Consider the following 263,995-nt stretch of genomic DNA (forward strand, 5'->3'; position numbering starts at 1 on the left):
GGTGTAGGAAAAGATTTTAGCAGTAACACAGTGCTGGATAACAGAGGTTGGATTTCAAGCCCAACAAGGTGGGGGGCTGTGGTAACCACTCTAGTCTTTCAGATAATGCCCAGGAAGAGTCACTGTCTAGGGGTAAGGACCATACTTTGAGAGCTCCTGGGAGGAAAGGCAAAGCTGAAATAGGTCATTCCTGACCAAGTCTAAACAGGTTTTAGATGATCCACCTATACTGTAGCTACCTACCAGAAGAAAGCTTAACCCTGTTAGGAGAAAAATATCATCCAGAGTCTACGATTTTTCATACAAAATGCCCATCATTCAATTCAAAATAATGAGACATGCTATTTTTAAAAAAAGATCAAATAACTGAAAACCCAGAAAGAAAAACAGACACTAAAAAGTCTTCATATGTTAAATTTTAAATAATTGTGATTAATATGTTTAAGAAATTAGAAAAAAAGATGGAGACGTTCACAAGAAACCTGGAATCTATTTTTTTAAGAATAAAAACTGGAAAGTCTAAATTTGAAAACAAATACTAAAGACTTCAATGTATGAATTTAATAGCAGATTAGACACAGCAAAACATAGGGTTAGTGAACTCTAGAAGATAGGTTCAGTAAGAGAAAAAAACTGCAAATTGAAGCACAGAGAGGGGAAAATAAAGAACAGAAAATACAGAAAAGAACATAATAGATATATGGGACATGGGGAACAAAATCTAACATACATGTAATTGGAATGTCAGAAAAAGAGAGACAATGGGATAGAGCAGTATTTGAAGCAATTTTGGCTCAGAATTTTCCCCAAACTGACAAAAGCCATCAAATCACATATTTTTAAACCAGGGGGAGGATAAATATAAAGCAAATGACATTTTAGGCACATAATAGTCAAACTGTTGAAAACCAGAGGCAGAGAAAAATCTTAAAAAGCATCTACAGGAAAAAAAGAGAAAGAAAATACAGTGTCTTAAAAGAGCAACAATAAAACTGATGGCTCCTAGTACTGGTTATGGTCCTGACTCTTAACTGAACCATTTTCCTCATTGTAGCCTTTTGGTCTATCAAGATACTCTGATCCTTTCTCTTAAAACGCCTTTGAGGGGAGAGAGGAGAAGATTGCAGAAGAGTAAGACGTGGAGATCACCTTCCTGCCCACAGATACATCAGAAATACATCTACACGTGGAACTGCTCCTATAGAACACCCACTGAATGCGGGCAGAAGACGTCAGACCTCCCAAAAGGCAAGAAACTCCCCATGTACCTGGGTAGGGCAAAAGAAAAAAGAAAAAAACAGAGACAAAAGAATAGGGACGGGACCTGCCCCTCTGAGAGGGAGCTGTGAAGGAGGAAAGGTTTCCACACACTAGGAAGCCCCTTCGCGGGTGGAGACTGCGGGTGGTGGAGGGGGGGAGCTTCGGAGCCACGGAGGAGAGTGCAGCAACAGGGGTGCGGAGGGCAAAGCGGAGAGATTCCTGAACAGAGGATCGGTGCCGACCAGCACTCAACAGCCCAAGAGGCTTGTCTGCTCACCCGCCGGGGCAGGCGGGGCTGGGAGCTGAGGCTCGGGCTTCGGTCAGATCGCAGGGAGAGGACTGGGGTTGGCGGCATGAACACAGCCTGAAGGGGTTAGTGCACCACAGCTATCCGGGAGGGAGTCTCGGAAAAAGTCTGGAGCTGCCGAAGAGGCAAGAGACTTTTTCTTGCCTCTTTGTTTCCTCGTGCGCGAGGAGAGGGCATTAAGAGCACCGCCTAAACGAGCTCCAGAGACGGGCGCGAGCCGCGGCTATCAGCGTGGACCCCAGAGACGGGCATGGAATGCTAAGGCTGCTGCTGCCGCCACCAAGAAGCCTGTATGCAAGCACAGGTCACTCTCCACACCGCCCCTCCCGGGAGCCTGTGCAGCCCGCCACTGCCAGGGTCCCGTGATCCAGGGACAACTTCCCTGGGAGAACGCACAGCGCACGTCAGGCTGTTGCAAGGTCACGCTGGCCTCTGCCACCGCAGGCTCGCCCAGCATCCGTACCCCTCCCTCCCCCTGGCTTGAGTGAGCCAGAGCCCCTGAATCAGCTGCTCCTTTAACCCCGTCCTGTCTGAGCGAAGAACAGACGCCCTCAGGCAACCTACACGCAGAGGCGGGTCCAAATCCAAAGCTGAACCCTGGGAGCTGTGCAAACAAAGAAGAGAAAGGGAAATTTCTCCCAGCAGCCTCAGAAGCAGCAGATTAAAGCTCCACAATCAATTTGATGTACCCTGCATCTGTGGAATACCTGAATAGACAACGAATCATCCCAAATTGAGGAGGTGGACTTTGGGAGCAAGATATATTATTTTTTTCCCCTTTTCCTATTTTTGTGAGTGTGTATGTGTATGCTTCTGTGTGAGATTTTGTCTGTATAGCTTTGCTTTCACCATTTGTCCTAGGGTTCGGTCCGTCCGTTTTTGTTTTTTTTTTTACTTAAAAAAATTTTTTTTCTTAATAATTATTTTTTATTTTTTTAATAACTTTATTTTATTTTATCTTACTTTATTTTATTTTATCCTCTTTCTTTATTTCTTTCTATTTTTTCTCCCTTTAATTCTGAGCCGTGTGCAGGAAAGGCTCTTGGTGCTCCAGCCAGGCATCAGGGCTGTGCCTCTGAGGTGGGAGAGCCTACTTCAGGACACTGGTCCACAAGAGACCTCCCAGCTCCACGTAATACCAAACGGCGAAAATCTCCCAGAGATCTCCATCTCAACATCAAGACCCAGCTTCACTCAATGACCAGCAAGCTACAGTGCTGGACACCCTATGCCAAACAACTAGCAAGACAGGAACACAGCCCCATCCATTAGCAGAGAGGCCACCTAAAATCATAATAAGGCCACAGACACCCCAAAACACACCACCAGACGTGGACCTGCCCACCAGAAAGACAAGATCCAGCCTCATCCACCAGAACACAGGCACTAGTCCCCTCCACCAGGAAGTCTACACAACCCACTGAACCAACCTTAGCCACTGGGGACAGATACCAAAAACAACGGGAACTACGAACCTGCAGCCTGTGAAAAGGAGACCCCAAACACAGTAAGATAAGCAAAATGAGAAGACAAAAAAACACACAGCAGATGAAAGAGCAAGGTAAAAACACACCAGACCTAACAAATGAAGAGGAAATAGGCAGTCTACCTGAAAAAGAATTCAGAATAATGATAGTAAAGATGATCTAAAATCTTGGAAATAGAATAGACAAAATGCAAGAAACATTTAACAAGGACCTAGAAGAACTAAAGAGGAAAGAAGCAACGATGAACAACACAATAAATTAAATTAAAAATACTCTAGAAGGGATCAATAGGAGAATAACTGAGGCAGAAGAACAGATAAGTGACCGGGAAGATAAAATAGTGGAAATAACTACTGCAGAGCAGAATAAAGAAAAAAGGGTGAAAGGAACCGAGGACAGTCTCAGAGACCTCTGGGACAACATTAAACGCACCAACATTCGAATTATAGGGGTCCCAGAAGAAGAAGAGAAAAAGAAAGGGACTGAGAAAATATTTGAAGAGATTATAGTTGAAAACTTCCCTAATATGAGAAAGGAAATAGTTAATCAAGTCCTGGAAGCACAGAGACTCCCATACAGGATAAATCCAAGGAGAAACACGCCAAGACACAAATTAATCGAACTATCAACAATAAAATACAAAGAAAAAATATTAAAAACAGCAAGGGAAAAACAACAAATAACACAAAAGGGAATCCCCATAAGGCTAACAGCTGATCTTTCAGCAGAAACTCTGCAAGCCAGAAGGGAGTGGCAGGACATATTTAAAGTGATGAAGGAGAAAAACCTACAACCAAGATTACTCTACCCAGCAAGGATCTCATTCAGATTTGATGGAGAAATTAAAACCTTTACAGACAAGCAAAAGCTGAGAGAGTTCAGCACCACCAAACCAGCTTCACAACAAATACTAAAGGAACTTCTCTAGGCAAGAAACACAAGAGAAGGAAAACACCTACAATAACAAACCCAAAATATTTAAGAAAATGGGAATAGGAACATACATATCGATAATTACCTTAAGTGTAAATGGATTAAATGCTCCCACCAAAAGACACAGACTGGCTGAATGGATACAAAAACAACACCCATATATATGCTGTCTACAAGAGACCCACTTCAGACCTAGGGACACATACAGACTGAAAGTGAGGGGATGGAAAAAGATATTCCATGCAAATGGAAATCAAAAGAAAGCTGGAGTAGCAATTCTCATATCAGACAAAATAGACTTTAAAATAAAGACTATTACAAGAGACAAAGAAGGACACTACATAATGATCAAGGGATCAATCCAAGAAGAAGATATAACAATTGTAAATATTTATGCACCCAACATAGGAGCACCTCAATACATAAAGCAAATACTAACAGCCATAAAAGGGGAAATCGACAGTAACACAATCATAGTAGGGAACTTTAACACCCCACTTTCACCAATGGACAGATCATCCAAAAGGAAAATAAATAAGGAAACACAAGCTTTAAATGATACATTAAACAAGATGGACTTAATTGATATTTATAGGACATTCCACCCAAAAACAACAGAATACACATTTTTCTCAAGTGCTCATGGAACATTCTCCAGGATAGATCGTATCTTGGGTCACAAATCAAGCCTTGGTAAACTTAAGAAAATTGAAATCGTATCAAGTATCTTTTCCGACCACAATGCTATGAGACTAGATATCAATTACAGGAAAAGATCTATAAAAAATACCAACACATGGAGGCTAAACAATACACTCCTTAATAACGAAGTGATCACTGAAGAAATCAAAGGGGAAATCAAAAAATACCTAGAAACAAATGACAATGGAGACACGATAACCCAAAACCTATGGGATGCAGCAAAAGCAGTTCTAAGAGGGAAGTTTATAGCAATACAGTCCTACCTTAAGACACAGGAAACATCTCAAATAAACAACCTAACCTTCCACCTAAAGCAATTAGAGAAAGAAGAACAAAAAAACCCCAAAGTTAGCAGAAGGAAAGAAATCATAAAGATCAGATCAGAAATAAATGAAAAAGAAATGAAGGAAATGACAGCAAAGATCAATAAAACTAAAAGGTAGTTCTTTGAGAAGATAAACAAAATTGATAAACCATTAGCCAGACTCATCAAAAAAAAAAAAGGGAGAAGACTCAAATCAATAGAATTAGAAATGAAAAAGGAGAAGTAACAACTGACACTGAAGAAATACAAATCATGAGAGATTACTACAAGTAACTCTATGCCAATAAAATGGACAACCTGGAAGAAATGGACAAATTCTTAGAAATGCACAATCTGCGGAGACTGAACCAGGAAGAAATAGAAAATATGAACAGACCAATCACAAGCACTGAAATTGAAACTGTGATTATAAATCTTCCAACAAACAAAAGCCCAGGACCAGATGGCTTCACAGGCGAATTCTATCAAACATTTAGAGAAGAGCTAACACCTATCCTTCTCAAACTCTTCCAAAATATTGCAGAGGGAGGAACACTCCCCAACTCATTCTACGAGGCCACCATCACCCTGATACCAAAACCAGACAAAGATGTCACAGAGAAAGAAAACTACAGGCCAATGTCACTGATGAATATAGATGCAAAAATCCTCAACAAAATACTAGCAAACAGAATCCAACAGCACATTAGAAGGATCATACACCATGATCAAGTGGGGTTTATCCCAGGAATGCAAGGATTCTTCAATATACACAAATCAATCAATGTGATACACCATATTAACAAATTGAACGAGAAAAACCATATGATCATCTCAACAGATGCAGAGAAAGCTTTTGACAAAATTCAACACCCATTTATGATAAAAGCCCTGCAGAAAGTAGGCATAGAAAGAACTTTCCTCCACATAATAAAGGCCATATATGACAAACCCACAGCCAATATCATCCTCAGTGGTGAAAAACTGAAACCATTTCCACTAAGATCAGGAACAAGACAAGGTTGCCCACTCTCACCACTATTATTCAACATAATTTTGGAAGTTTTAGCCACAGCAATCAGAGAAGAAAAAGAAATAAAAGGAATCCAAATTGGAAAAGAAGAAGTAAAGCTGTCACTGTTTGCAGATGACATGATACTATACACAGAGAATCCTAAAGATGCTACCAGAAAACTCCTAGAGCTAATCAATGAATTTGGTAAAGTAGCAGGATACAAAATTAATGCACAGAAATCTCTTGCATTCCTATACACGAATGATGAAAAATCTGAAAGTGAAATTAAGAAAACACACCCAATTACCATTGCAACAAAAAGAATAAAATATCTAGGAATAAACCTACCTATGGAGACTAAAGACCTGTATGCAGAAAATTATAAGACACTGATGAAAGAAATTAAAGATGATACAAATAGATGGAGAGATAAACCATGTTCTTGGATTGGAAGAATCAACACTGTGAAAATGACTCTACTACCCAAAGCAATCTACAGATTCAATGCAATCCCTATCAAACTACCACTGGCATTTTTCACAGAACTAGAACAAAAAATTTCACAATTTGTACGGAAACACAAAAGACCCCGAATAGCCAAAGCAATCTTGAGAACAAAAATGGAGCTGGGGGAATCAGGCTCCCTGACTTCAGACTATACTATAAAGCTACAGTAATCAAGACAGTATGGTACTGGCACAGAAACAGAAATATAGATCAATGGAACAGGATAGCAAGCCCAGAGATAAACCCACGCACATATGGTCACCTTATCTTTGATAAAGGAGGCAAGCATATACAGTGGAGAAAAGACAGCCTCTTCAATAAGTGGTGCTGGGAAAACTGGACAGCTACATGTAAAAGTATGAAATTAGAACACTCCCTAACACCATACACAAAAATAAACTCAAAGTGGATTAAAGATCTAAATGTAAGGCCAGACACTATCAAACTCTTAGAGGAAAACATAGGCAGAACACTCTATGACATACATCACAGCAAGATCCTTTTTGACCCACCTCCTAGAGAAATGGAAATAAAAACAAAAATAAACAAATGGGACCTAATGAAACTTAAAAGCTTTTGCCCAGCAAAGGAAACCATAAACAAGACGAAAAGACAACCCTCAGAATGGGAGAAAATATTTTCAAATTAAGCAACTGACCAAGGATTAATCTTCAAAATTTATAAACAGCTCATGCAGCTCAATAACAAAAAAACAAACAACCCAATCCAAAAATGGGAAGAAGACCTAAATAGACATTTCTCCAAAGAACATATACAGATTGCCAAGAAACACATGAAAGAATGCTCAACATCATTAATAATTAGAGAAATGCAAATCAAAACTACAATGAGATATCATCTCACACCAGTCAGAATGGCCATCATAAAAAATCTACAAACAATAAATGCTGGAGAGGGTGTGGAGAAAAGGGAACCCTCTTGCACTGTTGGTGGGAATGTAAATTGATATAGCCACTATGGAGGTTCCTTAAAAAAATAATAATAGAACAACCATACGACCCAGCAATCCCACTACTGGGCATATACCCTGAGAAAACCATAATTCAAAAAGAGCCATGTACCAAAATGTTCATTGCAGCTCTATTTACAATAGCCAGGACATGGAAGCAACCTAAGAGTCCATCATTGGATGAATGGATAAAGAAGATGTGGCACATATATACAATGGAATATTACTCAGCCATAAAAGGAAACGAAATTGAGTTATTTGTAGTGAGGTGGATGGAGTTAGAGTCTGTCATACAGAGTGAAGTAAGTCAGAAAGAGAAAAACAAATACAGTATGCTAACACATATATATGGAATCTAAGGAAAAGAAAAAAAAAAAGGTCATGAAGAACCTTGTAGCAAGTCGGGAATCAAGACACAGACCTACTAGAGAATGGACTTGAGGATATGGGGAGGGGGAAGGGTAAGCTGTGACAAAGTAAGAGAGTGGCATGGACATATATACACTACCAAACGTAAAATAGATAGCTAGTGGGAAGCAACCGCATAGCACAGGGAGATCAGCTCGGTGCTTTGTGACCACCTAGGGGGTGGGATAGGGAGGGTGGGAGGGAGGGAAACGCAAGAGGGAAGAGATATGGGGATATATGTATATGTATAGGTGATTCACTTTGTTATAAAGCAGAAACTAACACACCATTGTAAAGCAATTATACTCCAATAAAGATGTTAAAAAAAAGATACAAAATTAACCGAGTAATATGAAAGAAAAGGGTCAAAAATCTACACATTTCATGGTAAAATTTCAGAAAAACAAGAAAAGAAAATCTTGTGCTTCCCTGGTTGCACAGTGGTTAAGAATCCACCTGCAAATGCAGGGGACATGGATTCAAGCCCTGGCCCGGGAGGATCCCACATGCCACAGAGCAACTAAGCCCATGTGCCACAACTACTGAGCCTGCGCTCTAGAACTTGCATGCCACAACTACTGAAGCCCATGCACCTAGAGCCTGTACTGTACAGCAAGAGAAGCCACCACAATGAGAAACCCACTCCCCACAACAAAGAGTAGCCCCTGCTTGCCACAACTATAGAAAGCCTGCGTGCAGCAACGAAGACCCAACACAGTCAAAAATAAATAAATAAATTTATTTATTTAAAAAAATAAATAAATAAAGTATATTTTTTTAAAAAAAGAAAGAAAATCTTAAGTGCTTCCAGATTATTAGAATTAATAAGAGTAATGTAGAGTGGTTGGATACAAGTTTAACTTAAAAATCCAAGAGTTTTCATATATACCAGCAATAAACATTAGCAAAATCTAATGGAATACATTAATAGCAACAAATATCACAACATATCTAGTAATATAAAAGCCTCAAAATGTGTAAGACCTGTATAAGAAAATTATAAACTTTATCAAAGACTACAAGGAAATATCTAAATGGAGAGAGAGAGAGAGAGAGACATATCTCATTCCTGGGCAAAAATAACTCAATATTGTAATTATCATTTCTTCCCCAAATTCACTCAGTACAACTAAGATTCAAAATCCCTATTCGGTTTGTTTTGGGTTTTTTTACAGAAACTTGGCAAGCCAATTCTAATGTTCATATGGAAGGGAAAATGCAAAAAAAAAAAAGAGCAATAAAATGTCCATCAACAGATGAATGGATAAAGAGGATGTGGTATGTATATACAATGGAATATTACTCAGCCATCAAAAAGAATGAAATACTGCCACTTGCAGCAACATGGATGGACCTAGAGGTTATCATACTAAGCTAACTAGTCAGTAAGAGAAAGACAAATACCATATGATATCACTTATATGTGTAATCTAAAATATGATACAAATCAACATATCTATGAAACAAAAACAGGCTCACAGATATAGAGAACAGACTTGTGGTTGCCAAGGGGGAAGGGGGGTAGGGGAGGGAAGGAATGGGAGTTTGTGATTAGCAGAGGCAAACTATTATATATAGGATGGACAAACAACAAGGCATACTGTGTAGCACAGGGAACTAAATATATTCAATATTCTATGACAAACCATAATGAAAAAGAATATATATATATATATATATATATATATATATCTGAGTCACTTTGATATACAGAAGAAATTAACACAACATTGTAAATCAACTATACTTCAATAAAATTAAAAAAAAAAAAGAACAGCAACAGAAATGCCAGCTTAGATATCACAGCTCTGGAGACACTGCCCAAGCAATAGATTTTCCCTACTCAGTAACTACTAATGATAAGAGGATTGTAGCTCATCTGAAAAAAAATTAGCCATAATTTTCATTAAGGATAACAAATCTTTTTTCAACAGCACTTACCTCTAAGGGGTAAATAAAAGACTGAGCAGTGGCACCAGCCAAAGAAGCAGAAGCAAATTTCTCAGTTGTTCGTAATTTGGCTCCTTCAGAAGAAAAACACTTCTTATACTATATTAACAAGAGTTCAAAGGTATGTTAGCACTCAAAAGTCCTAGAGGACATACAATTTATTCAATATCAATGAATACCTGGGCATTTAATTTATAGTTAAAAGCCAGAATGCACATTACCTAGTACCTAAATATAGTCATGTACATTAGATAGGGGGCCTCAACCTTAACAGTAGAGACTTCATCTTGTACCTCTTTTTGCCTAGAATAAGACCTGGTATGCAGCAGACATTCAACAAGTGTTGATTATGATAAGGAATAAATATCATGAAAATGGAGAATTTTGAGATGGAAACAACTGAGAACCTTATGCAATAAGTTCTGATGGCAACCGTGTCAAATTTTAATGAAGCAACACGACATGACAAACAAACCCAGGATAACCTTGGCCTGGTCATTTACTGAGTGATCCAGGACAAATTACTTAACTTCTCTAATAACTCAGTTTCTTCATCTGGAAAATGAAGGCAAGAGCCTTGTCTGTGCTGGTCACCATTATACCTGCAGTTCCTACTTTGCAAGATTGTTATGAAGATTAAACAACACAATAATGCACACATGTAAAATATTTGCCATGTAGAAACTAAGGGAGTGGTCTTTATTATTGCATATATTAATGATAATAAATTTTTTCTTATAGAATGGATTTTCAGCAGAATATTTCCTTGGCCTCTGTGATCTTTATTTTAGCTTCTCATTCCAAGCGAATCAGTACATCCTATCACTCTGCAAATAGTGATTAGTTCAATGATGAATATATGATATAATCCCGACCAGTGAGACCCAAAGAAATGTTTTAGGGCGACTTCTCAAAAGAAGCTTCCTTGCTCTTCTGAGGGAACTACAAGGAGAGTCGGCTCTCTTCCTGCTGCATGCAAACAAAGAAACATGAACCCCTAGAAGCTTCTGGCAATGATCTTTCAATCACAAAGGAAGCAATTCGTAGGATAACGCACTTGGAGGAAGTCAGAGGGAAATAGATGGGGGAAAACTGAGTCTTTGGTGACACTGTTGAACTGCTAAATAAAGCCTCATCAGAAGTACACCTTATTTCTGAATGTGAGATAGTAAATTCCCTTTATTAAGTAAGCCTGAGTCACACTTTCTGTTATTTATGACCTAAAGATTCCTGACTAATATGGTCACTTCAAGCTCCACATGCCCAAAACTAAACACACATCTTCCCCCCAAAAAATCTTATAATCTTCCTAAAGGACAGATGCTATTTACAAAAATAGTACACTGTGAATGGTGCCCCTAGGGATGTGTGACAAACAGCCCCAGTTAAACAAACTAGAAACTTCTGTATCTCTCTTATGCTCCACAATTATAACAAAATCTTACCTACTTCCTAAATATCTTTGGGATATGTCCACTTGTCTCTCTCCACTGACATCACTCTCACCTCCCACCTGGGTTACAGCATGCTGTCCCAGCGGTTCTCCCTGCACAAGCTCATGCCCTTCTTCCCTTCTGCTTGCCTGTCTCTTCAGCCTCATCTTTAACCACAATCTCCACTGTAGCCATACTGAGCTTTTAATGCCTCAGATACACCTTACTCTTTTACCTCCAGGGCTTTAAACATATTTCTCCCTCTACCTGGAAAATTCTTTCCTCTGTCTTTCCACTGGAAATTTTCCACATACCCTTTGGATTTCAACTTAAATGTCACTTCCTTGAGGAGGCCTTCCCTAGCCTTTCAACCTAGTTAGCGTCCCTCTGTATCATTTTCCCACAGTATCCTGTATTACACTTTATGCAATACTTGGGACCACTGTTTATTGAGGACTTACAATGCGCCAAGCTACTTGCAAGGTAGATACTGTTTTCCACATTGTATGGATGAGACAACTGAAGGTCAGAGACATTATGGGAACTTGGCCAAGTCCACACAACTAGAATGTGCCAAACACAAGTCTGTGGTCTCTAAAGCCCTGCTCTGTCCATCTCTTCATTTTGTCTCCCTTGATTCAACCATATTCTTGTTAGAATTCAGTGAATTTAGTAAACTATTGTGAAGTTCCATGTAAAAGCCCAAATGAATGATATAAAAAAGCTGTTATGGAGGAAATATTAAGACCATAAAGAAGAAATTTCTTTTAAAAACAGCATTAAGATAAAATAACAGCATTATAATTATATAGTAATAATTATATAACTTTACAATAATGTTCCAACATAGGTATTAACAACTATTTCCCTTTGTTTTGTAATAACCCCAAGTGATTTCTTAAAAATAAAATTGAATAACTTCCCTTTGTTAATAAATGTCATAGGCAGTGCATATTTACCTGTTCATAGGGCCAGACCTTAACAGCCGTTTCAGGAGCAAGCTTGAGAACGTTCGCACAATTTCCTCTCCACAAAGAAATGACACCACCCTCTTTTATCATCTCTATTAAATGGTTTATTATCTTCACATTCTTTGTTTCTAAACTCTGAGCCTTGAAAAGGAAAGGAAAAACTTTGAAAATCACATATTATAATTTTCATGTGATTGGCAGGAGAGAGTTAAGATTCCTAAAATGTTGAAAGTCTCTCCTATTGGGGAAGCAGCAACTGTTCGGGTGATTAGACAGCTTTGGAAGCATGTTTATTTTAATCCCTGCACTATAGCTCAAGAAGGGGACACCTTACACATGGAACACAGAAAGACATGCCACAGACATGGTTGCTTTGTTTCCTCCTCCTCAAGGGGATGAGCAAATGGCTCTCCCATCATGAAAAGAGTGAATCAGGTGTAAATTTCAACTGAAGGATCAGGGAAGCAACATTCCTGAAAAGTTAAGGCAACTGAAACTCAGAGAATTTATTGCTAACAAGTGACTATGAGGCCTTTAATGAGGGTGATCAGTATGGTCAGTGAGAGCAGAGAAAAAAGGTGGAATCCAACTAATTCTGTGGCCGAGACCTGAGACCTTTCTCCAGGGCATGTGTTAGAAAAGAGATATTCAGTTTAGCCTTAAGACAGTATTGGAGAATGAGCCCTGAACATTGACTATATTGCATACAGCATAAGAAAAATTAAACCCAGAACAATGTGATTCAGCATGTGAGTGAAGATAACAGGAAAAATAAAGGATAAATTCAACAAATACAGTCCAGTGAGAGAAGCTACAAATTGGCTTAAAAATAAGAGGTATTAAAGAGCTATTTGTTTTTAGGGGACCGGCAGCCCTTGCAGTATGATGACTGGATACTTAGTAAATGTGGAGGGAATCAGCAGGTTCATTGTAATACATATATGAGGAGAAAAGGAGGGAAAAACTGACCGAAAAATGAAAATACAAACAAACAAAACCCAAGAACAAATAATGGTATATATAATACTTATATTTAAATGGTCGTAGTGTTAAATATTCTTAAAAGTATGTGAAAGTTGACACTTTTAGTAGATATGTTAGGAGGCAGTGGCATCTATATTTATGTATATTTATAGCCTCATTCTTTCTAAAAGTTCATCTGGAACATTGTCATAAAATACACATACAATGTGGTCAATAAATAGAAATAAATTAATTAATATCAAAAAAAAAAAAAAAACAAGAACCAGTATGAGGATAATCACCAAATCAGTTGCAGCTAGAAGACAATTACCAACTCTCTATTGAGAAAAAGACACTTAAACTCAGAATGATACCTGTATTTTACAGTCACAGTAATAAATATGTTTGCTTTAACTGAGCAATAAATCTATAAAAGAGAGCTGATATTCAGCCAATATATAAAATAAGGAAATATTTCTGAACAAGCTAGTACATAGTCACTGAGCTAAGCCCTTGCATACCCACCCCCTACTGCACCAGTCACTCCAGCTCTAGGGAGTCCCAGGTGGGCTCCACATTAAAGGGGTGCCTGCCCAGGTGACCATTAACCAGTCTACATACCTGCCCTCCTACCAGCAGACTGCCCTCTTGTGTCATCCCTAGGCCTCTCTGTTCAGAGCAAGTCCAGACCAAGACAGGGAAGACAGATGGTAACATTTGCACCAGACAGGCATATGCTAGGTATCCATCTTACCCCAAAGGCTGTGACAGCCTACCACCAGCCAATGCTCTCCAAAAGTTACCCTCACATTACCTTCACATTTATTGGGACTGCAGCCTCTATGGCATACTTTTATATATATATATATATATAAATTTATTTATTTTAGGCTGCGTTGGGTCCTCGTTGCTGCGCGGGGGCTCCCCCCAGTTGCGGCGAGGGGAGCTACTCCTTGTTGCGGTGCGCAGGCTTCTCACTGTGGCAGCTCCCTTGTTGTGGGAACACGGGCTCCAGGCATGCGGGCTTCAGTAGTTGTGGCTCGCGGGCTCTAGAGCGCGTGGGCTTAGTTGCTCCGTGGCATGTGGGATCCTCCCGGACCAGGGCTCGAATCCGTGTCTCCTGCATTGGCAGGTGGATTCCTAACCACTGCACCACTAGGGAAGCCCTCTGTGGCATTCTTTAGTCTACACAGGTTGTTAAATATTTTTTAAATCACTCCTACTATAGAGTCAAGTCATAATGTAATTTGGTTTTTCTCAAATATTCTCCTTTGAGTGACATAAAAAGGTATTGATATATCAGCTAAATATTTCTGTGTAACAAACCACCCTACAAAACTAAGTGGCTTGAAACAACCAATTTATTTGTTTGTGATTCTATGGATTAGCAATTTATACTGAACTCAACTAGGTGGTTCTTCTGCTGTTCTTTCCTGTGGTTACTTATGTGGCTGTCATCAGTCATCTGGCAGTTTGGCTGGGGTTGGATGGTCCAAGATGTCTTCAAGCATATGGCTGGTGGTTGGTTCTGGCTGTTAACTGAGCCTTTCTCTCTCCATGTGGTTTCTTATTTTCAAGTTGGTTAGTCCAGGCTTCTTTACATGATGGTCTCAGGGTTTTCAAGTTGGTTAATCCAGGCTTCTTTACATGATGGTCTCAGGGCATTAGGAAGGCAAGAGCAAAAACTGCAAGACTGCTTTGAAGAAGAGGCTTGGAAGTCCCACAGTGTCACTGGACATGGCCAACCCAGATTCAAGGGATGGAGAAATAAACTTGACCTCTTGATGCGAGGAGGAGCAAAGTCACATTGCAAAGGGGTGTGCCTTCAAGGATAGGAAGAATTATGGAGTTATCTTTGCACACGATCTACCACAAGGATGTATGGCACTAGATCCATTGAGAAAGGAATGTGGTTCTAGCACACCACTTGGCTTTACAATAAATAACATTTATTTCATCATGAGAATGTAAATGTTATTTGATTTTAAACTTTTAAAATCATCCTATAGACAAGACATAGAGGATGTAAATATGATTATAGAACAGAAAGTAATATTAACAAACTTGATAGTTTTGAAAAGGATATACTTTGTCAAAAATGCATTAGTATGATAAAAATACAAGTGACAAGATTCATTCCAGTATTTAGATCCTTTTGGAAATTTTGGTGCACCAATTATTGTCTCTCTTGCCAGCAAGATCTTTTATAAAATAATGTTACCTGGTGTTTGGGAGGATACAGGGAAACAGCTAATATCATACATTACTAGGAAAAGTAACGTATGATAAATTGGTATTACCTTTCTTGAGGGGAATATGACAGCATATCAAAAGCCTTAAAATATGTATCGAATTCCACGTGTGGTAATGGCAAGCTGGGTAATTAGGAATGAACTTCCTACTAAGGATAACTGAAAAAGCTGATGAAATATATTTTTCTTAAAGTTTCTTAAAGGTATCCATGAGCTAACAAGACAGAGACATATTCCAGGGCCAATATCTAGGAGAGAAGCAGAAAATCCAGAAAGGTAAGATTAACACTCAAGTGTACTTCTGGACCCAGAAGAAACAACTGTGAAATTATTTGAAAAATTAGTTGTTGTTTTGTTGCCTCTCAGGATTAACAAAGAACAAAAGACAAAGCCTAGGGCTCACGGAAGGTAAAGGTCTGACAAACCACCTCCACTTTAAACTGGGACTTTGCAGGTCTATCCCCTCACGGTAGAAGAAACCAGCCTCTGCAAGGACTTACAGCATGGCTTTGTATCACCTGGGTGGTCCAGGGAACTTCAAGACTCGAATTTGAATTAAATAAAGTGATCCCAGATTGACAATGATCCCAAGCACCTAAGAGAAACAAATAAAAATCTAGTCTGAAGTTGGATATCATCATCTTAGTCCTCAACTTATCACTGCAAGTGATATTTTTAAAAACAACAGCAAAAATTAATGGAGGAAAGAAAAGTAGAATGACTTTTTAAAAGATAGCAGAAGGAGTGGGCTTCTCTGGTGGCGCAGTGGTTAAGAATCTGCCTGCCAATGCAGGGGACACGGGTTCGAGCCCTGGTCTGGGAAGATCCCACATGCCGTGGAGCAGCTAAGCCCGTGAGCCACAACTACTGAGCCTGCGCGTCTGGAGCCTGTGCATCTGGAGCCTGTGCTCCGCAATGGGAGAAGCCATGACAGTGAGAGACCGGCACACCGCGATGAAGAGTGGCCCCCGCTCGCCGCAACTGGAGAAAGCCCTCGCACAGAAACGAAGACCCAACACAGCCAAAAATAAATAAATAAATAAATAAATTTATATTAAAAAAAAAAAGATAGCAGAAGGCGAGAAAGGAAAAGGAAAATCTTAGAACATGCAGGACAAATAGAAAGCATAAAATAAGATGGTAGCTTTGACCAAAAATATCAATAAGTACATTAACTGTAAATGGAATAAATCTTCCAGTTAAAAATATAATAAAATCCAGGGAATTCCCTGGCGGTCCAGTGGTTAGGGCTCTGCGCTTTCACTGCTGAAGCCCTGGGTTCAATCCCTGGTGGGAGAACTAAGATCCCACATTCCTCGGCACCGCCAAAAAAAAAAAAAAAGGAAGAGCCCACCAAGTGTCAAGAACAATGGATGAATAAGAACCTACCTAAACTCACATTGTACAATTTCAGAGCACCCAGGGTAGAGGCATGACTAAATGCTTCCAGAAAGGAAAACTGGGTTTTCCACAAAAAATCAAAATGGCATCAAAACGTCTCAGGAGTAACACTAGATGCTAGAAAATAATAGGGTAATGCCTTAAAAGTTCTGAGGGAAAGCGTTTTTGACCTTGGTGTCCATATTCAGCCAAACTGCCAGTCAAGGGGAAAAGAAAAATAAAATAATTTTAGACACGCAAGAAATTGACTTTCAGTAAAAGTGGTACAATGACCACACATGTTTATTCCCTCTTCCTCCCAAAACCACACAAAAATGGTAGTAAAGTAACAAAGAAGGCAATAACTAGGTCCCTCCATGATTATTAAGCACCCCCCTTTCACTTTTAAAAGTATCTCGGTTCAAACGAAAATTATATGGTCACCTCATGACTAATCTGCAAGGAAAAAGTGTACTAGTGATTTCAACAGGTTTGGGGGAGGTGGAAAGGAAATAGAAAAGTGATAACTCATTTAGCAGAGTAAAACTTATAACTTAAGTGTCTGTGGAGGGGAATGAACATAGAAGTCAATTTTCCCTTAAAAACCCATGAAGCTTTATTCTCTGGAGAAAGCAGAGAATAAAGTATCTTGACTCAGGAATACAGAATTCAAGAATTCAGTGAGGTATAGGACTGAAAACAAATGGATTAAGTGAATAAATTTGCACAATGGACAGTAGGCCTCCTGCCCCTTTCCCCTGCTTTGTACCCAGAATACCAGCAGCCAGACAGGCGCTCTTGCTTTGTATATTTCTATAAAAATTAGAGAGATATTTGTTCCTCTGTGACCCAAAAAAAGGTAAAAAGAGATAGTGACTGAACGTTGTCATAGGCCATCATTTCTGCCTTGAATAGAACAATGAAGAGAGTGGACACCCTTCTCATCTTGTTTCAGTTGTACATTCATACCCAGAGACTTGGCCATCAGGCTCAGGCAATTTCTTCATTGCCTGCACCAGTTTGAAAAGGACCCAAAACTTTTCAGAAAACTGCAGAATTCCACCTATAGAGCCCTGCATTTGATAAGGAATAAAGGAGTGCCACTCTGACCAGTCTCTGTCTCTTGCCATCATGATTTCCAACCCATGTAGAGAATCAAGAGTATTGTGTAGCCTTCCCTTCCCTGGCCCTGGAAAAAAAGGAGATTTCCCTAATTTTTGCCCTCCCTAGAACACTAGAACTAGATCGTTAGGTTATGTTTAATTCTTTGTTTACATATCTGTCTCCATCAGTAACTCCAAAATGCATAGGGATGAGAATGGTGTATTATTTGGTTGTTGTACCCTCAAGGTGAGTTGAGTGCCTGGGAGCTTTATTGAATAAATGAGTCCAGGAGGTTACAGGCAATGAATAATTTGTCCATGAGAATATCAATAAGTATTGAAATCCTTCTGAAATCTTTCTTTTTAAAAGCATCAAATATTATTCACATTACTCAAAAACATGCATATGAACTACGCAACACTCCTGCATTAGGGTTTTCAGACGCTCTGATGACACTGTGCACGTTTGAGCACAAGTACCCGCTATGCCTCCGACCAACAGGTATTTTCATAGATGGCCAGATTTTCTCTTTTCATCAATTAAATTATGAAAAGTGCATCTATCTCCCATATCAATTCCCTATTAAAACAAAATAAATTTTAAAATAAGTAACATTAGGGCTTCCCTGGTGGCGCAGTGGTTGAGAATCTGCCTGCCAATGCAGGGGACATGGGTTCGAGCCCTGGTCTGGGAAGATCCCACATGCCACGGAGCAACTGGGCCCGTGAGCCACAATCACTGAGCCTGCGCGTCTGGAGCCTGTGCTCCGCAACAAGAGAGGCCGCGATAGTGAGAGGCCCGCGCACCGCGATGAAGAGTGGCCCCCGCTTGCCGCAGCTAGAGAAAGCCCTCACACAGAAACGAAGACCCAACACAGCAAAAATAAATAAATAAAATAAAATAAGTAACATTATAATTAGATGACCTCAGATGAAAGTGTTATCTCCTTATAAGATCTAAATGTTTTACGTATCTCAGCTCCACAGCAAATTAATATCAGCCTCTCCCAGAATTTTGTACTTTACCAACTAGTGTAATTTTAAATCACTCATTTTGTACTTTATCAACTAGTGTAATTTTAAATAACTCATAAATTAGCTTGAAATACTGTCAACTATAAATTAATAATAACTATTTGTATCACGTTTAGGATAATCTTTACATTTCCCATTTTAAAATCTCTATACAATTTTCAGTATAAAATTATTTGTCTGAGATTGAATACAAAAAGAACAACCTGCCAAGTTCTAAGAAATATTTTTAGCCATAATGAAATACAGGCTACATAAACTACTAGTGAGATAATAGTTATTTAATTGGCAATAATGTAAAAGTATAATATCTTCAGTGTTCAAGATCTAGTGGATCCCCATGTTATCTTCAGTCAGACTCTTTACCTCTAACAAAACAAATATAAAATATCAGTATATGACATACCTTTAAAAGCGGTTTCCTTTTACATCTTTACCTATAGTGGAATTGAACAAAACCTGGGCCTTCCCACGTAGTGCTCAGAGCAGATAATAAACTCTGCAGTATATATATCACAAGTAGGAGGTTTCTGAGAGTCTAGAAGTTTGATCACATATGTCATGATTAAAGACCTTGGATCAGGAGTCAGGTGGGATTCAAATCCTGACTTCCCTAGCTCCTAATTGAATGAACTCTCTGGGACTTAGTTTCCTCAAATGCAAAGGGGAACAATACTAATACCTAACTGGATAGGCTTTTTAAGATTAAATAACTTAGAGCATAAAAAACATTCAGCATAATGCTTGGTACTAAAAAGTTCTCAGTGAATGTTAGCTACCGATATTATTAATTGTAAAACATAGATTGCCTGATAGCAGTTTGGCCTCCAAGTGCTTGGCTGTGCTTAGTCATGAGCAATAATGTGACTATGAAATAGCTCAATATCTGTTTAAGAAATAAAAATTAACATTTACAGAGCTAAGCCAGCACTGCATTGAACAGTTATATGTGTCGTCTTTAATTTTCATAGTAACTCTAAGAAAAGTAAGTATTATTATCCCAATTTTACAGTTAAGAAAAATGAGGCCCTGAGAGATTAAATAATTTACCCCTACTCACCCAGATAGTAAATGGCAGAGCTGGGATTTGAACCAGAGCCAGCACTCTGTTTCCACTCTGCAGAACTGGCTGCTTCCCACCTCTGGGCTGTACAGTTATAGTGCCAAGCATATTTGTTTCCTGTGAAATTACTATAAGCCAAACAGTGGACCTGCCCCTGGAACAAACGAAGTGCCGTTTGTTAGCACTATACCCAAAAAGAAAGTTCATTGAGTTCATTTTAAATTACTTTATTAGGTTATCACAAACACTGTATCATTTAATTTTCAAAATAGGTATTTTCCATGCCTGTTTGCTCTTTAACTCATTATAAAACAGAAAACTTATCCTATAGTAGGCATAAAATAAATGTATTTTTCTTTGACTTGAATTTCCTTTAATCATCTCTAAAAGGAAGGTGCAGAATGAACACTACCAAAAGGATAAAACCTCCTCTTAATGATTACATATTTACTGAAAGAATGTTGGTAAATAAAGAGTTTCATAAGGGTCATGTTAAGAGTAAAGAAGGTACACTATTACAGCTAAGGCAGTAAGGTTATTCTACCTGTCAATTGTAATGGGATCCTACTGGTCATCTCCCTTTCTCAGAGAGACAGGACATAGGTACGCATGTATATATTTGACCCTTGAATAACACAGGAGTTAGAGGCACTGATCCCCAGGTACAGTCGAAAATCCATGTATAACTTAACAGTCAGCCCTCCATATCCTAGGTTAACCACAGATCATGTAGAACTTTAGTACGTATTTATCGGAAAAAAATCTGCATATAAGTGGACCTTCAAGGTGAAGTTCATATCTGCATTGTTCAAGGTTCAACTGTATACATATAATCATGGGACATAGAACAGTGCAGATTATAGTTTGTAGTTACTAAGCAAAAATTTTAAGAAATTTTGAGAATTTTAAGAAATTATGAAGCATAGATTTTTACATGCACTGAGAGACAAGAACTATGCCGACTATGAGGTATATATGAATATGAAAAAAACTAGAACTTTGGCACTCTTTCAAAAAATTCTGCTCGTAGTTTACTCATTCATCCAACAAATATGTATCAGTAAAGCACTATATGACACAGCAATCTGCAACTCACACTCCCTACTTTTCAGGCAAGAAAATAAGCAACTATAATACAAAATGATGGTGCTGAGTAGGAGTAATCAACTCTTCAGAGTGTAGTTACTCTCAACAGATGTGTGCCTTTTGCAGGTTGAAACTTTGGTTGAAGTAGATATTACATGTCAATTCAGATTTTTGGCATCATACAAATTTCTGAGGAAACAACATTCTATAGCATCACTTTTTTAATCAGGAAATCTTCACTAGATAAGTTTCTGGCCCCATAATTTTCTAACAGTACACAATGCATTACATTTACACCCATGATTCATGGAATAAAACACACAAATATTTAAAAAGAGACCACTTACAGTAAAACGGCTCCAGTAATGGGCAATTTCTTCAATATTTCTTGCAGGTTTAAATAAAAAATACTTCCTCCATTCATACCAATCCACTGTCAGTGACCCATCAGTATCCATACTGTATATTAAAACAAAGAATATGCTCAAATACAAATTACGAGTCATAAATTTTGAAAAGCATTATCAAAATGACATCTCATAATCTCAAAGTGAGAAAATAGGGGATATAGCTGAGCTCTGCGCATTGTTACTTTTGTGATGTAGAGAGTGCATCTTACATCTCTAAACTTCAGTTTATATAGGAATAATTCCTGCAAGACAGAGCTATTAGAGTATTAAATGTGATTATATGCACAAAGGCCTTATAAATTATAAAGAACTAACAAGCTGTAAGTCAGAATTACTGCATCCCCATCTTCTAGTATTTCTCCTTTAAACATTTCCCCTTCTTCCCATTTGTAACTTCATCTTGTAACTTCTCTAGCATTCAGAATGATGACTGACAATTACCCTTTTTAGTTATAGATCTTAAAGGACAATTTTCACTTTTATGGATATCAAATATCTCATATCAAAAATATAAGAAACCCAAATATCCATGGAAATATAATTTTCATTAATATGAAATAATAGTGATCAAACCAATTTTAAGAATTTTAAAGAATTTTAAGAATTCTCATCAGGGAATTTCTCAGATCCTTGAATGAAATTAAGAATGTGAAGAAAGATAATGAAATATATTGCTTTGAAATGTGAGCTTCCCAAAATTTCAAGTTATTCATACTTGTCTCAGGTAGCTCCCTTTCTCATTTTCCTCAGTGACTATTGGTAATTTTCATACATCTCCTCAAGCCACCAAATCAATTTTTGACACTTACTTTCGGGCCATGTTGTCCCCCATTTCTCCCTGAAACATGAGTGTTTAAGCGTTCTTATCCTAAAATAAAATCTCTTAACCCTACCTTCCACACTATCACCCCTTATCTCTCTCTGCCTTTGCAGTAACACTCTTTAAAGAGTTGTCTACCTTCTGTCTCCAATTTCTCCTCATTCTCTCTTGAACCCACTCCCATCAGGTTCTCACCACTAATACCCCACCGATAGCCTCCACAGCACTAAATCAGTGGCCCATTCTCTATTTTCATCTTCTTTAGCCTATCAGCAGCATTTGACAAAGATAGTTGTCTTCTCCTTGAAATATTTTCTTCACTTGTCTTCCAGAACAGAGTATTCTCCTGGCCCTCCTCCTTTCTCTCTGGCTGCTCTTTCTCAGTCTCCTTTACTGGTTTTCCCTCATCTCCCCTGCCTCTAAACATTAGACAATACCAGGACTCAGTGTATTATACTCTCTCCTTGGTTATCTCTTCCAGTCTCATGGCTTTAAATACCATCAATAGGCCCATGACTCCCAAATCCCTTGCCTGAGTTTTCCTCTGAACTCCAGATCCCTATTTCAAGTTACCCACTTCACATCTCTACTTAGATGTCTGGTTAGCATCTGAAACTTAACAAGAACAAACCTGAACTCTGATATCTACCCCATTCCAAACCTGCCTTTCTCACAGTTTTACCCCTCTCAATACCTGGCAACTCCATTCTTCTAGATGCTCAAGCCAAAAATCTTGACATTATCCTTGACTACTCTCTTTCTTTTACACCCCACTCACAACCCAGCAGTAAATCCTGTCAGCATTTCAAAATACATCCAGAATCCAATTGCTACATACCTCCTCCGTCCTGGTACGAGCCACTCTCAAATGTTGTCTGTATTATTGCCTAGCTGTCCTCCCTGCTTTCACCCTTGTTCCCTACAAACTATTCTCAACATGTCAGCCAGAATGAGACTGCTAAAATCTAAGTTATATCATATCACACTCTGTTTAAAACCATTCAATGACTTATCAGAGGAAAAGCCAAAGTCCTTATAATTTCCCACAAGATCATATGTGATCTGACTCCTGTTAACTCTTAGAATTCATCTCCTACCACCCTCTTCCTCATTCACTCTATTCCAAACACACTGGCCTCCTCTCAACGTCCTAACCTTGTCAGATACACTGCCTTCCTGGGGACTTTGCTCATGATGTTTCCTTTGCCTAGACTGCTCCTAGACTGCCCAAAGACCATCATGACTCCTTCCTCACTTCTTCGGATCTCTATGCAAATGTCACCTTCAAGGCCTTCCCAACTCACCATATCTAAAACTGCAGCCTCCCTACCACTCACATACCCATACTGTTTTCCTCCCCTGCATTATTTTTCCACTTATCACCATCTAACATAATTTGTTTATCTAGCTTACTGTTTTCTCCTCTTGTTTATCATGAGTTTCACAGAGCAGGACTTTTTTGCCTGTTTCCTTCAATACTACATCCTTAGCACCTAGATGAATGTCAGGCACTCGATAAGTATTTGTAGAATGAATGAATAAATTTCTCTCTACCCACTTTTATCCTTACTTCCTATGTTCTAGACTCTGAGAACAAAATGTTGACTCCTATTCAAGGACCCTCTCCCTCTCTTGAGCTATTGGTCCCATTCCCTCTCAATCACTAATCTCCTTTCCCTACAACATATCCAGCATCTCTCTCTCTGCCTCTGATGGCTGCTTCTCCACAAATCTCTCCTATCCTTCAAAAAATAATAAAAATAAAATTAAAAGAGACTTGCTTAGTTGTCTTCTCCTTCTTATCTAAACTTCCCAAATCAGTAAACCACATTCATAGTACCCACATCCTCAATTCCCATTCATTCAATAGCCTTATGCAATCTGACTTAACCCTTTACCACCCTACTGAAACTGCTTTCACTGAGGTGCCCAGAAATCTCCCAAATGAGTAGATCCAGTGGATTTTTTCAATGTTTATGTTACTGGTCCTTCCTTTTAAACTTGATACTTTCCACCCTTGGCTTTTGTGACAACATTAAATGTCAGAAAACATGTATTGATCTGTTAGTATGTTCCAGACACTGTGCTAGGCATTGACTATAAAATAATGGATAATATACTTTGGTCTCTGTCTTCATGAAGCTTACAGTCTAGTGGGAACAGACTGTAAAGTTGTTGTAAAAGCAAATACCAGCAAAACCAAAAAAGTTTCAGAGGTTAGAGTCACATCTAAACTAACACCTACAGAATAAGTAGAAGATATTCAAGTGAAGGAGCTGGGATGGCTGTCCCAGACAGAGAGAATAGTTTATACAAGGATTGGAGGAATGAGAAACCATGTTTTTTTGGGGCTTTTTTTAAAGACTGAAAGAAGCTCAGTTGGCCTGGAGCACAGAATGGAAGGAGAGTTCAAGATGATGAGGCTAGAGAGGTAGGCCAGACCATGCGGAACCCTGTAGACCATGGAAAGGAGCCAATGTTCCATCTTAACCCTCGGAATAGCATTGAGTATTAATGTGGATATGAAAATTCTAAATGAAGTGATAGCAAATCAAATTCATCTATATACTTAGAAGAGCAACAAAAACCATGTTTCTATGAATAAATCCAACAAAAGTTACATAAGACCTTTATACAGAATATATAAAACTTTATTAAAAGACATTAAAGAGAATCTAAAAAAATGAAGACATATATAATATTCATGGAACAGAAAATGTAACATCATAAATACATCACTTCTCCCCCAATTTAATCTATAAATTAAATACAATTGCAATCAAAATTCCAAAAGGGGTATGTGAGTGTGTGTATGCACATGTGCATATTTGTGTGTGTATCCAAATAAGCTGATTCTAAAATTTATATAGAAGAGCAAAGGTCCAAGAATAGCATTGACATTATTGAAGATGAAGAAAGTAAAACCAGATATCAAGATGTGTTCTAAGGTGATAGCAATTAAAACATGTGGGAATGATGCACAATAGACAACAACCAATGTAATAGAATAAAGAGACCAGAAACACATCCATATACAGATGGAAATTGAATATATGACAGAGGTAAGCATTTCAAATTGTGGGAAAAGGATGAGACCAGTCAATAAATGGTCATAAAACAACTGACCATATAGAAAAATATGAAACTGGACACCTAATTTCATAACATACACAAACATCAATTACAGATGAATTAAAGAAAGAAATGTAAAATACAAAATATTTTAAATAAGATATAGATTAACATTTTTATATCCCAGGGTAAGGAAGAATTTTCAAGATGTTAAAAGCATATCCATAAAAGAAAAAGATGGACAAATATGACTACATTAAAATTTAAATTTTCTGCACAATGACAAAAAAACTAAAAATGAATTTAGAATAAGCAAAAAGCTGGGGAAAGACATTTGCAGTACATATAACCAACATAGGATTAACATCCAGAATTTAGAAAGAATACCTACAAGCCATTAAGAAAAAGATGACCAATTCAGCTGAAAAGTAGGCAAAAGACATAACATAGGCAATTCACTGGAAGGTAATATCCAAATGGCCAACAAATATATGAAAAGATATTCAGACTCACTAGTAATGAGGAATATAAGTAAATTAAATCAAAGTATATTAAAACAACAGGACCATATTTCTGACCCGTGGGTTTGGAAACTATGTAAATATTAGAAGACTACAGTATCAAGTAACAGGAAGGAAATACATTTCTAGTAGAATACTAAATTGGTACAACCACTTTGGAGAACAACTTGGAATATGTAATTAAATTTAAATGCATGCCCTACAGTCAAGCAACTTAACTGCAAATGATATACAAGGAGATGTATACAAGACTATTCATTCCAGCATTTTTTGTACTAGCAACAAAACAAAAGTTTTTAAAAACCTAAATTCTCTCATCATCAGGAGAATTCATAAGTAAATTGAATTATATTCATTAAATAAAAGCTGTACACTGACTAAAATGATTGAACTACAGCTATATGCATCAACATCAACAAATCTCAAAAATAGAAGGTTTGGAAAAAGTAATTTTAAAAATATGCAGTATGCCACCACTTAATGTCTTAAAACATGAGAAACAATATCATATTTTAAGAATACGTCTGTAGTAAAATATACACAGAGATAAAAATTTGTATGGGAATGATAAATTCAGAATAGTAGTTACTTCTGGCAGAAGAGAAGGAAATGGGTTTAAAGACACTGAAAACTTCAGTTGTTTGTAATGTTTTATTTATTTGAAAAAATCTGAACCAAATATGACAAACTGTTAACTATGACAAACCCAGTGATGGTATGGTTGTTTGTAATATAATTCTCTTTATTGGTCTGTATGTTTTCTTGAATGAAATAGTTCATAACAAGTTAGCTTTATCCCAGGAATGTTTAATGTCAGAAAACCTACTACTATCATACATTATATAAATAGATCAAGTGAAAAAAGCAGTATAGTTTGATAAAATTCAGCTCTCTTTCCTGATAAAAGATACTTTTCTTCAATGTTTTCCTATGTGTTCCTGTCATAACTTTTGCCTCACTGCAACTGCACTCCCCTCAGCCCCATAGACTCTGCAAGGGTGGGCACCAGGACCATCCCGTTTACCACTTAATCCTCACTAGCTACTAGATGCCTGGCAAAAAGCATCAATCAATATCTGATTGATAGGTAACTTGATTGATTGGGTGACTGATGGATTGACTAACAGTACAAAGTATATAATCTTACAAAAAAACAACAGATACATGCATAAATATAAAATAGATATAAAATTATATCAGTGGGTTAATAATAATGTATGAATGTAGCTTCACCACCATTGCTTCATGGATTATGGTGACCTTGGGCAAGTTACTTAACCTCACTATTCAACAATTTCCTCATCTGTGAAATTAGGAAAATAATAAACTTTGCCTCTAAAGTCTTGTGAGAATTAAAGGATATAATATATGTGAAGTACTTATAAGGGTGCTAGCAAACAGATGATTATGGGCTATTATTCATGTTTCCATAAGTTTCCATAGTTGCCATTTTCATAACGAAAAAGGTTTTTGTTTTGGTTTGGTTTGGTTTTTTTGGCCGCCCAGCATGCAGGATCTTAGTTCCCCGACCAGGGATCGAACCCATGCCCCCTGCAGTGGAAGCACGGAGTCTTAACCACTGGACCACCAGGGAAGTTCCGAAAAAGGTTTTAAAGTAAATAAAACTTAATTTTAAAACGTATATACATATGTAAGAGCTGACCTTTCAAGAATCTTCAATGCCTCTTTTTCAGAAATATGTATACCTATTAAGTTGAGAGTACTGATAATTTCTGAAGTATCAATCACTCCTTTAAAAGAATAAAGAAAATAAGCATCAACTGGAAGGTTTGAAAAGATGCAGAGGCTAATAGTCAAGCAGTATTTAGCGCATTATCACAACATTCCATAAAACAGCAAAATCCCAATTATTTCTTCTACTTGCCAAGATAAAAAGAAAAGACTGGAAAGCCCATAAAATATTTCCTGTATCAATAAAATATTTACCCTCCAATATTGCTCAAATCAGTCATTCTTGCCTCTTTCCTTTCCTTCACCCTGCACATTCAACCACCAGATGTGGTCTGTTCTGTGCCTAAATATCTCCCAAATCATTTATTCCCATCACCACAGTCCCATCATGGCTTACATGCCAGTCCATGCTCCACACAAATATGCTGGTGTCATTACATCCCTACTGAAACTCTTCAGAGGCTTCCCACCTCATTCCCCCTTAGGATCAAGTCCAGAAACCTTCACAGACCCCCAAGGCCCTCCATGATTCTGCCTGTGCCAGCCTCCCAGCCTCACCTCTGACACTTCCCCTTGCTCTCACTTCAGCCTCACTGGTCTTCCTCTAGTTCCTCGGACATGATCTGCTCCTCTAAGGTGAACACGGCCTCCCAACAAGCTATTTCCTCTGCCTGGAACACGCTTCCCCACCCTTCACTTAGCTAACTTTTACTGATCTTTCCAGATTCAGCTTCACCACCATTGCTACATGGAGCTTCATGTAAAAACCTTATTAAAATATTATAAATATTTCTCAGATCCTTAGCTAAAAAACATATTATTCAAAGGGTATAACATTTTTGTTGGTGGTTTCATTTTTGAAAGATAGTATGTAAATAAAAACTACATCATTTAAAAATATTCCCTAGAAGTAATCACAATAAAAAAAATGACAGAATTAAGTAAATGAGTTTTTAATAACCTTTCAGGGAAGCCAAACACTTAATAATAAACCTTTACTAAAACATAGTTAAGTTTTGGATAAAATTGCTAACTGTATAAAAACAAACTTTCATTATTTATGTCCAAACTCTTAAAAGTCAACTTCACTTTTATCTCATTATCTTTAAGGTACTGCATAAATGTGCCAAGGTCCAGCAGATTATGCTTGTTAATATCAGCAGATTTTAAAATTACCTCTAAGAGGGAAATAAATGATATTAGAGACACAGATTTGGACAAGATAGATTACAAATTACAGTGTTTAGACATTTGTATATTTATCATATGTAAATTAGATAGTCTGCCATAAATTACTACTGCCTTAGTTTTAGAGTAAAATTTCTAATACTGAAAACATAGACTCTGAGTATTAGAATTTTAGAGAACTTTAGCAATTGACTAGTCTTCTCTTCTACTCAACCATCATGCATTTATTCATTCACTCAACAAATATGTAAGGAACTGTTCTAAATGCTTGAGAAACAGAAATGAATCAGCCATAGCCCCAGCCCTCGAGAAGCTTACAGGCTAATAGGGAAGACACCAAAACCACTGTGATAGAAAATGTTCAAGGATCAGTGGGCAACAAAAATGTGAGCGCTCTGAAGGAGGGACGGAGGTGAAGGAAATCTTCATAGAAGGGACTTGAATATTTTAACGATGAATAGCAAAAGGTGAGCAAACAAAGAAACAAGGGTATGAGAAATGTAGCAGATACTACCAGCTGTCCACCAAAATTCCTCATCACCTTGTAGGGACACACAGCTGGACTACATTTCCCGCCTCCCTTGCAGTTAAGCATGGTTGTGTGACCAAGATCCCACCAACAAAATATGAGTGAAAGTAATGTGTACCACTTCCAGACCTAGTTAATAAAATCCTCTCACATGTAATCCTGCATGCTCGTTCCTTTCACAGCTGAATGCAGATGATGATGAGACCCTTGAGGAAGATAAAGCCACAAGAGAGAAAGAACCTGGATCCCTGAATAACTGCAAGGTGAAGAACTGCCCCCACCCACCTCAACACCCACCAAGAAATCATGAAGAGCCTTCAATACCATGCTAAGAAGTCTGGACATTTCCCATCGACATTGTCAGTCCCTGAAGAACTTTAAGAAGGGTTATGAAATAATCATGATATACTTTTAGATATGTCATATGGTGGCAGTGTGGAAGAAGAAATGGTGAGAAGTTAAGGCAGGAAGACTGGTTGTAAGACTGTTACAGTAACGTAGGTGAGACATGGTAGAGGCCAGGGCTTACCTGAAGCAATGGGTATAGAGGGAAGGGAACTGGTTATGAGATATATTAAGGAATTACACAGGACCCTGTGATTAACTGGATGTTGGGGTAAAACAAAGGAGGCATCTGGAATGACTTGGTAGTGGAACACTTACCCAAGACACTGATCACAGAGGGAAGTAGAGAGCCTCAGGAGCCGGGGAGAGCTAGCAATTTGTGAGTCACTCACTAAGATGATAGTTAGAGCCTTGAAAAGTAATCTTGGGGCTCACCCACATTTGAGAGGTAAGCCAAAAAAGAGTCATAAAGGGATCTGAAAAGCAGCAGTGGGAGAGCTGAGATCAAGTGCCAAAAGGGGAGATATGGGGGACTTCATCAGTGTTCCATACTGCAGAAAGGCCAAAAAACAAATAACTGGAAAGAGCCCTCTGGGTGCGGCAATGCAGAAGTCTTTAGTGACCTTTCACAGAGGGGAAGAATGGAGGCAGAAGCCTCACGTCAGACAGACAACCGAAGAGTGAGAGAAGTCAAGGCAGAAAGGGTAGGCTTGGCTCCATCAAAGACCTTGACTGCACAGGAAGGAGACTGATAGGACAGTATCTAGATGGGGAGGGGGTGTGGGGAGCCAACAGGAGAACCACTGTTATTAGAGAGGAAAAGTTTGAAACTACAGGACAAAGAAAGGGAATAGTAGAAGTTGTACTTTTCCTACTTTAAAGGAGATGAGAGGACGAAAGGACAGAAATATAAGTGGAAAAACCAACTCTGAAAAGGACAAAAAACACCTCTCTCCCTGAGACTGGAGGAAAGAAAGTGAGCATGAGTATAAATAAAGGTAAGATTATAGTTGATGTATTAAATTTACTGAGGCTGCCTTAAGCTCCGTAAACAATTTTAAGCATTTTTCATTTATTTGGTCATTAGTCATCATTACGATCCTATGAGACTAATATTATCCCTATATTACAGCTTAGGACACATTATGAGAGGGCCAGAAATCTGAGGGAGTTCATGCCAGTTCACCTCTATTTACTCAGTGACGTAAAGGGCATGGTCAGCTACTGGAAGGCAGGAGCAAGGACCTTGTGGCTGGGATAAGTAGGGTTTCTCAACACCAACACTACTGACACTTGAGACCAGATACTTCTTTGCTATGCCATGCACTGCAGAATGTTTAGCATCACCCCTGGCCTTCACTCACTACATCCTTCACATCACACACACACATCCCCCACTGTCACAGCCACCAAAAATATCAAATGTCTCTGAGGGACAAAAACACCCCTGGTTGAGAACCACTGGGATAAATAGAAGATAAAACTGACAGGCTGATAAAGCAGAAGACCCAGCTCTTTACTGAGAACAGAGATGGCATAATAAGATTCTGCAGCTGCATTCTGAAGGAAAGCATAATTTCATCAGTTCCTTTGCTAATTCTGTATAATGCAAAGCAAGTGCAAGAAAAAGCCTTGGACACACAGAATCCAGTGAAATCAATACATGTTATATATAATTAAGACTGGCATCTGCGGTTGGGTAGGTCTCAGGGAACAAACCATCAATTTCCATCACATTGGAAATAGCATTATCCCACCCCCCATTTCTCTGACATACACTTTATAAATCCTAAGAAATATGGACTGAACACTACACGTTACTGTGCTAACTGTATGGTTTTTCTGGATTCAGTGTTCTGTGCCCTCACATCCATCATTCAATTCAAGCCTTCCAGATGGAAACTTATTAAATACTATTTTCTCTTACTGAATTTAATTCAGTCACCTCACAAGGAAAAGGTTTCTACAAAACCTGGTGTCCCCGTCCCCTTTTCAAACACACGAGCACACATGTTCCCACGCTGCTGATGAAGCTGATAGTCTCTCAGAGCAGCTTTAAGTAAAACAAACACTTTTTTTTTACTCTGCTGGGTCAGTTGGTTAAATAATGTACAGCTGTGGAAATGAGGCTCCTCTGAAAATACAATAGTGAGTATTGATATTGTCATGTGTTAAGCTTAAGGATAACTCTACACTACAGTGTAGGGTATAATGTCATGGCGTAGTATAGCGATTTCTACAGTGTTAGGTTAAACTGAAACTACGTGGTTGTATTTAGTGTGTTAGTATCAGAGCATCTCCCTCTCCCTGCATCCGGAGTAGCAAGTGCACACACTGGAAAGCCCCAAAGGGGCTCCGCGGTGAGCACTCGCCCTGCCGTGCCAGCCACATCTCCCAAGCGATGGGATGCCCTTGGGCAGCGCTCAGGAGGAGCCATCGAGACAGACCCTTGGGGTTTCCAGGAGGGGAAAACGAATTTGGGCCCAAGCCTAGGCAGTCGGCTCACTGCGGGGGTTTCGTTAACACTGCAGGAACGCCAAGCGGGCCTTTTACGTTTCGACGGCTTGGACCCCATTTTGAGGCAAGATGGGAACGTCTTCTATATGTTTCACCGAGGCAGCTCACTAACAGGACACAAGCGTGTGGAAAGTGCTCCAACAGCGGGGCAACTCTGAGTGAAGCAGCTCACACGGAAAGAACGTCTGGGCCCCGAAGGGTGCTCACAGGGCTGAAGGGGTCTTCTCCGCCCCCACCCCCATATCACCCCAGCAGGGCCTCCAGCCTCGCACTCTCCCTGCGGCGTGAACGCACCGCGGCCCACCTCCCCGTCCTGGCCGGGAGGGATGCCCATAGCTGCCAGTCCTTTCTGCAGTTCGACGATGTCCACCATCCCGTCCCCGCGGCGGTCCAGCTTCTGGAAGAGCTCTTCAAAAAGGCTATCGGGTTCGTTTTCCTGGCCAGCCACGGTGGGCAGCAGGAAGCCCCCTGTGCCGCGCAGCATGGTCACGCAGCGCCAAGGGACCCCGAAAAGTGGGAGAGCCCCACCCGCAGGCCGAGCCGCTGCGGAGCCCCCGCGGGAGCGGCTGCTGCCAGCGGGCAGCGTAGCAGCTGCCCCTGGAACGCGCGGTCCTACGCCTCCGGCTTCGGGGCCAGCGGGCGAGGAACGCCCCCTTCATCGGCAACAACACTGGTTCCGGATTTGCTTCTGCCAGACTTGGCTGGGGACTGCTTGGAACCACCGTCTTTTTTTTTTTAAGGTTAACGTTTGGCTGGGAATTCCCAGACAGCACAGTCTTAATTCAAACTCCAAACTGGCTGAGGTTAGTCCCATTGTTGTGAATTTTTAGGGGAGAGTTTTTTCAGTTTTGTGCTCAGAGCCAAGGTTGGTGTAGATCAGCCTCCATGAAGCTACTCTGGACCAGTTCTCTCTCTTCCTCTTACTAGACCAAAGCTTCATCTCCTCTTTTCATGGTTTGTTGAAATCCAAACCCCTTAGTAACAAAGGGAGAAAATATTAGGACTTCTTTTTATATTTATAAAAGTAAGGGAAAAAATAAACTTTCTAATATTTAACATGAATTGACAATTGCACATATATACAATATTTAAATAAGTGTACCCAAAATGAGGGTGGATGAACAAAGAAATTTACTCTTGTGTAATGGAAGTGATCACCTGGTCAGTGGGTCAGTGAGCTAGTTGAAAAATTGGCGAGAAAATCAGCAGCAGTCAAGGAAAGCCACCAGAAGCACTGCTCAAACCAAACAGACCAGTCACAGCAGTGGAACAATGGAGACCAGCACTGAACACAGACAGGAGACCAGCTGATGCCAAACGGCGTGCTCTAATAATCTGCTCGGGCAGTTTGCTCCTTAGTCCCAATGCTGCAGAAGTCACAAGTAAGCCACATCCCTCCCTCAGACCCCTCAACACTCTCTTAGGGAGAGAATTAGTGAGCAATTAGTGAGCAAAAGGAAGTAAATACTATCTAAAGGGGCTAATTCTAAGTTTAAGCTTTAAAACTATTAGATATTGGCTTAACTTTTTTCCCCTAATATCTAACAGGTGGGGCTCCGGAGAAAGCCCTGTTTAGGCAAATAAAGTACACTTTCTCTACATATCTGAATTTAATATGAGCTGAGATTTAGGAGCCTTTGTCCCATTAGTATTCTTCTGGACCCATGTTTTGAAGTCCTCTCTCAGTACACTGATACTGCTGATTGTTTCTTTATGATCTCTACTGATGTTGGGCAACAAAACTGAAGTTGAAAGCCAACACCTTAGGATGACAAAGCAGAGGATGGAAAGAATCCAAATTCTTGATTGCATCACTAAGCCAGTGAACCACTTCTGGAATCAGCTTCTGCTGAACCTCTTTGGACAGTTGACAAACTAAACCTCTGTTATTTAAGCCACTTGTTGTTGGATAGTCTGTCACAGCTGAAAGTATCATAACATAGAAAAATCATAACTCGTGTAATAATTACAAACTGGAGGGAGTGCGATTCTCTTTATTACTCTCAGTTTGTGATTATTCTATGAGAACATAACAGAGACCCTAATATATATACATATCAGGGAATGAGGGAAGGCATCCTGAGGTTAGGAGATATTAAAACTAAGACCTGAAAGATAAGTAGGAGTTGGCCAGTGACGACTGAGGAAAATAGCATTCTTTGCTCTTTTAACATTGCTGAGAAGAAAAAGAATTTGAAAAGTTCAAAGAACTAAAGGAAGGCTACCGTTACTGGAGAATAATGAACAACAGAAAGAGTGGCATAAACAGATTAAAAACACAGGCCATGTTAAAAATCCTACCTTTTATCCCAAGAGCAATATAGAGCTATATTAGTCAGGATAAATTACGTTATGCTGTGATAACAACTCCAGAATCTCTGTGACCCACAGGGTAAATACCTCATTTGTACAAATACCCATTGTAAGTCAGCTGTGGGCTCTACTCCTAGGATGTTATCCTTACTCTGGGTGTGAAGCAGCTACTATCTGGAACATAACTGGTAGCCATGGCAAAGAGAAAAGAGAAAATGGAGAAGCATGCTGTGGCTCTTGAACTTCTGCTTATAGGTGACATATTCAATTTCTGTGTACATTTCACTGGCCAAAGCAAGTGACATGCTCTCCTGACTTTAAGTCCTCCCGCAGGGAAGATGCTGAATATTGGTGAACAATATTACACTCTAATCCAAGAACTATCTCAGAATTTTGGTCAACAGAATAAACATGATTTAATTCACAATGTAAAATATTCCTCTAGGGAGTTCCACGATGGCCTAGTGGTTAGGATTCAGGGCTTTCACTACAGTGGCCCGGTTTCAATCCCTGGTCTGGGAACTGAGATCCCACAAGCCACGTGGCACAGCCAAAAAAAAAAAAAAAGAATCTCTCTAGGTGCTGTGTAGAGAACAAGAAATAAGGGAAGAGCCAGTGAAATGAGATCAGTCATGAGACTCTTGGAGCTGTCAGCTTGAGCTACGGTGGTGGCAGTGGAGAAGGAGAGAAGCAGACAGATCATGATATATTTTAAAGGTAGAATTGAAAGACTTTTGGGAATGACTGGATGAAGGAGAGAATGATCCTGCTATAGACTGAATGTTTGTGTCCCCCAAAATTTCATATGACATGCTAACCCCCAAAGTGATGGTATTAGGAGGTGATTAGGTCATGAAAGGAAGCCTCATGAATGGGATTAGTGCCCTTATAAAAAAGATTCCAAAGAGCTCCCTCGCTCCTTCCTCCTTGTGCAGCAAGAAGCCAGCATCTATGAGCCAGGAAGTGGGCCCTCACCAGACACTGAATCTGCCAGTGCCTTGATCTTAGACTTCCCAGCCTCCAGATTGTAATAGATTTCTGTGGTTTATAAGACACCCAGTCTACGGTATTCTGTTATAGCAGCACTCTCAGACTGAGACAGTACCAAAAATAACTTTTAGGTTTCTGGCATGAGACACCATGTAGATGGGATTGCTGATCTCTGAGGTGGAGGAGACTGTTTGGGGATAAGATCAAGAGTTCAATTTTAGACATGTTAAGTTTAAGATGACTGTGAATCAAGCAAGTGGCAAAATTGCATGCACAGCTCAGGAAAGAGGTCCAGGCTAGAAATATAAATTTGCAAGTCATTGGCATACAGGTAGCTTTTAAAGCTATAGGAAAGGAGAACATCACTTAGAAAGTATGGAGTAAGAAGAAGGCCCTAGACCAAGCTCTGGAAAACTCTAAAACGTAGATGTCAAATGCAGGCAACAGAGCCAGCATGGCACAGTGGTACAAAGCTCAGGCTCAAATTCAAGCTGCCAGCGTTTGAATCATCTGGAGCAAGTTACATAATTTCTCGGAGCCTCAGTTTCCTCATCAGTACCAGTTCTGTCTCAACAGTCTGCTGTAAGGATTAAGTAGAAAAAAATACTTAACACAGGGCCTAACACATAAAAAAGCACTTTATAAATGATAGTTGTTTTTATTTTTATTTTTATTAAAGGAGACTGAGAAAGAGCCTTCAGAGAAGTAGGGGAAAACAGGCAAGTGTTAAAGAAACCATAAGAAGAGGCTGTTTTTAGAAAAAGAGAGCTGCCAAAAGTGTCAAAGTCTACTGAAAAACAGTAAAATTAAAAGCTGGGACTGAAAATTGTCTTTTGGATTTGGCAAGAAACGCAGCAGCATTTTTAGTGACTTGGTGAGGAAGAAACCAGATTGGGGAGAGTTAAAGATTAAATGGATGTCCGCCTCATACTATGCACAAAAATTATTTCCAGGTGAAGTAGATATAAAAGTAAAATGTGAAACCTTAAAATGTTATGAAGAAAATCTGGAAGAATATCTTTGTGATCTCAGTGTAGAAAAGGAGTTCCAAAACAAGACAGAAAAAGCATAAACCAGAAAGCACAAATGTGATAAAATTGAAAACATCTATGCATCAGCACTCATCACTTAAAGGGTGAAAAAGATGAGTTACAGATGGAAAGAAAATACAAGCTTACAAACAACAAAAATAACATTCAGAATATGTAAGGAATCCTGTAAATCAATAAGAAAAAGACAACCTAATAAATGGACAAATAACATGAACAGGGATCTCACCAGGACCTACGATCTATTAATATTTTCACCTTGTCAGTGTCCTCACCTCCTCATGTCATTTCTCTCTTTACTTCCACTTAGATTCCATAATCCATCACTTCAATCAATACCTTTCATATCCCTTTAAGTTTCTGGTCCCTTTTTCTTTGCCTAATTCATTTGGGAAAACCGTAACCTTGAGTCAATTCAACTCCATGTTCTCTGCAGCTTCACCCCTATCTATGGCTGACTACAGCTGTAGACGCCCTTCCTACAATGCAATAAAAAAAAAAGTACAAATTCTGTTGAGAGTTTGGAGATAAAACGGTGGAAAGATGAAGGGGGCCCAAGCTCTTTGAAGGATGGCTTCCAGTTCTTCAATGAATGAATGAAGAAATAGTGAAAATGAGGATGTTAAGATGTGAGGGAGAGAGGGTCAGAAAAAGAGGATGTGAGGGTCAGAAGTTTGAAGAGATGGAAGAAGGGATAGCATAGTTGTTATAGAGACTGGGAAGGCTATGTTACAAGAGAAACTGGGTCAGATTTGGGGGCACTTTGGGTACCAATTTGTAGCCATGAATTTACGGAGTATCATTTGTGAAACTTACTGTGCATATCATGAAGCCCAGAACTGGGCACCAGTTATAGTTGTAATGGACCCAGCGCATTACATCAGCACCTTTGTTCAGAACTACTAATATACCAGCCTCCACTCTGCCATGCCATGGAGTTTATTCTAGTCTACTCTCCCAAAGGCTCTGCACCTATTTATTCCACTTAATATACACAGCTTATTCATGCTTATGCATGATGGAGCAGTAAAACAAAAGGAGCCAGGATCCTGGAGCCTTCATATCAGCCCTGGACTACCTATATTTATGTGAAACAGAAATAAACTCAGCCCTTCAGCCATCATAATTTCAGCCCTTCTGCCCCACAGCTGATCCTGATTCTAACCAAAAAAAATCCTCAATTAATGATACACAGCTAATCAGAATAACAGGTAACCAGAAAAATGCCCAGGTTAAATCACAATCTAAATGACGATGAACATAGGTTTAAAACTGTTAAAATATATTGAAGTTAAAATAACTTTAGCATTTTAAATGAAATCAATGTGTTGCAAAAATGTTTTACTAATTTTATATAAATCTATGTAATAATGATATTTATGAAACAAATATATGAAATAATGATAAATGAAGGTTGCTATAATTGCGCAAATTGCCTCAACATACCATTTATCCAACATTTACTGAGTGTATATACTATGCTAAGCAGTATGCTAACTACTAGGAATATGAAGATAAATGAAAGAGTCTCTAACTTCCCTTGAGGAGCTTACAGACTAATGATAGAGACATAAACAGATGATATTTGATATACTTAGCTTCAATGTATTTTTTTAAATTAATGAACAGATTTTGTAGATTTAGCAATAAACAAAATTTTTTTTTTTTGTCTTTTAAGAAGAGATCCACTTTGGCGTGGGGAGAAAGCTAAATGTAATTTGGCTCGCTGACCAGTAGAGGGTAATAGAACATCAGAATGACAGTTTAAGAATGCCTTTATGGACCAGGTTGTAGGCATTTTTCTATAATTTATTCAATTAATACCATTCCCAGACTCGTTGACATAGTTCGCTATGAACATACAAAGCAAATAAATTCACTCTGAATAAAATACATTTATGATTTGGAAAAAATACAGTGAAATAAATAACAAATTTCACTTATTCATGTTTCAGTTTTCTTTTTTAAACTTTTTTCTTCTGTGCTTCTGTGCTTTCAATATCATGAAAGCTTATCAACTGAAGAAATACATTGTATCAGGTTTTTTTTCTCATAAGTGTTGCAAATATAGTTTATCATCTGTCTTAGTATCTTTCCAAGAATGGTCAAGTTAATGAAACCCAATGCAATGGGGACACCGAGCCAGCTGTGGCTGCTGGCAGAAGATAAATGACAAAAATCTTTAGGACTTCCCTGATGGCGCAGTGGTTAAGAATCCGCTTGCCAATGCAGGGGACACGGGTTCGAGCCCTGGTCCGCGAAGATCCCACATGCCGCGGAGCAACTAAGCCCGTGCGCATCAACTACTGAGCCCGCACACTAGAGCTCCCGAGCCACAACTACTGAGCCCACGTGCCACAACTACTGAACCCTGTGTGCCTAGAGCCCGTGCTCCACACCAAGAGAAGCCACTGCAATGAGAAGCCCGTGCACTGCAACAAAGAGCAGCCCCCGCTTGCCGCAACTAGAGAAGGCCTGCGTGCAGCAACAAAGACCCAACGCAGCCAAAAATTAAAAAAACCTTTATATTATCTGTGAGTAATATTTTTTTTAATTTATTAATTTATTTTATCTTCCCAGACCTGGGCTCAAACCCATGTCGCCCTGCATTGGCAGGCAGATTCTTAACCACTGCGCCACCAGGGAAGCCCCTGTGAGTAATATTTTATAGCATGAAATTTGATTCCCCTCGTTTAAGTCAGTTTCTTTGGCTATAATTCATATATTAATGAGATTGAAACTTTTCAAAACGCAACTATAGTAAAGCATTTTATGTTAAACCAGTGTGTTTTCTACCAAAACAAAACAAAACAAAGATTTCTTCATCAGAATGTGTTTTGTTTAAAATTATTGTGGAAGTGTCTCTCTTGTTTGGATTATTATAAAATTTGATTCTCCCTTTTGAAGGATATCAGTTGGCAATTATTTATGGAGCACCCATTAGCTGCTCAATTTATGTGCCAGAACAAATTAACAAATTACCAAAAACTGAGTGGCTTAAACAACAGAAATTCACTCTCTCACAATTCAGGAGACCAGAAGTCTGAAATCAAGGTGTTAACAAGGTTGGCTTCCTCTGGAGGCTCTGAGGAAAAATCCTTTCCTTGCCTCTCTCCTAGTTTCTGGAGGTTGCCAGCAGTCCTTGGCTTGTAGCTATATTGCTCCAATGTCTGCCTCCACCTTCACGTGACCTTCTCCTCTGCATGTCTCTGTGTCTTCACATGGCCTTCTTATAAAGATACCAGTCATCGGATTTAGGGCCCGCCCTAATCAACTATGACCTCATCTTAAATAAGTACATCTGCAAAACCCTATTCCCAATAAGATCACATTCTGAGATTCTGAGTAGACATGAATTTGGCGGGGGCACTATTCAACCCAGTACAAGTAGTAACGCTATCTTGTATATCTTCAAACACATCTTAAAAGAGAAAAAAATAATACGGTTTTCTGTTATGGAAATAATATGGAAACTGAATATACTATATTCAAAATAGACATATCCCAAAGTCCACTCAACCGAATCTTTTAATTTTATTTTTATTATTTTTTACCTTTACTTTATTTTCATGTTCATGTATTTATACCTTGTCTTGTTCTGTAATGGTTTTGAGCTGTCTTATAATAACATTTAGATAGTAATGTGCACAACATAAAATATATGTGGTTCACTGTTAATAAACAGTGTACACGTTTTACTGAAACCCAGTAGAATTAGAGATTTAGCAATAAAGGAAGATATAGAAAAACCCTCTCTATACGTGGAATCCAAAAATTTCCATCACATGAAATTCATGTTCACGTTGCAATGTTAAACATCTCTTCTCAATTAGTTTTCCAGTTACTATGTGTTTTAATTTATTTGTCTTCATTTATAAGATGTGTAAGAAATAAACCAATTATTAGAAAATGTGCACCATATACTGAACTGAGAAAGCCCCAAATAATCACAAAGTAGTCATTTTCTGACCCATTACTCTGCAGAAGATACTACATTTAATTGATCCCTAGTTGAGAACTGCAGCCAGGTGGAGGATGGGAATGAATTGACAATTGAGTTCTATCTGAATTCACATTATCTCAGAGACATTGTCACATTTTTAAGATAGAAAATCAAGACCAGATAATGCTAAAACACAGATGATAAAGGGAAATATGGTCCCTTGCACCATTCTCATTATCAGAAAGGAGAAAACACGTCAGCTCCTCTGGAGAACCCAAGTATTTTGAAGCAGAGAGTTGTTTTTAAAAATGTCTCACTGAGTAAATGAAGGGAGAAAATAATGTCCTTTAAAAACTCCTAAAGTAATTGCAATAACAGGAAAGTCTGCTTCTTGTCAATTGTTTTGTTACAGTGGAGGCCAAAATGCTGAAACAACTCAGCTAAGGCACTTGTGAAGGGCTAAGATAACACAATCACAGTGGTTGGTTGCTCCAGCATATTCCAAGGATAGAGGTTAGTGTTACTGGAAGAGTAACTGAAACGAATATCCTTCAAACACGCTTCCCGAAACACCACCCTCCCACTTGGCATTTAGGTTGGTACGGGATGGCAGAGCCTCCCAGCTTATGCTGACTGATGAGAATCCAGGAAGCTAATATTCTGAGCTGCTAGATCTATACACGTTTTAAAAACAAGTGAGCAGATAGTAAAGTTACATTTCTTAAGAAAATTAAAGAATCTATATAGAAAACAGGACAAATACTCCAATGGTTCCTGTAAGGAAACTCAGGATTTTCCTCAAGAAACAGTTCTGGGGGCTTCAAATTCAATACAGTAAACCCAGGGAAAACCTTTGTCTTCTCTACTTCCCTACCTTCTGAGACCTAATGATAACACAGGAACAAACCCAGAACGATAGAGAGAACAGGAGAGTTGCCAGTGGGTGCGGGATTAAAACAATTATGTGGAAGATGGGGAAAAAACTAGAAACCTGTGGTTAGATAAGAAAGAATGGGTAGCTCAGAATATGCAGGAAGGGAATATCAGTGGAAGAGAAGGTCAGTCTCCACGGCAGAAACCCGCAGAAGCTTTACACGGAGTGAGCAGATACCTCGGGGGGCAGGAGGCAGACGGGAGGCTACACTAGAGGGCTGTTTGAAAATGTGTCTAGTACATAGCACCTGACTGCCCCAGACACCTGCCTACACTCCCTACCCTCTCCTCCCGTTCCTAAATACCTGGAATACCAACTAGCATTTGACTTCTGCTTCCCCCCACCAAAAAAAAAAAAAAGGTTTTCTTATCTTGAAAAATTGAATAAACTGACTGCAGAGAATTAGGAATGCTAAGGCTGGATGCTAGTGCCGCAAGTAAAGCTCTCCCCATTCTTGCATTTTGGAGTGCCAAATCTCCCCCCCAAAAACTAAAAGTCTCTAGCATTCTTACCCTAAAATGAAGGCAACCAGTGGATAAGTCTATTTATAGAAGCAGCGGCTGGCTGTCTACCAAGAATTTGTGCTCCTTATTCCTTAGTGTGATGCTTCTTCGGGGTAGTGACTGCCCAGCCAGGGACTTCATTTTTCAGCCTCTCTTGCACTCTGGTGTAGTCACCTAACTAGTAAACGTGGGTAGAAGTGATTGATATGTGTCACTTCCTGACCAGAGCTTTTGAGAAAGCTGGTGTGCCTTTTCAGTTTCTTGTTTAACCTTTGGCAGCAGGAGGCAGAAGGCACCAAGACCCAAGGTGATGCTGAAAGTACCAGTGGAAGGAGCCTGGGGCTCTAAATCACCACATGAAAGCCACCTGCCAGTCAGAAAAACTTGCATTGGACTGTGACAGATGAGAAACAAACATCTATTCCATAAAGCCATTGCAATCTGGAGGTTTGTTTGGGTAACCCAATAACGGTTATTGGGTAATCCAATAATCAATTGTCCTTTATGTATGCACAGAGCTATCCCACAGGAAGACAGACCTATATATACAACAGTAAGAAACTCCTAAAAGCTGTCTAGAACAGTCCCATTCGTAAATATAATGGGCAACTAAAGATCACAAGATCACAAAAAAGAAAACAAGCAACATTAAAAGAGAAAGACCAATATAAATAGTAGTGATCTTAGGGGAAAGGCACAAATTATCTACAGAATAGACAAAGAAACTTTAAATTTTTTAAATTAGCATTATCAGAGAGATTTGAAAAGATATTGCTTCCACAAAGTTAGAATTGGGTGCTCCTACCTCTCACCTTGATCTCCCCCACACACCAAAATAAAAATCCGAAAGGAGAAAGACTTCTTGGAAATTAAGCATATGATTGCTGAAATTTTAAAAATCAGTAGGAGTTGAAAAACAAAGTCTAGGATCTCTTATAGAACATAAAGCAAAAGATAAGATGAGAGAAAACTTTAGAGAAAAGATGAAACAAAATCCAGAAGGTCCAATATCCAGCAAACAGCAGTTCAAAAAATATATATATATATATTTGCCTAAAAGCAATGGATGATTAATTCTCACACAGTAAATGCAAGGAGGGCTTTCAGTCACTAAATGAACTTATTAAAATGTTTACTGAGCAAGGTAAAGATGATACATACTAATATTCTGAGAAAAAATTGCAGTTAGGCTGAGTAGCTTGGATTTGGATCAAAGATGGCAGGGAAAGATATACAAGTAGAAAAAATATATTAATTCAGTTAACTTTAATATATGGTTTATTGGAATCCCTCACAGAGTTTTTCAAAAGAACTTAACAGATTTTATTTTAATAAGACACAGTAAAGAGGAAATGGTTTAAAAGATGTCATCAATCTTTCATTTAACTAAGAACTGCCCTTCATTTAAAGGCAATGATACAATTTCAAGTAGGAACTTCCTTCTCAAGAAGTGGTATGAGGATATAATGTTGATTTAACATACTATCTTCAACAAAAATAAAGTTTACACAATTCACCTGGAAATAAAATGCACTGGGCATTTATCATGTTAGTCAATGTAATTCTCCATGGGTCACAATTTTTATTATAGCTAAGGACAAAACAATATAAAGAAAAGTTGAACAAACCAATCAAGTTCATAATTACCCTGATTTTTTAAAAATACAAATAAAATGTAACTCTCCAAACAAATCCATTCAATAACCATCATCACACTAGATTTCATTCTAATTTTTTTAAATGTTTAGATAATCACGTAGTATCAAGTCTTCAACACAGTGAATTCCATTTTGTTAAGGAAAAAAAAAAATAGAAAACAAGTAGTCCTTAAATTTTCTTAGCTCATCATAGCATATGTTTTGTAAAATTAAAGTTTTGCTTCCATATATATATGTATCTCCTCCAGAGTTAAATAAAATCATAAGATCATAAGTATTCCTAGTAAAGGAGATAAATCAGTGCCAAGAAAAATGAATGAAAAAAAACCATCTAGACACAACATCATGAAATTTTAGAATACCAAATACTGAGAGTTTTTAAATTAATTAATGGGTTTTACTGTGGTAAGAACTCATACACAAGATCTACCTTCTCAGCAAATTGTTAACTTATAGGCACGCTGTTGTAGAGCAGATCTCTAGAATTCATTCATCTTACATAACAGAAACTTTATACCCACTGAAGAGCAACCCCCCATTTTCCCCTCCCTCCAGCCCCTGGTAACCACCATCCTACCCTCTGCTTCTATGAATTTGTCTATTTTAGATACCTAATATAAGTGGAATCATGCAGCACTTGCCTTTTTGTGACTGGCTTATTTCCCTTAGCATGATGTCCTCAAGGTTCATTCACGTTGTTACATATGGCAGGATTTCCTTCTTTTTTATGGCCAAATAATATTCCATTGTATTATTTTTTTAATCCATGAATCCATCAATGGGCACTTAGATTCTTTCCAAATCTTGGCTATTGTGAATAATGCTGCAATGAATGTGAGAAGAGAAGGTTTTTTTAAAGCCTTTAGAGAGGAAGAGAAAAAAAGTTCACTAACCAAGGAACAATAATAAACTAACATCTAACTTCTTATCAGTAATTCTCTGTGCTAGAAGATAGTGGAGCAATACCTTCACAGTTCTGAGGGGGGAAAAATGTTTGAATATAGAATTCCATGCTCTGCCAAACTATAAATTGATGTGAAGGCATACTAAAGACATTTTCAGATTTACAAGTACTCAGAAATTTCATCTCCCATCTGTTTTTCATGATGCAGGTTTTTAAAAATATTTTCCAGAGAAATGAGGTGCAAACGAACAAAGAGGAAGATATGCAATATAAAAAAGAGTGGAATTAACCCAGGAGTCTAATGAAAATCGATTCCAGGGTGAGGCTGCGCATTGGGTTTATAAAACCATCTAAATCAGAATAAGAAGTCAGTGGGCCTCAAGTACAATGTTTTCAAGAAAAAAAATGAAATTTAGTCTTTGCGAAAGATAGAATGATTATGGAAATGGATGATATCAACGATATGGTAAAGAAAACATTTTTTTTCAACAAGGTAAAAGACAATTGGCAATTCCAGGAGAGACAAACAAGAATTGCATTCTAAAAGCTCATGATACAAATATGAAGTCAGCTAAAATGTGGCATAACTTTAAGCAATTTATGAAATTATAAAAGAACGTAATTTGGACACTAGAACATTCTTTAAGGAGCCCAGAGGTCATGATCTTGGACCTCTAAAAAAAAGGAACAATTTGTGAACATTATTTGGCTCTGCAATGAACAATAATTAAATAATCATAATAATATAAATTGGGGAAAAGGTTGATTTTTAACTTTCAGAATCAACCTACAAACACTACATGAAAGGTGGGTTATAGCACGCACACCGCAATGAAAAGTAGCCCCTGCTCTCAGCAGCTAGAGGAATCCCACGCGCAGCAAGGAAGACCCAATGCAGCCAAAAATAAATAAATAAAATATAAATAAATTTTTTTTTAATCTAAAAAAAAAATGAATTTAACATTAACCTTGAAAATGTAAAAACAAAAGTATAGTTGACAGAATATGGCACCTAGAAGAGTGGAAGGTGGAAAAAAGGAGTTACTAGTCTCATCAAAGTATATCCAGAATATGGCTGCTTCTCACCAATTCCATGAGCACTCCCTGCTCAGAACTCCCATCATCTCTGTCTGGATTACTGCAATAGCCTCCTAGCTAGCCTGCCTACTTCCACCAATGCCTTCCTACACTTCCTACACTTATTCTCAACATAGAAGCTATACAAATCCTCCTAAATACAAGTCAGACCATGTTATATCTCTGCTCAAAACCTTGCAATGGCTTCCCATGGCACCCAGAGTACAGAGGAAGTCCTTATATTGGTCCATATGGCCCTACATCATCTCACCCTCTGTCATCTCTCGGATCTCATTGCCCACCACAAGGCCCTTTGCTCACTCCATTCCAGCCATACTAGCCTCCATTGCAATCCTTGAATGTGCCAGGCCCATTCCAGCTTTGGGGCTTTTGTTATTTCATATGCCTGGAACTCTCTTCCCTAAAATATTTCACGTGGATAACTTCCTCCCTGCCTTTAAGTCTTTGCTCAAATGTCAGCTCTCAATGAGGCCAAATCTGACCACACTGTTTAAAATTGTTACTCCCACCTGCCTGACTCCTGATCCCTTTTTACCTTGTTCTACTTTTCTTTTTCCGTGAACGTATCAACGCCTACAGCAGGGGTCCCCAGCCCCCGAGTCCGTGGCCTGTTAGGAACCCAGCCGCACAGCAGGAGGTGAGCAGCGGGCTAGGGAGAAGCTTCCTCTGCCGCTCCCCATCACTCACATTACTGCCTGAACCATCCCCCTGCCCCTCCCTTCTGGAAAAACTGTCTTCCACGAAACAGGTCCCTGGTGCCAAAAATGCTGGGACCGCTGGTCTACAGTATAATGTAAATGTCTCAACTTCCCTCCCCTCACTTGAATGTAAGTGCCAATGAGGCTGGGATCTTTGTTTTGCTCACTGAGCACTTAGAATAATGCCTATCACCATAGCAGGTGTTCCATAAGTAATCTTTAAATGAATAAATATAGCTTAGGAGTCAAGAGATTATATAAGGCTGATGGGACAAAACCTAAAGCTTTAAGTATATTATTTAGAAATATAAAAAAACAGAAAATAAAACTATAATAATAACTATTAAAATCCAGAGGGGATAGCTAAATTCTTATTTTTATTATAGGCAGTGAATAGATAATGTCTTTTAAATTGAGAAACTAAGAAGTGACAGCAACAGCATATAACTGAAAGCTTGGAGATGATTACTAGCATACTAAAAAGAAAAAGTTACTAAGAAGTGGCTGCTACCTCCATGTGTGTATATATATGTCTGGTATAAACATAGAAACAAAGACTTGAAGGATACACACCAGATTACCTGCCGTTGTAAATTCTCAGGACATAAAGGGGTATAAAATAAAAAGGAATAAAAGGGTAAAAATCAGTAATTATAATGATTTTAATCCTTTTGCCAAATAAAGGAGGTGGTTTGCCTCTGGAAAGTGGGACTGAGAAGTGGGGCAAAGCACTGTTGTTTTTCAGTATAAATTCTTCAATAATATTTTATTTTTACCATGTACATTATTACTGTGATAAAATTGAAAGAGGACATTAATTAAAAAAAAAAAGGAGAAGAATGAACAGGTCTAGGTTCACTCTAGTATATAAACAAATACCCAATAGATTCCCCAAATACCATCATGGCCAAGATGATGCTGGCTTGGAAATTTTCAAAGTGAGTGTTACCAATTGATCACCACGGTTATAAAAAATAAAATGAGATGAAATAACACTAAACATTTGGTTTTAAGCACTTTAACTTTCTGATATATACCTGTATGGATTTCAAAATGTTCATCTATTATCTAAAATAGTCTCTATTTGAAAGCAAAGGCCTCCTCTCGTATCCACCTGTCAGCTGCTAGAGAAATTAGTCCAGTATTTTAGCATTTGACCTTATTTTCTTCTTTCTGGATCATATGGGTTGGCTTTGCCTCTTTGTGGGTTTGCCGAAAGCAAAAGTAACACGCCAAACCAAACATTTGTCACTAAACAGCAGGAGATTTCTTACTTTTCCCTAAAAGAATGTTTGTTAGACAGAAATACTGTAATCATTAAACAAAGATGAGGCCCAGTCCCAGTGATGGTGTAACCTTAGACCTCAAGTTCTCAGGGAACAACCTGCTTCTTCCCATTCTCGCAAAGCCCTGAAGGATGCAGCCTCTCCTTCTGCAGTGCTGTCAAGAAGGAGAACTGGGAGGAAGGTTCTGATGATGAGGGGATATACACATCTACACAGAGTTCTGCAAAACTCAAGGGCTGAAACTAAAAATGGTCGTTATGGTCAGCCCTAGTATCTGATACCAATATTCTCCCAATTCCTAGCAAGCCTGGAGGGAGTGATAAAGATAGCTCCTGGCCAGACCTCAGGCAAAAGAGAAATTCTGGTTCTCAACACATTGTGTCACCAGAGGGTGGGGTTAGGGGTGAGGTGTGGGGAGAACACAAGGAGTTAATACCAAAGAACAAAGTGTTCCTTTATCTCCACAGTTTATCTTTAGGATGGCAATCTTGCTGTTACCCTGGTTAAAGATCAACTTACTACAGCAGAGGTTAGTTGACAAGCCATTCAAGGCATTTAAACCAATAAGTGCTAAAATTGTATCTGTGCATTTGTGTGTGTGTGCTTTTGAGAAAAGGTCTGAAGACTATATTGCAGCCCCCATTGGGTAAATTTATTATGTAGTTTATTAAGTTTATTACACTTAGGACAATTAAATTTTGGAGGACATCTATCAAAGATGACAATGTTTGTTTTAGAAGTGTTAATATTATGCCATTTTTTTCCTAATGATGTTTATTATACAAGGATTGATTGTCAGTTGAGGTCAGTCTTGGTTCTTGAAAGAAAAACCATATTATCAGATAATTACTTACCCACCCACCCCCCATTTTCTCAAATAGTGGGGCAAAAGATCAGAAGATGACTCTGCTTTTAAGTACTTTAAATCTCAGGAAAAAAAATTCCTGTGATGCCCAAATCTTTCAATGCTGTTAAAATGTAGACTTTTAAAGCATCAGTAACCAGGAATCTCTACTAAGCATATATACAATCCCTGTCCTCAGTCTCAGTGATCTCAATGCCATCCAGGTGTCCAAACTAGAGCCCTGGGAGCAATTCTTGCCCTCTCCCTCTACCTTATTCTCCCTATCCAATCACCCCCTACAAAGTCCTAGACTATAATTCTAAAATACATCTTGAACCTTTTCATGCTCTCTAGTTAAACATATTCCTGCTCAGCACTATCTCTCAATTGGGCTGCTACAATAATAATTTTTGAAGTAAAAATAGTAACAAACACTTCATAATACTTACTATGGGTCAGGCACCCCTCTAAGCACTTTACATATATTAGCTCATTTATTCCTCTCACAACCCTATAAGGTGTTCTAGTACATCACCACTTTAGGATGAAGAAGCATGCACAGGGAAGTTAAGTGACTTGCCCAAAGTCACACATCTGCGATGTGGAGAAGCCAGCAATCACCTTCTAACTCATACTCCACATTCACACCTGTCACCCTTTTATCTGATGTCCAATCAGCAGCCAGTGTGATTGTCTGAAACACTTAACTCTCACCAGAACCAGAAACTCTCATAAGGTGAGAACAGAAAACAGCTTTATTCTTTTCTTCCCAAAAGCCTGATCAAACCAGCTCTGCAGGACAGGTTCTTTCCTAGTACCTAAGAGAAGTCCCTTGTCCCTTGACTTTTTTGGTGCTCTCAGTTAATAAAAATTCTTCTTTTTAGTCACAAAGTAATCCCATTTCAATAATAAAAATGCCCAGTACAGTGTGTTTGTCAAAACTTGCATTTCATTACAGTTAATGCTTCCTCCCACCATCCACTCAAACTGCTTGGGCTGGAGGCCTTGGTGGTGAGGATCAGTTCCTCTCTTCTTGCCCTTTTCCTCTTCATTCTCTCAGCTGGCCTTGGGCCAGCCACGGGTTGAGGAGCCAGAGAAGGAAGAGAGATAAGGAAAGTTCTTGTTCGACAGGCACAGATGTAACCTAGCATCAGTATACTCTGGCTGTGGCAGGTATTTCAAATTGACTCTTGTTCTCAGGGTTGTTTTTATGAGCACCTTGGGTATTCCCCTGGGAGCTCCTCTGACCACAGCTTCCTTGAAGCAGGCAAGACCTCCACCTTAGCTGGACACTTCTACCCCCACCCGACTCCCAGCCTCACCTTCAGCCTCTGAATCTGATGGCACATCTCCCACCTCTTTGTGCTAAGGTTGACTGGTTTAGGCAGAAGGCTTCTTGGGCATGATTCTTTTTAAATGACCCCAGGCATATATTCCTACTAAGGGTTTCATACCTTTAAGATGCCAAGGAAAGGGTTAAAGTTACTTTCCAAATACAGTTCCTTATTCTAATGCCAGCAAACTTTTCCAAGTATTTCTGTGTCCCATGGAATCCAGAGGATGCAAGTCAAATTCTCCATGTTGTCTCCCTAAAGCCTTCCTTACTAGGCCTGAGGCAAAGTAAAAACACCTGTCCCACCAGTCTCCCAGGGGTGTAGGCAAGACGCACGACACATTAAAGATTCTTTCCATGAGAATCTTCCAAATCTCAACTAGCTCCTCAGCCCCTTCAGTTTTAGCCCTTAAGATAGGCAGGGGAGTAAGGACCCACAGAACTGGTTTTTAGACCTTCTTTGTAATTCTGGCATTGATGATCTGATTCTAACGCTGAACTCTGGAATATGGGGATAAGTGGGGCCCTCAGCTGAAAGTAAGTTAGAAAGAGTCCTGTTTTAACATCTGGTTAGAAATACTAAAATATTATGTCTTTCCATTGCTGTTAGGAGTAAATGCCAACTCCTCAACATATTCTATGGAGCGCTGCGTGATGTGGACCCTGCTTACCTCTCCAGCCTTGTCTCCTGTCACTCTTCCCTGGGCTCAGCCACACTGGGCTTGCAGGTCCTTAGATTCTCTAAGCCTTTCCTACCTCACAGCCTTCATAAATGCCTAGAATGTTCTTTCTCCTACCATTCTTTGTCTTCTCATTTTTCAGGTCTCAGTTTAATTATTACCTCATTACAAACGACTTTCCTGAAATAGCTTCCCATCCCCAATCCATTATTCTCTCTTATATATACTATTTTACTTTACAGCATTTATCACAAGTTATATAATGGTGTGTTTACTAGTTTGTGGCCATATGGCCACAGACTGCTTACCTATTTACCAAGCATTTCCATTTTCCCCCTGGGCATACGATTGGACTGCATTTCCCAGCCTCCCCTGCAGTTAGAGGCAGCCATGTGACAAGTTCTAGCCAATGGAATGGAGGCAGAAAAAGACCACTTCCAGGCATGAAAGCCTTCCAAGTTTGACTCAATTACCATTGTGAACCTCATCTAGGAAACCCCAGGGGAGAGGGGTTCTGCCACTTACTGACTGTGTGACCTTGAGAAAGTTGCTTAATCTCCCTGTTCCTCACTTTCTACATCTGTAAAGTAGAAGAATAATATCTACCTCACTGAAGGGTGAGGTTTAAATAAATGAATAAATGAAGGTGCTTAGACTAGAACAATGGCTAGTACAGAGTAAGTGCTCTATAAATGCTGATAATATTGTTATAATGGAATTTTATTATTATGGAATAACTAATGATATCAGCAAACATATGAAATAAGAGAAATACAGATTCGCAAGGCTTAAACTGATAAGGTAGAGAAAACAGACCTTTTTCACATTATAAAGGAATTTTTAAAATCATAACCAATAAACGTGTATTAAGATGAACAGAGCAGGACTTGACTATGTGAGAGCTAAGAAGTAGCAGAGAAATTTAGAATTAAAGGCTTAGAAACCTCTGCCAATTAAAGATCAATCAGCAATGAAAGTAAAGGAATTCTGAAAATATATCATAGCCATTCAGATTTGATTAAAAACCAAAAAAATCAGTTTATATACCACTTTTCAAGAACACATCAGTGTAAAGTTAAAGTACATCTGTATTTTTCAATACCAAACACCCACCTAATCAGCAAAGACAGATGGGACCCCTTTCCTCCTTCCCCTGCCCCTTCTACATCGCATAACCACCATATCCCCCTTTTACTGACGACTTCTATCTGGGAGTCAGCAACATCACTCATACTTTAGCCCAGGCTTATCAAACTAGTGCAAGGCCAATATATTTGGCCCAAAAAAAAGAGCTTCCACAACTGCAGGTGCTTGATTAGCTAAGATATGTGTTAAGAAATCAAGTCTGCTCTAAAGATAAAATGAAAAATTGAAGCAAGTCACTGGATAACTTTGATAAAACTTGCTTTTAAATCTGTTGCTTGTGCATTTACCTCAGTTTCCTTTCTTACGTGTTACTGTAAAAAGATATTTTTCCTTTATTTTTTATCATCCTCATTATTATTCTGTTTTGGGAGTTTTTTTGTTTTGTTTTTTGTGTTTTTTTGTTTTTGTTTTTGTTTGTTTTGCTTCATAGTAAAACCATCAGGGTGAGATTTTGACACAATCTCCTTTGGCCAAACTGACTTACCGCGCATGTAGTGGTCTTCTTGTTCCCACAAAGCAACTTCCCATCTTTTCTTAGCTAGTATTTTGAAGCGTGCAGAAGAAAGGAAATGATACTGGCTGTCTCGACATATCTTAAGTCTTGACCCCACTCTACCTCAAAAAAAAAAGCATTTTTATAAAGATAGCTCTTAGGATTTAAAGGAGAATTTTACACGAGTAAAATTAAATGTAGCATTAAAATATCAGACTAAATGGGCCCACCGCACATTACTACTGCAATTCTTTTCAGTTTGAAAGTGAAAAACCACAGATATGGACTAAGGTTCTGCTTAGAACAATTTGTGTCATAAATGGACTCAATTTTCATAACAGATCTTCCCTATCCACTTATTTAGGAAGTACTCTGGTAAAACAATTGTTAAACCCTTAAAAAATGTTTTTTAATCTTAACCAATTCTACTGAAACCTAAATATTCCTTGTTAGAAAGATTATACAAATAAAAATTATACTTTCCAACTGTGAAATTATATTGGATTGCATTAGTCATGATAATGACAGTAATTGTCTATGGGCTATTTATTTGAAATATATTAACTGCATCAGATTTAAACTAGAAAGCCCCTGAGTTTAAGTGTTCAAAGAATACGTAAGCTAAAAGCTTAAATCCAGTCCATCCACGGATGGATGCTTTTTTTGTTGTTAAAGATAAAGATCTTTTTGCTATTTTAAGAATCTCCTTGGTTAAAGATTTTGAACACAGTGAAAAATCTATACATCTCAGACACTGGGCTAATCAAGAAGGTCAGGTTAAGGTTACAAGAGGCATTTCTCCAACTTCTCAGTCTGAGACCATAAATATACTCAAGTAAAAAAGGAAACAACATTGAATATAAGTAACCTGGACACTCATTATTACCATAGTGCAAAATTCAAGGTGTCCCCTAGCACACTTCACATTTTCATCACTGGCATCAGTTAGAGTGAAAAGAATATATAAATTTCCAGAATATAGTATAAATATATTTCTTCCCTACAAGAGCATATTTTCTGTATCAATCTTAATCCCTCCTTCCCTAAATTTGCTTGAAGTACCACCATCCTCTCTGTCATGGAGGTTTATAATATTGGAGTCTTTTTCTTTTTTAACTTCTTTCCTTATTCCATCACCATATGCAATGAGTTGCCAGGGCCTATTGATTCTAGCTTTACGATAACCTCTCATGAGTCTTCTCTTTTCTAACGACTCTGCTAATATCCTAAATCAGAGCCTCATAACCTATTGTCTGCACTGCTGTAATAACTAGCCTTCTAACTGACCCTTGCATTAGCCTCTCCCCAGCCCAATCTATCTTAAACACGCCTGTCAGATTAATGTTCCTAATGAACAACTCTGATTTTTCATTCCCTTGCTCAAATACTTCACAATCTACAAAATAAAGTCTAGACTACCCAGCCTAGCATTTAAAACCAGGTTCTGGCCACAGTCTATGTTTCCAACCTGTTTTTTTCTACTCCTTTTCATAGCTACTTTTTCCTTTGTTTCAACTCAGACTCTTCTCCTCCCTAACTTCGTGCTTTCCTGCCTCTCTCTGTTGGCTCAAGTCGGAAATGCCTTTCCTTCCTCCTCTGCATTTGCAGATCCTACGCTTCCTTCAAGGCTCAAGGTCCAGCCTGATGCCACATCCTCCACAAAGCCTTCTCTTAATGTCTCATCTGGAAGTAACTGCTTCTTCTGAGGTACACTGGTAGTTATGTAAATGCCTCTTTCTCAACTTTCTTCTGTTTTATTTTCCCTACTCTCAACTCCTTGAGAAGATCCAACTCTTATTTGCTCTTGTATCCTTGAATTGAATATTTGCATTTTGGTCAACTAAACAAATAAGAATTGAATGAATAAATAAATAAATAAATCCAATAAACAAGAGGCATTTAAGGCAAGTACGAGTTTCATGTAAAAGAAGACATGATCTAATGCACAGAAAAATAGTGAACGATATTATAGCTAGACACCAGTTTAAAAAAAAGAACATTGGAAATGAATAAATATTTATATCTAGGTAATAATATAAAATAATCTTTTCTGAGAAATATCTCCTCAGAGTATTTATTCTAACTCATGCAAAATTTTACAAGGCGTTATTAATGGACAGACATGCCTAATCCTTTCATTTCTACTTTCTTTATTATTAATACTAGCCGATGCTGCTGATTTGGCTCTAGGTAGTTGAAATAACATTTGAAATATCATCAGTTCATATTTAGGCCAACAAATATAAAATTGAATTGAAACACCATCAATCCAAATATAACCAAACCCATCACCTGGTGATTTATTTCCTGAAAAATAGAGTCAAAGTCTGTTTTTGTTTTACTCTAAACTTTTGAGATCACCTTTAAAACATCATCAAATTCATTTTTTTCACACATGCCCAGCAAAGAGCTTAGTACATAGAGAAACAGTCACTAAATATTGAATGAATGAATCTACAAAATAAGAGTGCTGATAGAATTTGTCAGCAACTAACTCTGAGTAATAATGCTGTACTCAGAAATCAAGCCAATAATGAGCTGGACAGAAAATAGGTGCTCAGTAAATATTTGTTGAATTTAATTAATATAATTTTAGAGCTGGAGAGGATCTTAGAGATGATTTGCCTTCTGTTACTTTCTCTTTCCTCTATCTGTACACGGTGCTTTTGCATATGTTTATTGAAGCACAGTATTAGCAAGTATTTATTTAGCTTTTCTCCATGTTAACTCCTTGAAGGCAAAGACATTGTGATGACCCACCTTCCCCAGGTAGCCTGATGTTTGGCAGATTGTAGGCACTCAAATGCTTGCTGAGTGAGTGAGGGCTAGTCTAGACCTCTGACACCCAATATGGCAGCCATTAGCCACATGTAGCTATTTAAATTACTTATAATTAAATAAAATTTAAAATTCAATTCCTTAATCATACCAGCCATATGTCAAGTGTTCAGTAACCACATGTGGCTAGTGACTGCCATATTGAACAGAACAGAGAATATTTCCATCATTGCAGAAAGTTCTATTGGACTGTGCTGGTCTAGACTATTTCCCTCATTTTGCAGAACAAAATGAGCTAATGGAAGTTGTCACCTGCTCAAAATTAAACCATCAGAAGCATAACTGGGATTAAAACCTGGAACTCCTAAGTCAGTGTTCATTGTTGTTAAGTCGCAACTCTGATTCATTCTAACTTAGGGCTAGTGATATGATGAGAAGCGTGGTCTTTATCTTATGATTGCCATAGAAGCTATTTAACTTTTGTATTGTAATTGATCAATTTGCAGGTGTTATAAACAAGAAGTTCTCCGTACCTCTGGCGTAAAGGAGAAAATAACACTAATTTTAAAAATGCTTTCCAGGTGCCTAGCTACACAAAATATTATAATATTCTACTGTGCCAATTTAATTAGAAAATGCATAGAATAGGTTCTGGTTTAATGGTTGCTTTTTGGTTTCATTTCTTTAAAGCATTCCTCTTTGGTTTACTAATTTATAAAAATTACTTGGATCTAAATCAACAAATTAATAAGGTTTGTTCAGATTTGAGATTCAAGGTTGATTTGGTTTGAATTCTTAGAAGATTTTCTCACCTGCTTTTGAGAGCTTCAGTAATTTCTAAAATGCTCTTAGAGAAAGAGCCTCATTTTCTACGACTTCCATAATCTATTTGTTTATGAAATTAGTATTTAGTGTTCTCTGGAAAGAGAAATCTGGTTCTGCCCAATAGGAATAATTATAAAGGGTAAGGAAGTAATCATTCCCATGGCTACCCTTACATTAGACCATGAAGGAGACACGGAAAGGAAGGACCAAATCAAAATTTAAGGATCCCCCAAGTGCTATCAGCCTAGGGCACTTAGGCTATCACACTCGCCCAGTGAAAGAACACTTCTTAATCCACTCTAGTTATGTCCCGACTGGAAAGAAGTTGTTGAATAAACATTGTGGTTTCTGATAGAAAAGTGTACAATCTAGTGTTTGTTTTTAAGAATCACAAAGGCAATTTGCTATCTTTCCATAGAAATTTGAAAAAAGGTAAAAAGGAGTACTGAAGAGATCAAGTTTCAGAATTAAAGGAGGTGCCTCAGAAAGTAATCTGGTTCTTTCACTGAACGCTTTTATCCTTTTATCCAGGCAGACTAGTATTCAAGACAACTAAATGTCAGTACTTAGGTATCAATAACGTTCTTATTTAACCACAGAACCAAAAAAGGAGGATGTGTTTTTATTGCCATATTTCCTTTGATGTGAAATTAAAAAGATTTCGCTAGGCTGGGAATTTTATTATTCAAACTCCTGTGTCATTCTCCTATAATCATTCCTCAATAAAGCTAGTATAGTTCAGTTTTAGACAATGGAAAATTAAGGCAAGTATTTGATTTTCCATTCTTAGAATATATGCTTTTGCAAACAACCCAGTATAGGAGTGCTTCCGCAAAATGAATAACATATAGAAAAAAAAGCCATGAACTCCCAATGTTAATTTAAATTATTATAAGATTTCATAAATGTATTTTAAACATCAAATTAGATCTTATAACTTTTATATAACTCTAAAACAGTACAATTTACAAATTAAATGTATCATAATATTCTAAACAAATGTCTCAAATTAATGACAATAGTTGAATAGTCATTCATTCAGCAAACATTTATTTGAGGATATACTTTGTTCCAGGCACAGAGTATATAATACTAGCTGGTACAACAAACACACGCCAAATTTAAGTGGTTTTAAAAACTAAGTGCAGTGAAATAAGCCACTCACCAAAGGACAAATACTGTATGATTCCATTCATATGAGGTGTCTAGAATAGTCAAATTCATAGATACAGAAAGTAGAATGGTGGTGGCCAGAGGCTGGGGGACGGGAACATAGGGAGATATTATTTAATGGGCAAAGAGTTTCAGTTTGTGATGACAGAAAAGTCCTGTAGGTGAATGGTGGTGATGGTTGTACAACAATGTGAATATACTTCATATCACTGAACTGTACACTTAAAAATGGTTAAGATGGTAAGTGGTATGTTATATGTATTTTACCACAATTTTTAAAAATAATTTTTAAAATCACACAAAAAATTAAACGCTAATTTCTCACTCACTTCACAGACCAATACCTTGGTCAGTGGGTTTGGGAGAGTGAGTGAGGGACTCTGCTATAAGCTGCTAATAGAAACACCCAGGCTGATAGAGCCTTTCTCATCTTCAGCACTTGGCTTCCAAGGAGATCTTAACATCAACATTCAGCCATCAGATGGGGGAAGAGTGAAAGAATCACACACGAGAGTTTTGTATGGAAGGCCTGGAAGATGCATGCATTTCATTGGCTGGAACTCAGGCTTGCAGCAGCACCTAACTGCAAAGGAGACTGGGAAATACAATCTGTGTACTCAGGAAGAAGAGAAAACAGGTCTGGTGGTGACCTAGCACTCTACGCCATAGTCCCACCGTTTGGTCATAAGATACCCATTTCACCCTTTTTCCCCAAATAGATAATCCCCAAGAGAGATAATCTAAAAATCTCACTCAGTTACTTCATCAAGTTCAAAGTACAGGATCTCCAGGTAACCACATGGGCTTCTCCATCAGGTCCGGATATAATTCCACATCATCTTGTGACCTAGTGATTCTCAACCACAGGTGATTTTTGTCCCCCAGGAAACATTAGGCAAGTTGTAGAGAAATTTTTGATTGTCACAGCTGGGAAGGAGGAAGATGCTACTGGCATCTAGTGGGTAGAGGCCAGGGATGCTGCTAAACGTTGTACAATGCACAGGACAGACCCACCCCCACCCCAAAGAACTGTCTGGTCCAACACGTCGATAGTGTCAAGGATGAGAAACTCATTGTGACCTATGGACTAATAAGATATCTTCCCCAGTCACACCCAGTATATAATGATGGAACAAATGTATTGCAGTAGATACTTCCAGGTGGGACAGGGGAGAAAGGGAGACACTGGCCCACTGCAAAGATGAAATTCTGCATGGAGGCTTTGTGATGGCCCTGAACTGTCAGTGGCGGAAGCTCCTAGGCTAGACCATATTACTCTTTTCTGCAAGGAGCCCCCTTCCCCTTGTACGTTGTCCTCTGTGGTCACTGACTCTGCCCTCTGGGAGTTTTTCCTCTAAGCCCACATGTGAAGTGGGTGTCGGGAATCATGACTTCCTTGAGGAAAGTACAGCTTTTAATAGAGGCTCCTGGTTTCTTTAGCAATACAGTCCCTCAAAAATGGAAAGACTTCTGATCTATCTGCATCCAGTCAGTTCCATAATGCCAATAACACTAAAGTTCTTTCCTACAGATAATTCTTGATCCTGATTTATTTCCTTGCTTTTTCACCCCATGCTTCTCTTCCTCTCAACTTAAAAGTCCATCAGACTTAAATGTGAAGGCCACACCCTAAATCTAATCTTTGCTGCATGGCTGAGTTTTAATGGGCCCTTGTTGCCCAAAAGCTTTTTCAATCTTATTTCCTATTCTTTGAAGTACAGAGCAGTAGGTTTTTCCAGTCCCTTGAGTCTCCAAATTGCTGTACTCTCTATATTCCTCTTCATTTATGCTTGCAAACCTACTCATTATTGCATGAGCTCATCTCATTTTCTAATATCTTGCTAAATGCAGCCAGTAGACATAACTTCCAACCTCTTCTAGAGCTATGGGCTTTGTAGGCACCTTATTTGCCTTCTGAATTATCACAGGCAACTCTTTCACCAAACATCTTGCCATGGGTTTCCATTTTCCAGCTCCTAATAAGTTTCCTTGTTGCCCACTGCCTGTCTGACTGGTTTTAGATTTCTACAATAGCACTCTACCTCTGTAACAATTTCTGAATTAAGGTAAAGCTAGCTGTTGTGACAAACATACCTCAAAAAGTCACAGTAAAAGTTTGTTTCTTGGTCACATAACAGTTCAATATTAGTGTTCCTGGTTAGGGGTGGAGGAGCGAGAGAATAACCCTTTGCCATACAGTCACCTAGGGACTCAGGCTTATACAGGCTCTGTCATCTTCAACATGTAACTTCAAAAGTTTCCCTTGACATCAAATTCCAAAGAGTAGATGCCAGAAGAGAGGGAGGACCACATGTGGGAGGTTTTATGGGCCAGGCCTGGAATTGGTGCCATCACCTCTGATCACATTCCATTGGCCAATGGAATGTAAGTAAAAGTAGAGCGTGCATATTCCAGGAAGTGTTCTTACAGGGAGGGAGCGTACCTTTCTTCCTTCTGAGCATGCCTTGCATCTTCTTGCTGGCTGGAATTGAGAAATGGCTGGAGCTAGAGCAGCCGTCTTAGACCACAGGGTAAAAACCACGTGTTAAGGATGATGGAACAACAGAGCTTGGGTTCCTGATGATCATGGAGCTCTCCTACCAGCTCTGGACTCTTTACCTCCTGTCTTTACTCAATTAAGAAAGAAATGAGCTTCTGTCATATTTAAGCCACCGTTGTTTTGAGTTTTCTTTTATTTGGAGCTGAACCTAACTTTAACTTACATAACTATTCTCTAACTGTTTGGTATGGTTACTTTTTCTTCTGCCCACTCCTCTTAGCTGGAGACCACTTACACTTCCTTCTCACAGTAGGGGGTACTATAAGATCTGTCAAATCTCTGATACAAGTAGTCTTAGCACATGACTAGCACCTTTATCGTTTTACCTGAGAAGTAAAGCACTTAGGATTGGTCCATAAATTCATATCATTTCAAGAAACACTTATTGAATACCCACTAATGCCAGGTATTGGGCTAGATACAAGAGATACAAAGATGATTAGCAAACCATCCCTGCCTTTGAGGAAATTTATTATAGGTATTGGGGTAGATATTTAGATCTGCTGCCTCAATTTCCATTCCATTATTCTATTTGAAGAAGTCGGAAAGCTAAAAATTATATTCCTCAGACTCCCTTGCCACTTGAATTCTAGATGCGAATAAGGTCAGCCAAATAGATGCACTTATGAAAAAAATAGGTGCAAGTGAAATTCAGGCTACCTTCCGGCTGCTCTGGCAAGTGGGTGCTCAAAAGCTTTTTCAATCTTATTTCCTTTTCTTTGAAGTACAGAGCACCTTGCAAGCAAGGTGTGATGACATGTTTGTGGCATCTAGGCCCTTCATACAGGCTCCATGGTGGTGGCAACAGCAGCAGCAATGTCCTATTGTCAGTTTCTCATCCCAGCTACATTGTAAATTAGTCAGAATAGGCTAGCCTAATGCTTTAGTAAAAAGCAATCCCCAAACCTCAGTGGCTTAATACAACAAAAGTTTCTTTCTCACTGACAAAAGTTAACTGCATGCACAGCAAAGGAAACCATCAACAAAATGAAAAGACAACCTACGGAATGGGAGAAAATATTTGCAAATCATATATCTGATAAGGTATCAATATCTAAAATATATAAAGAACTCATACAACTCAATAGCAAACAACAACAACAAAAAAAACCCAATTTTAAAATGGGCAGAGGGAGAATTCCCTGGCAGTCCAGTGGTTAGGACTCGGTGCTTTCACTGCTGGGGACTGGTTTCAATCCCTGGTCGGGGAACTAAGATCTCGCAAGGTGCGAGGCATAGCCAAAAAAACAGTGGGCAGAGGAATCAAATAGACATTTTTCCAAAGAAGACATACACGTGGCCAACAGGTACATGAAAAGGTGCTCATCATCACTAATCATCACGGAAATGCAAATCAAAACCACACTGAAATATCACCTCACACTTATTAGAATGGCTATTATCAATATGAAAAGAAATAACAAGTGCTGGCGAGGATGTAGAGAAAAGGGAACACTTGTACACAGTTGGTGGGAATGTAAATTGATACAGCCACTTCAGAAAACAGTATGGAGTTTCCTCAAAAAATTAAAAATAGATCTACCATGTGATCCAGCAAGCCCACTTCTGGGTATATACTCAAAGGAAAGAAAATCACCATCCTCAAGAGATATCTGCACTCACGTGTTCATTGCGGCATTATTTATAATAGCCAACTCATAGAAAGAAACTAAGTGTCCACCAATGGATGAACGGATAAAGAAAATGTTATATATAGATATAATTCGACCATATAAAAGAAGGACATTTTGTTATTTGCAGCAACATGGATGAACACTGAGGGCATTATGCTAAGTGAAATAAGTCAGACAGAGAAAGACATATACCATATGATCTCACTTATATGTGAAAACTAAAAAAAAACCACAGATACAGAGAACAGATTGGTAGATGACAGAGGCAGGGAATGGAGGGCTAGGCAAAATGGGTGAAGGGGGGTCAAGAGGTACAAACTTCCACTTATAAGAGAAATAAGCTCTGGGGATGTAATGTACAGTATGGTGACTATAGATTTACTGTATTGTGTATTTGAAAGTTGCTAAGAAAGTAGATCTTAAAAGTTCTCATCACGAACACACAAAATTTGTAACCATGTGAGGTGATTGATGTTAACTAAACTTATTATGGTAATCATTTCACAATGTATACCTATATCAAATCATTATGTTGTATATCCTGGACTAATACAATGTTACGTGTCGATTATATCTCATTAAAACTGGGGGACAAAAGTTTATTGCTGCCGTGGGCATTGTTCTCCAGGGGCTGACTCAGTGATCTGGGCTCCTTCAATCTTGTGGCTACCACATCTTAACACAAGGTTTCCTCCATGATAATTGTAGCAGGGAAGAGAAAGTCTAGAGAACTGCTCAAAAGCTTGTCACTGTCTCATCCTGGAAATGACATGTTACTTCTCACATTTTATTGGGTAGAGCTAGTCATATGGCCCTACTGAACTGCAAGGGGATTGGGAAATGTAAACTCCCATTATGCCCAAGAAGTAAAGAAGAACTAGATATTAGTGGCATCTGATAATGTTCTCCACAAATGATGTGACTTGAATTCAGTAGTCTGTTGACTTCTACTCTACCAGCCCTTCCAAAGGTTTCAGAAGCACTGAATTGCCTGACTGATATCCCTTTGTTTCAGGTTTCTACAGGGAACCCTGGCTGAATCAGGTGTGCGCTGGTAGCTTTCTGTCCCCTAAACTCCATCACTCTCCACCCTTCTGTGCCTCAGGAGGCCATCCTCTACCAGCTGCATCTTCCAGGTTCCTTTGCCCTCTCGCTTTGATTGGTTTTAGATCATGCGAGGTACCAGCAGGAGATCAGAAAGCAGGAGGTGAGACAGGTCAGGATGTTTATCCCCCCTCCTTTCAACTCCCCACCAGACTATGGGTTCCTTGCTCTGCAGTTCTGTAAAGAATCTTTTCATTAAAATTTCCTCATTTAAACACTTTGAGTATGATGTCTGTTTCTTGCCTGGACCTTGACTCATACACGCTGTTTAATAATCAAACCACGAGTCTAAAAAAAGAATACCAGACTCCCTTCCTTCAGTTGTACTGAAGCTGGAGATCTTTATATACTTCAAATCTGAGTAGATCATTCCTGTTTTAAAACTTCAGTGGCTCCCTATTATATCCGCGTCACCACACCCCACTCTAAGTTGCAGCCAGACTGAACTACTTTCAGTTCCTCCTGCAACATGGTCTCTCTTCCTCTGAGCCTTTGCACATGCGGTACCTTCTTCCTGGAGACTGCTCTCCACCCCACTCTCGCCATTCAGACATAAGCCCAGAAAGTTTTCCACAACCCTACTTATCCTAGTTAAATGCATTGTATTCCCCCAGCAGCCTCTATTCACCCACTGTCATGTCAAGATAGAATTCAATGTTACACTGCACCACAACTGCCTGCTTACTTACCTGTGTCCTCCGATAGACCCTAAGATTCCGCACAGAGACTGCATCTTAGATCTCTAGGACTTATCAAGGTGCTTGGCACATATTAGGCACTCAGTAAATCTTGGATAGTTCCTGAATGTCATTGAAAAAGCTTGAACCCTCCTCCTCTAGCTACTGTCCTTTCTCTTTTCATTCACTGACAAAAATCAGAAAAAAAAAATTTAGTCACCTACCCCACATGACTACCTACCATTCACTTCCCAGATTGTTACCCCAAAACTGGGTTTGCTCTTGGTGGGTGTTGAGCCAAAAGACACAAAGAGAAGGAAGGATTTATTACTTGCAACAAGTAAGGAGAATACTGGGGATCTTTCGCAAAGCAGTATCTCCCCAACAGCAAAACTGGGGAAATTTTAAGCTAAGGATACATGCATATTCATGAAGGGGCTGGAACAGACGAGAATTCAGCATAGAATTGGGGCAAAGGTGGACAGAGCCCAGGCTTTAGTTGGTCAAAGCCAGAAAAAGTCATCATTCCTTAGGTTCTGATCAGCCTGGGGTCTCAGCATGTACTTACCTTCCTCCACCTGGGTGAGGGGCCTTAGTTCCTGCAGAACTCAAAAATAAGTATCAGCTTGTAATGTATATCCCTTGAGGAGGAACTGGGACTCTGTTTTACTGCTGAACTATTGTTACTTGACTGCTTTCCCTTTGTTCTTGCATTCCCTCACTTCCCTTAAGATTATTAATTACTGACACCTGTTCAAGGGCAATTATTGTCTCCAGGCTTAGATCCCAAAATGGCTTAGGCCAAAAATGGCTTCTCTTATGTCAAGAAGACCATGCCTGGTTCTTTTTCTCCAGGGACCCCCTACCCTATCTGCTTACAAGACCATTTTAATCTTACTTTGTCATCACCTTTTATGGAGGCTTCTCTTGCCAAGATTACCAATGACCTCCTAGAACTTCAATTTAATAGCTTCTTTTCAGTCCAAATCCTCCAGGATTGCTCCACAGCAATACAGACTACCCTCCTCTACTCTCCATAGATCATAGACCTACCTCTCTCTCCCCCTCTCTAATTGATCTGCTTGCGTATCTGTATTATAAGCCCCTGTGTGTCTTGTTCATTTGTATCTCTAGTCCCCAGCACAGTGCCTGGCACACAGTAGGTATTAATAAATACGAATGTTAAATGATTAAAACTCTTTCTTGGCTTCCAGGCCATTTATCTTCCTTGATCTCCTCTTTCTCTGTTTGTTCTCAGGCGCCTTCATAAGCTCCTCTTCCTCCATCTACCCATTAAATATTCTTCATTGTAACTCATTTTTATCCATTCTTGGGACTTCAGCCATCAGGGAAAATGCTCTAAATCCCAAATGCAAATATTCAGTCTTAATCTCTCCCCTGAGCTAAGGCTGCCCTTCTCTCCCTGGATGTCTTACAGTTCAAATAAAGGTTCATTATCGCTTCCATTTCCAACCTGCCCTCCTCCTGCTTCCAGCCATCCAACTAGTTTTCCAACTTACAAACCTCAAAGTCCCGTTTAACTCTTCTCACTGCCTCTTCCCCTTATCCTGCTGGCCAACCAGCTATATTCACTACCAAACCCCCAGCTCCAAACTCCTAAACTCTGTCCCTGGGTCTTTACCTTCATTTCCTCCACCTGGAACACCTCCCCTCCTCCCACACCCCACCTTGTCCCAAATCCTATTCATTCTTTGAAATTTAGAACACTGGTTAACTTCAATTAATTGCCGCTTCTTCTGAGTTCAAGATAAACTGCTTCTTCATTCTAAACAAACACACATGCTAGGTTTGTTTTTTAACGACAGATTTGTATGTCTCTGTCACTAAATCGTAAAACTCTTGAGGTCAGGGTTTTTCTGTTTTTTGCAGTTTTTTAAAATAAATCATTGGGTCTAGACAATGACTAACATTTTAGGCGATTAAAAAAATTTTTGTGAATGAATGCATGAATAAATGAGTGAACTGGGAACGAGAATCTCTTCGACGGCAGCCTTTCAGAGAGATTACGGAGAGGGTTATAATTCATACTGAAAACACGAACATTATGTAACCAAGTAGGCAACATACATTGTAACAACATACACTTACCTGCCTATAGAGGGCAGGTAATTGCTATGCATCTATGGAGACTATTTTTAGGCTTTTCAGTTCCCGGTATAGACAGACAAATTTTAGCAAGGAAGGTACTATTTTAATCCCGTCTGTACTCTTTTTATCCTGGATGACAGGAATTAAAGAAGAAACAAGAGAAAACGCCTGTAGCAGCACAGTGCCTGAGTCCTCAACACATTTTAATCCTTTCCTTGTCCTTCCTCGTTTTATATTAGGAGGCACATGAATTTAGAGTACCTAAAAGAAATTTTAGTTTTAGGATTTCAATTTGACGAAAACAACGTCGTGGAGATTCTGATTAACCCTATTAACCCATGACTCTCAAACCCAAGGGAAAACAATATCAGTGGAGGGGAAGGGGAAGAAAGGGGGCGGGGCAAAAACTGAAAGAAAGGCGGAGAGGAAGCTGTAGAAGGAAGTTCGTTTTTGGTAGGATTTGTCTTTTTTTAACCCCAGAGAGGCGTGACGCCCTAACGCCCCGAACCTCCACGCCCGCCCTCCCGCTTCCGCCCGGCAGTGCGCTGCTGGCCGCTGCCGCTGGGGGCGCCTCCGACCCCGAAGCGCTGAGGAGGCGGCGGCAGCAGCAGCGGAGGTTCTCGGAGCTTCGCCTCCCCTCCTCCCAGACGGGCGGTGGCGGCGGTTGCAAGCTGCACACCGAAAGGGCGCCCACCGCTCAGGCGAGCTGCAGCACGACTGCTCCCCGTGGGTGGGCGGGGTCCGCGCCGCGGCAGCCGCCGCGCTCCGGCCCGGGCTGCCGCGAGAGGAGGCGGCGGCGGCGGCACCGACCCCGGCGGCGCCCCCACGCGCAGCTCGCAGCCCCGGCCATGGGGCTGGGCGGGCCCGCGGCTCGGCCGAGTTGAAGCGGCGGCGCCGGCCCGCGCGCCCCTTAGGGCCGCCCCCGCACCCCGCTCGCCGGCGTCTGGCTCTCATGATGATGAAGAAGAAGAAGTTTAAGTTTAAGGTGGACTTCGAGCTCGAGGAGCTCTCCTCGGTGCCCTTCGTCAACGGGGTCCTCTTCTGCAAGATGCGGCTGCTGGACGGCGGCAGCTTCACCGCCGAGTCCCCCAGGTAACGCGCCGGCCGCTGCTCCCGAGAAGCTGCGCCCTCGCCTGCCCCGCAGGGGCTTGTTGGATGGGCAGCATCTCTTTCCGTGGCCCATTTGCTCCAGGAGGGCGGCCAGCCTCGTGAGCTCTTCTTTCTCTAGGGACCCGTCTGAGATCGGTCAGGAGTGTATCGATCTGCACAAAGTGCTTCGCAAATGGGTTCTCGGCTGGGGTAAGCCACCTGTGCTCGTGATTCCAGATGGTTCCTGGTATCTGCTCTTCCCTCCTAAATTCTCTTGGAATGGGAGCGATGGTCAGAAGGGAGAGGATGCTTCTGGTTTCTCTTCAGACCTTTCCATATTTGTGAGATGCAAAGTGGAACTTGAGCTGTTGTTAAAACAAAAATAACCCAAACTGCTCGAGTTCCAAGAGCGCCCGCTCTAAACCGAAGCCTTTGCTTTTGGCCTTTCTTCTTCTCCGTGTTGGTTACTGGAGGGCGCTGGAGTCCAGGATGAGGCCGGGGTAGGCCTGGTCAGGCTTGAGTCAAGTGTTCCCTGGCACAGACAGGACAACAGTTTGTGCCTCATCTCAGAGCTGCGTGTCCAGTTACGCCCTAACACAAACTGAATTACCCGTCTTGAGGTGACCGCTAGTGGCTCTCAGTGGAGAGGACTTAGAACCAGAAGGAGAGCCCAGGCCCTGCTCTCATTTTGAAATGAGCCCCTGGGCACTCTCAGGGAGTGTCGTTGGCAGGTTACAGAATGAAGTCAGGAGTGGTAGTGTTCCTTGAGTCATTTCAGGGGTATTTGTAGGTTGACAGATCTCTCCTAGGGGTAAATGTTCCTTAAGAAAAGAGAAAACTTGCGGAATTTTAAAAAACGAACTTTTAAGTTCCTGAGATCAAGGAATAAGGCTCATAGTTAATGCTTATTTTGCTTAGATGTGCTGTTCATGCACTTCATTTTTACCCTAAAAAATATTCTGCTTTCCTTTTATCTGTCATCCCTATTAATAATGTAAACGAAATAATGTCCATGGGTTGTGGAATTGGGACCAGAAAATTGTCCGCAGTGGCAATATTGAAGCCTATGAGAGCCAAAAACTGTAAATGTCAAGTTGGCCAAAGCAAAGGACGTATGAAGCAATACTGAGTCTCAGAATTAAAAAAAAAAAAAAAAAAAGATCAGCTGAGTATAGTTTTTTAGATTAAACTATGATGACACATCTACACAGTCATTTTTAACACATTGGTAAGAGAACACTGTAACTCAGAATGGTTGAGCAAATATTGTACCAGCTCTTAAGGTGCTGAAGTCCAAAGCCAATTCTTGAATGTTCTGTAGGTGCAAATGACAGTCTTACCCTGTTCTGTGGCAAAGTCCCACCCACCACTCTGGCAGTTAGACCAGCTCTCCTGGGCCAGTGGTGACACCTGGTGGTCAGGGTACTTCCCTGCTCCCTCCTTTCTCCCTCAGATTATTGGTTTGGCTTGCTTGTAAATCAGTTATTCTGGTGTTGCACAGTCATTTATTCAGCAAATAGGTATAGGCTAAACCCTTTAAATATCATATTTAATTCTCATAGCAAGCCTATGAGGTAGGGATCCCCATTTTGTAGATGAATAAACTGAGATTCAGCATAACTAACTTTCCCAAGGTCCCCACATCTGGTAGGTGAAATGCCAAAATTCTAATACAGGTCTCTCTAATTTCAAGCAGATTGAGGCCATGTAAAGGAGAAAATTGTGTGCTGTGCTGAAGAGGGAGCTTCCCAATGGTTTTAACAAGCAAGGGGTGTAATTTGATTTGGAATTTGCAAGATTGGAAAGGAAAAAGCAGAGTATCCTGTATTAAATTTACCCCTTTTTCTTCCAACTGAAATGTGACTTTAATCAAAGTCAGTTAGGTTAAGAGTAGTGCTCTGTATAACCAATCAAACAACACCCATATAGTTTGGAGGGAAGTGGTTCATAAGAAGGATCATGTTCCTTATTAGGTACAGGTAGTTGGTGTAAGGCTAAGACCAAGATTTTGGAATGAGGTGGATCTGAACCTAAATCCTAGCTCCACCATGACAAACCTGGGTCGGTTACTTAGCCTCTCCAAGCTTCCATCTATAAAATAGAAACCATCACTGGCTTATGGGGGTGTTGTGAGGACTTAGTAAGACGATGCATCTAAAACAGCTACCACAGTGCTCTGGCACCAACTGACATTTAAAAAGAAGACAAGGAGCTTGTCTGAAAGAGTTTGTTTCCTTTACATGTTATACTTAATTTTTTTCTCCTGGCAACTATGAAAGTATTGATTTCAAAAAGATACCTCATTTTAGAAGAAAAAAGAAAGAAAACCAGAAATACATAAGGATGTGAATTATTTAAAAATTGCATAACTTAAGGCAGAAATGTAGAGAACAAACGTATGGACACCAAGGGGGGAAAGGGGAGGTGGGATGAACTGGGAGATTGGGATTGACATATATACACTAATAAGTATAAAATAGATAACTAATGAGAACCTGCTGTATAGCACAGGGAACTCTACTTAGTGCTCTGTGGTGACCTAAATGGGAAGGAAATCCAAAAACGAGGGGATATATGTATACATATAGCTGATTCACTTCGTTGTACAGCAGAAACTAACACAACTTTGTAAAGAAACTATTCTGGGACTTCCCCAGTGGCGCAGTGGGTAAGAATCCACCTGCCATTGCAGGGGACACGGGTTCGATCCCTGGTCCGGGAAGATCCCACATGCCGCGGAGCAACTAAGCCCGTGGGCCACAACTACTGAGCCTGCACTCTAGACCCCGCGAGCCACAACTACTGAGCCTGTGTGCCGCAACTACTGAAGCCCACATGCCTAGAGCTCATGCTCCGCAGCAAGAGCAGCCACCGCAATGAGAAGCCTGCACACCACAACGAAGAGTAGCCCCCGCTCGCCACAACTAGAGAAAGCCCACGTGCAGCAACGAAGACCCAACACATCCAAAAATAAATAAAATTAAATCTTTAAAAAAGTAAAAAAATAAAGCAACTATACCCCAATAAAAAAAAAAAATTTTAAAGGCATTTAAGTGTTTAAAAAAAAAATTGGCGTAACTTTTCATTCTTGGGTACCAGTCTAGGCAGTGCATCTCTAAATAAATGCTAGATTTTAATTTTTTAAAAAATCACCTGTACCTCTCATAAATCAAATATAGTTAACACTTAACATTTCTCCCATAAAAATATGCAATGAACTACACAGAAAAGGGTTAACTAGCAGGCCCAAGACTGCTTTCCTGAGAAAGGCCTGTTTACAGTGTTTTTGCTGGCATCTGGGAACCTGAATGTTCAGCAGTTGCCTACACTGACATCAAACTTTAGAGTGGCTCATTGTGCCTAGACTACAGTGTGATTTGTGCTGAATACTTTCTGGGAGTCTGGAATTTTGGCCTATTCTAGGCAGAGGGTGCCTACGTGACCAGCCTGGAGGTGCCTATGTGGGGGGAGGGTACCCTTAGGTACTGCATCTCTAATGAGTTTCCTTGGTAGACACATGTGTTGTCACAATTTGATGTTGGAGAAGTTGTGTTCTGGATGACTCCACTGAGAAAGAACTCTTGGAAGCTTGCACTTGGTTTCTGAGGACTTTGTTCTGTGCCCCTTTCTCCTTTGCTGATTCTGCCTTGTATCGTTTTGCTATAGTACCTCTACGATACACCTTAGACATGGGTATGACTCTATGCTGAGTCCTGTGAGTCCTCCTAATGGATCACTGAACCTGGGGGTGGTTGTGGGGACCGCTGATGCATGAACCTACGTAAAAGAATAATTCATTTTGTTAAAGAAAAGCCTGGGAGGTACATAGCAAATTATAAATATATTTAAATATATTTTGTGCAAAAACTAAAGATGAAGATCATTCATTGTTTACCAAATATTAATTGAGCATTTACCAAGTTTCTAGCTGCCTGTCAAGGGCAACAAATGTAAGTACAACAAATATAAAGGCCTATAAGGCAATTACCTCTACTTAATGAAATTAGATCATACATGGATAATTGCTTGGTGATAGGAGACAGTATGATTTAGTGCCTAATCAGTGGGTCACACAATATGTGAGTGTTGTTGAAATTCTGAAGGTAAGGAGTTTGTTTACAGCTGTAAAGGTTACTGAAAACCACATCAGCTTTTCAGTTGTGCATGCTGGAAGGATGAAGTGGCGTTGACAACGAAGTGTGGGTGGGAGGACTGACTGAGCAAGTTGGCAATAGGAGTTGTTGACAGATCAGCTTGACTGCTGAGAGAGTTCACATTAAACTTCTAGCAGAAGATAGAGACATTGAATGCAATTATAAAGATTTACTTTCCACTGCTTATAGGATAAAGGTCAATCTAATTACTCCAATAAAGATGTTAAAAAAAAAAAAGTCAATCTAAGATTCTTGCGCTAGGTTGTAATGTAATTAAAGTGGTGTTTAAGCTGGCTGGTGGGCTGATGCTGTTTGGATTCAAATGGGGATAGATTAGAAATGAGGAGACAAATTAGGAGTCTATTAAAATAACCCAGGCAGAAGTGAATAAGAACCTGAACTTGGAGGCTTCTCATGGAAGTAAGTGATGAAATGAAAATGCTATGACAGATGCCTTGATGACATGACAGAGTAAAGAAGTCAGGAAGAATCTTTGTTTTGTTTTGCAAGGGGAATATACATATCGTTGGGGAGATACAAGGAGGTCAGTTATATGTTTAACATACTACATTTAGTGACAGCCTGATAAGCAGTTGGAGACATATTTACTGTGGATTTCTTAGTTCTGGTCTATTGTAAGTAAGCCTGCTTACAGGATTTTTCATCTAAAATTTCCTTACACTGTTTTGCCCTTTTAAAGATTATTAATGAAAATTAATCTTAGAAGGATCCAGTTTCTCCTGGGAAGGTGTATCCAGTGAAGATGTTAGAAAACGAATAAAGACTTAAAAGGTATTTATTTGTATACCGTATGCTAACACACATATATGGAATCTAAAAAAAAAATAGTTCTTAAGAACTTAGGGGCAGGACAGGAATAAAGACGCAGACATAGAAAATGGATTTGAGGACACGGGGAGGGGGATGTGTAAGCTGGGACGAAGGGAGAGGGTGGCATGTACTTATATACACTACCAAATGTAAAATAGATAGCTAGTGGGAAGCAACTGAATAGCACAGGGAGATCAGCTTGGTGCTTTGTGACCACCTAGAGGGATGGGATAGGGAGTGTGGGAGGGAGACGCAAGAGGGAGGGGATATGGGGATATACGTATACATATAGCTGATTCACTTTGTTATACAGCAGAAACTAACACAACGATGTAAAGCAATTATACTTCAATAAAGATGTTAAAAAAAAGGTATTTATATGTAATAAATGTTATTAAAAAGGTCAGATTTTTACATATGATAGTTAATAAAACACTCAGAAAATACATTGTATGATTATGATAATCTAATAAACTGAAGCCAAATTATTGCCTAATAAAATATTTTTGAAGACCTTTCAAAAAGACATAATGTTACATTAAAATCTTTTCAGAGCACTCTTCCTTTGTAAAAGCATTCAAATCACTTTAGAGGTTTACTAAGAACAAGTTTAATAATTTCTGGTCTGCTTTAATAAAGAAATATAATGAGAAAATTTTCCTGTTTTTTTTAGGATTTCCAAGTTTGCTTTATTTTTTTCATCTTTTTTTGTGCTCATAGCTAAATACTTTTCTAAGTTTCACATGAGCTTGTGGCAGAAAACCACATGTGAATTCAAGGAGTATCTGGGAAGCTTATGAGCATATCTGTGTTGGATCTTTTGCTTTGTGAACAAGTTGAAGGCATTTTTTTCTCTTTGGCCAGAGTATCTTCATGTTTACAAGATTTTAGTTCACTGCACATTGTGTACTTCTTTTTAGTAACTTTTTTCCTTACTGCAAAAATAACACATATTCATGTGGAAAACTTACAAAAATAGAAAAGCAAAAAGAACAGAAATTGCATATAAATGAAGCAGCTAGAGATAATCACTATTATTATTTTGATGTATAACCTTGGAGTCTTTATTGATCCGTACACACACATATATATACACACACACCCTCCACACACACTTATCACATACTTTTTTTAAAAAAACCAAAGTGGGATCATACTATACTTATTTTTTTTTCATTTAATGTACCTTCCCATATCATTAAGTATTCATTTACAGACTTATTTTTAATAGATGCATACTATTCCATTGTATGGATTTCCATGGTTTGCTGAACAAAGCCCCTTTTGAAATAGTCTTTCTTCTTTGCTTTCTTTTTTATTAACATTTTTATCAACACACTAAATTGAGCATCCTTAAAGATGTGCACATCATTGTTATTTTTTTAGGATTCACACTTAGAAATGGAATTATTGAGTCAAAGGTCAGTTTTAAGGCTTTTGATATATGTATATTATTAACTTGCCCTTTGATACATTAAATTGACTTTTTTAAGATGAAAAAATTACTAATAAGTAGCAAATACAAAAAATAATGCTGTTTGACCATATGGCACAAAATTATTTATACCCTGACCAGAAATGAGGTCATCTATTAACATTATTATAATAGCTATAAAAATGGTAGCTAACACTTAATTGAGCTAGTACTTTTTAAAAAGTAGCTAGCACTTTGCCCATGTGTCAGGAACTTTTCTAAGCCTTTACAGCCTCAAAATAATCCTAGGAGGAAGGTACTATTATTACATTATCACTATTATTACTACTGCTATTACTCTCATTTTATACCGGAGGAAACAGAAGCCCAAAGAGGTGCTGAAAGGTAACACAGCTAGTAAGTGGCAGGGCAGGGAGGCAGTCTGGCTCCAGGGTATGCTCTTAATCACAAAACTCTGTTGCCTCTCAAATTTTATGTTACATGTTTTCTCATTCTTATATTTTAACAAAACAGTAGATAAATATATATAGTATGACTTTTTCTGAATGCTAGTCTCAGAAAACTGATTCCAATGTGTGACACCACTAAACAAGTCATTAGACCTGGCCCCTTTAGATTTGCCCAAAGTTATTGTATATGAAAGATGAGAAACATAGAACTCATGCACGTACTGTTTTTTTCAAGGTGTGACTTTCCAGTTGTAAGTCCTCAAAATTGTTTCATTACTGGATTGTTGTACCTTGTAAAACTGTTATTAATGCCATTTTACACTAGTAAGTTAATAGTCACTATTGTATGTCTAAGCCTTGCACACTAGGCAGTTTATGAATATTTACTGAAAGAATGCAGATATTTGGAGAAAGGATCTGTTGTAGCTTTGCTAAGAATGACAAATACACAGAGATTCCCAAATTAAATACATGGGGAAGTATATGCTGTTCTATGTACACAGCTTATAAAGAATTAATGTTCAATTTGGGGTGTCAGCCTTTGAGGGATATTATCAAGTAGAGATGCAGGAAACTGTATTAAGATTCTGAGGAATCCCGAATTGTGTTCATAACAGGAGACTGGGGTGGGTCTCAAGGGAAGATGATGGTGTTCAAATACTAAAAACTGAGCATGTATACATGTATATTTTACATTCCTAATTTTATGTATTACAGAATCCTTTTTATAGATGTGTTACCTCCTGTTGGGTTAGGATATAGATCAAGTTCTGTAACACATATATTTGAAAAATAACAAGTGGCTTAAACTAGGTAGAAATTTATTTCTCTCACATATAAAGCCCAAGCTGATGTGGTGGCTCTGACCCGTCAGGTTATCAGGGGCCCTGACTCTCTATCTGGTTGCTCTGTTAGGCCCAACCAGATATTGTTCTCATCCCCAGGGACTAAGTTGGCTCACCCCGTGTCCGAATTCCAGCCACTGGGAAGGAGGAAAGGGGAAGGGGAGGTCCTTTTTGCTTACAGCCTGTTGACCAGAACTAGAGCATGAGGAAACATCCAGCCCCAAGGAAGGATGAGAAATGTCGTCTTTGCTGGCTGTCCATGTGCCCAGCAAAAGATTCAATTACGATAAAGAGAAGGGGAAGACGGTTATCAGAGGACAGTTAGCCTCTGCCACTCCTCTCTTTTAGAGAAGAGAAAGTTGATCTGCAGAAAAGCAACACAATTTGTTCAAGATCACACGTCAATTAAATGAAAGATATTTGAAAGACTGTCCCATAAAGAGGGAATAGACTTACCCTGGGTACCTCAGAGGAGAGAACAGGACCAGTGGGGAAATGTTAAAGATGACATGTTTCTATTCAGTATAATAACAGAAAAGATAATCTGTAACATTTAAAAGAAGACGGTACTTAGTGAATAGGCTACCTTGTCCATTTGTCAGGAATGTTAGCCTTCATTAGAAGGATGGGTGACCTAGGTGATTCTTAAGGCCCTTGCTAACTCTAGGTTTTCTATGATTAAGCTTTCAATTTTATTTCCTAATACTGCTCTTTCTAAACCTCCCATTTTAGCCAAGACTGGTCAGTTTATATTAGCCAAATATGTGTGCATTTCTGTCTCCTTGTTACTCTCTCCTATTTCCACCTCTTCTTTACCATTCTTTTAGTTGATTGAAATTCCAAGCATTGTTCAAGATCTAGAGCAAATGTCTCATCAGCTTTATGCCCACATCTGTCCCAACCTACAATCCACCTGCTGCTTTCCTCCAACGCTTACTTCACACACTATGTCCTTAATAAATATTCGTTGTTTGTTGAATGAACGAAATCCTTTTTCATCGTCCCTACTATGATTTCACCTCTTACTCAATTCCTGTACTTCTTGTTTCTATCATTCATTTCACCCAAATTTGTTCTTTTAATTACCTATAAAAATTTTCCATGCAGTGTAAAATTTACAGTAGTAGAAATAAATACAAGAAAAGGCAGGAAGAAGTGTTTAACTGGTTTGTTTGTTTTTTTTTTGGAGGGGGTGGGTCAGGGGAAGTGTCATGGAAGATAATTTTTTAGCAAGGTTTCGAAAAAAGTCTAGCTGGAGGAGATGGAACAGTAGAAGGAACAGTACACACAGCGGCAAGGAACAGCAGCATGGTGTGTGCTGGAAGTACTGTGAGTATAGTGGTGTATTACTGCTGCCACATAAAGAGCAGGAGAGAGTGGTCATTTCACGGAATCTGGGCTTGCTTGGATACTCAAGCATCTAGGGAACCAAGAGCAAAGGAGTGACTTATGCAAAGTTAGTAGGTTAGCTTAGGTAGGGCTGGAATTTAAGAGAATTCTCATCTGATGACCTTAGCTTTCTCAGTAGGAGCCAAAAATGATGAAGTGAGGGATATGAGGATAATGATAAAAAATCAGAAAAGCTTCTGTAAGGAATGAGAGAAGCAGCTGACCAAAGACAAGGCCTAACTGAAATTTAGAACATGAATTTTAGTGATGGCAACATGCATGTTCCTGCATCTTTTTCTAGTGAAAGTCTAGAGAGTAGGCAAGGTCCAGGGTATAGGTGTTACTGAAATGGTATGAAGATAGGCATAGGGCAAAGAACTCTGGGTCTAGGGTGTTAGGTTATTTGCATGGTGTTAAAATAGCCAGTATGATTGCAGGTGATGGAGTGGAGAGAGAGAGAGGGAAAGGTACTTCTGTGTGACATTAACTAGGAGAAGAAGAGTGTGACATAGCCATATGTCATGTGCCTCAAGCTGAAAGTAAAAGAGTTAACAGCCTGTAAGTGGCACTGAGGAGTTAGGAAAATGCCATCGCTGCCTCCTGTGGGAGATGGGGGTGGAGAACACTACCCCCTATAGAGCTTCAACACACGTAGTGTGCTCACGAGCTAGCCAGGTTTCACTTAGGCAGTGAGTAGACTGTTAGGTGAAGAGGTTGAGAATGTAGAGTTTGTTCAACCCTGGAACCAGGGTTTCGGGTGGTGTGGTAGAATGAGTTGGGAAAGAGAGCAGCAACAGAAGAATAAATCAGGGTGAGGAAGAAAAGAACTGTAGGAAAGAGCAGTCTGGAGATTTAGGGAGAGTAGGTGACCAGGACTTGCACTATAGTCCTTTCCTGTGGATTACAGGGATGAAAAGTATACATAGAACTGAATGGCCTTAAGATTTCCAATATGGATATAAAATAATATGGTGTCATATCTAAGGCGCAGGTAATACAAGACAGGTTCTCCAGCTGCTACTTCTAGGAGAGCAAGAATGAGATCATGTTAAGTCATGCCTTTCACTTCCTAGGAGTCCTTGCCTCCTTTTATCGGCTGTGTCTCTTTCGGTCTCACACCCTCCACCTACAAATTTAATCTTCATCCTCACTAATCTTTTCACACTCATTTTGGAGAACAAAATATTCTTCTTTCTGTTCAGTGCCAACCCATTTCCCTATCTTTGATCCCATATCCATCTAACTTCCCTTTCTCTCTCTCTGTACAGTTCTGATCCAAACTTTATGAAAGAATGATCTGCATTTGCTGTCTCTTAAACATTCCTCCTCTCCCCTCAAACTCATACTCTGACTTCCACCCCACCACTCAGCGGAAACTGTCCTTGCTCATATCATCAGCCATTCTAATATCTAGTCATTATTTTCTCATTTGTGCCTTTGTGCTCTATTCAGAATTCTGTGATCATTACCTGTTTCCTGAAACTTGCCTATCTTGGCTTCCAAGAACTTTCTTCTCCACTTTACCCTCCCACTTCTCTGATTCCTTCACTGAATTCTCTGAGGGCACTTCTACACACCCTCTCTCCCTTTTTTTTTTTTTTTAATAAACTTTACTTTTAGAGCAGTATTAGGTTAGCAGCAAAATTGAATGAAAGCACAGAGAGTTCCCATGTACCCCTGCCTGCGTGAGTGTACACACACACACAGAGCCTCCCCTGCTATTAACATCCCACACCAGAGTGGTACATTTGCTACAATTGATGAACCTACATTGACACATCATCATCACCCAAAGTCTGTGGTTTGCATTAGGGTTCACTCTTGGTGTTATATATCCTATAGGCTGTGACAAATGTATAATGACGTGTACCCACCATTACAGTGTCATACAGAATAGTTTCGGTGCCATAAAAATCTTCTGGGTGCAACTTATTCACCCCTCCCTCCCCCTAACCCCAGGCAACTACTGTTATTTTTACTGTCTCCATAGTTTTGCCTTTTCCACGATGTCATATAGTTGGAATCATTCAGTAGGTAGCCATCTTCAGTAGATAGGCTTCTTTCACTTAGTAATATACATTTAGATTTCTCCCATGTCTTCATGGCTTGATAGCTTGTTTCTTTTTCACACTGAATAATATTCTGTTATCTGGATGTACCATACTTTATCCATTCACCTACCATTCACTGTGTGATTCCACTTATATGTGCTACCTAGAGTGGTCAAATTCACAGAGATAGAAAGTAAAATGATGGTTGCCAGGGGCTGAGGGGAGGGAGCATTGGGGAGTTGTTGTTCAGTGGGTACAGAGTTTCAGTTTTACAATATGAAAGGGGTTCTTGGAGATTTGGTGCACAACAATATGAATGTACTTGAAGCTGTTGAACTGTGCACTTGAAAATGGCTAAGATAGTAAATTTTGTTATATTTTTCCACAATTATTAAAAATGAATAAATATCTTACACTCTTCCCCCAATTTTTATTAGGCCAAGCCAATTATTTACATGTTAATATATTCAAGTAAAGTGAATTAGTATTAAAAAGAAAGTTTTCTCTCTCTTTTTTTTAAAATTAATTTATTTTATTTATTTTATTTTTGGCTGCATTGGGTCTTCGTTGCTGTGTGCAGGCTTTCCCTAGTTGCGGCAAGCGGGGGCTACTCTTCATTGCAGTGCGAGGGCTTTTCATTGCCGTGGCTTCTTTTGTTGCGGAGCACGGGCTCTAGGTGCACAGGCTTCAGTAGTTGCGGCACAGGGGCTCAGTAGTTGTGGCTTGCGGGGGTCTAGAGTGCAGGCTCAGTAGTTGTGGCGCATGGGCTTAATTGCTCCGCAGCATGTGGGATCTTCCCGGACCAGGGCTCGAGACCGTGTTCCCTGCATTGGCAGGCGGATTCTTAACCACTGTGCCACCAGGGAAGTCCTGAAAGTTTTCTTTTTTTTTAACTTCGTAATTTAGAGACATTTTGCCCTGAATTTTCTAAAAATTCAGGGCAAAATGAGCATTGATGAGTCTGTTCAGTCATTCTACCAACTAATATGATTTAACAAAATATAGACATATTGGCTTATTTGGTAATTAATTTTTATTTAACAGTTTTAAGAAAGTCCCTCTTTTTTCCCCCTACTTGTGTTTCTGCTTATTTAAGTCATTATTTTTGCTCATTATATGTCTTGAGATATATCTTATTTGTTGCTCATCAACAAATGTCAGCATTTATTGATAAAATTATCTCTAGTTTATCTTTTATTAAGTATAGTACCTTGAAGATAAGTTTGTTCTGTGAAAATAGTATATATGATGCTTACTTACATCTTTTGCATGAGCTCTTTTCATCATCTCAAATGATATATTCTTCACAATAATCATTACTGTAAACATTGTTATAAAATATAATTTTTACCATCTAGGAGCCTGCACTTTATTGGGAGATACTGACATATATTAAATGCAATATAGGGCAGAGTGACAAAGACTATATATAGTAAGTGTACAAATAAAATTGTATGACAGTTGAAAGGAGGAATGGAGCTATTAATTCTGAGAAAGTAGGGAAGACTCCTTAGAAGAGGCGGCATGCAAGCTGAGCTTTGAAAGATTAGTAAGATTTAACCAGTAGGGGGGAAATGGGATGAAAATGTCAGACATTTTGACCCTGATAATGTTTTGACTTGTGTTTATTATCAAAAACTATTTTTAAGAGTGGTACATCAATACTGTATCTTCATTAGAAAGCATTTTCTAGTGCAACTCTTTAGAAAACAGACTGGCAATTCCTCAGATGTTAAACAGTTACCATATGATCTGGCAATTCCACTAATATACCCCAAAAGAAATGAAAACATATCAACACAAAAACTTGTTCAATTAACACTTGAACAACACAGGGGTGGCGGGTAGGAGCACTTGCCTGACGCACAGTGAGGCCAAACAAACTGAAAAGTCAGACTTCGGAGCATTTGGAGCAGAGAAAGGTTTATTTCAGGACCATTTAAAGGCAAAGTGAGGGAGGAGCGTGGTTAGTTGTTGCAAACTTCTTGGTGAAGGAATCCTTTGTTCTTGCAGCTGTCTGGGTAGGTCAGGTCAGGATCTTCCTGTAAACCTGCAACAAAACAAATATTATTCTCTGTTCTACAACTTTTTATCTCTGTATGAATGGACTCTTAAAGGTCAGAGCCCTGAGAATAGGCTATCCTGTATATTTCAGACTATAGGAAACATTCTTTTACAAAAGGTTCAGAGCCAGCATGACTAAGCACAGGCAACAGAGCACAAAGGTTAAAGCAAAAGGAATAAATCTGAGTCAGATTTGTTCTTCCCTATTACACGCCGACTCTCCATGCAGTCAAGTCCACTTATCTTAGTCGGCCCTCCTTATCAGAAATTCTATATCTGCGGTTCCACATTCGAGGATTCAACCAGCCATGGATTGTGTAGTACTGTAGTATTTACAATTGAAAAAAAATCCGTGTATTAGTGGACCCGTGTGGTTCAAAACCATGTTGTTCAAACTGTACATGAATTTTCATAGCATTATTTATAATAACCAAAAATCCGAGACAACCCCATTGTCTGTCAGCTGAGGAATGGGTAAATAAAATGTGGAATATCCATACAGTGGAATATTTTGGCAATACAAAGAAAGAAAGTACTGATACATGCTACAGCATGGACGAAACTTTAAAACTTCATGCTAAGGGAAAGAAGCCAGTCACAAAAGACCACATATTTTATGATTCCATTTATATGAAATGTCCAGAATAGGCAAAGGCTACAGAGACAGAAAATAGATTAGTGGTTGCCTGGGATTGGGAGGTTGGAGGGAAATGGGGAGTGACGACTCATGGTATGAGCTTTTTTTTGGAGGTGATGAAGATGTTCTCAGATTGTGGTGGTGGTTTCGCACTCCGTGAATATATTAAAAACCATTGAGTTGTACATTTTAAATGGGTGAATTGTATAGTATGTGAATTATATTTCAATAAGGCTATCTAAAAAAGCATTTTCTGACAAAACTCCATTAGCCAATCTAATTAACTCCTTGGATAATTTTCTATACCAGTTTATTCTTTTATTTAACAAATATCTGTTGAGTGCCTACTATGTGCTAGGCACCGTTCCAGGCATTTGAACTATTTCTATTATTTTTCACTTCAGTCCTTTTTTTTTTTTTTTAAATAAATTTATTTATTTATTTATTTAGGCTGTGTTGGGTCTTCGTTGCTGCACACGGGCTTTCTCTAGTTGCTGCAAGAGGGGGCTGCTCTTCGTTGTGGTGCATGGGCTTCTCATTGCAGTGGCTTCTCTTGTTGCGGAGCACGGGCTCTAGGCACGTGGGCTCAGTAGTTGTGGCTCGCGGGCTTCAGTAGTTGTGGCTCACGGGCTGTAGAGCGCAGGCTCAGTAGTTGTGGCGCACGGGCTTAGTTGCTCCGCGGCATGTGGGATCTTCCCGGACCAGGGCTTGAACCCGTGTCCCCTGCATTGGCAGGCGGATTCTCAACCACTGTGCCACCAGGGAAGTCTCCACTTCAGTCTTTATTTTATGAAATTATTTTCCTTGGTGTTTATTCTCTTCTCTGTATATTTTAGAATGAACGTGAGTTATAAAACAAGTGTAACATAATCTGTATAGTGGCTATTATTTTTGTAAAGTCCAAATTTTCAGGATCAGATTTTACATTATCTAAATTCTGTTAAGAATTCTTAATTTTTGTGACAATTTATAGTCAATAGCAGTCTTTATCGTGTGATATTTTAGCGAGTTGTTTTAGATAATTTTATGTTTATTATTGCTACCATTAATATTCATTAAGAGTTGGATAAAAGACTTGTAGAATTTTTCTTTCTTAGCTAATCCAACAGAAAATTTTGAGCATTGCCTCCCACTCTGTATTATGGGTTAGGGATCAAAGATGTTCAGGGTCAATATGTCCTGCTTTGGGGTAGGAGAAAAACAGACCTGATAAACAGGAATACAGAACCATAAAAGTGGACGGTGTTGAGAACTTGGTGGCTAGGTGGTGGAGCGGAACAGAGAATGTTTGGGGCCTATAGTTAAGGACAAGACTGCACTGGGGGCCAGATTTTGGCAGGCCTTGGATGCCATTCTTGAAGACCGGGTTTTATTTTGTAGGCAATATGACCTTGAATCCCTCTTATTTTCTGATTCTAAAATTAATTCAAGATCACTGTAGAACATTTGGAAAATACATAAAATTACGAAGAAGAAAATGTTACCTATCAGAGACAATTACTGTTAACATTTTGAAATAGTCCTTTCCAGTTTCTTCCAATCCATTTTTATCCTGCTTTTGTCTTCTGAACATTATAATATACGCATTTTCCGTGTTATTAAACACGTCAGCATGTTATTCTGATAATGCCATACGTAATATTCTTTCATGAATGTACTATAAGTTAAGTAATAATTCCTCTGTTTTATTAGATATTCCTATTTTTTCAATTTATTCCTTCTCTTGCCAATACTGAGCTCTTTCCTGTGAATATTTGAATGTGAGGTGCAAGCAAGGTCTGTGATGATGTGTGGTAGGCAGCTCTGAGTTTATATCTTAAACTGAGCATGGTAGTCAGGATTTCTTTCATACCTAGATCTTAAGATAATCCACATGGACAAGATAATTAAAGCCCAGGATAGCATATAGAACAAAATGCAAGGGTCAGAGGATAGAACCTTGGTAGAAGAAGTCATAATTAAGAAAAATGAGACCAAAACACTGGAGAGAATTTGGCATCACAGAAGCTAAACAAGAAAAAAACTTGACGGGGGGTAGGGTGTTCAGCCCTGCCATAGAGTGGAGAGATGGAATGGTGTGAGACCTGCTCTCTTTATTTGACAATCGACAAGTCTTTGGTGAACTTTTTTTTTTTTAATTATTGAGGCATAATTGACATACAACATTATATTAGTTTTAGATGTACAACATAATAATTCAGTATCTTTGTATGCTGCGAAATGGTCACCACAATCAGTCTAGTTAACATCCATCACCATACATAGTTACAAAAAAATATTTTTTTCTTGGGATGAGAACTTTTAAGATCTACTCTCTTAGTAGCTTTCAAATATGCAATACAGTATTATTAACTGTAGTCACCATGACCTCATGACATTTATTTTATAACTGGAAGTTTGTACCTTTTGACCCCCTTTACCCATTTCACCCACCCACATATCAGTGAGATCATGCACTATTTGTCCATATGTCTCTGACTTGTTTCACTTAGCATAATGCCCTTAAGGTCCATCCATGTTGTCGAAAATGGCAATATTCTTATTCATGACTGAATAATATTCCATTGTGTGTGGGTGTGTGTGTGTAGGTATCTCACATTTTCTTTGTCCATTCATCCATTGATGGACACATAGGTTGCTTCCATATCTTGGCTATTGTAAATAATGCTGCAGTGAACATGGGGTGTGGGGGATGCAGATATCTTCTAGAGTTAGTGTTTCCTTTTCTTCCCCCTCCCCAGATAAACACCCAGAAATGGAATTGCTGAATCACATGGTAGTTCTGTTTTTGATTTTTTGAAGAACATCCTCACTATTTTCCGTAGTGGCTCCACCAATTTACTTTCTCACCAACAGTGCCCAAGGGTTCTCCTTTTTCAACATCCTCACCAACACTTATTTCTTGTCTTTTTGATGATAGCCATTCTAACAGGTGTAAGGTGATATCTCATTGTGGTTTTGATTTGCATTTCACTGATGAATAGTGATGTTGAGCACCTTTTTGTGTACCTGTTGGCCATCTGTATGTCTTTGGAAGAATGTCCATTGAGATACTCTGCCCATTTTTAAATTGGATTGTTTGTTTTTTGCTGTTGAGTTGTATGAATTCTTAATATATTTTAGATATCAACCTCTTATCAGATATATGATTTGTAAATATTTTCTCCCATTCAGTAGGTTGCTGTTTCATTTTGTTGATGGTTCCCTTTGATGTGCAGAAGCTTTTTAGTTTGATGTAGTCCCACTTGCTTATTTTTGCTTTTGTTGCCTTTGCTTTTGGTGTTAAATACAAAAAATCAGGGGCAAGACCAATGACAAGGGGCTTACCACCTATGTTTTCCTCAGTAAGTTTTATGGATTCAGATCTTACATTCAGTTTAATTCAATTTGAGTTAATTTTTGTGTATGGATTAAGGTAGTGGTCCAGTTTCATTCTTTTGCATGTGACTGTCCAGTGATGAACTTGAGAGAGTAGTTTCATTGGAGTCATAGGAGTAGAAACCAGGTTCCAAGGGGTTAGGGAGTGAGCAGGTGGTAAAGCAGCAGAAGCATTGTGTGTAATTGTTCTTTTGCAAAGTTTGTTAATGAAGAGAAAGAGAAAAGGAGAATTAGTTAAAATGGGGAAATCAGGAACAAACAATTTTATGTTTTTATTTTTAGGATAGAGATTTGAACATGATTATAGGTTGGGGCAAAGGAATAGTGTAAGAGAAAACAGGAGTACAAATATTAAAAACAAACCCATGATTGAAAGTCTTTCTTTTGTCTTAAAGAAAAATATTTTGTTCTGTCCTGAAACCTGTTTACTGGTTTCAGAAGAAATTCTTAGGCCTCTCCTAATCAAATGCTATTTCCAAGCACTGTGGCTTAGAAATTAGCTTACACCCAAGACTTATTTTATCTTAATGAAATAATGAACTACCCATAGTACTGATTTTGGACTTTACATGTTTGCTTCATTTCATCATAGTGAATCATCACTAACATAGCATTAGAGTGAACTCATTTAGTGACATTTTCTTTCTAGTTACAATTTTATATATTTCCTTGTTCATAGACTGCAGCCACATTTCAATAGCAATTTCTGGGAATTCTCTAGTGCTGGTGTTTAAACATAAAGTTATTAACATTTTATCTCCTATTGTTATCTTTTGAGGCCAATTCAGAGTCCCTTAAGGTGTTTTTGTTTGTTTTTTTTATTTTTAGTGTTTCCTCTGGGTACCATCTGGACATGAAGGTCTCCCCATTTTGGTCATTCCTTATGGTTAAGGATTGACTTCCAGAAAGTTCAAATGAGTATCTTACTTGAACTGTCCTGTGGACGTTACTATTTACTCTACGTACAAGGCAGGAAAAGTTTTAGAAATAACAGCCCCAAGGAGGTAATTAGAAAAGATTGTCCATTGTCCTTGCAGAAGAAGGTTATTGTTTCTAAAATTGCTTTTGCGTTTTATAAGCAACCATAAGTTACCTTAATAATTTCTGTTAATGCATTTCTATTAATGGAAAAAATAAACAATCATTGCATTTTTAATGCAATGATAATATGCATTTGTAATTATAATCATATAATAATATAATGTGATTATAATTATACTATAATATAATATAATTATAATATAATTTGTAATGTAATATGCATTTGTAATTATATGCAGTTGAGAACTGTAAACTCCCTCATTATATTAATAAAGTAAGTCTTCCTGAAGCAATCAGGAACTCAGTAATAACTGCAGTATTAGCACTGGCTATTTCCTAATTTGAGAAACTGTAAATTAGTACCAACTGATAGTAAGTCAAGAATCTGCTAAGGTTAACCCTTATAAAACCAGCACACAAAATAATTGAGAAGCTATGTAAAATATTTATTGCAATTTCTCTAACTCACCTACTCTGCTCCCACTGGGGTTTCCTTCCATGTGAGGAATGGTATCAGACATGTCAAGTAATGCAATGTGATGCATAAACATGAAGTTTACACTGATTGTGATCAGAGACAGCAGGAGATACCTCAGCAGGTCTGTGCTACTCAAGAAACATCCCACCGTATTCTCAGTACAGTCCTTTTATATACAAACTCCTTGTAGTCTCATTTTTCCGTTGCTGCACAGATCTCTTCCAATCTATTCCCCAGATCTCCCTTCAAGTAGAGTTAGCTAGACTGTGTTGCTGTGCCTTTGATTTTAATTTACTTCACTTGCGTGAGTTTTTCCTCATTATTGTATCATTATCATTATTTTACAAATAACCAAGACAGCCAGAGTAGAGCCTTCATAGTACATTTTTAATATTATTTTTTGCTGTTTTGTCACATTCCAGCTGTGTCACTGGCTCATTTCACGTTGGATCTCAAGAATGTAAACATTCTGCAGTTTTCTCCTCCTTATCTATATCTCCAAATAGGTCGTCATGGCCTATGCATGGCCTTTGGAATTCACTATTTAATATTACTCTGCCAGAAAACCTCCTCTGATACTATAGAGCAGTGGTCCCCAACCTTTTTAGCACCAGGGACTGGTTTCATGGAAGACAGTTTTTCCACGGGGGTGGGGTGGGGGGAGGGGGGGTTCAGGCAGTAATGTGAGCAGTGGGAGCGATGGGGAGCAGCAGATGAAGTTTGCCAGCCGCTCACCTCCTGCTGTGTGGCCCAGTTCCTAACAGGCCATGGACTGACAGGTACCGGTCCGAAGCCTGGGGTTTGGGGACCCCTGCTATAGAGCTCCCTTTCAATAATTATACGTGTGAAAATACCAAAGGAGTACTTTTTTTTTTTAACATCTTTATTGGAGTATAATTGCTTTACAGTGTTGTGTTAGTTTCTGCTGTATAACAAAGTGAATCAGCTATATGCATATGTATATACCTATATCCCCTCCCTCTTGCTTCTCCCTCCCACCCTCCCTATCCCACCCCTCTAGGTGGTCACAAAGCACCGAGCTGATCTCCCTGTACTATGCGGCTGCTTCCCACTAGCTATCTATTTTACATTTGGTAGCGTATATATGTCCATGCCACTCTCTCACTTTATCCCAGCTTACCCTTCCCCCTCCCCGTATCCTCAAGTCCATTCTCTACGTCTGCATCTTTATTCCCGTACTGCCCCTAGGTTCATCAGAACCTTTTCTTTTTTTTTTTTTAGATTCCATATATATGTGTTAACAGACGGTATTTGTTTTTCTCTTTCTGACTTACTTCACTCTGTATGACAGACTCTAGGTCCATCCACCTCACTACAAATAGTTCAGTTTCATTTCTCTTTATGGCTGAGTAATATTCCATTGTATATATGTGCCACATCTTCTTTATCCGTTCATCTGTCGATGGACACTTAGGTTGCTTCCATGTCAGGGCTGTTGTAAATAGTGCTGCAATGAACATTGTGGTACATGACTCTTTTCAAATGATGGTTTTCTCAGGGTATATGCCCAGTAGTGGCATTGCTGGGTCGTATGTTAGTTCTGTTTTTAATTCTTTAAGGAACCTCCATACTGTTCTCCACAGTGGCTGTATCAATTTACATTCCCACCAACAGTGCAAGAGGGTTCCCTTTTCTCCACACCCTCTCCAGCATTTATTGTTTGTAGATGTTTTGATGATGGCCATTCTGAGGTATGTGACCAGTATGACGTGATACCTCATTGTACTTTTGATTTACATTTCTCTAATGATTAGTGATGTTGAGCATCCTTTCATGTGTTTGTTTGCAATCTGTACATCTTCTTTGGAGAAATGTCTATTTAGGTCTTCTGCCCATTTTTGGATTGGATTGTTTGTTTTTTTGATATTGAGCTTCATGAGCTGCTTCTTTGTCAGTTGCTTCATTGGCAAATATTTTCTCCCATTCTGAGGGTTGTCTTTTCATCTTGTTTATGGTTTCCTTTGCTGTGCAAAAGCTTTTAAGTTTCATTAGGTCCCATTTGTTTATTTTTGTTTTTGTTTCCATTTCTCTAGGAGGTAGGTCAAAAAGGATCTTGTTGTGATTTATATCATAGAGTGTTCTGCATATGTTTTCCTCTAAGAGTTTTATAGTGTCTGGCCTTACATTTAGGTCTTTCATCCATTTTGAGTTTATTTTTGTGTATGGTGTTAGGGAGTGTTCTAATTTCATTCTTTACATGTAGCTGTCCAGTTTTCCCAGCACCACTTATTGGAGAGGCAGTCTTTTCTCCATTGTATATTCTTGCCTCCTTTATCAAATATAAGGTGGCCATATGTGCATGGGTTTATTTCTGGGCTTTCTATGCTGTTCCACTGATCTGAATTTCTGTTTTTGTGCCAGTACCATACTGTCTTGACGACTGTAGCTTTGTGGTATAGTCTGAAGTGTGGGAGCCTGATTCCTCCAGTTCCATTTTTCTTTCTCAAGATTGCCTTGGCTATTCGGGGGCTTTTGTGTTTCCATACAAATTGTGAAATTTTTTGTTCTAGTTGTGTGAAAAATGCCAGTGGTAGTTTGATAGGGATTGCATTGAATCTGTAGATTGCTTTGGGTAGTACAGTCATTTTCACAATGTTGATTCTTCCAATCCAAGAACATGGTATATCTCTCCATCTGTTTGAATCATCTTTAATTTCTTTCATCAGTGTCTTATAGTTTTCTGCATACAGGTCTTTTGTCTCCTTAGGTAGGTTTATTCCTAGGTATTTTATTCTTTTTGTTGTAACGGTAAATGGGAGTGTTTCCTTAATTTCTTTTTCCGGTTTTTCATCATTAGTGTATAGGAATGCAAGAGATTTCTGTGCATTAATTTTGTATCCTGCTACTTTACCAAATTCATTGATTAGCTCTAGTAGTTTTCTGGTAGCATCTTTAGGATTCTCTATGTATAGTATCATATCATCTGCAAACAGTGACAGTTTTACTTCTTCTTTTATGATTTGGATTCCGTTTATTTCTTTTTCTTCTCTGATTGCTGTGGCTAAAACTTCCAAAACTTTGTTGATTAATAATGGTGAGAGTGGGCAACCTTGTCTTGTTCCTGATCTTAGAGGAAATGGTTTCAGTTTTTCACCATTGAGAACGATGTTGGCTGTGGGTTTGTCATATATGGCCTTTATTATGTTGAGGTAGCTTCCCTCTATGCCTACTTTCTGGAGAGTTTTTATCATAAATGAGTGTTGAATTTTGTCAGAAGCTTTTTCTGCATCTATTGAGATGTTCATATGGTTTTTATCTTTCAATTTGTTAATATGGTGTATCACATTGATTTGCATATATTGAAGAATCCTTGCATTCTTGAGGTAAACCCCACTTGTTCGTGGTGTATGATCCTTTTAATGTGCTGTTGGATTCTGTTTGCTAGTATTTTGTTGAGGATTTTTGCATCTATGTTCATCAGTGATATTGGCCTGGAGTTTTCGTTTTTTGTGACATCTTTGTCTGGTTTTGGTGTCAGGGTGATGGTGGCCTCATAGAATGAGTTTGGGAGTATTCCTCCCTCTGCTATATTTTGGAAGAATTTGAGGATAGGTGTTAGGTCTTCTGTAAATGCTTGATAGAATTCGCCTGTGAAGCCATCTGGTCCTGGGCTTTTGTTTGTTGGAAGATTTTTAATCGCAGTTTCAATTTCAGTGCTTGTGATTGGTCTGTTCATATTTTCTGTTTCTTCCTGGTTCGGTCTCGGAAGGTTGTGCTTTTCTAAGGATTTGTCCATTTCTTCCAGGTTGTCCATTTTATTGGCAGATAGTTGCTTGTAGTAATCTTTCATGATCCTTTGTATTTCTGCAGCGTCAGTTATTACTTGTCCTTTTTCATTTCTAATTCTGTTGATTTGAGTCTTCTCCCTTTTTTTCTTGATGGGTCTGGCTAATGGTTTATCAATTTTATCTTCTCAAAGAACCAGCTTTTAGTTTTATTGATCTTTCCTATTGTTTCCTTCATTTCTTTTTCATTTATTTCTGATCTGATCTTTATGATTTCTTTCCTCCTGCTAACTTTGGGGTTTTTTTATTCTTCTTTCTCTAATTGCTTTAGGTGTAAGGTTAGGTTGTTTATTTGAGATGTTTCTTGTTTCTTGTAGTAGGATTGTTTTGCTGTAAACTTTCTCTTAGAACTGCTTTTTGGTGCATCCCACAGGTTTTGGGTCGTCATGTTTTCATTGTCATTTGTTTCTAGGTATTTTTTGATTTCCTCTTTGATTTCTTCAGTGGTCTCTTGGTTATTTAGTAGCGTATTGTTTAGCCTCCATGTGTTTGTATTTTTTACAGTTTTTTTCCTGTAATTGATATCTAGTCTCCTAGTGTTGTGGTTGGAAAAGATACTCGATATGATTTCAATTTTCTTAAATTTACCAAGGCTTGATTTGTGACCCAAGATATGGTCTATCCTGGAGAATGTTCCATGAGCACTTGAGAAGAAAGTGTATTCTGTTGTTTTTCGATGGAATGTCCTATAAATATCAGTTAAGTCCATCTTGTTTAATGTGTCATTTAAAGCTTGTGTTTCCTTATTTATTTTCATTTTGGATGATCTGTCCTTTGGTGGAAGTGGGGTGTTAAAGTCCTTTACTATTATTGGGTTACTGTCGATTTCCCCTTTTGTGGCTGTTAGCATTTGCCTTATGTATTGAGGTGCTCCCATATTGGGTGCATAAATATTTACAATTGTTATATCTTCTTCTTGGACTGATCCCTTGATCATTATGTAGTGTCCTTCTTTGTCTCTTGTAATAGTCTTTATTTTAAAGTCTATTTTGTCTGATATGAGAATTGCTACTCCAGCTTTGTTTTGATTTCCATTTGCATGGAATATCTTTTTCCATCCCCTCACTTTCAGTCTGTATGTGTCCCTAGGTCTGAAGTGGGTCTGTTGTAGACAGCATATGTATGGGTCTTGTTTTTGTATTCATTCAGCCAGTCTATGTCTTTTGGTTGGGTCATTTAATCCATTTACATTTAAGGTAATTATTGATATGTATGTTCCTATTACCATTTTCCAAATTGTTTTGGGTTTGTTATTGTAGGTCTTTTCCTTCTCTTGTGTTTCCTGCCTAGAGAAGTTCCTTTAGCATTTGTTGTAAAGCTGGTTTGGTGGTGCTGAATTCTCTTAGCTTTTGCTTGTCTGTAGAGATTTTAATTTCTCCATCGAATCTGAATGAAATCCTTGCTGGGTAGAGTAACCCAGATCCTTGCTGGGTAGGTTTTTCCCTTGCATCACTTTAAATATGTCCTGCCACTCCCTTCTGGCTTGCAGAGTTTCTGCTGAAAGATCAGCTGTTAACCTTATGGGGATTCCCTTGTATGTTATTTGTTGCTTTTCCCTTGCTGCTTTCAGTACTTTTTATTTGTATTTAATTTTTGCAAGTTTGATTAATATGTGCCTCAGCATGTTTCTCTTTGGGTTTTTCCTGTATGGTACTCTCTGTGCTTCCTGGACTTCATCGACTATTTCCTTTCCCATGTTAGGGAAGTTTTCAACTATAATCTCTTCAAATATTTTCTCAGACCCTTTTTTTCCCTTCTTCTTCTGGGACCCCCTATAATTCAAATGTTGCTGCATTTAATGTTGGCCCAGAGGTCTCTGAGACTGTTCTCAATTCTTTTCATTCTTTTTTCTTTATTCTTCTCCCTGGCAGTTATTTCCACCATTTTATCTTCCAGCTCACTTCTCCGTTCTTCTGCCTCAGTTATTCTATTATTGATTCCTTCTAGAGTATTTTTAATTTCAGTAATTGTGTTGTTCATCACTGTTTGTTTCCTCTTTAGTTCTTCTAGATCCTTTTTAAATGTTTCTTATATTTTCTCCATTCTGTGTCCGAGATTTTGGATCATCTTTACTATCATTACACTGAATTGTTTCTCAGGTAGGTTGCCTATTTCATCTTCTTTTATTTGGGTTTGTAGGTTTTTACCTTGCTCCTTCATTTGTATCAAATTTTTTTGTCATTTCTTTTTTTTTTTTTTTTTTGATGGGTGGTGCTGTATTCCTGTCTTACTGGTTTTTGGCCTGAGACATCCAGTAGTGGAGTTTGCAGGCAGTTGGATAGAGCTGGGTCTTGGTGCCGAGATGAGGACCTCCGGGAGGCCTCACTCCAATTGATATTCCCTGGAGTCTGAGGTTCTCTGTTAGTCCAGTGGTTTGGACTTGGAGCTCCCACCACAGGAGATCAGGCCGGACGTCCGGCCTGGGAACCGAGATCCCGCAAGCTTTGTGGCATGGTAAAAAAATACAGAAAGAAAGAAAAAGAAGAAAGAAAGAAAAAGGGAGCATAGCAGTACAGTATCAAAGAATAAAAAACAAAATAAAATTAGAAAGATAAAAATTATATTAGGAAAAATAAAACTATAATTGAAACGACTGCAGCAAGGTAAAATAAAACCTCAACAGAAAAAAGAAAAAAATAAAAAGGGGTGGGGGGAGTGGAACAAGCCAAAAGGAGAGATCACTAACAAAGTATAAAGAATAAAATAAAGTTAGAAAAATAAAAGATTTATTAGGAAAAATAAAAATATAGAAGAATCAACAACAGTGAATCAACAAGGTAAAACAGAACCCCAATCTAAAAGAGGAAAAAAGAAAAGAAAAAAAAAGCCTTGGCTATAGGGGCGGAGTTTAGGCAGGGGGTGGAACTTAGGCAGACGTGGGGTTTTGGATGGGGCGATGTTCAAGTGTGGAGCGGGGCCTCTGCTTAGGACCTGTGCAGAAGGGGAAAGGCAGCATCTGGAAAGGAGGGCCTCTGGTGTGTGGAGTTCGGAGTTTGGAGGTAGGGTGCTGAGTGAGGGTGTGTGGGTGGGGTTTAGGCCCAGCTCCTTGGAGGGGGTCTCAGAGGGGGTCTCCGAGTGTAGAGGCAGGGCCCTGGGTGGGGGCGTAGGGGCAGAGCTTGGGCTCTGTGCGGCAGGAGGGAGGCTCCGAGGGCAGAGGATTAGGTCTGGGAGTCCAACAGGCTTCTTGGTGCCTCAGTTCACAGGGAAAGCACTGGCCTGGTTCTGTTCCTTCTCGCCCCTCCCCCACCATCTCCCCCAGGGTCTCCCCCCTCACCACTGGACCCCTAACTGTGGATGGGTCCCAGTGGGTGTAGGAACTCCTTCCCTCCCCCAGCCACCCCTCAGGGGTGCCAGTCCCAGAGGTCCGGCCTTTACTTTTGCTCCCCCTTCCCTCCCTCTCACTCCCTCAGGACCCACGCCACTGGAGGGGGCCTCGGTGGGCAGAGGATCAGGCCTCGGATCTCAACAGGTCCCTGGGAGTCCAAGTGGGCAGGGGAACCTGGCCACCCTCCCTTTTGATGCTCTGCCCTCCCAGTGGTTCCCCAGTTTCCCCCTTTGGGTGTGGGATCCCTTCGTCTCACCCAGCCGCCCCTCAGGGGCTCCAGTCCTGTCCGGCCTCCACTTCTCCTCCCCCTTCACTCCCCCCACGCCCCACGTCCTACCTGGTCGCTGGGGGTTCCTCCCCTCCCCTTAGGTGTCCGTGGTCCCCCACCAGTTCCTGGTAGGTGCCGTAGTTGTGCAAAGGAGTACTTTTTAACACACAGCAAAAGTTTGTAAAGTCCTATTTCTCCTGCTCTCAGTGTCTTTCATTTGCAAGGCAGCTTCAGATGTGCATGTAAAACGTCCCAGGAGTTTATAGGAACAAGAGAATAATTTTGCCCATGGGCTCAGGAAACGCATCATAGAAAAAGCTTTTGAGTGAAGTCTTGATTCGTAACTCTTTGTAGTTTACACAGTTATATGGATATATATAGATATTTACACAGTGATATATGTATGTTTGTACATATATATTTTTTTTAAATTTCAAATTACCCTTTTTTTTAGTGGCTTAAACAATGGAAATTTATTTTCTCACAGTTCTGGAGGCTGGATGTTCAAGATCAAGGTGTGGTTGAGTTTGGTTCTGGTTTGCAGATCCCTGCCTTCTTGCTGTGTCTTTTCTCTGTGTGCCTGCATCCTTTGTGTCTCTAAATTACCCTTTGCGTCTCTAAATTACCCTTTGCAGTAAGTTTTTATAGATTTTATAGATTCAGGCAACATGTTTACCAATTTATATGGTATATAAGTATCTATACATATAATTTATATTACTACATTTAGCTGAATTCAAAGCATTTCATAAAAGAGGAGACTTATGTAAAGGAAAGTAATTTGTGCAACATCATTCACTGTTGAAATTAGACTTGAGCACAGGTCCTCTGAGTCTTAAGATTTGTTCCCGTTCCTGTATCATGTGGATGAGGTTGGATCATAGGAAAAGGCTAGAAAGCATCCTAAAGGAAAAGAACAGCATGCAGGCAGGTGTGCATAGAGTCTGGGTAGGGAGTAATGGATAATTCAGTTTGGTGAAGTCACCGAAGGTAACCAGAGGGGGTCAAATTTGAGAGGCTGAGGGCAGACCTTGGAGGGGTAAATGCGTAGTTGAAGAATTTGGCCTTTAGCCTTCAGACAAAAAAGGGGCCATTCATTTCTTGATCTGGAAACTGGCTGATTGAATAAGTGATTGAAGAAACTGTTTACAGCTGTTATTTTCACACATGCCTTTAGACAATTCAGAAAGGAATGGAAAAAAAAGTCCTCTTGTTCAAAAGTAAAATATATTTTAGAGAACAGGTAACCTACTGAATTGGTTTCTTGCCTTTTTTTGATTCTTAAGATCTAACTTGTAATTCATTTTCATTGTTCTTGCACAATTCTTTAAGTGTCTTATTCAGAAAGGGTACCTGTGATAGTTTTTTGCTTTGTTTTGTTTAGTTTAGTCCTTGCATACCTCACAAAATATTTCTTTTTCCTTCATACACAATACATTTTTTGGCTAGATACAGAATCCATAGTTCACATCTGCTTCTGAGTTCTGTAGTTAGTCCCTTGTCCCTTTGTTTTTAAGGGCTGTGGAGGACATATTTTCATTCCTATGTGTATAACCTGATTTTAATTTTCGATATCTTGAAGGACTTTTACCTGATGAAAGCTGGGAAGCTTTGTGTAGTTTTCTTTTCATTAAAATTTCCTAGACTATAATATGCATTCTTAAATTTTTAGTATGGGTCTTTTCTTAGATTAGGATTTTTTTTCCTGTTATTTCATTTTTTTTTATTATTATTTATTTATGGCTGTGTTGGGTCTTAGTTTCTGTGCGAGGGCTTTCTCTAGTTGCGGCAAGCGGGGGCCACTCTTCATCGCGGTGCGCGGGCCTCTCACTATCGCGGCCTCTCTTGTTGCAGAGCACAGGCTCCAGACACGCAGGCTCAGTAATTGTGGCTCACGGGCCTAGTTGCTCCGCAGCATGTGGGATCTTCCCAGACCAGGGCGCGAACTCGTGTCCCCTGCATTGGCAGGCAGATTCTCAACCACTGTGCCACCAGGGAAGCCCCTGTTATTTCATTTTTTATTGTGATGTTTTCATCTGTACTGTCCTTTCTAGAAACTAAAGAAGTGATGCTATGTAGAATGTGTATAGTTACAGAAAAATAAATTAATTTTCATGTATGATAAAATATTTGTCAAAAATATTCATTTTGATTCTACATCGCTCCTAATTCAACACTTGTTACTCGATGAGGAAATTGAGGTCCCAACAGGTTAAGTGACTTGTCCAAAGTCACTTACATAGTTTATACTAGAAAACATCTTGATTCTCTGTCCTTTTCTCTTTCTATTATGCCATCCTGCTTTCCTTTTGACTGGCTGATAAGCTGAAAAGTTATGAATAGAAAACTGTATATTAGAGAACAGACTTGTGGTTGCCGGCGGGGTGGGGGTGCAGAGGATTAGGAGTTTGGGATTAGCAGTTACAAACTATTGTATATAGAATGGATAAACAACAACGTCCTATTGTATAGCACAGGGAACTATATTCAATATCCTATAATAAACCATAATGGAAAGAATATGAAAAAGTATATATATAGTTGAATCACTTTGCTGTACACCAGAAACTAACACAAGTATAGTAAATCAACTATACTTCTATTAACAAATAGAAAGAAACTAAACTATATGTTAACTGACCTGGGTGCTAGTCTTCCTTTTTTATATTATTCTAATTGTATTAAATGTTTAGAAATGTGACCCAAAAGTATATAGAAAGAGTGATCTGTGAGTATATATGAGGGAACTTAAAGAATACATGTCTCTTTAGGTAAACATAAATTCATATTTGAGTTTAAGCATTTTTACTCATAAAAACAATTATTAACTAGTCAATTATACTATAAAAATGGGCATACTTTTTTAATTTTACATACTTTAATTTAATATTTAGTATTTAATTTTACATACTTTTTTAAAAATGAAATTTCTCATTAGGACATCTGCCAAGTCACTGAACAGCAGTCTTTCTTACATGAGCCTTCAAACATTTTTTTGTAATATGTACAGCAGATTATTAACAAGCAAGTATTCAGCAAACATTTATTTGAGGACCTACTATATACAAAGCAGTACTGTTTTTTATATGAAATTTCTCATTAGAACAGTTCTGGGCAATGAACAGTGATCTGTTGACAAACTCACCTGCTTTGGAGCTTGGTCCTTTCTCTTCCCATCCTCATGATGCAAGAGGAGCCCCTTCTGTCCAGGGCCAGTCCCCCCAGCTACTGTCTGAATCCCATCCTGTCTGACATTCGCAGCAGTGGCCTCTGGCACCATCATTCATACCCTCACAGATCCTTGACTTTTTCTCTTTCCTGGTTCTCTCCTATAACACTAAAGCACGTTAAAATGAAATCCTCACTGTACCCCATATCCCCATCTGGCTGCCACCCTAATTTTTTCCACTTTATTACTAAAATATTTGAAATCAATTGTCTGTATTCCCTGTCTCTACTTCCCATAGTAATCTACCTTCACCCCCACCTTTTCACCGAAACTACATTTGTCAGTGTTATCAGTGACTTCATTGTTGCTTCTTTTTAATCTTTATCTTACTTGATCTCTCTGCCACATTTGATTTTGTTGAGCAATTCCTTCTTAAAAATCTTTTGGTGATAACATGACCTCCTTTGTTTCTCTCTGTTACACTTGAGTCTCCTTTGCCTGCCCCCTTCTTCTATATCTTATGTGTCAGTGTTCCGTAGAGTTCCAGACTCTAGCATGGTGGCACGTGGAAACATTCTGGTTCCCTGATGTGGAAGCTCTCAGGAAAAGGACCAAAACGCTATCCTTCTGGGTTTTTATGAAGCCTTCATTATATAGTCTGGATTGTCTAAATCATTGGTCAATGGCCATTGATTCAACCTTAAAGCCTCTCTCCCCTCCACAGAAATCAGGGGGTGGGACCGAAAGTTCCAATCCTCTAATCACATGGTTGGTTCTCCTGGCTACCAGCCCCCAACCTCCTGCGATCCGAAAGTCACATCATTCACATAACAAAAGACACCTTTATCAATATCAACATAGGATACTCCAAGGGTTTGGGGAGCTGTGAACCAGGAATAGTGGATGAAGACCAAATATATATGAGAAGTATATTTTGGTCATCTGAGTGAACAAATATATATTTATGATAAGTTACAGTATCACAGGGACTCTCAGGTTCCTCAACCTCAAGATGTCCAAAACTGGATTATCATTTCTCTCACTAACACTACCAGCAAAATGAATGAATATACAACTGAGTGAATGAATGAATGAAAAAAAATCTTGTGTTCAGTTTTTTCCACTGAACGGTGGTACTGTCCACTGAGTTCCTCAAGCCAAAAATAACCTCTGGGGTATGAGAGATTCATAAATCCTTAGTGTTGTATTTTAAAGTCGCAACTTTATAGATCTAATTTATCGTTGGAGTCTCAAAATACTGTTTTTGCCTCAGTTTCCAAAGGTTCATTTTTTCAGGAATCTATATATCTTTCATAAAATAGAAATCTCCATTAATGTTGAAGAAAATTCTCTACTCATAAATTTAACAATTATTTCTCTGTGGAGGGCAAATGTAAGTGGACTTAGAACTACTTATATCCTTGATAGTAATAATTTCTAGCATTTATTATTGAGGTCCATTATAAGCCAGGCATTGTTTCAAATACCGAGTGTAATAATTCACTTGGTTTCCCAAAATTCCCATGAGGTATAAGTACTATTACCATCCCTGTTTCACAGAGGAGGAAACGGAAATGCAGAGAGTTTAAGGACTGTGTCCAGAGTGACAACCGGCAAGTAGCAGAAGCAGGATTTGAACGCAGGCAGACTGGCTCTGGATACAAGCTCTTAACATGCATGCAATAATGCTGTCTGGCAAAACAGCTTGTATTCCTCATAGCAGTTTTTCATCACTGTTTTTAACAAGTTAAAAATGCTTTAACTAGCACAACATTGTAAAGCAACTATACTCCAATAAAAATTAATTTAAAAAAATATTAAATAGAAAGAAAAAAGTCCAGAAAAAAATTTGCTTTGCATTACCAAGATATGGCATAATTTTAGTATGTGCCTAGAGTATACATGTGCAAGTTATTCTTAGAATATTAAGTAATGCAGTTTGCTGGTACAGTAACTAAGTAGTCATAAAAAATGGATCCATAATTTTCATTTCATTTTATATTATTTTTATTTTTTTAAGACTTTTTAGATTTTCTTTGACTCTTTGAAGCATAAACAATGGCAATAGCAACATTTATCTTCTGTTAAGTCCCCTGCTTATATATGTCACAATCAGTAACTTTATCATTTTATCTTACAAATACTTGGCTTTCCACAGTACCAACATGAATCATATTCTGTACCTTTGTTGCTTGAAAATGGTTAAGCAACCATATAAGACTCATAGGAAATCAATGAGTCACATAACGGAAAGCATTTACTAATGTGACTTTTGTCTCGGTTGCCAAGTAGTCTGAGTTTGTTTCCATGGTAACCCATCAGTATAACAAACTGTCACAAACTAACTTGGCTACTTTGTTTGTTTGTGTTGTCTGGACAGCTTTCTGCCAGCTGTTTGTGTGTGTGTGTGTGTGTGTGTGTGTATGCATTAAAGATTACCACAAAAAAAATTCTTAGTAATTGCCTTAAGCACACAAAAATTTTTTTATTTGGATAAATTATTCCAAACTGCAGGGCTATTATTTTGATAGTGCAAAATCTAAAAGATTATTTAAATTAACGTATTTATTTCTACTTGAGTTCCTGTTAAGAAAGAGCATAGTCAGGAATATCTTAGGCTTATAAATTTTTTTATTTACAATATTGGTTCATTTGAAATATATAATCATAGGAGAATCTGCCAGAAACAAGGCAAGGATAAAGGAAATTAGGACCACATCCTGGGGGATGAGGACTGAATGTAATGATGGAGGAGGCCAACTCAGCCAGTTCCTGTCAGCCCCTCCCCTGGGTGGCAGTGCTCTAGGACAGGGAATGGTGGACGCTGAGGTATTTAGGGGACCAAGGCAGGCCAGGTCATACAGGACACCAGGCTTTCACCTGGAGGCTGAGTCAGGGAAAGATTCCTAGAGGGGGTAATAACTAATCTAAATGAGTTAAAATTAAACTGGTGAATGTAGTAGTTGAAAGGGAGAGTAGATAGTGTACGAGGGAAAGAAAACATCATGAACTAAGGCATACAGATGAGAAATAGTGTGAAGTAAATGGAGAATGACAATTAGCATGAGACATAAAGTGTCAAGCGATGAGACTAAAGATAGTCAGGGGCCTAATCATGCAGATGCCATGTGAAGGAGGTTGGACCTAATCTGAGATGGGGAAGCAGTGAGGGATTTTAAACAGAGGAACGACATTACCAAATTTGTATCTTAGAAGAAGCTCTCTGGTAACATGAGGAAGATAGGTTTGCATGGGGGCCATTTTGGAAACTGTTGCCCTATTTCAGGGAAGAACTATTGAGGAACAGAATTAGGGTAGTGGGGCTAGACACATGAAGGAGGTTGATTTAGGAATAGTTGTGAAGTAATACAGGCAGGAATTGGTAGCTGGGACTGTTCATTTGTGGCCCATGAATGACATTTATGTGTTCAGTCCACAAATATTTATTGTTTACTATGGTTGGCAGTGTATTATTGTCCAGAATATTATGCTGGGTTCGTATCCTCTGCCTTCATCATTTTTGGGTTTCTCCTCCAGTAAGGATTCTTTACTGTGCCACATTGTGAGTTAATTAATAGATGAGTATACTTTTCATACCCCCAATTCATCCCAGCCTGACCTCTTGGCTCATTAGACTTTCTTACTTTCACATAAGAACCTGTTCCAAAGTCCTAGCTCACATGTCAGTCTCCTGCTTGGGAGGCGATATTCATATGTCTAGATAGTGTCTTAATCCCTAGCAAGTGGGCCTGAGTTTATCTGTGACTTCATGAGGTGAGGCTATACAAGTCATGAAAAATATGGATAGGTTCCAAAGCATTTCATTCAAACAGTAATTTTTTTTAGCTTTATTGAGGTATAATTGACAAATTTAAATTGTTTATATTTAAGGTGTACAACTTAATGTTTTGATATACATATAAATTGTGAAATGACTGCCATAATCAAGCTAATTAACATATCCATCACCTCACCAATACGATCTACTCTCTTAGCAGATTTCAAGTATACAGTGCAGTAGTGTTAACTATAGTCACCATGCTGTACATTAGATCTCCAGAACTTACTTATCTTGCCTAACTGAATTCTATATGCTTTGACCAACATTTCCCCATTTCCCCCACTTCCCAACCCTGGCAACCACCGTTCTCTCTGCTTCTGTGAGTTTGACTATTTGAGATTCCACATGTAAATGAGATCATGCAGTGTTTGACCTTCTATGTCTAGCTTATTTCACTTTGTATAATGCCCTCCAGGTCCATACATGTTACTGCATTTCCTTTTTTGTGGTGGAATAATATTCATATATATATATATGTATATATGTTTCACATTTTCTTTATCCATTCATCCACTGACAAACACTTAGGTTGTTTCTATATCTTGGCTGTTGTGAATAATGCTGCAGTAAATATAGGAATACATCTATCTCTTCAAGGTACTGATTTCATTTCCTTTGAATGTATACCCAGAAGTGGGATTGCTGGATCATATGATAATTCTATTATTTTTAATTAATTTTTTTATTGGAGTATAGTTGCTTTATAATGTTGTGTTAGTTTCTACTGTACAGCAAAATGAATTAGCTATACATATACATATATCCCCTGATATTTCCCCTGATAATTCTATTTTTTTGGGGGATCTTATTATTATTATTATTTTTAATTAATTTATTTATATTTATTTTTGGCTGTGTTGGGTCTTCGTTTCTAAGCGAGGGCCCTCTCCAGTTGTGGCAAGCGGGGGCCACTCTTCGTCGTGGTGCGCGGGCCTCTCACTGTCGTGGCCTCTCCCGTTGGGAGCACAGGCTCCAGATGCGCAGGCTCAGCAGCCGTGGCTCACAGGCCCAGTCGCTCCGCGGCATGCGGGATCCCCCCAGACCAGGGCTCGAACCCGTGTCCCCTGCACCGGCAGGCAGATTCTCAACCACTGCGCCACCAGGGAAGCCCGATAATTCTATTTTTAATTTTTAAGGACCCTTCACAGTATTTTCTATACTGGCTTTACCAATTTATATTTTCACCAGCAGTGTACAAAGGTTTCCTTTCCTCCACAGTCTTGCTGACATTTATCTTTTGTCTTTTTGATAATAGCCATTCTAAGAGGTGTGAGGTGATACCTCATTGTGGTGATTTGCATTTCCCTGATGATTAGCAATGTTGAGCATCTTTTCATATATCTGTTGGCCTTTGGTATATATTCACTTGAGAAATGTCCATTCAAGTCCTTTGCCCATTTTTTAGTTAGATTATTTGGATTTTTTGCTATTGAGTTGTTCGAGTTCCTTATATATTTTGGATATTAACCCCTTATCATATAATATAGTTTGCAAGTGTTTTCTTCCATTCCATAGGTTGCTTTTCACTCTGCTGGTTGTTTCCTTTGCAGTGCAGAAGCTTCTTAGTTTGATGCAATCACACTTGTCTATTTTTGCTTTTGTTGCCTGTGCTTTTGATATCATATACAAGAAATCATTGCCCAGACCAATGTCAAGAAGCTTTTTTTCTGTTTTCTTCTAATAGTTTTAGTGTTTCAGGTCCTATGTTTAAGTCTTTAATCCATTTTAAGTTGAATTTTTTTTTTTATGGTGTGAGGTAATTACAGATCCAATTTCATTCTTCTGCATTGGATAACCAGTTTTGCCAGCACCACTCTCCTTTCTCCATTGTGTGTTCTTGGCACCCTTGTCAAAAATCAGTTGAGTGTACATAGGTGGATTTATTTCTGGGCTCTCTATTCTGTTCCATTGGTCTATATTTGTTTGTATGCCATACCATACCGTTTTGATTACTGTGGCTTTGTAATACATTTTGAAATCAGGAAACGTGATGCATCCAGCTTTGTTCTTCTTCCTCAAAATAGCTTTGGCTATTCAGGGTCTTTTGTGGTTACATGTGAATTTTAGGATTGTTTTTTCTATTTCTGTAAAGAATGCCATGGGGATTTCTGTAGGGATTGCATTGAATCTGTAGATCACTTTTAGAAGTACAGACATTTTAAGAATATTAATTCTTCCAATCTATTAACACAGGATATCTTTCCATTGTGTCTTCATTAATTTTCATCAATGTTTTATAATTTTCAGTTTACAAGTTTTTTACCTCTTTGGTTAAGTTTATTCCTCATAGTTTATTCTTTTTGTTGTTATTGTGAATGAGATTGTTTCCTTAATTTCCTTTTTGGGCAGTTCATTGTTTGTGTCTAGAAAATACCCTGATTTTTTTTAATGTTAATTTTTGTATCCTACAGCTTCACTGAATCCATTTATTAGTTCTAATCTTTTTTGTTGTTGTTGAGTCTTTAGGGTTTTCTACATATATGATCATGTCACGTGCAGATAGATAATTTTACTTCTTTTTTCTAATTTGGATGCCTTTTATTTCTTTTTCTTATCTAACTGCTCTGGCTAGGATTTCCAGTACAATGTTGAATAGAAGAGGTGAGACTGAACTTTCTGACCTTGTACTAGAACTTAGAGGAAAAGCTTTCAGTTTTTCCCCATTGATTATGGTATTAGCTGTGGGCTTTTCATATATGGTCTTTACTGTGTTCAGGTAAGCTCCTGCTACACCTCTTTTGTTGAGAGTCTTTATCATAAATGGATGTTGAATTTTGTCAAATGCTTTTTCTGCACCTATTGAGATGGTCATGTGGTTTTTATCTTTCATTCTGTTACTGTGGTATATATATCACATTGATTTTGCATATGTTTATCCTTTTAATATTTTGTTAAATTCGGTTTGCTAGTATTTTACTGAGGATTTTTGCATCTATCTTTATCAGGGATATTGGCCTGTAGTTTTATTTTCTTGTGGTGTTTTTGTCTGGCTTTGGTATCAGGATGATGCTGCTTATAAAATGAGTTTCAAAGTGTTCTCTCTTTTCTGTTTTTTTGGAAAAGTTTAAGAAGGATTGGTATTCTTCTTTGAGTATTTGGTAGAATTCACCCATGAAGCTAGCTGGTCCTGGGCTTTTTTTTGTAGAGAGGTTTTTGATTACTGACCCAATCTCCTTATTTTTTATTGGTCTGTTCAGGTTTTCTTTTTCTTGATTGTTTTGATAAGTTGTGTATTTCTAGGAATTTATTGATTTCTTCTGGGTCATCCAATATGTTGGCATGTAATTGTTCATAATAGCCCCTGATGGTACTTTTTATTTCTGAAGCATCTGTTGTAATATCTCCACTTTCATTTCTGGTTTTATTTGAGTCTTCTCTCTTTTTTCAAATTTATCTAGTCAAGGGTTTGTTGATTTTGTTTACTTTTTATATAGGCAACTCTTACTTTCGCTGATTTTTTTCTATTGTTTTTCTATGTGATTTATGTCCTCTGTAATCTTTATTATTTCCTTCACTCTTCTTACTTTGTGCTTAGTTTCTTCTTTTTCAGGTTTTGAGGTATAAAGTTAGGTTTATCTGAGATCTTTCTTTTTTAATGGAAGTGTTTATTGCTGTAGACTTAGTATGCTTTTGCTACAATCCATAAGTTTTGGTATGTTGTGGTTTTGTTTTTATTTGTCTTGAGATATTTTTTTAATTCCCTTTTGATTTACTCTTTGACCCAATGGTTGTTCAGGGGTATGTTGTTTACTTTCCACATATTTATGAATTTCCCCATCTTCTTACTGTTATTGGTATCTAGTTTCATTCCATTGTGGCTGGAAAAGATACTTGGAGTGATTTAGATCTAGTTAAATCTGTTGACTTCTTTTGACCTAACTTGTGATTGATCCTGAAGAATGTTCTGTGGGCACTTGAGAAAAACGTGTAGTTTTCTGCCGATAGATAGAAAGTTCTGTATATATCTGTTAAGTCCATTGGTTCCATAGTGTTGTCCAGTTCTGTTTCCTTACTGATTTTCTGTCTGGATGATCTACGCATTATAGTGAGTGAGATATTGAAGTCTTCTGGCAGGAGAAGGTCTTTACCTGCCAAAACCAGTCTGTAAAGACTGGAAGAGGTGTCTTCTCTTTCAAACACACAGACACCATGCAAGACTACATGGATCATGAAGAGTCAGGTAAACATGATATCACCAAAGGAAATTAATAAATCTAGTACCAACTGAGGTGCAGGCCTGCCTTCTCAAAGCAGCCCTCCTTAGTTTTGGGGCTCCATCAGAGTGTCACAGCCTCCTACCTGGAACCCAAGGTTCCCACAAAGCCACTTTTGTTTGTGGATGTCTGTCAAATAGTTGTTTCTGTAAGAGGATGAGGGCTAGGAACCTCTTACTCTGTCTTGCTTCATACAGTAATTTTAAATGAGGAGAACAGGACTCTGGGATTCCTGGAGCACCTACCATGATGAGAATAACATTTGAATTTTACAGATTCCTTTATTTGGGAATGATCAGTCTTAGGCTATATCAATTAGGATTTGGTTAAGCTGCATATAACAAAACCTCAAATAAGCATTTTAAATAATAAGGTGTAAGTTTGGAGGGAGACAGGGCTGCATGATTATTGGGACCCATTTTTCTTCTATCTCTGTGCACTATCATCACATTGCTTTTCCTCAAGGTAACCTTATGGTCCAAGATGGCTATTGACACTCTAACTGTTGTCATTACAGTTTTCTAGGTAGAGGAAGGAAGAAAAAAGGAAAGGTAAAAGGACATATCTTAACTATGTTTCTTTTCTTGTGCCTTTCTAGAAGTTATACCCAGTAACTTCCATTTATATCATTGGCTTGTACTCAATCCCATGGCTACCCCAAGCTGCAAGGAAGAATGGGAAAATGCAGTCTTTTAACTGGACACATTGCCATTCTGAATAAAATCAGGTTTCTCTTTGTTTTGGTTTTTTTTAGATTTTTTTTTTTTTAATGTGGACGATTTTTTTTTTTTTTTTTTGAGTCTTTACTGAATTTGCTACAGTATTGCTTCTGTCTTATGCTTTGGGTTTTTTTGGCCATGAGGCATGTGGGATCCTAGCTCCCTGACCAGGGATCAGACCCATACCCCCTGCACTGGAAGGCAAAGTCTTAACCACTGGACTGCCAGGGAAGTCCCAGGTTTCTGTTTTTAGAGAAGAGACGAGACTGGATATTGGATAAGCAACTGGCAATCTCTATCACATATGCACCTGGGTAATACATTGACTAGTTTAGCTAACTAGTTAAGCTGGTGGGTAACCAGCCTACTGGTGAGTACCATTATGGACAGAGGTCAGAGGCCTGAAGCCTTTTCTAGAGACTAAGAGTTCTAGGTGGAGATTGCTAGTAAATTGGTTGATATATTAATCCAGTGACTAAAGTAGAAGACTTTAAACTTATATATTCTCAGTGTATACATAGTAGTTAAGGCCATAAAAGTAAAAAGAAAAGAAAGCTAGAGATAGAGACATCAACATTTTAAGTGGTGGACATCAGCATTTTTAGGTGACAGAAGAAGCTGAGAAGAACTAGTCACAGAAGTAGAAAGGGACTAGAGTATTTCAAGAATAAGAGGAGTCAACTACAATAATAAAAAAGAACTCATTGGATTTGGGAGTTAATTGTTCACTGGTGAGCAGTTTCAGGGGAGTGGTGGAGGATAGAAGCCTGACTGAGGGCATGGAAAAGTAACTGAGAGGTGAGGAAATGGAAGGAAAATGTCTACACTGTAGACAGGTCTTCAAATTCCAGTTCCAAACAAGTCACTGACTTTCCCCTTTTCTTTTATCTATAAAATGGAGCTAATAGTACCTTCCTCATAAAGTTGTTTTGAGGTCTCAATGAGCTAATACATGTAAAGTATTTACAACAATGCCTGTTGTATAATAAGCACTCAATAAATGCTGTCATTGTTGTCGTCATCATCTTCAAAGAGCTTGGATCTGAAGGGAAAGAGAGTGGTAGTAAGTAGATGGGAACATAGGGTTATGGAAGCCTACTCTTTTCCCTTAAGATTTAACATTATATCCTTTATGAAAACTTATTCTTCACCTCTATTCTATACTATGATATCAATTATCTACCTGTATTTGTAATGGTAAAGTTTTTTAATCTCTTGTTTCTTCCCAAGTCTGCCAGACTTAATGTTGCCTTCCTCCACTCTCTAGCCAAACTAGATCAATGTTTCTGTAAATACTCCTTTCCTACTTATGTGTTTTTAAAAGAGAAACACCCACATATGAAGTTTGCTTGATTTCTCTTATTTTTATTACTCAGGCCAAAGCTGCCCTCCATTTGTGATAGCATATACCATTTGGTATGTAAAGGCTGCTACATTATAAGGGCATTTTAAACTAGGTAAAAATCTAAAGGTGTATTTCTGTAATTAATATTGCTGAGGAATTGTTTCACAAATTAATGAAAAGTAGCAGAATATAAAGCGAAGTTTTAGGGTTTTGCACTGAGCATTAATGGATATTTTTATACTTATGACATAATTTCTAGAATAATTGGCTGAAAAACATTTTAAGATACCATTTAATTTTCATGTATTAGCCAATAAAGAAGGTTCTTGGGGTTTTTTTTTAAAGCAGTTAGAAAAAAATGGCTTGCAATGTTATATACTTTTGTTCCCATTTTCAGATTATTCAATACTAGACAACTTTTTAAATTTGGTTTTTATTTTAACCAAGTTATAAATACATATAGTTTATTTTTTTGTTTGGCTTTTTTTTGGCCACGCCGTGCGGCATTCAGGACCTTAGTTCCCCAACCAGGGATCGAACCCATGCCGCCTGCATTGGGAACATGGAGTCTTAACCACTGGACCTCCAGGAAAGTCCCTAAACGTATATAGTTTAGAGTCTAAGTTCTACAAGGTATATTGTGGAAAATTGCAGTCCCCAACCACTTCCCTAGTTTTCACGTGGCCTGACAGGGAAAGAGCAGGAGAAAAATACACCAACTTCTCTCTCCTCCTGCGCTCCATCTTTGCGTTGTTTGTCCCTTTAGCACATGCAGAGGCAGAGGGCAGGGGAGCCTGGTTGATATAGTCCGTAAAAGCCAGCCTCCTGGGCCACAGCAAAGGGTAGAGTGGATCTGGAATGACAAACAGAATATCAAGCCCAGTAGTTTTGATTTCCATGAGTACTTTTTAGTTTCCTGTATGTTCCTTTTTTAAAATGCAACAGCATCCTATTCCTGTATGGTAGATGTACTTTCTTTCTCTCTGAGAATCTTTTCTTCTTCCAGCATAGACTTTGTTTTCTTCAAGTTGCTTTTTACTATTTTTTTTATCTCTGTCTTTCATATTAAGAGACTCTAAGTGTCTGCTCATTTACTACGAAGCACTAAAAGTTGATTGGCTTTGTGCATATGGCGGGTGCTCATTGATTCAGATTTTCACTGTAGATTGTTTTGTTGGGAACCCTCAACATCCGTCTCATTTTCTTTGGGGCTGCTTGGCTTCCCCAGGGAATATTCTTTCCACATCTTGAAGAATATGCCCTGGCTCCAGCATTCTGAGGAGGCAGGTTAAGGGAGAAGATTGGAGGCTTCACCATTCAGTGAGTCATCTTTCATCCACCTCCCCCCAATATGGTCATGCTATCATGCCATTTTCAATACCTTGCCCTCAAGTCGGGTGTTTCAGAGATCCCTTTGTTTTAACTTGTCAGGAAAATGATCTCAGTCTTCTGCAGGAGTCACAGGATCTGAGGTTCTGTTTCTAAAACAGTTTTCAATCAATCCTTCTGCCTTTTGTGCTTCCTTCATTCTACTTCAAGACCAATTTTAGATTCCTTCTCATGGCTTTCATTATTACCAGCTTAAGGTTCAGCTTTCTTCAGTTTGCTTAATCAGTTATCACTTGTCTGTCCCTGTCCACTTTTTTTTGTCTCCTGTCTGGTTCTCTTTGTCCTTGGTGATGGTGACTTCAAATTTTTTTTTTTTTAATTTAGAAGATTTTGGGGAGGGAGCAGAGGCTAATACAGGTACCCAAACTGCCATCCTTAACCAGAAGTTTTAATGTAATTTTATCAGAAAAGTAAAATAACAGGTTTTTTTTTTAATCTTATCTCTGATTCTTGATCATTATATCGGTGGGCTCAGTAACAGGAACAACAAAGTGCCTTGAAGCTCAGCATACTCTTGAAGGGTCCAGGAGTATTGGGACATTGTTATATCTGTATACCTTTTTTGGGAAGCTCCAGAGGCCATGGCTGATGCCTTGACCAAGTCTTGAGGCCAAGAGATGTTGAGAGGGAAGCAACAATAAAAAAAATACTGGTTTTATTTTTTCTTGCTTGTTATTTTCATTATTATTCAATAATTTTTTTTAATTCACTATTTTTGAGTATACAGGTTAGCTACTGCTCATCTTACTGTGGATGCCTTAGGTTGCCTGACAAACACCTTCAGATCTGTCCTTTGCCAAACAACTCTCAATCTGCCTGTGTTGTGACCATACAGATAAATTGCAACCCTGCTGAATTTCTAGGGAAACTCCCCTAAGAACACATATACATTCTCGTCATATCATAATTCATTAAATCACCTAAAGCTTCCTAATGAAAAAAAAAAAGCTAAAGTTATGACAGTTAAACCTATGATAAACCACACACCCTCCTCTCTGTTTGCATGTCTGTTTAAATGTATATAAGTAAATGTACATGCACGTACCACACACAAACACATACTTGGTTTTTAAATTATATTTGTTTTCGCACTTCTTGTTCTTGGATTTCTGTGCATTGATGGAGAAATCCATAAAACCAAATTGATTTATCCCAATACAAACTCATTTTATTCACTGAGGCAGCTACTAAGTTGACTCCCTGTCACATTCACCGTCCTCAGCCTTTATCTAAACTTACAACTCACCCATCAGCTACTATCATCCTGTAGAAGTAACCTCATCTATTACTTTCCTAAGAAAATGAAAACTAACCTGGGCTCTCTTGCCTTTCCTTTTTGCTTTCTCTGGCTTTGTCTTTATTTTTGCCCACTGCCTTTCTTTTCTTCTGATGTTAGAGGAATAATTATCCTTCCTTTCTAAGGGAATGGTAGAGGGAACAGCATGTACAGAGGCCTGGAAACTTGAAAGAGCAGAGTTGTTGGAAAAAATAGACAAGTGGACTTTTGAGTTAAATGAGCCTAGTTTAAATGCTAGTTATACTACTTCCTACCTAAATGACCTAGAGTTATCTTCTCTCCTTGTGCTTCAGTTTCCTTACCTGTAAAGTGAGGATAATGCCGGTTACCTCCTAGGGTTGTTGTGAGATTAAATAGCATGTGGTAAACTGTCCATAAATGGTGGCTGCTCTTGCTCTTATGGCTGGAATAGGAGTGAAACTGTGACAGTAGTTCATTTTAGAATAAGTATTGTTTATATTTCTGTCTCTTACACTAACTAAACTATAAGCCCTATAAGGTTAGAAACACTGTCATTCTGATCTTCGTATTTTAATCACCTAGCACATAATCATCACATCTAATACAAACAAATGTGTAGTGTGTGTTGAATGAATGAATAGTGAAGCATCAGTAAATTCACTTTTTTTTCAGTTTCCTGTGGATAATAAAACTTTCTAAAGATTTTCAGATCACATTGTTAGGAATTTGTTTTCTTCAAGTTTCACTGTTTCCAAATATTGGTTTTTAATATGTCATGTTTGCATTATAGACTTGAGTGAAAGAGTGTGTGTGCTTTTTATTTTTTAACATGTCATCAGTACTAGTTAATTAACTGGTTCTTTTCTTTTTTTCCCTCAGGGAGGTGGTGCAAGCAAACTGTGTTCACTGGAGAAAGAAGTTCTCATTTATGTGCAAAATGAGTGCAAGTGCCACCACAGGCATCCTAGACCCTTGTATCTACAGAGTATCTGTGAGGAAGGTATAAAAACAGCCTAGTACTTCTCCCCTTTCAGAAACCATGATAAGTTCCATAGTCACTGACTCACTTTATTTAGCTGTACTTTATTGTTAGAACTGTTATATGTAATTTCACTTCACACTTGTAGCATAATTTAAATTACTGTGACAAATATGATGAGGAACCTGAAGTTATAAATTAAAATATTATTCAAGAACCTTCATCTCATTATCACTATACATATAATTATTTGTATTAGTTTGGGGGCTATAAATGTCTCTATTCTGCCATTCATTAAGTTTCTCTTCTTTATTAGGCACTCGTTTTAGGGATTTTACATATTTTGTGTCTATCCCTGAAGATATGTGTTATTTTTTCTTTTTTCAGGAAAACCAAGGCTCAGAGAGGTTGTTACTTGCCCAAATTCACTTAGCTAATAACTGATAAAGTAGGAACTCAAGCACAAATCTTTCTGATTCTAAGTCCATGTTTTCCTTTTTATATAGTTCCTTTTCCACTTATTAAGTGGAAGCATATTACCAATAATCTAAAAAAATTGCAATCTCAGATTGTTTCAACTTAATATATATCATATATATATATCCTACCTCTTTTGGGTGAAAAAGAGAAATCCATTAGGAAGCCACTACTAGTGAATTAAACTACTGGCTTTAAAGTGTAAACTTCATGTTTTACATTTTATATACATTTTTTAAATTACCAAAGTAATAACATATACATGTTCAGAAATTAAATAGAGAACTATTTAGAATGAAAAGCAAGAGTCCCTTGCCTCATTCTTCTCCACTCCAGTTTTGCATCCTTCTGTATCGGATAAAAAGTTGTATTTTTAGCTTTTTTATTCTGTTTTTTGAGTCAACTGATAGCACTATGATGTATACGATTATATTTTAATTTCTCTTATACTGCTTAATTTACTCAGTTAAAATATATCACAAGCACATACATACGTTTTATAGGTTTTAAGCCTTTTATGAAAATAGACCACTAAAATCGTCATTTGGAGCAGCAATAGTTGAATGGAGGCTTCTTTAAGGGAAGGATGGTGCTGTGAAAGTGTGTATGGCATCATATTGCCCTGGGTTTGAATCCCAGATATATCATCTATTAACTGTGAAACCTTAGGCAATTCTCCTGACTTTTAAAAATCAGTTTTCCTCATCCAAGTAAGGGTATAATAACTTCCTCATTGAGTTATTAGGATTAACCAAGATATAAGTAAATCATTCTACCTTCTTCCCTTGCTACCTTAATTCCTGCTGTGACTCTTACATTGAAACTTTTTCTTTTATTCTTTTTTTTTTAATTGTAGTAAAATTGCTTTACAATGTGTGTTAGTTTCTGCTGTACAATGAAGTGCATCAGCTATATGTATACATATATCCCCTCCCTCTTGGACCTCCCTCCCACCCATCTAGGTCATCACAGAGCACCGAGCTGAGCTTCCTGTGCTATTCAGCAGGTTCCCACTAGCTGTCTATTTTACACACGGTAGTGTATTTATGTCAAACCTAATCTCCCAATTTGTCCCACCCTCCCCTTCCCCCTGTGTCCACATGTCCATTCTCTGCATCTACGTCTCTATTCCTGCCCTACAAATAGGTTCATCTGTACCATTTTTCTAGATTCCACATACATGTGTTAATATACGATATTTGTTTTTCTCTTTCTGTCTTACTTCACTCTGTATGACAGACTCTAGGTCCATCCACATCTCTACAAATGACCCAGTTTCATTCCTTTTTGTGGCTGAGTAATATTCCATTGTATATATGTACCGCATCTTCTTTATCTGTTCATCTATTGTTGGACATTTAGGTTGTTTCCATGTCCTGGCTATTGTAAATAGTGCTGCAATGAACACTGGGGTACATGTGTCCTTTTGAATTATGGTTTTCTCAGGGTATATGCCCAGTAGTGGGATTGCTGGGTCATATGGTAGTTCTATCTTTAGTTTTTTAGAAACTTTTTTCTAAATGGAGTTTAAATCATGATTTTTGAAAGATGATCTGTCTTTGAATTTTAAGAAAAGGAAAATATGTAACCAATTTATAGTAGAGGATAACTCAGAATTCCTTTTTTTTTGACTTTTCTTTTTGCTACTTAAGGTAGGGCTTATTCAACTGAAATAAACCAGTTCTTCAGACTATGATGGTTTGGTGTATTAGTTAAGGCATATATGATAAGCTGCTAAAACAGAGACCCAAATATACAATAACTTAAACAAAATAGAAGTGTATGTCTCTCTAGGGTAATAGCCAAGGGATCCAGGGCTGGTAGAGCAACTCTGCCATCTTCACTCTATGGTGCCCATTTTTAGATCCAAGGAAGTTTCTCTAGTCTTGTTATCTCTCCACCAGTGAGACAGAAGAAAAAGCCACATGAGAACAAATGTATTCCTTTTTAGTGCGTAACTCAAAAGTGGTGCTCATGGCTTTTGCTCATGTCCTACTGGTTAGAACTTAGTTATGTGATCGTGCCAAACTGGAAGAAAAGCTGTGAATGTAGTCTCTCACTGAGTGGCTGTCAGATTCCAACACTAAAGAAGGAGAGAAGAGGTATTGGTGAACCACTAGCATTCTCTTACCATGCTTGGTAAATGGAAATATTTACTGAACTTACTCTACCTATCCTATCTAATTATTATGTAAAAGGGAGAACCCATAAAGAAAATTTAGTAAAGTCAACTGTATAAATATTTTCTGCATTGCAAAGAATACCTTAAGATATAATATTTAACCAAATATCTGGGCACCCCATGACCCAGTCAAGTTGACACATAAAATTAACTGTCACAGACCTGAAAGTGAAAAAGCCCTTTGTTAGATCACTAGGGCTGCTGTAACAAAGCACCACAACCTGGGTGGCTTAACACAATTTATTGTCTTACAGTTCTGGAGGCCAGAAGTCCAAAATCAAGGTGTCAGCAGGGCCATGCTCCCTCTGAAGACAAGGCTTTCCTTGACTTGTAGCTGTCTAACTCCAGTGCATGTCTATGTTCAGATTTCCCATTTTTTATTAAGACACCAGTCATATTGGATTAGGACTTCATTTTAACTTGATTACCTATGTAAAGACTCCTCTGTTTCCAAATAGGGTCATATTCTGAGGTACTGTGGGTTAAGATGTCAACATATTTTTGCGGGGAGCACAATTCACTCCATAGCAGGCACTAAGATTATAATAAACCTGGGGATTTATGCTTCTGAAATTAATGGACTGGCTTGTTACAGGCCACCCTTCCCTCTGAGAACAACCAGAAAAGCTAGACAAAATATTAAAAATAGCTGCTTGAAGGCATCAGAAGCTGCTTCAGTAAGGATTTAAGAGGCTTAGAATCATAGACCAGGGAAGCTTAAAGAGATGAGCCTGACATTTGGCATTGCTTTTACCCTCAAAGCATTTGCTAATTTGTAAGCAGTAGCTAAGGAGCTGAGCCAAAAGCAGTGATGGAGAGGCTAAGAAGCTGAGCTGAGATTCTGGTAATTTTACAGGACTAAGGGTACAAAAATGGAGTCCAGGGCCCACCAGCAGAAGGAGCCTTGGTAAATACCCCAAGCTTTTAGTTGGGACTCTCTAAGCTTTAAGTTGGGACTCCCTTAGCTTTTAGTCTAAGACTCTCTAAGAGTTTCAGCCTAGAAGAAGGAGTATAGTGGGTATAGATCGACCCTTACAAAAACTGAAATTCAACTTCCAATCAGCTCAGTCGCTGCTTGGATGAAGGTTAGCTCAGTCCCTGACCTTACTACTTGCCAGAAGCAAATGTATCAATATATCTTCTCTGGAGGAGAATAACATTACTCTGAGCCTAAAATTATTTCTTCAAGTTGTCACACACACAAATTACCAAGCATACTAAAAGACATGACTACATGACCAAAATCAAAAGGAAAAATAGATAATAAAAACAGACCCATGGAAGGTACAGATTTGGAGAAGATCTAAGACAGACTTTTTACAATAATTGTAATTAGTCAGCAATACAGGACATCAGAGAACTTGAAACTATTTAAAAAATCAAATTGAATTCTAGAACTGAAAAATACAATAACTGATATTTAAAGCTAAGTAGATGAAACTAAATCTCAACAGATGTATTTAACAGCAGGTTTGTCACAACTGAAGAAAACCTTGGAAAATAAGACAAAAGAAAATATCCAGACTAAATCATGGAGAGAAAAAGGGTGGGATACACAGAACAGAGTGTAAGACATGGGAAACAGTGTAAAGGTTTCACACACACACACACACACACACACACAAACACACACATAAAATTGGAGCCCTAGAAGGAGACGTGAGAGATTGTGGCTGAGGATCTTCTAAAACTGATGAAAGATACTGAGCCACAGATTCAAAAGTACTGTGAACCTCATGCAGGAAAAACAACAAATCTGACATGTTTAAAGATAGAAGACCAGCCTAGATGGAACATGGAAAACATGGAAAGGGAAGTCCTTGATGATGAGGTTGGAGGCACTGGATCAGGTAGAGCCTTATAGGAGTTTAGATTTTATTCCAATTAGATTTGGAATCAATTTGAGGATTTTAATAAGGAGAGATGTGATCTTTTAAGATCACTTTTGCTGCTATACGAAGGGTGAATTACAGAGACCACTTAACTGAGTGGAATAGTTCAGGTGAGGAATGCTTATGTTTTGGCATGGAGTTATAACAGTGGAGGTGGTATGATTCAGGATGTATTTTGGAGGTAGACCGCCACTAATGGATTGGATATAGTGAATGAGGGAAACTGAATTGAGAATAACTCTTAGACCTTTTGCCTGAGCATATGGGTAGATGATTGTGCTATTTATTGAAATGGCAAAAACTCAAAGTGGAGCAATTTTGGGGGCAGATAAATAGAGATCAGTAGGCCCATTTTGGCCATGTTAAATTTGAGGTGTCTATGAGACATCAAGTGGACATGTCATGTAGGCATTTAAAATACTACTCTCGGGAGAAGTTCAGACTAGAGATAAAGATTTGAGAGTCATCAGCATACAATCTTTATTTAAAGCCATAGACCTGAATGGGATAAACCAGGGAGAAAGTGTAGATAGAGAAGACAAGAGGCCTAGACCAAACACTTAGAGGTAGTATAAAAGTACTTAGCAGGTACAAGAAAGGAGGAAGAATTCATATATATCACTTCTTGTATACTTTTGGCCAGATCTTAGTTACACTGCCATAGTACAAAAAGCAAGTGGAAAATGTAGTCAGTTACTTTATTTTGGGTAGCCAATGCCCAACTAAAAATGAAGGATTCTATTACTATAGAGAGGGGGAGAATAGATAGTTGGGATACAACTAGCATTCTTTCCACAGAGGTTGAATAAAGGAATAGGTCTTGCCAAGGAGAGTGAGTAGCAGCCAGAGAGGTAGGAGTAAAACTAGGCAATGGTGGCACCTTGGAAGTTTAAAGAGCAAAATGGTATAAGGAAGGAGGCAGAGTGGCCAAGCCTGTCAAATACTGTTGTGAAATTAAGTAAGATATGACAAAGCCTTTGGCTTTAATAAAAATGGAGATCATTGGCAATCCTTAGAGCCACTGCAGAGGGAAAAATGAGGGCAAAAGCCCAATTAGAGTAGATTGAATAGAGAGTGGGATACAGCATATTTGGGTAAATCTTTTGAAGAGTTTCGCTGTAAAGGGGAGCAAAGAAAAGAATTAGCCAGTAGAGACACGGATCACCTGGAGAAAGTTTTGTTTTGCTTTGTTTGATGAAAGGCGCTATTAATGATATGACAGTGACCTAATAAAGAAGGAAAATTTGGTAATTCATAATGGAGTAGATCTGGTGGCATGGCCACAGCCTCACTAAACGGGCAGGGAAGGGGAAGGATAGCAAATATTCATGAACAATAGAATTTACCATAGATTACTCTTCAGCTTATTTCAATTCTCCTCTTTAAAGATGGAAATGGTAGATAATGTGTTGTGTATCTGGTTTATGAAGGAAAGATAAGAGACAGCTCCATTCAGCAAACACATTTTTAAAAGTGAGTGAGGAGAGCTGTGGTGGCGGTTTCCATCCTGTTGATTAGTATTTCTTCCCTGCCGGAGCAACTACATAAACCATGGTGTCATGGTTGAGGAGGTACAGAAACATTCTGTGCACTCGCTCGTGTTCAGGTCATTGAAGAGAACCCATGTCATGTTTGTGGCTGATAATGGAAAACCTGTGCCTTTGGATGAACAGTCACAAACGAGAAATGGCAATCAAGCTGCATAATGAGTATGGTCCTGTGTTGCATATGCCTACCTCAAAAGAAAATCTTAAAGAGAAAGGCCCTCAGAATGCATCAGATTCATATGGACACAAACAGTATCCTGCCAATCAAGGACAAGAAGTTCAGTGTTTGGTGACAGGTACACATCCATATCCACCAGGACCTGGGGTTGCTTTGACAGCAGATACTAAGATCCAAAGAATGCTGAGTGAATCAGCTGCACAGTCCTTAGCTGTGGCATTACCTACTTCTCAAGCCAGGGTCGATGCAAACCGTAGTGCACCTGCTGGAGGTGAACACCGACACCCTGGGGCTTCTGACCAGTCACAGCCTGCAGGGGCGGTTGTTATGGATGGTGGCAATGCCAAGAACTCCACACTGATGGCTAAAAAAGCCCCTACAATGCCAAAACCTCAGTGGCACCCACCGTGGAAACTCTACAGAGTGATCAGTGGGCATCTTGCCTGGGTTTGATGTATTGCTGTGGAACCTGGAAATCAGTGGTTTGTTACTGGATCTGCTGACAGAACTATAAAGATCTGGGACTTGGCTAGTGGCAAGTTAAAACTGTCATTAACTTGGCACGTCAGTACAGTGCGTGGTGTGATAGTGAGCACAAGGAGCGCGTACCTGTCCTGTGGAGAAGACAAACAAGTCAACTGCTGGGATCTTGAGTATCATAAGGTTATAAGGCACTCTCATGGACATCTGAGTACAGTGTATGCTTTGGATCTGCACCCAACAATCAACGTGCCAGTGACCTGTAGCCAAGACTCAACTGCACGGATTTGGGATGTGAGAACTAAAGCCAGCGTACACACGTTATCTGGACATACTAACGCGGTGGCTGCAGTGAGGTGTCAAGCTGCAGAACCACAAATTATTACTGGAAGCCATGACACTACAATATGATTATGGGATTTGGTGGCTGGAAAAACAAGGGTCACATTAACAAATCACAAAAAATCAGTCAGGGCTGTGGTTTTACATCCAAGACATTACACATTTGCATCTGGTTCTCCAGATAACATAAAACAGTGGAAATTCCCCGATGGAAGTTTCATTCAAAATCTTTCTGGTCACAATGCTATTATTAATACCCTGACAGTAAATTCTGATGGAGTGTTTGTATCTGGAGCTGACAGTGGCACTATGCATCTTTGGGACTGGAGAACTGGCTACAATTTCCAGAGAGTTCATGCAGCAGTGCAGCCTGGGTCTTTGGACAGTGAGTCAGGAATATTTGCTTGTGCTTTTGATCAGTCTGAAAGTCGGTTACTAACAGCTGAAGCTGATAAAACCATAAAAGTGTACGGAGAGGATGATACAGCAACAGAAGAAACTCATCCAGTCAGCTGGAAGCCAGAAATTATCAAGAGAAAGAGATTTTAATGTGGCGTTGTCTTCATGGTGGTTCCAGTTTTGTTTTTTGTTTCTTTTTAAGCTTGGTGTTGATGAGAATATCCAGTCATTTGTGCTCTGGCTAGGAATGTAAAGCAAAAACTCACATGCCTGAATCATTGCTTTTTCATATTTTACAATGAACTGACCTCTCCCCATGTTTTTATTTCTAAAATAAACAGTTTGAGATCCTGGGAGGTAAGATGCAGATATCAAGCATATGTGGGTTTGTTGAACATAACTCTCCTAAAGATAGAATGATTTATCACTTTTATTAAAACACACCTTTTTTTTTTTAACTTACAAAACTGCTTACTGTAGTAGGACATGTTTTGAGGGGAGCAGTCTTTCTTTTTAATCCTTTAAAAACTGATATCTGTGACTGATAATTTGGGATTAGAGGATTTGAAGTCTTAACTTCTGTATGTTTATTCCACAGTTTTTGAGTGCATGTTCTGTAAAGTTCTGCACTAGATACTGTTCAGGAAGTAGACAGGTGAGGTGTGTCTGTCTTTTAAGACAGGGGTCCCCAACCCCGGTACTGGTCCGTGGCCTGTTAGGAACTGGGCCGCACAGCAGGAGGTGAGTGGCGGGTGAGTGAGAGAAGCTTCATCTGTATTTACAGCCGCTCCCCATCACTCACATTACTGCCTGAGCTCCGCCTCCTGTCAGATCAGTGATAGGATTGGATTCTTATAGGAGCGCGAACTCTACCGTGAACTGTGCACGCGGGGGATCTAGGTTTTGCGCTCCTTATGGGAATCTAATGCCTGATGATCGGAGGTGGAGCTGAGGCGGTGATGCTAGTGCTGGGGAGTGGCTGCAAATACAGATCATCATTAGCAGAGAGGTTTGACTGCACAGAGACCATAATAAATCAATTGCTTGCACACTCATATCAAAACCCGATCAGTGAGTGGCAAGTGAAAACAAGCTCAGGGCTCCCACTGATTCTGCGTTATGGTGAGTTGTATAATTATTTCATTATATATTACAATGTAATAATAATAGAAATAAAGTGCAAAATAAACGTAATGCACTTGAATCATCCCGAAACCATACCCCCCCCACCCCAGCCCCAGTCCATGGAAAAATTGTCTTCCATGAGACTGGTCCCTGGTGCCAAAAAGGTTGGGGACCGCTGCTTTAAGACTTCCACTTTAGTACCTTATTACAGAAATGCTGTCATAGAGGTACCAGCAAAAAGCCAGGATAGGGCTTCCCTGGTGGTGCAGTGGTTGAGAATCCGCCTGCCAATGCAGGGGACACGGGTTCGAGCCCTGGTCTGGGAAGATCCCACATGCCGCGGAGCAACTGGGCCCATGAGCCACAACTACTGAGCCTGCGTGTCTGGAGCCTGTGTTCTGCAAAAAGAGAGGCCACGACAGTGAGAGGCCCAAGCACCGCGATGAAGAGTGGCCCCCGCTCGCCGCAACTAGAGAAAGCCCTCGCACAGAAACGAAGACCCAACACAGCCAAAAATAAATAAATAAATTTATTTTTTTAAAAAGCCAGGATAACACAGAGGAAAAGCCCATTTATTTTCCCTGAGGAGGATTATGGAAGACTTCATAAGAGTCAGTGGTGTTTGAGCTGAGTCTTGAGAGAGGTCAGAGAAGAAAAAGGGTACTCTAAAATGAGGTGTGAAGTGACAAACCAGACATGTGAGAGGTGTGTGTCCCAGGAGTAGAGAGTTGTCTGCTGCAGTTGAATGAGAACAGCTGGTGGTGGCAGGGAAAGTTTATGTTTTGAGTTTCAATTGTATTCCACAAGCAGTAGGTTACCAATATAGGTATCAAACCCTGGAGAAATAACTGGAGATACCAATGGACGTATTTGAAGCTATAGCAAGGGCTGCAGTCTTTTGTGAAGACTTCATAGAAAAGTGTTACTTAAGTTTCTGATGCCTGTGCCTCTTTCTGGCATATACTGAGTTTTACAAACCCTGTCCTTAGGATCCTGATTCCCTATCAGGCAAGAAAATTTGTCACACTTCACTTTCTATAGTTAGAAAACAAAATTACAGGAACAATCAGTTTAAAATTTGTTTCAAATTAAGAAATTATACCATAATTTTGAATAAGCATTTCCAAATATACATATCCCATCTTGCATGCTGTAGGTGGGAGTGTAGTTGTTACAACCTTTGGTAGTTTTCCAGAATATACTGAAGATGCTTGGAATCTTTGGCTAACTCTTCATTAGAAATGAAATTACTGGGCTTCCCTGGTGGCGCAGTGGTTGAGAACATGCCTGCCAATGCAGGGGACACAGGTTCGAGCCCTGGTCTGGGAAGATCCCACATGCCACGGAGCAACTAGGCGCATGAGCCACAAATACTGAGCCTGCGCGTCTGGAGCTTGTGCTCCGCAACAAGAGAGGCCACGACAGTGAGAGGCCCGCGCACCGCGATGAAGAGTGGCCCCCGCTCGCCGCAACTAGAGAAAGCCCTCGCACAGAAACGAAGAAAAATAAATAAATAAATTAAATAAATAAATAAATAAAAAATTTAAAAAAAGAAATGAAATTACTAGGAAACTGCCTAATGGGAATAATCTGACAACTGTACACAGCAAATTTATTTCACCTTTGTCTTTAATTAAAACTAGCCCTGGGCTTCCCTGGTGGCACAGTGGTTAAGAATCCACCTGCCAATGCAAGGGACACAGGTTCGAGCCCTGGCCCGGGAAGATCCCACATGCCACAGAGCAACTAAGCCCGTGTGCCACAACTACTGAGCCTGAGCTCTAGAGCCCACAAGCCACAACTACTGAGCCCACGTGCCACAACTACGGAAACCTACACACCTAGAGCCCGTGCTCCGCAGCAAGAGAAGCCACGACAATGAGAAGCCCACGCACCGCAACAAAGAGTAGCCCCTGCTCACCCCAACTAGAGAAAGCCCGCACACAGCAACGAAGACCCAATGCAGCCAAAAAATAAATAAAATTTATTAAAAAAAAAAACTAGCCCAGATGTCCTAACAATAAGGGACTGGTATAATAGATTATGGTATCTTCATGTAGTTTCTCTCCATTAAGAGTGAGAAATATCTGGAATAATATGTCCAAATTTTACTCTTATATAAAAAAGGAAGCTGTGCAAGCATTTTTTTTTGGTAGAGTAACTTGTTTATGCTCTAAAAAATAATGGACAAGTAACACCACATTGTTATCAGTGGCTTTGTGAGAATGGGATTATGGGAGAACTTTCATGATTGGCTTTATATATTTCTATAATGTTTTAATTTTCTATAAGCATGTATTTTGTAAACTTAAATAAAGAAAAAAAAAACCACTAGAAAAAAAAAGTGAGTGAGGAGAGGAGAATTTGGCCCTAATTTTAATGGCAAACACATAATACAGAGTACGTATACTGTATACTAAGCAGTGTTCTAAGTGTTTTACACTTAATTCTTGCATCTGTGTGATGTCCAAAATTGAGGGATTTGGCAAATTAATGTAGTTATATATTTTAAAGTAAAATGTTAAGATATATATATATATATATATTATATATATATATAGATATATATATATATATATAATATATATATTTTGGTTTTTTTTTTACTTTTTTTTTACACATCTTTTGGACAATTCCTGAAAATTGATAACAGTGGTTGTCTCTGGGGCGGGGGTTTCAACTCTTTTTGAAATCTTTGTACAATATATTATTAATATGCTTAACTCAATAATTAATTTAACCTTTCTTTGGTGATTCATGTTCTTGCAATGTGTCCAGGACATTTTTGGCAGTTTCTTCTTCAGCAAATTGATTAAGTATTAGCTTGTCTTCTCACCATTTGTCTCCTTCAGATTTAAGTTAAATTCTAAATAAAAATTCTGGTTATTTTCAGGGGGGCAGGGGACATCCAAACAGTTGGATTTAAGATCATCAGAATTTTACTCTATATTTGCTAGCCTATAAATATCTACCTCAAAATTATTTGACATATATTTAATTTTAAATCTTTAGTCATATGATATCCTTATAGTGTTTTTTATCTTTGGCAGGAATTAAAAGGTGGAAAAGCTTATGCAAAGGTAAGTTGGTGTTCTTTAACACCTCTGGAATTTGTAATATCATTCATTGCTATTTATAAGCTTAAAAATTAGATGGTTTGCTTTTCTAATTGCTGTTTAAGCTTGGCTGTTTTTAAATAAAGCAACTCAGAGATTGAATAGTTGGATCCAACAATAAATTATAAGCATATTCTTTCTAAATGTTGATTATGGGATGTTATTCTTAAGTTTCAGTTTCCTTACTAGGAGGCAATCTCTGGTTTGCAGTAAACAATAGCAACTGTTAATTCAGTTTCCCTTGGGAAGTATTCTCAGTCCCACCCAACCCCCAGTGGAATAGGACTCCCCCTCTGTGCTCTCTTAGCACTCTGTAAACATGATCACTACTATCCTTTATACTTTTACTAGCTGTATGGAATTACTAATGAATGTGCTCACTTTTTTGCTGGATAGAAGGAATTAGTAATTAATAATACTACCAGAAACCCAACTCTTTTATTTCTAAACCTCTTTAATCTCTAAACCACTTTTTTTTTTTTATTTTGGCCACGCTGTGTCACTTGCAGGATCTCAGTTCCCTGACCAGGGATTGAACCCGGGCCACGGTAGTGAAAGCCTAGAATCCTAACCACTAGGCTACCAGGGAACTCCCCACATACTCCTCTTGTATTTCTCTGTGATGGTAGCTCCATCAGTCTAGTCATCTAAGCATCTAAGCCAAGAACCAGGGCACTAGTTTCAACTATCAAATCTACCTACCCCTCTAAAACTAGTTGGCTGCAATATCAGTTAGGATGCTCTTTGGTACAAGTAACAGAAAACCCTCCTCACCTAGAGATTTTTTTAATCTCACAAAACAGGTAGATATGAGATAGAGCTATAGATGTGAGATAGAGCTGCTCCAGGATTGGTTAATCCACTGACTAAAGAACATCATCAAGAATCCATGTTACCATTCTCTTTTTTTTCTTACATTCTGTATGTGATGGCTTTGTCCCTGGCTAGCTCCCTTCATGGTCAGGAGGTGGCTAGCTGCTCAAGTTTTAGTCAACATATTCACATATGACAAAGCCCAGCTGCTTCCCCATTTATGACTTTTTCAAGTGGGAAAACTTTTCCTACATGTTCCCCAGAGGATTTCCCTGTACCTTTGATTGGACACAACTGGATCATATGCCCACTCCTAAACTAGTCATGGGCAGGAGGAATGGATTGCCATGGTTAGCTTAGACTAATCACAACTTAACAGTCAGCTAGAGGTCGGGTTACTTTCCTTGTGTACATGGATGAGCTAAGAGTGGACACTTGAATAAAATCAGGACTTGCTAGCAAGGAATATCAGGGCATTGAATGGTGGGTAGGCAAAAATCGGTCTGCTATGACTGACAGATCTTGATTTCTCCCTTCTAAAAAGCTTTTGAAACCATCTCTTCTCTCCAGTCGCAAGACCACTGCCCTAGGTTATGCCTTCATTATTTCTTATTTCAAACCTGCATTGGCCTCCTATCTTTTCTCTGCCTCTGTCGTCTCCCACCAGTTCATCCTCTATATTATTGCCAGAGGGATTGTTCTGAAATTCAAAGATGATCATATCCTTCCCCCACTTTTAGTCCTTCAGCAGCTCTCTATTGCCTGTAAAGGCAAATGAAATGAAAAGTCTTTAACCTAGCATATTGGACCCATCTTGGTTTGCAAATCATCTGTCTGCACACTCACCCACTCACTCACTCATCCTTATGCTTCAGACATACTGCCCAGAGAACATTCCTGGAGTGTGCCGTGCTGTTTTAGCCTTGTTGCCTTGTGACTTGATGTTTTCCCTGCCATGCATGTGCTTCTGTCGACTCATGTATCATTAAGAACTCAGCTTAGTCATCCCTCCCCACTGAGAAATTTTCTTTTCCTCTCTTTCTTGTAATTGTGCCTTCCTTTATCACAGCACTTATACTTTTTTATGGGAATTTATTTCCTTTTCTATCTTCCCTTATGAGTTCCTTGAGAATAGGAATAATATACATTCCTAATACCTAACATTATCTGGAATGAAGATGCTCAAAATTATTTGCCAATTGAAAGAAGCTCTACCACAGTTATACCTACAATATATATATATATATATATATATATATATATATATATATATATATATATATATGCCATTTTATTGAGACAGTTATCTCAGTGAAACCAAAGAGAAAATCATAAGGAAATATGGACTCTCTTGTACCTCATTACAATGTAAGCTCTTGCAAGACGGTTCTTATCTGTCCTGTTCATCACTGTTTTCCAGTATTTAAAGCAGGGCCTGGCACATAAAAGGTGCTCAGTAAATGTTGACCTTAGCATGCTTTCTTAATGGGGACTGAGCAGATTCTTTTTTTAAAAAACTTGCTTTATGCTTAGTGACTGTAATACCAGCATTCCAACAGTGGATGGTAAGCCAAAGGGCTGTTTTTTATTCAGAAAATACGTGTTAACTGTCTACCATGTGCCAAGCATTGTTCCTGCCACTATTTTTTTTTTCAATTTGTTGCAGAGAAAAATGTTTATTTAAAAATTTCAAAATACTTTGTATACCAGCCCTAACTAAAAGTATTTTTTAACTATACTGACATGTACCTGAACCCTTAAGAATTCATCTTTTTCCTCATTATATATATTTTTTTCTTTCAACATTTTATTAACACTCCTGTTGTCTCTTTCCACCCCTCATCCCAGGAGAGGAGGGAGGTACCTGACTGGTGAGGTTGCAAGGAGTTGAGCTTGTCTGCCAGAGACAGGAGTTCTGATCCACTGTCTGCCAAGTACAGGAGCACCTGTGTCCCAGCCTGGGCCTGGTCCTAGAAAGTCTGTCTCATTCAGGGAGAAAATATTTCCTGCCACTATTTTAAGTATTAGAGATACAGCAGTAAACAAAACAGACAAAAATCCGTGACTTTGGGGAGCTTACATTCTAATGGGAGATTGAGGGAGGGGGACAGACAATAAAATAAATATGAAATGTGTATATACATGATGTGATGATAACTACTAAGAAAAATAAAGCAGATAAGGGGTAGACAGTGACAGCTACAGGGCAGGGGAGGAGGGAGCCAGGCATGTTCTAGAATGGTCAGGGGAGGCCCCTTTAGAGAGATGACATTTGAACATAGACCCTAATGCAGTGAGGAAGAAAGCTGTGAGAAGATCTAAGAGAGAATGTGTCAGGCAAAAGAACAGTAAGTGCTAAAGGCCTTGAGGTGATCTTGGCATTTTTCAAGGAAAAGGACCTTGTGGCTGGAAGAGCGGATGAGGAGGAGAGGGGGAAATGAAGTTGACGAGGTGGCCATGGACAGAGGAATCAGAGACAGTCAATATAGACAAGTCTTTCGAGGAGTCTTACTCCAAAGGGGAGTAGAAGAATATTACAGTAGACTGGAGAGAGGTGTGGCATGAGGTTTTGTTTTCTTTAGTTCATTAAGATGGGAGAAAATCCAGCATGTTTGTGTTCTGGGAATGATCCATAGAGAGGGAAGAATCCCTGAAGCGATGAACTTGAATAGGCGAGAGGAGAGTGGTTGGCCTTGGATGGGAGCACAGCCAGCTCACTTACAGTAAGTGGGAAGGTAAATATGTGGGCACAGATTCAGGTAGGCGAGTGCATGTGGCTGGTGATAAGAGCTTGTGGAAGTTGAATGCTCTTTTGATTGCTTTTATTTCTGAGTGAAATAGGAAACAAGGCATCAGCAAAGAGTGTGGATGGAAAAGGTATTGGAGGTTCAAAGAGAAAGGATAATGTATGAAATAAGGCACGTGGATGATGTGTGATCACACAGCCCCAGGAGTCTTCCCATGTTCATTTGGATGTGGCTTTGCCCTGGACATATCCAGGCTTTTTGCCAATCTCTTGGACCCCTAAAAGAGGCAGTAAGACCAGAGTAATCATGTGAAGATTAGGTAGATATTACCTGTGGCTTGATATGTTCCTGACTTACTGCTTTTGGAGCTTGTGGTCCTTCAACAGGTCTCTTAAGTTCTTATTCTTCATTCTTCTTATACCAATTAAAAACCACTAAAATAATGCTCCATCCTACAATAAAAATCTTCATCTTAAATGCCATTCATATGTTCTTCACTGCATGTCTTAAAGCATTGAAGCAGGCAACTTAAAATCACAGCACTCAACTTAAAATCACAGCAGGGTTTGACGTGTATAATACTTTTTATTATATATTCAGGGAGATGTACTTAATCAATTGCAAGCTCAAAACATTTTTTTGTTAATAAAAGACTATATACACTTAGTCATATAGAATAGGCTGTTCAAAAAATAATGATATAAGGGAGTGATTTTTTGTACCACTTGGAAATGAGAAGTAGGGTTGAGCAACATCAGAGGAAAGACCATAGGGTCATCTTTGGTAGCTGCAGAAAATGGGGACCAAACCCGAGTAGTAATAAGAGGGAGGAATGCATTTGAGCTGAGCTTCTGGGTAACAGCAGAGAAGGTTGGTGTGGGGAAGGAAGGAAGAAGGCTTCATAAAGAGAGATTCAGCTCACGGGGGACCAGCAAGGCAAATGTTGTGGATATAGAGCTTACCTTTACCACCTTTACCAGCAAGGCAAATGAAGGTGGTAAAGGAGGAGGAGCTTGTACCAAAGAGAGTATGTGATACACTTAAATCATTTCGCTCTTGGGTGGGCAGTGAGAACTTAATAACCTGCAACTATCTGCAGTCACCAGTGGTTAACTGGGAATAGAACCAGACCAGAACAGGGAGAGGAGAGTCTGAATGGTTTTCTCTGTGTGTGTGCAAATGACCATGACTGGTCTGCTAGTATTTCCCATAGAGCGGTGTGAGCACCACTGCTACTTGCAGTGATTTCAGTTGTTTAATATGCATTATTTTTACATTAAGTTATATATTTTAATGTGTGCAGAAAAATACATTTAGCAATCAAACATGTGATTTCAGAGATCATATTGCTTAAGACAAGAGTAGAATAGGTAATACATTTTTACAAAAAGGGAGCCAATTTTTTAAGACACATTGGGGTGGCCAAAAAGTTCGTTCGGTTTTAAGTAAAATAAGACACATTTTTCATTTTCACCAAGAACTTGATTGAACAACGTATTCATTAATCGAAGAAACTTTTTGGCCAACCCAATATTAAGCAAAGGATAGAACAGGTGTTGTTAAGTTGGCAAAAACTGCAAACAACTGAAGCTTGAGACCACTTGGCTAGAGCATGGGTTGAATGTTTATTTTAAAGATAATATGATAGAAGCCTAGTAGATATTCTATTAATATAATTATCTTTCTTTTCATAGCTGGGCTTTGCAGATCTAAACCTGGCAGAGTTTGCTGGATCAGGAAATACCACTCGTCGCTGTTTACTGGAAGGCTATGATACCAAAAATACAAGACAGGATAATTCCATTCTTAAAGTAAGCACGTTTCTAGATTTACATGTCAACAAATGAGATTCTCTGCCTTTAAATAATCGTAGGTATATACTGTCAAGGGCAAGATGGGAATCAGTATTGAGATCATAAGCTGAACATACCACTGAAATACTCACCATGTAGAAGAAAAAACTGTCCAAATCACAGAAGCACTGAAAAGTAACAAATGTTCACCTTCATGATCCATGGTGCTGTAAACATTCAGGGAAGAATGCACACAACCACTACAGCCTAAGGGCTCAATGAGCGGAAGGAGCATCTTAAATGAATACCTTACAATGCTTATAGCTCCCAAGACGTGATTTCCAAAGCAGCTGTGGTGGGCACATAGAAGTCACTGGGTTCTCTCGCAACAAGTGAAATGACAGGTGAAACTCACTTTGGGCATCTGCCCTACTGTTTCCAAGTACCTTCAGGAGCCATGTATCCTGGTGAACCCAGAGGGAATACACACTTCAGAGAGCTGGAGTATTAAATGAAACCAGTAGAGAAAATGTTTGTAAGGTACCTTGCATCTAGTAAAACTCACGGGATAAACCTTTTGCTGTGTTTTAGTTAGGTTTACCCCGTTATGGTAAGTTATCTAACGATAAGAAAGGAAAATAATCCTGAATAAAAACTGAATGGTCAGAAGTTAGTGGACAAAAGAATTACCCTATATCTAACAGTTTTCAAACCCCCTTAGCTTATGCCTGGCACTTAATAGATTCTTAATTCATGACTACTGTTAAGGTTTTTGTTACTATTACCATTATCATTATTATTCCCAGAACACAATAAGATCCTATGGCTGATTCTTAAAAGGCAATCAGCACCTAGAGAATAACAGCATTTCAGAAAGCATTAACAAAGCTTTAAATTCTGGTCCAACAAAAAAATACCATTTCTGAATAATAGTACTCTAGGTATTCATTCATTCATTCATTCAACCAGAATTTTTTGAGTAGCCATAGGTTTAGGGAGCTTAAGGAGCATAATCCCAGCCACGTGGCAGGAGCGTGGATTATGGCATCAGGGCTCTGTGTTTGTTCTTAGATCTCTGGAGCCCTGTGTATGCACTTCACCTCTGCCCCACTGTTTCCTCCTCTGTAAAAGGGGAATTTCAGTACTTGCCCCAGGGACCTGTTCTTGAGGCCTAAATGAGTTACTGTATGTGATTTTGCCAACACTAGTTGTATGGAACAGAAATCCCTCAGGTTAGCTCATGTAAAAGGGAACTTTAGTTCGAACACAAGGACGTTTCATAGAGCCCTAGGATGGGAAGTTACAACCAGACCTGAACTCCCAGGAACTAAAGGAGCTTTCTAGGCCTCTCAGGGACTGTTCTTGGCTCTCTGCATTATCATTCTGTCTGTAGACCGACTTCCTGTGCTTACTCACAGCTTCCCTGCCCTCCCTAGAACTTCAGCTGCTAAGTGGCATTGGCTTGCGATGATGTCAGCAGAATCTGGGAGGTGGGGGAGGCTGTTTCCAGAGACCTTCTCTAAAAGGTCTTGGCCTGGTAGGTTTCCCAGAATGTGTTTGCAGTAGTATCCTCACAGAGCCTAGTATACTCTGGGGCAGGGTGGATGTTCTACAGGTGCTAACTCCTTCTTTCTAGAAGGTGGCAAGAACATTAGTTAAAGTCACATAGTAAGTACCTTGAGAGAGAAGTTGATCCATTTGGTAGGTAGAGAAGGACATTGAGTACTTCTAAATTTTTATAGCTTTATTGAGCTATGATTCACTTACCATACATTTCACTCAGTTAAAGTACACAATGGAATGGTTTTTAGTATATTCATAGGTGTGTCCGACTATTGCCGTAATCAATTTTAGAACATCTTCATCACCCCAAAAAAGAAACCTCGTATGAGCCCAATAGCAGTCACTTCCCACTTTCCCCCAACTCTCCTCCCTTCCCCCCAGCCTAAACAACCACTAATCTACTCTCTGTCTATGGATTTACCTATTCCGAACATTTCATATAAATGGGATTATAGAATATGTAATGTTTTGTGTCTGGCTTCTCTAAACTTAGCATAATGTTTTCAAGGTTCATCCACGGTGTAGCATGTGTCAGTACTACACTCCTTTTTGTGGCTAAATAATATTCCTTTGTATGGCTATACCACATTTTATTTATTCCTCAGTTAATGGTCATTTGGCTTGTTGTTTTCACTTTTTAGCTATTATGAACAATGCTGCTATGGACATTCATATACAAGTTTCATTGTGGGCATATATTTTCTTTTCTCTTGGGCATGTATCCAAGAGTAAGTACTCTTGGAGCAGAATTCTTGGGTCACATAGTAACTCTGCTTTTAACCTTTTGCAGAGCTACCTGACTGGTTTTCAAGTGGCTGAAACATTTTACATTCCCATTAGCAGAGTGTTTGAGAGTTCACATTTCTCCAAATATTGAGTCCTTTTATTCTTTAGCTTCTTAGAATGGGGAACTGCATAGATAACCCTGTGCATTTCATATTTCAGATGCTGCTAATAGGTATGTGGAGACTTGCATTAAGCATTTAGTCTTCAGGATAAACACATATAGAGATCCTCTAGAGGAAAATGCCTCTTACTGTGGGTGAAAGGTCTTGAATAGCTCGGGGTGTCAGGAAGATCAGATATTTCTAAGCCTGATCTTTACAAAATATTATAATTGCTTCATGAATGAATAAAATCATGAATGATTAAAAAAATAAATTCATTCATTCATTCTGGTCCAAAGCTAGAGCAAAGGCCAGAAACATTCTACTCTTACAGGCCACCAGCAGGCACCCCTGAAAGCATCATTATGGCAAACATGTTGGAGGAAAACATTCCAGACACTTAAACACCACAGGAGTCTGGGAGGAAAGACAGATAAAATAGACCAGAACAGCACACACCCAGAAGATTGTTACTGGTGAAGCCCTTGCTTTTTGTTTCCATCTTTTCCACTCTTATTTTTGCAGTGACAAAGTTGTTAATGTTAAAAATGATTTTTAACCTATGTCTGTATAAAGCAGCAATTCAATATTGGATATAACCCAATTCAGTAATCATTTTATTTATAAATAGGAAATACTGGACTAGGTGATGTGGAAGGTTCATAGATTAGCAGAATGTGGCTTCTCCTCTCAAGATTTTTATAATTACAATATTTCTTTTTCTTATGTTTAGGTTTTAATCAGTATGCAACTGATGTCTGGTGACCCATGTTTTAAAACGTAAGTTGATGCTCAGTAAATGAGTTATTTGTCTGAAAGTTTAATAGTGATTTATTTGTTTAAATGTTCACATTCATATTATGTAGTGTTTGTAGGCTAATACCAGTGAAGGAATAGTTCCTCTTTTAGGAGACTGACCTGACCCTCACAGAAGTTACTATTACTTATTACCAAACAAACTCTCCATGCTCTAAATTATTTAAGCCATGGGTCTTTTGTCATCTTCAGGTTTTGGGTGAAATTATACAAATTTAACTTTTTAATTTGATCTCTGTGGATTTGTCATTTCTTCAATAAATACCTATTAAGTGCCATGTGCTAGGCCCTAATCTATAGACACTAGAGCAGGGGTCCCCAGCCCCCAGGCCGCGGACCAGTACCGGTCAGCAGCCTGTTAGGAACTGGGCCGCACAGCAGGAGGTGAGTGATGGACAAGCCAGCGAAACTTCATCTGCCGCTCCCCATCGCTCGCATTACCGCCTGAACCCCCCACCCTCCCACCCCCGTCCATGGAAAAATTGTCTTCCAGGAAACAGGTCCCTGGTGCCAAAAAGGTTGGGGACCGCTGCACTAGAGAAACAGCAGTGAAAAAAATAGATCAAGTCCGTGACATCTTGGAGTTTGTACTCTTAAGAGGAAAACAAACAACAAGCTAACAAGTAAATATATACTATAAAGATAGTTATGAATGCTTTGGAGAAAAATAAAGCAGGGTAGGAGAGGCATGGTGCGAGAAGTGTTGCTATTTTATATAGTCGAGGAAGTCCTTCCTGGTAAAGGTGATATTTGAGCAGAGACCTGAGGGAGGTAGGAAGCAAGCCATGCAGTTATTTGGGGAAAGAGCATTTGAGACAGCGGTAACAAGGATAAAGGCCTTGAGAGAGGTGGGTGTTTGGCATGTTCAAGTAACTGCCAGGAGACCAGTGTGTCTAGAGCAGAGTGGGTGAGGAGGAGGGTGATAAGAGATGAGACCAGATGATAAAGGATCTTGTAGGCCATTATAGTAATAGTCTCATAGGCCACGTATAATCTGAGTGAGATAAAAAGCTACTGGAGTGTTGGGAATTCCCTGACAGTCCAGTGGTTAGGACTCCATGCTTCCACTGCTGGGGCCCGGCTTCGATCCCAGGTCAGGGAACTAAGATCCTGCGTGCCACACGGCGCAGCCAAAAACAAAAAACAAAAAAACATGCTACTGGAGGGTTTAAAACAGAGGAGTGAAATGTAAAATTATCAAACTTCTGGCTGCTAGGTAGAGAATAGACAATTTGTGGGAGCAGTGAAGGGGCCAAGGGCAGAAATAGGTAGATGAGTTAGGAGGCTGTTTTGTATTCCAAGGTTTTGGGCCTGAGTAAAGAATGGTGTAAATTTATTGAAATGAGAGAGCCTACAAGAGGAACAGGTTGGGAGCTTGGGTATCAGACATGTTAACTTTGAGATGCCTATTTAACATCCAGCCAGGCATTTTGAGTAGGCAGCTGGATATATCACTATAGGGTTCAGTGGGGAGGCCCAGACTGCAGATATAAATTTGGAAATCATGACATCATCAGCACATAGGTACTGGTTAAAGCCGTGAGCTTTCATTAAATGACCTACAGGGAATGAGTATAAATAAAGAAAAGGACCACAGACTGAGGTGTGGGACACTCCTGCATGTTAGAGGTTGGTGAGATAGGGAAGAACCAGCAAAGGAGCAACCAGTGAGATAGGAGGAAGGAACCAAAGGAGACTACTGTCCTGAAACCAGGTAAAGAGTGTGTTTCAAAAAGGACGGAGTAATCAGCTGTGTCACACACTACAGAATTAGGTCACGGAAGACGTGGGCTGAGAATTGATCTGTGGATTTTGCAGTATAGAGACCATTGGTGACTCTGACAAGCACTGGTGGATGCTTTTAGACTACGGCCACATTGGAGCGGGTTAAAGAAAGTTTTGGAGGAGAAAAATTGGAGACAGTGGGTATAAACAATTCTTATGAGGAATTTTGCTACAAAAAAGGAACAGAAAAACGGGGTCCTAAATAAAAAGAGGATGTGGGGTTATGGGCAGCTTTTTATCTTTTTTTTTTTTTAAGATGGGAGATAGCACAGCATACTTGTATCCTGATATGAATGGTACAGGAGACAAGGAGAAATGTGGTGCAGAAGACAAAAGGGCCAATTGCTAGAACAGTGTCCTTGGATTGTCAAGAGGGATGAAGGCAGAGAGTGTGGATACAGATGCATATATATGAGAAGTGGAAACATAGAAGTTATTTTCAAATTGCTCCTTTTCTTAGTGATACAGGAAACGAGGTAATCATTGAAGAGCGAGGATGGGAAAGATGGAGGTGGGGGTTTGAGCAAAGAAGAAAAAATGTGTAAAAGTCTTCTCAGAGAGCAAGAGAGTGAGCTGAATGGGAAAAGGCAGTAGGATGCCTGTCAGCAATCTTGAAGACACTTAATAGTTAAAAATGAAAGTTAGGGCCTTCCCTGTTGGCGCAGTGGTTAAGAATCCGCCTGCCAGTGCAGGGGACACGGGTTCAAGCCCTGGTCCGGGAAGACCCCACATGCCGCGGAGCAACTAAGCCCGTGCGCCACAACTACTGAGCCTGTGCTCTAGAGCCCGTGCGCCACAACTACTGAGCCCGTGTGCCACAACTACTGAAGCCCAGGAGCCGAGAGCCTGTGCTCCGCAACAAGAGAAGCCACAGCAATGAGAAGCCCGCGCTCCGCAAAGAAGAGTAGCCCCCGCTCACCACAACTAGAGAAAGCCCACGCACAGCAACAAAGACCCAACGCAGCCAAAACTAAATAAATAAATAAATTTATACCAAAACAATAGTTAATCAGCTATCATTTAAATATCTGAGACAAAAATACATCTAGAAAAGAAAACAATTAATTCCCTGTGCATCAACTTCCATGTAGCAACATCCACGTAGTTCTCTATTTACGTACTACTTTATAAAGATGAAAAAATATATATATATATTTAACACAAATCAATTCTTGATTAAAATTATGCATTTTCATAAAACTTAGCCTTCCTGTGCTGCTTTCTCTCAAACCATAATTTCCTGGCTTCTTTCTTTATTTCCTGCTCTTTTGAGAGTAAACAATTTTTGGTTTCTTAGGTAACAATATATTTTCCTAGTGGACTCAGTTTAGGGTGAAATGAGAAAATGAGCATTAAAATTTAGTAGAAGAAAATGTATTCATCATTCCTTCTTAGGAGCTTTTTATGAATGTTCCCTTTCTGACCCTTTCTCTGCCATTTTCTCTCTCTATCTGTGAAACTCAAATACTGAAGAGCTCAAAAAGTAGATTGTCTTATGTCCTGTACTATCTCCACAAATGTAATTCTGATAATCTAGAGATTATAGTTATAGAGAAAGACTTTTTTTTTTTGGTAAACTTTGCTATTTTTATTACTTTTAACAAACAGGATATCACATGTTAGCCTTCTCCTCTCCTAGACATGCATATATATCAGCACATCTTCATATAACATTACCCACCCCTTCCTTTCCTTTTGGACTGTGCCGTTTTGGGGGCTTTTTTTTAAACATCTTTATTGGAGTATAATTGCTTTACAATGGTGTGTTAGTTTCTGCTTTATAACAAAGTGAGTCAGCTATACGTATACATATATCCCCTTATCTCCTCCCTCTTGCATCTCCCTCTCACCTTCCCTATCCCACCCCTCTAGGCAGTCACAAAGCACCAAGCTGATCTCCCTGTGCTATGTGGGTGCTTCCGACTAGCTATCTATTTAACATTTGGTAGTATATATATGTCCATGCCACGCTCTCACTTCGTCCCAGCTTACCCTTCCCCCTCCCCGTGCCCTCAAGTCCATTCTCTACGTCTGCGTCTTTATTCCTGTCCTGCCCCTAGGTTCTTCAGAACCATTTTCTTTTTTTAGATTCCATATATATGTGTTAGCATACGGTATTTGTTTTTCTCTTTCTGACTTACTTCACTCTGTATGACAGACTCTAGGTCCATCCACCTCACTACAAATAACTCAATTTTGTTTCTTTTTATGACTGAGTAATATTCCATTCTATATATGTGCTACATCTTCTTTATCCATTCATCTGTAGATGGACACAGGTTGCTTCCAAATCCTCTCTATTGTAAATAGAGCTGCAATGAACATTATGGTACATGACTCTCTTTGAATTACGGTTTTCTCAGGGTACATGCCCAGTAGTGGGATTGCTGGGTCGTATGGCAGTTCTATTTTTAGTTTTTTAAGGAACCTCCATACTATTCTCCATAGGGGCTGTATCAATTTACATTCCCACCAACAGTGCAGGAGGGTTCCGTCTTCTCCACACCCTCTCCAGCATTTATTATTTGTAGATATTTTTAATGATGGCCATTCTGACTGGTGTGAGGTGATAACCTCATTGTAGTTTTGATTTGCATTTCTCTAACGATTAGTGATGTTGAGCATCCTTTCATGTGTTTGTTGGTAATCTGTATATATTCCTTGGAGAAATGTCTATTTAGGTCGTCTGCCCAGTTTTGGATTGGGTTGTTAGTTTTTTTGATATTGAGCTGCATGAGCTGCTTGTATATTTTGGAGATAAATCCTTTGTCATTTGCTTCATTTGCAAATATTTTCTCCCATTCTGAAGGTTGTCTTTTCATCTTGTTTATGGTTTCCTTTGCTGTGCAAAAGCATTTAAGTTTCATTAGGTCCCATTTGTTTATTTTTGTTTTTATTTCCATTTCTCTAGGAGGTAGGTCAAAAAGGATCTTGCTGTGATTTATGTCATAGAGTGTTCTGCCTATGTTTTCCTCTAAGAGTTTTATAGTGTCTGGCCTTACATTTAGGTCTTTCATCCATTTTGAGTTTATTTTTGTGTATGGTGTTAGGGAGTGTTCTAATTTCATTCTTTACATGTAGCTGTCCAGTTTTCCCAGCACCACTTATTGGAGAGGCAGTCTTTTCTCCATTGTATATTCTTGCCTCCTTTATCAAATATAAGGTGGCCATATGTGCATGGGTTTATTTCTGGGCTTTCTATGCTGTTCCACTGATCTGAATTTCTGTTTTTGTGCCAGTACCATACTGTCTTGACGACTGTAGCTTTGTGGTATAGTCTGAAGTGTGGGAGCCTGATCCCTCCAGTTCCATTTTTCTTTCTCAAGATTGCCTTGGCTATTCGGGGGCTTTTGTGTTTCCATACAAATTGTGAAATTTTTTGTTCTAGTTGTGTGAAAAATGCCAGTGGTAGTTTGATAGGGATTGCATTGAATCTGTAGATTGCTTTGGGTAGTACAGTCATTTTCACAATGTTGATTCTTCCAATCCAAGAACATGGTATATCTCTCCATCTGTTTGAATCATCTTTAATTTCTTTCATCAGTGTCTTATAGTTTTCTGCATACAGGTCTTTTGTCTCCTTAGGTAGGTTTATTCCTAGGTATTTTATTCTTTTTGTTGCAATGGTAAATGGGAGTGTTTCCTTAATTTCTCTTTCAGATTTTTCATCATTAGTGTATAGGAATACAAGAGATTTCTGTGCATTAATTTTGTATCCTGCAACTTTACCAAATTCATTGATTAGCTCTAGTAGTTTTCTGGTAGCATCTTTAGGATTCTCTATGTATAGTATCATGTCATCTGCAAACAGTGACACCTTTACTTCTTCTTTTCTGATTTGGATTCCTTTTATTTCTTTTTCTTCTCTGATTCCTGTGGCTAAAACTTCCAAAACTATGTTGAATGATAGTGGTGAGAGTCGGCAACCTTGTCTTGTTCCTGATCTTAGAGGAAATGGTTTCAGTTTTTCACCATTGAGAACGACGTTGGCTGTGGGTTTGTAGTATATGGCCTTTATTATGTTGAGGTAGGTTCCCTCTTTGCCTACTTTCTGGTGGTTTTTCATCATAAATGGATTTTGAATGTTGTCAAAAGCTTTTTCTGCATCTATTGAGATGATCATATGGTTTTCTCCTTCAATTTATTAGTATGGTTTATCACATTGATTGATTTGCGTATATTGAACAATCCTTGCATTCCTGGGATAAACACCACTTGGTCATGGTTTATGATCCTTTTAATGTGCTGTTGGATTCTGTTTGCTAGTATTTTGTTGAGGATTTTTGCATCTATGTTCATCAGAGATATTGGCCTGGAGTTTTCTTTTTTTGTGACATCTTTGTCTGGTTTTGGTATCAGGGTGATGGTGGCCTTGTAGAATGAGTTTGAGAGTGTTCCTCCCTCTGCTGTATTTTGGAAGAATTTGAGAAGGATAAGCATTAGCTCTTCCCTAAATGTTTGATAGAAATCGCCTGTGAAGCCATCTGGTCCTGGGCTTTTGTTTCTTCGAAGATTTTTAATCACAGTTTCAACTTCAGTGCTTGTGATTGGTCTGTTTATATTTTCTATTTCTTCCTGGTTCAGTCTCGGAAGGTTGTACTTTTCTAAGAGTTTGTCCATTTCTTCCAGGTTGTCCATTTTATTGGCAGATAGTTGCTTGTAGTAATCTCTCATGATCCTTTGTATTTCTGCAGTGTCAGTTGTTACTCCTCCTTTTTCATTTCTAGTTCTGTGGATTTGAGTCTTCTCCCTGTTTTTCTTGATGAGTCTGGCTAATGGTTTATCAATTTTGTTTACCTTCTCAGAGAACCACCTTTTAGTTTTACTGATCTTTGCTATTGTTTCCTTCATTTCTTTTTCATTTATTTCTCATCCGATCTTTATGATTTCTTTCCTTCTGCTAACTTTGGGGTTTTCTTGTTCTTCTTTCTCTGATTGCTTTAGATGTAAGGTTAGGTTGTTTATTTGAGGTGTTTCTTGTTTCTTGAGGTAGGATTGTATTGCTATAAACTTCCCTCTTAGAACTTCTTTTGCTGCATCCCATAGGTTTTGGGTCGTCTTGTTTTCATTGTCATTTGTTTGTAGGTATTTTTTGATTTCCTCTTTGATGTCTTCAGTGATCTCTTGGTTATTTAGTAGTGTATTGTTTAGCCTCCATGTGTTTGTATTTTTTACAGATTTTTTACTGTAATTGATATCTAGTCTCATAGCGCTGTGGTCGGGAAAGATACTTGACACCATTTCAATTTTCTTAAATTTACCAAGGCTTGATTTGTGACCCAAGATATGATCTGTCCTGGAGAATGTTCCATGAGCACTTGAGAAGAAAGTGTATTCTGTTGTTTTGGATGGAGTGTCCTATAAATATCAATGGAGTCCATCTTGTTTAATGTGTCATTTAAAGCTGTGTTTCCTTATTTATTTTCCTTTTGGATGATCTGTCCATTGGTGAAAGTGGGGTGTTAAAGTCCCCTACTATTATTGTGTTACTGTCGATTTCCCCTTTTATGGCTGTTAGCATTTGCCTTATGTATTGAGGTGCTCCCATGTTGGGTACATAAATATTAACAATTGTAATATCTTCTTCTTGTATTGATCCCTTGATCATTATTAAGTGTCCTTCTTTGTCTCTTGTCTTTATTTCAAAGTCTATATTGTCTGATATGAGAATTGCTACTCCAGCTTTGTTTTGATTTCCATTTGCATGGAATATCTTTTTCCATCCCCTCACTTTCAGTCTGTATGTGTCCCTAGGTCTGAAGTGGGTCTCTTGTAGACAGCATATATATGGGTCTTGTTTTTGTATCCATTCAGCCAGTCTATGTCTTTTGGTTGGAGCATTTAATCCATTTACATTTAAGGTAGTTATCAATATGTATGTTCCTATATCCATTTTCTTAATTGTTTTGGGTTTGTTATTGTGGGTCTTTTCCTCCTCTTGTGTTTCCTGCCTAGAGAAGTTCCTTTAGCATTTGTTGTAAAGCTGGTTTGGTGGTGCTGAATTCTCTTAGCTTTTGCTTGTCTGTAAAGGTTTTAATTTCTCCGTCAAATCTGAATGAGATCCTTGCTGTGTCGAGTAATCATAGTTGTAGGTTTTTCCCTTTCATCACTTTAAATATGTCCTGGCATTCCCTTCTGGCTTGCAGAGTTTATGCTGAAAGATCAGCTGTTAACCTTATGGGCATTCCCTTGTATGTTATTTGTTGCTTTTCCCTTGCTGCTTTTAATAGTTTTTCTTTGTATTTAATTTTTGATAGTTTGATTAATATGTGTCTTGCGTGATTCTCCTTGGATTTATCCTGTATGGGACTCTCTGCACTTCCTGGACTTGATTGACTATTTCCTTTCCCATATTAGGGAAGTTTTCAACTATAAGCTCTTCAAATATTTTCTCAGTCCCTTTCTTTTTCTCTTCTTCTTCTGAGACCCCTTTAATTCAAATGTTGGTGTGTTTAATGTTGTCCCAGAGGTCTCTGAGACTGTCCTCAATTCTTTTCATTCTCTTTTCTTTATTCTGCTCTGTGGTAGTTATTTCCACTATTTTATCTTCCAGGTCACTTATCCATTCATCTGCCTCAGTTATTCTACTATTGATTCCTTCTAGAGAATTTTTAATTTCATTTATTTTGTTGTTCATCATTGTTTGTTTGCTGTTTAGTTCTTCCAGGTCCTTGGTAAACGTTTCTTCTATTTTCTCCATTCTGTTTACAAGATTTTATATCATCTTTACTATCATTACTCTGAATTCTTTTTCAGGTAGACTGCCTATTTCCTCTTCATTTGTTTGGTCTGGTGGGTTTTCACCTTGCTCCTTCACCTGCTGTGTGTTTCTCTATCTCTCATTTTGCTTAACTTACTGTGTTTGGGGTCTCCTTTTCGCAGGCTGCAGGTTCGTAGTTCCCGTTGTTTTTGGTGTCTGCCCCCAGTGGCTAAGGTTGGTTCAGTGGGTTGTGTAGGCTTCCTGGGGGAGGGGACTAGTGCCTGTTTTCTGGTGGATAAGGCTGGATCTTGTCTTTCTGGTGGGCAGGACCGCGTCCGGTGGTGTGTTTTTGGGGTGTCTGTTACCTTATTATGCTTTTAGGCAGCCTCTCTGCTGATGGGTGGGGTTGTGTTCCTGTCTTGCTGGTTGTTCGGCATAGGGTGTCCAGCACTGTAGCTTGCTGGCCGTTGAGTGGAGCTGGGTCTTAGCGTTGAGATGGAGATCTCTGGGAGAGCTTTCACCATTTGATATTACGTGGAGCTGAGAGGTCTCTGGTGGACCAATGTCCTGAACTCGGCGCTCCCACCTCAGAGGCACAGGGCAGACACCCAGCCGGAGCACCAAGACCCTGTCAGCCACATGGCTCAGAAGACAAGGTAGCAAAAAAGAAAGAAAGAAAGAAAAAAAGAAAATAAAGTTATTAAGATAAAAATTTATTTAAAAATAATTAAAAAGTAATAAAAATAAAGAATAAAATGAAAGAAAGAAGAGAGCAACCAAACCAAAAAACAAATCCACCAATGATAACAAGCGCTAAAAACTATACTTAAAAAAAAAAGTCACTGCAAAGTAAAGGAGCTGTTACGGTGGAGGATTACTGAACTGAATGTCAATATTATGGCATAGTATGAGTGTGTTTCGTGTTTGGTAATTGCAATCATTGCTGCTTTTGTTGTGGTCATCCATTTACAATGCTTGGTGTCAGTCTATTTATCTCTTGTAAAAATAAAATACAGTGTGTGTGTGTGAAAAAAAAAAAAAAAAAGAAAATAATTTCCCCTGACATCTGAAAAACTGAAGAGACAAGATAAACTATAGAGAGCCAAAATGGAATCTAGAAGAAAGGAGGACTTACAACCAAACCTATACTACAGAGAAAACAGTCACATTTACTCTTAAACCCGTAATTCCGAATTTTCTCAAAAGTAGTACTCTTAGCATGTGACTAGTATTAAGGCCGGTTGCATGGTACTACAAAAAGAAAAAAATAAAAATACACAATATGGTGACCAAAAAAAAAAAAAAAAAAACGGACAGACAGAACGCTAGGACAAATGGTAAAAGCAAAGCTATACAGACAAAATCACACAAAGAAGCATACACATACACACTCCGAAAAAGAGAAAAAGGAAAAAATATATATATATCGTTGCTCACAAAGTCCACCGCCTCAATTTTGGGATGATTCATTGTCTATTCAGGTATTCCACAGATGCAGGGTACATCAAGTTGATTGTGGGGATTTAATCCTCTGCTCCTGAGGCTGCTGGGAGAGATTTCCCTTTCTCTTCTTTATTCGTACAGCTCCTGGGGTTCAGCTTTGGATTTGGCCCCGCCTCTGCGTGTAGGTCGCCTGAGGGCGTCTATTCTTCACTTAGACAGGATGGGGTTAAAGGAGCAGCTGATTAGGGGGCTCTGGCTCCCTCAGGCCGGAGGGGAGGGAGGGGTACGGAATGCGGGGTAAGCCTGCGCTGCAGAGGCCAGTATGATGTTGCACCAGCCTGAGGTGCACCATGTGTTCTCCTGGGAAAGTTGTCCCTGGATCACAGGACCCTGGCAGTGGCGGGCAGCACAGGCTCCCGGGAGTGGAGGTGTGGTTAGTGACCTGTGCTTGCACACAGGCTTCTTGGTGGCTACAGCAGCAGCCTTAGCGTCTCATGCCCGTCTCTGGTGTCCACGCTGATAGCCGTGGCTCGCGCCCATCTGTAGAGCTCATTTAGGCAGTGCTCTGAATCCCCTCCTCGCGCACCCCGAAACAATGGTCTCTTGCCTCTTCTGCAGGTCCAGACTTTTTCCCGGACTCCCTCCCGGCTAGCTGTGGCGCACTAGCCCCCTTCAGGCTGTGTTCACGCAGCCAACCCCAGTCCTCTCCCTGGGATCTGACCTCCGAAGCCCGAGCCTCAGCTCCCAGCCCCCGCCCGCCCCGGTGGGTGAGCAGACAAGCCTATCAGGCTGGTGAGTGCTGGTCGGCACCGATCCTCCGTGCGGCAATCTCTCCGCTCTGCCCTCTGCACCCCTGTTGCTGAGCTCTCCTCCGTGGCTCTGAAGCTTCCCCCACTCCAACACCCGCAGTCTCCGCCCGTGAAGGGGCTTTCTAGTGTGTGGAAACCTTTCCTCCTTCAGAGCTCCCTCGCACTGGTGCAGGTCCTGTCCCTATTCTTTTGTCTCTGTTTTTTCTTTTTCCTTTTTGCCCTACCCAGGTACATGGGGAGTTTCTTGCCTTTTGGGAAGTCTGAGGTCTTCTGCCAGCGTTCAGTAGGTGTTCTATAGGAGTTGTTCCACATGTAGATGTATTTCTGATGTATTTGTGGGAGGAAGGTGATCTCCACGTCTTACTCCTCCGCCATCTTGAAGGTCTCTCCTGTGCAGTTTTATAATCTATCCCATATGCAACTCATCTCAGCGCTGCATGCTGATTATCTGCTCTCCATGTCACCTCTCCTCAGGGGGCTCAAAGGAATCAGCAAATCCCCCGCATCAGAGCTAAGAATCCCCAGCACAACCCATTCACACACAGCGGGGTGGCTAGAGAAAGACTTTTCTAACTCATTAGAATAAACAAACTTTACCTAATCCCCAGATACATGAAAGTATTTCTCAGGAGAATCAAACTCCCAATATTTGTTTTCTCTTTTCTTTGAGTATCTGAAATTGTGCAACTGTCAGTAGAAAAGGGACAGCTCTAACACATCCATGTACTTACTGAGTATGGATTGAATAGAAAAATGTTTGAACTGCTGATGTGAAAAGTAAATTATTTTTACCAGGTTGTATTTCAGTGTATATCAAACATGTAAAATCACAGCACTTGGGAATTCCCTGGCTGTCCAGTGGTTAGAACTCCATGCTTTCACTGCCAAGGGCCCAGGTTTGATCACTGGTCGGAGAGCTAAGATCCTGCAAGCCGAGTGGTGTGGCCCAAAAAAAAAAATCACAGTACTTAAAAGCTGAAAAGAGTGTTGGAAGTTGTCTAGTCTGGTGACTTTTTTTCCCAGAATATTTAGCCACAGAATCCCTTTGCACAAATACATTATGAATCCTGTATATAATATTTGTCTATTGAGGGAGAAAAAAGGTGTAGTACCCTACTACCCCTGAAGTCCCTAAGGGAGCTTCATGAAGCCAGTTTTTAAGGTATGGGTATAATGCAAGTTCACTTTTTACTGATGAGGACCCTAAGGCACAGAGCAATTGAGGGACTTGACTGAGTATTTGTCTGTAAGACAAAGATGGAAATAACTGCTGGAGAGGGTCATTGTACTATTCTCTCTGCTTTTGTCTGTCTTTTAATTTTTCATGATATAAGTTTTCAAAAACCTACTAGAGAAACAGACAAGAGTGTAGCAGATTCTTAGCACTCTGAGTTAAATTCTAGTTTTGATATTTTATGAACAGAAGATCTGTGACTTAGATGGAACAATTTTTCAGGAACACAAATTTTATGCTAAAGCCAGTACTTAACGAAGAAGACAGCTGGTAAATCAGCCTCTAACCACTTGCCCTAAACTCTGCTTTATAGTTCTCTACAATTTGTCAAATATCCACCAGCTCTCATAAAAGAAGGAAGCTGACTCTGAAGAGAAAGCCAACCACGAATGCTTATGAAAAGGATATTTTGAAGGAGAAATTCTATGTACTGGCATTTAATGATTTGGTGGTAAAGCAGATCTAGGGATGATATACTCTCTTGAATAGCTAGGGCTCTGGAGCATTCATATTCTAGAAAGGAGGAAATTACCACTTGTCAAAATGATTTAATGAATATTACTGTGTCCCAATTTAATTCTTGAAACAACTCTGTGGTGTGAGAACATTGAGGCTCAGAGGTTACAGAACTAATTTGTCCAACTCCCCAGTACTCTCTCATTCAGTACATGTGCATAGATCGCCTACCATGTGCTAACATTTACCAAACTCAATAAGACCAACCCCCTGCTCTGAAGGATTCACTATTTATATGGGAGACAGAGGCACAACATATGATGTTATTGAGGCACAGAGGAGAGTCCTTAACTACTCTTCCTTGAAAGCCAAGAAAGTCTTCACTGAGGGGGTGACACTAAGCTAAGTTTTAAAGGATGAATAGGAAATCACTAAGCAGGGGAGGTGGGTAGAGACATTCCAGGAAGAGAAAACAGCTTGCACAAGTTTATAGCATTGTTACAGGGCATGGAGAGAATATTTCTGAAATACCAAGTAGGTGGTAGTGTCATTTTAGGAGGTCATTTTTCAAGTAGTCTTAACATTACATGAAATTAAAATAATCCCATCCCTTTCATTCTGAAATTGAACTACATTAAACAATTTCTGATAAGAGATATAAAAACATTTTCAGAACAAAAGGGATAATAGAATAAAAAAGTGGCACGTGATAGGCACTCAGTGATTATTTATTCAACAATTTGAAATTCTCCTAGTAGCTGTTAGAAGATTTCTCCTAATAGCTGTTAGGAGATTAGGAGATTTCTCCTAATAGCTGTTAGGAGATTGGGAAATTTCTCCTAATAGCTGTTAGGAGATTAGGAGATTTCTCCTAATAGCTGTTAGGAGATTAGGAGATTTCTCCTAATAGCTGTTAGGAGATATTTCCTAATAGCTGTTAGGAGATTTCAAATTCTAAATTTGCTAAGATTTTAGATTCTAAATTTGCCTTAATATCAGTCCCTGTGGTTAATGAATTTTCTCCATAATGCTTAGTTGCCCCAGTGTTAGATCAGTTTGTGCAGATGGCTGAAATTATCAAGGGTTGGGGTTCTTCAGATTTTTTGAGATTGCAGAATGAGTAGCGCCAAACTGAAGGTATTGCTCAAAGTGTTATGGCTGTGAAGTCAGGCTGGACAGGGAAGAGCGGAGCCAGGGGGAGACTGCTGGAGAGGGAGAAAGGGAAGAGGCCACACGGGGGGAGTTCTGAAGGGTTGGAAAACAGGTCTAAGAGGTAGACGGTTGGAGACGCTGTAATCAGGCCAGCTGTGAAAGGAAAAACAAAAGGTAGTGGCATGAAAAAGATAAGAATTTAGGGAGGTTCCCTGGCCATCCAGTGGTTAGAACTGGGCGCTTTCACTGCCGTGGCCCCGGGTTCAATCCCTGGTCGCGGAACTAAGATCCCACAAGCCATGCGGCATGGCCAAAAAAGTAAAAATAAGAATTTAGACAGGCAGGAATGCATCACCATCAGTGATTAGTGACTGTGACTACAGACTCCATTCTTTGTATTTCCTTTACATGTTAGTATTTCTTGTAGAATATTTTATGCAGGAGGTTTTTTCACCAAGCTGTTTGACATTGTTTAAAAATATGCATTTTGGTAATTGAAGAGGTAGGTCTAGGCCAGACTGCAGAGGTCCTTGTATTGCCATTCTGAGGAGTTTGAGCTTTATCCCATAGGAAGCTACTGAAGCATTTTTCTGTTTGTTTGTTTCTTTGTTTTTTAACATCTTTATTGGAGTATAATTGCTTTACAATGTTGTGTTAGTTTCTGCTGTATAACAAAGTAAATCAGCTATCTGTATACATATATCCCCATATCCCCTACCTCTTGTGTTTCCCTCCCACCCTCCCTATCCCACCGCTCTACGTAGTCACAAAGCACCGAGCTGATCTCCCTGTGCTATGCGGCTGCTTCCCACTAGCTATCTATTTCACATTTGGTAGTGTATATATGTCAGTGCTACACTCTCACTTCGTCCCAGCTTACCCTTCCCCCTCCCTGTATCCTCAGGTCCATTCTCTACGTCTGCATCTTTATACCTGTCCTGCCCCTAGGTTCATCAGAACCTTTTTTTTTTTTTAGACTCCATATATATGTGCTAGCATTCGGTATTTGTTTTTCTCTTTCTGACTTACTTCACTCTGTATGACAGACTCTAGGTCCATCCACCTCACTACAAATAGTTCAGTTTCGTTCCTTTTTATGGCTGAGTAATATTCCATTGTGTATATTTGCCACATCTTTATCCATTCATCTGTCGATGGACACTTAGGTTGCTCCCATGTCCTGGCTATTGTAAATAGAGCTGCAGTGAACATTGTGGTACATGTCTCTTTTTGAATTATGGTTTTCTCAGGGTATATGCCCACTAGTGGGATTGCTGGGTCATATGGTAGTTCTATTTTTAGTTTTTTAAGGAACCTCCCTACTCTTCTCCATAGTGGCTGTATCAATTTACATTCCCACCAACAGTGCAAGAGGGTTCCCTTTCCTCCACACCCTCTACAGCATTTATTGTTTGTAGATTTTTTGATGATGGCCATTCTGATTGGTGTGAGGTGATACCTCATTGTGGTTTTCATTAGCATTTCTCTAACGATTAGTGATGTTGAGCATCCTTTCATGTGTTTGTTTGCAATCTGTATATCTTCTTTGGAGAAATGTCTATTTAGGTCTTCTGCCCATTTTTGGATTGGGTTATTTGTTTTTTTGATATTGAGCTGCATAAGCTGCTTGTATATTATGGAGATTAATCCTTTATCAGTTGCTTCATTTACAAATATTTTCTCCCATTCTGAGGGTTATCTTTTCGTCTTGTTTATGTTTTCCTTTGCTGTGCAAAAGCTTTTAAGTTGTATTAGGTCCCAGTTGTTTATTTTCGTTTTTATTTCCATTACTCTAGGAGGTGGGTCAAAAAGGATCTTTCTGTGATTTATGTCATAGAGTGTTCTGCCGATGTTTTCCTCTAAGAGTTTTATAGTGTCTGGCCTTACATTTAGGTCTTTCATCCATTTTGAGTTTATTTTTGTATATGGTGTTAGGGAGTGTTCTAATTTCATTCTTTTACATTTAGCTGTCCAGTTTTCCCATCACCACTTATTGAAGAGGTTGTCTTTTCTCCATTGTATATTCTTGCCTCCTTTATCAAAGATAAGGTGACCATATGTGCGTGGGTTTATCTCTGGGCTTTCTATTCTGTTCCACTGATCTATATTTCTGTTTTTGTGCCAGTACCATACTGTCTTGATTACTCTAGCTTTGTAGTATAGTCTGAAATCAGGGAACCTGATTCCTACAGCTCCGTTTTTCTTTCTCAGGATTGCTTTGGCTATTTGGGGTCCTTAGTATTTCCATACAAATTGTGCAATTTTTTGTTCTAGTTCGTGAAAAATGCCATTGGCAGTTTGATAGGGATTGCATTGAATCTGTAGATTGCTTTGGGTAGTATAGTGTTTTTCACAATGTTTATTCTTCCAGTCCAAGAACATGGTATATCTCTCCATCTGTTTGTATCATCTTTAATTTCTTTCATCAGTATCTTATAGTTTTCTACATGCAGGTCTTTTGTCTCCTTAGGTTTATTGCTGGGTATTTTATTCTTTTTGTTGCAATGGTAAATGGGAGTGTTTCCTTAATTTCTCTTTCAGATTTTTCATCATTAGCGTATAGAAATGCAAGAGGTTTCTTTGCGTTAATTTTGTATCCTGCTACTTTACCAAATTCATTGATTAACTCTAGTAGTTTTCTGGTATCATCTTCAGCATTCTCTAGTATAGTATTAGGTCATCTGCAAACAGAGACAGTTTTACTTCTTATTTTCCGATTTGGATTCCTTTTATTTCTTTTTCTTCTCTGATTGCTATGGCCAAAACTTCCAAAACTACGTTGAATAATAGTGGTGAGAGTGGGCAGCCTTGTCTTGTTTCTGATCTTAGATGAAATGGTTTCAGTTTTTCACCATTGAGAACAATGTTGGCTGTGGGTTTGTCATAAATGGCCTTTATTTTGTTGAGGTAGCTTCCCTCTATGCCTACTTTCTGGAGAGTTTTTATCATAAATGGGTGTTGAATTTTGTCAAAAGCTTTTCCTGAATCAATTGAGATTATCATATGTTTTTTATCCTTCAGTTTGTTAATATGGTGTATTGATTGCTCTGCATATATTGAAGAATCCTTGCATTCCTGGGATAAACCTCACTTGATCATGGGGTATGATCCTTTTAATGTGCTGTTGGATTCTGTTTGCTAGTATTTTGTTGAGGATTTTTGCATCTATGTTCATCAGTGATATTGGCCTGGAGTTTTCTTTCTTTGTGACATCTGTGTCTGGTTTTGGTATCAGGGTGATTGTGGTCTCATAGAATGAGTTTGGGACTGTTCCTCCCTCTGCTGTATTTTGGAAGAGTTTGAGAAGGATAGGTGTTAGCTCTTCTCTAAGTGTTTCATAGAATTCGCCTGTGAAGCCATCTGGTCCTGGGCTTTTGTTTCCTGGAAGATTTTTAATCACAGTCTCAATTTCAGTGCTTGTGATTGGTCTGTTAATATTTTCTATTTCTTCCTGGTTCAGTCTCGGAAGGTTGTACTTTTCTAAGAATTTGTCCATTTCTTCCAGGTTGTCCATTTTATTGGCATAGAGTTGCTTGTAGTAATCTCTCATGATCCTTTGTATTTCTGCAGTGTGAGTTGTTACTTCTTCTTTTTCATTTCTAGTTCTATTGATTTGAGTCTTCCGTTTTTTCTTGATGAGTCTGGCTAATGGTTTATTATTTTTTTTTTTGTTTATCTTCTCAAATAAGATAAATAATTATTCTCAAATAATTATTATTATTATTTTATTATTTTTGTTTATCTTCTCAAAGAACAAGCTTTTAGTTTTATTGATCTTTGCTATTGTTTCCTTCATTTCTTTTTCATTTATTTCTCATCTGATCTTTATGATTTCTTTCCTTCTGCTAACATTGGAGTTTTCTTGTTCTTCTTTCTCTAATTGCTTTAGGTGTAAGGTTAGGTTGTTTATTTGAGATTTTTGTTGTTTCTTGAAGTAGGATTGTTTTGCTCTTAATTTCCCTCTTAGGACTGCTTTTGCTGCATCCCATAGGTTTTGGGTTGTCGTGTTTTCATTGTCATTTGTTTCTAGGTAATTTTGGTTTCCTCTGATTTCTTCCGTAATCTCTTGGTTATTTAGTAGCATATTATTTAGCCTTGATGTGTTTGTAATATTTTACACTTTTTTTTCTTGTAATTGATATCTAGTCTCTAGTCTCATAGTGTTGTGGTTGGAAAAGATACTTGATATGATTTCAGTTTTCTTAAATTTACCGAGGGTTGATTTGTGACCCAGGATTTAATCTGTCCTGGAGGATGTTCATGAGCACTTGAGAAGAAAGTGTATTCTGTTGTTTTTGGATGGAATGTCCTATAAATATCAATGAAGTCCATCTTGTTTAATGTGTCATTTAAAGCTTGTGTTTTCTTATTTATTTTCATTTTGATGTTCTGTCCATTGATGATATTGGGGTGTTAAAGTTTCCACTATTATTATGTTACTGTCGATTTCCCCTTTTATGGCTGTTAGCATTTGCCTTCTGTATTGAGGTGCTCCTATGTTAGGTGCATAAATATTTACAATTGTTATATCTTCTTCTTGGATTGATCCCTTGATCATTATGTAGTTTTCTACTTTGTCTCTTGTAATAGTCTTTATTTTAAAGTCTATTTTGTTTGATATGAGAATTGCTCCTCCAGCTTTCTTTTGATTTCCATTTGCATAGAATATCTTTTTCCATCCCCTCACTTTCAGTCTGTATGTGTCCCTAGGTCTGAAGTGGGTCTCTTTTAGACAGCATATATATGGGTCTTGTTTTTGTATCCATTCAGCAAGCCTGTGTCTTTGGTTGGAGGATTTAATCCATTTACATTTAAGTTAGTTATCAATATGTATGTTCCTATATCCATTTCTTAATTGTTTTAGGTTTGTTATTGTAGGTATTTTCCTTCTCTTGTGTTTCCTGCCTAGAGAAGTTCCTTTAGCATTTGTTGGAAAGCTGGTTTGGTGGTGCTGAATTCTCTTAGCTTTTGCTTGTCTGTAAAGGTTTTAATTTCTCCGTTGAATCTGAATGAGATCCTTGCTGGGTAGAGTAATCTTGGTTTTATCACTTTATTTTATTTTTTTTAACATCTTTATTGGGGTATAATTGCTTTACAATGGTGTGTTAGTTTCTGCTATATAACAAAGTGAATCAGCTATACATATACATATATCCCCATATCCCCTCCCTCTTACATCTCCCTCCCACCCTCCCTTTTGCACCCCTCTAGGTGGACACAAAGCACCGAGCCGATCTCCCTGTACTATGTGGCTGCTTCCCAGTAGCTATCTGTTTTACATTTGGTAGTGTATATATGTCCATGCCACTCTCTCACTTCGTCCCAGCTTCCCCTTCCCCTTCCCCGTGTCCTCAGGTCCATTCTCTAAGTCTACGGCTTTATTCCTGTCCTGCCCCTAGGTTCTTCAGAACCCTTTTTTTTTTTTTAGAATCCATATATATGTGTTAGCATTCGGTATTTGTTTTTCTCTTTCTGACTTACTTCACTCTCTATGACAGTCTCTAGGTCCATCCACCTCACTACAAATAACTCAATTTTGTTTCTTTTTATGGCTGAGTAATATTCCATCGTATATATGTGCCACATCTTCTTTATCCATTCATCTGTTGATGGACACTTAGGTTGCTTCCATGTCCTGACTATTGTAAATAGAGCTGCAATGAACATTGTGGTACATGACTCTTTTTGAATTATGATTTTCTCAGGGTATATGCCCAGTAGTGGGATTGCTGGGTCGTATGGTAGTTTTATTGTTCGTTTTTTAAGGAACCTCCATACTGTTCTCCATAGTGCCCTTTCATCACTTTAAATGTGTCCTGCCACTCCCTGCTGGCTTGCAGAGTTTCTGCTGAAAGATCAGCTGTTAACCTTATGGGGATTCCCTTGTATGTTATTTGTTGCTTTTCCCTTGCTGCTTTTAATATTTTTTCTTTGTATTTAATTTTTGATAGTTTGATTATTATATGTCTTGGCATGTTTCTCCTTGCAGTTATCGTGTATGGGACTCTCTGCACTTCCTGGACTTGACTGATGGTTTCCTTTCCTATGTTAGGGAAATTTTCAACTATAATCTCTTCAAATAGTTTCTCAGACCCTTTCTTTTTCTCTTGTTCTTCTGGGACGCCTATAATTCAAATGTTGGTGCATTTAATGTTGTCCCAGTGACCTCTGAGAGTGTCCTCAGTTCTTTTCATTCTTTTTTCTTTATTCTGCTGTGTGGTAGTTATTTCCACTATTTTATCTTCCAGGTCACTTATCTGTTCTTCTGCCTCAGTTATTCTGCTGTTGATTCCTTCTAGTGAATTTTTAATTTCATTTATTGCATTGTTCATCACTGTTTGTTTGCTCTTTAGTTCTTCTAGGTCCTTGTTAAATGTTTCTGGTGTTTTCTCCATTCTGTTCCCAAGATTTTGGATCATCTTTACTATCATTACTCTGAATTCTTTTTCAGGTACACTGCCTATTTCCTCTTCATTTGTTTGGTCTGTTGGGTTTTTACCTTGCTCCTTCATCTGCTGCATATTTCTCTGTCTTCTCATTTTGTTTACCTTACTGTGTTTGGGGTCTCCTTTTCGCAGGCTGCAGGTTCGTAGTTCCTTTTGTTTTTGGTGTCTGCCCATTGTGGGTGAGGTTGATTCAGTGGGTTGTGTAAGCTTCCTGGTGGAGGGGACTGGTGCCTGTGTTCTGGTAGGTGGGGCTGTATCTTGTCTTTCTGGTAGGCAGGCCACATCTGGTGGTGTGTTTTGGGATGTCTGTGAACTTAGTATGATTTTAGGCCGCCTCTCTGCTAATGGGTGGGGTTGTGTTCCTGTCTTGCTAGTTGATTTGCATGGGACATCCAGCACTGGAACGTGCTGGCCGTTGGGTGGAGCTGGGTCTTAGTGCTGAGACAGAGATCTCTGGGAGAGCTCTCACCGATTGATATTACATGGGGCCGGGAGGTCTCTGGTGATCCAATGTCCTGAACTTGGCTCTCCCACGTCAGAGGCTCAGGCCTGACACCAAGGCGGAGCACCAAGACCCTGTCAGCCACATGCCTCAGAAGAAAGGAAGAAAAAAAGAAAGAAAAGAAAATTATTAAAATAAAAATATTTTTAAAATAATAATAATGAAAAAAAGAAAGAGCAACCAAACCAATAAACAAATCCACCAATGATAACAAGCACTAAAGACTATACTAAGATAAACATAAAAATCAGTCGCAGACAGCAGACCCCAAGTCTACAGTTGCTCCCAAAGTCCACTGCCTCAATTTTGGGATGATTCATTGTCTATTCAGGTTTGATGCAGGGTGCATCAAGTTTATTGTGGGGGTTTAATCTGCTGCTCCTGAGGCTGCTGGGGGAGATTTCCCTTTCTCTTCTTTGTTCGAACAGCTCCTGGGGTTCAGCTTTGGTTTTGGTCCCACCTCTGTGTGTAGGCTGCCCTCAGGCATCTGTTCCAGCCCAGACAGAATGGGGTTAAAGGAGCCACTGATTAGGGAGCTCTGGCTCACTCGTGCTGGGGGGAGGGAGGCGTACGGTAGTTATAATTGGAATGCGGGGCGAGCTTGTGGAGGCAGAGGCCGGCGTGATGTTTCAACAGCCTGAGGTGCACCTTGTGTTGTCCCAGGGAACTTGTCCCTGGATCACAGGTTCCTGGCAGTGGCGTGTTGCACAGGCTCCCGGGGGAGTGTGGATAGTGACCTGCGCTTGCATACAGGCTTCTTGGTGGCTGCAGCAGCAGCATTAGCATTTCATGTTTGTCTCTGGTGTCCGAGCTGATAGCCGTGGCTCACGCCCATCTCTGGAGCTCGTTTAGGCGGTGCTCTGCCTTCTGTGGGCAGACAGGGAAGGAATCCCCTCTCCTCGTGCCCCCTGAAACAATGGTCTCTTGCCTCTTCTGCAGGTCCAGACTTTTTCCCGGACTCCCTCCCGGCTAGCTGTGGTGCACTAGCCCCCTTCAGGCTGTGTCCATGCAGCCAACCTCAGTCCTCTCCCTGGGATCTGACCTCTGAAGCCTGAGCCTCAGCTCCCAGCCCCCACCCTGGCGGTTGAGCAGACAAGCCTCTCAGGCTGGTGAGTGCTGGTCAGCACCGATCCTCTGTGGGGGAATCTCTCTGCTTTGCCCTCCGCACCCTTGTTGCTGCGCTCTCCTCCATGGCTCCGAAGCTTCCCCCCCACCCACCTCCCGTCCCCGTCAGTGAAGGGGCTTCCTAGTGTGTGGAAACTTTTCCTCCTTCACAGCTCCCTCCCAGAGGTGCAGGTCCCATCCCTATTCTTTTGTCTCTGTTTTTTCTTTTTTCTTTTGCCCTACCTAGGTATGTGGGGAATTTCTTGCCTTTGGGGAAGTCTGAGGTCTTCTGCCAGCGTTCAGTAGGTGTTCTGTAGGAGTTGTTCCACATGTAGATGTATTTGTGGGGAGGAAGGTGATCTCCATGTCTTACTCCTCTGCCATCTTGAAGGTCCCCTACTATTGAAGTGTTTTAAATCAGACAGTAACATGTTCATATGCACATTTCAGAAAGACCACAGTAAGAGTAGCATGGAATAGAGGTAGGCAGACTAGCTAGGAGACTCTTGCACTCATCCAGGTACAGAGGCCAAAGTCAATTAATTGGTGGAGGCAGAGAAGAGATCATGAATAGGAAAAATGTTAAGAGAGAATCTGTGGGGTGTGGAAATTGATTGGATATGAAGAAAAGTGAATAGGAAGGAGACAGAGGCAATATCTAGAATTCTAGTTTTGGTGACTTTTTTTTTTTTCCTTTTTGTGGTCCACGCCATGTGGCTTGCAGGGCCATGGAAGTGAAAGCGTGAAATCCTAACCACTAGGCCACTAGGGAACTCCTTTTTTTTTTTTTTTTAATCGAAGTATGATTGATTTACAATATTGTGTTAGTTTCAGGTATACAGCAGAGTGCTTCAGTTATGTATATTTTTTCATATTATTTTCCATTATAGGTTATTATTAGATATTGTATATAATTCCCTGTGCTATACAGTAAATTCTTGATGCTTATCTATTTAATGTATAGTAGTTTGTGTCTGTTAATCCCATACTCCTAATTTATCCCTCCCTTTCCCCTTTGGTAACCATAAGTTTGTTTTCTATGTCTGTGAGTCTCTTTCTGTTTTATATATAGATTCATTGTATTATTTTTTTGACTGCACATTTAAATGATATAATGTTTGTCTTTGTCTGACTTACTTCACTAAGTGTAATATTCTCCAGGTTCATCCATGTTGCTGCATATGGCAATATTTCATTTTTTTATGGCTGAGTAATATTCTATTTTATATATATATATATATATATATATATATATACCACATCTTCTTAAGCCAGTCATCTGTTGACGGGCACTTGGGTTGTTCCCATGTCTTGGCTATTATGAATAGTGCTGCTGTGAACTTTGGGGTGCTTATTATGTCGGAGAATGTTTTGCCTATGTTCTCTTCTAGGAGTTTTATGGCATCATGTCTTATATTTAGGTCTTTAAACCATTTTGAGTTTATTTTTGTATATGGTGTGAGGCAGTATTCTAATTTCATTGATTACATGTAGCTGTCCAGCTTTCCCAACACCACTTGTTGAAGGGACTGCCTTTTTTCCATCATATATTGTTGTCTCCTTTGTCAGGTTAATTGACTATAAGTGTGTGGGTTTATTTCTGGGCTCTCCATTCTGTTCCATTAAATCTGTATATCTGTTTTTGTGCCAGTACCACACTGTTTTGATTACTGTAGCTTTGTAGTATAGTCTGAAGTCTGGAAGGGTTATGCCTCCACCTTTGTTCCTTTTTCACAGGATCACTTTGGCAATTCTGGGTCTTTGTGGTTCCATATAAATTTTAGGAGCATTTGTTCTAGTTCTGTGGAAAATGTCATGGGTGGGACTTCCCTGGTGGTGCAATGGTTAAGAATCTGCTTGCCAATGCAGAGGACACAGGTTCTAACCCTGGTCCAGGAATATCCCACATGCTGCGGAGCAACTAAGCCCATGCAGCACAACCACTGAGCCTGTGCTCTAGAGCCTGTGAGCCACAACTACTGAGCCCATGTGCCACAACTACTGAAGCCCGCGCGCCTAGAGCCCATGCTCTGCAACAAGAGAAGCCACCGCAATGAGAAGCCTGCACACCGCAACGAAGAGTAGCCCCTGCTCACCACAGCTAGAGAAAGCCTGTGCACAGCAACGAAGACCCAATGCAGAAAAGGGAACCCTCTTGCACTGTTGGTGGGAATGTAAATTGATACAGCCACTATGGGGAACAGTATGGAGGTTCCTTAAAAAACTAAAAATAGAACTGCCATACAATCCAGCAATCCCACTACTGGGCATATACCCACAGAAAATCATTATTCAAAAAGACACATGCACCCCAATGTTCATTGCAGCACTATTTGCAATAGCCAGGTCATGGAAGCAAACTAAATGCCCATCAACAGACGAATGGATAAAGAAGATGTGGTACATATGTACAGTGGAATATTACTCAGCCATAAAAAGGAACGAAATTGGGTCATTTGTAGAGACATGGATGGACCTAGAGACTGTCATACAGAGTGAAGTAAGTCAGAAAGAGAAAAACAAATATATATTAACACATATATGTGGAATCTAGAAAAATGTCACAGATGAACTGGTTTGCAAGGCAGAAATAGAGACACAGATGTAGAGAACAAACATATGGACACCAAGCGGGGAAAGCAGGGTGGGTGGTGGTGGGATGAATTGGGAGATTGGGATTGACATATATACACTAACATGTATAAAATAGATAGCTAATAAGAACCTACTGTATAAAATAAATAAAATAAAATTCAAAAAAATTAATTAATTTTTAAAAAATCCATTAAAAAAAAAAGAAAGAAAATGTCATGGGTATTTTGATAGGGATTGCTTTAAATCTATAGATCACTTTGGGTAGTATGGCCATCTTAACAATATTCTTCCAATCCAAGGGCATGGGATGTCTTTCCATTTCTTTGAATCATCTTCAGTTTCCTTTATCAATGTTTATAGTTTTCAGCATATAAGTTGTTCACCTCTTTGGTTAAATTTATTCCTAGGGTTGTTTTTTTTGTTTTTCTTTTTACCCAGTTTTAAACGGGATTGTTTTTTTCACTTTCTCTTTCCTATATTTCATTGTTAGTGTAAAGAAATGCAACTGATTTCTGTATATTAATCTTGTATCCTGCTACCTTTGAATTCATTTATTTGTTCTAATAGTTTTTGTGTGGAGACAGAGGCAATATCTAGGATTCTAATTTTGGTGACCTTTGGATTATAATGGCATTCGCAGAGAAGGGGAATATAGGAAGAAAACAGATTTGGGGAAAGAGTATGAGTTTAGTTGGACAAAAACTTGCAGGATAAATAGCCTGCATATCCCAATAGGATACGCAGTTTTGAAATTTAGGAGACCCTGGGATAGGAATAATCTATCAATTAAATAGGTTTAATGGCAGTCTTAAATGTCTATATTCCCAAGGACCTGAATAGCCTGAATTGAACTAATACAGTAAGATTTTAAGAATTGCCACATAAATGGATCAACTTCATGATCCCCCTTCAACCGCCTTCCTATTTTATTTCAGGTGACCAAGGGATAGTCTCTAGGAAGATGTGATTTTCCTCTCAGTAACCAACTCAAAAGATTAAGGATGTTCTCTTAAAAAAAAAAAGTTCTTAGAACTCAATCTTGCCCCTCCCTGCTTCACACCTTCTACATGGAGATGGGAGTCTTGAATGAGCCAGTGAAAATCTATCCATCATCTACTCCCAGAGAATCCAGCCCAAAATATCAAATCTAAACAACTGCGGCTCTTTATAGACTCTCCCTGGGGCAGGCGGACTGTTTACAGGGAAGAAGGAAAAAGATAAAATCATGGATAATTTAAGTTAACGGAGCCAACAAGAGATCTTAGGCACCGGAGCCGGAGGCATGAGGTATCCCCTCCAGCCTCAGCTGCCAAGGGGCTTGTGCCACCACCTCCATCTCACAGAAACATCCCTGCCTGGCCTGCGAGTAGAGCTGACGAAGCGCCCTCCACCGACACTGCTGAGAACATACCTCCTCTCTTTTCCCGAAGCAGTGCCCTTTCTGGTCTCACTTTTTTTGTTGTGTAAAAACCCGTTTTTCCCCAGTGAATTTTATTCAGGTTTTGAGGATGTTCATACATTATTTGTTGATTTTTGTCACTTTCATCCTCAAGGAGGCAACATCACCAGGCACCTTACTAAGGCTGTGTAGTAACTACACAACCAATCTCTTAACAATATTTCAAACTTTCAGATTCACCAGAAATCAAGTTCTGACCCTTAGAAATGTTTATTTACAGGCCTCCTTCTACATCAATGTCTATACCAATTGCTGGTGAATCTGAATCTCTGGAAGAAGATAGAAAAGGTGGAGAGACTCTCAAAATTCATCTTGGGATAGCAGGTATGGATGTGTCGCTTACTGGTTTTTCAGTTTGTGAGAAACAGTACTACCCTAAAAGTTTCCCAACGTCCCTCCCAGATTTAAAATTCTGTGGGTATATATGACTTGAAATGGGCCAATAATTATCAGCAGTTTCAATTATGCAATTTTTGTTTAAGCCAATGCTTCATTTTGTCTAAAGGGCGTGTTATCCTCTGACCGATTAAAAGCTAAATGTTGCAGTGACACTCCCACCCCTGCCACTGTATGCCTCTACTCCCCACAGAACGACAGGACACAACAGGATTGTTCCCGTTCCACATGCCCAGCAACTTCTGCCAGTCACCTCTCAGGTGGTGCTTCTCTTCCATGAATCACGTACCCTCTGTCATTGGTTCCCAAACATTAGTGCACATCAGAATCACCTGGTGGCTTGTTAAACCATAGATTGCTGACACTGCAGCCAGAGTTTTTGATTAAGTAAATCTAGGTTGGGGCCTGAAAACTGCATGACTAAGTTCCCAGGTGATGCTGCTGGGCGCCAGGCCACACCTCGGGGGCCACTTCTCCAGGCAAACACCTGGTCGTAGGCTGCTCCCCGGGCTAAAAGCAGGTGGGGGAATGTCAAGTTGGCTGGGGAAAAAAGCATTTATGAGCTTCCTTTTTTCTCCCACACCGTGTGACCGGGTTTATTATTTGAAAGAATGAAAAGAAAGGTGTAGTGACGTGATTCACATTTTCACCACTTTTCAGATTGCAAAGATAAGATTTCTTATGCATAATAAGGATTCTCAAATTTCCTGATTTGGGATCAGTGAATCCTTTGTGTACTTTTAACTCTTCCATTAGCTCCTTGTCTTCAGTATTTAAATATTATGAATTCTTTCTCATGTTGGAAACCAAACACTCATTAGCCCTACATCCTTCTCTATCTACTGCTCTCCCATAGGCACGTGCTCTCCTTCCCCCACCATCCCCCGCCCTCTTTCTCTCAGACTTGTTATAACCAAACTTCTAGGAAGAATGTACTGCCCATTTATTCCTAAACACATGTGTGGTCTGGCTTCTGCATTCTGCCCTCTCTTGATGATGTCTCCAAGAACATGACTGTCAAATCCTGTGGGCATTTTTTTCTGCTCTCATCTGAATAAATTGGCCATTTATTCTTTCTGGAAGCTTTCTCTTCCCTTGGCTCCCACCTCTTTGCTCTAGCTTCTCAGAGGCTTCTTTATCTTCTTCCACCTTCCTGTTAAAATATCGTTACTCTCCAGGATTTGGTTCCCTCCACTCACTCTCCCTGGGTGATGGCATCTGTACCTGGGATTTAACTATCACACAAATGTAAATGTGATCATGTAAATATGAGTTAATATGTTTGATTTACAAATTCGTGTTGCCTCCAGGCCTCCATCCTGACCACAGGCACATATTTCCAAATGCTTTTTGGAAAGGTCCACTTTATGTCACATTAGACTGAAACCCATCTGTTTATCTTTTTTTTCTCAGCAAGCTTCTAAGTTCTTCGTGATCAGGTCTTAATTTTTCTTTGTATCAACAGCATGATGGCCAGGGACACAGTAGAAATTCCATGAATAGTGAATGGGTGTCCTCAGGTGTCTCAGATTCCACATACCCAGCACGCCGTCTTCCTAACTCTTGCCCCTGTATTTTCTGTTGCAGTTATCCTGGCACACACTTCTAGTTAGTAATTAAGTACTGTCACTTGTGCCTGCTCAACATCTCGCAGCTGAATTATTATGAAAGTCTTCCCTCCTTCACCCCCTGTTCATCCTGCTGCCAAAGTGATCTTCCCAAAATGTCAATCTGGTCAAGTCACACCCTTTCTTAAAGCCATTGAATTATTTCCTTCCTTAAACCCATAGGAGAAGGTCCTTCATTATCAGGCATCTGCTCGTCTCTCTCTTTCCTTCCATCATCTACACCATTACCCTATATGCCAACTTTACCAACCTGTTTGCTTTCCTACAGACAAGGCATGCTTTTCCCTATGCTTTTCCCTGCCTAGGCTAGCCGAGAAATTCCTATGCATTGTTAAAGACCTGGAGTTAACCTCCTCTATGAAGTCGTTCCTTCATTACCAAGTAGTGTTCGACGCATTTGTCCTTTGGAGCTCTTGATAGCTTCTTTTTGGTGCTTGTATTTTGGTACTTGCCACGTTGTATTATAACTGCTTCTACTCTAAACTGTGAAGCATATATTTTATCTTATTTATTTTGTACCCCTATATCTTGTACAGTATTGGGCCCTGACCTGGTAAGAGCTTAATAAATATTTATTGAATGAATACATTTTGAAAACCAGTAAATAAATGGATGAATTAAGATCTGAGCCAATGCTAGGAGTAAAGTATATAACTCTTGATATGAACCAACTCTTTTAGTTCAGAATTTGCTGTGGCCAAACATTTGGGCTTAGGACCCCTGTCAAGCAGGGCTAGGGATGCTGGTTTGGATTTGTACCTTACAGTCTGTCCAGAAATGAGAAACCCTTTGCAGAAGGGCCAGGTCGCTCCAGTAGCTTACTTATTTGGCAGCATTTGTTGGCCCATCTGTGTTCAATATCATTTATAGAACTGCTGCTATAATTGCTGTGTTACTCAGTTGGTTTCCTTTTGCCTCTAAGTGAAAAACAGTTCTAGTTTCCAAATATTTCACCCTAATGAAAATGGTCACAGTTCTGCATTCTGTGGAAGAAGCCTAGTTCTGGAAGTACATAATTGGCATCTGGAATATGCACATTATTAGGAAAATAATAGAAATAGCTTTGACACTGCTTTTTTTGTACATTTACTTTGAAACTGAATACTATAATCAACTTCTGAAGAACCTTATTCTCAGTGCTACATCACACGCTGTGTTGATGTAAACCACAGACATCTGTCCAAATTATAGCCTAGCACCAGCATCACTAACACAAAAGTACCAAAGTGCTCTTTAGTCTACTGTCGTGATGGATTTGGGGAGCAAGATTTCCTCAAAAACCAACCAAAAACCTGGCAATTTTGTGAGAATTTATAAGAATCCATCTGACTCCTTTATATAAGAGAAATACTAAATATAAAAACTGAAATAGTTTTATTTAAGATAGAATGCTATTAAATCTTATGAAAAGTACTATAGCACTTCAGTAAACTGAGGTATTTAAGTTCTTTGCACAGTATTTCTTGCAGCACAGTTGTTTACATTGTACTGATTTAAAGGGATTTCTTTCACTCTGTAACTTGATAATGAACTTAGTTTCTAAAATACATAGATTATAATACAAATCGACCATTGACTTGTTGACAGTAATAGTAACATTATGTTACGACGTATTGCAGATCTCTCAGCAAAGAGTGCCTCTGTTCCAGATGAACTTGGTGCCTGTGGACATTCTAGAACATCAAGCTATGCAAGCCAGCAGTCAAAAGTATCAGGTAGAGGCTGAGTGAAGTTGAATTGCTCTGAAGGGACTTGGAATTGCTATGGTGCGGGAGGAGAATGTTTGGTTGCAGTGTGTGGGTTTTTTTGTTTTTTTTTTTAATAAATTTATTTATTTATTTTTGGCTGTGTTGGGTCTTCGTTTCTGTGTGAGGGCTTTCTCTAGTTGCGGCGAGCGGGGGCCACTCTTCATCGCAGTGCGCGGGCCTCTCACTATCGCGGCCTCTCTTGTTGCGGAGCACAAGCTCCAGACACGCAGGCTCAGTATTTGTGGCTCACGGGCCTAGTTGCTCCGCGGCATGTGGGATCTTTCCAGACCAGGGCTCGAACCCGTGTCCCCTGCATTGGCAGGCGGATTCTCAACCACTGCACCACCAAGGAAGCCCTGCAGTGTGTGTTTGATACTAGTGTTACATCCAGAGTGATTTTCTCTCACAGGATATAGCTCTTGCCACTCCCGGTCATCTAGTTTCTCTGAGCTCTGCCACAGGAGAAATACCTCAGTGGGAAGTACATCAACAGGAATTGAAAGTATTCTAGAGCCATGTGATGAAATTGAGCAAAAGATAGCTGGACCAAATCTTGATACAGCTGATAAAGAAGATGCAGCTTCGGAAACACTCAACAGGTATCATTTTGGTCTCAGTTTAAATGGAAAAAAGAAAAAAAAAAAACACTTTTTTTTCATAACATAATAAAAAAGGAGGAAATTTTTAAAAATTATTTTCAAAGATGCCCAGTGAAACAAGATTCTGTAGAATCTCAGCTGAAGCGAGTTGATGACACCAGAGTGGATGCAGATGATATTGTGGAGAAAATATTACAAAGTCAAGACTTCAGCCTAGATTCCAGTGCAGAAGGTGTGTAGATAACCATTAAGTATATATGGATGTACGTGACCGTGACCCGGGTTTGTATAATCAATGTGGTCAGCAGTAAAGAGTCAGTACATTATGATACTGAGTGTTGGGTATTTGTAAAATAAATTTCACACCCATAAAAATCTGAAGATAACTTTTTAGTTCATTTGTTAATGGATATTAAATTTGGAAAAGAATTAACTTTAGTTTAAAAATATGAATTTTAAAGAAAACTTTTATTGTATTTTTTAACTATGCATCAATGTCTGCCATGATTATATACCTTATGACAGATATCTACATCTGCTTTGTCATAACTGGGCATAAGTACCTCAAGTCACTGTTGCAATTTGGAAGGTTAGGTGGTGATCTTAAAGTGATAGTGAGTAACAGAATGCCTCATTCTCTCCTTAGCATTTTCACTGAAACTGAAAATTTACATGCCACCAATTTGAAAGTTATAATTATTCATGCTGGTGTGAATAGAGAGCAGTTAACAATGGACTTAGTTTCGTTATGTAACTGGTTGTAAAGAGAAATAATTAAACCCTACTTGAGGAAATTTGTAGGAACAGCTGTCTTCTTTACTCGGCTTTAAGAAAAACAGCTTTAAGAAAGTTAACAAGAAGTAACTATTAGGATGTCTTTTAAACTGCCTGCTTTAAAACATGTATGTAGTTCTTTTTTTAAGTTTTTATTTCTTTAACAAAACTGAAATGTAAAATGTGAATTTATTATAATATGAATATTATTTGACAATAATCTAATAATTGTACCTGTAACAAATATTGTAAATGTGTATTGCAGAAGAAGGACTGAGGTTATTTGTGGGTCCTGGGGGAAGTACAACCTTTGGCAGTCATCATCTTCCAAACAGGTATGTAGTCCAAAGAGTATCTTACTAAAATAAAGAATAGACTGACTTTTTCTTTTAAATGCTCATGAGTGGAAGATGAAGGTTACAAAGTTTGTATTAGATTGAGGCTAGAAAGCACAATATTAGTAGTTCCATGAGAAGAATTACAGCTCTTAGTGTAGCTCTTAGTTTTCCTTATCCTGAATATGTTTGAAATTGTATTTTATAAGTTTATTTGTTGACTTCCTTAGATGTATTTTTAGAATGTATTAGTAGAGAACTGGTAGAGCACCGGGCAAGCTGCAGTATAAAAAGGACATTTAGAAAAGAGTTCTTAGTCTGATATCTTAGAGCAAAGCAAAATTATATTTTCAATCAGGGATCTTGTCTGTTATGAGCAGTTACACAACCACTCAGTAGCAGACATTGATATTAATCTTTTTTGTACTCTCTTTTCTGCGCCCCACTAGAACCTAACATACATATTAAGAAAAATAAGTTCGGAAAACTAATCTTCATGTTGGTAGTTATTTAGATTCAGATGAGGAAAAGGCAGCTGCCAGACTTAGCATTCTGGTTCCCAGCACTGCAGCAGATGATAGTGAGCACAGATGCTGAGGACACCTGAGAAATTCTGATCACTCCACTGCTTCCCCACAGCCTGATCCCTCTGCACCCAGTACCCAGTATTTCTGTGGAGTATTTATGTAGAATTCCAGTACAGCGACAGTCTAAGTCAGAGTTGCAGGGGGAGGGAGCCCCCTTGGTCCAAGACAGTTATTTTATTCTCTAATGCTCAAAACCAGAAAGAACGTTTAATTCATTTCTTCTACCAATACTCATTTTATTGAGTGCCTCCTATGCGTCCAGCACATTGCAGGGCCCGAAGGATACAAAGGAGCCAACACCTACATCAGCAACTAACTACCTTCAGACGTGATAGGTGGGAATAAAAAGGTGCTGTGGAGGAGGAGTTAATTTGAAAAGAGGTTTATGAGGAGTAACACAATTTAGACCTTTTGTAACTTTCATTTACTTATCCACTTATTAAATTCAGTAACAATTTATTGGGCCAACTTGTGGGTAAGGGTGCAAAGAAGAAAGACCCAGCTCTTACCCTCAGCTAGATTATAGTCTAGCATGTGAGTTTGGAAAATTACAGCCCGTGGGCCCTGTTGGCTCACTGCCTATTTTTGTAAACAAAGTTTTATTGGAATACAACCCACCCGTTTATGCATTGTCTAAACATATTGTCTGAATTGGCTGCTTTGTGCTACAGTGGGAGCCATGAGCAGTATAACAGAGACTGTGTGGCCCTCCTAAGATATTTGTTATCTGACCCTTTCTAGCAGGTGAGATAGACAAATAAACTAAATTTTATAGTAGTATGATAAATTCTATAATATAGAGAAGTAGAGGAAACTCTGAGATGGCACCTCACTCAGACAGAGAAAGCTTCCTGGAAAAGTTGACACTTGAAGAGGGTCTTTGGGAGAATAAAAGATAAGTGAGCGGTTACGAAGGGGGTATGTGGAAGACAGATATTCCTGGTAGTAGGAACAAATAGAAGGAACTTAACAGGCATAATAATTATATAATTATATAATAGTGAATATATAATAATTATAGGCAATACTTATTGAACTTTTATTAGTTATGTGCTGAGCACCATGTGTATGTTTCATTCAATTCTCATCTCTTTCAATACTCAAAAAAATACTATTATTAGTTTTTTGTTTTTTGTTTTTTAATTTTTTTTTAAATTTATTTATTTATCTATTCATGGCTGTGTTGGGTCTTCGTTTCTGTGCGAGGGCTTTCTCTAGTTGCGGCAAGCGGGGGCCACTCCTCATCGCGGTGCGCGGGCCTCTCACTATCGTGGCCTCCCTTGTTGGGAGCACAGGCTCCAGACGCGCAGGCTCAGTAATTGTGGCTCACGGGCCTAGTTGCTCTGCGGCATGTGGGATCTTCCCAGACAAGGGCTCGAACCCGTGTCCCCTGCATTGGCAGGCAGATTCTCAACCACTGCACCACCAGTGAAGCCCCTATTATTAGTTTTTTAAAAGAGGAAACAAAGATAAAAAGAGGTTAAGGAAGTTTACCCAAGGAAGGCCTTAAAGCTAGTAAGTGTTAAAACCAAGATCATACCCATGTCTCTTGAGTCTAAAGCCCATTCATTGTACTTAATCATTTTACCTTACTGGCTTATGAATAATATCACCTACTTAGAGAATGCCCATAAACAGGTTTTTCTAAGGAGGTGGGGCATGTGAAATGGAGTTGTGGGACATGAGGCTGGGAAGTATCTTGAAGACAGGTTGTAAAGGGCCTCCGTCACCATAACAAAATGTTTACCCTTCTTGTGTACACTGGGGAGCCATTGGTCATTCTTCAGCAGGGAACTGACCTATCAGATTGGCATTTTAGAAAAGTAACTGGACATAATTTTGAGGGTAGATAGGAGCAGGGAAAGGCTAGTAGCAGGGAACAGGTAGAAGAATGACATTTGTAAGGACAGTGATATGTATGGTAGAGAAAATGTGTTTTTGAGTTAAAGAGACAGGTTCACATCTTAACCAGACCACTTTGGGAGTAAATCATTTAACTTCAGTTGAACTTAACTCTGTTGAAAAATGTGATCATATGCCTACTTCATGGAGTTGTTTTAAAGTATAAATGACATGATATACTCAGTAAGCCCTAGCTAGTATTATTTTAGGTGGAGAAACTGCAAAAGCTACAGTTCCAACCAAAAGGAACCAAAGTAAGAAACGCATGGGCTATCTCATTAGACTGCTCAGGGTCCAGTCATAGCTCTTCCACTATTGACTTTACAGTGTTAGTAAACTCTTTGTAAGCCTAATTTTCCTCACCTGTAAAATGGGAATGATAAATAAGTTACGTAACTCAGGATTTTTGTGAGGGTTAGGTTAGATCATTTATGTAAAGTTATTTAGCACAGTACCTGGCACATAAAAAGTTCTCAATATATGCTAGCTATTTGTGTTGTTACTCAGAGAAAAGAAAGATAATTTCTAGTTGAGAGAGAATCTAGAACCTAGGATATAAAGGCATTTATCTAGTTAAGAATTCTGGCTCCTGTCCTCCTTCCAAGTGAATGTTTAAAAAAATCACCCAATACATGAAAGCCTAAAGGGACAATTAGGGGTTGAAGTAGATTCATATTACATGCTGAAGAATGTCAGAAACAGTGTGTCATGGTGAAAGGAGGATAGGCCATGGAGTCAGATATGGGTTCTGTTCCTGGCTTAGCCATAATTACCCAGCTTAGCCATGATCTTGACGTATTGCATCTCTCACTTGCTACTAAAAAGACAGCTGCATCCCTGGGAGAACAACACACGCTCTGGAGTGGGCTGCCTGAGTTCAGTCCCAAGCTCCACCATTTATTAGCTGTGTGTCTTTGGTAAGTTACTTCACTTCTCTCTGCCTCAGTGTCCTCACCTGTAAAATAGTGATGATAATAGAACCCACCTCATAAGAGTTAATACTGTTAAAATTAAACGAGGGAAGACATGGTAATGCTTAGGACAAAATCTGGTATGCAGTAAACACTCAAGTACTTTATATATACTAATTAAAGGTCTGTCTTTCAGAGTTCTTATGGCAGTTAATTTGAACTGTCCAGCAAGTATTTGTACACATAGGCTCTCCATAAATAGTGGGTATTCATCAGAGAAGCTAATGTGTTAGTGTTAGATCCATTATGTAAGATAAACAAGTAGCACAGGATGAAACCAGAATCATTTACCTAGGGCACAGAAGAGGCACAAGAACCACAGTTCCAAAAGGGAACCTGTGAGATTGAAGAGAACAGGGCAACAAGTGATAGAGACTTGGGGAGGACTGTTTGCAGTAATCCATTTTAAGTCTAGTGGATACAGCCTGGCCAGCTCAGGGCTGCTTACAGAACCCTGCATGTACCTCCTTGCTTGCCTTTGGGACATCTCATTTCTGACAAGGAGTCTGCTTTCATTTCTACTTTTATTCCTCTGTGATTTATCTTTCATCTCTGACTGCTTTTAAGCTTTTCTCTTTACCTCTGGTTTTTAGCAGTTTGGTTATGATGTGCCTTGGCGTGTTTTTCTTTGTGTTTATTCTGCTTAGGGTTCATTGAGCTTCTTGAATCTGTGGGTTTCCAATTTTCATCAAAATTGGAAATTCTGCAGCCATTATTTTTCTCCACTCCTTCTGGTACCCCGGACTTAAAAATTGTAGCTCCTGCATCCCTGAGCTCTGACCTGAGTCCTCCACTGACAGAGACCACCTAGTTGTATCTGGTCTTACTGATCTCTGGCATACTCAGAGTGAAACGTCAGGTAGTAGTCCCTGACATCTTGACAAATGAGGAGATAGGTGCCTGGTGATAACTTTAAGCAGTAATACCCTCCCACCATGCAATACCACTTTCGCTTTCCTCCTAATCACTCAGGAGGGGTCAGTGAAAGAGTAGAATGATCCTCATCCAAAAATAAATCCAGCTCCCTCAAAAAGACACTGTGTTTACAGGCTTATAGAAAACCTTTATCAGGGGAGTTTGGGGGTTTTTTGGTTTGGTTTGGTTTGGTTTGGTGTTTTTTTTTTGTTTGTTTGTTTGTTTGGGTTTTTTTGCCGTGCTGCAAGGCTTGCAGGATCTTAGTTCCACAACCAGGGATTGAAATTGAACCCGCGCCCTTGGCAGTGAAAGCGTGGAGTCCTAACCACTGGACTGCCAGGGAATTCCCAGTTTGGATGTTTTGAGCACTACCTGCCCTGGACTCCTTATATGGTGCCCTGCAATAAACACTGCACTTTCCTTCAGCACCAAAAAAACAAAAACAAAAACCTTATCCTCCCAGACCAAGAAACAATAGACGGAACATGTGTTCATTCCATTATAACGTAAGGCCAAGGTACCAGGTGAATCGACAATAGAAAAAAAAAAAACCTGTTGATGAGGTCTTTACTTAATTTAAGTATTTCTAAGTACTTTATTCACAAAGCTTGCAAATTTTAAGTCTTCTAGTATTCTCCATATCTCATTAATAGAGGTCAGTTAGTACCTGGCATATTAGGGCAAAGGCTAAGCTGCTATAATAAAGAGACCCAAAAATAAAATGGCCAGCCTGGAGGGACCGCTTTGCCCCAGAAATGATTCATTGATGCAGGCAAAATGATGTCCATTTTGTCCTCCACCATCCTCCTCACCTGTGTTATCAAAATTGCTACCAGTCCTAGGCAAGCAATGTCCCTTTAAAGCAGGTGAGGCAGAAGTTGGCATATCTCCATTCACATTCCCTGGGGGTGAAACTTAGTCACAAGGCCACACCTGTAGACAAAGGAGTTCAGGAAATGTGGTCTCTAACCAAGCAGGCTGTCCCTAGCTAAAACCATGGGAAAGGGGAGAGTAGATGTGGGAGGACAGCCAGCAGTCCGACAAACCAAGCTCGTGAAGAAATAAAGCCCTCTTCAAGATCATTTTCCCTTTTAATCTGCATTAGCATAGATATAATTTACAATACTGACCACTTACAAAGACATTTGCATTTGACTAAAATAATTTTTGCGCTTCCTAGTTAAGTACGTTAAGACGCCACACTACTAATGCAACTAAAAACTATCATCCATTAAGTCAGTGCAAGGCCTGAACTGCTAGAGTCAATATATGCTCCTGGATAAGACCGATTTTAGGATTTATATATAAACATGTTTGCCACAGTGTGTTGATAGGTAAGAATTTGGAAACATTACTAGATTACTGTGGAAATAAGTATGAGGTGATCAGGGACTAGACTAATCCCAGTGTATCAATTATAAACATTCAATACTTCAAGTACTTTCTCTCTGTGATACCTAATATAAACCTTGTGGATATCAAATCAAGTAGAAAATGCCTAATGCACTATCTCTTTGGGGACAAAGTTAACTGGAACAATCTCAAACACTACAGCTCACAAGTTTGAAGTTTTGTTTTGTTTTTTCCCTACTTTTAGGGTGGGGTCTGGAGCTTATGAACAAGTTGTGATCAAACGCTAGAAATCAAGCTGGTGAACTGAAGCTTCCCTGGGGGTTTAAGATGTGGGCAGTTGAGCTGTCAAGGCACTTTATTCAAGCACTTATGAGAAAGTGAACCTATTAGAAAAAAATGAAGCATGTTCATCTATCAAGAGGAAAGCCAACACTGATTTCTTCTCTGAAGGTGCCCACCACTCTCCTTTCTCACCCACCAACAGGGAACATCGGAATGGTAGTATCAGGGCAGTGTGCCACGTGTGCTTATAGGTACACAGCTTCTGTGGTCACTGCACATAATGATGAAAAGCCTGCTTTTTTTTTCAAAACATCCAGTGGGAAAAACAGCACTATACATCTGATTATAATTTTAGTGTTGAAGTGTAAAACCTGTGATAGAAGTGCTTGACTGATTTGGGCTCTAATTTTTTAATTTTATGTTTGAGAGACAATAAGTGAAAATAATTTAAATTCTATAAATTTTGCCAAGAATAGATATAATTCCTGTGAAGGAAATCTTCCATATTATACTATCACGGTATTGTACTAAGTTCATTCACTCTTTTTGATGCAATATTTGATATAAAATGTGGGTGTTCGTGATTTGGGAAAGTGTTATACTACATTTTAAACATGTAAAATGCTTAATTCTAAATGTATTAGTCATAAATTGAATAACAAGTGTGAGTTATTTAAGTCTGAGATACGTGAATGGGTATAATGCTATTATTATGCAGTATGTGTCATTACTTGTTAATATTAGATGAGCTACAGAACTCCCACTAGCACTATATGAGAGACCGAAGTTTAAGACTCCATATGTTAGGCTACCATAAGGCACCCTAATGTAAGAGCTCTGTTAACTAACAGAATAATATCTGATGGTGTCAGGAGTCAAAATTTAGAACAACAGGAGGAAAATTGTGATATGGTCAGAAACAGAGCTGCCTTTTCTCTGTAAGTTCAGGCTTACATGAAACTGAAAATTATTCCAAGGAGGTAGTGGATAAAGGACAGGGGACAGCCGCTTGACATCACTGACATGGACCCATGGTTTTCTGTTTTCTTCTTTACTGTATCAGAAATTAGTTATTTTGAGGCAAGAATAGAATATAACATACATCAAGTAGAGCTTTTAAAATAAGAATATCTGATCTGGATCCAGTTAAATAGCACAGCAGATAAACCTTAAGAGTTTTTCTGGTCTTACATGACAGTGTCTGTATGAAAAGATCTTAATTTTCTTGGAATCACTCAGTCACTGAAGAAAAATGTTGATTCTGTAGAACCAGTAATTCCCAGTCCTTACTTTCAAAACCGTATCCAAGAAATGTGGTGTGTTAGAATTACTTTGGTCTAATATTTCCATGTTGGCAAAGTAAGAGGGAAAAATATATTATTTTTTTAATTTATTTTTAATATCCAGATTTAGAGGTTTGAAAATTTTTGAATAGTTCATGTTAGGTTTTTTTTTTCTTAATATTTCAAGGATTGGGTATTCCACATTAATTCAATACTACTTTTATAAATAGATTCTGATATTTTTTTAAAGAGATAACACCCCATTTTAGAATATCTTGAATGTTGAAAGATAGGATTTTCTGACTCATTAGTCTTGCTTTCTTATTTTTTAAGATTTGATTTGAAGAAAAAAGTGACCTGAACATTTTAGTCTAACCAAGGAAAATATTACCTTAATGTTTGTAAAGACTTGCCGTCTGCGAATAAACAGGTGAATTGATCCATTCGTTATATATCATGGGAAGAAAAAAACAATCAAAGAAAGTTTTTAATAGAGATGTGAAGATATTGTTTAGAGAGATATTTATTATGATATCTTAAAAACATATTTTTCTATTTTCAAAGTATTATTTCTAGGCTATATTTTTTATTGGCACTTCTGCAGATGATTTTGCAGTTTTGAAAGTGATAATAAAAACTAGATTGTAAGTTAGGTTCAGTGAGGACATTCTTCAGATATGTAAAAGATGCTGTGATTAGGGCACTGCCCCCATCTTACTCACCCTTGGCTGCCCTTGGCCCAGTACCTTTATACAAGTCTGGCTCTTGGTATTTAAGATGATATAGCATTATTTTTTAAGAACAAAATGTGGAGAGATTTTGAAAATTGTGCCTTTATAATTTGAGCAACCACCAGATACATCTTGCTTAAGGTACTAGTAAGTATAACGTATGTTTTGATAAGTAGAAACATTAGGAAGAAAAAAGATGACAGTGTCCGCTTTCTTCAGTGAAAGTCTGGATTTATTTTATTCTATTTTGTGTTCTGTCAGCATACTTTGCAATCAGATTTCATTACAGTCCTTGAAAATATTTGTTAAAGGACCTAAGTGTCTTACTTTCTAGTTTGTCTTAGAGTATGTACTAGTAATATCTTAACCATATAGCTATTGAAAAAAATCTGCTTATTAAATACCAAGTCTACTTTTGGTTCCATTTTGAGTTTCAAAAATAAGTCTGAAAAATTAAATCTTAATAAATTTTCAACTTTTAAATATTAAATATTTTATTTTTTTAATATTAAAGCCGAATTTTAAATCACCTCATCCTGGAGAATTTGCAGATGTATAACATTTTCTTTTTCTAATCTTACCCTAGAGAAAAAAGATTCATGGTATTTTTAAAGCTAAGTATTTCTGATCAGATAATGAAGTGTCTTAAATACCTTGTTCGGGGGAAACACAGAGACCAGTCAGGAGCCCACTTCCTGTGACTTGTGCTGGTGACCAAGACTAGAGAGGATGTGAAGGGTAGCAAAGGGCAGAGAAGGCCCTGGGCCATTAGTTTACACTCTGATGGTTGACTCCCCTTTGCGATGGTGGTGGTGAAGGCTTCTACATACAGACAACTAATTTGGACTGGTACTTATAATCTGAGAAAGTCTTCACCAAGAATCCTAAAGTCCACCAACCCATTTCAGCAAAATACTATCAGAGTAATGATGTCCTAACTAGATTCTTCTGTATATGTGCTTTTTGGTTTTTTAAATGGAAACCATGAGCCACAGAGGTCCACCACTTAGCCTATTTGTTGCTAGAAGGGAAAAAAAATCTCCTACTAGCCTCCAGTCACCCACACATTCAGGTATCAATGAGTTTTAATATATTAAAACATCCAGAAGTATTTTTAGAATTTAAGATTTCCATGCTAACTAGACTACCTTACGAGTTCAAGCTGATGGTATTATTAAATACGTCGTTGAAGTTCTCCAAAGTGTTAGGCTTCCATTATATATGATAATGCTCTAAAAGACACTGGGCTCATATGACAGGGTTGCATTTTATTTTAACAGATCTTTAACTGGGGCAGTTCAGAAATTATGCTTGGTCAGTTCTCTTGGATGGTATGTCATGTTAATGTAACTGTACTAGTACTGTAGTTGAAATTGTGTTGTGCCGTTACCCATGTGTTGGCTTAGGTACTGTACATAGTCTTAATAGCTGAGATGTTAAAGAAAATGAAGTCTAAAAATACAAAGGATGAAACATGCCTATATTAACCTGTTTTAAAACTGCTTTAGATATGAAGGCCTTATTCCCTTATATATGTGACTTTTCAGAAGACAATATATACACAGTATATTCTAAATGGTCATGTGGGTGGCCTCTAGCTACTCTCCATATGACAAAACTGGCAAAATTTGTAATTTACGTGGACAACAAACTCCACATTTACAAATGTTCATGTTCATCTTATGTATATAACAATGAATTCTCTTGCTGATATTCATTGACCAAATCCCACATACAGGAAGACATTTAGGGTATATTCAGTTTGTTTTTTTGGAAATACATCTTACTTGGGGGATCACCTTCCTCTTAGACATTTATTTGGTCCTCTGGAAATTGATACAGTTGTGGGTAATCATGTAAATGTTTATGAAAAATTTTTTATTGAAGTGATTCCATTAGTATTCTAATCTCTAATACATGGAGAATGACCTTCATATTTATATATTTCTTTATTTTAACTGCCCAACTAGTAATCCAGGAAATGTTTTCCTTTTCTCTGCCAAAATTTTTTATTGTAAAATATTTGAGTAATGTAAAGGTGAATCTTATACATGTTCAATAAAAATCATATCTTAAACTTTAGAATGTTGTTTATACTTTAAAATTTCAGTTAAGATTCTGTCAGAAATCTGTCAGTTGCTTGCCAAGGAAAGAAAACCGAAGGGAAAAGACCAGCATGTAACTTCTCCCTGAGGGCTTCCCTTTATTTATGGCCAGGTAGTATAGCCAGTTTACAGGCTTGAAGGCCTCCAGTGAAAGACTTTTCTCTGAGACCTGAGGCAGCCCCTGCCATCCCGTGGGCATGGACTTTGGAGTAAGACAGACCTGAGTCTGAATTCAAACTCACCTCTGAACCTGTTTTCTAATCTAAGATGGTGATAATACCACCAACTCTTTTGGGTTGTGATGAAGAACACAAAAGCTAATGTAAGGAATATGCCGTAGGCACTCAGTGTTGGATCAAGCCAAAATTTGTCTTTGTGTAGCATCTACATACATACCTTAATTCTAGTGTTAGACGTATAGAAGATGGTCAATAAATGTGGCACTATTAGAGGTTAAAATCATGACTTAAGTGATATTCATAGTCACCACACCCTTGTACAGACTGCTTTTCCTTTTGACTAGAATGTCCTCACAGAGAGGAAAAACAATGCCAACACATTCTCTCTGCTGATATTCAAATTACAGCAGCAACTTCAAGTTAATAAAGAACTATGGTTCAATATGAGTTTGAACCCGATCTTTCTATGTAGATTGTCATGATTTCCCTGGACAGTGCAGATTAAGAAAGGTTACATAAGTTAAGGAGAAAGTACCCCACTTGCTGGCAGAAGCAGGGTGGGGTTATGGCCACTCTAGGGGAAACCCTCAAACCTCCTCCCCAGTACACAGGATCGTACGGGATCATCTGGGACAACTTTGTGCTGATCACAGCAGAACCTAGCAGGAGCCTCTGATCTGTCCCCTCAGACTTTTCTTTTCAATATAGTTGATGTACAATGTTACGTTAAGTTACAGGTGTACAACACAGTGATTCACAATTTTTAAAGCTTATACTCCATTTATAGTTATTATAAAATATTGGCTATATTCCCTATGTTGTACAATATATCCTTGTAGTTTATTTTAAACTTAATAGTTTGTACATTTTAATCCCCTACCCCTGTCTTGCCCCTCCCCCCTTTCCTCTCCCCTCTGGTAACCACTAGTCTGTCCTCTGTAAGTTTGTTTCTTTGTTATATTCACTAGTTTATTTTTTAGATTCCACATATAAGTCATATCATACAGTATTTGTCTTTCTCTGTCTGACTTACTTCACTTAGCATGATACCCTCCAAGTCCATCCATGTTGTTGCAAATGGCAAGATTTCATTTTTTATAGTTGAGTAGTATTCCATTGTGTGTGTGTATATATATATATATATATATATATATATATATATATATATATATATATATATATATATATATATATATACCATGTCTTCTTTATCCATTCATCTGTTGATGGGCACTTAGGCTGCTTCCATATCTTGGCAACTGTAAATAATGCTGCTTTGAACATTGGGGTGCATTTATCTTTTCAAATTAGTGTTTTCATTTTTTCATATATATACCCAAGAGTGGAATTGCTGGGTCATGTGGTAGTTCTATTTTTAGTTTTTTGAGAAACTGCCATACTGTTTCCCACTGTGGCTGCACTAATTTACATTCCCACCAATAGTGTACAAGGGTTCCCTTTTATACATTCTCTCCAGCATTTGTTATTTGGGTTCTTGATGATAGCCATTCTGACAAGTGTGAGGTGGTATCTCATTGTGGTTTTGATTTGCATTTCTCTGATGATTAGCAACGTTGAGCACCTTTTCATGTGCCTCTTGGCCATCTGTATATCTTCTTTGGAAAAGCATCTATTCAGGTCTTCTGTCCATTTTTTACTCAGGTTGTTTGGGGTGTTTTTGACGTTGAGTTTTATGAGCTCTTTATGTATGTTGGATATTAACCCCTTATCAGTCATATCATTTGCAAATATTTTCTCCCATTCGTAGGTTGTCTTTTCATTGATGGTTTCCTCTGCTGTGCATAAGCTTTTACATTTGATTAGGTCCCATTTGTTTATTTTTGCTTTTATTTCTGTTGCCTTGGTAGACTGACCTAAGAAAACATTGCTATGATTTATGTCAGAGAATATTTTACCTATGTTCTCTTCTAGGAGTTTTATGGCATTGTGTCTTATATTTAGATCTTTAAACCATTTTGAGTTTACCTTTGTACATGGTGTGAGGGAGTTCTAATTTCATTGATTGATAGGTAAGCTGTCCAGCTTGCACACCACCACTTGTTGAAGAGACTGTCTTTTCTCCATCATATATTCTTACCTCCTTTGTCATAGGTTAATTGAGCGTAGGTGTGTGGGTTTATTTCTGGGCTCTGTATTCTGTTCCCTTAATCTGTTTGTCTGTTTTCATGCCAATACCACACTATTTTGATTACTGTAGCTTTGTAGTATAGTCTGAAGTCTGGAAAGGTTATGCCTCCAGCTTTGCTGTTTTTCCTCAGGATTGTTTTGGCAATTCTTGGTCTTTTGTGTTTCCATACAAATTTTTAAATTTTTGTTCTAGTTCTGTGACTAATGTCCTTGGTTGTTCGTTTGGTTTTTTTTTTGGGGGGGGGGTTGTTTTTTTGTTTTGTATTGTTTTGGCAGTGCCATATGGCATGCAGGATCTTAGTTCCCTGACCAGGGATCAAACCCATGCCCCCTGTAGTGGAAGCACAGAGTCTTAACCACTGGACCACAGGGAAGTCCCTGTCCTTGGTATTTTGATAGGAATTGTATTGGGTCTGAAGATTGCCTTGGGTAGTGTGGTAATTTTAACAATATTAATTATTCCAGTCCATCTGTTTGTGTCGTGTCCCCTCAGACCTTCTTGCCCACGTCTCAGGCATGGGGTTCCCAGGCCCAGCCTTCTTATGACTTACCCCATCTTTCTTCAACACCTGGTGTTTTTTTCTCCCTTCCTCCCTACGTCCCCTCCCTTCCTTTACCTTATTTTACCTTTTCCTTCCTGAACATACATAGCACATACCTGGTTGCTGCACATTTAAGGAAATGAAACCTTTCTTTCCATTTGCATGATATGAGATCTTTGATGGAGCTAATCCGTCACACATTACACAAAATGTAACACAAATTTAGGAAACATACAGAAAAGGCTTAAATTTAGACATTTCCTGAGTCAGTGATCTCAAATCTAATAAGGAAACGTCTGAGACCATCCTGTATGAATTAGTTTAGACCCCATTCCTATGCAATTACAGCTCAGCTAGGTTGAGATATCTCCTTAGTCATTTCTCTTAAGAAATTGACTTCACCGCTAGATCTTTAAACCATTTCAGCGGTGAGTTTCCTGAGTATGCATGGCAAAGAGCTTCAAACCTCTAAAGAAAATGGGCATAACTAGGATTTTTTTTTTTTTTTTTTTTTTTTTTTTGCATCTTATTTATATCAGGGAGTCCTCAAAGCAAATGAATGCATTTAAGTGGGAAAAGTGTGCCACCTTCTGGTACTGAACTTCAATGATTCAGTTCAAATCTACCTCTCCCACATGATCCTGTGTCTGGCTCTTCTTTCCCCTATATTCTTTGGAATTAAGACCAAAGGAAAAACATATTTTATATTTTTTCAGTACTAAATTTTAAAAATTTGAAATACTTAAAAAGATTTTAAAGCATTGCATACTTTGCTTAAATAAGGCAACATTGTTTTTAGTATGGGATTAATGAAAGATGCTGTAAGTTCAGTGACACGATGACTCCTCCTAGAAAAGACTGGGTGTTCAGCATGATAAAGGGATTCCAGACAGAGGGGCAAGGCTGGACAAAGACATAGCAATGGGAAAACACAGCCTATTCATTGAAAGCACAGTATCTGAGTCAAGGATGAGGTGTGAAAGTAGGGAGCAATGCAGTGTTTCCAGGTAAGAATAGAATGACCAGAGTTTAATTTCCAGGTAGGGTCACAGCATACAGGATGAAATGGAGTAGGTAGCAGTAACTGCAGCAATGCTGGCACAGAGTACATACAGTTTGACAGGAACTTAGAAACCAACACATAAATGGGCATAGGCCCTTGACAGTTAACTTTCAAAAGACAGATTTATAACTAGCCTGCCCCTGGCTTCAAAAACTAGTCACAAAAGAGGTGAAATTAACATTTACCGAACAAACTTGACTTCCAGCTCCTACAAGCTGGCTTGCTAGATCTCACCAATACTCTTAAATGTTCCCTATTTCAGGATATCCCCAAAGATGTGCACCATACTCAATGATAAACCATGGTGACCATAGTTAACACCTGCATCCTCCATGAACGTATAATCAAGGTTCCACCATGGCACCGCTGGCAGTGCTCAGTCCCTGACCTCCAGTCTACAACTGCTCAGCTCAGTCTCCACGGTACCAGCTGTAATGAGGTGATTTTGTTGGCACCCAAACTCTAGCTGAGGGCATTACTTTCATTTGGAATAATTTCCTGACAGAAATGAGCCCCAGGGGCTTGAGAGCAATACTTTAAAGAGAGCTGAACTGCTGGGTATGCTGTAGACAGGAGGGTTAGAAAGGCAAGAGGGGATTGGGAGGTGAGAAGCTAAGGGAAGGATGTGGAGACTGGCGCTGTGTAGAAGTGCTCTGTGAGTCTTGTGGAGACACCGAAGGGGTTTCACATCTCAATTGTGTGGCAATTGCACCAGAGGAGTGCTGTGAGCTTCTCAGAAATTCTTAAAGGGGTTTTGGAATTGCCCAGACCATGGAAATAGGAATTACAGGCAAATCTTACTCAGAACAAGGAGGAGGGAAGTTCCACCTAATACCTGGCAACACAAATTTCAACCTGCTCTGGTGGGTGGGCCATGGTGGTGCCAGTGGTGGTAATTTTCCCACAAAAATCTGCAGATAGAACTCTGCTCCCTTACAGAACCACATTTTTTCGTCGTCATACAGTGCACTTTAACTCCTTGGAGCAAAGTTTGCTATTCGTAAGGCCTTTATAGTTACAAAACTTGGCCCATTCAGGTGGTTTTCCAAAAAACTGGAACAACCTGCCCCCCAAAAGGCCACTAGTTCTTGCAAAATTGGAATTTACTTGTACTTAACTGGGAACAAGAAACCTTTAATAGTTTTCTAGGGAGTGAAATGGAAGAGTTGGGGGCAAACTGTTGAGGGAGATTTAACTTCTCCTTTACATCCTTATGAGCAGTCTGGGTTTTTAGCATGAACTTGCATTACTATTACCGTTTTATTAAAAAGGAGATGTAGGGCTGACCGTGGTGGACTTTTTTGTTTGTTTTTTTTATCTTTTTTTCTTTTTAATCTTTTTTTTTAATTTTTTAAAATTTATTTATTTATTTATTTATTTATTTATTTATTTATTTTGCTGTGTTGGGTCTTCGTTTCTGTGCGAGGGCTTTCTCCAGTTGCGGCAAGCGGGGGCCACTCTTCATCGCAGTGCGCGAGCCTCTCACTATCGCAGCCTCTCTTGTTGCGGAGCACAGGCTCCTGACGCGCAGGCTCAGTAATTGTGGCTCATGGGCCTAGTTGCTACGCGCCATGTGGGATCTTTCCAGACCAGGGCTCGAACCCGTGTCCCCTGCATTGGGAGGCAGACTCTCAACCACTGCACCACCAGGGAAGCCTGAAAAAATTTTTAAATTATGTAAAACATTTCTCCCGGGACTTCCCTGGTGGCGCAGTGGTTAAGAATCCGCCTGCTAATGCAGGGGACATGGGTTCGAGCCCTTGTCCAGGAAGATCCCACATGCCGCGGAGCAACTTAGCCCGTGCGCCACAACTACTGAGCCTGCGCTCCTGAGCCCACATGCCACAACTACTAAGCCCGCATGCCACAACTACTGAGCCCGCACGCCACAACCACTGAGCCCGCGCACCTAGAGCCCGTGCTCCACAACAAGAGAAGCCACCGCAATGAGAAGCCCGTGCACCGCAATGAAGAGTACCCCCGCTCACCGCAACTAGAGAAAGCCCACGCACAGCAACGAGGACCCAATGCAGCCAAAATAAAAAACATTTCCCCAGATACAAAGGGCCTACTAATATGCAGCCCGCCAAACTGGGAAGGGAGGGACCCACTCCCAGCAAGGCATGATTGTGAAATTTCAGATAAGATTATGTCCCTTCTCAGGAACCTCCTGGCAAATTATTCTCAGAAACACAGTAGTGATGAAAAGCCACAGGCCATCCAGCACTGCACCCTGGGGAGCTGGTTTCCAATGAGCTAGGGGTGGCAGTAAAGGGAGCGGGAGGCAAGTGTAACAGAGGCAGCGGCTGGAGGGGACTATACCGCATTTCAGCAGGTCCCGACACCCCACGAGTATCTGAGACACTTGAAATCTGGCTAGGTACTATACAACCTGTTCCGTATACAGATATGGGTAGGGTTGCCAGCGTTGTTTCCTTTAAATCAGATATTTGATCATTTGGTCTCAGAAAGACTCTTGTATGTAGAATTATTGTGTTCACTTTTCCATTCAACTCATGTAGTTGCAACATTGAAAGTTACTCTGTCCCCACAGGAGCATTTGCTGACCCCCAGCTTAGAACCATTCAACATGCAAATAAAGACCTGTATCAAGACAGGGAGGTAAAGACAGATTAAGAAGAATGTAGGTGCAGGAGTTGCAGAGACGTGGGGGAGCCATGGGGAGCGTGGCCCCATCACCCATGGCAATTATGAGCATTTAAACACTTCTGGGAGGTGCTTAAGCCTGAACAAAGTTAATTTTTGGAGACTTGGCTAGAAGATCTTGGCCCTAACAGAAGAGCAATGGGAAGAAAACCCTAGAAAGTTGCACAGGCCTAGAAAGGTGAGGACAGAGGGCCCTTTGGGCAGGGTGGGGATGCAAAACTCTAGATTGCGTGCATTCAGGAGTAAAATCAGTGCAAGTACACAGAGGGGATCTGACGGAGCAGTCTGAGTAATACCGTTCTCTTCCAGAACCCCTTTTTTCTACTCACCCCCCTGGCCAAATCCACTTTCCATTGACTTAATTATTAACCCTTCAAAACTCAGCTTGAGAATTACAGCCCCAAGGAAGCCCTTCCCAGGTACCCACCCTGCCCAGCCACAGCCTGTTTCAGGACATTCCAGTTGTGGCAGGTGGTCACCATGTTCTCTCTCCCCCTTGTTCCTTGACAGAAGCCCACCAAATGGGCACGTGGCATCCCAGGAAAAAAAGACTGCACTGCCCAGCATCCCTTGCTGTAAGGTATGGCCATGAGGTTTCCATCTGGCCAAGAAGCAGGAGCAGTGCAACAGACCTTACCAGGCAGCTGGCACATGCCCTTCATCCTTTCCCTTTTCTGCTGGTTTAGAATACACAAGTGGTAGCTAAAGCTCAAACATCCATCTCTGTCCCCAAGGTGCACAGGAAGTACAGTGGAAAGGCAAGATGGGCATATGGGTCCACAGGGGTCCCTGTGATTGATAGTACAGCTGCCATACCTGGTTGGCTAACCTCTGCACTCCCACGCCTTAGAAAGAAATGTCTCGACACTTCCCTGGTGGCGCAGTGGTTAAGAATCTGCCTGCCAGTGCAGGGGACACGGGTTCAAGCCCTGGTCTGGGAAGATCCCACATGCCGCGGAGCAAATAAGCCCATGCGCCACAACTACTGAGCCTGCACTCTAGAGCCCACGAGCCACAACTACTGAGCCTGTGTGCCTAGAGCCCATGCTCTGCAACAAGAGAAGCCACCGCAATGAGAAGCCCGCGCACCGCAACGAAGAGTAGCCACTGTTTGCTGCCACTAGAGAAAGTCCGCGCGCAGCAACGAAGACCCAACGCAGCCAAAAACAAAAATAAATAAATAAATAAATAAATAAATAAGAAATGTCTCATTTGGACCACTTTTTTTCCCCATTACAAGAAGCTGTATTTCCCTCTCTCCTACTGCTACTACCACCCCAATTCCAGCCAGTAAGCTCCCAGAGAGCAAAACTCAAAAACCACAGGCAATGTTTTAATTATGAAGTTTTGTTCCTTTCAAATACCTGCATTCCTGTTTTGTATGTGTTTTAGGCTAAGTATTACAGGTTAGAATTTAGCCCAGAGTAGGTAGAGGTTTTAAAGCTACTCTACCCCCTGGGAAAAGATTTTAAACACTACTAGATAATTCAGTTTTCTTTAAAAACTCTTTAATGTCACATTCAACACACAAGAAAACAAAAGTTAGGTGATTTTTAATTTAAAAGTTACCTGAATTATGGCTGCACAAAGTTTAATTCTAAATGAGCCCCATTATTGCTAAGACCCTGAATGTCAGGAAATAAAGAAGGCTCAGTAGTCACCACAATCATGCAAGTCAACCTTCACTGCAGAACCATCGCAGTTCAGTTCTACTACATCAGCAAGGAACTCTCTCAGCTTCTCTACATTACCACATATGTGCCGCAGCCTGGGACAAGCAATGATTCTCTCCAGGGGTACATAAAACTTATCTCCAATACAGAAGGGTTGGGGAGTCATCTCCATGGCTTTGTCTGCCTCTGTGAGTACTGGAACTGGAAGGTCTGAGATGAATTTTCTTGTTGGGTTGCCAGGGTCTGCGGACTCAGGTTCCAACTCATGCTGTCTCAGACTCACTTGACATCTCCGTTTCATTCTGTTCACCTCTCGGTACACTAGATAAGTCACTACACGTCTACAGTAATTCATTTGCTGTAAACTCGGGTATGAGGTCGTATAAATCTGAAGAGAAAAAAATGCAAAAGACTGGAAATAGAGGAAAATTTTCAAAACCACTAGTAACCTAGTTACCACATAACCTAGTAACTAGTTACCACATTAGAATTAACTGTACATACAGATAAGCATATGTACATGACAAACCCTACCCGTTGTGAATGCTACAGTTATAATGGGAGTCCAAAACTATTGACATAGACACTCTTCACCATATTCTTCATCATACATACCTCCCAAAACCAGAAGGGTCTGACAAGCTTGGAGGCTCAATTTCATGTCATTTCCTGAACCAAGCTACAGAGAAACTGCTAATCCTAACAGATTACAAAAGCGGGAGGGTGGTTTGCTGGAGCAAACAGCCTGGAAGTATTTCTAAGACAACAGCAGATCATTCTCTGTAACATGCTTTGAGACACTGTGGGGCATGGGATTCTCCTCAAAAAAGGTCACTTACACTTCTCAATAGTAGGGACTCATTTCACCATCCCAATAAATGAACTTGCTCTCAGAGCCACAGAGAATACTCACAACTTCATAAACATGTTCGCCGTGGTGCTCCAGAACAGCAGGTTCAGCTGCCTTTGCTTTTTTCCGGAAGACCCCTATCTGGGTACAACATCCAACATCCTCAGCTCCTGCTGGTGGTTCTCCCACACCAGTGAGCTCCACAGAGTAACTGTAGCGATTGGCCACGTCTAAAGCCCTAAAGTCAAAACAAAGAGACAAATCATTTTGCTAAACTACTGTTAAACAACCATGTCCAGTAGAATAGAACGTGAAACTTACAAGACAAAACAAGCTGCAATTCCTACACCACCACCTAATGCCATATCACGGGGTTTGCTTATTCCTGTTAAGAGCGTCAAGGCAATGACAGTGTCAGTTTCCCAGTAACCACAAGAATATGGAGCAGTATGCAGGGATGGACAAGGAAACCAGAAGGGCTATAATCCCAGCTCCTATCTGGGTTTGCAGTTATGCCAGAACATGACCATCTGTCATGCTCCTGGGAGATAACTCCTGACACCTTCACGTGAAAGGTACCTGCTGCCCACACACCCTTTCCACACGTGCCTGCCTGTGGGACCTGACAGAAAATAATGCCCAAAGGTGGTGGTTTCTTAATGATTATATGCAAAGTTGCACTTTGGGAATCAATTTTATTGGAATAAAATAAGAAATAATTGTAGATGATAAGATTTACTTCATGGGGTTTAAAACTCCAGCACAGTCACACACAAAAAAAAAACAAAAACGCTTAAGAACTCACCAGGTCTGAAACTGCATTCTACTCCACTCAAATTTGTGATCTGAATCTCTGAAGACGGTAGATGGAAACAGGGAATTGAAATCAGAGTTCGGTGTGCTGATGACAATCATGGCTGGAGACATGTACCCAAATACGACTTCAGGAAACTTCGCCAGATCTTCTGAATCAAAATGTTCTATTCTAAAGTGGCAAGTGAGAAAGATATAAGGAAACCTGGCTTCACTTGCAAGTAGTTTCCTAATTGATTTTGCGAAACAACTTCTAAGCATGGACCTCTCAGACCAGATAAGAGAAATATGGTTCAGCATTATTCACAATAGCCAAAAGGTGACTGTAAACAGATGAACGGATAAGCAAACTGTGATACATACAATGGAATATTCAGCCTTAAAAGGGAAATTCAGACCCGGGCTGCACACGGATGACACTTATCATTGCTCCCTGGCTCTTTAACCAATGCTCTAATGTTCTCCATAAGTAATTTCAAACATTAGGCACCCACTACGTGCCAGGCAACAGGAAATACAAAAGAGAAACACTCTGCTCTAGAGAACACATTACTAAAAACTGGAAATCTGAACACAGTACCAGGTAAACCGGCCCCAGAATAAGACCCTTAACTACTATTAAAAGGTCATTAAGAGACATCTTGGTTTCTGAATACCATTTCCCATTAAAAGGAACCAGAAATGGCGGACTGGGAAGGAAAAGTAGACAACCAGCCTGGTACATCTTGCTACACCAGAAATAAAGTCCTCAGAAAAGGACAGACACATCACAAGGACACAGGAGTCAGCTTGAAGGGACCCCCACTGACCAATCTTGGGAATATCTGAGCAGCAAAATACAGTAAGTTACAAACCATTAAAAAAAACAGAAATTCATGAGTTCATACTGATGATAAATAAGTGAGGTGGGAGGGCTCCTGACTAGTAAATACAGAGAAGTGCTGAAATTGCAAAAACCATTTGCCACCATATAATATAGGGAAATTTGGGGGGGAAATACGGATGAGTAACAAGATATGTGTATGGTCTGCAGTCTCCAGACTGCTTATCAGTTGTCAGGGGTGAGAGGGATGAGGGGGAGTAGTAATTGTACAGCTAAGCAACCACACCTTGACTGGGAAGATCAAAATTAACCTCCCCAAGGACAAACGGATATTGGTGCCTCCAGATGGAATGACCCGAGGATCCAAATAACATCTTCAGTGCTCTACTGTGTTCCAGGAATGCATAGCCTGAGTCTAATCATTAAAAGCCAAAAATGAAAAATATTCTTATTAAAAATAAAGGGAAGGGCTTCTCTGGTGGTGCAGGGGTTAAGAATCCGCCTGCCAATGCAGGGGACACAGGTTCGAGCCCTGGCCCGGGAAGATCCCACACGCCGCAGAGCAACTAAGCCCGTGCGCCACGACTACTGAAGCCCGCGCACCTAGAGCCCGTGCTCCGCAACAAGAGAAGCCACCGCGATGAGAAGCCCGCACACCACAACGAAGCCCCCACTCGCCGCAACTAGAGAAAGCCCGCGCGCAGCAACAAAGACCCAACGCAGCCAAAAATAAATAAGTAAATAAATAAATTTTAAAAGTAAAAAAAATAAAGGGAACTGGGGAATTCCCTGGTGGGCCAGTGGTTAGGACTCAGAGCTTTCACCAGGTTCGATCCAGGGTCAGGGGACCAAGATCCCGCAAGCCTCGAGGCGTAGCCAGAAAAGAAAAGAAAAAAACAGGAACTGGTTATTTAATACTGAATTTATTAGGGGCAAAGGGTAAAACCTACCCTTAAATGGTTCAGAAAAAAAAAAATGTGTGGAGGGAGAGGGAGACAGCAGGAGAGCACATAGACACAAGATAAAATAAAGAAAATGTAACAAAAAAAAAAATAAGAAGAAAATGTTAATCTGTGAATCAGGATAAAGGATACGGGTGTTCCTGGTACTTTATACATTTTGCATCTTACTTATAAACTTGAAATCATTTCCAAACAAAAAGTTGAAAAAGGCCAGTAAAAAGCTAATCCCAGCTGACAAGCAATTTTATTTACAAATAACTCAGATTATGACAAATATTTAGGACGCTAAGTTTACTGAGACTAATTTATTCCGATTTTTCAAATGAATGTATACAGTAAGAATCAGTTTAATACTTACAATTCAATACATGCTACCAAATCAAATCCAAGCAAACGACAGTCTTTCTCCAAAACAGAGCCATGATACAAGGTAATAACTAAATCCAGCTCTCGCGGATCCAGATGATCCCCCATGCATGGGGACAGCCTAGACCTGCAGAAGTATTATTGCAGAAGGAACATTTGAACACATATAATCTATTTGGAATATCTTACCAGCTACAGAAACTCTGATCCTCTGATAAATTATCTTCTGCCTACGTTGGTAAGTCTGACATGGCCTATTTCCATGACTTGCTGTATTAAGCACAAGGTCATAGGGTAACTTCCTCTCTCATAGGGCATTTTTTTAATACATCTTTATTGGAGTATAATTGCTTCACAATGTTGTGTTAGTTTCTGTTGTACAACAAAGTGAATCAGCCATATGCATACATATATCCCCATATCCCCTCCCTCCCTCCCTCCCTATCCCACCCCTCCAGAGCTGATCTCCCTGTGCTATGCGGCTGCTTCCCACTAGCTAGCTATTTTACATATGGTAGTGTGTATATGTCAATGCACTCTCACTTCGCCCCAGCTTCCCCTTCCTCCCCAGCCCCCCGTGTCCTCAGGTCCATTCTCTATGTCTGTGTCTTTATTCCTGCCCTGCCACTAGGTTCATCAGTACCATTTTTTTTTTTTTAGATTCCACATGTATGTGTTAGCATACAGTATTTGTTTTTCTCTTCTGACTTACTTCACTCTGTATGACAGACTCTAGGTCCATCCACTTCACTACAGATAACTCAATTTCGTTTCTTTTTGTGGCTTGAGTAATATTCCATTGCATATATGTGCCACATCTTTTTTATCCATTCATCTGTCGATGGACATTTAGGTTGCTTCCATGTCCTGGCTATTGTAAATAGTGCTGCAATGAACATTGTGGTACATGACTCTTTTTGAATTATCTCATAGGGCATTAAATGGCCAATGAGAACAAGATTTTTAATATTTGATATTCCTCTCATTATTAATACTTTTGGTTCTCTCACCTCACTTTGGATCAGTGATTTTCAATTTTTTGTTCTTTAGAAGAAAAACATTCTTAAAACAATCTGTGGAAGTCATATATGAGTGAGACTCATTCAAACTGAAGGAGGCCTCAGGCTTCTACCCCGGTGCTGTGGCAATTTAAATCCTCTGCTATAAGTTATCTTGGTGTTCAGCATTAGACTTTGCCGTTTGAAATTGAATTTGCAATGCTTTGATTGCTATAATTACTGAATTGAAGCTATACTTTCTACATAGGTAGAAGCAAAACTTCTAGGTACTATTCACAACATACAGGCAAATCACTGTCATGGTAAAGGCATTATTTGGCGAGCCTGGGGCTCTCGTAGTGCCTCCCTTTAAACAAGTTATAAAGAACTTGTATAAAAAACACTTCATCTGGGTGTAGAGAAGAAACGTTACGAACACCAAGGGTGGGGAAAGTGGCAGGGGGGTGGTGGTGGTGTGATGAATTGGGAGATTGGGATTGACATGTATACACTAATATGTATAAAGTAGACAATGAAAGCCTGCTGTATAAAAAAATAAATTAAATAAAATTTTTTAAAAAACCACTTTATCTGGGAATTCCCTGGCGATCCAGTGGTTAGGACTCCGCGCTTTCACTGCCGAGGGCCCAGGTCCAATCCCTGGTCGCAGAACTAAGATCCCCCACAAGCCGCGTGGCCATAAAAAAAAATTTTTTTTTTTAATTTAAAAAAAAAAAACCGGGCTTCCCTGGTGGCGCAGTGGTTGAGAATCTGCCTGCCAATGCAGGAGACACGGGTTCGAGCCCTGGTCTGGGAGGATCCCACATGCTGCGGAGCAGCTGGGCCCGTGAGCCACAATTGCTGAGCCTGCGCGTCTGGAGCCTGAGCTCCGCAACAAGAGAGGCCGCGATAGTGAGAGGCCCGCGCACCGCGATGAAGAGTGGCCCCAACTTGCCGCAACTGGAGAAAGCCCTCGCACAGAAACGAAGACCCAACACAGCCATAAATAAATAAATAAATAGATAAATAAATAAATTTAAAAAAAAAAAAAAAAACCACTTCATCTAACGATAATTAATAGTGCCACTAGTTTTACAACATCATAAAGCAACTATACTCCAATAAGAATTAATTTTTTTAAAAAGTGCCACTAGTTTTAGACTAATGCATAATTATTTTAGAAACTCAGTATTACCCATTCCATTTAAGTCTCCCTTCATTGATATCCACTCCAACAAGCTCTTCAATGCACTTTTGGTATTTTAATATCACTAGGAGGCAAACATCACCACACCCCAAGTCTGCAACCTGTAGATGAGAAAGAATGTTATTTCAAAGACATTATAGCCAGAAGTCACATATGATCAAGCATGTTTTGTTTTTTTTTTTTCCAGAAGGAGTGGGTATCAAAAGAATTATACAGTATCTTTTTGGTAGAAAAAATAAACAAAAAGGAAATTAACCGGAAACATTGTAAACCGCAGGGGAAAAAAATAAGGCCTGTTAACCTCCCATGACCTACTAGAGTGTTTGGACAATAAACTAACTCAGGTATCAAGGTATACCCTAGGGGCCTGGCACAGGGAGAGCACACTTGACAGGCAAGTGTGCTAAGAGGAATCTGTGCCTCTGAGAAGCTTCAACAAGACTTAGAAAAGGATGCTGACCGAACATACCAGGATATAGCTTGATCTTGTTAATCTAATCCCCTTAATCAATATTCACACATTCTTAAAGATTTTTATTAACTCTATTTTCTTCATCACACAACAGTCTTCATTAACTACAGGTGAGTTACCTATATATTTCTGAACCCCACTTTAGGTGAAAAGGGCAAATGAAGATAACTCATGACAGACACTTAAAAGTACCCACACCCAAAAAGATGTGCAATCTAAGTTGCACCCATGGTTATTCAGTAATTTTCCTCTTTGAGGCAGGCACATTTATGGGATGGTGGAAGAAGGGGAACACAGCATTGAAAAATGAAAATCTGGTTTCAGAAAGCAAATCACTGGAAGCAATGAACTGTACTAATTTTTAAACAGTATACCCAATTTTCTTCCAAGCAGGAATTGAGCTGAAACTATACTAAGGATACAGGAGCCCCATCACTACCTACAAACTACATAGTGAAAAGAAGTTTGTAGAGTTTAACTTTACAAAACTCATGAGAGAAACCACCATTTTCCTTAAGAAGTCTATCATCCTTTAGCCTGTAACTGACCCTATAGACTTCAGATATTCACTGGGCCTAGCCAGCTCCCTTGGTCCTATGAAATCCAAATACTGACACAGGAGGGAGGTGTTACCCAGACAGAATCCAGTGCCAGCACTGATCATGAACCTTTGCTACAAAGGGAAAGCGAATAAATGCCAAGGGCTCCTTGCCTTTCCCCCACCATTCTTATCTAATTAAAAAGAACCACAGTACCTATGTCCACAAGACTAGTCTGCTCGATGTTCGGACTAAATGCTCTAGAAATGTAGAACACATAAAGATCACATCCAATGGTAAAATGTCAAGATTTTCTGCACATCTGAAACTGGCAATGTTGAATTTTACCGGGGCTCTGTGCGGCTGGTAAACAGGTTAAAGGTATCCACCTATGCTTTGTATTCCCAGAAAGGGCTTTCAGAAGGTACCATATTCCCCCCACACTCACAGATGTTGCCTAGTGTTCCCATTCTTTGCCTTGAATGATTACCTTGACTACTTGTCCCAAAATTCTCCTCCCTCCAGGCCCCTGAACATTGGACTGTATTTAGCTACGGATCCCTCCCAGGAAATAGGCTGGTTTCAGGGTTCACACATTCCACTGTCCAATCATACCACACTTGTATCCCACTTCCTCCTCTCTATAAAAGAAAAATCCTTTTTGCCCATTAAGGCAGATGCTCTCCCTATGCAACCCTTTCCCTCCTTGCACAAGTCTTTTTGCACAGTCCCTGCTTACTTGCTAAGTCCTTCCTAAGATTTTTTTTATTTGACAAAGCATTACGTAAGGCATTATTAACAAATGTTTGGAAAGAGAAATACCTACCTTCTTGGGTTGATGTTGCTCCACTAAATTTTTAACGAATTGGTAACGCTGTTTGTATAATGGAGGATTAAACTTAATTATCTTCTTGTTGGAGACTTCGTCAACATTACCATCAACCACATCAAGCACACCATTGCACTGAAAGTTTACAAACAAAACAAAAGGTGGGGGGAAGTGTTTTGATCATTCATGACTTCAGGAATGAAACAAGAAGAACGTTTTATGTCCCCCAACCACTTCGCAGAACACATAGGCCCCTGAACCATCTCAAGTCCTAAGATCAGGTGGCACTGTGCTTCCCCCACACTTCATTCCATTTAAGCCTCCTCTCATGTCTTTTAAGTGATTATCTGGCTTTAATTCTCCCTATAGCCTAGAGTCGGCTGCAGAGAAAATTACTTATGAATGCACTTAATGAAACAATTGGACGTCTCCTAGCCACACGGGACTTTTAGTGGAGTGAACTGCCAAAGCCTGGGGTCCAGGTCGGCAGGAGGCTAGAAGCTGTGTATAACTGACAAAGACTCTCCTTAACCAAACTGAAGTCAGACTGAGCCCTTTTTTTTTTTTTTTTTAATTAATTTTTATTGGAGTATCGTTGCTTTACAGTGTTGTGTTAGTGTCTGCTGTACAGCAAAGTGAATCATGGGCCCTCTGTTGACTACACCTACCTGGACCCTGTCCTATCTTTGGCTGGCCTGGCCCAGTTTTAGCAGGAATCCTGCTAAGTCACCCACACTTGATATGTGCTCAATCTGTATCTGATCAAACACCTCATCCCCCGCCCTCAATGTATGATCAAGCTGGCCCACCTTCAGAAGCCTATCAAGTAGGTTTAGCAAGAACCCCATACCCTTGATGGGGTTCTCCTCTCTTTTCCATCCACTGATTCCCTCACTCTGCTCATATGCTATAAATCCCCCCCCCCACCGTCTACTGCATGGATTTGGGCCCCACCCCTCTCCCCTACTGCAATGCTCTTATTGCAATAGTCCTAAGCAGTTTTCCTTTTTAATAGTCTTATTCGGAGCCTTTTACAAATGTGAAAATTTCCTTGACATGACCCCAGTAGAAAATAATGTCATGATTAACCCATAACTGCTGTTACTGGTGTTCCTAAATACTAGTCTTATAAAGGAATACAGTCCAAAAGGCACTAGACCATTGCTGTCCAATAGAAATATGCAAATATGCAACCTTCTCATAGCCTATTTTTAATGTTTTTAAGAAGGTATAATTATATTAACCAATATATCTGAAATATTTCAAGATAAAATCAGAAATGCTTGATCTGTATTTGAATTTCAGAAAGAAAAGGTACATTTAAAAAGATTCACATACCCAAGTTACTCCAAACATATTAAATGTTTTCTAATAATGAAATTTTTTAAAACTAATTTTAAAGTCAAGTGAAGTTCCGTTCCTCAGCTGTTCAAGCCACATCTCAAGTATTCAATAACCATGTGTAATATAACCATTTTATATTGTAAAAAGGACTTGAGCATCCGCGAGTTTTGGTGTGCACGGGGCGTCCTAGAACCAATACCCCAGGGATACGAAGGGAGGGCTGTACCTCACAGTACATCGCGGGGATGACTCTTCCGAGTCATACAGCAGGTCACGAAGGGAAGCCTTACCTCTATGTTGTTTTCTGCCATTGTTTTCAAGTTTCGTTGAGACAAAAATGCAGATGTCTCCTTCAATCCCTAGGAATCAGCAACGACTAGGCTGTAAATACAATATATCAGTTTTTGTAGAAGAGAAGCCTGGACTGAATAGCTGCCTAGATCACTGAGAAGGAAGAGAGCGAGCTTTCTTCTTTCTCTTTACATTTAATCCACAGAATTTATCCAGGAAGTTCTGTTTCAGACAATATCAAAGAGGCTCAGGAAGCCTAAGTAACTTTCCGCCACGCCAAACACATGCAATAACACCCATTCTTTCCTTTTACTATTAGTTTAATACAAACTGAGCAATTCTATCAGTTGTGACTCATTCGCGCCCTCAACCTCACTCAAATTGCTTTCAACTACTCTTTCACACATGGTCGAAATGAAATTTAAAGAGAAAAGTGTCCTAAGCAAGTGATAAACTAAAGATGCTCCAGCATATATCCAATTCACTACTGGCCTTGAATTTAAGTTTTAGTTCTCTATTGCACATCTGCCTCTATCAACTAGAACTCAGTCTAAAAAGTAGACATGTCAATCTAACTTTTGAGTTATTCTCTAAATCTAACTCCGAAACCCTCCTCAAGCGAGACAGCGTTAAGGCATTTATAGAGCATGGGTCGATGCAACTATTACCTTCGAGTAAGAAGTACCTCCAAATGCACAAGTAAAGCGCGGCGGCGACCAGCAGATACTGCAGAGAAGAGCTCTGCAGAGAAGAGTGGTTCCCTCGGAGCGGCGGCCGCACCTAACTCCGGGCCCCGCCCTTGACACCTGCGCACGCGCCGCCTCGCCACGTGACGTTACCCTCCCGCCGCCACGCCGGCGCTCTCCGCACCTGCGCCGTCGGCCTGGCGCAGGGGCGCCGTACTCCTCCGCCCGGGGCGTCCAGAGCCCAGCCCGGGGACCAGCCCTATTCCTCTAGGCTCCCGGCTCCAAGACGTCGGTTTTGTGTCTCTTAACGACCGCTGTGGCGCATGCCCCAAAGCCATTTCTACGTCTTCATCCTCACCTTGGCGCGGGGACCACGGTCCCTGCCACGTCCCTCCTCGCGAGCGGCTGCGACCCGCCCCAGCAGCCCAGGAGCCGCGACTGTTGGATCGAGGCGGCGCCTCGCTCGGCGTGTCCGCGGTCGCGAGCAGGGCCCCCGGCTCCGGCGGCTGTTGGATTCGTGGCTCTCCCCGTGCGCGGCAAAGAGCTGAAAACAGTGCCGGCCAATGGAAGGTGGCAAGAGGAGCGGCCAGGCTGAGCGCGAGCCGCAGAGCGGCTCGTGTCCGAATCAGCCAACGCTCCCATCCCCAGAACAATCCACAAGGGCCTTAAAGCGGACCCTGGTCTGCCTGAAGTTGGGCCAATAACATCTGAACTCAGAAAAACCTTCAGACCTTTCAGGCCGCATTACCGCATGCTGGGCACGCAAGTAACTGATCTCTTAGAAAAGTTACTGTATCAGGTCCCCGGTCCCTTGCAGAGATTCAGATTAACACTTCATAAATAAGTTCTTTCTTTGTTGTATGTGAGGGAAGAGTTTGATGAGGAGAGGAGAAGCGAAGCTGCCTTTTTGGGGGGGGGGGGGCGGATTTAGTCCTATTTTAAAAGAATCAATCTGGTTTTACTAATGGATTAATAAGCCATTAACATACCATAAATAATATATTCAGAAATAATATATTTTCAAACACTTAATCCCTACTACATACAAAGCACAATGCTGACCCCTTTGGGCTATCACAAAGATATATTGCAAAGTTTTTATTTTTGGTATGTTGGGGTATCTAGTTTCATAGGAAAAAGTTTGTAACTTAAGGGAAGCTTCAGTGTTTGAGAGGTTCCTGTTGGCCCTAGGAAACAAAAGTTTTAACCAAGAGCCTTCCATGAAGGAGCATATTCCTTATTACAGAATATATAAACAGGACCTTCAAACGTTAGTAAGCTAATTCCACTTCTTTGTATTTTTAAATTAGTTAAATAAGGAGGCCATTAGATGAGGTGGTTCTTGTGCCCTGAAAAGCCTGTATAAGCAAACCAAAGCCAAAGTGTGCAAATGCCTCAGTGTTAAGAAATGGAAACCTAAGGTCAACCAATCGTAAGCAAGCAGACTTTCCCAAATAAGGCACCAGCTTAAGCTTGTGAAAGAAAAAACAAAAGGGTGTGGGTAGGGCTTCCCTGGTGGCGCAGTGGTTGAGAATCTGCCTGCCAATGCAGGGGACACGGGTTCGAGCCCTGGTCTGGGAAGATCCCACATGCCGCGGAGCAGCTGGGCCCGTGAGCCACAACTACTGAGCCTGCGCGTCTGGAGCCTGTGTTCTGCAAAAAGAGAGGCCACGACAGTGAGAGGCCCGCGCACCACGATGAAGAGTGGCCCCCGCTCGCCGCAACTAGAGAAAGCCCTTGCACAGAAACGAAGACCTAACACAGCCAAAAATAAATAAATAAATAAATTAAAATTTAAAAAAAGAAAAAAATGGTGTGGGTCTTGCTAAGAGAGCTCTCTAAAATGGAGCCTGGAGGCCACTGAAGAAGTATGACTAATGCACATCTCAGCCTGGGTGGAATCTGAACTTAGACCATTTATTGTCTTAACACAGGCAACCAGAACATCTGCCCAATGTTCCAGAAACTCAATATATTTATTGGACCCTTACCCTAAAATAACTCCTGAAAGAGTATCCCTTAAGGACAAATATTTCCTTTCTTGTGTCCAGTCAATCATAATTCTTGCCAGACGACTTTAACAACTTCGTGGTTGTGTGTGACTCTCTCTTCCCCAAAACACTGGGTTTTACCCGAATCTGTGTTTCTCTTTTTTTTTTCTTTCTTTTTTTTTTTTTTTTTTTTTTTTGGCCACACTGTAGGGGATCTCAGTTCCCCATCGAGGGATTGAACCCAGGCTGTGGCAGTGTAAGCCGGGAATCCGAACCACTAGGCCACCAGGGACCTCCCAAATCTGTGTCTCCTGCGTTGCAATTTCTAAGACCCCAAATAAACTCTTTTCGTATTTGCAACCTTCTGCATTTCTTTGTCAACAAGCTATAGCCAATCAAGTAATTTCCTTGCTTTGCTTTGGTGTCTTCCCTATAAAAGCCTTCCCTGAAAAATAATTTTCAGTAGATCACTTTTATGGATACTGGATTCTAGTCCTGTTCATTGCCTTTGAGGTTTTGTCATCTACCTACAAATTGGACTGGATCCTGAATTCTTCTAGTTTTCTCCAATATCTGAGTCATCAAGCTAACATTTCCACATTTCTCCCACTCTTCTGACTTGGAATCACTAAGAACAAAAACTGCCCTTTTCTCAAAGCTCTGAAAGCTGAAGCTGGATGACTTGATACAAACTTCAGAGAAATCGCCTCAACAGCTCTTGTCCAGACAAACTTTGTGCTTTTTGCTCTGTGAGCCACTCAGAAAGTTCACTGGAACACCTTATGACATCAACCAGAGATAACAGGAAAATCTATCAGATTGCCACTGCCTCTCCTCACTCTGACTGAAGATGCTTCAAGCCTAACATCTAGAAATCTTCTCGATTAACTACTCCCTGGACTCAAAACCTTTGTTTATAGTCTGTTCTAACCATTAACCTTGTTTTTCTTTTGTTGCCATTGTAATGCCTCTTATTAAATACATGACTGCTTGCACCATATAGACCTGACTTCGGGAGTCCACCTGCATCACTGCCTTGAAATGAGATACAACTCTTCAATTCAACTGACCTATTCTCAGGATTAAGAGACTAGTTCAGTGAGTATAGAACAGTCTACCAACTCAGCTCCTGGGGAAGTTTCAAAGGCAGGAATAAACTCTTGGGGAAGTTTCTAAGTCAGGAATGAAGGGTAGAAGAATATGGCACCCCAAAATATGCCTCTTTGGCATAAGGACTGTTTTGAGCTGATTGTTTAAAGAAACAGCAGACATAGGAGAATCTCTGAAAACATAGTAGAAGTTACCCTTTTGAAATGGAAATTTACGTTTATAAAGTAAAGCTCCATTTGTAAGGGTGTCTTCCTCTCTGTACCTGGCAGAGAAAGATGACTAAATCACATGAAATCTTATCATTGGCGAAAGAAGACATTGATTTGAATGACCTCCCTGGAGGTCCAGTGGTTAAGACTCCATGCTTCCACTGCAAGGGGAGCTGGTTCGATCCCTGGTTGGGGGACTAAGATCCCGCATGCCACGGTGGTGGGGGAGAAGACACTGATTTAAATCTGCAAAGCAAATGTTACCCTTTTTACCATGCTTTTTCCTGGTAACTTCCCATAACTGGCCTCTCCCCACCCCCACTCTATCTTTCCTTTGTCTTTACAGAAGACAGTAGGTAAGATGGTAGCTTGGGCTTTCTCAGAGAGTAACTCATTCTTTCTGGGTATAGCCCAGTGTACAGGAGGTATACAGGTTAATAAACTTCTATCTGTTTTTCTCTTGTTAATCCATCTTTTATTACAGGGAATCTCAGCCAAGAACTCAGAAGCGTAAAGGAGAAATTATTTTTCCTCCCATTTGGTATGATTCTCTTTTTACAGGATACCTAGAATAGTCAAATTCATAGAGACAGAAAGTAGAATTGTCACCAGTGGAACAGCGATTTCCTCGGTTCTTGTCCTCTCAAGGGAAAGAATTCAGACAAGAGACATAAAGCAGTTTTAAGTAGCAAGAGTTTTATTAAGCAAAGTGAAAGTACACTCCCAGGAAAGGATGAGAGAAGACTGTCTGGAAACCAGAAGCAGCCCACAATGGGGGTAGAGTTTGTTTCTAAGAGTGGTGGAACGTCGCTCCCTGTGTCCTGTGTCATTTGACTGACAAGTTGATTGACAGCTTTAGGTTATACAACTTTTCTCCTTGTGTGCAGGTGCTTACCCTTAAGCACCCAAGTGAAACTCATGGCGGGGGGCGTTGGGGGGCAAAAATCGCAATGCTAATTTATTACAAATAAGGCATAATGAACCCGGGTTACTTTGAGTCATGTTTTAGGTCTTGGTGCTCCTGTGCCAACCTATGCTGGCAGATTTTATCTAGCTTGGTCCTAATAAGTCTGGAAACCTAGCAGTCCTTGACCATAGAAGGGAGGATCTCTGGGCATGTTCTGATCACCAGTGTCCAGGTCGGGGAGGGAAAGATGACCCCGTCCAGGACGGGGTGGGGACGTGCTCACGTCTGACTAGCTACCTAAAAGAATGGTAGTTGCCAGGGGCTGGAGGAGGGAATTGGGAGTTGCTATTTAATGGGAACAGAGTTTCGGTTTGGGATGAGGAAAAGTTCTGTAGATGGATGATGGGGATGGTTGCACAACAATGTGGGGTGTTTTGTTTTTCTTTTCGGTTTTTTAATTTACTTATTTATTTATTTATTTTTGGCTGTGTTGGGTCTTCGTTGCTGCATGTGGGCTTTCTCTAGTTGCGGCGAGCGGGGGCTACTCTTTGTTGCAGTGCGCGGGCTTCTCATGGCGGTGGCTTCTCTTGTTGTGGAGCACGGGCTCTAGGCGCATGGGCTTCAGTAGTTGTGGCACGTGGGCTCAGTAGTTGTGGCTCACGGGCTCTAGAGCGCAGGCTCAGTAGTTGTGGCGCACGGGCTTAGTTGCTCCGCGGCATGTGGGATCTTCCCGGACCAGGGCTCAAACCCATGTCTCCTGCATTGGCAGGCAGATTCTTAACCACTGAGTCACCGGGGAAGTCCCACAACAATGTTAATGTACTTAATGCCACTGAACTATACACTTTAAAATGATAAGTTTCATGTGTATTTTACCTCAATTTTAAAATATTTTAAGAAAAAAAAATTTTAAGTTAATAAATGGTCTGTATAGGATTCCTGGATTTAGAGGTGTTGCTTTGCCTACTGGTTAGCTCATTTATACAATTGAATTCTCATGTCCAGCTTCAGCTCCCTCTCCACATTTGCCTATTTCACCATTCTCTTGGTCTCCTACTCTCTCAGAGCCTGAACATCATACTTGGCTCTAGCCATTTCCACCCTTCCCACATTTGGACAATCACCAAACCTTGACCTCTTCAAGCTGTCAGTTGCATCTGTTCCTTCCCACAGCCAATATTGTAGCTTACCCTTTGTCATCTCATTTTCTCATCATACCTAATCTTACCTTCCTCCACTAGATTCTAAGTACCACTGAGACACAGGCCACGTTATACCTTTTTAGAATGAGTTTTAAGTCAAATAGACCTTAAATCCTAATTTGACTATTACTTTCTAAACTTTGGAAATTTACTTACCCTCTCTGTCAATTTTTTCAGTTGAACAATGAAAAATAAATAAGATTACCTATTCAATAAGTATATATTGTGTACCTATTGTGCACCAAGTACTGGTTTTGGATGAAAAAGACAGTTAAAGGTCCTCTCTATGGCTCTTCTTTTTTTAAATTTTTAATTATTTATTTATTTTTTGGCTGTTTGGGTCTTCGTTGCTGCGCGTGGGCTTTCTCTGTGTTCGGTGAGCAGGGGCTACTTTTCCTTGCGATACACAGGCTTCTCGTTGCAGTGGCTCCTCTTGTTGCAGAGCACGGTACAGGCTCTAGGTGCGGGGGCTTCAGTAGTTGCGGCACGTGGGCCATAGAGTGCAGGCTCAGTAGTCATGGCGCACGGGCTTAGCTGCTCCGCGGCATGTGGGATCTTCCTGGACCAGGGATCAAACCCATGTTCCCTGCATTGGCAGGCGGATTCTTAACCACTGCGCCACCAGGGAAGTCCCTTTTATGGCTCTTCTATTCCAGCAGGTATAGATGTCTGACATGAAATAAATGACCAAAAGTTATCCTGGATGCCAGTTTGAGCCTGATGCTCAAAACAGGCTGAAATATTTGAAGGTTTTGAAAGAAGGTGATTGTATTTCGCATGTAAAAGGAATGTAAACAGTTTGTGGCCAGGAGGAAGATTGTGACAGATTAAGGTGTACAAAATTCTTTGACAAGCCTATTGAGAAGTGAGGTCTATTGTCTTTTTGAATCTGGCTGGGTTTTGTGATTTCGCCAATGAATGGAATACTGAAGTGTCAGTTTCAGGCCCAGGTGTTAAGAAACTGGCAACTTCTACTTCCTGTCTCTTGGAATCCAGATGCCATGCTGTGAGGATGAACATTCCTACTCCCTTGCATGGGGCCGTGCAATAAAACTCCGTACTTTCCTTCAGCACAACCTGGTGTTAGTAGGTTGGCTTTGCTGCACTGAGGGCGAACATTTTTAGAATAAGGACGAGCCATGAGTACCACCATATGCTGAGTCCTGTGAGTGCTCCTAGTGAGATACCCAACCTGAGGGGGACCTTGGGGACCCCTAACATACTGCCTAAAACAACTTCTTTCCTTTGTGTCTCTTTGGAATGCACTCTTGCCCTGGGAGTCTGTTGACAGTTTCCAGGACATGAGGAGATAAAATGCCAGTGTTTCTTTAAAAGGAAAAAGACATATAGGTCATGAGTGCAGAGAATTCTGATTTACTCACCAATCCCAGAACTGTTCTGGGTATCATTCAGACAGCCAGAATTCTATTTGTGTGGGAATCCCTAAGCACCACCTGCACCCCTCATAGGTCTATGAGAACATTTGGTGGTGACAGGATTGATGACGTATCTTACAGTGGGGTGCCCATCCCAGGTCAACAGGAATATATTAAGCTAAATGAGGGAAAGTAAAACATTCCAACATAGGTGCAAGGTATGTCAGTCTTTTGATATCATTGAGGTGGCCACCCAGTTCTTTGAGGAATTAAAAGCAACTCTCCTTGTTTTACAAATCTAGTCTTTATAGGACCAGAGGTGTAGTTCCAGAAATAATCCAAAACCCACCAATCTTTTTACCACTCCCCAGACCTCCCATATTAAGAGGCTTGTTACTTATATTTGTGTTCTGCAGGAACTAAGGTCCCCATGCAGGTGGAGGACGGTAACTGCAGGCTGAGACCCCAGACTGATCAGAACCTAAGGAATGATATCATTTCCCAGGCTGTTACCCAAAAACTGCGTTTGCCTCTTGGTGGTTGTCGAGCCAAAAGACACAATGAAGCCAAAGATCGGGAGAAGGAGGGACTTATTATTACTTGGAGAACACTGGGGACCTTTCCCAAAGCCGTGTCTCCCCAAACAGCAAAGTTGGGGAAGTTTTAAGCTAAGGGCGCATGCATATTCATGAAGGGGCTTGAGCAGAGGAGAATTCAACATAGAATTGGGGCAAAGGTCAGCAGAGTCCAAACTTTAGTTGATTAAAGTCAGGAAGGTCAACACCATCATTCTGTCCTCCACCTGGGTGGGGGCCTTAGTTCCTGCAGAACTCAAAGACTGTATCAGATTGTAATGTATATCCTTGAGGAGGAACTAGGACCCTGTTTTACCTTGAACTATTATTTCTTGACTGTTTTCCCTTTGTTCCTGCATTCCCTCACTTCCCTTAAGGTCATTAATTACTGAGAACTGTTCAAGGGCAAGCATTGTGGCCAGACTTAGATCCAAAAATGGCTTAGGCCAAAAATGGCTTCTTTTATGTTAAGAAAGCCATGCCTGGTTCTCTTTCTCCAGGGACCACCCCCCCCCCACTCTACATGCTTACATATATGGTCTGTGTCCAGGGTTCTTGGCTCACAGTTCACAAAACACTTAGAATTTCCTGAGCAATGGGAGCATCTTTTGTCATAATGAGACAGGAGGGAAGGGGGCAGGGCACAACCTTTAAAAGAATGACTTATCCTTTGAGGATATGACAAAAACCGTTTAGAACCAATTAGGCCCAAAATGGCAGAAGATTTGACTTCCAGTAGACCTTGAGCCTCATTATACTGTTCAGTGTAATTGATTAGCTACATGACACACCCACAAGCCCCATGACGGTTCTGAGGCTGACCATAAAAGGCCAAAAAGTGGGCAGTGGCCCAATTCCTGGAACTGCCCCCCTTCTCCAAAAGAGTTGGAATAATCCTCCCACTTGTTAGCCTATGAAATTACCCAGCCCATAAAAACAAACCACCCCCATATTTCAGGCAAGTCTCAAGACTTTTGAGATGGACATCATTCTGTTGCAGGAAGGGGGACAACTTCCAGGGCCCTAGAGTGGGCTCTTGTCTAACAATCAGAAATGAATTATCCAGATAGCCTCATCCACCAGAGGGCAGACAGCAGAAGCAAGAAGAACTACAATTCTGCAGCCTGGGGAAGGAAAACCACATTCACAGAAAGACAGACAAAATGAAAAGGCAGAGGACTTTGTAGCAGATGAAGGAACAAGATAAAACCCCAGAAAAACAACTAAATGAAGTAGAGATAGGTAACCTTCCAGAAAAAGAATTCAGAATAATTATAGTGAAGATCATCCAGGAACTCAAAAGAAAATGGCGGCAAAGATCGAGAAGATGCAAGAAATGATTAACAAAGACTTAGAGGAATTAAAGAACAAACAAACAGAGATGAACAATACAATGACTGAAATGAAAAATACACTAGAAGGAATCAACAGCAGAATAACTGAGGCAGAAGGACGGATAAGTGACCTGGAAGACAGAATGGTGGAATTCACTGCCGTGGAACAGAATGAAGAAAAAAGAATGAAAAGAAATGAAGACAGCCTAAGAGACCTCTGGGACAACATTAAACACAACAACATTCGCATTATAGGGGTCCCAGAAGGAGTAGAGAGAGAGAGGGGACCCAAGAAAATATTTGAAGAGATTATAGTCGAAAACTTCCCTAACATGGGAAAGGAAATAGCCACCCAGGTCCAGGAAGTGCAGAGAGTCCCAGGCAGGATACACCCAAGGAGAAACATGCCGAGACACATAGTAATCAAATTGACAAAAATTAAAGACAAATTATTGAATGCAACAAGGGAAAAATGACAAATAACATACAAGGGAACTCCCATAAGGTTAACAGTTGATTTCTCAGCAGAAACTCTACAAGCCAGAAGGAGTGGCAGGACATATTTAAAGTGATGAAAGGGAAGAACATACAACCAAGATTACTCTACCTAGTAAGGATCTCTTCAGATTCGACAGAGAAATTAAAACCTTTGCAGACAAGCAAAAGCTAAGAGAATTCAGCACCACCAAACCAGCTCTACAGCAAATGTTAAAGGAACTTCTCTAAGTGGGAAACACAAGAGAAGAAAAGGACCTACAAAAACAAACCCGTAACAATTAAGAAAATGGTATTAAGAACATACATATCAATAATTACCTTAAACGTGAATGGATTAAATGTTCCAACCAAAGACACAGGCTCGCTGAATGGATACAAAAACAAGACCCATATATATGCTGTCTACAAGAGACCCACTTCAGACCTAGGGACACATACAGACTGAAAGTGAGGGGATGGAAAAAGATATTCCATGCAAATGGAAATCAAAAGAAAGCTGGAATAGTAATACTCATATCAGATAAAATAGACTTTAAAATAAAGAATGTTACAAGAGACAAGGAAGGACACTATGTAATGATCAAGGGATCAATCTAAGAAGAAGATATAACAATTATAAATATATATGCACCCAACATAGGAGAACCTCAATACATAAGGCAGCTGCTAACAGCTATAAAAGAGGAAATCAACAGTAACACAATAATAGTGGGGGATTTTAACACCTCATTTACACCAATGGACAGATCATCCAGACAGAAAATTAATAAGGAACACAAGCTTTATATGACACAATAGACCAGATAGATTTAATTGAAATTTATAGGACATTCCTTCCAAAAACAGCAGATTACACTTTCTTCTCAAGTGCGCATGGAATATTCTCCAGGATAGCTCACATCTTGGGTCACAAATCAAGCCTCAGTAAATTTAAGAAAATTGAAATCATATCAAGCATCTTTTCCGACCACACCAGTATGAGATTAGAAATCAATTACTGGGAAAAAAGCGTAAAAGACACAAATACATAGAGAGTAAACAATACGTTACTAAATAACCAAGAGATCACTGAAGAAATCAAAGAGGAAATCAAAAAATACCTACAGACAAATTACAATGAAAACACAATAATCCAAAACCTATGGGATGCAGCAAAAGTAGTTCTAAGAGGGAAGTTTATAGCAATACAAGCCTACCTCAAGAAACAAGAAAAATCTCAAATAAACAATCTAACCTTACACCTAAAGGAGCTAGAGAAAGAAGAAAAAACAAAACCCAAAGTTAGTAGAAGGAAAGAAATCATAAAGATCAGAGCAGAAATAAATAGAAACAAAGAAAACAATAGCAAAGATCAACAAAACTAAAAGCTGGTTCTTTGAGAAGGTAAACAAAATTGATAAACCTTTAGCCAGACTCATCAAGAAAAAGAGGGAGAGGACTCAAATCAATAAAACAGGAAATGAAAAAGGAAAAGTTACAACAGACACCGCAGAAATACAAAGCATCCTAAGAGACTACTACAAGCAACTCTATGCCAATAAAATGGACAACCTGGAAGAAATGGACAAATTCTTAGAAAGGTATAACCTTCCAAGACTGAACCAGGAATAAATAGAAAATATGAACAGACCAATCACAAGTAATGAAGTTGAAACTGTGATTAAAAATCTTCCAACAAACAAAATTCCAGGACCAGATGGCTTCACAGGTGAATTCTATCAAACATTTAGAGAAGAGCTAACACCCATCCTTCTCAGACTCTTCCAAAAAATTGCAGAGGAAGGAACACTCCTGAACTCATTCTATGAGGCCACCATCACCCTGATACCAAAACCAGACAGAGATACTACAAAAAAAGAAAATGACAGACCAATACCACTGATGAATATAGATGCAAAAATCCTCAACAAAATACTAGCAAACAGAATCCAACAGCACATTAAAAGGATCATACACCATGATCAAGAGGGATTTATCCCAGGGATGCAAGGATTCTTCAATATATGCAAATCAATCAATGTGATACACCATATTAACAAATTGAAGAATAAAAACCATATGATCATCTCAATAGATGCAGAAAAAGCTTTTGACAAAATTCAACACCCATTTATGATAAAAACTCTCCAGAAAGTGGGCATAGAGAGAACCTACCTCAACATAATAAAGGCCATATACAACAAACCCACAGCAAACATCATTCTCAATGGTGAAAAACTGAAAGCATTTCCTCTAAGATCAGGAACAAGACAAGGATGTCCATTCTCGCCACTATTATTCAACATAGTTTTGGAAGTCCTAGCCACAGCAATCAGAGAAGAAAAAGAAATAAAGGGAATACAAATTGGAAAAGAAGACGTAAAACTGTCCCTGTTTGCAGATGACATGATACTATACATAGAGAATCCTAAAGATGCCACCAGAAAACTACAGAGCTAATCAATGAATCTGGTAAAGTTGCGGGATACAAAATTAATGTACAGAAATCTCTTGCATTCCTATACACTAACAACGAAAGACCAGAAAGGGAAATTAAGGAAACAATCCCATTCACCACTGCAACAAAAAGAATAAAATACCTAGGTATAAACCTACCTAAGGAGGTAAAAGACCTGTACTCAGAAAACTATAAGACACTGATGAAAGAAATCAAAGATGATACAAACAGATGGAGAGATATACCATGTTCTTGCATTGGAAGAATCAATATTGTGAAAATGACTATACTGCACAAAGAAATCTACAGATTCAGTGCAATCCCTATCAAATTACCAGTGGCATTTTTTACAGAACTAGAACAAAAAATCTTAAAATTTGTGTGGAGACACAGAAGACCCTGAATAGCCAAAGCAGTCTTGAGGGAAAAACACAGAGCTGGAGGAGTCAGACTCCCTGACTTCAGACTATACTACAAAGCTACAGTAATCAAGACAATAAGGTACTGGCACAAAAACAGAAATATAGATCAATGGAACTGGATAGAAAGCCCAGAGATAAACCCATGCACCTATGGTCAACTGATCTATGACAAAGGAGGCAAGGATATACAATGAAGAAAAGACAGTCTCTTCAATAAGTGGTGCTGGGAAAACTGGACAGCTACATGTAAAAGAATGAAACTAGAACACTCCCTAACACCATACACAAAAATAAACTCAAAATGGATTAGAGACCTAAATGTAAGATTGGACACTATTAAACTCTTAGAGGAATACATAGGAAGAACACTCTTTGACATAAATCACAGCAAGATCTTTTTTGACCCACCTCCTAGAGTAATGGAAATAAAAAACAAAAATAAACAAATGGGACCTAATGAAACTTCAAAGCTTTTGCACAGCAAAGGAGACTATAAACAAGACGAAAAGACAACCCTCAGATTGTGAGAAAATATTTGCAAACGAATCAACGGACAAAGGATTAATCTCCAATATATATAAACAGCTCACACAGCTCAATATTAAAAAAACAAGCAACCCAATCCAAAAATGGGCAGAAGACCTAAATAGACATTTCTCCAAAGAAGACATACAGATGGCCAAGAAGCCCATGAAAAGCTGCTCAACATCAGTAATTATTAGAGAAATGCAAATCAAAACTACAGTGAGGTATCACCTCACACCAGTAGAGTGGGCATCATCAGAAAATCTACAAACAACAAATGCTGGAGAGGGTGTGGAGAAAAGGGAACCCTCTTGCACTGTTGGTGCTCTAAATTGATACAGCCACTATGGAGAACAGTATGGAGGTTCATTAATAAACCAAAAATAGAATTACCATGTGACCCAGCAATCCCACTAGTGGGCATATACCCAGAGAAAACCATAATTCAAAAAGACACATGCAAAAAAAAAAAAAAAAAAAAAGACACATGCACCCCAATGTTCATTGCAGCACTATTTACAATAACCAGGTCATGGAAGCAACCTAAATGCCCATCGACAGACAAATGGATAAAGAAGATGTGGTACATATATACAATGGAATATTACTCAGCCATAAAAAGGAAAGAAATTGGGTCATTTGTAGAGACGTGGATGGATCTAAAGACTGTCATACAGAGTGAAGTAAGTCAGGAAGAGAAAAACAAATATCGTATATGAACGCGCGTATGTGGAACCTAGAAAAAATGGTGCAGATGAACCAGTTTGCAGGGCAGAAATAGAGACACAGATTAGAGAACAAACGTATGGACACCAAGGGGGGAAAGCGGCGGGGGTGGTGGTGTGATGAATTGGGAGATTGGGATTGACATGTATACACTAATATGTATAAAATAGATAACTAATAAGAACCTGCTGTATAAAAAAATAAATAAAATAAAATTCAAAAATTCAAAGAAAAAAAAAAGAAATTAATTATCCAAGGAGACACACATGATGAAAAAGCAAGAGACTTTACTGGGAAGGGGCGCCCGGGCGGAGAGCAGGAGGGTAAGGGAATCCAGGAGAACTGTTCTGCCACGTGGCTCACAGTCTCAGGTTTTATGGTAATGGGGTTAGTTTCCGGGTTATCTCTGGCCAGTCATTCTGACTCAGGGTCCTTCCTGGTGGCATGCGCATTGCTCGGCCAAGATGGATTCCAGCGAGAAGGATTCTGGGAGGTTGGTAGGAAATATGGACTGGCATCTCCTCTCTCCTTTTGACCTTTCCCAAATTCTTCCAATTGGTGGTAGCTTGTTAGTTCTGCATTCCTTACCAGGACCTCCTGTTGTAGGATAACTCATGCAAGTGGTTACTGTCGTGCCTGGCCAGGGCGGGTGGTTTTGGTCAGTGGTTCCCCTAACAACCTTGTCCTTGGAATGTGTATCTCCCAGGACCTCTCGCCTTCCGAGATGGCCCAAACTCTGACTATTGGAGTGTGTATCTCCCTAAATAAACCTGCTTTCCCACTTAGCTCTGGGGCAGAGCCTCTTGCCTGCTCACTTGTATCCATCACAAGCATGCTACATTAATAAATTCACTTCTTACCTATCACTTTGCCTCTCACTGAATTCCTTCTGCACTGAGACATAAAGAACCTGAACTTCAGTAAGTCCTGACACCCCGTGAGTGATTTTAATTAAAAGACAGTGGTTCGAGGGAATTCCCTGGTGGTCAGTGGTTATGAGGCAGGAGATAGATGGGCCCCAGACTGAGCAGCTGGAGTTTGTCCCCTGTGGACAGACTCCAATGTGAAGACAATAGCAGGAGAGAGAAGCTGAGCCCTGCCCAGGTAAGAGATAAAGAGACCACATATTTCTCATTCTCAAGGTCAAGGAGACCTTCCCAACTACACATGCACAGAAAGGCTCCTTGAAGGTCAAAAAGTGAGGGGGCACCACCCCATAGTAGGTGTTGTCAACCTACCCATAGACCTCTTCGCTAGAATCCATCTTGGCTAAGGGATGTGTCCGCACACGTGGGAGAACCCTGAGCTATACCAAATACAGACTCAGAGCCAGGCAAAGCAAGATGATTGGCCAGAGGAAACCTGGAAGAAATGCCCCATATAAGTGATTCAAACTACCACGAGGGCGCAACTCTATCTCTGAGCCCACCCGTGTGACTCTATTCACACGTACCCTTTTTCCTCCTAATAAACACTTTATTTGTTTCACTACTTTCTGTCGCTTTGTGGGAATTCATTTCTACAAAGCCAACGGGCCAGGGCCTTGTCACTGGACACTGGCCCTGGTGGTCTAATGGCTAGAATTCAGCGCTCTCACTGCCACAGCCTGACTCTGGCCATGGAACGGAAATCCTGCTTCAAGATGCTGCCGGCCAAGGCTATTAGAGATCAGTTAGGACTCTCCCTGGTAGGAGAACTAAGATCCCACAAGCCACACAGCGTGACCAAAAACACCAAAAAAACAAAAACAGTGGGTTCGAGTTCCAATCTGAATTTTGGCTGGGTTCAAATCCCATCTGAGTTGTGTAGTTTCAATAATATTTGGTCTCTTGTCCTCAGTTCCTGAAAACCCTGTAGAGCCATAAGGGGTGAATTGGATGTCTTGTTTTTCCTAACAAGCCCCTTTCCACAGAAGCTGGTTTTATGTTAATTAGGTAGTTTTTGTAAAGCACCTAAGGATAGGTGCTGGTTGCCATGGGGGCCAACTGTGTAATTAGAGGGTTTGAACTTTCAGTTCTTCCCTCCCACCTCAGGGAGAGGAAGGAGGGGCTGAAAGGTGTACTGATCTCCAATGGCCAAGGATTTAATCAAAATACCTGTATAATGAAGCTTCCATAAAAACCCAAACACAAGGAGACTTCACGAGCTATGAGAGGGCATGGAAGCTCCATGCCCTTTATCCATACCTTGCCCTATGCATCTCTTCCATCTGGCTGTTCCCGAGTTCTATTCTTCCATAATGAACTGGTAATCTAGTAAGTAAAATATTTCTCTGAGTTCTATGAGCCACTATAGTAAATTAATAGAACCAGAGGAGGGGGTCATTGGAGCCTACAATCTATATAGCTGGTTGGTCAGAAGCACAGGGGACAGCTCAGACTTTTGACCAGTGTCTTACTGAGGGGAGTGGTGGCAGTCTTGTAGGATGGAGCCCTTAACCTGTGGGATCTGATATTATCTCCAGGTAGATAGTGTCACAATTAACTTGAATTGTAGGACACGAAGTTGGTGTCTGGAGCATTGCTTGATGGTGTGGAGAAATACCCACCCCACACGCACTGTAATGGGTGATCAGAATCCTTAAGTATGTTTAGTTTTGTAAGAAATTGCCAAACTGTCTTCTAAAGTGGCTGTAGCATTTTGCATTCCCATCAGCAACAAAGGAGAGTTCCTGCTTCTCATCCTCATCAGCATTTGGTGTTGTCAGTGTTCTAGATTTAGCCCACTGTAATAGGTGTGTAGTGGTATTTCATTGTTTTAATTTGTAGTTCTCTAAAGACATGATGTTAAACATCTTTTCATGTTTATTTGCCATGTGTATATCTTCTTTGGTGAGGTGTCTATTCAGGTCCTTTGCTCATTTTTTAATCAGGTTGTTCATTTTCTTGCTGAGATTTTCATTCTTTGTGTATTTTGGATAACAGTCCTTTATCAGATGTGTCTGGTATTTTCTCCCAGTTTGTGGCTTGTCTTCTTGTTCTTTTTTTTTTTTTTTTTTTAAATGAGAGATGCAGTTTTAATACAGACATAAATGTATTAGTCTAAAAATAGAGCAAGCAAACTTGTTTAAACATTCTTATTTTAAAATGTTGGCTCCCTCTCCGTGAATGCCAATTCCAAAATGGCTTTATTAACCCAGGAACTAATACTAGTGTTATTGCTCAATCTTACTTCAGATCCAATTATCATATGAAGTGATACAACTTATAAAATGCAGACTTTTAGGGACATGTGCTAAAGGCAATATAACACCTTCTACAGTAAGAGTACTAATAGGAGCAGCTGTTGTTTGAGGGAATTTGTTTCCTAAAAGAGTGGATGTTTCTTTGGACCGAGTGGACGAGCAGACACAATGCATTCACAAATTACTGCAGTAGGAGGTATCAGGATGTTTCAGTTAAAACAGGCCAAAGTTATGATTAATACTGATTTTTTTATATCTAGACCAGGTCTCTATGTGATACAGTTCTGTGCTTTCAGAAACGTATGTCTTATTATTGACATTTTTTTCCTACACCTAAGAGACGGAGATTATCCAGCAGCAAGTCATTTTCCAATGTTAATTGCATTCTTTCAAGAAGGAGAAATGCTCATGACAGTAATGTAATTGTACTTTTTCAGCCACTCCAAGCAAAGCAATAGCTTACTTGGGTCGGCACCTGTGAGACCAAATATTGTTTTTACTTAAGTGAATTAGCAGTTATGGATCAGGAAAGAAATATTAAGACCCACTGAGACTTGATGCCTAGCTTATATTTTCCCAGGTTGGGCCTTCCATGTGCCAATGGAAAGAAACTAAATTATATCTACCCTTAGGTTTCCCGCCCCGAACCCCAACTAGTTTATGAAGGTAATTAGTACTTTCAGTAATTGGACCTCACACTCTCCATGGCTTAAGTCCCAAGTTAAAGGTATTGCTGCAGAATATCTTTGAGCCTTGTTGGGGATATGGTCACCTTACAAGAACTATCAAATTTAATAGGATACTTGAGTTTCTGACTTAATAGACTTTTCCAGAGGACAACGGTGCTCCAGTTGTTTAAGTTCACTACAAGGGCTGCCTTCTGGGGCATGAAAGTACGGAGAAGCAGGCTAACGAGTTACTAGGGAGGGGAAACAGAGAACATCCATCATATGCCATGCTTCTCCTCCCTAACGGGCATGCACTGCACTGCCTGGCTGGGAGTTCGGACTTTCCTAAATTACAGTCAGTCCTAAACTCTCGTACAGGAATCCCCTAGACTTGCCTTGGCTTGTCCTACAGAAGAGTATTCCCACAGACAGAACAAGTGGAGGCGTTCAACAGCAGGTTACAGACTTTCAGTCAGCCAGAAACTGACAGTCGTCACATTAGATGGATAAACATGGCTGGTCTGATTTAAACTATTTTTTAACAATATTATGCCAGTATAAATCTTCCTTGGTTGTTTCTCTTTTGTTTCTCTTATTTTGTCATTTATTTTAACTATCTAGAAAATCACGCAACAATCACATTTTACTGACTACCAGGAGTTTAAAAACTTCTGCCATTTTTGGTTCAGATACCTCAAAAATATATATATATTTTTCACACCCACACACTGTATTTTATTTTTACAAGAGATAAGTAGACTGACACCAAGCATTGTAAATGGATGACCACAACAAAAGCAACAATGATTGCAATTACCAAACACGAAACACACTCATACTATGTCATAATATAGACATTCATTCCAGTAATCCTCCACTGTAACAGCTCCTTTACTTTGCAGTGAAAATTGATCTGTATATTCTTTGCCTCTGAGTCCTTGTGGGATTTTTTTTTTTAATTCAGACAAAAAGTCACAAAAATTATAATCATCCTCATCAGTTCACTCAGTCCCATGTAATTAATTTTTTTTAATCTTGATCTTTTGTTAGCACTTTTATGAGTTCATCAGTTTTTAATTAGAGTTCTGAAAATGCTTATTCATTCAGTTCAGCAGTACAATCAGTTACCAGAAACCTGTACTTGTCAGAGTCTTTTCCATGAATTCCTTGAAGGTGAAACCCTTTTATAGGAACATATTTGCAAAAGCATCAGAGTACACCCAAAACTGTCTGTAAATGACAAAAGATTTAAAAATGACCACGGTTAAAGATTTGATGAAAGTTCATAATAATGCAATTGACAAGGAAATTTAGTTATTTCTGAGATATACATTTTAAAGTAATAACTAGAATTATGACTTATAACATTATACCAGAACATGTAAGATTTTTAGAAATTTCATGTTGTCTTCTTGTTCTCTTGATCTCACACATTTTTAAATTGACGTCAAATTTTTCATCAAATGCTTAAGTGGTTGTAACGGATGTAATTTGCTATGTATTATAAATATTTACATTTGAAAATAATATTTACACCACTTTTAAAAATATATTCAATGAAATTTAATACTATAGCTGATACATCTAGTCATTTTAAAAAGACATGAAAAACCTCCATTTGAAGTGAGAAGTTTTATATTATTCTTTCCTCCTTTATCCAGTATTTTCATTCCACTTATATGAAAGGCTCCAAGTCTTTTTTTTTTTTTTTCTTCAGGCCCCACCTCAAGGCATTCGGGATCTTATTTCCCTGACCAAGGATCGAACCCACACCTCCTGCAGTGGAAGTGCGGAGTCTTAACCACTGGACTGCCAGGGAAGTCCCTCATTCCACTTACAAAATTTTTTCTGAATGACATATTTTTATGTTCACACATCTCCTAGTGATCACATTATTGTACTTCTCTCTAAACAGAACAATATATGTTAAGGAAAAAAAGGTTTAATTTCCTAGGATTATAAGCCTCTAAGTATTAACTTTTTTCTTCTATATGACTGTTTTAACAGTTACTATTAATGCACAACTAATCAAAATAGCATATATTATAAATATTGATAAATGATTATTAAACACAAAAGTAACATTTTATTGGAAATACATCTTTTAATGAGATACATCTTTTTAAACAATTAGTACATATAGTTGTTCATGAATATTACTGATTTCTAAGAGGAGACACAGGGGACTTCCCTGGCAGTCCAGTGGTTGACTCCACACTTCCACTGCAGGGGGTGCAGGTTCAATCCCTGGTCAGGGAACTAAGGTCTCCCGAAGTGCAGCCAAATAATAATAAAAAAAAAGATGAGATACAGTATCGTATCAATACTATCCCTTTTTTTTTTTTGGACTCGCCACACAACATCTTAGTTCCCCAACCCGGGCCACCATAGTGAAAACACCGAGTCCTAACCACTGGACCTCCAGGGAATTCCCACTATTTTTGCATTTTTATATACATAAGTGCTGAAAAACCTCCTTCATGTAAATGAGTAGATGTATCTGAAAGGAGTTTTGTTATAGCATTGTAACTTGATTCTTTGAACTTCTTCCAAGTTATATGCCAAATTGACTTGGTGATTTTTCATCAAAAATGATTTTTAATGATCTCTAAGTAGATAATTTGATTAGGTCCTCCTCCTACTTTGTTGAAAGCAGTATGTTGGAAACCACTTAACTTACAAAAGGAATTTTTATCTAGTCATTAGAATCATTCACTTTCTGAACCCCAATGCCAACATCATTATTTAGAAATGGCACTTTGTTAGGCACCCTGAGGTTTTTACACCCCAGGTCAATGCACTGTTGTAAGATTTGGATGGGTGAGATATATATATATATATACAGTCGGCCTTCCATGTCCAGGGGTTCTGTATCCGTGGATTCAACCAACCATGGATCAAAGATATTCTTTAAAAAATTCCAGAAAGGACTTCCTTAGTGGCGCAGTGGTCGAATCCGCCTGCCAATGTGGGGGACACGGGTTCGAGCCATGGTCCGGGAAGATCCCACATGCTGCGGAGCAACAAGGCCTGTGCGCCACAACTACTGAGCCCACAAGCCACAACTACTGAAGTCCACACACCTAGAGCCTGTGCTCCGCAACAAGAGAAGCCACCGCAGTGAGAAGCCCGTGCACCGCAATGAAGCGTAGCCCCCGCTCGCCACAACTAGAGAAAGCCCACGCACAGCAACAAAGACCCAACGCAGCCAAAATGAAATAAATAAATGAAATTGATTATTTAAAAAAAAAAATCCAGAACGTTCCAAAAAGCAAAACTTGAATTTGCAACACCAGCAACTACTTACAGAGCATTTACATTGTATTTACAACTCTACATAATATTTACATTGTATTAAGTATTGTAAGTAATCTAGAGATGATTTAAAGTATAAGGGAAGAAAAAAAATAAAGTATAAGGGAAGATGTGCAGAGCATATGCAAATACTATGCAATTTTGTAAAAGGGACCTGAGCATCCATGGATTTCAGTATCTGCAGGGGGTCCTGGAACTAATCCCCCATAGATATTGAGGGACCACTGTACCCTTTTTTTTTGGCCACGCCACGTGGCTTGTGGGATCTTAGTTCCCCGACCAGGGATTGAACCAAGGCCCCAGCACTGAAGGCACTGAGTCCTAACCACTGGACTAGCAGGGAATTCCCCCACTGTACCTTTCTTTTGCAAACTGGGAGAAGAGTCCTATTATGGAACAGGGAGAGAAGGGAAGAGAGAACCAGTATTACACCATTGATCTCAAGCAGATTGGTTTTAGGAAAGTACAGATATAGAAGTTGAGGATCTGGAAAGCAAATCCCTTAAAACAATATGAATGTCCTGTATGCAGGCATACCTCATAAAACCATGTATTGATATATTGCATATTTATTGACTAAAGGGATTTTTAAAGGGTAATATTGATTATACTGCATTTCCATGGTACACCCACTGCAGTACTTAATCTTTGCCTCATAGGTCCTTGCTCATTCTTTGTTACTGCTCTCTCAGAACCTTAGTATGAACTTGGGTGAATCCACATGGCTTTTTCCCTATCTCATTCCATTCCTTTTGCTTTAGTGCCTACCACTAACCGCTTGATTCCATGTTCCCCATTCAAATTCCTAGGAGGATCTGGAAGCCCCAGCTCATCTCACTCACAGCGAGCCATGTCATGGGTCACTGGGCTGCATGTGGATCAGTACCACCTCTGGTCCAGTGGCTGTGACCAGAGAGCCAGGGTGCTGGGTATAAATCATGGCCATATGTGGTTGCCCCATCAATAGCACTGTGAGTGAGAGTATTTCACTTAGAAGGGGCAATGTGTGTGCAAAGACCAAGAGAAAGGACTGATCCTGACAGTTATTACCCCTTGTATGAGTTTCAAAGGTTTGAGATAAAACCTAAGTATTCCTATTTCTTGTTAACAGCTTAAAACAAATCTGCTATCAACAAGTTTATGAGGGACTTCCCCGGTGGTCCAGTGGTTAAGAATCCGCCTTCCAGCGTAGGGAAGCGTAGGGACACAGGTTTGATCCCTGGTCGGAGAACTAAGATCCCACGTGCTGCGGGGCAACTCAGCCCGCACTCTGCAACTACTGAGCCCTTGGGCCGCAACTACTGAGCCCGTGGGCCACAACTAGAGAGAAGCTTGCACGCCACAACTAGAGAGAAACCTGCACGCCGCAACTAGAGAAGCCCGTGCGCCACAATGAAGAGCCCACGCACCGCAACGAAAAGATCCCGCATAAAAAAAAAAATCCCGCATGCCACAACTAAGACCTGACACAGCCAAATAAATTAATAAATATTAAAAAAAAAAAAGATGTTGCAAGAAGAAAGGCAACTGGAAATTCTAAAAAAAAAGTTATTACAAATTAAAAAACAAGCTTATGACCCATCTGCTGAGTAGATCATTCCCATCTGTAACCATGGCCATGCTGTATGGTTGGCAACCACTCAGAAATGTCTCTGACAAAACATTGTATCAGAATTTAGATTCCTAATGAGAAGTAAAAAGTTAACTTAGAGACTTATGAAGAAAGTAAGACTGCAATAACATTTTCAAGGTGAATTTAGAATATTAAAAAATATATATATGCTATTTAGAAAATAGTAATGGCAAACACTAATGCCACAGAATGCGCTACAGTTCTGAGCACTTACATAGATATCAAGAAATTTGATCCTCATGTTACTGAATCGGGTCCCAATGCTCGACTCTTACAAAATCAATACTCACAAGTGTTGATAAAAAGGAAAGTTGCCTTTAATCAGAATGCCAGCAATCTGGGGAGATGGTGGACTCAACGTCCCCCCAAAAAACACCTCCAAAGATTCTGCTCGGCCATGAAAGCTTTTAAAGGGAAAACAGGGAAGTAACCTCAGTTAATCATTGAGATAGGGGGTCAGAGTCGTTGCCATCCCCCACTGTGTGCAGGCTTGTCAACGCCTCATGATCTTTCTTTAGGTGTTATCTTGCTCACACAGTTTGCTCTCGAGATTACTGAAGGGGAAGGTAGGGAAGAGATCTGGTCATCTGTTAATTACTTATTCTTCATTTCTACTTCTTTGATCTACAGAAAGAACCAACAGGTTAGGCAAAGTACTGTGCGATCAAAAGATTTGAAAGGTGTGCTAGGGCCAGAGATGAGTACAGCATGGGGGTGCCTGGTTTACGGCTAGTGACAAGACAAAAGGGTGCCTCCTGTAGTGAGCTCTTTCCTGCAAAGAGCTTTTTCCTACCCAAAGCTGCTTACACTCATAAAAAAAATCTATGATGTAGGCAATAATAACATCCTCATCTAAACAGATGAGAAAAGGTAGAGAAAACTGAAGGCAGAGAAAAATGAGGTGACTTGTCCAAATTAAAATGATAGAGCCAGAATTTAAATCTAGGTATGCTGGCTCCAGAGTCTGTGCTCTTAGCAACTGTTATACTGACTATGCTCCTTTTTTAACAGCAACATCCCAATTATGTGAAATGATGAAGATAAGGTGTTTTCAGATAACTAGGAGTTAATAATTTAAAACTTAAATAACTTTAATAATTTTATGTAAATTTTTTTCTGAAATTTACATGCCTTTTCTAAAATAATCCCATGCCTTAATAACCATAATTTAAATAATTCAGGTTCATTCTTATGAATATGTTATCTTACGTTGTGGTTACTCCTCCACCCTTGAATAAAACTGCTGCATCTTTGAGAGACATGTCTACCTTTCTCTGACATGGCATAAATTGACTTCCTGGATTGTCCTCACATTCATTGAAGACTTTGGATCAGTCTTACTCTCCAACCAAGTAGAACCAATAATGCATTCATTTGTTTCTTCATTCAAGAATATTGTATATATTGAGAAATATATATATTTGGTCTTCATCCCCAGTTCTTGGCACTAGAGCTTCTTAAACCCTTGTTAATTTCCTGAGTGATAGGGGTGATAGGAGAACTTTTGTATAATATTTGGTCTTAGTCCTCAGTTCCAAAAACAAGAGTTTCTAAGATCCTTCAGATCTCTGGAATGATGAACGTCTTTTGTGTGTGTGTGTAATGAGTGTCATTTATATGCTAGTGAGGTGACTCTAGGTGGGCCCCTAGATAGCTTCAGATTCAAACTGGTTGTCATTTAAACCAAGTCAGGTAATTAGAAGGTTGAAACTTTCAGCCCCACCCCTGACTTCATTGGCCTATGATTTAATCAAGCATCCCAATGTAATAGAACCTCACAAAACCCCTAAGTAATGGAGCTCAGAGGACTTCCAGGTTGATGAAGACATCCATGTGCCCGTATGCTGGTGCACCCCAAACTCCACGGGGATAGAAGCTCCTGCACTGAGGTCCTTTTAGACCTCACCCTATGTACCTCTTCATCTGGCTATTCTTTTATAATAAAGGATAATATCCTTTATAATATCCTTTGTAATAGTAAGTAAAGTGTTTCTCTGAGTTCTGTGAGCTGCGATAGGAACGCAGGGAAGGTCAAGGAGGCTGAATGAAGCCTATTTCCTACAAACAAGAAACAGGGGGCACAGAGAGGACTTGCAGCCAGGAGGGCCCCGCAGCGTCCTGCTCCACTTCACCACTGCTTGTGACTGGTGCCTGAAGTTGGGCAGTTTTGTGGGACTGAGCCCTTCACCTGTGCAGTGTGTGCTAACTCCGAGTAGTTAGTGTCAGGATTTAATTAAATTATAGGAGACGCAGTTAATGTCCAAAGAGCTGGAAAATTGGTTGGTTGGGGCAGGGGAAACCGCAAACATTTGGTGTCAAATGTGTTGTGAGCAGTCAGTTTTCTTTTAAATATTTACTTACTACCCTCAAGGTGTCAATCACTGCCTACTGCTGGGAATAATTAGCTGAAAGACTTAGACCCTCTCTGGTCACTGAAGATGACAAATAAACAGATAATTACAGTGTATTCAGGACTAGCATTTGGCCAGTATGCATTTGTATGGCTGTACTGATTTTTCATATCACCCTGGAAAAACATTTAAGTACTATAATGGTGACAAACAATTCCCCAAACACACTTTTTTCTTTCATGCCTCAGAAGCCTTTGCATAGGCTAGCTCTAACTAAAATATAACTTTTTGCCTAGATAACTCCTAATAATTCTTTTTTCCCCTCAGTTCTGTTGAAAAATAATTGATATATATCACTGTGTAAGTTTAAGGCATACAGCATGATGGTTTCATTTACATATATTGTGAAATGATTAAAATAGGTTCAGCTAACACCTAAAGTTCTTAAATCTCAACTCATACCTCATCTGATTCAGTACTTTGAAATCATAACCAAGGAAACAGGGGTAGATTTGTCTAACATCTTTGACTGTTGTTATTACAACCTACGAATTGTTTCAGATTTTTAGTACGTGGGTACTTTAGTCAATGGCTTCTTTTGTTACTTTAGAATTGTGGTTTGTTTTGAACAATAAAATGTTCAAAACACTAGAACATCTAATTTATGTTATTTTAGTTACACATGGCAATTATTTTAATTCTTTACTCATTTAGTCATAGATGATACATGTTTATCAAGCACCTTCTACATGCCAGGCTTTTTTTTTTTTTTAAAGAAATTGATGGAGGGACTTCTCTGGTGGTCCAGTGGGTAAGACTCTGTGCTCCCAATGCAGGGGGCCCAGGTTCGATCCCTGGTGGGGGAACTAGATCCCACATGCATGCCACAACTAAGAAGCCTGCATGCCACAACTAAGACCTGGTGCAGCCTAAATAAATAAATAAATAAATAAATAAATAAATAAATAAAAGAAAGAGAGAGAGAGAAAGAAAGAAAGAAGTTGATGGAAACACAAAGGACCTAGATTAACCAAAGATATTTTTAAAAGAAAGAATGAAGTTGGAAGACCTAACCTACTTGATTTCAAAACCTACTACAGGGGGCTTCTCTGGTGGTGCAATGGTTAAGAATCTGCCTGCCAATGCAGGGGACATGGGTTCGAACCCTGGTCTGGGAAGATCCCACATGCCACAGAGCAACTAAGCCCGTGTGCCACAACTACTGAGCCCGCGAGCCACAACTACTAAAGCCTGCATGCCTAGAGCCTGTGCTCCATGACAGGAGAGGCCACTGCAATGAGAAGCCCGCACACGACAACGAAGAGTAGCCCCTGCTCGCCACAACTAGAGAAAGCCCGCACGCAGCAACAAAGACCCAACGCAGTCAAAAATAAAATAAATTTTTTTAAAAACCTACTATAGAGCTGCAGTAATCAAGGTAGTTTGGAATTGGTGAAAAGATAAAGATCAATGGAACAGAGTAGAATCCAGAAGTATATCCATACATGGTGGGTCAACTGATTTTTGACAAAGGTGCTAAAGCAGTTCAATAGGGAAATAAGTCTTTTCAACAAATGGTGCTGGATCAACTGAATATCCATGTGGGAAAAAAAATGAAAATCAACTCTATCTCACATCATAGGCAAAAATTAACTCAAAATGTGTCAAATCCCAAACTATAAAACTTTTAGAAAATATAAGAGAATATCATTGTAACGTTAAGGCTGGCAGCACTTAGAATGAAAAAAGCACAAATCATAAGCAAAACAAAAATTTGATAACTTGCAATTCATTAAAATAAAAAACTGCTATTTGAAAGACACCATTAATAAAATTAAAAGGCAAGGCACAGATTGTGTGAAAATCCTGCAACACATGTATCAAAGGACTTATATCCAGATCATGTAAAAAAATCTTCCAACTCAATAAGACAAACAAACGCATAAGGAAATGGGCAAAAGATTTGAAGTTACTTCACAACAGAAGATATACTAATGCCAGTAAGCACCTGAAATGTTCAACATCATTAGCCATAAGGGAAATGTAAATTAAAACCACAGTGAGATACCACCGCACACCCTTAAGAATGACTAAAATTAAAAAAAAAAATTCATCATACCAAGTGTTGATGAGGATATGGAACAACTGGAACTCTCATACATTGCTGGTGTGAACGTAAAATGGTGCAATCACCTTGGAAAACAGTTTGGCTGTTTCTTAAAAAGTTAAACATATATCTATCATATGTCTAGGTATTTAGCCTATGTCTAGGTATTTAGCCAAGAGAAACAAAAACATCTGCACAAAGACTAGTACACAAATGTTCATAGCAGCTTTATTTGGAATAGCGCAAAATTGGAAAACCAAATGCCTACCGGCAGATGACTGGATAAACAAATAGTGGTAATTCCATACAATGGAATACTACTCAGTAAAAAAATTTCCCAATTGTGATGAATTGGGAGATTGGAATTGACATATATACACTAATATGTATAAAATGGATAACTAGTAAGAACCTGCTGTATAAAAAAATAAATAAAATTCAAAAATATTTTAAAACAATAAAAAATAAAATAAAACAAACACACATACAACTTGTTGATACAAGCAACAAGTATGAATATCAAAATTATTCTGAGTCAAAGAAGCCAGGTAAAAAGGGAACCTAGTGTATGACTGCATTTATTTATTATAATTCAAGAAAATGCAAACTAATCTATATTGACAGAAAGTGGTTGCTGAGGATGCAGATGGAAGGAGAGATTGGATTACAAAAGAGCACAAGAGAACTTTCGGGCGTGATGTATGGTTGTTACCTTGATTGTGGTGATAGTTTAATGGGTACTGAGATAGACCTAAGAGCCTCCCTCAAAATTCTAACCCCTGAAGTTAGAATTTGAAACCCTAACCCCAAAAGATGATGGTATTAGGAGGTGGGGCCTTTGGGAGGTACTTAAGTCATGAGGGTGGAGCCCTCACCAACGGGATTGGTGCTCTCATAAAAGAAGCCTCAGAGAGCTTCCTCATCCCTATAATCTTGTGATTACACAACTTGAAGGGGTCAGCCATGAACCAGGAAGAGAGTTGTCCCTTGGCCTTGGACTCTCCAGAACTCCAGAACTGTGAAAAATAAATTTTTGTTGTTAATAAGCTACCCAGTCTGTGGTATTTTGTTATGGCCCAAAAAGACTAAGACAATGAGGGTACATGTGTCAAAACAAAGCAAACCAAAACTTCCCAGCTTTATCTATGTACAATGTAGTATTCTTAAGTTAAATATAACTTTTTTTAATGGGGATAATAGTTATATATTCAGACTGTTTTAGGGATTCATTGAATATGTCAAACACTTTATCCTACTACCTGGTTTGATACATAGTTTGATGCCACTGAAACTTAGATATCAAACTTCAACCTCTCTACTAAGCTTTTCACTCAGAGTGTAGGGGTAAATGAATTTTTAAAGATTTAGGCAACTAGTAGGATTTGGCAATTAGTGTCACTGGGTAAACTCAATAAAGTTATTACCAAGGCAAAAAATACACATAAAGGAAGAAGAACTTAGCTCAAAAAAAATTTTTTTAATTAATTTTTATTTTTGGCTGTGTTGGGTCTTCGTTGCTGCGCACGCTCTTTCTCTAGTTGCGGCGAGCGGGGGCTACTCTTTGTTGTGGTGTACAGGCTTCTCACTGCAGTGGCTTCTCATTGTGGAGTACGGGCTCTAGGCGTGCGGGCTTCAGTAGTTGTGGCTCACGGGCTCAGTAGTTGTGGCACGCAGGCTCAGTAGTTGTGGCACGCAGGCTCTAGAGCACAGGCTCAGTAGTTGTGGCACACAGGCTTAGTTGCTCCGCAGCATGTGGGATCTTCCCGGACCAGGGCTCAAACCCGTGTCCCCTGCATTGGCAGGCGGATTCCTAACCACTGCGCCACCAGGGAAGACCCTTCATTGTATTTTTAACTTAGTGACTCATTAGAGGCTGGATCATCTATTTTCCTTGGGAAGTAAGTTGGTATAAACTAATGTATAGAACAACAAGAAATTACTAGGAAGTTAAAAACCACTTCTGAAAGCTTTAGCTCTCCAATGTAAAAGGAACTAAACAGGATGATCACTTCTGTACTGCCCAGCTATAAATATTAATCACTCCAATCATTCATTTATTTCTCATTTATTTTTCCTTGCGTTGTCATACCACTGTCTCCCGGTTTACCTCCTACCTCTCTGCTTGTCTCTTCTCTCCTGCTGGTTCAAGTTCATCAGGTGTGGATTTTCCCTAAGGTTTCTGTCTTATCCCTTTCCCCTCCTCTGTGTATAAGCCACAAATTAAGATCTCCACCTTCAAACTTCCTACTTCAACAGTTCCTAGGCAAGAATAAATGATTGAATGTGCCACGATGAGCAATCAAATAGGATGGAGAATGAAAAACGTCATTGGATTTTGGCAATTAGGATAACACTGAGTGAGCCATCCAAGGTTTTGAGTAGGGAGTTCTGCACTTTTGGAACGATGACTCTGGCAACACTCTGTGAAGAATGAATTGGAGCCAGAGAATGTTATGAATATTCGCATCTTAAAGTGACTTTGGGGTCATAGATGTAACCCTTGGGTTTAAATGTCATTAAATTCCTAATGTTTCATCTTGGCATTCCAGGCACTTAGGTGGCCCAATTCCTCTCTAGTCATTACTCCCCCATAAGCATATTTCCTGGCTCCTGTCAACCAGACTATTTACCCTCTAACAAGCCTGATCTTCCCTTCTTCTATATATACTCAGGCTGCTGTCAATAAAACTGCCCAGTCCATGAATACCTGCAGAAACTTCAGTGCCTTTTGTAGCCTCCTCTTAGCTCCCAAACACCATGAATCTTCTCTAGGTTAACAGTAGCTTTTGAGAGATGAGACCGATTCTGACTCATTCTCGTACCCACCACCTTCTTCCACCTCCTCTATCCCCATTCACTCAGAGTGCATCCGCAGAATGGAAGTACTCGAGTAGGGAGGAAAGAAGTCACGTAACATGGGCTTCCCTGGTGGCGCAGTGGTTGAGAATCTGCCTGCCAATACAGGGGACACGGGTTCGAGCCCTGGTCTGGGAAGATCCCACATGCCGCGGAGCAACTAGGCCCGTGAGCCACAATTACTGAGTCTGCGCGTCTGGAGCCTGTGCTCCGCAACAAGAGAGGCCGCGATAGTAAGAGGCCCGCGCACCGCGATGAAGAGTAGCCCCCGCTTGCCGCCAACTGGAGAAAGCCCTCGCACAGAAACGAAGACCCAACACAGCCATAAATAAATAAACAAATAAATAAAAATTAAAAAAAAAAAAGTCATGTAACAAATGGCGCTACAGGTACAGTGGCTCTTTTAATGCTAAAATGCTTTTTTAACAGCCAAGCAAGACGTTATCCCCTTACTGTTGAATAAATTTAGGCTCAAATAATAAGATCTCCAGTCGGACACTACAGCCTAGCGGAGGACAGAAAGACTTTGCATTGGAATCACATGAAGGTGTGAGGTCCTATCAGCCCTTCCAGAGAATACGAAAACTGTGAACTCAGGAGACTCGGTTACTCCACAGGAGTCAAGAGTCATGAATTTGCCAGCACACAGCCATGTGAACGCCTTCCCTGCTCGGCTTCCGACAGGAGAAACCGGGGCCGCAGTCCAAACATTAAAACATACAAATTGGACCTAAAAACCCCACCCCGGCCCCTAAATTCCGAGCACAAACGTCCTAAGAGTCGAGCAGCTGAGGCCAGCGCCGCGACCACAGCTTCACTAAACGTGCGGAACTAGGAAGAGGAATCGCCAGCCCCCCTGGGCGTCACTGATTGGCCGCCGGCTAAGCTTGGAACTCTGGGGCGTGTGGCGTCACATCCGCCGGGGCCGCCATCTTGTTCCCAGGGGCAGTTGGCGGAAGAGATCGCGCTCCCAGGCCGCCGGCTCGCTTTCTGCTTGGAGTTCTCGCGGCCCGCTATTCGGCCTCTGCTCTCGATCCGGGGTCCATTCGTCGGTGTCCTGGTTGCCTTCCCTCACCCGGCTGGGGCACAGCGAGGAGGCCCCATCTTCCGACGGCGTTCCATGGAGTAGGGTCCCGGACCGTTGTCCCGAAGAGCGAGATTGAGCTTGGCCCCCTCCCCCTCCCTTCTCCCTCCCTCCTTCCTTCCGCCGCAACATGGCTAACAACAGCCCCGCGCTGACAGGCAACTCGCAGCCGCAGCACCAGGCGGCCGCAGCCGCGGCCCAGCAGCAGCAGCAGCAGCAGTGCGGCGGCGGTGGCGCCACCAAGCCGGCAGTCTCGGGCAAGCAGGGCAATGTGCTGCCGCTGTGGGGCAACGAAAAGACTATGAATCTCAACCCCATGATCTTGACCAATATCCTGTCGTCGCCTTACTTCAAAGTGCAGCTCTACGAGCTCAAGACCTACCACGAGGTGGTGGACGAGATCTACTTTAAGGTACGAAGCGTCTGGACCTGGGAGGTGGGGACTAAGTTCCGAGGAGGGGGTACGGAGGAAACGGGCGGAGGCGGCCCCCGAGGTCTGATCATTTGTAGGTGGGGGAGGGTTGGGCGGAGGGGGAAGCTGTGGCTAGTAGTCCGCCAGGGAGGGGTCAAACTGGGGCCGCCCTCTCATTTCCTTTTCAGATTTTTAGGGCCGGGAGAGCCCGCCGCCATTGATCTCTCCTCCCCCAATCTCCAGCCCGCCCCTGGGGGGGAGTTGGACGGGAGGAGTCGGGGAGAGGAGAAACGAGTAACTGAAGTCTCTCCAGTTTACAGCTTTAAATTTATTTATTTTGACGTGGATCTACTCGGCGGCGCCAACTTGTTGGTGCTTCTCCCGCTCACCCCGGGCCAGGGCGTGTATTGACTTCAGTGTTGGCCTCGTGTTGTTGGTATTCACTATCCGATCCAGACAGGGAAATGGTCAGTGTGTTTGTCGGGTGGGGTGGGAGGGTTGAGGGTGGAGAGGTACAAGTGGAAAAAGATGTACCGAAGGTCTGGAAATTTTCGCAGCAGGAAGTCAGGAGTAAGTGGTCTCAGTCACCTGTGCATTGGGCTTATTTAGAATTATCTGGGCCCTGGGCTTCTGCGGCAGGGTCGGTGCTGGCTTGGCTGTGCTGGGGAGCTCACCTGGCGCCTCCTCACTGCACTCTTGTCTCAGTTCTTGTTTCGTTAGCAGGATTGACTCAGTCTTGCAGCGAGGCTCGGAGCAGCCCAGGGTCGCAGGTAGAGGTATGCATTATTAATCATGCTCAATCGCCATAAATGCATTTCCCTGGTTAAATGAACGGCTAATTAGATTTTTTTTTATTTTTATTTTTGGCCATTGGTTTTGGTCTTTTCCTCACGAATTTGGTAGGTTTTCTCCACTTACCTGCAAATTATGTAGTTTTAAAAATATATTCCAGGCCTCCTGAGGTAAATTTATATTTTAAAGGATTAATAAGTCTTAACAATCTTTAAATACTTAAACTAGGACATCTGATGTAATACAATCCGTTTTGCCTGTATTGACTCTTAAAAACACTTGACAGACCACATAAAGTATTTTCCGTGACCTGAATATATCTGTAGAGGTGTTAAGGAAATTTTCCTTATTTGCTTTTAGGTTTTGTTTTGTCCACCTTTTCCCCAATTAAGGCCTACTGAGGGATTTTGAGATATTAGTTACTTTTGATAGAAGATCTTATTTTGAGAATACAGTTCAACTTTGGGTATATAAAGTAAACTGAAATTTTGGTGTTCTCTTACAAGAGTATTGTAAGTAATTGTAATACTGTGAACTAGTTTTTTTAAAAGGTAAGGCCTTTTTCAGAATGGATACAATATGGCGAATATTTAACCCTTAGCTTTATTTATGTAGTAAACTTCAATCAGTTGAAAATAGGGTTCCTGCTCTTTTTGTGGCAGGTTCTGTTTAATAACGTAGGCAGGTGTTAATGCGATAGAGGAAAAGCTTGTTTTCAAATTTCACATACTGTGTTTTGAAACACTTAAGATTCTACTACAAATTACTTAAATTTAGTTATAAAACTAAAGACTCGGGTTTTGTTGTCCATATCAAATAATCATTGAAATACGTAGGCTTCCAATTTTGTAACTCGATTTTGTATGGCATCCACCCCTTTGGTTAGCCTTTAAGGAACTGAAACATCTTTTTTACAGCAAGCTGGGGGAAGAAGATGAAACAGTAAAGCAGTGCAGTAGTACACTGAACAAAATAGTGTAGTGCTTACATTTAAGTGCATGCTTTTCTGTCTGAAGCCACTGAAAAAGACTATGGCGTGTAATCATGGGTGGGTGGAAATAAGGTTTTAGAAATACATAATGAACAAACAGGATTTCATTTTTGTTGTTTCAAGTTGAGAAACAAATATGGATCTTATCTTTCTAAAATACCTTTGTCATATCTGTTGTAGAGCTAATATTCTTTCTTTGCTGTTTTTAGGTGAAGTATGTGGTTTTTATAGGGTGCCCCACCTTAGCAAAGACCTGTATTTTTGAGTATACTCAACATAACAAGTCACAGTTACTCAGTTTTTGATACAGTTTATATTCTGGGAAAAATTGAATTAGTTCCTATAATTAGGCTGAAAATAAAGTATACAGTAACAAGAATGACATACGTGTAGGTATGGCCTTTGTAACTTCATCTTCAATCAGGAATGAACATAATGCCTGATTGTGGTTTTAAAAAAATGTGTGAATAAGGTTCCATGATTTTGCATCAGAAGTAATTTCTGTTACTGTTTTAGCATGCTTTCTTCAAGTTTCTTCCTTATTTTATAATGTGGAATTTTAAATCACCATAAAATTGAAATATTAAGCTTATTTGAAAGGTTTTTGTGGAATAAATACTTAAACTTTGTTAATACTTTTTGCTTTAAGTTGGAGCATTAAATCCATTTTAAAATGAGAATTATTTTTTAAGCAATTCATAATAAAATACAAAATTGATTATCATTTTTTTTTTTTTACAAGTGTATGAGACTAGACGTTTCCTGTCTCCACATGTATCTGCTCTCTACAAAGCTACTTTAATGGGATTTCTGCTGTAAGCCTGTTGAGGTTTTGTTGAACCCTAGTAGCTTTATTGATGCTATTTAAATAAGCAGTTTTCAAAGATGGTTTACATACTTAATGTGTGTAAACAAAATATATCATGTCAAAATACCCAACTTACAGACTTTTAGAAGAGCTGCTCTATTATGGATTGGGGTTTACTCGAATCATACTGTTTAAAAAAATTCGAAGTATGAATGTTTGTTGTGTTTCTCTTTTCTATTTTCAGGTCACACATGTTGAACCATGGGAGAAAGGAAGCAGGAAAACAGCTGGCCAAACAGGGATGTGCGGAGGGGTAAGTAGAAGTACGTGCATTTTTCAGTTTTTCTGTGTCTGATAATTAAGTTTATGTTCAGAAAACTGAAAGTCTTTCAGTTTCATACCAAATTACAATCAGTTTGTGTTTTTTAAAAATCTAAATTCAAGTGTTCCGTGGGGTTAGAAAAACATTTTCTTATGCTCTGTTTTCAGTTCTGGATTATATCTTGTTATTAATACCTAACAGGATTAATCAGTTGGTTTTAAGTATCTTTGTTAATTATTTTACAACTCTTTCTTAATTCCTTTCCTTAAAGGTTCGAGGCGTTGGGACAGGAGGAATTGTTTCTACAGCTTTTTGCCTGTTATACAAATTGTTTACTCTGAAGTTAACTCGCAAGCAAGTGATGGGTCTTATAACACACACAGACTCTCCATATATTAGAGCCCTTGGATTTATGTATATAAGGTGAGCCTGCATTTCTCTACATTTTCAATAAATATCTCATTTTAATTGACCTAAGCTTAATCACTCTTTCATAATTCTAGGTACACACAACCCCCTACAGATCTATGGGATTGGTTTGAATCCTTCCTTGATGATGAAGAGGTATGTCAACAAGGGTAATAGTTTTCTTCTGATTACTCTCATTTTTTAATAATCTTTTATATATTGGTGGTTTAACATCTTCCAGAATTTTCTGTGCTTAAATTTATTTCACTCACATACTTTTGGAGTTAATGTCCTGTTACTAAGATTGGGGTGGATTTTATATGTCTTAGGTTAAATTTCTTAAGTTTGATTTTCACATTTCAAAATTGTTTAGATGTATTTTGGTAACTATTAAAAATTTTCTCTTCCTAATTGTGTTCTGTGTATTGTACCAATCTTGACTTGTACAGTTGATAGTGAGTTTTTAAAATTGGCCATGCTCAAGATTGAGATGGTAAGACATGCACATAGAAATATTAATTATTGGTTTTTTTCCTGGAACTTTTCAGTTCTTTATCCTGTAACTTCTTCCAAACATTAATACTCCCACTTGCATAGGGATGCAGAATTGAGGAGCTGGGTGGAACTTAAATAGGCTGAGGGTTTAGATGACTTGTTTGAGGTGATCAAAATATTTCAATTCCAGCTTTCTAACTCTTTTATACTATACATTTTTATAAAGTTAGAAGGAAACCTTCTTTAATAGTTTAGAATTTTTTTTAAATTATGAAACTAGCTTGCCATTCAAGCTTAATAAGGTTGAGCTTGTTACATACGTTCAGAAAGTTACGTTAGAAAACATTAACTGTGTCAGATTTAAATCATACATGTATTAAAGTCCAAGATCTCAAAAGGATCTTAACAATGAGCACTGTTGTCCATATATCAATCCCCACCACTACTTTGTTTTAAGGTTCATAAAGTAAACTGAGTGGTGTTTTAGTCGACCTGTTTAAAACGTTTATCCAAAGAATTGGTTGAATTAAAGGATAGTTCTAATGGAAATCTTTCTGGTGTGTTTTTATTATTACATGCATACCTAAAAAAATCTCACTCATGTAGACATGGAGAATTTTTCTCTGCATTTTTTGGCCTATTTATGAGCTGTTTAATATCTCAGAAGAGGCCAAAAGTGTGTTAGGTGATAAACCACAATCTATAAAGTTTTTTTCTTTTTAGATGAGATTTTTCAGGCTGAGGCACTTTTCCCTTCTATATTTAAAAAGCATGTCCCGCTTCATGATTGGTATTAGGCTTGTTTCTGAATGCTTCTGTTTAATCTGTTTTTTATTGTGTTTACAAACCTGAGGCTCTCTGTTTAAGCTAACTTATTGTTTTCTTCCTTAGATATCTGCAGCGATTATATTTGGAAATACTGTATATCTGAACACTTAAATGTGTGTGAGTGCAAGCAGTTTTACCTTTAGCTCTTGTTTTCCTGTTTAGATAACAAATCTCACTTTCCTTGTGTGCTTGCACTATAGGTTTGGGACTGACAATAGCTGACTAACATGTCCTGAGCTGTGAGAGGGCATAGCAAGAAGGCCTTCATGCGGTAATGACCCTTTTCAGAGACAATGGTCATCATGGATTATGCGTTTCCAATTATTTGTTCATTTATTTATTTTCTACATAACTCTAAATTAGAAACCTCACTGCTTCATGGCAGTTGGTTTGCTATTGCTTCCAGTTTTATTAGGGCTTCATTTTATATTAGAGCTGTTAAAAGATAATCTTTAGACAGGAATTGTTTGAAGTAGTTCATATGTAGCTAGGTTACACTGCTAGGAATGATGTGTGCAAACGTGTCCACAGAAATAAAGTATATACTTAGTAGGTATGTGGAATGTAAATTGTTGATTGTTCCAAATAGTTTAGTAATGTAGGGGGGTGTTTCATATTCTTGTTAACTGAGTGAAGTCACTTCTCTTTCTGTCCATGAGGCTGCAGGGTTTGTTCTCACCTGCATGCACACACTAAGCCCAGATATTTCTCTGTATCATTCATTACCAGATTAGAAAGGTACACAAATTGAAATTTTTCTGTTAGAATTTTTTTGTATTTGAGATTCCAAAGATGGTTATATTTTTATAGTATTCTTGTGTTTATTGAGATAATTTTTTTTGACGGCCAGGGTATCTTTTGTGTTTCTGTAGGACCTAGATGTGAAGGCTGGTGGAGGCTGTGTAATGACCATTGGAGAAATGCTACGGTCTTTTCTCACAAAACTGGAGTGGTTTTCTACCTTGTTTCCAAGAATTCCGGTTCCAGTTCAGAAGAATATCGATCAACAGATTAAAACCCGACCAAGAAAAATCAAGAAAGATGGAAAGGAAAGTGCTGAGGAAATAGACAGACATGTTGAACGCAGGCGTTCAAGGTGATGTAACTCTTGAGTTACACTTATTTTTAAAATATGCCTTACACAAAGGTTCTATTTGTCACCTTTTCCCCAGTTTCTGCCCTTCAGGGCATTTTCAACAAAATTATGCGTCTGTAAATGAGAACAGGCAAATATTTTGCTTTAATTATTCTTAACATGTAACAATGATGGAAGTTAAATTTTTATGGTATGTTTCATTCATTCAAGTATTTTTCTCCCCCTCCCCCACTTTCCTAAATATTAGGTCTCCAAGGAGATCACTGAGTCCACGGAGGTCCCCAAGAAGATCCAGAAGTAGAAGCCATCATCGGGAGGGCCATGGGTCTTCTAGTTTTGACCGAGAATTAGAACGAGAGAAAGAACGCCAGCGACTAGAGCGTGAAGCCAAAGAAAGGGAAAAAGAAAGGCGAAGATCCCGAAGTATTGATCGGGGGCTAGAACGCAGGCATAGCAGGAGTAGGGAAAGACATAGAAGCCGTAGTCGAAGTCGTGATAGGAAAGGGGATAGAAGGGACAGGGATCGGGAAAGAGAGAAAGAAAATGAGAGAGGTAGAAGACGAGATCGTGACTATGATAAGGAAAGAGGTAATGACCGAGAAAAGGAGAGATCAAGAGAACGGTCCAAGGAACGGAGAAGTAGGGGTGAGGTAGAAGAAAAGAAATATAAAGAAGACAAAGATGATAGGCGGCATAGAGATGACAAAAAAGATTCCAAGAAAGAGAAAAAACATAGTAGAAGTAGAAGCAGAGAAAGAAAACATAGAAGTAGGAGTAGAAGTAGAAATGCAGGGAAACGAAGTAGAAGCAGGAGCAAAGAGAAATCAAGTAAACATAAAAATGAAAGTAAAGAAAAATCAAATAAACGGAGTAGAAGTGGCAGTCAAGGAAGAACTGACAGTGTTGAAAAATCAAGAAAACGGGAACATAGCCCCAGCAAAGAAAAGTCTAGGAAGCGTAGCAGAAGCAAAGAACGTTCCCACAAACGAGATCACAGTGATAGTAAGGACCAGTCTGACAAACATGATCCCCGAAGGAGCCAAAGTATAGAATCAGAGAGCCAAGAAAAACAACATAAAAACAAAGATGAGACTGTGTGAAAATTTTTTGTAAAAGTGGATCACATTGAATCCTATAAATGTTGGGTTAAATCTGCTTTTTTTTTCCTCCCAAGTTGAGATTGTGCAGTAGTTACACACTCTTCAAGCTCCCTGTAGGCTGCATTTTCATTTCCTCTTTTGTGTAGGGAAGTGCCTTTGTAATCCCATTTATTGCATTGATGTTTTCACCCAACTGTTGAGTTTGATACATGATGCACAGATTGTTCTTGCATTTTATTGTTTAATTGTTTTTGAGATGTACAGTCTGTACATATGTCCTGAAAATGTTTTAATTCCGTTGGCATGGTTGCCATGTTGGTTAAATTTGTACAAGGCAATAAAATGCCACTAATTCTATTTTTGTTTTGTAGGTGTGGGATTATGGTTTGTGTACTGAAGTTAGCATGACTGTGCTTTTCGTAATAGAATGCTAAAAACTATGAAAATGGATCTTGGATGTCTATTACAGGAGAATTTCGTGCTTTCAGTGTACATGAAGGCAGCAGTTGTAGGATTAACATTCTTGTCCACTGTATATTATCTTGGAAGGCTCTTGTTAATATGTTAAACCTAATATTCTCCACAGTTAACTTTAGAGAGAATTTAGAAGTTAGTTTCTGATGCAGAGGTTTCAATTAGGCTGTGATTTGATCAAAAGTCCTTTTAGCATTCTACCTCAGAGGGACACTATTAGTATGCCTAAAATTTATTCACTTAGTTTTCCTTTTTTATTTGAAAAAATACATGACATGTAATCTTTTTCTTGAATTTTTCAGAGTTTAAAGTACTATATAAAAGGAGAAATTAATGTCTAAAGCCTAGCATTCTTGCAGCAACCCTATACTAACGTGAAATTGGGAGAGGGTGGGGCAGATGAGTAGAGAAATAGATGTAAGCCTCAAGCTTCCAAAGCATTTTTATAAATGGAAAATACTTAAATTATGAAACAGCTTGATATAGTGTCCTTTTTTTAAATTCAAAACTTTTTTTATTGATAATGAAGTTTGCTGTTTGAGTTTTTAAACTTAATCTAGAACAGAGAAGTATTAAAAGTAATGCTATGCTGCATTATTTAAGATAATCAGCAAATTATTTGATAGATTGTTCTTATGACTTGTATTCTGATTACAGAGAAGGATCATGAGTGTGGAATAAATACTGGATTAAATCCTTTATCCTGGGTGTTGGCTTTCCCCCATTTGTTAACATTTATAAGGTATTTTTACTGTGGAAATAGAATGTTAGTAGAGTCACACTTTGTGTAGAGGGATATCTTAGTGCCCAGATGACAAGTGAATTTTAAATGTGTAGATAGAATTGGATGTATGTGATAGCCAGTAATCCTTACTACAGTTCTTAATGGCAGTTCCCTTTGTCCTTGGGTGTTATGTGTGTCACTAGGTTGTTCTTTGGATGATTACTTAGTTTCACATCAGAGGTCCTTTGCACTTGGATTACATATTAGAATCATTTAAAATTTGGACTTGAAGGAACTTTTAAAAGATAACTCATCCATTTCTTTTTTGAACAGAGAAATAGAGGTCCAAAGTGATTTGTTCAGTCATTGCTAGGACTAAAAGTGAGTCTCCTCGCAGTGTATACCATATTAACATTTTTTTTTATCTCACTGTTCATATTGGCCAACTGATGGGCACCCAGAAGCCACCTTGCAAAAAGTGTTAAATGGAACAAAGGAGTACATTTGGAAAAGTCCTTCATATGTGGGCTTAACATTTGTACCTACCTAACTCCAGAAAAATCTCATTAAATGAAGGAATTCTTCTATGAAAATGCTATGTTTTTTCTTTTAAGAGTATTCAGTCATCTTTTAAACTGAGCATCAAGTGAATTAACACTACACATGTAGAAATTAGAAACTGTTCCTGAGTGATGAAAGCCAATAGATTTATCTTTGAAAATTTTAGCATACCTGAATGGATGGTGCTACTCCTTTGAATATAGTTCTACCTGAAATATAATTAATTCAGTGGTGTGTTTTGGTAAAAAGTGGAAACTATTTTAAATAGAAGCAAAAATATCACACAGCATTTGATTTCCTATGATTTTTTTTTAAAGTTTGCTTTTGAGGAGCATTTTGGTATATAGAACATGTAAATAATACTAGTTAATGCCAGTTATATGCATGACTTAATTTGGAGAGTAGCTTTCTAAAAGACTGCAAAAACAAGTGGCTCTGAAAGATGTCTCAGGATTGTTTCTTGCAATCTGACAAAACTTAAAAAGCTTTTGACAGTTTAATATAACTAGCAGCCTCCATCCAGTTTTCTCAACTTATTAAAATGATTTCACCTTTCCACGTATCAGTATGTTTCATCTGTTTTCTAATGTTCAATTTGCAATTAAATCCTATACATGAGCTAGTATATTATCAGTCTTGAGATTTAAATACAAAATTTGCATTTTAATACTCCCCAATTTATAATCTATCAGTTGGATTTAGTTCTTCTAAGGTAGTGGTTCTTAACCTGTTATAGGCCCCTATTTAGGAATCTAATGAAAGCTACAGATTTTTCAATCTGTGATTAGGTATTTTGTAGTTAGGAATAAACAGCAAATTTGGGACCTGAGAGTGTCCCAAAGGCAATAGCTGCTGGGGTGTTTTTTACTTAAAAGACAAAGTGGGAGGGAAAAAAAGAATGTCATTCACTTAATTCCCTTCCCCCTGAAAGTTATTCTTTATGAATAGAAGTAGTTTTTGATTTGAACAGTTGGAAATGAGGCCCAGACACTGGCAGTTTATAAGTTTTTCAGCTGATTTCCAGTGTGCAGCCTCGATATAAACTGACTAGTTGGTCAGTTCTCACTGATTATATTGTTCAGCTGGTGGACTTTAAGTTGGTTCTGGTCCTGATCTGATTCTATCATCTTGTTAATGTTGGATTCAGCCTTGAATGGCTAACCCAATGACAGCATCTAAGGAAGAGCTGAATTTATAGGGAAGGAACACTTCTTGATAGTCTCTGAAATTCCTTCATCATATCCTGTGAGATCTCCTTGAACCTTGCAAATAGTTCTGAAGTGGCATTTTTCACTTTAGGATCATTGGCCATCAACATTTGTCAACTGTAGGAAACATGACAGCATGAATACAATCAACTGGAAACCTTTACCATTGTAGCTGACTTGAAATCCATTATTCTGTTTCTCAGAGCATTGATAGTTGAATTTCTGTTACATAATCATGATCCGTAATATATTGCACAGGTAAAATGTATTCAGGTTTGGGGGGTGGTGTCTTTTCAGCCTACTGGAAAAATGAGTTACACTTGTTCAAGATAAACAGCTGATCTTTTTTGCAGTTCATGTAACATACAAGCCATGATGTTTTATTACAAGAATCAGGAAAAGTAGGGAATTCCCTGGCAATCCAGTGGTTAGGACTCCTTGCTCTCACTGCCGAAGGTCTGGGGTCAATCCCTGGTCGGGGAACTAAAATCCCACAAGCCGCGTGGTGTGGCCAAAAAAAAAAAAAAAAGAATCAGGAAGATCCTCATGTAAGCTTCCCTGATACGCAAGCACCTAAAGTCCGCTAGTCTATAAAGCTTGTTTTCCTTTGTCAGTACTTTTTCTAGCCATTCTGAAGCCGAATTATTTCTCTATTGAGTCAGTGGATTTAGCCACCACCCACAAATAAATTCCTAACATTTTGAATAAACTAAGTGAAAACAAAAAATGACAGTGCTTGCTGGCAAGAGAAGTACTCTTGCCCTCTCTCCTTCCCTCCTATTTAGAAATTCTGTAATCACCAGTGTCCTTGATATTCAATAGTACCAAAAGAGGAAATTTCTTAGATGCTGGACTCATCTAAGCCAATCCAAGTATTGATCCAGTGAACATTTCTTCCGGAATGAAGTGCTCCGTCTCTGACCCCTGTTCTGGGAAATTGCATTATACTGAGCCTTGTGTAGGGACCACCACTGATTTGTGGATGTGCCGGTTATCTATTTCTTGGCTCCTAAGTCCACCCTTCATTGCTCTGCTTTGTGATACAGGAGCTGAGCCCTTTAAATATTTCTCTTTTGCTTGCTGGCAAGTTTTGTTAAGCTTGTCAGAAGATGCTGAAGGGATGCTGCAGAAGAAAGGAGCTTCTCTTCCTGGTTCTTGTGTGTTCTCTTTTTGGTGTGTTTTCTTTTTTCTTGCTTTTGCAGTGTGTAGGGGCCAGTGGCATGTAGGACACCCAGTGGCACCTCAAAAGAGGGTGTTTCCCAGCAGGTCCACTGGTCCCCCTGCCAGCTTCCCAGCATGTCTTGCTGGTGCACCAGCTGGCAACTTCCCAGTAAGTCTCGGCACACCCAGTGGGGTGGCTTCCTAACTAGTTTTGTTGACACGCCCTCCTCTCCAGCCCTGGGCTTCAGTGGGTCGCAGCCACACCCTCTCCAACAAAATCTGGATCTCAGCCTTGCAATGGAAACTTCAAAATTTGCTCCTTCGTTGGGTCCTCTGCCTCAGTCCTAGAGGTAGTGGCTGCTCCTATAGCCGCTATTTCTGTATTCTTAAGAGCTTTCTTTACCCTTAGTAATTAATCCCCTGTTGCTGGTTAGTAATGCTTTATATAAAATTTTCCTTGTTCAAATTACTGTCTGTTTTCTGTATCACCCCTGACTGATACAGTGGATTAAGATACCAATCATAAGGGAGCCACTTCATTAGTTTGGTTGATAACCCCTGATGTAGTCCGGTATAAAGGACTCAACCCAGTAAGTTTGTTGAGAATTATGTAAGTGAATCAGACTGGCCCCTTCTAGAATTTTGACTGAGAGCTAAGAATTGTCCAGTCCTTAGAAGAATGGACAAGACTTGTATAGTTGTGATATGAAGAGGCTCATGTGAAAGAGATACCACGATAAATAACTACCCTGAAGCTGCCTCGCTCCTTGCTGGCTTTCTAGTGTTTTTTGTTTTCTAGTATGGTCAACGGGTATTCTTGCAATTTCTCTGTTTCCCATAAGATAGCCTGAGTTTCTCTTCCTTGGAACCATGAGCCTAACTCTATAGTTTGTTTTATTGTAACCACCAGGGATCCCTGATCAGTGAAGGTCTTCCTGTCAATTTCCTTGACATTTAATTCTTATCTGCGCTCAACACCAGTAAGAAAATGTCATCTACTTGAATGGACTTGGCAAGGAAGTCAAAAAAGAAGTCCTAGGTACAATTCCTTTTCCTTGGTAGAAATGGTCTCCCCAAAAGCAAAAGGGGGAGGTACAGGTATAGTGGAAGAATGGAGCATGAATGAGGACAACCATAAATCTCAGTGTCCAGTCTTTTCCTGGACAATCAAGTCTACTCTGTGTTCCTTTTATATCACTAAACAATTCTTTTTATTTCCCCTACAATGGGTATTTCAAATCTTCACTAGTTTCTTAAGTCCCCTACTCCACCTCCATACTCATACTCACTTCACGTAGAGACTATCAAGTGAAAAGTCCCTATACTTGCTGCCTTCTCTTCCCCAAACTATAAGATTAGCTGCAGTCACATCTATCCCACTTTCCTCCTTCTCTCTCTTTATCCTTCTGTTAAATGTTGCAAATTCTGCCCTAAGCTTATGCCTTATGCTTATACCTTATTTGTTCATTCATGTGGCAGAGACTGCCCACTGTTAAGTCTCCATTCTTCCCTTCTTCCATAGCAATAGAATTTTTTGACTGTGTATGCCTTTTTTTTTTTCCTTTCAGCTCAGTTGACATAGCCATGAGACCAACTTCTGACCAACAGGATGTAAGTGGCAGAAGGAACCTTTCTTAAGAGCTTACTGGCATATAGTTCATCTTTTCTTTTCCCTCTCCCCTTACTGAATTCTGCTGCTTAGAAATTTGATATGATACCTGGAGCTTTATCTTGGATCAATAAAAAGAAGGCCTCATTCTAGAGATGGCCAACTAAAGAATTGAAAGGAGCCTGGGTCTCTGACTCCATGGACTAGAATTGCCATACACTCCTGGATGCTCTGCTCCAATATTTTATATCAGAAAGAAACTTCCGTTTAAGCCACTTTCTTTATAGGTGTTCTGTCACTCTCAGCGAAACAAATCCTAGCTTTACAGATTTGAAATCTGGAATTGTAGACTAAGTAACAAAAACTAAAATATTTAACGTTAGCTTAGTAAAGGAGGTTGGATGTCAAGAAACATGGACACAGGTATTGTGGGTTAGAAAGCTGATGACTTGTTATACAACATCCTAACATTTTCTCTCTCTTTCATTCCAACCCCTTGTCTTTATCTTTTTTTTTAACTTTTTAAAAAATTTATTTATTTTTGGCTATGTTGGGTCTTCGTTGCTGCGCGCGGGCTTTCTCTAGTTGCGGTGAGCAGGGCTGCTCTTCGTTGCGGTGCGCGGGCCTCTCACTGCAGTGACTTCTCCTGTTGCGGAGCACGGGCTCTAGGCTTGCGGGCTTCAGTAGCTGTGGCTCACAGGCTCCAGAGCGCAGGCTCAGTAGTTGTGGCGCACGGGCTTAGTTGCTCCACGGGATGTGGGATCTTCCCGGACCAGGGATCAAACCTGTGACCCCTGCATTGGCAGGCGGACACCCCACCACTGTGCCACCAGGGAAGTCCTTGTCTTTATCTTTTATTTTTCAGCCCTTCTCTTGGACTTTGGATGATTGACTAATCTTGATTTTCCTAGTATTACCCCATTAGTACACTAAGAATGTTTAAACAGACTCACTCTTATTATTTTTTTTTTAATTTTAAACTTGATTTTATTTATTTATTTATTTATTTGTTGGCCACGCTGTGCAGTTTGCAGGATCTTAGTTCCCCAACCAGGGATTGAACTTGGTCCCAGCAGTGAAAGCACTGAGTCCTAACCACTGGACCACTAGGGAATTCCCTAAACAGACTCACTCTTATAACCACTTCACCTCTTCATCGTCTTAGCTCCGTACCCCTCAGCACCAAAACTCAAGCATTTACTGCTTTGCGGAATCCCATTCCTGAAAGGAGAATTTCAGACAGTTGGTAAACTTAGTAATTCAAAATTTTAAAGTAAATTTATATTACAAAACAAGTGCTTTATATACATTGTTTCCCCATGGAACTACTCAGCAATAACACATAACCTGTTTGACAACAACTAAGAAGTTGACATTAGCCAGAAATCAGTTACTAACATAAAATCATTGTACTTCCAGATCATTGTTTCTCCCTCTTCCCTGAACCTCCCAGCTCCTCTAAAGTTCATGTCATCAGATTATACCATCCATTATCCCTCAGTTGTTCATGTCATTCACAGACTTCAAAAGATACTCCCCTAGTATTTTAATCCTTAGCGTTTAACAAACGTCTCAATACCTCTTTCCTCACTACTGTTAGAATTCTTAGTAATTCCAATACCCATTGAACAATCTTTCCAATTCTTGGGCCTCTCAGTTTCTTGATCACCTGACTTCCAATGATGTTTTTCTTCCACCTGACCTCAGCTACCATCTCCCATAGTTACATCCTAGAACTGGCCCATCACCAATAACTGAAACTTCTCCAGAGTTTCCATTTCAAACATCCCATCCTCTACTCACCAACTCCTCCATTTTCTGCTTACTTCCCTCTCATATCCTTTCCGACAATACTTTAACTCCACTGGGTTCTCCAGCCTATTGCTCCTGCTGACTTTTCCCTCTGCATTGCAGTCCCCACTGCCTCCGTGGTAGTGAGACATGGCAGCAAGCCTCACTTCCTTGCCCACCCAGCTTAGTTTCCACATTCCAATATTATAAATCACTTCCTTGTAAACACTCTCAATTCCCTTGCTGCAGTCTCTCTCCATCATACTTGTCTAGTAATACCCTAGTCCTACTTAAATACAACTCTCAGCCTACTCTGTGCCTGCACATGACCAGAAAAAATACACAATCATGCTGACTGGCATCTCTTTAAATTCATGACCATAAACCTCTGGAACTCTGGGTTTGTGTGAACCTGAGAGTGGGGCCTCCTTAAATTTTGCTCCCTAGGCGCCTCTCTAGTCTCACCCTCCCCCGACTCTGGTAGATGCCATAGTGCACCGTTCAGCTCTCCCCTCCTGAAATCAGGCAAGGCAAAACTATATTTGCTCGTCTCCCAGTCTTTAGATGTGGGCACCCCAGGGAAGAGGGTGTGACTTTGAGCAAGGCAGCTCTTAGCTAAGGGCAAGCCTGAGAAAGACTCAGCTAGACAGTCAGCCACCAACACTCCGGCAGGTGGGAGCGTGAGTGCTCACGTTGCTCTGGCCAACCCTCTTGCTCTTCAGGGCCTTTGCCCTTCCTCTTCCCTCTGCCTGGCATGCTCTTTTCCTAGGTTTCCAAAGGATTCATCCTCACTTCCCTGATGCCCATGCTCAAGCACCTCATTGCTGGAGAAATCCTCTCTGACCATGGTATACAAACTAAACTCTATCCCTCAATATTCTCTCCTGTTACTCTGCTTTATTTTTCTTCATAACATTTAGCAACACCTGACGTTAGATAGTTGTAACGTTAGCTGATTCTTTTGGCCTTCCTCTGCTAGAGTGTGTGTTCCATGAGCACAGAGCTCTGGTTTGCTTATGTTTATATCCCCAGTGTCCAGAACAATGCCTGGTATACAGTAGGTACTCCATATATACTTGTTAAATGCACAAATGAAAATGCCTTGAATTCATAGTAGTCAACTCATAGAAGACAGAGTGGTTTAGTGGAAGGATCTTAGAGTGCTGAGTTAGACTGATTTTTTAAACAACTTTAGTGGTGTAAAACTGACATACCATAAACTGTACATATTTATAATATAAACTCAATGTTTTGACATATGTATACACACATGAAACCATGACAATAATTCAGATAATGAACATATGCTTCCTCCCCACTTCTGGAATCCCTTTTGTAAATGGCGGGGAGGTACTGGGGATGGATGGATTTAATGTGCTCATTAAGGACCTCCCACTGTCTTTCTCAGCACAGGGACATGCTGCTGCCCTTTCCCTTTCTTTCTTCCTTTCCCCCTCCCTCCCTGCCTCCCTCCCTTCCTTCCTTCCTTTCTTGAATGTAATTGACACATAACACTGTCAAGTTTGAGGCATAAGTTTGAGGTGTACAAGTGTTAGTTTGATACATTTATATATTGTAATATGATTACTACAGTAGCATTAGCTAACATCTCTATCGCATCACATAATTATCATTTCTTTTTTGTGTTGAGAACAGCTAAGATTTAGTCTCTTAGCAACTTTGAAGTTTATGGTACGATATTGTTAACTATAATCACTATGTTGTACGTTAGATTCCCAGAACTTTTTATCTACTAGTTTTAAATTTGTACCCTTATACAACATCTCCCCAATCCCTCCACACCAGCCGACAGCAGAACCGATCACTTTGTACTGAAACAACAATAAGAACAACAAATAAAGGTGAAAAAGAAAAAATAAAACTGGTCAGGATCCCCAAGTTTAAAAGGATCATTTCCTTATGTCAATAATTTCTATACAGCTTCGTAAAATTTTTATTTAGAAAAGAATTTTTAATAGAAAAGGGGAGCATTCTACACATCACCTTGAAACCCATGTTACAGTAGCATTTTGACCAGGTTGGCATAGCTTTCTTCCACTCTCTTCTTTTTTTTCAGTCTTTGCAATACCTGTACCTGCCAGTCTCCAGGTGCCCCTAGTTACAGGTCAGCTCCACACACAGAAGGGGAGGAGCTACTTCCCGGGGTCTGTTCCCAGAATCACAGCCCCACATCCCAGCGACAAAGAGTGCTGCCCACCTGGGGACCAAAGAGGACCCTGCCCACTTTGTTGTGTGCCATGTGAGTGCTCAGTCCAACAGGATGGCTGGTGGACAGGTGAAATGTTTGTCTGTGATTGGATTCAGTCTTATCTGCCTTAAAATGGTGAGTTCACCATTCCGACCTACCTGCAACTATTTAGGGGGAAAAAAAAAGATACATTCAATATCTTTCTCTATTTTTGAGGGCCTCAGTGGTGGGGAGATGGAAATCAAAATACTTTGGAGGCATACCAAGATTGTATATGTTTGTGTGTTTGAAATTTAATGCAATTTACTAGTGAAAGAAAACAAGAATATCATTATGTTTTAAGAACAAAGATTTCTGAAAAATCCATCAGCAGCTACTGACTTAGTTCAATAGGCAGATTCAGGGAGAGAAATGAAACAGTAATGTGATCTGTCTCCATCCTCTCAATTTTATTTAGGATTGCTTTGTGGTAGATTTGAGTGTTGGGAAATAATTTGTGCAAATAAATACTGTGTGTGGATTGGAATATTGCTCACATTTTGTATAAACATGTTGTGCTCAGTATATTACTGCTCTGATTTAGGTTTTACATTTCCCCAAATGGTGTTTTTCTTTATGGTTCTAATATTCTAAACTTTCCTTTTCAGGTTGCTTCAACAAAAACAGGTAACATTCTCTGAAATGCAAGTTTACCCTCCCCATATTTGATTTTTTTTTTTTCCATTTTTTTGAGATATGTCAGAGCACACGGTTCTTTTTTTTTTTTCTTTCTTTTTAATTTTATTTGTTTATGGCTGTGTTGGGTCTTCGTTTCTGTGTGAGGGCTTTCTCTAGTTGCGGCAAGCGGGGGCCACCCTTCATCGCGGTGCGCGGGCCTCTCACTGTCGCGGCCTCTCCCGTTGCGGAGCACAGGCTCCAGACGCGCAGGCTCAGTAATTGTGGCTCACGGGCCTAGTTGCTCCGCGGCATGTGGGATCTTCCCAGACCAGGGCTCGAACCCGTGTCCCCTGTATTGGCAGGCAGATTCTCAACCACTGTGCCACTAGGGAAGCCCGCCATATTTGATTTTAATTTCCATTGTTAATTCCTGGGCTACCCTGAAATATAAAGGCTATACCAGGAAAAATATTCAACATTTTCTGAGCACTCACACTGTGAGTGTAACTGGTAAGACAAATACATGGATCAAAATTTAAAGATACATCCTCATAAGATATTCTTCTTGAGTACTGAGATGTATAGAGTCATGCAGTCATAGATTTTTCTCAAACACGGTTAACCATTAGTAAAGTATTACAATGATCATCATTCCAGTCAAAGAAACAAAATTTTAGTGAAGAGCCTAATTTATATAACTTTTCTTATTTGTCTTCTAAGGAATTAGAGGAGAAAACTAGAAACAGTTTTGATCAAAATTCTCTAATAAAAGATGCTCTAATAAAAGATTCTCTAATAAAAAGATTAGATTCTCTAATAAAAAAGGTTTTATACTTCTAATATTGCATCCTTAAAATATAGACAATGAAAACCCAGAGCTGGAAAAAGGCTTTCTTTTAAGAGATTTTATCACCATTTTTCTTGAATAAATGACTGAAGGCAAGGATAATTTCTCTACAGGCCTCTCCTGGTTCATGCATTCTAGAAATTTAAGTCCCTAGAATGGAAACTTATGTTCGATGGAATTTAGATGATCTGAAGGAACCATATAATATCAATTATATCACCAATAAACTCTCTTAGTAATTCAGCACAAATTAGAACAAATTTTATTTATTATTTTGTATATACCACAGAAAAGGAAATGTAAATAAGGCAATTAAAATGTTTGATATAGATTTTTGGCTGAGCCATAAAATCCGTGCTTATACAATAGGTTTTTAAAAATTATTATTTCACGCTTTATTCTTACTCACTTATTCTTGAGACACCTTCAGGATTAACCAGGAAGCTGTGAGAAGGACTATTTGGCCATAAACAAAGTGATTTTTAAAAAATCAGTGGCCCTTCGATTGGACAAAATCTAGTTCTGCTGTCTCTTAGAGGGTCCCAGGACCACAGGACACACTGAGCCCTCAGAACGGGCCTCTTTTTAGTCCCACGTTATCCACACTGTTTGAGAGAAAGAATGGGGCATACATATACTGGTGATGCTGTTAATTGATTCATCCTGTCTTTTCAATAGATGTGATGTGTTTTATTGACACTGTATAGGAGGTTTCATTTGGGGTGTGTGTATTCTGATTCTTTTTGGGCTCTGGCATCGGCTGTTTATCTGTGTCTGGCCACTGGGGCCACATGGGCTAATTTAGATCTCTGAGTTGGTAGAATGCACAGATGCTGTGACTCAAAGGGTTTCATTTTTGACTAATCAGAGTGGTTGATTGCAAATCTAGGGAATAAATTTTTCTCTTTCATCAGTGCAGTTAGCGGGCCAAATACAGAACAAAGAAAGAGTGAAGAACCGCTGCTGATTTATGGAGACTTACATGTCCTGCTCAATCTTCTCATCTCTTTAAGGGAAACATAGTACAGAGGTGTTGATCTTTTTTCATTGCTGTTACTGGTCAGACCCTGCTCTAGAACCATGTGTAAACAGGCAATCTGTCTCTCCAGCCTGTGCTTACCCCAGAGTCTCCATAATCCCACCTTCCCTGGCAGCACCCCCTCCATGGCAGTGCCATGCAGCCTGGCTTTTCCAAACCCCAAAATTGCTCGTCCTGGTTCACACACACACACACACACACACACACACACACACACTAATCCTTCCTACCTTTCAATGTGCCCTTACATTCACTATTTTACTTAATCTTTACCATCTTAAGATGTAAGTATTTTACATTTCAAGGTAAACTCAAAGATGTAAGAATTATTAATATTCCATATACTCAAGGAAGAAAACTGAGACTAGAAGAGGTTAAATCACTTGCACGTGTTCATAGACAGAAGTAAATGGCAGAGCCAGGGCTCAAGCCCAGCATTCTGAAATCCAAATCCTTTGCTATTTTCCCATCATGAAACCCCGCGTTTCATCCTGCTGATACTGGCTTCATGTACTACTATGCTTGGCAAATGTGCCCCTCCCAGCTCAATTCAATACGACAAATTTTGTGGAGTCCTCAGGCCCCTTGACAGGCCTGTGGGGAGATAGCCGGTGCCATGCCAGCCTTTTAGATGCCTTTCAAGCCACTCCATGAAGGCACTGTCACGACAATGTCTAGTTTGGTTGTCATTTGTCCAGGAAATTAGTCCATTCCAATGAGCAGGACTGGCTAACAGGAGATAAGATGAACAATGGGGGCAAAGGAAGCAGCAGGGATTGAGAGACACCGCAAAGTTAGAGGAAAGAAGGCTTTAACAGAGAACAAATAACTGGGCGAGCAGAAAAGAGATGAGTGTGTAGGAGGGATAAACGTGAGACCCCTGCGGGGGCTTTCTATCCTACAACAGGGAGGGGACATAGGCGCTTCCCCCAGAGTCAGCTTCTGCTGGCAAATGGCTAAGATGAGCCCCTGCAACTTTTCCCCAGCATTTATAACCATCATAGTTTTCTTTTGATGGCAAAGGAGACAGTCCTGGGTGATGTTGAAGGAACGTCTGGCCAGTGCACAGTGGACTCTTTGTTCGTTCTTGCAGCGTGGTTATTTCTGAGATGCTGCCAAAGCCAACTTTCTGGGCTGTGGGTACAGAAAGAGAAGTTGTCTGTATCACACACATGGGGTTTTGCAGGTTGGGGTCTGTTGGAGGGAGGGAGTTGATACTGACAAATCACACATTTGGACAGTATTTACTCTTTGCCTCTTTGCCCTAGAGTTTTGTTTTGCACTTTAGTTTTGAATTTGGCATATAGTGATTTTACCCAGCAAATGCAGTACTTTAAATATAAAAGACCAATTGCCAGCTTCAAACCTAAAACCCAGATATTTTTGTTTGACCTTTTCTTCTACTTGGACCTCCTACACCCAGGGCATTTTTGAGTCCGTGGAGTTTTGCAGAGTAGTAAATCTGATTACCATGTTGTATCTTCTACCCCATGCCCAAAGTATAGGAATGCCTTGTGTAAACTCATGACATAAGCATTCACGGCCTCCTGGCAAACCATGGCCAGGCCCAGGTGAGGAGGGACCCTGGCATCTCATTCTTAGGCTGGGGCAGATGTTTCGATAGAGAAGGAGAGAATAAAGTTTATTTTTATTTTATATAGAAGAATCTGAAAATTGTTACACTCTGATAATATTAAAGACAGTACGCTCAATTATGAAGCAAAGAACTCAATTCTCCCCCTTCCTCCATTAGATTAAATGCCACTTGGAAAATGTGCAAAGTGCATGAGTGGAAATCACAGCCTCGACAGAGGTGGGGGATGGAGGTGGACCCTTGCTGGAGACGGAGTCGCATAGAGGTGGGGCAGGAAGGGGAGACCCATGACAAAGCATGCCGGGGGATTCACAGGACGCCAGACTGGAGTAGCCTCCAGAATGGAAGCCCTCAGTTACTCTCTCCCTCCCCTCAGAGTTCTTCTCCCAAATCACTCCCTACTCTTAGTTAACTCTTTTAAAAGTACAAAAAGTGCAAATTATCCGAGAGGCAACTGGGAAAAACCTCTTGGAAGTCCCATTCCTGAATGGGAGGTTTGAGCTTTCTTGCTCTCTTCTGGAGAGTAGCTTTGCCTTTCTTTTCCTCTGTTTTTTTTTTTTTTTTTTTTAATAGTTTTCAGTATTTTTTTTTTTTTTTAAGAAATTCACGTTCTTTTATTTATTTATTTATTTATTTATGACTGTGTTGAGTCTTCATTTCTGTGCGAGGGCTTTCTCTAGTTGCGGCAAGTGGGGACCACTCCTCATCGTGGTGCGCGGGCCTCTCACCATCGCGGCCTCTCTTGTTGCGGAGCACAGGCTCCAGACGCGCAGGCTCAGTAATTGTGGCTCACGGGCCCAGTTGCTCCGTGGCATGTAGGATCTTCCCAGACCAGGGCTCGAACCCGTGTCCCCTGCATTGGCAGGCAGATTCTCAACCACTGCGCCACCAGGGAAGCCCTCCTCTGTTTTTTTGTTTGTTTGTTTGTTTGTTTATTTCTTGATCTGGAAAATAAGGGCAAGGTTTATGTCTGAAGGATGACATGAGAATGACTTAGTTTGAAAGTAAAATGATGAAAGAAGTAATCCTTACAGGTACCCTAGCTAATGTACACCTTCAAAATCTCTTTCAGCTCCCAAAATACCCACTATTGATCAGGCGTATTCAAAAATCAGCAACAGTATCACTGTGGAATGGGCTACAGTGCCAGGGGCCACCGGTTACCTCCTCACGGCCAGAGATGGGAACACTGTCATTGAAACCGTGGTGGCCAATTCCCCAGGCACTGTGACGGGCCTGAAGGCTGCAACCTTGTACCAAATCACCATCAGATCCATCAGTCCTGCTGGGAGAAGCCAGGCATCGCCTCCAAAACAGGCAAAGACAGGTAGCTGGACGCTCATCCTCTGTTGAGCAATTGCTTGTGACCTGGATCAATTACACTGAGGATGCAAATGCATGATGTAATTTTGTATCATGTGAATGTCTATGATTCAAGGCTCAGAAGTGAAAGCCACCAAGTGATTTTTTTTTTGGAATTCACATGTCTGTGGAGGAGGTGGTATGTAAATTCCAGATGCTTTGAAAAATAAAACCCATTTCTGGGCATCTTTAAAAGCATCCGCGCTTTTAAATCTCTGAAAAAGGGATTTCTGTTTCTTTTTGTTTGTTTGTTTGTTTTATAAATTTATTTATTTATTTTTGGCTGCATTGAGTCTTTGTTGCTGCATGCGGGCTTTCTCTAGTTGCGGAGAGCAGGGGCTACTCTTCGTTGCGGTGCGCAGGCTTCTCATTGAGGTGGCTTCTTATTGCAGAGCATGGGCACTAGCGTGTGCGAGCTTCAGTAGTTGTGGCACACAGTCTCAGTAGTTGTGGCTCGTGGGCTCTAGAGTGCAGGCTCAGTAGTTGTGGAGCACGGGCTTAGTTGCTCCGCAACATGTGGGATCTTCCCAGACCAGGGATCAAAACCGTGTCCCCTGAATTGGCAGGCGGCTTGTCAACCACTGCACCACCAGGGAAGCCCAGGGATTTCTGTTTTTAACCTCAATTATCAATAAAGACCATGTGGAATAAAGAACACATAGAAGAGATTTTGCTGCACTTTGACTTGTTTGAAATAAAACCATTTAGAGTTTGTCATCAGCATGACTTAAATTGATTTGATAAAGTTGTACCTCGGCATATTTCTGAAAGGTTGCGTGCATGTTAAAATAGTATAAACTATCATTCCCCCCATTGATTTATATTATGATTACAGGGACGTTTTATCTAATTTCTTACCAACTTCCAGTTGAAGATATGCCTAATATTAGAATTTCTCTGTTCCCCCTTCCTCTGCTGAGTCATCTGTAATTAATACACATTTAAATAACAATTGTTTAATGGAACCCTGCCATGAATCCTGTTGCAAAGCAAATAATTTTTTCATAATATGGATAATCAACCTCAAATTACTATTCCTAAATTTGAATTAGCCTCTCTTGCACTTTCATAACACAAATGCACAGGTTTTTGTCTTTGTAGTGCTGGCTGCACCAATTCTACAAGTAAGCTCTCCAAGTCCAGACTCTATTCTTGTGCAGTGGAAAAGCGTATATATGGCAACTGGATTTTCTGTGTCCATTATGCGAGCTAATGGTTTGGGGAGAATATGGAAAGAGAATACCACCAACACCTCCTTGACATTCACCAGTTTAGACGCTGGGACTCTCTACACCATAAAGGCCTATGCGTGGAATGCCAGCGGAACACCTGGGGATGACTCCACCTGCAATCAGAGAACAGGTAAGGACTTCGCAGCTCAGTCTCAACCTTCTCCTTTTTGATTAATGAGAAGGGCTGTGCATTGCAGTCACTGAGAGCAGCGTTAAGTGATAAGTACAGAGCAGCTGGCAGCAGCTATTTAAATTGATTATGAGCTTATTTATAGTGTCTTGATAATTCCTCCTCGGTGGTTTAAATGCTTATGGCTCGTGTAAAGAAATGCTGCTCAGGGCTTCCCTGGAGGTGCAGTGGTTGGGAATCTGCTTGCCAATGCAGAGGACACGGGTTCGAGCCGTGGTCCGGGAGGATCCCACATGCCGCGGAGCAACTAGGTCCGTGAGCCACAACTACTGAGCCTGCGCGTCTGGAGCCTGTGCTCCGCAACAAGAGAGGCCGCGACAGTGAGAGGCCCACGCGCCGCAATGAAGAGTGGCCCCCACTCGCCACAACTAGAGAAAGCCCTAGCACAGAAACGAAGATGCAACACAGCCAAAAATAAATAAATTAATAAACTAATTAATTTAAAAACAAAAACAAAAAAGGCAGATGCTTGCTTAAAAAAAAAAAAAAAAGAAATGCTGCTCAGAGTGCACAGAGCATGGCACCACCCCCCCAGAGCCAACTTATTTTCAGCTTATATGTTCAATATCACACAGCAGGAGATAATTCTTACTAGGTTTACCAGTCACCTCTTGTCCCCTCATAGGTTCAGACCAAGAGTAGAGACAAAAACAACTGAGCCAAACAAGAATTTATTCAGCAGACATTTAATGAGTGTGTCCCAACTTTCAGCTGGCATTGCTCTAGAGGCACAGCAACAAACAAAACAAACTTCCTGTTATGGCACTTTGTGCCGTGGTGGGAATCAATATTTCAGATATATTTCCCAAAGTCCTCAGTTTGGGCCTGAGGTCAACGAGGGGCTTCCCACCACCTCTCCTCCAGCTGTAGGCTGAGAAGCTGATGCATCGTGTGTGTTCTCACAATCCCCATTGCAGGGATACCTGACCAGGGCGTCCTACTGCGTGATAACTAGATGCCCAAACTGAGCTGCTGCTCTGAGCCAAAAGAACGAGATGGAGAGAGAGGGAAGAAGAGAGATTTTTCCTTCTCTTGAGGCAGAGTGAGTCATCCTCTGACAATATGGTCTAGTAGATGCCGGACTCACCAACCAGATTAGCTGTTTCATCTCTTGGGGAGGACCAAGGAGAAAGTGGAAAGAAACCAGAAATGTTCTCTCCAACAGTTCCTACTTTGGAGGGGAGTGGAAGCCTCATTGTCTATAGGCCGAAGCAGAACTGTAGGGAGAAGTGAAGGGTTTGCCTTTTATATTACTTTTCCAGGTAGAAATCAGAGCAAGGTGGCCCTAAGGTGATTCATGATGGGCCTGGTGAGTCAGGATGTCTGTGACAAACCAGTCTCTCTGGGCCTCTTCCCAGACATTCACTCATTCTTTCTCTCCACAAACATTTATTGAGGGCCTCAAGCTTTTTTAGGAGGATAAGCCTGAGGAAAGGAAGGCATATTTCTAAGAATGCAGAGGAAATCGTTTTGGAGATGCTAAAAAACTGCCTTCCTGTGTGACCATCACACTTGATACTTTCCTTCTTTCCCTTTGATTTAGAATAGAAAGTCTGCTCTTCTGTAAACAGCTGTGACCTAAAAGCTCTTACATGTCTTAGCATGTGTCAAAAGTAAAGAAGGAATGTTGTTGAAACTAATCTGTTTAACTTCATCAATCTATAATAGAATATTTGACCTACCACTTGATAATATACCCACATGGCCCTCTTAGCCCTTCACATTTATAACTTCATTTAATTATTTCTATCACTTATCAAATTGTGCATTCACTCATTCATTCATTCAAAATGTTTATTTAGCACCTATATGTGCTAGGATCTATTTTACAGATGAGAAAAATAAATAAATAACAAAAAGATTAAATAACATGGCCAAAGTCATATAGCTAGTTCTGAGTTTGCATAGTTAATGGGAGATGTGTTACCAGTTCTCAGGTACCCTAAATCCCAATTTTACGCTTTGTACACTTGCAAGTATCATGTGATTGGAGTACCCCATCCTCCAAGCTCTGCAATATTGTTAGGCCAAATCTTACTTGGGTTCTTGAGGTTACTGCAAAAATCTTAATTGTTTCTCAAAAATGTAGGTCCTCGTGCTCCTGCCAACATTCAAGTCTCTTTTGATAGTGGTTCTCTGAAGGCATCTGTTTCATGGGCACCGACAGAAGGAGCTTTCAACTATACCGTGATGGCTTTGAGTGACTCTTCTAGGCTGAGCTGTAGTACGACTTTCAGTTCCTGCACCATCTCCCCTCTCCAGTGTGGAACCGAGTACCTGATTTCAGTTTTAGCAACTAATGATGCCGGATCTAGCAGATCAATTTCAGCAGTGACCCTGAAAACTGGTATGTAAACAAGAGTGAGATCACTGGGGGGTTGGCAAGCCAAAGTGACTACCATTAGGGAAACAAATAATCACATGACAGTGTTCCAGAACACTCTAGAACAAGCAAAAATGAAGGCCTGGTCTAAATGAAAGTGTTGAGTTGGACATTCTGATGAGTTTGAATAACGTTGATAGTGAAACCAGATCTCGTGCATTGGAAAAAACACTGAAATTTAGGAAACCTGGTTCCTATTCCAGATCTTTCACTAATTAGTTTATTTTCTTTTGCATTTGTAAAGTTGTAAATATTCTAGGATCCAGTTTGAGTGATACACAACTCTAGCTGTGCAGTACAGATAGTGGTCTCTTATTTACATCGTGTTTCACAGACCTAGGCCTGGTGGGAGCTATCTTTTTAAGATAAAGATGGAATGTCTATAGTTTGGAATATGTGTTTAGATATCTTCCCACTTTCATTCTCATCAAAGAGACAAAGAGATACATATGTGGAGGTCTACGCTTCAATTTAGAAATATCTGTGTGTTTTGGGGATGAGAACTAACATTTAGTGATGAGCTACTATGCAAAGATGCAAAGATAATCTCTTGCAGTACTCTCACAACTGTTAATTATTTATCATATCCTAGTTGCTTGTGCACCTGGAAGGGTGACAATCCAAGAAGATCCCCCTGGCCACCTGTCTGTGGCTTGGTCCAATGTGCATCTGGGTGATTACTATGTGGCCTTTGTGAAGAGTGACGATGGCTTGGAAGTACACTGCAACACCTCCTTCACCCAGTGCAATTTCTTATCTGAGTGTGGCTTCACTTACTTTATCAGTGTTTTTGCCTATAACAAGGCAGGACAGAGTCCTTTGGGTGATGTGTTTAATTATACCACAGGTGAGTTGCACTTGATGCTTGTAAAGGGAGTTGAGTTCTGAGTTCACTAAACTCAGCAGCAGAATGGATCATCCATTGCTCTTATTGACTTACCTAGACCACCTGGGAGCCATTCTAGGGCCAAGAATGGAAAGTGAATCTCTTCTTTCACATTCTTTCCAGACTAGGGAATTTGGACTTCGTGGACTCAAGCTTAACAAGAATGCAAGGTTTAGGAGTGAAAAGAAGGGAAAGAGTGTTGTTATTCAAGCTTGCTCTGAAAAGTTGAACCCTCCACCAAGATCTACTCAGTGTTCAGGCCTGTGCTGGAAGCTGAAGGGGAGGTGATCCTTAGGTCTCAGAGTTCACTCTTTCCCCAAGCCCAGACAATAGGGATGCAATGGCAAAGATTCTACATGGTGTGGAGGGCTTTGGAGTAGGACACCTGGGTTTAAGTCCTAACCTGACCACCAACTCATTTGCAAAATGGGAATAATGATGTCTACCTTGCTAAGTTCCTTAGTATCTGCTACTGCAAAATGGGACAAATAATAATGAGAACATGAATATGAAAAGGTCTTTGTATGTGAGAAAAGCACAAAGCAAATATTTTTATTAGCATCATTATTATTGTTACTATTAGTCTCCACTAGGCTTGGGTCTTCAAAGGGCAGGGATTGTATTTTATTTATCTCTTCATCCTGAATGCTTATCATAGTATGACTGGCATATGGGAGATGCTCGATTTTTAAAGAATGAATGGAGTGAGTGACAAAATTAATTAACTATATTTACAAACAAGAATACTATAATATAATTATATAAATAACAATACATTTTTAATATTTATGTATTTATTTGGTTGCGCCTGGTCTTAGTTGCAGCAGGCGGGCTCCTTAGTTGTGGCATGTGAACTCTTAGTTGTGGCATTCTTGTGGGATCTAGTTCCCTGACCAGGGATCGAACCTAGGCCCCTACATTTTTACCAAGATGAAGGAATCAAATAATTGGTGCCTTTGGAATTTAGAGTCAGAGGCTATCAATAAGGTCTCAAGAGCACAGGAGGGTCTTCCGGAGGGAGTGGCCTTGAACTGGATCTTTAAGGATGGATGGAATGTAGGTGGGGCAAGAGCATTCCAGAGAAACCCCATGTGAGTTAGACACTTGTCAGAATTTGTCTGTGAGGTAGTGTAGGGCCTCTTCTAAAATCTACTAATACAATGCTTCTTCCCCTCCTCCGCCCCCTAGTTTTATCTAGTTTAGTGTCTGGAAAGACTGATAGGATCTAAAGTTAAACTAAACATGATTTTGTCAGGCAGAAGAAGGGAACCGCATTCCAGTAGCGTGAACACAATCTTTGAGGCATAGGGAAATAAAAGCACGTGTGGGAATTGAGGGGTCTGGTGAGGCAGGGGATGTGGGAGGGGCAGCTGGACATATCGACTGGGTAGAGCTTGTAATAACCTTGCATGTCATGCATAGAGAATTCACCCTCTACGTAGTGGGTGTTAGGCCAGGATTGGAGCTGGACAGACCAGTAGGAAATTGTTGCAGTGACTTAGGAGGGTAGTGCAGAGGCTCTGGGCACGGAGACGCCAGGACTCAAGGCCACTCTGACAGCATGGCTCCTGCACTGACCTCCGCTCTCTCTCTGCTCCTGCTCTCAGCTCCCTGTTGTCCTGGTGACATTAACCCTGTGTTGGTGTCCAGTGACAGAGTAGAGATCGTCTGGTCTCCCGTCCGTGGTGCCGAACTTTATGAAACAAAGGCTGTAGATGGGTTCAGCGTGGTTGAGTGCAATGACACTGTTCCGGCTTGCACCCTTTCTGCTCTAGAGTGTGACACCAAGTACAACATCACGGTGTATTCCTTCAGTGAAGTCCGGGGCAGCAATATGTCATGTACCTCCCGATTTATAACCACAGGTATGATACAGCAAAGATTTCATTCACTGATTCTGAATGGCTCCCCCCAGCTATGTCCCTCAGGAAGGGCATTCGGCAAAAAACGGTAAAAAGGCTAACTGCCAGTAGCCACCCTGTTGTGGTGACCCTGAGAGCCCCTGTCTTACTAAGGAGAGGCAGAAGAGGAGGTGGAAGAGGGAAAGAGGACAAAAAGGAAATAGGAGGCCATGGGGAGAGTGGAAGGTTTTGCTAGTGATTACCTCAGCCATTCACTTCCTCCTACCTTTGGGACGCCTGCCTGTATTCACACCATGAAGGTTAAGACCACAAATGTTTGTCCTAATTACTTTCGCTTTTGGAGTTCAAATGGCTCCTTAACATTTTCCAATTAGTCCGACGCTATGGGAACCCAATACCATACGTCAATGTCAACAAGGTTTCCACACAAAGGCTCTATGAATTTGCGCTACATGCATGGTATGGTCGAAAGTAATGATCTCATTTTGGGGGGGGGGAAAGGTCAGTTTTAGACCAAATGGCACGTGTGATATTTTTGATTCTGACTGTTTCAATTCATAATCTAAAATCTCTTAGCTCCTTGTAGTCCTGAAATCAAAAATGTTTCGAAGGATGCCTTTTCCATGATTAACGTGTACTGGCGATCCACTAACGATGAGGCCACTTACACGGTGACTGCCCAGGGAGAGAAAGGGCTGCACCGGTGCAGCAGCACGGGAGAGTCCTGCACCTTGTGGGGCTTGCCCTGCGGCTCAGTGTTCTCCGTCACCGCCGTGGCTGAAACACCAGCAGGACGGAGCCTGCCCAGCTACAGTGTGCCCTTAGAAACGGGTATGTAGCAACCACAGCCTGAACCTCAACTTCAGTGGGGTCCTTAGGAATTGTTTTAGGACATGAACTTTCTTATTTCATTTACCCTAAGTGTGATAGAAATACCTTAAACTCAGAGAGGCCTTTCAAAAGAAAACTTTCACACACGTTCTGTAAAAGTATCATCTGAAGGCTCTAATATATTCAAATACCAACATCAAAGGAGGAATACATTGACTCTGCAAAAACATTTATTTGAATTCGTATTCCCCCATGACACAATCTACCAAAACAACTAACAAGTGGCCACATGAGCTAGTTTATTACTTATTTCTTTGGTTCAGCCCTTTCGAATCTTTCTCTAAAAAATGCTTTCTGAGTTTCAGTTTCCTAATTGCTAGAAGGGGATAATGGCTTTATCGGGTGGCTGTGAATATTACGTTATTTATGCTGCAGAGCACTTAGCGTGCCTGATGCACAGTAAGAGCTTGATAAACGAAAGCTGTTATTGCTTCATAGCATTGTGTGTGAATGAAATTTAGCAAATTACTTAAAGCCTTTGGACATTATTTTCTCTTATACACAACGATAGATGGCACTTTAGATTAGATAAGTTGAAACGTAAAGAGCAGCAGAATAGAGACAATGCCAAATACGCAGGAAGATTCCAGATATTCTATATCCTGTATAATGGATCTTTGAAAAGTTGAGAATTGGTTGTGGTACTCTTAGGTGGCTAAGAATATTTTGAGCTTTTATATCAGCTGTGTACTATGAAATGCATGAGAAAGGCAAAATACATTTCATTGCAAATGTAAGACATATTGGGAGAAAAGGTGAATGCAACCATTGCTTTAAAATTTGCAATTGGAATTGTTAAAGTTGGAGAACAACAAAGGGTTTCTCAATTATTCTGAAAAAAATTGGGGAGAATCTCACATTACCCATAGCCAGTTATTGCACTGCATTCTTGGGGAAAGCACCTGCTATATACAGTGATGTTAAATAACGTATCAGAGAGAATGAGATTTTACTTAACGAAAGAAAATTTTTAAAGTTTTTTTTAATTTATCTTTTTATTGAAGTATAGTTGATGTACAATGTCATAGAAGTTACAATATAGTGATTCACAATTTTTAAAGGTTATATTCCATTTACAGTTATTAAGGACATTTTGATTAACAGTTGAAGGTTTGAGAAATTTAGGATATTGAATGAAACACAGGCAAAATACCATACTTGGTTAGTTTTCACAAATAACCCTCATTGGAAGTAAATCTCCAATGTTTTCTCTTTCCTCATGTAAGTGCCATGCTGTCCAGCCAGTCTGACAGAAACTCAGGTCACACAATCGGTGATCAACGTGAGCTGGACTGTTGGGACTGGCGCCCAAACCTATGTGACAGTTCTGGAGTCACACACTGGACAGTCTAAGTGTCACACCCGTCAAAACCACTGCCTCCTGGGATGCATCACATGCGGCATCAATTACACAGTGGCATTAAAAGCAATTAGTGCCACTGGGCTGACTGCGGACTGTGGCTACCAAAGCTATTCCTCGAGTAAGTGAATTCTAACCTCTAGCTCTAGAGTATCAACAAGGACTTTGACTATTATAGATCCAGACATAGCCTTTCCATCTCATTTTAAAAGATGCTGCATCTCCACCGAGCTTGCATGGTAAGTTCAGATTACTTTCTAACATGTTTACAGTTTTCCTCTTGACTTAGGACCTCAAAGTTTCAGAGGCTTCTGTTAGTAGTTGGTGAATTAACTCCCCTGGTAGCAAGGTTCAGGTATACTTTTTCTGAAGGAAGGATAGGTTTTTATATGACCCAGCTACCTGCAGCACAGAGTAACTCAGTCTGGCAGAGTTTTCAGAAAGCATTTAGATCACACATCCTATTTGGCTTGAATTTTTCTTTCTTCTTATTATTATGCTACTACCTCACTCTTCTAAACCACTCCAGCTTCTTCTATGGTTTCTTATTTCAACAGGTTAACAGAGCACAGTATTGCATCTTGTTCTTCACAAAGACCAAGCCACTAGGAAATAGCGGGAGAAGTAGGGAGTGGTACAGGGTTAGCAAATAAGATTTCTCTGGTGTAATTCTAGTCCACTGAAGTGGCTGCTTGGAGAACTGTTTTGAAAAAATCTTCTGAGGATGCTTCTCAGGCTTAATGCGAGACAGTACGATGACCGGTTAGCTGTATCTTCCCCGAGGCATGGGGTGGGAGAGTTGAAATATAATTTTGGCATCCCAAAGGTAGTAGAGTGAGTCTTCAACTAAGAGTTTAAAGACCTGGCTTCTTAAGCTGCACTGTGTTACCTTATTCTCTGATTCCGTTTCCTCATTGGTAAGAGAAATAGGAATGATCATGATATGAAAGCGTTTAAAATGTGCTACACATACATAAGCTGGATTATCATTCCTTTTGGCCCATTAGCTTTCATTAGGTTTGCTGCCTAATTTCTCACCTTGATATCCAGTTCTGGAAATACGGCCCATTGCTTACCTTCACACCTAAAAAACCTTTTTTTTTTTTTAAAGAATAAATCAAAGAAGTCTATCTGTAACTGAATTTTTTTTTATTATTATACAATAACATTTTTATTTTAGTTACTGAGGAATCCACCATTTGACACCTAATATGTGGCCTGCTCTAGGTATTCAAGAAAGGAGAAAGGAAAAGTACCCAGTCAGCTAGCATTGGTGAAGAGTGGACCAACGACAGGCATCATGCTACTCAGCTCAGCAAAATAGGTCTTTTCAGTTAATGCTGAATGCACTTAATTATATTTAAATTGAATCCCACTAAAATCATATGAAAATAGGGCATTATGAGGGATCTTGACAAGAATTCTGTGCGTTTGACTCATAAAGTTTGAGTCATATACAATACATATCTGCCAAGCGTGGACTTTTGGCCTCACCATTGTTCTCTATTAAAAACTCATGCCCCACCTCACCCTCACACATGGATTTCTAATCATGTGACCCACCACAGAAGGAACTTGAATACTCCCTCAAATCTTGCTCTAATCATTTATTATTGAGTAGGCTACTTATGTTGTTTCCCCACAGTAACAAAGGCCAGGTTTGTGGTGATGGTGGAATAGTGATGTGTTTGTTTCTGTTTGTTTTATCCTTCAGGTTCCTGCTGCCCTTTGGAGGTGAAATTATATAGGCTGGGCCCTAATGGCATCCGGATCTACTGGCAGGCCTCCAGGGGCTCCGCCAATTACAGCACTGACCTCTATGGTTCCAAAGGCATTTTCACGTGTGCCCCAAGCGCTGGCCTCAGTTTCTGTGATATTACCGAGATACCCTGCGGGGATGTATATACCGTGATGGTCTCCCCAGTTGTTGAGACAGGACTGAAGCTTACTTTCTGTCCAAAAAAAATATATTCAGGTAGGGCAAATTATGACCCTTTATTTAAAACTAGCCCTCAACTCAATCTGTGAATTAAGACTCAGAACAATCACACTTATTTGCTATGTAGGAAGGTCAAAGAGGGCATGACATTTTGTACATCCTGCAGGCAGATTCTGGCTACTGGGGACCCCAAGCTTCTTTGGAATTGTGATGCTTTATTATTACTTGATTTGGAGACACTCATCTCATCCCTCTCTCTCTTTTCTCCTTCAGAAAAAGGACCAGATGCTTGCTGCTTAAACAGTAAAGCAGATTTAAAATGATTTTCTGCTTGAGATTTGGGGATAGGTTTGTAACATAGTGTTAGAGATAATGACAAACAACCTGAATGTTTGAAATAAGAGACTTGAACCTTTATTTGCACAGATTCAGACTTCTGACTGAGGGAGAGTTGGAGGACCAGAAAAAAACAAATTCATAAATCATAAGCTAGGTTTGGAAATATGAGTGGGCAGACAGTCTGTGATCACAAAACACACGAATGTCAGCTACTGCCATCTCACCAGAGCTGGCAGAAAAACATTAGCCGTTCTCCTGCTCTGTATTCCAACACGTTCTGCTACCTTGCCCAGGGCATAGTCATGTATTTTTCATATATTTCTAAAATAAAATAAAATGAAGAGATGATGAAGCCCTAGAACTTTGCAGGTGAACACAAGAAGAGGAATAAATATTGGCTCAGAAACTTTACTAATAACCAGGATCTAAAATTTCCAATTATGTGTTGGTGACAAGAAGATTCAAGATGGCTCCTGGTGATGGAACCAGGCCCGGTCCTCTTCAGGGGGTGTTCTTGCTGTCCTTGGTTGTCATGCTCTGATTCCTTGCTTTTTCATTATCTTGTCCAGAGGACAAGCTGGCCCAAAGCATGGCCCTATGGGAAGGGCCAGGAATAGGTTGTTGGGCTGAGGATGAGCTCTTAGGAAGAAGAGCCTACAGGTCAACAACAATACTTCACTATATTTGCATAATGTTTTGAAATTTATCAAGCATTTTCATATTCAATATTTCACTGAATGCTCAAAATAACTCTATGAGGTAGGTTCAACAGATTTTATTATCTCCAATATATAAATGAGCAAACTGAGACTCAGAGGCTCCCAAATCTCTACCTACAACCCTTCTCTTCTTCTAACCTCTAAATCCATATGCAAATGTGTTACCTCTACTTAGAGATATGACCCAGGCATTTCAACTCCTCAAGGCCAAAAGGAATTTCTGATCTTCTGCAGTTTTTGATCTTCTGTCATCCTTGTTTCAAGTACTCAAGCTGAAAACCCAGGAGTCAGCTTCCCTCTCCCTCACTCTCCATGTTTTAGTAGTCTCCCAGCCCTGTCCTGTTCACTCCATGATGGTTTCTAAATCCAACTTCTTCTCTTATTCTTATAGCTACTTCAGTATTTCAGGGTCTTACTACCTCTCCCCTATACTACTACACCAGTCCTGTCCTCCTGCCCTCTTGCCAGTCTTCATACTATTGCCAGAGTTGTCATTCTAGGACACTGACCCAACTTTCTTTCATGCTTCAAAATCCTCAGAAAATTTCTATTGCCCCATAGAATAAAATTCAATCCTCTGAGCATGGCATTTAAGGTCCCTTACAATCTGTCCCCCATCTGTCTTTCTACACCTGCACTATCCAATAGAAATTTAATTTAATGCAAGTTTGAAAATTTTAAATTTTCTAGTAGCCATGTTAAAAAGGTAAAAAGAAATAGGTGCAATTAATTTAATAGTATACTTTAGTTAATTTTAATCCAATATATCCAAAATATTCTACTTTTCAACATGGAATCAATATAAAAATTTTATATATTTTTTCTATACTAAGTCTTCAAAATCTTGTGTGCATTTATTTAATACAGCATATCTCAGTTCAGAGTAGCCACATTTGGAATGCTCATAGCTACATGTGGTGAGTGGCTACTGTATTGGACAGTACAATTCTAGGTTCATTCCGCAACATCTCTCCTGAGAAGACTCCATTCTCTAGTCTAGTCACATGGAACAATTCACACACATCTGCCCTTGCCACACACACATACCATGGCACATCATGTTTCTGAGGTAATGCAGCACTCCTCTCTTTGCCTGGATTTCCACCCCACCTCAACCAAGGGAACTCCACCAGCCCAAACTCCCCCTCCTCTCTGAAGTCTTCTCCAATTCTCATAGTCTGAGTTCGTCTCCCTCCTTTATGACTCCACCTCACTCTTATCTTCACCACACCATATTACTGTGAGTTGAATATGTGTTATTTCTGCTAAATGGTAATCTCTTGGACTCTCAGTACTTTGCATGTAACTGTTGCCCAATACATTTTAAATTTAAAAAAGAATGAATAAAAGAGTGTATGTGTTTGTCTATGATTATACAGCCAATAAGTGAGTGATGGAAGTCTTTGTTCTTTTTCATACTCACAATTCAAAACTTAGAGAGTCATTCCTCTGATGGTTTGTTAGTTGGAACTCTAATACCTTTGGTGGGGTGTTATCTCAAGCCTGTAGCCATTTCACTTCAGTAAGGGTTGGGTGTCTAGACTCAAGTTAAGGAATCTACCTTTACTCTGTCTCCCTAGTAAAAACCATGCATCTGGGGGAAGTTTTTTGGTTTTGTTTTATGGTGTGTGTGTGTGTGTGTGTGTGTGTGTTTGTTTTTTCTCCAATATCAATGATGCCTTAATCCTATAATTAGGATGATACTGTAAATGATAATAATGACTAATATTTATTGAGTGCTGTGTGCCAGACACTATTCTAAGGGCTTTACATGTATTAACTCAGTTGACCCTTATAACAACCCTATGAGGTTGACATTTTTTTTTTTTTTTTGGCTGCATTGGGTCTTCATTGCTGTGTGTGGGCTTTCTCTAGTTGCGGCAAGCGGGGGCTACTCTTTGTTGCAGCGCGCGGGCTTCTCATTACGGTGGCTTGTCTTGTTGCGGAGCATGGGCTCTAGGTGCGCGGGCTTCAGTAGTTGTGGCTCGTGGGCTCTAGAGCACAGGCTCAGTAGTTGTGGCGCACGAGCTTAGTTGCTCCGCAGCATGTGGGATTTTCCCTGACCAGGGCTCGAACCCATGTCCCCTGCACTGGCAGGCAGATTCTTAACCACTGCGCCACCAGGGAAGTCCGAGGCTGGCATTCTTATTCTTACCACTTAACAAATAAACTGAGGCACAGAAAAGTCAAGTAACTTGTCCAAGTTCATACTGTTAGCAGGTATCTCCTTCTCTTATCCCCTAAGCTGATTCTTATTCATTCTTTGGTTCACTTTCCTATTATTCTTTCTTAAATTATATCTTCACCATCTCAAATACATCAATAAATGTATTTTAAATACTTGTGTTTTTATTTATTACAGTAACCTGCTCTGGAAGTACACTTGGAATGGGTAAGTCATTTTTCTCATGGATACAGTAGAAAGGAATTTTTTTGTTGCTCTTTAAGGTGACTTAAGTCAGGATCAAAGCTGACTCTTCAGGGACTTCCCTGGTGGCTCAGTGGGTAAGACTCTGCACTCCCAATGCAGGGGGCCCAGGTTTGATCCCTGGTGGGGGAACTAGATCCCACGTGCATGCTGCAACTAAGTCCGCATGCCGCAACTAAGACCTGGTGCAGCCAAAATAAATTTAAAAACAACAACAGCAACAACAAAGGCTCGTGCAGCCCTTGATATTAAAAAAAAAAGCTGACTTCAATTAGAAAGGCAAATGCTTTCTTTCTGTGATGTGAGGGGTCCTAGCTCTCCTCTCCCATAACATTTTCTCCCCTATTAGATTGCCTCCCCTCAGATTCCACCAGTGGAGATGAATTCCTTTGGATTCTGAAATTTTTTCAGTCTTCCGGGGTCCCACAGGAAAATGTAAATATGTTTCAGAGAGGCAGCCGCTTCATCCCTCACTTCAGAGAGTGGTTTCCAACCCTGCTATACACTGAGTCACTTTGAGAGCTTAAGAGTAATTGATGCCTGGGCTCTATCCCCAGAAAATCTGATTTAATTGGTTTGGGGTAAAGTCTGGGCATCAGGGTTTCTAAGAGCTCTTTGGGTGATTCTAAAGTGTAGCCAAGGCTGAGAACTGCTCCTTTAGAGCAGACCTTCTCAAACCTTATTGTGCATCCGAATCACCTGGGGCCTTGTTAAAACCAGATTCTGATTTGGTAGGTGTAGGAAAGATCTGAGACTTTGCACTACGAACAAGGTCCAGGTGATGCTGCTGACGCCGATACTGCTGGTCTGACCTCACTTTTTTTTTTTTCTTTAATTAATTAATTAATTAATTTTTGGCTGCGTTGGGTCTTCGTTGCTGCACACGGGCTTTCTCTAGTTGTGGTGAGCGGGGGCTACTCTTTGTTGCGGTGCGCGGGCTTCTCATTGCGGTGGCTTCTCTTGTTGCGGAACACAGGCTCTAGGTGCCCGGGCTTCAGTAGCTATGGCACGTGGGCTCAGTAGTTGTGGCTCACGGGCTCTAGAGCACAGGCTCAGTAGTTGTGGCGCACGGGCTTAGTTGCTCCGCGGCATGTGGGATCTTCCCAGACCAGGGCTCGAACCCGTGTCCCCTGCATTGGCAGGCGGATTCTTAACCGCTGCGCCACCAGGGAAGCCCCTGACCTCACTTTTAGTAGTCAGCTGTTGGGATCTGTTAACAGCCTGCAGAGAGCTAGGATGTCTGCTTCCAGTTTGCATGGGAGGACATGGCCAGCAGAGGAAAAGGGGTGCTGAAAGGGCAACTGGAGTAAAGATAACCCTCACTGCCACTCAGGTGTGCTCATGGCTGATCCTGTCTAGGCTATTCAGGGTGCCCCACAGAGGCTACTCGTGGCTGGGGCCGCGGAGATGACCACACAGAGCTGTGTGTGCTGACCCAATAGGTAGCATGTACTGCTTCACGAGGAAGGCCTGCTTGATTTGGGGTCGTGGGAAAACCCCCAGGGAATATTATCAACCCCAAAGTACAGACGGGACATGTAAACACACATACACATACACATAATCAGACGTGGCTGACTTCAGAGAGTACAAGTGGAAATGAAGCCTTCCTACCAGTAAAGCCCACCAGACAGCCTCCCAGCCTGGGCCAGCTCCCCTCCGACACTTCCTTCCACTGGCAGGACACATGCTTCTCTGCGCTGCCTGTTCTGTATTTCCTCTCCCAGTCTACTACTTCTCTGAGCACAGCAGGACACATGCTTTCTAATTCTTGCCCCACCTGCAGGTCTGAAATAAGAATAATCCCTATTAATTTTTAAAGAGTTTCTGTTTCCAGTGACTACAGGGAAACAGACCTGGCTTATTAAAAACAAACTGTGTTAGCATACGGTTTTTGTTTTTCTCTTTTTGATTTCACTTTGTTATACAGCAGAAACTAACACAACACTGTAAAGCAATTATACTCCAATAAAGATGTTAAAAAAAAAAACTGTGAGGAAAGTTCTAAATTATAAAAAATTACTTTAAAAAACTCCCAAAGTACTAATGACCATAAGCCCTGGTCTTCAGTGAAATGTACATGGGCCTGGGTCTGCATTCTTGGAAACTATTTCCAGTATTATGGCCATTTTAAATCAGTGTTTCCCCTGAGCCACAGAGGGGTAGTAGAAGTGTCTTGGGGGTCCGTAAGAGGTGAGGAGTGGTGTATTGTATTCTGGTCTTCCCTAAGATTTTGTTTTGTTGTTGTTTTTGGCCACGCCATGCTGCATGCAGGATCTTAGTTCCCCAACCAGGGATTGAACCAGTGCCCCCTGCATTGGGAGCACGGAGTCCTAACCACTGGACCGCCAGGGAAGTCCCTTCCCTAAGATTTTGTTAGAGAAAGAGTCACAATACTTTTTTTAAAAAAATGCTTGAAAACCATTACTCTTAAACCTTGCTGTTCATCAGCATCACCAGAATGCTTGTTCAAAACGTACAATCTTAGGCCCCACCCAGATTTACTAAATCCCCAGATGATTCACATGCATGTTCAAGTTCGAGGATCACTGCTTAGGCAGTAGTGTTCAAACTCTGGTGTGCATCAGAATCTCTTGGAGAGCTAATAAAGGATGTAGAGAACTAGGCCTGCTGACGTGGGTAAGACCTGGGCTTTCGTGTTTCTGTCAGGTTCCCAGGTGATTCTGACTCTCCAAGTTTGAGAAACACTGCTCTAGGTCACTACTCTCCCCTTCCTCTGTCCCTCTGGGCTGGCTCTGATCGTTGCTTCTCCCTTCCTTAGCAAGATTTCAGTCTTCAACCTGAAGAGATCTGACCCCCTCTTTAAGGAGATCCTTGTAGAAATCCTGCAAGACACTCAAAAAATGAGTATTTGGGGGCCTCTACATCATACAGAATTCACTGTATTAAGGGAGAGATTCTAAATTGCTTCCAATTTCAGCATTTCTCCTCTCTGTACACAGGACTAGTCAGATTAGGTCCCTGGCTGACATGGGGCCTCCAGATATGCTAAGGGAAGCCTTGGGAATCTTTTTGTCTAGGACTTTTGGTCTTGCTTGACTCTTGGATTATCCTAAAGCTTTTCAACAGCATGAATGGATTTTTTTTAAGAGATAGATCTGGGTTCAAATTTGGCCACTATCCCTTACCCTGAGGCAACTTGCTTCAATTCTAAGTATAGGTTTCCTCATCTGAAAACTGGAAAAAACTCCTCATAAGATGTTATGAAGATTAAAGGAGATATAAATTGTAGGACACAATGACAGGCCCAAAGTAAGCTCAATTAATAAAAGGACTGGGGGTGGAGAGGAAAGTTCTTTGTCCTGGGTCAGTAATCTGAGCTCAAAGAGACTCTTGGGGAGGATTCATTTCATCAAGCAGGAGAGAGAACACCCTGCTTAGTTAGAACCTGCTGGTCAGTTTCTTCTTGCCCTTTGAACAGTTCAGATTCTCTTAATTTTCTGTTTATTTTCTGTGAAGTGCTGCAAAAATAGCATTTCAAATCAAAATGGTAATCTGAACCTCAGAGACATTTACGGGCTTTTTAATTTAAGAAAATGTCTGCAATTTTAATGCATTTCACTTCTTCCCTTCTTTGCCTTTTCAGTGATTTACAGAGGGAAGAGAAATGCGGAGTGACATAGTGAATCATGGATAAAAGCAGAGACTTGACTAGTGAGTAATTTAAATTGAAATGGTATGATTCAAAGGCAAAGTTGTGTTTTTTTTTGCTTTGCTTTAAAAAAATTCTTCCCATATCTTTTTCAGAGTTTCCTCAATTGTTAGTGTGATTAGAGATGGAAAAGATCTATTAGAGTACAAAATGCCTCTAGGATAGGACAAGCCCTTTTGGCCTTTAGAAGAACCACTCTAGCTCCACTTCCTGCAGGAAGGTGTGTCCTCACCTGCACAGGAGTTCAAGATCGGCTGCGGAGAGGACTCAGTAGAGAAATGAATCCAGAAAGTCCTCTGGAAGGCTGCCAGAGTGAGCCAGCACACTGGGAAAGTCCTGGAAATGTGGAAGTTCTGCTTAGCAGAAATTCTTTGAGATTTCACATCCAGACATACTACAGACTTCAGCACACCCACTTCATAAGCATTTCATCGACCCCAGCACTTGCCGTGCGGTGATCTAGCCATTCAAGAGTTGGACATGTCCACTCCCAGAGAAGTCGAAATCAAGCCACCACACATAGACAGCGCTCACCCAAGACGAACCTCCACCAGGACTTTGGCCGAGGTTGGATAGGGCCAGGGCCACCTGTAGTAACAAACACCCTCAGCTCAAGTTAGGAGGAAGCTGAGCCACTTGCAGCCTTCACCAAGCCAAAGCATCGTGTGATGAGACCTCTGTGTGTGTGTCTGGGAAAGCAGAGCTGTTGGCCTGTTGCTGGAAGGACTGTGGTCATGTTTTTGAATGAGCAAAGATTTCAGATGGAGGGACAGCCAGGACCGGAGCCTCAAACGGTGGCAGAGTGACATAGGGAAGGACCATCAGTCTTGCTGGCTGTATCCCCCGCTTACACTCTAACTGCTTTTTTTTTTGAATCTTTGGAGAGAAAAGGCAATGATATATAATATAAATCTGTTGTACCTAAAAAAATTTTGTCCTTCAAATGCCAGTAACCTTATTAAAAGATAGTGCGAGTAGGACTTGTGTAACACACACGTAACTAAAGTGTTTACTCCCCAGAAGCATAGCTGTGGAACTAAGAATGTCTGTTGTTAGGAACAGCCATAAAACTCTGCCCAGAGGGAACTGGAGCGTGGAATTAGGCTTGAGGTACACTAGGAGGGAGCAGCAAACTTCCTTTTCTATGTCTGCTTTCCCTTTCTGTGTAAGACTGATGAGAGATACTCCCCAGAGCAACTGCACTTGAAAAGGACATAGACAAAGACACAGATCCCGAAAAATGGAATTTGCTGTGTCACAGAGCACACACAGAGGAAGGCCGAGTTTTAGTTCACTTTTGTTCCTAAATACCAGTGTCTGAACAGGAGTCGGGCTAGGTGTATCGACATCAATTGGGGAACCCATTACTTAATACAGATTTCCGGGTACCACCCCTGGAGTTTCTAACCCAGCAGGTTTGGGAACAGGCCTGGGAATCTATATTTTTAACAAACTCACCAAGTGATTCTGACATGCAGCCAGGTTTGGGAACCTTAAAAGGCTTGCCTTGGTGAGTTCTTCCTTGAAGCAACATTTCAGTGATGGGAAGCTGAGACGTGTTAAAAGATACACTGAGGCATATTAAAAATTTTAAGAGTTTATTTGAGGAGAAATTGATTCAAATTCAGCAGCACCAAAAGAGAAATGGTTAGGAGCGCTCCACTGACAGGTGCTGGGGGCAGGGGTTGGTGGTGGTGGGGCTTTTATTGAGAAGAGGCAGAAGCAAAGCAAGGATATTATTTGATTGGCTCTAAAGCTATGGCCAATAGCTATATAGCTACAGTGGTTGCCTTATTTGGGAAACCCTAGTTGGCTGTTTGTGATTGGTTGTCCTTAGATTTTGATTTCTTAACCTCGAGACCCTTACAGATTTAGGTTTTTGTTTGCTTACGAAGGCAGCTAAGGTATGAGAACGACCTCAGTCTAATGGCCTCCTTGTTTAATTAACTTAACAGAAGATAGAGGGCTGTGGCATGTGAGGAAAGATTGGTGAGAAGATCTGGAGGGTTCAGAGTGGGTCCATGCCCTGTGAGGGCAACCATGAACTGAGGCAGCGTTCTGGGCTGTGGTTCAGAGCCCCATGTGAGACTGCGTGCTGAGCCCGGTTGCTGGCAGGGTGCGCCCTCTGAAAAGAGTTGTGTCCATGGCTGACTGGAACAGCCAAAGAGCCGAGGGCAAAGGCCAAACGGAAGGCCAGGATCCCTGGTTCTAGGACACTAGGGGGTTGGGACCAGTACACTCATACCCTATAAATACCAGAACACAGAAAATGAAATGGCCCACCTACTTAGCTAGGCATCTAAGTCTGGGCTGCTTTGGTCAGAATTCCACAGAAGACAATGTGGTCCCCACTGGGTGAACATAAAATCAAAACATGGATGTAGCACATACTACATGCTTCTAAGTGCTTTTCACATACTCATTTCATTCTCATAACAACCCTGTGAGCTAGATAATAATATTATTCCTTTATACATATAACAAAAATGAGACCCAGAAAGGTCAAGGAATTCATCCATGTTCTCACAGCTAACCAGTTGAAACACAAATTATCAGGGGGCCATTGATCAGACCTGCTAATCCATGATATTTTTATGGAAAATATTTCTCTGGGTTATCATGATTAAGTGATAAATTATTAGAGAAGAAGACCTGGGAATAGGATGGTGAGAGAGTGATCTGCCCTAACTCAAGAGCTTTTACATTCAGCCCTCAATCATTGTAGCTGTTTATCAGCTCTACAAATTATGCAAAGCAGATTTTTCATCTCTGACCAGCGTTGGTGGATTTTACCTTCCATTCTGCTGTGTCGTGTTTAGGGAATTCAAATTCCTTGTTCAATCTGTTTAGGCAAACCAACTAAAGGAGACTAGAGAGACAGCTCAGGGAGGTTATGTGAAACTAGGGGAGCAAGTGAGGTTAGGCAATGTGGTACGACGGAAAGGGAAATGGTTTTGGAGCCATCTTAAGGTCTTACGTGATTTAACTTCTCTGAATCTGTTTTCACATATGTAAAATGGCAATAAAGATTATCATCTTGTTGGGTTGCTGTGAAGTTTGAGATATTATACTCATATTCAACAAATAAATGCAATGACACTGGAGTGTTTCAAGTCACACTACTAATTGGAGGCAAAGCCAGGGTTTGTGGACCCATGTCTATATGCTGCTGACACCCACATTTGCTCCACTATTTCACACTGCCACCTTGGAATCTGGCCTTCAGGGGCATGAGTCATAGCTATACCCCATGTGACCCAAGTCAAACTTCCAACCCAGAAGGGCCTTTCTATGTTATCCCATGGCACCTGGTCATTCTCCTCAAGGGTAGAGGATGGAGGCACTTCCACCCACATCACTCTTCTGTCTCGGTTTGACCCTCTAGGGCAAAGAGCTCCATTTTAGAAGGGTGAGTCTGTACTTTGTCTTTTTCTTATCCCTGGGACCTCAACCCAGGTACACTAAGCAGAATCTGATTTAAAATTGAAAAGGGAGAGGAATGTAATATGTGCATTTGTTTAAAATTCTGACCACCTAAGTCCATTCAAAATATGTTTGAAAGAGGCCAGAGCTCCAGCTTGGCCCATACAAGACTTGCATGGAAAAACCATTCATGCCATAGGTTTTGCTTGAACCCATTATATGGCTGTTTTTATTCTTCATTCTCCTTCTCTCTCCTAAAAAGCTAAAAAGCAAAAATTGCCAGTTATCCCACAGACTGCCCTATTGCTTTCTGTATAGCTCAAGCCTGATTTCTCGTTCCCACTGCACCACTAGCTGTGCATCCTTGGCAAGTTACTTAACTTCACTAAGCCTTAGGTTCCTTGTCTGTAAGGGTTGCTTTGAGCATCAATGAGAGAATCCACTTAGCATGGTGCCTGGCATA

The 263,995-nt window shown here is 39.8% G+C and overlaps 4 protein-coding genes and 1 pseudogene across 4 annotated transcripts; 4 read left to right on the forward strand and 1 right to left on the reverse strand.

Annotated features, from left to right (window-relative positions):
• The first annotated feature begins 65,808 nt into the window (after window positions 1-65,808).
• EEIG2 (EEIG family member 2) lies at window positions 65,809-168,018 on the forward strand. Its single transcript, XM_068538093.1, has 11 exons — window positions 65,809-66,044; window positions 109,007-109,127; window positions 120,779-120,808; window positions 126,099-126,215; window positions 129,381-129,427; window positions 155,369-155,472; window positions 158,792-158,887; window positions 159,330-159,519; window positions 159,624-159,751; window positions 160,559-160,628; window positions 166,601-168,018. The coding sequence occupies exons 1-11, from the start codon at window positions 65,905-65,907 to the stop codon at window positions 166,641-166,643; spliced, it is 1,086 nt and encodes a 361-aa protein (XP_068394194.1). The 5' UTR covers window positions 65,809-65,904; the 3' UTR covers window positions 166,644-168,018.
• On the forward strand, window positions 115,217-116,822 carry LOC137761194 (pleiotropic regulator 1 pseudogene; annotated as a pseudogene).
• A 10,988-nt stretch (window positions 168,019-179,006) lies between the features above and the next one.
• On the reverse strand, window positions 179,007-188,543 carry HENMT1 (HEN methyltransferase 1). Its single transcript, XM_068538094.1, has 7 exons — window positions 188,523-188,543; window positions 186,886-187,023; window positions 185,037-185,149; window positions 182,836-182,970; window positions 180,685-180,864; window positions 179,943-180,117; window positions 179,007-179,417 (listed from the first exon to the last, which is right to left on the reverse strand). Exons 1-7 carry the CDS (start codon window positions 188,541-188,543, stop codon window positions 179,007-179,009), a joined length of 1,173 nt encoding a protein of 390 aa, XP_068394195.1.
• A 31,020-nt stretch (window positions 188,544-219,563) lies between these two features.
• PRPF38B (pre-mRNA processing factor 38B) lies at window positions 219,564-228,762 on the forward strand. Its single transcript, XM_068540419.1, has 6 exons — window positions 219,564-220,131; window positions 222,967-223,035; window positions 223,316-223,467; window positions 223,548-223,608; window positions 225,648-225,871; window positions 226,119-228,762. The coding sequence occupies exons 1-6, from the start codon at window positions 219,850-219,852 to the stop codon at window positions 226,969-226,971; spliced, it is 1,641 nt and encodes a 546-aa protein (XP_068396520.1). The 5' UTR covers window positions 219,564-219,849; the 3' UTR covers window positions 226,972-228,762.
• Window positions 228,763-236,780: 8,018 nt separating this feature from the next.
• FNDC7 (fibronectin type III domain containing 7) lies at window positions 236,781-260,075 on the forward strand. The gene is made up of 12 exons (XM_068538095.1): window positions 236,781-236,843; window positions 237,356-237,374; window positions 241,918-242,172; window positions 243,309-243,569; window positions 245,719-245,976; window positions 246,605-246,859; window positions 248,506-248,763; window positions 249,337-249,591; window positions 250,878-251,132; window positions 252,726-252,986; window positions 256,371-256,400; window positions 260,044-260,075. The coding sequence occupies exons 1-12, from the start codon at window positions 236,781-236,783 to the stop codon at window positions 260,073-260,075; spliced, it is 2,202 nt and encodes a 733-aa protein (XP_068394196.1).
• The last annotated feature ends 3,920 nt before the right edge of the window (window positions 260,076-263,995 follow it).

The sequence above is a fragment of the Eschrichtius robustus genome, chromosome 3, assembly GCF_028021215.1.
Source record: "Eschrichtius robustus isolate mEscRob2 chromosome 3, mEscRob2.pri, whole genome shotgun sequence".
Classification (NCBI taxonomy): Eukaryota; Metazoa; Chordata; class Mammalia; order Artiodactyla; family Eschrichtiidae; genus Eschrichtius; species Eschrichtius robustus.

Bases quoted from the DNA above. Each gene is read 5' to 3' on its own strand.
- EEIG2 (XM_068538093.1), top strand. From the start codon at position 65,905: ATGATGATGAAGAAGAAGAAGTTTAAGTTTAAGGTGGACTTCGAGCTC. The intron at 120,809-126,098 runs GTAAGTTGGTGT...TTCTTTTCATAG, and splicing joins GTGGAAAAGCTTATGCAAAG to CTGGGCTTTGCAGATCTAAA. The intron at 155,473-158,791 runs GTATGGATGTGT...GACGTATTGCAG, and splicing joins AATTCATCTTGGGATAGCAG to ATCTCTCAGCAAAGAGTGCC.
- FNDC7 (XM_068538095.1), top strand. From the start codon at position 236,781: ATGGCTGGTGGACAGGTGAAATGTTTGTCTGTGATTGGATTCAGTCTT. The intron at 245,977-246,604 runs GTATGTAAACAA...ATCATATCCTAG, and splicing joins AGCAGTGACCCTGAAAACTG to TTGCTTGTGCACCTGGAAGG. The intron at 251,133-252,725 runs GTAAGTGAATTC...TTTATCCTTCAG, and splicing joins CTACCAAAGCTATTCCTCGA to GTTCCTGCTGCCCTTTGGAG.
- PRPF38B (XM_068540419.1), top strand. From the start codon at position 219,850: ATGGCTAACAACAGCCCCGCGCTGACAGGCAACTCGCAGCCGCAGCAC. The intron at 223,036-223,315 runs GTAAGTAGAAGT...CTTTCCTTAAAG, and splicing joins AAACAGGGATGTGCGGAGGG to GTTCGAGGCGTTGGGACAGG. The intron at 223,609-225,647 runs GTATGTCAACAA...GTGTTTCTGTAG, and splicing joins CCTTCCTTGATGATGAAGAG to GACCTAGATGTGAAGGCTGG.
- HENMT1 (XM_068538094.1), bottom strand. From the start codon at position 188,543: ATGGCAGAAAACAACATAGAG. The intron at 185,150-186,885 runs GTAGGTATTTCT...TCTCATCTACAG, and splicing joins AGCAACATCAACCCAAGAAG to GTTGCAGACTTGGGGTGTGG. The intron at 179,418-179,942 runs GTGAGTATTCTC...TTTTCTCTTCAG, and splicing joins GCGAACATGTTTATGAAGTT to ATTTATACGACCTCATACCC.